The sequence below is a fragment of the Protopterus annectens genome, chromosome 2.part1 (assembly GCF_019279795.1).
Source record: "Protopterus annectens isolate FY-2018-M chromosome 2.part1, PAN1.0, whole genome shotgun sequence".
NCBI classification, from domain to species: domain Eukaryota; kingdom Metazoa; phylum Chordata; order Ceratodontiformes; family Protopteridae; genus Protopterus; species Protopterus annectens.
In genome coordinates this window covers 1,331,809,220-1,332,097,577 of record NC_056729.1, presented here as the reverse complement: position 1 = coordinate 1,332,097,577, position 288,358 = coordinate 1,331,809,220, and positions in this window count along the sequence as shown.

Sequence of the window (288,358 nt, the reverse complement as noted above, 5' to 3'; positions counted from 1 at the left end):
CAAAGTCAGACTGCCGTGCGAATACCGGCGTACACAGCACTCAATCTGCCAGAAAGAGGATGGGGATCACTCGCTTCCATACCGCGGAACAAATGGGCGACCTGCGGAACACATACTAATGGCACACCAACAACGTCAAGTAGGAAAGTCATAGGATCCTGAAACTATGGCGTTCATGCTTATAAAGAACATCCGTCAATGAATTAATAGGATCTACATGTTTTGGTTGTGTCAGTTTGACAATACAGTGGCGGACATATCCTAATGGGACATTTGAGGATTACTTAAAGCATCTCCTAGCCTGCATCATTGGATTTACACCATCCGGTTTCAGTTTAGAATACCCTGGTTAACGTAGCACTACATAATATGGGTAGCAAGCAGACATCCGCGATTGGGGAACATACAGCAGCAGTCAAACCCACTAGCCAGATGGACACAGTCCAACAAGGTCTACACTGTACATATGCACAATGGTGTTCTTAGTAGGACCCCAGAGATTCATCCGTATGCAATGTCAACCAGCTACGATCGAGAGATCCGAAAGAACTCACAGCCGTGACTACGGTACAGCCAGACATATGCACCCCCAGCGTGTTCAGGGTTGACGACAACTGTCCACGGAATGCAGGACATATGTCCAGATATTCCCAGATTGTAGAGTCCATAGAGGTGCGTCCACATCCCATTCCCGCACACATGACGGATGTGTAATGGGTACCGTCGAGGGTTGCAGCCATGGGATCCTGGGTATGCAGAAATGGGGCTCAGTGTTGTTTGGCAGATAATACGTTGTCCCGCACCGTGGGAGGGATGTGGGAGTAGCACGTGCCTTACTCCCCACTGATAGTGCAAAGCATTCACCGGCTAATGCTAAATGCAGGTGTGAAATGTGTACTGCTCCATACCAGTGTCCAGTAGACAATCGCTAGGGATGGACAAGCGTAGGACCAAGATGGCACCCATAACCGCGAACCTGGTGTAACCACACAGCTGCAGTGAGGCATAACACAGGACATACAGATAGGGACAACAGTAGACACTCCCCATACAAAGCCAGACCGCTGTGTGAATACCGGCGTACACAGCTCTCAATCTGCCAGCACCGGAATGGGGATCACACGCTCCCATACCGCGGAACAAATGGGTGACCTGTGGAACACATACCAATGGCACAATATCAACGTCAGCTAGGAAAGCCATACGATGGTCAAACTATGGCGTTCCCACCAATGAAGAACATCCTTCAGTGAATTAATAGGATTAATGTCAATTGACCATGGAATACACCTAATCAACATCAAAGACCCGCTGGCACCTTATGGCACACAAACCAAGACACACATAGGTAGATGAAACAGTCAACGTAGACATTTCGTCCACGACAGGTCACATGTGGTATCCAAAGGTTACTCCATAGACATGTAAGCGCTATCACCCGTAGGCTCCGTGAGACTTACACATAACATAGAGGCGTCCAGGCTTTATATATCCCCCCTTACACTTCCATGTGTTACTTTCTGTGCAAACAATGAACATGTAACCACAGCATAGAAAGCACAGACGCAATGTTAACCACACACACATATGTTAACATCTCAGAAGGCATCCTATTAACACATGTATCATATGATATTGTACTATGCGAATACTCATCAATCAAAGATTTAACAATGTATATGGAAGATATGCATAGCATATCACTGTAATACAGCGGTACAGAACTGAAAGAGTGGACAAATGTGTGCTAACCCTACATCTGTACCTAAACTACATTCCCGTTACGGGGGCTTGCTCCACCTGCCTCTCAAAGGAGGCCTCATCAGTGTTCCATCGGTCAGCCCTGGTGTGTGGCCAACCCTCCACCTACTAATCCAACTAGATCCGCATTCTATAGCATAGCTGATGAGGTCCCCCCTCTGGTATTATAACCTGGATGTCGTAAAACACTGAATGTAGACGTATGCCTTGTGATGTGCCCATATCCGGCCGTAGGCATACGGCAATCCTGCGGCTGCCCAGGGCGCCGCACTAGTAGGGCCACCTGTCTAGTAGGTGTGTCATGTAGGTATACCAAGATGGGGGCACCATGTGCTGTGGTGTTGGGCGCCATGGAGCCCTACAGCCTAGGGCAGCAGTCGATCTAAGTCCGCTGCCGTAGGAGGGGTAGTACGGTCTGCAGGTATGCGCAAGCGTGCACATGAAACAGCGGTCCACAAGGATTACCCATACTGGCGACACCTGCACAGATGGCTGTAGCGGGACACACACACGGCCATGCATACAGCACAGGTAGATATACACACACCATAACTAGGCAAGTACACACAAGGTGTATGGCGTGTACAGGTACACTGTCAGGACAGCAAGGATAGCTGTCTGCCACGATATCCAGCAGATGTCATTACGGTGTTCTGGAATACGGACAGTGCATGGACAATGAGTGGATATGCAACGTACCACAGTTATATGTGTCAGCCGTGCAAATATGCGATACATGGGAAAGACAGCTGTCCATGCTAGAGCAGCAGTACGGGCACAACATATGTACATAGATATACAATGACAGAGATACAGACGGACACATGTGGCAGGCCCGGGAGTGTAATGTACACAGCATCACCCCACCACACCATAGCATGGTGCACGTGGAGAACACGCTACGGCGGTCGCCGACCACAACAGGCACACAAGCAGTACACGAGCTGCGTACCACCATCCACAAACACAGGGATGGCGGCAGGATATGAGTGTTCTGCGTAAACCACAAGGCAATACCGTATGAACCCATGCAGCTGGGAGCATGGACACACACACACACATGTGGCAGGCATGGTGATTGACCACACCCCCACATACCCAAATGCACAAACGTACGACACAGGTATGGCATGCGCTACGTGGACCACCGAGCACACCACCATCAGAGGCACATGTACAGGTGGGTGACAACATCCGTGAAGGAATGGCCACTGATAGCCAAGGTTTGTGTTGCGAAGCGTCTAAAAGCATGTTCATCTGCAGAGGCAGCTGGAAACACACACACACACACACACACACACACACACACAGGGAAGGGCCGGGAGTCGAACCTACGCCTATCTACATGAACTCACTACAGCATGACGCATTTACAGAACGCTACCAAGATTACTGAGCACAGCGCTGTCAGAGGCATACTTCTAGGCGGGTGACATCACCCGTAAGAGAATAGCTGGCAATAGCCAAGGTATGTGTTGCAAAACGTCTAAAAGCATGTTCATCTGCAGAGGCAGCTGGAAGCACACACACACACACAGGGAAGGGCCGAGTCGAACCTACGCCTATCTACATGAACTCACTACAGCATGAAGCATTTACAGAATGCGCTACCGAGTTTACTGAGCACAGCGCTGTCAGAGGCATACTTCTAGGCGGGTGACATCACCCGTAAGAGAATAGCTGGCAATAGCCAAGGTATGTGTTGCGAAGCGTCTAAAAGCATGTTCATCTGCAGAGGCAGCTGGAAACACACACACACACACAGGAAAGGGGCCGAGTCGAACCTACGCCTATCTACATGAACTCACTACAGCATGAAGCATTTACAGAACGCTACCGAGTTTACTGAGCACAGCTGTCAGAGGCATACTTCTAGGCGGGTGACATCACCCGTAAGAGAATAGCTGGCAATAGCCAAGGTATGTGTTGCGAAGCGTCTAAAAGCATGTTCATCTGCAGAGGCAGCTGGAAACACACACACACACACACACACACACACACAGGGAAGGGCCGGGAGTCGAACCTACGCCTATCTACATGAACTCACTACAGCATGAAGCATTTACAGAACGCGCTACCGAGATTACTGAGCACAGTGCTGTCAGAGGCATACTTCTAGGCGGGTGACATCACCCGTAAGAGAATAGCTGGCAATAGCCAAGGTATGTGTTGCGAAGCGTCTAAAAGCTTGTTCATCTGCAGAGGCAGCTGGAAACACACACACACACAGGGAAGGGCCGGGAGTCGAACCTACGCCTACCTACATGAACTCACTACAGCATGAAGCATTTACAGAACGCGCTACCGAGTTTACTGAGCACAGCGCTGTCAGAGGCATACTTCTAGGCGGGTGACATCACCCGTAAGAGAATAGCTGGCAATAGCCAAGGTATGTGTTGCGAAGCGTCTAAAAGCTTGTTCATCTGCAGAGGCAGCTGGAAACACACACACACACACAGGGAAGGGCCAGGAGTTGAACCTACGCCTATCTACATGAACTCACTACAGCATGATGCATTTACAGAATGCGCTACCGAGTTTACTGAGCACAGCGCTGTCAGAGGCATACTTCTAGGCGGGTGACATCACCCGTAAGAGAATAGCTGGCAATAGCCAAGGTATGTGTTGTGAAGCATCTAAAAGCTTGTTCATCTGCAGAGGCAGCTGGAAACACACACACACACACACACACACACAGGGAAGGGCCGAGAGTTGAACCTACGCCTATCTACATGAACTCACTACAGCATGAAGCATTTACAGAACGCTACCGAGTTTACTGAGCACAGTGCTGTCAGAGGCATACTTCTAGGCGGGTGACATCACCCGTAAGAGAATAGCTGGCAATAGCCAAGGTATGTGTTGCGAAGCGTCTAAAAGCTTGTTCATCTGCAGAGGCAGCTGGAAACACACACACACACACAGGGAAGGGCCGAGTCGAACCTACGCCTACCTACATGAACTCACTACAGCATGAAGCATTTACAGAATGCGCTACCGAGTTTACTGAGCACAGCGCTGTCAGAGGCATACTTCTAGGCGGGTGACATCACCCGTAAGAGAATAGCTGGCAATAGCCAAGGTATGTGTTGCGAAGCGTCTAAAAGCTTGTTCATCTGCAGAGGCAGCTGGAAACACACACACACACACACACACACACACACACACACACACACACACAGAGGGGCCGAGAGTCGAACCTACGCCTACCTACATGAACTCACTACAGCATGAAGCATTTACAGAATGCGCTACCGAGTTTACTGAGCACAGCGCTGTCAGAGGCATACTTCTAGGCGGGTGACATCACCCGTAAGAGAATAGCTGGCAATAGCCAAGGTATGTGTTGCGAAGCGTCTAAAAGCTTGTTCATCTGCAGAGGCAGCTGGAAACACACACACACACACACACACACACACACACACAGAGGGGCCGAGAGTCGAACCTACGCCTACCTACATGAACTCACTACAGCATGAAGCATTTACAGAACATGCTACCGAGTTTACTGAGCACAGCGCTGTCAGAGGCATACTTCTAGGCGGGTGACATCACCCGTAAGAGAATAGCTGGCAATAGCCAAGGTATGTGTTGCGAAGCGTCTAAAAGCTTGTTCATCTGCAGAGGCAGCTGGAAACACACACACACACACACACACACACACACACACACAGAGGGGCCGAGAGTCGAACCTACGCCTACCTACATGAACTCACTACAGCATGAAGCATTTACAGAACGCGCTACCGAGTTTACTGAGCACAGCGCTGTCAGAGGCATACTTCTAGGCGGGTGACATCACCCGTAAGAGAATAGCTGGCAATAGCCAAGGTATGTGTTGCGAAGCATCTAAAAGCTTGTTCATCTGCAGAGGCAGCTGGAAACACACACACACACACACACACACACAGAGGGGCCGAGAGTCGAACCTACGCCTACCTACATGAACTCACTACAGCATGAAGCATTTACAGAACGCTACCAAGTTTACTGAGCACAGAGCTGTCAGAGGCATACTTCTAGGCGGGTGACATCACCCGTAAGAGAATAGCTGGCAATAGCCAAGGTATGTGTTGCGAAGCATCTAAAAGCTTGTTCATCTGCAGAGGCAGCTGGAAACACACACACACACACACACACACACACACACACAGAGGGGCCGAGAGTCGAACCTATGCCTACCTACATGAACTCACTACAGCATGAAGCATTTACAGAATGCGCTACCGAGTTTACTGAGCACAGCGCTGTCAGAGGCATACTTCTAGGCGGGTGACATCACCCGTAAGAGAATAGCTGGCAATAGCCAAGGTATGTGTTGTGAAGCGTCTAAAAGCTTGTTCATCTGCAGAGGCAGCTGGAAACACACACACACACACACACACACACACACACACACACACACACACACACACACACACAGGACGTGAGTCGAACCTACGCCTACCTACATGAACACACTACAGCATGAAGCATTTACAGAGCAGCTACGGGATTACTGAGCACAGCACTGTCAGGAGGCATACCCCTAGGTGGGTGGTATCATCTGCAGAGGCAATGCGTCCGATAGGGAATGAAGACAGAGTGCGCAGTCACGCAGCCTGTTACCATCCCAAGGTGGCCGTACAGTAACACGTTAGTGCTGCAGTCGGGAATACCAAATAACTACTGATCAGTACATCACGACAGGAATACGGGATGCACCACATGACAGTATACCCTATAAGAGGGCATCCGCGTGCAGGATGTAGGCAGCCAATGTGGCATGACAGCCACATATGTGTCACCTGGATGGTCACCATGGCTATGCAGGATGCCATTGGCCATGGCTACATGCCTAGTAGCAGACATCGGTGACGACTGTCGTGTGTACCCCCGGTGTACTGGCCATGCCTCTCACACCTAGCGGTTGCAAAGGGAGACAGACATGCTCACGGGCTATCAACGCAGTCGGGCGCGGTGTGCACTGTACTGTGTGTCTATCTACACAGCTGCTTACTGGGCATGCTCAGACACTTAGACTCGGCACAGAGCAGACATGCATACACATGGTGCGACAGCATGGGTGGCAGAATGTGGACCGTCGTGTGTGTCCAGCCACACAACAGCAACCCGGCCATGCCACAGGCGTGGCCGTTGCGAAGGAAACAGGCATGCACCCGGGTATTAATGCAGTCGGTGTGCACTGTACTGTGTGTCCATCTACACAGCTGCTTACTGGGCATGCTCAGACACTTAGACTCGGCACAGAGCAGACATGCATACACATGGTGCGACGGCATGGGTGGCAGAATGTGGACCGTCGTGTGTGTCCAGCCACACAACAGCAACCTGGCCATGCCACAGACGTGGCCATTGCGAAGGGGAAACAGGCATGCACCTGGGGTATTAATGCAGTCGGGCGCGGTGTGCACTGTACTGTGTGTCCATCTACACAGCTGCTTACTGGGCATGCTCAGACACTTAGACTCGGCACAGAGCAGACATGCATACACATGGTGCGGCGGCATGGGTGGCAGACTGTGGACCGTCGTGTGTGTCCAGCCACACAACAGCAACCCGCCATGCCACAGGCGTGGCGTTGCAGCGGGAATATCCAGGTGCAATTAACCATGGGTAGGACTGCCCTACAGTTTGTTGCATGCTACAGACCACCCTCCCAAACCCAGGATACCTGCACAGCCGTCCTGAGGACACTGGTGAGTGTGCATGCTCTCACAACACCGCCGTATTGGGTGACATCAACCACCCATACATAGACTGAGAACATTACCCATGACACAACACCCTACGCCACAGGTCCCGGGTGTTCATACACCTGACTGCTGTGAAACAGCCATGAACCATACCCACTAGGGGGGACGTATACCAGTTCTGCTCATCACACATGGGGAGGATATGCTCCACACAGGATGTACATCCCTCAATGGTGATGTCAGACCATATAGTGGATCCACTGGTAATCCACATCCTGCACCCAACACTGGCATGGGAGACCTAAGTGACGACCTCTCCACAGCAAACCACACACATCATACAACCGGTGTGGTACCCTACAAGTCCTCCATGCCAGTGGTGAACACAGGCCGCACTGCCAAAACCCTTACGAATGCCTTCTCTGAGCACCCCCAGGGATGTCTGCACCAAGCGATCATGATAACATCAGGACCTTGTCCACCGAAGGCAGGCACATGGTCTGGTGGACCCCAGCCACTGACAAACTGTACATCAACAGTTGGAGCTAATACATGACAGAGCAATATCAGTACCAGGGAAGCCATCACCCATTCATACCGGCGTTAACATACGGCCACACATACAATCATCCAAGGCCGCTTGTGGGAGTGGTACTGCAGAGGGCACATGAGACAACCATAGGGCCTTCCTTAGCTGTGGTAGGGACATGGGTGGGAGTGCACAGTCATGGCCAGAATTAATCCAGAATGGTACAACGGTCACTGCACCCACAGACATTGTCAACAAACCAGCGGACATGTTCCATGCATACATCCACCCCCCCCAAGAGGGGACGTATCCATCCCACCAGAGTCTAGCCTCCAAAACATCTCATATGCCCTGGAGTGATCTGATATCTGTTAGGCGGTGAACACAGCACCAATGGGCCCGATGGTGTCCCTGGCTGTGTGCTACCCAACCTCATTGAAGCCCTCGCCCCACACATAAGGCCGCTGTGTCATGTTAGCCTTACTACGGGCTAGGTCCCCGCTGGATGGCATACAGCAGCTGTGGTCCCACTACGCCAGGGTAGTGCTCTTATGGACTGTAGACATTCCTGCCCTATCAGCTTGACAAGCCTTGTCTGCAAAGCTGCGGGGAGGTCCATACTGGTGCCCATGAATACAGACAGTGGTGTACAGCCAATACCAGAACATACCCACAACGACTTAGTCAAGGGCAGATCCTGCCTCCCAAACCTGCTCGGCCTGTCTGGAGTGGTCACTAAGGCCATTGATGGGGTACGTCGGTTTGCACACACTACCATGACCTGGCGGGAGCGTTCAAAACACACTCCACGTGGGACTCATGGAAAGGCTCGCCAGCGTACATGTGGGGACATATGTCACACGATGGTTCTCGGAATGGATGGAGGTCACACCACACAGGGTTTGTGTTCCTGGTGCCGTGTCAGACTCAAAGCTGGTCTCGAGTGGAGGCCCACAGGGCTCAGTCCTGGGCCCCCTGCTGTTCGGCATTCGACCTTCCAATGTGCATGCAAACATAGGGGGATTGTGGCAGACAAGGTATGCAGATGACTGCACACTGGCCACCATACCCAACACCCCATCTGACACGGACATCCACCTGGGGCCTCATAGACATGGATAACTGGTGCCAGAGCCATGGCCTGCTGCTACATGCCAGAGAAGGTGCAGACCTACCCAGTGGGTAGGACATGTTCGCCCCGACGTAACACGTAGGTGGTAATCCATTCAACATGGTGGACGTGTTCAGGGAAATGGGTACCACACCTGTCGGTAACCTCTGTCAGCACACACAATGCCAATGTGGGTGGGAAGACATTCCACTGTGGCCACCTGGTCTGGAAGGAATCACATCCACATCAGGGGTGTTCATTGTACCCCTGTACACATCACACACCAGAGCAATGATTGTGTACAATGGCACATCTGGGCTCTACCTAACCTGACACCTGCAGCACTCGGAAGGACCACAAACGTTCCAGGACGCGGGGATAAGGGTGCTGGGACATGTGTCACACGCTGCCCGACCAAGGGGACTCCGGCTGTATACCTTCCCAGCACGTCTGCTCTGTGGTGATCTGTGCCTGACATACACGGCCATGTCCGACCTGGGTGACATGGACATGTTCCACCTCCTAGGCTCCAGGCAAACACGGGCACAGAAGCGACTGTCAGACACCTCACCACGAAGATGACTAGGACGTGCTGGGGGAACAGGGTCAACGCCCAGAGACCCCCTACAACACGGAGAGGATTGCCAGCCCATGTGAAGCAGAGGCCCTGACTGACTTTGTCCAGGAGTAATCATGACGTGTGGATGTGTGATCATAGGTATGCGCCAGGCATCATCTCTGTGTCAGTGCTGGACGGGGGACAGGAGACCGATGGATGTGGTATCCTCATCCTAAGGGGCGTTAGCAGCCACACACACTCTGGCTAGGATTACACATGCCGTAGGGCACATAGCCTGGTATGTACATGTGCGCCTATGTACCTATGTAGGGGTCCATGCCGGTTGCGGGTACCTGTGCTATGCTGATATTGCCAGATGTGCCTGTGGGTACCCCACAACTACACATGGGGAACTGATAACAGTGCTCCCAGTAGGCACATGCAAGTACACCATAATTGGCATACGGGTTAACTGAACCAACATGGTGCTACACATGTAACCACCATGCATACCGTGTACACAAAACAATGAATGCTGCACCTGCACTACATGGTATGCCTGCTGCATGATGTCAGTGCACGACCCACGTCACATACGCACCTGTCACCTGCCATACACAACCACCGCAACATACACATCGCGTACTATGCGGACACAGGTATCACATACACCTCTCACTATCTTGTCCACCCTGTGCATCAGAATATGTTTGCATAACCGTGCACCGATGGTGTAGCTCACGGTTCTGTGGCAGAGGCTTCATCATATGCACAGGGTGATATGTGTGCCACGGGCATAGGCTGTACCAATGGATGACAGCATGTGTGTGTGTAAGGGCCTGTGCATTTACTGGGCATGACTGTGCAGAATGCATGTGGATGTGGTGGAGCCCTACAGTTGTGACTGCTGTGTGTGGGTATGTGTGTACACAGTTCAGTCATCTGTGATGCCTACATGGGGTATACTTGGCAGCCCCAGACTGTACAGTGCAGGTGGTATGGCTCACTGTGTCCGCCTGCGGCGACGTGACCCATGCCTGCCTGGGGTCGCACGGGCACTACCGGGTGGAGGTATAGAGTGGCCACTCTCTGATGACACATGTCCGCTGGAAACGTGTCCACACTGGGACCGTCCAGGGCCACGTCCACGTGGCCTGCTGTGTCCTGGTGTGGTTGGTGTAGCAGCAGCTGCACTGCTGCTGCTACCACCACTGTGTGGGTGGGCATGGGAGGTGGCACGCACACGTCGACCTGCACTTGGTGGTGTTGCTGGCCTACGCCCACATGCCCTACGCCTCACCCCTACCAGGTGTTCCAGCACGGACAGCTCACGCTCACGGATGGCCATGCCTCGGTCGAGGATCCCAGCCATCTCACCTAATCTCCTATCCAGAACATCGGCAAGCTGCTGTTGGGCATTCGCCAATGACTGGATGTTCTCATTTAAGGAACGGATTGCGGACCTCTGCAGCCTCTGCCCTTCCTGGTTCTGCCGTTCGGCACGTGCCTGCACCGCCATTACAGTCTGAAACATGCGTCTGGTTATACCAGCTGCTGCACCCTGTACGGCAGGTGTATGTCTAGCAGTGCTCCTCCTACGAGCAGCACCTGCCACATGCCTGTGTGGCACTTCACCAGTCATTACACTGGCAACATGGTGTGTACCCGCACCTTCTGCAGCCACCACACATTCCTGCTCGGTGCCAACAGACGCTGACTGTCCGTCATCTGTGGGCAATGGTGTTGTGGTATGTGTCGGCATCTGAACCATGTGCGGGGATGAAGGGGACATAAGTGTGATGTTCTCCAATGGCACAGTGTCTGCCCATGACGACCCTGCCTGTGCCTCATGCACATGGTCATCACCGCTAGTATCTGTGGGGACACTAGCATCAGATGGACCGCAGGAGGGGAACGCACCTACAGCACCTGTGAATACAAAGACATACCGTAAGTTACATTACACACATGCAGACACACACACAGACACACACACACACACACACACACACACACACACGCTGACATACACACGCGGACACACACACATGCAGACACATCATGCATGTGATATTGCAGGTGGCATGCAGCATTCCCACACCACAGCCCAGTGAATGCAGCCCAGACATTAATAGTGGCAGTATGCATACTGCCCTGGAGTGCACACTACATCAGGCAGGTGTCTTTTAGTAGGCTTGCAGTACACACATTCATGGTAGTTTGCATGCATCACCGTGATACACCGTGTGGCCACGGGCGGGTTAACAGTACAGATGGCTGTCATCACTATGTCATGTACACCGCAAACATGTGCGGTATCATGTGGACATGTGACAATGGTGTCCCACCACATGCACCACATCACAACGGATGTCACAGTGCAGTGTTATGTGTACAGTCTACAGATAGAATGCATGTGTAACAAGGATGTCTGTGCAGGTGTGGTTGGTGTGAGCTGTGTACATAGCTGTACAGTGGGGAGTACGGGCACTGTGCCACTGCACGGCAGCAGGACACAGGTATGTTTCTGTGCGATGCGTGACCTGGACGCATTGCGTTGCCATGTCTGCAAGTCAGTTCTGCTGTTCAACAGCACGTATATGGTAGACATTGGTGGCACCTCTAGTGGCTGCAGACAGGCATTCCATTTCTCTGGTGTACCACATCGGATGTCCAGGGGGTCCACTACAGTGATGAGCCCACTATGTGTGGACAGGGTGCAGCGGTGAATACCCACTGTGGATGTACTGTGTGGCAACATGCCTGTAGGTATCACCCATGGCCATGTTTGTCTGGTTCATCGACAATTGTGTGTGATGGGCATCGTGCACACAACCCTGTGGTGACCCATGTGACATACAACCGTAGTCTGCGGTGTCACATTCCCTAAGGCTATGCAGACATTGTGGATGTCTGCTATGTCGTGCATAGGTCATGTCATGGTGTGACAATGTTGCGGACAGACATCCACGTGCATGGGACATGTCATTTGCCATGTCACAACGTGTGCACCCAATGCAGGGGCATAGGTCACAGTGGTAACATCTGTGTTCTGGCCATGTCGCAGCTCACTATGTGGTACTGTGTGCATACTGCAGAGGCATACCGATGCATACTACACATGCAGCCATTGTGGAACACCTCCACCATTGTATGCATAGCTGACTGCACATATCACACCGATGGGTTATGTGGTTGCATGCCGGTCTATACTAACGGTTGTATCTACTGTACATGGGTGGTGTGTGTGTCGGGTGGTGCAACCTGTATACCGTGACTGGGGCACACCCAGGTGTGCATGTCATACCTGGACACATGGGGAATATCGATACACCGTATCATGCCTTTTACTAGCAAATGTCTTACCTGCGACAGACCCATGTCTGTGCGACACGCCAGACGTACCTGTATAGGGACGACACAAAAGTATACACATTATCCATTACTATCACCACGGTAAGCACTGTGCATGTCACATCATGCACCTGTGTTAGCATGTGCTATGCACATGTCTGCAAACACAACATAGCATACTGTAGTATGCATCTTGTGTGGCCATATACCTGGCATGTGTTGCTATATTATGTGTTGTACTATGACACCCACTCCTACGTCGCTTATCATACAAACATGCAACACTGACTTACCAGGCAGCTCCAAGCTCGTTGGTTGGGAGACACCCACCTCCACGATGGATGCGAGGGTTTCAGCATGTTGTTCCATGGGTGTCCCCAGACTGGCCAGGAGCTCCTCCGTCGGTGTGAGTGGGGGCTGGGTTGGTGGCCCACCACCTGTCCCACCTTGTTGTCTGGCGATTGCAGCGGCACGCTGTCTCGCATGCCGAATTAGGTCTGTGCAGTGCCTGCGGATCTGTTGATATGTGTGGTTGTGGCCGCCCAGGGTGTTCACCCTCCTGCGCATATCCTGCCACATGTCTTCACGTTGTTGTGCCTGCAGTGGCACGTGGCTGAACAGGATGTCATAGTTATCATGGAGCAACGGTATTATCACCTCATCTTCCTGTCGGCTAAAGGCAGGCAGCCGGGAACATGGCATTATCTGTAAGACATAATGATGGTGACAGCTCACATTTACACTGCTGTGCTGGCATACTGCTGGACATACATTGCTATGACATGTACAACATCTGCACAGTAATCTCTGCGATGCATCATGGCAGTGACACAGCTGATGTGTTGCCGTCACACCATTGAGCAGTGGGTGTCATATCATATCTGTGTGTCACCTCATCACACTGTACACGCACCATGTTGATGTTAGCCTGCTGTGGACATGTGTACCTGCCTGCACCTGTGTCCATATCAGTTGGCATGGGTCCCCATGTGACAACAGTTCTACTGTTCACCTGGATGCTGTGTATATGTCACTAGACATCACGTACACAGCCATTATGAACGTCAGCGGTGGCACTGCACACATACACATGGACACCTGCACATGCATGTGTTGTGCCATGTACATCCACACAGCACTGTACGGGAGTTGGACAACTTGCCACGGCTCACCTGTGTTGCACATGTGATACACATGGGACAATGTGTAACCATGTCACATTAGCAGGAAAGGTCATGCATAGCATGTGCACATGCACATTGGCCACAGCAACACACAGCACCTGTAACACCACAGGGTGCATCACCGCCACATTACTGCTGTGGACGGTTGATAGTGACAGTGCCTTTTGTCCATTGCACCATGTAGGACTGTGATAGCACATGCAGCCTTGCTGGGCAGGGCTGCATGGTATGGCAGGGTATGCCACATACATGGCACTGGGATGTGATCCACCTGGGGGGTAATGATATTGGCAGGGTGGCTGTCCATTCCATATGTCATTGCTATGTGTATATGGACATTACACATGTCTATCATCATGGTGTGGACACTGGCCTTATGCAAGGTAGGCTGCACGCTGCTTGGTGGGGGTGTGTCTGGTGCATGCAGGTATCGCACATCCATGCATACACTTTAGCCCTGACAGGTGCTATGTGCTGCGATATTGATCAACACAGTGCTGTATGTGGCCACACACTGCTATCCCGTGCACATGGATGGTTGCCTGGACTGACGTTGGTACCACATATGTCTACATCCAGTGCCTGCTACCACCCCCATGTCTGCTGGTGCACTGCACACCGCCATCCCTCCCACGGGAAACATGGTGTTGGGCACAGCATAGGTATCCATGTATGGGGACAGGGATGTTCACATAGCAGGGGCACTGATGGTATCGTCGATCTGACCATACACGTATGACGCACCCCTCACACATACAACCCATTCATTATGTTGTTCACAACGCTGACACAGCTATACTGCTATGCCGGAGACATTCACAGACGTACATACACAGATGCGTGCACGTCCGTCTGTGGCATGGCCTGGAGTATTGGTGTGGTTCAGCACATAACGTGTTTGAGTGCGGCTGGCGCAGACCTACTGTGCACATGTCTACACAGTAAGCCTGTTCTACAGTAGGCATCGGTGATGTGCTGTGCACATATCATATCTGCACATTGTGTTGGTGTCTGTCTGTCCACGGGCCACTGGTGGGACACACAGGGATATTGTTGAACATATATGCATGCAACCCTGTACTGCTGTACCGCTAGCTTCTCGGGTGCTAATGTGTCATAGACATGCACACCGTACCCGATCATGTGGTAGTTGGTTGCCACCCATACCCATCTCCTCTTGTGGGTTGCTATCATCCAACACCCTCTTTGTATTGTATGTTCAGGCTATGCACCTGTGTGGGGCATGTGGGCATGCAATGCAGTACTACGTGCCTTTGCACCCATCGCAGAACAAGTCACACAGGTACACTGGCAGCCATACACTTCACAGCTTGGTGACAGCACAACACATGTTGTACACACGTAATACATGTCCTGTGGGACATGGTCAAATGTACAGGCATGTCCAACAGTCACATGCCATTGCTACCCCTACATGACGGCTATGCAGGACATGTGGCGGTACAGCAACTGTCACATGTACATGAGCAATGCCCCCCTACCTACATCACGTGGTACTGCCTGTGGGGCATGTGCATCTGCATCCATGCTATGTCCATAGATGACAGTTGTACATCGATATGTGCAACATACCTCATTGGGTGTTCTCATGTGTGCATGTTCAACATGTCAACGCATTGTTTGTGTCTGTCAGACACTCATTGTTGTGCATGGTTTACATGGCAGCCATGGCGTACTGTGTGTGAATCCAGGTACTTCATTGGGCTACCAGCATTGTACATTATCACAGCATATTCCAGCCATCACATAGCCATCCTAGCTGACACTGTTATCCGGCCAGTGGGAGGTGTTCTGCCATGTGCACATATGTCACACAGTACAAGGGTGACTGACACACATTGTCAGGACAGGGTTCTGACCGCTGTGGATGTATGTGATGCTGTTGACGACCATGACTGCGCCAGGTGGTGACATCTGGATGTGTAACATTCACAACACACACCTACCTTCACGTAGCAACACATCATCCACAACAATGGACATCCCTGCATGAACACTGTGTGCAGTATGTCTGTATGACCACTGCAGGCACCACTGGTAGCCACCAGCATGGCTGCCAACAGCAGCAGTGTGTATCCTGTATGAACATGGGTTACACCATTCACAACACACCTGTGTCAGATGGCCCTGTTGTGGGTCACAGTGCAGTTCCACACATCATGTAACAGTATACATCATGCACCGATATGTTGCGGACATGTGAACGGCTGTGCAACTCAACATATGCACACATGACACATCACCTGGTACAACGTGTCTGTCTTACCACACGTTATTGTGACCACCCTGTGATGACATTGTACAGGCTACGTGGACTGGGACATGTGATGGCTCAAAGGTATATTCACCTTCCGGGTGTGTGTCTAGCCAGGTGTACAGTAGGCAGTGGTCTGCACACGGGGATACTGTACATTGGCCTACTCTGTCACTGTGACTGTTGACTATGCTCATACTGTACTTATACAGGCATGTGGTATTTGTCCAGTATGACAGTCATGGTCAACCACACTACTGTGGCACACGTGACCTGCGGACATCTGCCTAGGGTGTGGGGCCCACATGTACATCTTCACATGCTATGCTGCCTCTGCAGCGGTGTCACATGTCTGTCTCCAGCAGGGCTTTCACAGGCAGGCACTGCATGCAGTGATGTGTGACAATGCTTGCACCCTCCACTGTGCTGCACACAAGCATTGCACACACAGTAAGGCACGCATGACATTTATCTACGGTGCCTGGGACCTGCCTCCATGCTCTGCACAGCACACCTGCCAGTCCAGATTGTACACAGATCATACCTCCCAGGCACATACCTGGACTGCAACACACACACATGAGGGGATCCCACATCACACAATGCTTTACACACATACTGTATATTTTTCAAACACAATGCATCATAGGTACTCCATGTTCGGATACCCATGTTTGTGACCGCTGGACACATTGTGACACGCAACAGAGAGTACACTGTACACCATAGGTTACATGCTGGCTGTGTTGTCATACTGTACATTGCACCTCGGACAGTTGCTACTGCCATGTGCTGACAGCAACCCACACTTCCCTAGTATGGACTCCCATGTACCCACACATGCTTGGCCATGCACTACACATAGCTGGGTGAAACATTACACAACACATACCATACCTACACTACCCTCGGCATGCACCATACCTCCATGTGTCTGTGTGTTAACCTACGGATATCCCCCCTCTGGTAGATGAACATATATGCTTCGCGGCCCTGCTAGCCACACCCTGGACACACACCCATCGCAGCATACATGGTACATGTGCTCAACGGCCGGTACTACTGACGTCTGCTGACGGGGGTGGTTATTGGCATGGCATCCGGCAGCTGGACAGTATACGTGACTATGCTGACACATATCACAGTGCACTTCCGCTACATGTACGCAATGGTAGGGACCATGCTATTCCACACAGAGACATGGCGGTACTGGCCTTTTCACAGACACCATGGTGGTATTCATGTTCCATGCACATGTACTGTATGGGCGCATGTGCAGGCTGTGGCATGGTGGGTATATTCAAATGTGTGGGGTGCATCACTTGACAGTCATGGTGGGTCCTCGTGGTCCATCACATGCTCCACAGCTAGCTACCTACACATGACCGCCGTACATTGCAGTGTGGGCCCTCACGCAGTGTGGTGGTATGTCTGTGTTGTTTGGCTACATCCACATTCGATGTAGCATACAACAGACACCCAGGCATTGCCAACTGAGATGTTGTTGGCAACATGCCAGCCAATGGGGTACCTACCAACAATACACACTCTCACTCACTACAGGGTTCCAATCCATACATGGACATCACATTGTCCCTGTGGACACATACATGGTACTGCCATGCACACGTTATGTCCTAGGACACTGTCCCAATGTCACCTCCAATCTCCCTAGCTGTTATGTCCCGCCAACCTGGTTGGTATGTGTCTCTGCAGCAGCCCACTGAATTAACTGCTAGCCTATTCATGGAAGTTGTGTACGTTGACAACCACACTACCGCATCTATCACAGTACACATGGGTGGTACTGCATTGCACATGTGGGACTGCATTCGTACACCCATGACTGGACCATTCAGTATGGCACTGGGGCACATCCTCACATCCGTGGTTCACACAGTCATTGATGACCTCCATGCCTTTACTGGCACCCTTGTTGGGCCTCTGTGTGCCACAGCAGGCCACATCCACATGCTGGCCACCTGTCATACCATCGCATGGGTGGTTGGTGTGGTACAGAGGGTAACAGATCAGACATTATCCCCACATTGCCCTTCAGCACCATTCCACATTCTGGTATTGCCAATGTACACATCCACCATCACATCATACCCTGTGTCTCAGGATGTTAGGCTATATGACTCCTGGACAGGTCACACAGTGGTGCAAGCATATCATGCTACCTACTACATGTCAGGTACATGTGGCATTACACAGTCATCAGTCATGTGGCCCCTGAAGTTCACTATTTGCTTACATACACAACATGCTGTCACAGAGTACTGTCCATGCCTACATATCCCACATCTACATACCTGGCAGCATTCTAGCTCCACCAGCTCATACTACTAACAACCATACAGGTGTCGGTGTGGCAGATATATCATGTAGATGTCATTGCGTCGGATACATCACACATGGTGCATACACATCACCTTTGCATAGCGACAGTCATCCACTGGGTATCACATGGATAGTGTCCCCATACATGCATATCACATTGTACATGGTTGCTGTACACACACATGCCCCACATGGTGCTGTGGTTGCCATATTCCACTGTGGCGTGGGTACACATCTGCAGGGCCACACATATCTGTACTGTGTGTGTTGCTGGTACATTGGTAGCCTTTGTACCTGTGCCATACACACATCTACACATGGGCAGGGTTACAATAACACATTCGTGGTGTACCTTCCACAACGGCTACAACTTTACATGCCACGGTATAGTCATGCTGTGATGTATACCAGGATCAGACAGTTTACATATGCAGATGACAGACGGGGAACACATCTGTACTCATCTGCATACCACTTACACAGGGGTGTCATCTACTCTGATATGGGCCATGTCTTCCGCATTAGTGATGCATGTAGTACTCCTACCTGGCATTTGCAGTGGGCGGGGTGAATGAAGCGCTCCTACATATGTGCACACATGCCACGTTGCTTAGCCTGGGCTTCTGTGTTACCTCCGCAGACTAGACACACACCATGCTGTGGAACGTAGGTCCTGTGCACATCCCACAGGGACACACTGTGGCACTGGTCATGTGATAGCTCCCTTGCTGATAGGGTGACACATAGACATGGTACCACCACAGCAGCAGTACTGTGTAGACATGCAGTTGACATCCACCTCTGCTGTTCAGTGGACACTACCATGGGGAGGTGACACTACTGTGTACATTGCACATGTGTTTACACATGGACCTGCCAGACGTCATTGTTGCACACATTGCACCTGCTACAGATCGTTTGGACATGGTTACTTGGTGTTCCTTCCATTTCAGGTGGCTATTCTGCTACTACTCTGTCCCATATGTGCAGGCCATACATATCCTGTTAGTGTACATAACAGTAGGCCATACCTCCATTATGCATGCTATGCCTGTGATACTGTGTATGATGTCTGAACATATCCATCATGACAGCTTTACATTACACATACTTGACATAGTAACCCCTACTGCGAGGCATACGTGCATGTCATGCGCACATTACGTATGACATCGATGGTATATGCCCAAACACATGTGTGCTGTGACAGTATACATACATGTCCTATCCCCTGCTGTGGCACTTCCTTGTTGGACATCCACTGCCAGCATCGGCGTGGGTGGTGGCATTGTTCTGTGTTTTGCCCCCCTATGGCAGCCCTTGGCTTATCCCGGCTGTGTACATGATGTCCCACTGCTGTGCACACGGTGTCCACAGTCGTTGGTATGCTCAGCGGGTTAGCACTACATAACCACCTTTCACCACTCTCTGCTTTATGGACAGGTATCTTTACTTACAAACACCGTTCACATACAGTGCAGCTTCGTCATACATATCATGCGTTACACACCAGTACATCTCGTGGGTTCTACATACCTTTCCTGTATTGACTTCCGTATTCCGTTCGAGTCTCGCTAGATACTTGATTCTCACTCTAGCCGTTTGTTTGGATTTGTTCGGTATGAACATACAGTTTGAATATCCTAGGAGTCTTCCTTATATCCGTCGTCACCTGCGACATGTGGGTTCATGACACCAATAGCTGTTCCTCGGTGTGTACTTATGCGCATATCACCTGTGCATCTCCTCCATTCGTACAGTACGCGTCGGAACTAGGGCATGGTTCATTCCTCGGCTGGGTGTTGGTTATTTGCACTACCTTCGTGGGGATGGTATGTATTGTGTTATGTTATGTGTGACTGCAGCCGCTATGTGTGGCGTCAGGTACATTTCGCTGTGGTGTTAGCCGTGGATTGTGTGTGTTGGGTATGGTATTATGTTCGACATGTGGGTGTCCCTGTCCTAGCGGCGTCTGTCGATGGCGTTTTGTATTCGGATGTGTAACATAGCTCTTGTATTCCTTTACACAACGGATGCAGGTATGCATCCGCTGCTGATAGTGTTTCCCACGTGAGATGTTGCGGTTATGCCGCTGTCATTGACTGCCTGTATGTTTTTGCTGCTATTGCGGCTTGTATCCCTTTGATATGTGCGAAGGTGTATATCGGCGGATGTGGGTGACGGGTACGGGTTGTGGGCCTTGCATTTATACATACACGGCATGCTTGTGTGTGTGCTCCATCCCTGCCTGGGGAGCTGCAAGTTACCTGTCTGTTATAGGAGTGTAGGTTTTGTGGAGGTCGTCTGGTGTCGGTATCGCCTGCATGTGTGCTTCCTGCATGTATTCCTCCGTCACATCGGTAGTATATCTGCGGCTGTTCGTATGTGCCAACTATCCGTTGGCATTTTGTCATGGATATTTACGGTCAATGTGGTCCTGTACTTGGGACGGCCTGTGTGCTACCGGTTGCCACCTATTCGGGTGGCAATTGCTTGTTTAACACTCGTTGAACACACTGCGGTGTTTACGGGACGATACGTGGCCACGATCGGTGCCGAGGTAGCACATGCGTATTTCCGCGGTACATGACTATTGCTGTGCAACGTTGCCGACGTATCATTTTGAAATTAACATATCGGTGCCATACATACGGTCATGGTTTGTACATGCGTCCTTTGCATCTCATGTTGGCTATACTCCTGTGGTACATTCTGGGACATTTTCGCTTTGCATCATTTTACGTCGCCACGCGCCTAGCCAGGGAGGTACTCTCAGTACTACTTTGTGGGTACTGCTGTACATACGCCTGTGGTTCCTATACTGTATGCCTACACATGTTATTCCACTCCGTCTGTCACATGTCACCTACATACACATTTTACAGTGGCACACACATTACACTCGCACAGCGGAACACACGACACCCTCACCTCACACATACTGCCGCTGTCGCAGGGATGGTTGCACACAGTACCTACATTGCCCGCATCACCGGTGGCGGTGTCTACCTCCGCCCTCATATCCTAAGAATATTACCCGCACATGTCCTGTTACTGTACCATGGCCTGGCGATCATCCCGACTCGCGAATATGCATTTAGGTAGGTTGACCTTTCCATGGGTGGTGTTCCCTGTTCTGTCCACCCTCCCGGATACTCGGGTTGTCGTTCACTATGTTTACTATGTAGAGATTTCGCGTCTTACTTCTCTGTCACCTTGCATCCCTGTGATTCCCTGTTTTACCTGTTGTACTTTCTATCTGTGTATGTGTACATATATTTCTACGTGTGTAATGATATCTATCTCCATATCTGTGTATGCACATATGTACATATGTATACACCTTGCGGCGAACGTGGCAGCATACGGCTACGCCGTCTGCTGTAGGACCAGCGTACGGTTGAGGTGTTGGCGTTCCATGCTCCGCTGGCTGTTGGGTGTGCAGTGTTTGGGTGCTACCTATGTTGGAGTCACACATGGGACCGCCCATACGATACACATTACGGGCGGCCATGTTTGTGTGCCGTCCATTTCACTGTGTGTGCAGGTAGGGAGGTGTCAGTCCATGGGGCCTACGCTGTCAGAGTATGTGCTATACGTTCCCTCTTTGCCAAGGCATAGGCATATTGGGTACGCCTCCGTCTGCCTACTGGGGCTGGCACAGTGTGTTCATGTCGCTGAACGTTCTGTGCCTGTGCTTGCCTTGGCAGTTGTGGCAGGCTTGGTGGCCCTACACCATTATGTCCCTGCAGCAGCTGTTTCCGCAGGATCATATTATGTAGCATTGCACATACTATGAATATGTGGGCACATGTGCCTGGAGAGTACTGCAGGGCTCCACCGGATGTATCCAAGCAGCGGAACCGTGATTTCAACATCCCAAACACACGCTCTATGATTATTCTGGTTTGTGCGTGTGCCTCATTATGGCGGTCTTGCATGTGTGTGTGTGCATTTCTGATGGGTGTCATCATCCACGGCTCCAGTGCATAGCCAGCATCCCCCACAAGGTGACCTTGTGTGATGTCCCCCCTGGCGAATACCTGATACAGCTGTGAGGCATGCCAGATATGGGAGTCGTGGTAGCTTCCAGGGCTGCCAGCACACACATCCATGATAATGCCCTGCGCATTGCACACGACCTGGCAATTGATGGAGGGGAATCCCTTGCGGTTTATGTAGCGTCTACCCTGCTCCCCGGGTGGTGACTTGATTTCTATGTGCGTACAGTCTATCGCACCCAGTACCTCCGGGTATTGTGCCACACAGTGGAAGTGGCGCATATTGCTAGCCAACTCCTCCTGAGATCTGGGGAAGTATATATACTCATGGGCATGTCGTAACATGGCATCCAGAAACTGGTGTAGTACCCTGGATGCTGATGCCTGTGAGATGCCCATTATATCCCGGTTGGCCTTTGAAAGGTACCTGTTGCCAGTATTCGCAAGCTTACACATACCTTTGTGTCCACTGGGATGGGCTCCCCTCTGTTGTCTCTTGTTCTCAGGCGTGCCTGGCACAGCTCCGCTATTTGCTGTAACGTGTCCCTGTCCACCCTGTAACGCTCTACTATCTCCAGGTCTTGAAGCCCCTGGTAGGTTACCCTTGGTCTGAACACTCTCCTTCTCCTCTGAGGCCGACGGTAGTTGGCGGCACCCACCTCCGCAACTCCGTCTGTCACTGACACATGCCGATGCATCACGCCACGGCACCCAGCATATACATTTTAAAAGTTCCCGTGTGTTTACACCCTAAAGTGCAGTGTTTGGGAATACGCTGTGTGTTGTGTGCATTCACACTTTATACTGTTGTGCTCTACACCCGGTGATGTCATTGGGTGTGTCTGTGCGGCCGTATCTGTGGATTATTTTCCGTGTTTTACCGTTGGCACTGCAACGCTGTTGCCTTTGGTGTTACATTACACTTGCCTGCATTGGTTTAGCTTTACACCTTACCTTACTGTTTCTGCACATTGCACCTACTATTGCCTGGAGTGCATCCTGCAGGCACATGGCATATCATGCATTTTGTCTGCCGCCGCCGTTATGGTACCTCTCTACTTGGCTGTGCTGTATCAGTTCTTCGCTCTTTGCAATTCTGCTACATCCCCTACTTTCTTTGCATTCATATGCCTCCCCTTTCCCATTTTGAGGGATTCTGCATGCAGAGTTGTCAGCTGCCGCCGATTGCCCTTCATCTGTTGATTGGTGTTGATTGCTCATTAGGACTCCAATTACACTGCTTCCGCATTTCCTCATATTCTCCGCATCACCTTCCTGGATCCGTGGTTGTTGACGGGGTGGCCGTCACATGACTGGGTTGGGGGACGTAGTCATCCACGTGCACATGCATCTGTGCGTGCATTGTGTACTCTCAGTGCATCTATTTCCTCACGCGCCGGTCCTGCTGCTGTGATGTGCATTGTACAGCCCATGTTTGCTGGGCTCCAATGTGCTTCCTCCTACAGTGGCACACCCCTCTGCGATTGACATGTATTCCCTCTAGGCCACTCCTCGGTGTATTACCCCTGCGCCATTTGGTACAGCCTTACGCCGGCGGGGGTTTTGCGATTCAGTATTATCTGCCTCATTTGCATGGCATTGACTAGTAATACATGGTTACGGCGCCAGACACTGCCGCCACTCCTTGGCAACCCTTGGGCTGTGGTTGTGGCTTTACATGCATACTATGGTGTATTGTGGCTGTGAAGCTGATATGTATTATACTGCTCTTTTATGACATTGTCATATTATTTCATTGTCCCGCACCTTCCGCGGACATGTCCTGGGGTTCTGCTGTGGTTTCTGCGTACATAATATTTATGTCATTATTTACATTTTCTGCATGTTTTCTTTTGACATTCTCGGTGTCTTTTGCCATTGGCATGTTGCACCAGTATGACACCTGATGTTGACAGCCTTTCGTTACTCCTATGTCATGTTTGGATATATGTAAACCGTTTTTTTTTGGTTTACATTGCCGTGCCCTTATGCTATGCCTGCGCCACTTCGTGAATCGCTACATGCCTTCATTTGCATGGTGCAACACCGCACATGGGGTGTTTAACATACCTACGCCGGAGGCGGCGCAACTCAGGCACACGCCAGTGGTGCACGTGGAATTGGATCGTACCTGAATCGCTCGGCGGCCATGTCTGGCATTGTGGCGCCTACGCCATGCGTGCGCCTGGCGCAAGGTTCATGAATCCCGGGGTATGCAAACACCTTTCAGACTACTCTGTGGGGAAACAGCAGTAGGAAGGCAATCAAGGAGAACTAGCATAGCTGGCAGGTAGAATGTATCAGAATCAGCCGATTAAACATGGAGCAGCTCAGCACACTACTGTAAACTATGCAAACATCTTTCAGACTGCTTTATGGGGAAACACCAGTAGGAAAGCAATGCAGGAGAACTAGCATAGCTGGCAGGTAGAATGTATCAGAATCAGCCAATCACACATGCAGCAGCCCAGCGCAATACTGTGAACTATGCAGTCACCTTTCAGACTGCTTTTTGGGGAAGCACCAGTAGGAAGGCAATCAAGGAGAACTAGCATAGCTGTCAAGTGGAATATATCAGAATCAGCCAATTACAAATGGAGGAGCCCATCACACTACTATAAACTATGCAACCACCTTGCAGACTGGATGTAGGGGAAACAGCAATAAGAAGGCAATGCAAGAGAACTAGCACAGCTGGCAGGTGGAATGTATTAGAATCATCCAATTACACATGGAGCAGCCCACCACACTGCTGTAAACTATGGAAACACCTTTCAGACTGCTTTCTGGGGAAACACCAGTAGGAAGGAATGCAGGAGAACTAGCATAGCTGGCAGGTAGAATGTATGAGAATCAGCCAATCACACATGCAGCACCCCAGCACACTACTGTGAACTATGCAAACACCTTTCAGACTGCTTTTTGGGGAAACACCAGTAGTAAAGCAATCAAATAGAACTAGCATAGCTGGCAGGTAGAATGTATCAGAATCAACCAATCACACATGCAGCAGCCCAGCACACTACTCTAAACTATGCAAGCACCTTTCAGACTGATCTGTGGGGAAACAGCAAAAGGAAGGTAAAACAGGAGACCTAGCATAGCTGGCAGGTGGAATGTATCCCAATCAGTCAATAAAAGATGGAGCAGCCCAGCACACTACTGTAAACTATGCAAACACCTTTCCAACTGCTCTGTGGGGAAACAGCAGTAGGAAGATAATCAAGGAGAACTAGCATAGCTGGCATGTAGAATGTATCAGAATAAGTCAATCACACATGCAGCAGCCCGGCACACTACTATAAACTATGCAGATACCTTGCAGACTGGATGTAGGGGAAACAGCAGTAGGAAGGCAATGATGGAAAACTAGCATAGCTGGCAAGTGGAATGTATTCAAATCAGCCAATTATACATGGAGCAGCTCAGCACACTACTGTAAACTATGCAAACACCTTTCAGACTGCTCTTTGGTAAAACAGCAGTCGGAAGGCAATCAAGGAGAACTAGCATAGCTGGCCGCTAGAATGTATCAGAATCAGCCAATCACACATGCAGCAGCCCAGCACAGTACTGTAAAATATGCAAACACCTTTCAGACTGCTTTTTGGGGAATCACCACTGGGAAGGCAATCAAAGAGAACTAGCACAGCTGTCAGGTAGAAAGTATCAGAATCAGCCAAATAAACATGCAGCGGCCCAGCACACTAATATAAACTATGAAAACACCTTGCAGACTGGATGTAGGGGAAACAGCAATAGGAAGGCAATGCAAGAGAAGTAGCATAGCTGGCAGGTGGAATGTATCAGAATCAGCCAATCACACATGGAGCAGCCCAGCCCAATACTGTAAACTATGCAAACACCAGTAAGAAGGCAAATAAATAGAACTAGCATAGCTGGCAGGTAGAATGTATCAGAATCAACCAATTACACATGGAGCAGCCCAGCACACTACTGTAAACTATGCAAACACCTTTCCGACTGCTTTTTGGGAAACACCAGTAGGAAGGCAATCAAGGAGAACTAGCATAGGTGTCAGGTAGAATGTATCAGAATAAGCCAAATAAACATGCAATAGCCTAGCACACTACTATAAACTATGCAAACACCTTTCAGACTGCTCTGTGGGGAAACAGCAGTAGGAAGGCAATCAAGGAGACCTAGCATAGCTGGCAGGTAGAATGTATCAGAATCAGCCAATCACACATGCAGCAGCCTAGCACACTACTGTAAACTATGCAAACACCTTTCAGACTGCTTTTTGGGGAAACACCATTAGGAAGGAAATTAAGGAGAACCGGCATAGCTGGCAGGTAGAATGTATCAGAATCAGCCAATTGCATGTGGAGCAGCCCAGCACACTACTGTAAACTATGCAAACACCTTTCAGACTACTCTGTGGGGAAACAGCAGTAGGAAGGCAATCAAGGAGACCTAGCATAGCTGGCAGGTAGAATGTATCAGAGTCAATCAATCACACATGGGGCAGCCCAGCACATTACTCTAAACTATGCAAACACCTTTCAGACTGCTTCTTGGGGAAACAGCAGAAGGAAGGCAATCAAGAAGAAATAGCATAGATGGCAGGTAGAATGTATCAGAATCAGACAATCACACATGGAGCAGCCCAGCACACTACTATAAACTATGCAAACACCTTGCATACTGGATGTAGGATAAACAGCAGTAGGAAGGCAATGCAGGAGAACTAGCATAGCTGGCTGTCAGACTCAAACAATTACACATGCAGTAGCCCAGCAAAATACAATAAACCATGCAAACACCTTTCAGACTGCTCTGCGGGGAAACAGCAGTAGGAAGGCAATCAAGGAGACCTAGCATGGCTGACAGGTGGAATGTATCAGAGTCAGCCAATGACACATGGCGCAGCCCAGCACACTACTGTAAACTATGCAAACACCTTTCAGACTGCTCTTTGGGGAAAAAGCAGTAGGAACGCAATCAAGGAGAACTAGCATAGCTGGCAGGTAGAATGTATCAGAATAAGTCAATCACACATAGAGCCGCCCAGCACACTATTGTAAACTATGCAAACACCTTTCAGACTGGATGTATGGGAAACAGCAGTAGGAAGGCAATGCAGGAGAACTAGCATAGCTGGCAGGTAGAAGGTATCAGAATCAGCCAATCACACATGGAGCATCCCAGAACACTACTGTAAACTATGAAAACACCTTTCAGACTGCTCTGTGGGGAAACAGCAGTAGGAAGGCAATCAAGGAGACCTAGCATAGCTGCTAGGTAGAATGTATCAGAATCAGCCAATTACACATGGCGCAGCCTAGCACACTACTGTAATCTATGCAAACACCTTTCAGACTGCTTTTTGGGGAAACACCAGTAGAACGGCAATGCAGGAGAACTAGCATAGCTGGCAGGTAGAATGTATCAGATTCAGCCAATCACACATGCAGCACCCCAGCACACTACTGTGAACTATGCAAACACCTTTCAGACTGCTCTGTGGGGAAACAGCAGAAGGAAGGTAAACCAGTATGCCTAGCATAGCTGGCAGGTGGAATGTATCCCAATCAGTCAATAACAGATGGAGCAGCCTAGCACACTACTATAAACTATGCAAACACCTTTCAGACTGCTCTTTGGGGAAAAAGCAGTAGGAAGGCAATTATGGAGAACTAGCATAGCTGGCATGTAGAATGCATCAGAATCAGCCAGTCACATATAGAGCCGCCCAGCACACTACTGTAGACTATGCAAACACCTTTCAGACTACTCTGCAGGGAAACAGTAGTAGGAAGGCAATCAAGGAGAACTAGCATAGCTGACAGGTAGAATGTATCAGAATCAGCCAATTACAAATGGAGCAGCCCATCACACTACTATAAACTATGCAAACACCTTGCAGACTGGATGTAGGAGAAACAGCAGTAGGAAAGCAAAGCAGGAGAACTAACATAGCTGGCAGGTAGAATGTATCAGAATCAGCCAATCACACATATAGCAGCCCAGCACACTACTGTAAACTATTCAAACACCTCTCCGACTGCTCCTTGGGGAAACAGCAGAAGGAAGGCAATCAAGGAGAACTAGCATAGCTGGCAGGTAGAATGTATCAGAATCAGACAATCACACATGCAGCAGCCCAGCACACTACTATAAACTATGCAAATACCTTGCAGACTGGATGTAGGAGAAACAGTAGTAGGAAGGCAATGCAGGAAAACTAGCAACGCTGGCAGGTGGAATGTATCAGAATCAGCCAATTACTCATGGAGCAGCCCAGCACACTACTGTAAACTATGCAAACACCTTTCAGACTACTCTTTGGGGCAACAGCAGTAGGAAAGCAATCAAGGAGAAATAGCATAGCTTGCAGGTAGAATGTACAAAAATCAGTCAATCACACATGGAGCAGCCCAACACACTACTGTAAACTATGCAAATACCTTGCAGACTGGATGTAGGGGAAACAGTAGTAGGAAGGCAATGCAGGAAAACTAGCAACGCTGGCAGGTAGAATGTATCAGAATCAGCCAATTACACAGAGCAGCCCAGCACAATACTGTAAATTATGCAAACACCTTTCAGGCTGCTCTTTGGGGAAACAGCAGTAGGAAGGCAATCAAGGAGAACTAGCATAGCTGGCAGGTACAATGTATCAGAATCAGCCAATCACACATGGAGCCACCCAGCACACTACTGTAAACTATGCAAACACCTTTCAGACTGCTCTGTGGGGAAACAGCAGAAGGAAGGTAGACCAGGAGACCTAGCATAGCTGGCAGGTGGAATGTATCCCAATCACTCAATAACAGATGGAGCAGCCCAGCACACTACTATAAACTATGCAAACACCTTTCAGACTGCTCTTTGGGGAAAAAGCAGTAGGAAGGCAATTATGGAGAACTAGCATAGCTGGCAGGCAGAATTTATCAGAATCAGCCAATCACACATTGAGCCGCCCAGCACACTACTGTAAACTATGCAAACACCTTTCAGACTGCTCTGCAGGGAAACAGTAGTAGGAAGGCATTCAAGGAGAACTAGCATAGCTGGCAGGCAAAATGTATCAGAATCAGCCAATTACAAATGGAGCAGCCCATCACACTACTATTAACTATGCAAACACCTTTCAGACTACCCTGCGGGGAAACAGCAGTATGAAGGCAATCAAGGAGACCTAGCATAGCTGGCAGGTGGAATGTATCAGAATCAGCCAATCACACATATAGCAGCCCAGCACACTACTGTAAACTATGCAAGCACCTTTCAGACTGCTCTGTGGGGAAACAGCAGTAGGAAGGCAATCAAGGAGACCTTGCAAAGCTGGCAGGTGGAATGTATCAGAGTCAGCCAATCACACATGGAGCAGCCCAGCACACTACTGTAAACTATGCAAACACCTTTCAGACTGCTCCTTGGGGAAACATATGCAAACACCAGTAGGAAGGCAATTTAAGTAGAACGAGCATAGCTGGCAGGAGGAATGTATCTGAATCAGCCAATTACTCATGGAGCAGCCCAGCACACTACTATAAACTATGCAAACACCTTTCAGACTGCTCTGTGGGGAAACAGCAGTAGGACGGCAATCAAGGAGAACTAGCATAGCTGGCAGGTAGAATGTATCAGAAGCAGCCAATCACAAATGGAGCAGCCCAGCACAGTACTGTAAACTATTCAAACACCTTTCAGACTGCTCTTTGGGGAAACAGCAGTAGGAAGGCAATCAAGGAGAACTAACAGAGGTGGGAGGTAGAATGTATCAGAATCAGCCAATCACACATGGAGCTGCCCAGCACACTACTGTAAACTATGCAAACACCTTTCAGACTGCTCTGTGGGGAAACAGTAATATGAAGGCAATGAAGGAGAACTAGCGTAGCTGGCAGGTAGAATAGGTTCATAGGTAGGTACTAGGCTATCTGCCTGAGGGCATTTATAAGCTTTGCCAGAGTGTGTCGGCTTTCACCACCCCATTGATTAACTAACTGATCCTCTTTCAAGCAGACCCAATGAAGTGATCCCAGGGGTGTATTTTCTGTTACCCATCCACTCGTTAAGTTTCTCTTGAAGAGTGTTAGTGAGGGGCTCTGCCTGATGTAATTTGTAATTTTGTTCCAAAGCATGGGGAGTCTCTGTGACAGGAATCTATCCCTCCAGCATGTTCTATTTATTGTTGTGGTGGGGTTTAGCTCACTAAAGCGTGTGGCTCGCAGTGACTTGGATTTCATTAGGTGGAGCATGTCCATCAATTCTGAGTTGAACATGGCTTTTTAAGTCAGGCAGAGATCACCTCTGAGTAAGCGATATGCAACAGAGTACAGCCGTAGTTTTTTTAGTCGGGCTTCATAGGACATATGTTTGAGACCAGTAATCCTCTTGGTGAGGTACTTTTATGGTCTTTCCAGCTGTTGGAAGTGTCTTGTGAGGTTCATCCCAAATGGGGCATTGTACTCTATGATGGGTCTAATGAGTGACGAGTAGAGGGGCATTATAACCTCTTTATTTCTAGATGCAAACCCTTTAGTAATTAGATGGGTCACATAGAAGGATTTCCTAACTACTTTGGCAATATGGTTGTCAAAGGAGAGATGACTGTCTACCTGGTACCCCAGATCTCTTATTACCTCTTCTGTATTAAGGGGGCTGCCACCTATGTGGTAATTAGTGTGTGTTTTTTTTTATCCCAAACAGGATGACTATGCATTTTTTGGCATTTAGCTTGAGGCCATGACTTTGACAGCAGGTGTCTGTCTCAGTAAGGTGCTTTTGGAGGATGTCCGTGTCAGCCGGAGAGTCAGTTATGACTCCCAGTTTGCAGTCATCGGCGAACTTGATTAGCCATAGTCCTCCTGTATTTGTCTGTACTTCTGAGAAGTATATGCTGAATAGTAGGGGTCCCAGGACCGAGCCTTGAGAGACACCACTTGTGACTAGTTTAGAGTCGGACCTGGAGCTCGCTATTCTTACCGTGTGAGTTCTGTCTGTAAGCCAGTTGGCAACCCATATCGTGACATAGGGGTTTATGTTCAGGCTGGTGAGTTTTTCTCTAATACCTGAGTGAGGAATGGTGTCGAAAGCCTTGGCAAGGTCAAGGTAGGCTGTGTGAACCACCTTTCCCTAGTCTATGGCCTTGGTGACTGTTTTGAAGAAGTCAACCAGGTTTAATAGGCATGATCTGCCCTTAATAAAGCCGAACTGGGTTGGGTCAAGTGTTTGGAGATTCCCAATGTCTTTGTTAATGAGTTCCATGATGATGCGCTCCATAGCCTTGCAGACCAGGCTAGTCAGGCTTATACCTGATAGTTACCAGGGTCAGTTGTGGCCCCTCCTTTGTGGAGGGGAATAACTGTTGCTGTGTGCCTTTGTATGGGCACATAGCCTGTGGAGAACATGTATGTATCAGAATCAGCCAATTACACATGGAGCAGCCCAGCACACTGCTATTAACTATGCAAGCACCTTGCAGACTGGCTGTAGGATAAACAGCAGTAAGAAGGCAATGCAGGGGAACTAGCATAGCTGGCAGGTGGAATGTATCAAAATCTGCCAGATACACATACAGCAGCCCAGCACACTAATTTAAACTATGCAAACACCTTGCAGACTGGATGTAGGAGAAACAGCCGTAGGAAGGCAAAGCAGGAGAACTCGCATAGCTGGCAGGTAGAATGTATCAGAATCAGCCAATCACACATGGAGCAGCCCAGCACACTTCTGTAATCTATGTCAAACACCTCTCCTACTGCTCCTTGGGGAAACAGCAGAAGGATGGCAATCCAGGAGAACTAGCATAGCTGGCATGTAGAATGTATCAGAATCAGTCAATCACACATGCAGCAGCCCAGCACACTACTATAAACTATGCAAATACCTTGCAGACTGGATGTAGGGGAAACAGTAGTAGGAAGGCAATGTAGGAAAACTAGCAAAGGTGGCAGGTGGAATGTATCTGAATCAGCCAATTACTCATGGAGCAGCCCAGCACACTACTATAAACTATGCAAACACCTTTCCGACTGCTTTTTGGGGAAACACCAGTAGGAAGGCAATCAAGGAGAAATAGCATAGCTGGCAGGTAGAATGTATCAGAATCAGACAATCACACATGGAGCAGCCCAGCACACTACTATAAACTATGCAAACACCTTGCATACTGGATGTAGGATAAACAGCAGTAGGAAGGCAATGCAGGAGAACTAGCATAGCTGGCTGTCAGAATCAAACAATTACACATGCAGTAGCCCAGCAAAATACAATAAACCACGCAAACACCTTTCAGACTGCTCTGCGGGGAAACAGCAGTAGGAAGGCAATCAAGGAGACCTAGCATGGCTGACAGGTGGAATGTATCAGAATCAGCCAAATTAACATGCAACAGCCCAGCACACTACTATAAACTATGCAAACAACTTGCAGACTGGATGTAGGGGAAACAGCAATAGGAAGGCAATGCAAGAGAAGTAGCATAGCTGGCAGGTGGAATGTATCAGAATCAACCAATTACACATGCAGCAGCTCAGCACTACTATAAACTAACACCTTTCAGACTGCTCTGTGGGGAAAAAGCAGTAGGAAGGCAATCAAGGAGAACTAGCATAGCTGGCAGGTACAATGTATCATAATCAGCCAATCACACATAGAGCCGCCCAGCACACTACTGTAGACTATGCAAACACCTTTCAGACTGGATGTAGGAGAAACAGCAGTAGGAAGGCAATGCACGAGAACTCACATAGCTGGCAGGTAGAATGTATCAGAATCAGCCAATCACACATGCAGCAGCCCGGCACACTACTATAAACTATTCAAATACCTTGCAGACTGGATGTAGAGGAAAGAGCAGTAAGAAGGCAATGCAGGAAAACTAGCAACGCTGGCAGGTGGAATGTATCTGAATCAGCCAATTTCTCATGGAGCAGCCCAGCACACTACTGTAAACTATGCAAACACCTTTCAGACTACTCTTTGGGGCAACAGCAGTAGGAAGGTAATCAAGGAGAAATAGCATAGCTTGCAGGTAGAATGTACAAAAATCAGTCAATCACACATGGAGCAGCCCAACACACTACTGTAAACTATGCAAATACATTGCAGACTGGATGTAGGGGAAACAGCAGTAGGAAGGCAATGCAGGAAAACTAGCAGAGCTGGCAGGTAGAATGTATCAGAATCAGCCAATTACACAGAGCAGCCCAGCACACTACTGTAAACTATGCAAACACCTTTCAGACTGCTCTGTGGGGAAACAGCAGAAGGAAGGTAGACCAGGAGACCTAGAAGAGCTGGCAGGTGGAATGTATCCCAATCACTCAATAACAGATGGAGCAGCCCAGCACACTACTATAAACTATGCAAACACCTTTCAGACTGCTCTTTGGGGAAAAAGCAGTAGGAAGGCAATTAAGGAGAACTAGCATAGTTGGCAGGTGGAATGTATCAGAATCAGCCAATCACACATATAGCAGCCCAGCACACTACTATAAACTATGCAAACACCTTTCAGACTGCTCTGCAGGGAAACAGTAGTAGGAAGGCATTCAAGGAGAACTAGCATAGCTGGCAGGTAAAATGTATCAGAATCAGCCAATTACAAATGGAGCAGCCCATCACACTAGTATTAACTATGCAAACACCTTTCTGACTACTCTGTGGGGAAACAGCAGTAGGAAGACAATCAAGGAGACCTAGCATAGCTGGCAGGTGGAATGTATCAGAATCAGCCAATCACACATATAGCAGCCCAGCACACTACTGTAAACTATTCAAACACCTCTCCGACTGCTCCTTGGGGAAACAGCAGAAGGAAGGCAATCAAGGAGAACTAGCATAGCTGGCAGGTAGAATGCATCAGAATCAACCAATTACATATGGAGCAGCCCAGCACACTACTGTAAACTATGCAAACACCTTTCAGACTGCTCTGTGGGGAAACAGGAGTAGGAAGGCAATCAAGGAGACCTAGCATAGCTAGCAGTTGGAATGTATCAGAGTCAACCAATCACATGTGCGGCAGCCCAATACATTACTCTAAACTATACAAACCCCTTTCAGACTGCTTCTTGGGGAAACAGCAGTAGGAAGGCAATGCAGGAGAACTAGCATAGCTGGCAGGTGGAATGTATCAGAATCAACCAATTACACATGCAGCAGCCCAGCAAAATACAATAAAGCATGCAAACACCTTTCAGACTGCTCTTTGGAGAAAAAGCAGTAGGGACACAATCAGGGAGAACTAGCATAGCTGGCATGTAGAATGTATCAGAATAAGCCAATCACACATAGAGCCACCCAGCACACTATTGTAAACTATGCAAACACCTTTGAGACTGCTCTGTGAGGAAACAGTAGTAGGAAGGCATTCAAGGAGAACAAGCATAGCTGGCAGGTAGAATGTATCAGTATCAGCCAATTACACATGGAGCAGCCCATCACACTACTATAAACTATGCAAACACCTTGCAGACTGGATGTATGGGAAACAGCAGTAGGAAGGCAATGCAGGAGAACTAGCATAGCTGGCAGGTAGAATGTATCAGAATAAGCCAATCACACACAGAGCCACCCAGCACACTACTGTAAACTATGCAAACAACTTTCAGACTGCTCTGTGGGGAAACAGCAGTAGGAAGGCAATCAAGGAGACCTAGCATAGCTGCCAGGTAGAATGTATCAGAATCAGCCAATTACACATAGAGCAGCCCAGCACACTACTGTAAACTATGCAAATACGTTGAAGACTGGTTGTAGGGGAAACAGCAGTAGGAAGACAATGCAGGAAAACTAGCAGAGCTGGCAGGTAGAATGTATCAGAATCAGCCAATTACACATAGAGAAGCCCAGCACACTACTGTTAACTATGCAAACACCTTTCAGACTACTCTGCAGGGAAACAGCAGTAGGAAGGCAATCAAGGAGACCTAGCATAGCTGGCAGGTGGAATGTATCAGAATCAGCCAATCACACATATAGCAGCCCAGCACACTACTGTAAACTATTCAAACACCTCTCCGACTGCTCCTTGGGGAAAAAACAGAAGGAAGGCAATCAAGGAGAACTAGCATAGCTGGCAGGTAGAATGTATCAGAATCAGACAATCACACATGCAGCAGCCCAGCACACTACTATAAACTATGCAAATACCTTACAGACTGGATGTAGCGGAAACAGTAAGAGGAAGGCAATGCAGGAAAATTAGCAAAGCTGGCAGGTGGAATGTATCAGAATCAGCCAATTACTCATGGAGCCACCCAGCACACTACTGAAAACTATGCAAACACCTTTCAGACTCCCTTTTGGGGAAACAACAGTAGTAAAGTAATCAAAGAGAACTAGCATAGCTGGCAAGTAGAATGTATCAGAATCAACCAATCACACATGCAGCAGCCCTGCACACTACTGTAAACTATGCAAACACCTTTCAGACTGCTCTGTGGGGAAACAGCAGAAGGAAAGTAGACCAGGAGACCTAGCATAGCTGGCAGGTGGAATGTATCCCAATCACTCAATAACAGATGGAACAGCCCAGCACACTACTATAAACTATGCAAACACCTTTCAGACTGCTCTGCAGGGAAACAGTAGTAGGAAGGCATTCAAGGAGAACTAGCACAGCTGGCAGGTAGAATGTATCAGAATCAGCCAAATACACATACAGCAGCACAGCACACTAATATAAACTATGCAAACACCTTGCAGACTGGATGTATGGGAAACAGCAGTAGGAAGGCAATGCAGGAAAACTCGCATAGCTGGCAGGTAGAATGTATCAGAATCAGTCAATCACACATGCAGCAGCCCAGCACACTACTGTAAACTATGCAAATACCTTGCAGACTGGATGTAGCAGAAACAGTAAGAGGAAGGCAATGCAGGAAAATTAGCAAAGCTGGCAGGTGGAATGTATCAGAATCAGCCAATTACTCATGGAGCAGCCCAGCACACTACTGTAAACTATGCAAACGCCTTTCAGACTACTCTTTGGGGCAACAGCAATAGGAAGGCAATCAAGGAGAACTACCATAGCTGGCAGGTAGAATGTATCAGAATCAGCCAATCACAATCAGAATCAGCCAATCACACATGCAGCAGCCCAGCACACTACTGTAAACTATGCAAACACCTTTCCGACTGCTTTTTGGGGACACACCAGTAGGAAGGCAATCAAGGAGAACTAGCGTAGCTGTCAGGTAGAATGTATCAGAATCAGCCAAATAAACATGCAACAGCCCAGCACTACTATAAAGTATGCAAACAACTTGCAGACTGGATGTAGGGTTAACAGCAATAGGAAGGCAATGCAAGAGAAGTAGCATTGCTGGCAGTTGGAATGTATCAGCGAACCCAATTACACATACAGCAGCACAGCACACTAATATAAACTATGCAAACACCTTTCAGACTGATCTGTGGGGAAACAGCAGTAGAAAGGCAATCAAGGAGACCTGGCATAGCTGGCAGGTAGAATGCATAAGAATCAGCAAATCACGCATCTGTTTTTTTCCCCAAGCCCAGCACACTACTGTAAACTATGCAAATGTGTTGCAGACAGGATGCAGGGGAAACAGCAGTAGGAAGGCAATGCAAGAAACCTAGCAGAACTGGCAGGTAGAATGTATCAGAATCAGCCAATCACACATATAGCAGCCCAGCACACTACTGTTAACTATGTAAACACCTTTCAGGCTGCTCTTTGGGGAAACAGCAGTAGGAAGGCAATCAAGGAGAACTACATAGCTGGCAGGTACAATGTATCAGAATCAGCCAATTACAAATGGAGCAGCCCATCACACTACTATAAACTATGCAAACACCTTGCAGACTGGATGTAGGAGAAACAGCAGTAGGAAGGCAAAGCAGGAGAACTAACATAGCTGGCAGGTGGAATGTATCAGAATCAGCCAAATACACATACAGCAGCACAGCACACTACTATAAACTATGCAAACACCTTGCAGACTGGATGTATGGGAAACAGCAGTAGGAAGGCAATGCAAGAGAACTCGCATAGCTGGCAGGTAGAATGTATCTGAATCAGCCAATTACACATAGAGCAACCCAGCACACTACTGTAAACTATGCAAATACGTTGCAGACTGGATGTAGGGGAAACAGCAGTAGGAAGGCAATGCAGGAAAACTAGCAGAGCTGGCAGGTAGAATGTATCAGAATCAGCCAATTACACATAGAGAAGCCGAGCACACTACTGTTAACTATGCAAACACCTTTCAGACTGCTCTTTGGGGAAACAGCAGTAGGAAGGCAATCAAGGAGAACTAGCATAGCTGGCAAGTACAATGTATCAGAATCAGCCAATCACACATGGAGCCACCCAGCACACTACTGAAAACTATGCAAACACCTTTCAGACTCCTTTTTGGGGAAACAATAGTAGTAAAGTAATCAAAGAGAACTAGCATAGCTGGCAAGTAGAATGTATCAGAATCAACCAATCACACATGCAGCAGCCCAGCACACTACTGTAAACTATGCAAACACCTTTCAGACTGCTCTTTGGGGACACAGCAGAAGGAAGGTAGACCAGGAAACCTAGCATAGCTGGCAGGTGGAATGTATCCCAATCACTCAATAACAGATTGAGCAGCCCAGCACACTACTATAAACTATGCAAACACCTTTCAGACTGCTCTGCAGGGAAACAGTAGTAGGAAGGCAATCAAGGAGACCTAGCATAGCTGGCAGGTGGAATGTATCAGAATCAGCCAATCACACATATAGCAGCCCAGCACACTACTGTAAACTATGCAAACACCTTTCAGGCTGCTCTTTGGGAAACAGCAGTAGGAAGGCAATCAAGGAGAACTAGCATAGCTGGCAAGTACAATGTATCAGAATCAGCCAATCACACATGGAGCCACCCAGCACACTACTGTAAACTATGCAAACACCTTTCAGACTGCTCTGCAGGAAATAGTAGTAGGAAGGCATTCAAGGAGAACTACATAGCTGGCAGGTAGAATGTATCAGAATCAGCCAGTTTACAAATGGAGAAGCCCATCACACTACTATAAACTATGCAGACACCTTGCAGACTGGATGTAGGAGAAACAGCAGTAGGAAGGCAAAGCAGGAGAACTAGCATAGCTGGCAGGTGGAATGTATCAGAATCAGCCAAATACACATACAGCAGCACAGCACACTACTATAAACTATGCAAACACCTTGCAGACTGGATGTATGGGAAACAGCAGTAGGAAGGCAATGCAGGAGAACTCGCATAGCTGGCAGGTAGAATGCATCAAAATCAGCCAATCACACATAGAGCAGCCCAGCACACTTCTGTAATCTATACCTCTCTTTTTTTTTTTTTTTTTTTTTTTTTTTTCTATCCTGTAAATGTATCCTGTAAATGTAACATGTATTGTAACATGTATTTTCAACATGTATTTTCCATTATGTTGGAGCTTTTCTCCTCGGGCCTCTACTGAAAAAGGATATGTATCCAGCTAGACTAGCCCGGTTAACAAATGTAAAATAAATAAATAAATAAATAAATATATCAAACACCTCTCCGACTGCTCCTTGGGGAAAAAACAGAAGGAAGGCAATCAAGGAGAACTAGCATAGCTGGCAGGTAGAATGTATCAGAATCAGTCAATCACACATGCAGCAGCCCAGCACACTACTATAAACTATGCAAATACCTTGCAGACTGGATGTAGCGGAAACAGTAAGAGGAAGGCAATGCAGGAAAATTAGCAAAGCTGGCAGGTGGAATGTATCAGAATCAGCCAATTACTCATGGAGCAGCCCAGCACACTACTGTAAACTATGCAAACACCTTTCAGACTACTCTTTGGGGCAACAGCAGTAGGAAGGCAATCAAGGAGAACTACCATAGCTGGCAGGTAGAATGCATCAGAATCAGCCAATCACAATCAGAATCAGCCAATCACACATACAGCAGCCCAGCAAATTACTGTAAACTATGCAAACACCTTTCCGACTGCTTTTTGGGGACACACCAGTAGGAAGGCAATCAAGGAGAACTAGCATAGCTGTCAGGTAGAATGTATCAGAATCAGCCAAATAAACATGCAACAGCCTAGCACTACTATAAAGTATGCAAACAACTTGCAGACTGGATGTAGGGTTAACAGCAATAGGAAGGCAATGCAAGAGAAGTAGCATTGCTGGCAGATGGAATGTATCAGCGAACCCAATTACACATACAGCAGCCCAGCACACTAATATAAACTATGCAAACACCTTTCAGACTGATCTGTTGGGAAACAGCAGTAGAAAGGCAATCAAGGAGACCTGGCATAGCTGGCAGGTAGAATGCATAAGAATCAGCAAATCACACATCTGTTTTTTTCCCCAAGCCCAGCACACTACTGTAAACTATGCAAATGTGTTGCAGACAGGATGTAGGGGAAACAGCAGTAGGAAGGCAATGCAAGAAAACTAGCAGAACTGGCAGGTAGAATGTATCAGAATCAGCCAATCACACATATAGCAGCCCAGCACACTACTGTTAACTATGCAAACACCTTTCAGGCTGCTCTTTGGGGAAACAGCAGTAGGAAGGCAATCAAGGAGAACTACATAGCTGGCAGGTACAATGTATCAGAATCAGCCAATCACACATGGAGCCACCCAGCACACTACTGTAAACTATCCAAACACCTTTCAGACTCCTTTTTGGGGAAACAATAGTAGTAAAGTAATCAAAGAGAACTAGCATAGCTGGCAAGTAGAATGTATCAGAATCAACCAATCACACATGCAGCAGCCCAGCACACTACTGTAAACTATGCAAACACCTTTCAGACTGCTCTTTGGGGACACAGCAGAAGGAAGGTAGACCAGGAAACCTAGCATAGCTGGCAGGTGGAATGTATCCCAATCACTCAATAACAGATTGAGCAGCCCAGCACACTACTATAAACTATGCAAACACCTTTCAGACTGCTCTGCAGGGAAACAGTAGTAGGAAGGCAATCAAGGAGACCTAGCATAGCTGGCAGGTGGAATGTATCAGAATCAGCCAATCACACATATAGCAGCCCAGCACACTACTGTAAACTATGCAAACACCTTTCAGGCTGCTCTTTGGGGAAACAGCAGTAGGAAGGCAATCAAGGAGAACTAGCATAGCTGGCAAGTACAATGTATCAGAATCAGCCAATCACACATGGAGCCACCCAGCACACTACTGTAAACTATGCAAACACCTTTCAGACTGCTCTGCAGGGAAATAGTAGTAGGAAGGCATTCAAGGAGAACTACATAGCTGGCAGGTAGAATGTATCAGAATCAGCCAGTTTACAAATGGAGAAGCCCATCACACTACTATAAACTATGCAGACACCTTGCAGACTGGATGTAGGAGAAACAGCAGTAGGAAGGCAAAGCAGGAGAACTAGCATAGCTGGCAGGTGGAATGTATCAGAATCAGCCAAATACACATACAGCAGCACAGCACACTACTATAAACTATGCAAACACCTTGCAGACTGGATGTATGGGAAACAGCAGTAGGAAGGCAATGCAGGAGAACTCGCATAGCTGGCAGGTAGAATGCATCAAAATCAGCCAATCACACATAGAGCAGCCCAGCACACTTCTGTAATCTATACCTCTCTTTTTTTTTTTTTTTTTTTTTTTTTTTCTATCCTGTAAATGTATCCTGTAAATGTAACATGTATTGTAACATGTATTTTCAACATGTATTTTCCATTATGTTGGAGCTTTTCTCCTCGGGCCTCTACTGAAAAAGGATATGTATCCAGCTAGACTAGCCCGGTTAACAAATGTAAAATAAATAAATAAATAAATAAATATATCAAACACCTCTCCGACTGCTCCTTGGGGAAAAACAGAAGGAAGGCAATCAAGGAGAACTAGCATAGCTGGCAGGTAGAATGTATCAGAATCAGTCAATCACACATGCAGCAGCCCAGCACACTACTATAAACTATGCAAATACCTTGCAGACTGGATGTAGCGGAAACAGTAAGAGGAAGGCAATGCAGGAAAATTAGCAAAGCTGGCAGGTGGAATGTATCAGAATCAGCCAATTACTCATGGAGCAGCCCAGCACACTACTGTAAACTATGCAAACACCTTTCAGACTACTCTTTGGGGCAACAGCAGTAGGAAGGCAATCAAGGAGAACTACCATAGCTGGCAGGTAGAATGCATCAGAATCAGCCAATCACAATCAGAATCAGCCAATCACACATACAGCAGCCCAGCAAATTACTGTAAACTATGCAAACACCTTTCCGACTGCTTTTTGGGGACACACCAGTAGGAAGGCAATCAAGGAGAACTAGCATAGCTGTCAGGTAGAATGTATCAGAATCAGCCAAATAAACATGCAACAGCCTAGCACTACTATAAAGTATGCAAACAACTTGCAGACTGGATGTAGGGTTAACAGCAATAGGAAGGCAATGCAAGAGAAGTAGCATTGCTGGCAGATGGAATGTATCAGCGAACCCAATTACACATACAGCAGCCCAGCACACTAATATAAACTATGCAAACACCTTTCAGACTGATCTGTTGGGAAACAGCAGTAGAAAGGCAATCAAGGAGACCTGGCATAGCTGGCAGGTAGAATGCATAAGAATCAGCAAATCACACATCTGTTTTTTTCCCCAAGCCCAGCACACTACTGTAAACTATGCAAATGTGTTGCAGACAGGATGTAGGGGAAACAGCAGTAGGAAGGCAATGCAAGAAAACTAGCAGAACTGGCAGGTAGAATGTATCAGAATCAGCCAATCACACATATAGCAGCCCAGCACACTACTGTTAACTATGCAAACACCTTTCAGGCTGCTCTTTGGGGAAACAGCAGTAGGAAGGCAATCAAGGAGAACTACACAGCTGGCAGGTACAATGTATCAGAATCAGCCAATCACACATGGAGCCACCCAGCACACTACTGTAAACTATCCAAACACCTTTCAGACTGCTTTTTGGGGAAACACCAGTAGTACACAATCAAAGAGAACTAGCATAGCTGGCAAGTAGAATGTATCAGAATCAACCAATCACACATGCAGCAGCCCAGCACACTACTGTAAACTATGCAAACACCTTTCAGACTGCTCTGTGGGGAAACAGCAGAAGGAAGGTAGACCAGGAGACCTAGCATAGCTGGCAGGAGGAATGTATCCCAATCACTCAATAACAGATGGAGCAGCCCAGCACACTACTATAAACTATGCAAACACCTTTCAGACTGCTCTTTGGGGAAAAAGCAGTAGGAAGGCAATCAAAGAGAACTAGCATAGTTGGCAGGCAGAATTCATCAGAATCAGCCAATCACACATTGAGCCACCCAGCTATGCAAACACCTTTCAGACTGCTCTGCAGGGAAACAGTAGTAGGAAGGCATTCAAGGAGAACTAGCATAGCTGGCAGGTAGAATGTATCAGAATCAGCCAATTACAAATGCAGGAGCCCATCACACTACTATAAACTATGCAAACACCTTGCAGACTGGATGTATGGCAAACAGCATTAGGAAGGCAATGCAGGAGAACTCGCATAGCTGGCAGGTAGAATGTATCAGAATCAGCCAATCACACATGCAGCAGCCCAGCACACTACTGTAAACTATACAAATACCTTACAGAGTGGATGTAGCGGAAACAGTAGTAGGAAGGCAAATCAGGAAAATTAGCAAAGCTGGCAGGTGGAATGTATCTGAATCAGCCAATTACTCATGGAGCAGCCCAGCACACTACTGTAAACTATGCAAACACCTTTCAGACTGCTCTGTGGGGAAACAGTAGTAGGAAGGCAGTCAAGGAGAACTAGCATAGCTGGCAGGTAGAATGTGTCAGAAGCAGCCAATCAGAAATGGAGCAGCCCAGCACAGTACTGTAAACAATGCAAACACCTTTCAGACTGCTCTTTGGGGAAACAGCAGTAGGAAGGCAATCAAGGAGAACTAGCATAGCTGGCAGGTAGAATAGGTTCATAGGTAGGTACTAGGCTATCTGCCTGAGGGCATTTATAAGCCTTGCCAGAGTGTGTCGGCTTTCGCCACCCCATTGATCAACTAACTGATCCTCTTTCAAGCAGACCCAATGAAGTGATCCCAGGGGTGTATTTTCTGTTACCCATCCACTCGTTAAGTTTCTCTTGAAGAGTGTTAGTGAGGGGCTCTGCCCGATGTAATTTGGAATTTTGTTCCAAAGCATGGGGAGTCTCTTTGACAGGAATCTATCCCTCCAGCATGTTCTATTTATTGTTGTGGCGGGGTTTAGCTCACTAAAGCATGTGGCTCGCAGTGACTTGTATTTCATTAGGTGGAGCATGTCCATCAATTCTGAGTTGAACATGGCTTTTTAAGTCAGGCAGAGATCACCTCTGAGTAAGCGATATGCAACAGAGTACAACCGTAGTTTTTTTAGTCGGACTTCATAGGACATATGTTTGAGACCAGTAATCCTCTTGGTGAGGTACTTTTATGGTCTTTCCAGCTGTTGGAAGAGTCTTGTGAGGTACATCCCAAATGGGGCATTGTACTCTATGATGAGTCTAATGAGTGACGAGTAGAGGGGCATTATAACCTCTTTATTTCTAGATGCAAACCCTTTAGTAATTAGATGGGTCACATAGAAGGATTTCCCAACTACTTTGGCAATATGGTTGTCAAAGGAGAGATGACTGTCTACCTGGTTCCCCAGATCTCTTATTACCTCTTCTGTATTAAGGGGGCTGCCACCTATGTGGTAATTAGTGTGTGTTTTTTTTTATCCCAAACAGGATGACTATGCATTTTTTGGCATTTAGCTTGAGGCCATGACTTTGACAGCAGGTGTCTGTCTCAGTAAGGCGCTTTTGGAGGATGTCTGTGTCAGCCGGAGGGTCAGTTATGGCTCCCAGTTTGCAGTCATCGGCGAACTTGATTAGCCATAGTCCTCCTGTATTTGTCTGTACTTCTGAGAAGTATATGCTGAATAGTAGGGGTTCCAGGACTGAGCCTTGCGGGACACCACTTGTGACTAGTTTAGAGTCGGACCTGGAGCTCGCTGTTCTTACCGTGTGACTTCTGTCTGTAAGCCAGTTGGCAACCCATATTGTGACATAGGGGTTTATGTTCAGGCTGGTGAGTTTTTCTTTAATACCTGAGTGGGGAATGGTGTCGAAAGCCTTGGCGAGGTCAAGGTAGGCTGTGTGAACCACCTTTCCCTAGTCTATGGCCTTGGTGACTGTTTTGAAGAAGTCAACCAGGTTTAGTAGGCATGATCTGCCCTTAATAATGCCGAACTGGGTCAGGTCAAGTGTTTGGAGGTTCCCAATGTCTTTGTTAATGAGTTCCATGATGATGCATTCCATAGCCTTGCAGACCAGGCTAGTCAGGCTTACACCTGATAGTTACCAGGGTCAGTTGTGGCCTCTCTTTTGTGGAGAGGAATAACTGTTGCAGTGCGCCTTTGTATGGGCACATAGCCTGTAGAGAACATGTATGTATCAGAATCAGCCAATTACACATGGAGCAGCCCAGCACACTGCTATTAACTATGCAAGCACCTTGCAGACTGGCTGTAGGATAAACAGCAGTAAGAAGGCAATGCAGGGGAACTAGCATAGCTGGCAGGTGGAATGTATCAAAATCTGCCAAATACACATACAGCAGCCCAGCACACTAATTTAAACTATGCAAACACCTTGCAGACTGGATGTAGGGGAAACAGCAGTAGGAAGGCAATGCAGGAGAACTAGCATAGCTGGCATGTGGACTGTATCAGAATCAACCAATTACACATGCAGCAGCCCTGCACACTACCATAAACCATGCAAACACCTTTCAGACTCTTTGGGGAAACAGCAGTTGGAAAGCAATCAAGGGAGAGTAACATAGCTGGCAGGTAGAATGTATCAGAGTCCGCCAATCCCACATGGAGCAGCCCAGTACACTACTATAAACTATGCAAACACCTTTCAGACTGCTCTGCAGGGAAACAGTAGTAGGAAGGCAATCAAGGGGAACTAGCATAGCTAGCAGGTAGAATGTATCAGAATCAGCCAATCACACATAGAGCCGCCCAGCACACTACTGTAAACTATGCAAACACCTTTCAGACTGCACTTTGGGGAAACAGTAGTAGGAAGGCATTCAAGGAGAACTAGCATAGCTGGCAGGTAGAATGTATCAGAATCAGTCAATTTCAAATGGAGCAGCCCATCACACTACTATAAACTATGCAAACACCTTGCAGACTGGATGTAGGAGAAACAGCTGTAGGAAGGCAAAGCAGGAGAACTCGCATAGCTGGCAGGTAGAATGTATCAGAATCAGCCAATCACACATGCAGCAGCCCAGCACACTACTATAAACTATGCAAATACCTTGCAGACTGGATGTAGGGGAAACAGCAATAGGAAGGCAATGCAAGAGAAGTAGCATAGCTGGCAGGTGGAATGTATCAGAATCAACCAATTACACATGCAGCAGCTCAGCACTACTATAAACTAACACCTTTCAGACTGCTCTGTGGGGAAACAGCAGTAGAAAGGCAATCAAGGAGACCTGGCATAGCTGGCAGGTAGAATGCATAAGGATCAGCAAATCACACATGGAGCACCCCAGCACACTACTGTGAACTATGCAAACACCTTTCAGACTGCTTTTTGGGAAACACCAGTAGTAAAGCAATCAAAGAGAACTAGCAAAGCTGGCAGGTAGAATGTATCAGAATCAACCAATCACACATGCAGCAGCCCAGCGCACTACTGTAAACTATGCAAGTACCCTTCAGTCTGCTTTTTGGGCTAACACCAGTAGGAAGGCAGTAAAGGAGAACTAGCACAGCTGTCAGGTAGACTGTATCAGAATCAGCCAAATAAACATGCAGCAGCCCAGCACACTACTATAAACTATGCAAACTCATTTCAGACTGCTCTGTGGGAAAACAGCAGTAGGAAGGTAAACCAGGAGACCTAGCATAGCTGGCAGGTGGAAGGTATCCGAATCAGCCAATAACAGATGGAACAGCCCAGCACACTACTATAAACTATGCAAACACCTTTCAGACTGCTCTGTGGGGAAACAGCAGTAGGAAGACAATCAAGGAGAGCTATCATAGCTGGCAGGTAGAATGTATCAGAATCAGTCAATCACACATGCAGCAGCCCAGCACACTACTATAAACTATTCAAATACCTTGCAGACTGGATGTAGGGGAAACAGCAGTAGGATGGCAATGCTAGAAAACTAGCATAGCTGGCAAGTGGAATGCATCCGAATCAGCTAATTACACATGGAGCAGCCCAGCACACTACTGTAAACTATGCAAACACCTTTCAGACTGCTTTTTGGGGTAACACCAGTAGGAAGGCAGTAAAGGAGAATTAGCACAGCTGTCAGGTAGACTGTATCAGAATCAGCCAAATAAACATGCAGCAGCCCAGCACACTACTATAAACTATGGAAACACCTTGCAGACTGGATGTAGGGGAAACAGCATTAGGAAGGCAATGCAAGAGAAGTAGCATAGCTGGCAGGTGGAATGTATCAGAATCAGCCAATCACACATGCAGCAGCCCAGCACACTACTGTAAACTATGCAAATACCTTTCAGACTGCTCTGTGGGGAAACAGCAGTAGGAAGGCAATCAAGGAGAGCTAGCATAACTGACAGGTAGAATGTACAAAAATCAGTCAATCACACATGGAGCAGCCCAACACACTACTAAAAAATATGCAAACACCTTTCAGACTGCTCTTTGGGGAAACAGCAGTAAGAAGGCAATGCAGGAAAACTAGCATATCCGGCAGATATAATGTATCAGAATCAGCCAATTACACCTAAAGCAGCCCAGCACACTACTGTAAACTATGCAAACACCTTTCAGACTGCTCTGTGTGGAAACAGTAGTAGGAAGGCATTCAAGGAGAACTAGCATAGCTGACAGGTAGAATGTATCAGAATCAGCCAATTACACATGGAGCAGCCCAGCACACTACTGTAAACTATGCAAACACCTTGCAGACTGGATGTAGGAGAAAGAGCAGTAGGAAGGCAATGCAGGAAACTAGCATAGCTGGCAGGTAGAATGTATCAGAATCAGCCAATCACACATGTAGCAGCCCAGCACACTACTGTAAACTATGCAAACACCTTTCCGACTGCTTTTTGGGGAAACACCATTAGGAAGGAAATTAAGGAGAACCGGCATAGCTGGCAGGTAGAATGTATCAGAATCAGCCAATTGCATGTGGAGCAGCCCAGCACAGTACTGTAAACTATGCAAACACCTTTCAGACTGCTCTGTGGTGAAATAGTAGTAGGAAGGCAATCAAGGAGAACTAGAATAGCTGGCAGGTTGAATGTATCAGAATCAGCCAAATACACATACAGCCACCCACCTAGTTTCAGCACGCAAATCTGTTTCTTTGAGCTCAGCACTTGTTCAGAACTCATTGTAAGCACTAAATGAGCTACAACTTACTACAGCAGTAAGCCTTCCTCACTTGTCTAGAGGAAAACAGTTTTAGTACTTAATAAATAAGCACCTATCTAGGCATGTCTAAGGGTCAGGTCCCCATGTTTTCCCCTGTCTACCTGATGAATCTGGGCATCTTGGGGCAATGCAGCAATTGCCTCATGTATATAGACAACCCTCTCCTCCTACCACTCAACACTACAACCTGTGAGAGATGCACTTATATAGCCAAACTGGAAGCAAAGATCTCTTCACCCAAGACTGGACTAGACAGTCAAGAGGAGAAAGTAAACACTTGCACCACACCACGCTCATCAGATAGTCCCTCAAAACCTACACCACCAAAACACACACATAGAAACACAAAACACACCTACATTCACGGAGGCTCTTAATAAAAATCTGCCCAAGAAATAGGGACCTCCAAAGCAGAAACACAAGCAACCTCCACCCCCCAACACAACCCACCTGACACATAGCCCACAAACTCAGTGTGCCACTCAACCACAGCCCATAAGGCATAGCAACATACCCAACACTCTAGTCAAAAATGACTCTATAGTCAGGCACACTGATGTTCCACTCACCAGGCTAAACAAGGAGAAAGTTACTGTCAGCTGGCTGTCAGGTGCCAGAATCCGCCACATAACGCATGCAGTCAGGCCACTCCACAACAAGTACAAATATGACTGTCATTGTCCATGTTGGTGTGAATGACCTGAGACGTACCTCCCTGGACTACATGAAAAGAGACATGGAGGAGCTGTCCGATCTTGTAGCTCCGGCAGGTATGACCCTAGCCTTGAGTAGCATCCTGCCATCACCCAAAATGATACCACAGTACAAGAACAAAATGATTGACTTCAACAATTGGCTAAGCTTCTGGTGTCATTCTCAGGGGATCCAGTATCAGTCTGCCTGGGATGACATGATAGACAAACCACGATGCTTTGCCAGAGATGGGCTGCACCTGTTGCCCTTGGGATTTCGGATACTGGCTAAGACTCTTGCCACCCCTATAGTGCCTTTTTTAGGCAAGGTTCAAATGACAAATTCACCACCGTAACAGGTACAAGCAAGCAAAATCTGAGGGTAATGCCTTAATGTTAGAAGTCTAAACCTCAAAATGCACTCACTCCAGGCACTCCTTAAAATGGAGAACATCGACATCTGTGTAGTAACAGAGACCTAGTTCAAGGCTCCAGAGAGCACCCCTGCATTACCAGGCTATAATTCATACCACAAATTTCGGCCACCTAACCTGGACCAAAACACTAAAGGTGGAGGCGTGTCCATATTCATTAAGGATATCCACACCTCCAGGCTAGTTGCTCAGCATAATGCATTGAGATTATCCAAGTGCAACTAACTCTGGGCAGGACCGCAATCCAAATTGTAGCTTGCTTCAGATGCCCTACTATGCCCCAGGATTTCCACTCTTCATTTCTTAATACACTGGAAAATATTAGGGTACAACCTAACACCCTAATAATGGGCGATTTCAACTACCCCACCATTAACTGGGAAAATTACTCATGTACCAACTCTTGTGCTCAAGGGTTTCTGTAATTCATAAATTCCAAAGCCTTGAATCAACTTATCGGCACCCCCACCAGGGGCAGCAATATCCTAGACCTGGTCATTACCAACATGTGCAACCGGTGTTCCACACCAGAGGTCAGTTTCTCATTGGTCAGATCCGACCACGAGCTAATCACCCTAGACATCCACATCCCACCCCCACCCTTCATTAGGGAAACCTCAGTAAAAGATTTCTCTAAAGCCAACTTCATGCTTCTTAAGACAGAATTGGCAAACTTCACGACACCCATACTGATGGACAATAGAGCTATGACTGCTGAATCCTATACAAATGCACTTTATAAGCACCTACATGAGTGCATGGATCATGCAATCCATAACAGAACCAAGATGCTATCCTCCAAAAAAAGGAAGGCAATCTGGTGGTCCCCTGCCATAAACAAACTCTACACAGAAGAAAGAAACTGTTGCAAAAAAGAGTAAAATCCCATGATTGGAGGAACTCTGTGTTCAGCCTCAGTAAGAAGCTGAGATCTTACATAAAATCCTCCAAAGCTAGTTATGAAAACAAAATTGCCACTGATTCTAAAGATAACCACAAAGCATTCTATAGCTATGTCAAGAATCTCAATGGCAACACTCAGATCTGCTCTAAGTTACAGCATAATGGCACTAAATATATCAAACCAACTGATGTTGCCAACATCCTGGCAGATAGGTTCAGTGCTAACCTTACCCTCCCTCACCCCTTAAAGGGCCCATCTCTATACTGGAAGAATGCAAAGTTCCTGTAATCATGGCTGCACAGGTAAAAAACCCGCTCTCCAAAGCCAAGAACACAGATTCCATGGGACCTGACAACATCCCAGGTTGTGTTCTGCACGAACTACAGAACGAACTGGCACCCCACCTAAGTACCATGTTCAATCATAGTCTCACCTCAGGCTTATCCCACTCCTCAAAGAGGGAGCCACCACGGACCCTGTGATCTACCAGCCCATTAGCCTGATGAGCCTGGTCTGCAAGGCTATGGAATGTATCATCATGGAACTTATAAACAATGACAGTGTTAATCTCCAAACTCTGCACCCTACCCAGTTCAGGTTTGTAAAAGGCAGATCATGTCTACTAAACCTGACAGACGTCTTTGAAGCGGTCACCAAAGCCGTAGATGAGGGTAAAGTGGTTCACACATGAGGGTAAAGTGGTTCACACAGCCTATCTAGATCTCGCCAAGGCTTTTGACACCATCCCCCACTCTGGATTTATAGATAGACTCACTAAACTAGGTATAAATCCCTATGTCACAAGATGGGTTGCCAACTAGCTCACTGACAGAACCCACACTGTGAAAGTAGCAGACTCTAAATCCAACTTTAGCCCAGTGACAAGTGGAGTACCACAGGGTTCAGTCCTGGGTCCTCTCATGTCTGGTATCTACTTCTCTGAAGTACAGGCTAACACAGAAGGTCTTTGGCTAACAAAGTTCACAGATGACTGCAAACTAGGAGCCATAATCAAAACTCCTAACGATGGGGACATCCTACAAAAGGGCCTCACTGAGACAGATGTCTGTTGTCAAAGCCATGGCCTCAAGCTCAATGCCAAAAAGTGCATTGTCATCCCTTTTGGTAAAAACTCTGTACCCATGAACTACCGCATAGGCGATAGTCTACTTAACACCAAAAGTGTGATAAGAGACCTTGGGACACAGGTGGACAGTAGTCTCTCCTTTGATAATCATAACCCCACAGTAGTCAGGAAATCCTTCTACGTGGCACACCGCATCACAAAAGGTTTTTTATCCAGGAAAAAATAAGTCATTGTTCCCCTCTACTTATCACTCATTAGACCCATTATAGAGTACAACGTCCCTTTTGGTATGTACCCCACAAGACATCTACAACAACTGCAAAGGCTGCAGAAATACCTCACAAAAAGGATTACCAGCCTCAAATAGATGCCTTATGCAGACCATCTCAAAAAACACCAGCTTTACTCTGTCACATATCGCCTACTCAGAGGCGATCTCTGCCTAACATACAAAGCTATGCCAAACCCACAGCTGTTGGACATGCTCCACTTAAAGAAATCTGACTCCCTCCGAGCTACATGCTCTAGGGACCTAAACCTTGTCACCACAGTAGACAGAACATGCTGGAGGGATAGATTCCTGTCCTAGAGATTTCCCATACTCTGGAACAAGCTACCTATCTATACCAAACAAAGCTCGTCATTAGCAAGCTTCAAGAAAAATCTTGATGATTGGTTGGGAGATAGGAAATTCACCCCGGGGATCACTTCTGTGGCTCTGCTTGACAAGGGCACAGGAAAATCATTTTCTTGGGTGGCAAAAGCTAGGGTACTGTTTGGCTTGGCTTATATAGGCCCTAGGGCCAATAGCCTAGTACCTACCTATGACCCTATGAACTATGCAAACATCTTTCAGACTGCTTTTGGGGAAACACCAGTAAGAAGGCAATCAATGAGAACTAGCATAGCTGGCAGGTAGAATTTATCAGAATCAGCCAATCACACATGCAGCAGCCCAGCACACTACTGTAAAATATGCAAACACCTTTCAGACTCCTCTTTGGGGAAACAGCAGTAGGAAGGCAATCAAGGAGAACTAGCATAGCTGGCAGGTAGAATGTATCAGAATCAGCCAATTACACATGGAGCAGCCCAGGACACTACTGTAAACTATGCAAACACCTTTCAGACTACACTGTGGGGAAACAGCAGTAGCAAGGCAATCAAAGAGTACTAGCATAGCTGGCAGGTAGAATGTATCAGAATCAGCCAATTACACATGGAGCAGCGCAGCACACTGCTATAAACTATGCAAATACCTTTCAGACTGCTCTTTGGAGAAACAGCAGTAGGAAGGCAATCAAGGAGAACTAGCATAGCTGGCAGGTAGAATGTATCAGAATCAGCCAATTACAGATGGAGCAGCGCAGCACACTGCTATAAACTATGCAAATACCTTTCAGGCTGCTCTGTGGGGAAACAGCAGTAGGAAGGCAATCAAGGAGAACTAGCATAGCTGGCAGGTAGAATGTATCAGGATCAGAACAGCCTGGCACACTATTGTAAACTATGCAAACACCTTTCAGACTGCTTTTTGGGGAAACACCAGTAGGAAGTCAATGCAGGAGAACTACCATAGCTGCCAGGTAGAATGTATCAGAATCAGCCAATCACACATGGTGCAGCCCAGCACACTACTGAGTGAATTGTTTATGGTCATTGGCTGATTGGGGTTGCCTGGACTATAGCTTGGGATAAGCACCTCATTGGTTCTTTCAAGCTTTTTTTCAAAAGTTTTTTCAGGTTTCATCTTTATTACTTAAGAAGTTAACTTGTGAGTGTTTCTGCCATTTCACACTGAGCTACTTATAGGAAGGAAGCTGATCTGTGATACATAACATTAAGTATCCTGTTTTCTTGTTTATTTTTACGAGTTATTCATGGCACTTTTATTGTCTGTATATACATTTCTAGGTAGTTTCACTGTGTGTGAGGTATTAACTAGAAATTTTCTACAATTGTTAAGCATCTGGTTTGGTTTGTTTGTTCTGATTTCCTGCTAAGGAGTGTATCATATAACTTTCTTGCAGTTAAAAGCATTCTCATTTCTTGGGTTTGTTTGTTCTGAATTCCTGCTAAGGAGTGTATCACATAGCTTATTTGCAGTTAAAAACATTCTCATTTCTGCAGTTTTTTTCTACCTAAGTAGTGTGGGTAGTGTAGCACTGTCCTTATTCGGGCTTGTGTTTTGAGCCTAGTTGTTTGTTAGTAGAGGTTGTGTGTCTGAATACATGTTGCAGGCCATCGAAGTTTAGCCAAAGCCAGTATAGCATTTCAGTGAGAGTGAGTTGTTTATGGTCATTGGCTGATTGGGGTTGCCTGAACTTCCTGTTTGGAGTAAGCACCTCATTGGTTCTTTCAAGCTTTTTTTTTAAAAGTTGTTTCAGGTTTCAACTTTGTTACTTAAGAAGTTAACTTCTGAGTGTTTCTGCCATTTCACACTGAACTACTCGGAGGAAGGAAGCTGATCTGTGATATATAACATTAAGTATCCTGTTTTCTTGCTTATTTTTATGAGTTATTTATAGCACTTTTATTGTCTGCATATACATTTCTAGCTAGTTTCACTGTGTTTGAGGTATTAACTAGAATTTTTCTACAATTGTTAAGCATCTGGTTGGGTTTGTTTGTTGTTTCTCACCCTTTTTATACTTGGTGGCTTTGCAGTTGCCCGTCCCTACTATAAATTTGATCTGGGACACTCATCCCAGTCTAGTGTCATTACCTCATTCTACCTAATCCAGGGAAAACATTTGAGAAGGCTAACCCACTTAGTTTCTGCTCTTCCTTGTTCCACTTTCCACTTTACAAAAAAGAAATTCTAAGCTTGTTTCCTTCCTTTCCTGTAAGTCATCAAGTCCAGATACAGATTTACTGTATCCACAGCTGTTTGTAAGCTTCTGATCCCCCAAGTCTTTCTGTGTTGGAGAGAAGCCTTCTAGTTGAATTTCTTTATTACAACTAGCCAGTTTTCTAGTTTCAGCACTCAAATCTGTTTTTTTGAGCTCAGCACTTGTTCAGAACTCATTGTAAGCACTAAATAAGCTACAAATTACTACAGCACTCAACTTTCCTCACGTGTCTAGAAGAAAACCGTTTTTAGTACTTAATAAATAAGCACCTATCCAGGCTTGTCTAAGGGTCAGGTTCCGGTGGTTTCTCCTGTCGACCCGATGAATCTGGGCATCTTGGGGCAATGCAGCAATTGACTCATGTACACAGACAACCCTCTCCTCCTACCACCCAGCACTACAACCTGTGAGAGATGCACTTATATAGCCAAACTGGAAGCAAAGCTGTATTCACCCAAGACAGGACTAGACAGTCAAGAGGAGAAGGTAAACACTTGCACCACACCACACTCATCGCATAGTCCCTCAAAACCTACACCACCAAAACACACACACATAGAAACACAAAACACACACCTACATTCACGGAGGCTCTCAATAAAAATCTACCCAAGCAACAGGGACTTCCAAAGCAGAAACACAAGCAACCTCCACCCCCATTGCAACCCAAATGACACATAGTCTACAAACTCAGTGTGCCACTCAACCACAGTCCAAAAGGCATAACAACATACCCAACACTCTAGTCATAGGTGACTCTATAGTCAGGCACACTGATATTCCACTCACCAGGCTAAACAAGGAGAAGGTTACTGTCAGCTGCCTGTCAGGTGCCAGGATCCGCCACATAGCGCATGCAGTCAGGTCACTCTACAACAAGTAGAAATATGACTCTGTCATTGTCCATTTTCGTGTGAATGACCTGAGATGTACCTCCCTGGACTACAAGAAAAGAGACATGTAGGAGCTGTCCAATATTGTAGCCCAGGCAGATATGACCCTAGCCTTGAGTAGCATCCTGCCATCACCCAAAATGATACCACAGTACAAGAACAAAATGATTGACTTCAACAATTGGCTAAGCTTCTGGTGTCATTCTACGGGATCCAGTATCTGTCTGCCTGGGATGACATGATCGACAAACCACGATGCTTTGCCAGAGATGGCCTGCATTTGTCGCCCTTGGGATTCCAGATACTGGCGAAGGCTCTTGCCACCCCTATAGTGCCTTTTTTAGGCAAGGTTCAAATGACAAATTCACCACTGTAACATGTACAAGCAAGCATAATCTGAGGGTAATGCTACTTAATGCTAGAAGTCTAAACCTCAAAAATGCACTCACTCAAGGCACTCCTTAAAATGGAGAACATCGACATCTGTGCAGTGACAGAGACCTAGTTCAAGGTTCCAGTGAGCACCCCTGCATTACCAGGCTATAATTCATACCACACCGTTTGGCCACCTAACCTGGACCGAAACACTAAAGGTGGAGGCATGTCCATATTCATTAAGGATATCCACACCTCCAGGCTAGTTGCTCAGCATAATGCATCACAGATTATCCAAGTGCAACTAACTCTGGGGAAGACCGCAATCCAAATTGTAGCTTGCTACAGATCTCCCACCATGCTCCAGGATTCCCACTCCTCATTTCTTGATACACTGGAAAATATTAGGGTGCCACTTAACACCCTAATAATGGGCGATTTCAACTACCCCACCATTAACGGGGAAAACTACTCATGTACCAAATCTTGTGCTCAACGATTTCTGGAATTCATAAATTCCAATGCCTTGGATCAACTTATCCACACCCCCACCAGGGGCAGCAATATCCTAGAGCTGGTCTTTAACAACATGGGCAACCGGAGTTCCACACCAGAGGTCAGTTCCTTGTTGGTCAGATCTGACCACAAGCTAATCACCCTAGACATCCACATCCGACCCCCACCCCACATTAGGGAAACCACCGTAAAATATTTCTCCAAAGCCAACTTCACGCTTCTTAAGACAGAAGTGGCAAACTTCATGACACCCATGCTGATGGACAATAGAGGTACGACTGCTGAATTCTATACAAATGCACTTTATAAGCACTTACACGTGTGCATGAAACGTGCAATCCCTAACAGAGCCAAGATGCTATCCTCCAAAAAAAGGAAGACAATCTGGTGGTCCCCTACCATAAACAAACTTTACAACAGAAGAAAGAAACTGTTGCAAAAGAGTAAAATCCCATGATTGGAGGAACTCCGTGGTCAGCCTCAGTAAGAAGCTGAGATCCCTCATAAAATCCTCCAAAGCTAGTTATGAAAACAAAATTGCCACTGATTCAAAAAGACAACCACAAAGCATTCTATACCTATGTCAAGAATCTCAATGGCAACACTCAAATCTACTCTGAGTTACAGCACAAAATATATAGAACCAACTGATATTGTCAATATCCTGGCAGATAGGTTCAGTCCTAACTTTACCCCTCTCTCACCCCCTAAAGGGCGCATCTCTATACCGAAAGAATGCAAAATTCTTGTAATCATGGCTGCACAGGTAAAAAACACACTCTCCAAAGCCAAGAACACAGCATCCATGGGACCTGACAACATCCCAGGCTGTGTTCTATACAAACTACAGAATGAACTGGCACCCCACCTAAGTACCATGTTCAATCATAGCCTCAACTCAGGCTTTGTACCCACTGAATGGTGCACAGCAATGGTTATCCCACTCCACCAAGGGTGAGCCACCACGGACCCTGTGAACTACCACCCCATCAGCCTGATGAGCCTGATCTGCAAGGCTATGGAACGTATCATCATGGAACGTATAAACAAAGACATTGGTAATCTACAAACTCTGGACCCTACCCAGTTCAGGTTTCTAAAAGGCAGATCATGTCTCCTAAACCTGACAGACTTCTTTGAAGCAGTCACCAAAGACATAGTTGAGGGTAAGGTGGTTCACACAGCCTGTCTAGATCTCGCCAAGGCTTTTGCCACCATCCCCCACTCTGGAATTATAGATAAACTCACTAAACTAGGTATAAATCCCTATGTCACAAGATGGATTGCCAACTGGCTCACTGACAGAACCCACACTGTGAAAGTAGCAGACTCTAAATCCAGCTTCAGACCAGTGACAAGTGGAGTACCACAGGGTTCAGTCCTGGGTCCTCTCCTGTTTGGTATCTACTTCTCTGAAGTACAGGCTAACACAGAAGGTCTTTGGCTAACAAAGTTCACAGATGACTGCAAACTAGGAGCCATAATCAAAACTCCTAACAATGTGGACATCCTACAAAAGGGCCTCACCGAGAGATGCCTGATGTCAAAGCCATGGTCTCAAGCTCAGTACCAAAAAGTGCATTGTCATCCCTCTGTACCCATGAACTACCACATAGGTGATAGTCTACTTAACACTGAAAGTGTGATAAGAGACTTTGGAACACAGGTGGGCAGTAGTCTCTCCTTTAATAATCACATTGCCACAGTAGTCAGGAAATCCTTCTACGTGGCACACCTCATCACAAAAGGTTTCTCATCCAGGAAAAAAGAGGTCATTGTTCCCCTCTACTCTTCACTCATTAGACTCATTATAGAGTGCAATGCTCCTTTTGGTATGTACCTCACAAGACATCTACAACAACTGGAAAGGCTGCAGAAATACCTCACAAAGATGATTACCAGCCTCAAACAGATGCCCTATGCAGACCGTCTAAAAAAACACCAGCTTTACTCTGTCGCATATCGCCTATTCAGAGGCAATCTCTGCCTAACATACAAAGCTATGTCAAACCCAGAGCTGTTGGACATGCTCCACTTAAAGAAACCCCACTCCCTCCGAGCTACATGCCCTAGGGACCTAAACCTTGTCACCACAATAAACAGAACATGCTGGAGGGATAGATTCCTTTCCTAGAGACTACCCATACTCTGGAACAAGCTACCTATCTATATCAAACAAAGCTCCTCATTAGCACGCTTCAAGAAAAATCTTGATTATTGGATGGGAGATAGGAAATTCACCCCGGGGATCACTTCTGTGGCTCTGCTTGACAGGGGCACAGGAAAATAAGTTTCTTGGGTGGCAAAAGCCAGGGTACCATTTGGCTAGACTTATATAGGCCCTAGGGCCAATAGCCTAGTTCCTACCTATGAACTATGCAAACACCTTTCAGACTGCTTTTGGGGAAACACCAGTAAGAAGGCAATCAATGAGAACTAGCATAGCTGGCAGGTAGAATGTATCAGAATCAACCAATCACACATGCAGCAGCCCATCACACTACTGTAAATTATGCAAACACTTTTCAGGCAATCAAGGAGAACACACATAGCTGGCAAGTAGAATGTATCAGAATCAGCCAATTACAGATGGAGCAGGCCAGCACACTTGTATGAACTATGAAAACACCTTGCAGACGGGATATAGGGGAAACAGCAGTAGGAAGGCAATGCAGGTGAACTAGCATAGCTGGCAGGCAGAATGTATCAGAATCAGCCAATTACACATGCAGCAGCCCTGCACACTAGTATACACTATGCAGACATCTTACATACTGGATGTAGGGGAAACAGCAGTAGGAAGGCAATGCAGGAGAACTAGCATAGCTGGCATGTGGAACGTATCAGAATTAACTAATTACACATGCAGCAGCCCAGCACACTACTGCAAACTATGCAAACACCCTTCAGACTACTCTTTGGGGAAACAGAAGTAGGAAGGCATTCAAGAACTAGCATAGCTGGCAGGTAGAATGTATCAGAATCAGCCAATTACACATGGAGAACCCAGCACACTACTGTAAACTATGCAAACACCTTTCAGACTGCTTTTTCCCACAAACTCTACACCACCAGTGTACACAGACGGGGGATTTTTAACTGCCAAAACTAACTTAAAATGTTAGAGGCTGCTGCTGCTTTACTCCATCAATATGTGCTAGAGACTGAGGGTTGTGAGGAGGAAAATGCTGACAACCAACCCACAGTGAGGAGGAGGAGGAGAAGATTGTACAGACACAGGGTAACCTACCAGGGCCTACATGAGCTGGAGACAGTGGAACTCTATAGGGTGGACAGGGACATTCTACAGCAAATCATTGAGCTGTGCAGGCCACACCTCACACACAGAACTAATAGAGGGGAACCCATGCCAGTGGATAACAAGGTATGTCTAGGTTTAAGAATACTAGCCACGGATACCTTCCAAAGACCAACTGGGGATATCATGGGGGTCTTACAGACATCAGTATCCAGGCTACTCCAACAGTTACTGGATGCCATGACACCACATGCCAATGAGCACATTTATTTCCCCAATACCCGTAAGGCTTTGACCAGAAGTATGTGTCTCTTCCACCAAATAGCAGAATACCCTGAGGTAGTTGGTGCTACAGACTGCACGCACATCCACATCAAAGCACCACCCGGTGAATGGAGTAGGATCTACATAAACTGCAAGGGCTTCCCCTCCATCAACTGCCAGGTCATGTGTGATGCCCAGGGCATTATCATGAATGTGTGTGCTGGCAGCCATGGAAGCTATCACGACTCCCACATCTGGCTTTGCTCACAGCTGTATCAGGCGTTTACCGGGGGGACATCCTATATGGCCATCTAGTGGGGGATGCTGGCTATGCACTGGAGCTGTGGCTGATGACACCCATCAGAAATGCACACACACCTGAACAAGAACACCATACTGAGGCACACACACAAACCAGGATTATTGTAGAGTGTGTGTTTGGGATGCTCAAGTCACAGTTCCGCTGCCTTGACATATCCAATGGAGCCTTGCAGTACTCTCCAGCTACATGTACACAAATGTTCATACTATGTGCCTTGCTACACAATATGATCCTGCGGAAACAGCTGCAGCAGGAACAGCACGGGGTAAGGCCACACAGCCTTCCACCATTGCCAAGGCCAGCACAGGTACAGAGAGACCTGGAGGAGGATCATCCTGAGCCTGCCCCTGTAGGCAGAAGGAGGCATGCCCAGGATGCTCAGGCCTTGCCAAAGAGGGAATGCATAGCACACACACTGACACTGTGGGGACCCAAGGACTGATACCTCTCTCTGACTCGCACATACAGTAAAAAGGATGTGAAACATGACACTACCTGTACTTTACCATGTATAGGGAGTATACTGCAGGCATCCAACATAGTCAGCCCTCCAGCACCATCCTCAATACTGGTCCAGAATCGAGGAAAGTCACCTTTCCTTGAAATTACTGAATGGAGTAGTATGTTCTCATAGTTGTATGTATGATATGGATGCAAACATGCAAGGGAATTGGGTGGCTGAATGAGATAGCAGCAGACAGCTATATGGGACAGCGGGAAATTCACAACAAATACTGGTGCCAACATACTAGGCAGCACTACAGAAAGTGACAACCCCCACTGCAGTATATGTTATGGCCCAAATAACTGTGTGTGTCAATTGGTCACACACATGGATGTCAATGAGGGTCACATACCCACCACCAGCCTCACCCAGCAGGACAGGTGTACAAGACCATAAAGAAAGGCTGGGCTAAGGCCCCCAAATGATGGCAATGGTGAACAACCCCCCAACAGACATACTCAGGCACACTACAACAGGTCTGGGAGTTGCATTCTAGTTCTAAAGGGTAAGAAGTCTGAAACTGAAATTTATGCCATTAAGCTCTAACACGTGTACTCTACTAATATGCCTCCTTTCTGCATGATAGGTCACAATACAATATGAAATGGAAGCCAACAGAGTAGCCTGAATACCAGTACAGTCATTGCAAATGTTTAAAGTCTGTAGGTGTGCACCCCCCACAATCCCATGTAGAAATGCAGTAACAGATGGCCTGCAGCACTGTCAAATGGCTTACAGTCCTCTGGCAAAGGCCCGTGCCTCACCCGTAGTGCCAATGTACAGAATGTCAGGGGGTCCCAACTAACAAGCTAACACAGTGAACAGAAAACAAATACAAGGCCATGTTGAACAATGCCAGTAGCATGCCTCCCCATATCCTACTGCAAAGACTGTGGACCAGGCCATAAATACTACTGGGATAAAGGCCAAACCATAAGGATACCTCTGAGATATTGCTTACATAATGTTAGTAAGAGGATAGAATAAAAGAGGGGGGTGTAGAAGCATGGATGTTATGGAGTGTGTGAAGTTTGAAACTAATGTCCACCCATATTACTCCCTGACTGCAAACCCATGAATGAATAGCCACAAAACTGCTTGTAAATCACAATGTGAAGGTAAACTGACCAGATATATGAGTCCTGCCTCTGGAAAACCTGGGGGTATCTGTACAGCTGAGAGGTATGACCCCAACAGGATATGGCCATTCCGTGCAGTTGAAAAAAACACAAGAAGGGGATCCCCAGCCAGCATACTAACAAGGTGCTGCACCATTTACACAGAACCAGCAGTCTATTGTCTGTAGCTACCCCTCCACAATGGCAGCTGTATGCCAGAATGTGTAGTCTACATCCCTCGGAATATTGCTCTCAGCTTCCTTCATCTTGTATTTCTCTGATAAATAACTGTGAGCAAAGAATGATAACTGTCAGTAGTTGATGACATGATACATCACAGTGTAAAACAATACATATGTCAGAAAATCTATGCTACAACCAAACATGTCACACAAGCAGCACAGACAGAAATAGTTACAGTATCCCCTGTATGTTATGCCCATTGTGTCTCCATACTGGCAATCTATCTACAGCTATCCCGCAGAAACAGTTTGCTAGGTGTAGCTGTAGCACACAAAACCCTGAACTGGAGTCTAACCCTCCTTGGAATGGATGCACACACTCAATATAGAAGGTCATACTGGGCATGCTCTTACACTTAGAGAAATGAAGCCCATGTCTCACAACACAGTGGAGAAATGAAGCCCGTGTCTCACAACACAGTGACTACAGATATCGGTTATTCACAGATGTCTGTGCACACACACACCAAATTGTACACCATTGATATTTCACACACATTGGATGGAATACTCACACATATCTAAGGCCAACATAATATAATATGTCAAACTTACACACACAGAGACGTGGGGAAGAGAAAGACAGACAGTGACAGATAGAATCCCACTATGAGGCCTTTTCCACCCAGTACACATCCCATTGGCCTATATCACATGATGTGCTAATGTCATTCACTGTAGAAATACCTTTAGTTACTCCCAGCCCTATAGTCTCAGTGGTGCATGTGATAACTGTGTAACACTACAGTCCAAATAAGTATCCATGCAGCAGTTGTAATCTCAGTCCTGTCAAATGTTAAGTTGTGTGAGTTTGTGTGTGCGTGTTTCTAGATGAATCTGGTTGAGGCCATTCCAGCATACACTAAACTTCCCTTACCCCTCCTTTAGCACTGCTGCTGTCACTCACCTACAAATATACCTTTAGACAGCTCTCCAACATATAAGCTCTGTGGAGCATGTGATAACTGTGTAATACTACAGTGTAGCAAACTAGTTAGATAGGAGTTCTAATCCTGGTCCTGACAACTGTGAAAATATGTGTGTTTGTGTGAGAGTGTGTGTCTTTGTACACATGTGATTTTTTTGGTCATTCACACTTGCTACACTTCCCTTACCAGTCCTTTAGCACAACTGCTGATGTCACTCCCCTTCAAAGATACCTTTGGACAGCTATCCAACATATAAGCTCTGTGGTGCATGCAATAACTGTGTAATGCTATAATATAGCAAACTAATTAGGTAGGAGTTCTAATCCTGGCTCTGGCAACTGTTTAAATGTTTGTGTGAGAGAGTGTGTGTGTCTTTGTTGACAGCTGATTTTGTGGTCATTCACACTTACTACACTTCCCTTACCCCTCCTTTAACACTGCTGCGGATATAACTCACCTTCAAATATACCTTTGGACAGCTGTTTAACATATACGCTTCGTGGTGCATGCAATAACTGTGTAATACTGTAGTATAGCAAACTAGTTAGATAGGAGTTCTAATCCTGGTCCTGGCATCTGTGAAAATGTGTGTGTTTGTGTGAGAGAGCGTGTATCTTTGTGGACATGTGATTTTGTGGTCATTCACACTTACTACACTTTCCTAACCCCTCCTTTAGCACTGCTGCTGATGTCACTCACCTTCAAACATACCTTTGGACATCTCTTCACCATATAAGCTTCGTGGTGCATGTGATAACTGTGTAACACTGCAGTGGCAATGCATAGCTAGGTATGGGTTCGAAACTCAGTACTGGCAAGTGTGTGTGGGTATCATCAGTATCCTGTGCATGTGTCGGTAAGATTGTGTAATAACAGGAACCATTGGGGGGTGATGTTTGCTAAATTATTATATTGAGGACCTAGTATATGCCAAGGCCAACAGTTGTCAAACAATGTAGAGATTGGTGTACACAATCCACATCCCTAAATGTCTACTGCCATGTGGAATGACTATGTGAAAGTATGGATTAGTGAACAATATAGGCAACCCTTCTAATTCTCAGAGACCACTCTCTACCCAGGGATCATACACAAACACACTTGGCTAGGCAGCAACCACTATATTGGCAATTCTCCTGAAAATTGCCTCACAGATAGTACCCACGGTGTGATTGCAGTGGACTACATGCCTCTTGACTACAACAGTGCCACTGACATCAGAAAGTACTTTGATGTGTTACATCTCCTGACTGAGTGTGTGTTATCCAGCAAATAAAAGGACATGGCACCCTGTTCCATCCCCTCAGCAGCCCAATCAATGTATACACTGGCTCTTTTGCCATGTTCCCCACTGGACACCTGCAACAACTATAGAGTCTGCAAATGTACCCCACAAAGGGAATACCATGCCTTATACACATGCCCTGTATGGACAGATGCCCATAACTCCAATGAATCCCCATAACATACTGTCTATGTAGGTGCAATCACTACCTCAGTTATATAGCCAGGTCTCAACAAACAAGGTCAGGAATGCTACTTCTGAAGATACCAATCTGTCCACACAACGTGCCCCAGAGACCTCAAGCACACTTCTACACTTCAAAGAACATGCCTGTTCACAACCCAGACACTGTCCATGGTATGGAATATAAATCACATACATGTGAACCACCTCTCTATTACAGCAGACATGTGTCCTCTACTCCACCAACTGCTATGAGTGATTGCATCCTGACAGTTAGATGTCTACTGTTGAGCAGCATGACCCTCAGATTTCATACATGTGTAGCTGTTATGGTGGTAATAACATTAGGAACACTGCCTAATAAGGCATTATAGGGGTGGAAAGTCACTTAGCCAATACCTGGAAACCCAGAGGTGACAGATGTAGGATGGAAAGTCATTGGGTTATGTCAATCATGACATTTCAAGCAGACAGGTACTGGATCCCCTGAGAATGATGCATAACATGTAAGCCAATGTCTCAGTCAATCATCTGTTGATAGCACCGCAGCATCATTCTGGGTGACAGTGGTACACTGCCCATGGCTACTGTCACACCTGCCTGGGCCACATAATCAGAGAGTTCAACCATGTCTCTTGTCATGTAGTCCAGGGAGGTGTGTCCCAAGTCATTCACACCCACATGGATACAGAGTGATACACATAGTTGTTGTGGAGTGCCATGACTGTCTGTGTCATGTGCTGGATGCTGGCATGTGATAGATATTTGTCTGTTACCTGCTCCATATTCAACTTAGTGAGTGGGATATGTGTGTGCCTCAGTATTGAGTTGGCCATGATTACTGCATTGTGCAAGGTGGCTAGCCTTAGGATCTTAGGTTGAGGGGCATACTGTGTAGGTTAAATATGTGTACCTTGGCATGTTCCATGCCACGTTGTCTGAGTAGGTGTCTGTCTTGCTGGCCTGTGCTGTTTGGGTAAATGTCCATTGAGTGCCTCTGAGAAGGTGGGTGTGTGACTTTTCACTGTATGTCATGGCTGTCAAAGTGGGTGTCATGGTGAGCTACGTGTTCCACATGGTGTGGTGCAGGTGTTGATCATATACTAATGTCCTGCTAGTTCTGTCTTTGCTGGAGAGTGCATATGTCCACATTGGGTGATATATAGGTAACCCTAGCAGGTCTGAGTGTTTGGAGTTTAGAGGGGAGGGTTGTCTGTGTACATGAGGCAGTTGCAACAGTGCCTCAGAATGGACAAGTGCTCCAGGTTAATGGGTGAAAGCACAGATAACCACTCTACAAACATGCCAGGAGGGGTGGACATAACTAGTAAGTACTAGGACTACGTCTGTGATGAATGAGTACTGCTGACGCCATATGTCTTGATACAATAACCTGGTGAAGTGCCAAGCCATAATGCTAGCTGAAGTGCAAGACAGGAAGAATTAGGATGATGTACAGGTGGAACAGAAAGCAGACTGTCTGCCACATGTAATACTTTACCACAGCTGTGCAGTTACCAGCAGCTTTGACCATGTGAAAATTCAGTAAGCTCTGTAGTGCATGCGGTTATTGTGTAACACTATAGTAGACATACCTAGATAGGCAGGAGTTCTAATCCCAATAATGGCAAGTGTGTGTGTGTGTGTGTGTGTGTGTGTGTGTGTGTGTGTGTGTGTGTGTGTGTGTGTGTGTGTGTGTGTGTGTGTGAATCATGTACTCTCTGGCTTATACTATTTTGACCTGTGTACCACCCTTTACACTTCTTTTCACTCCAATTTAGTAGTCCTGTTGATGCCATCCACCTGAGATATACCTTTGGAAGAGGTGGGAATGTAGAAGCTCTGTGGTGTGTTTGATAACTGTGAAGCACTATAGTAGGAATACCTAGATAAGCAGGAGTTCTAATTTTAATACTTGCAATTGTGTGTGTGTGTGTGTGTGTGTGTGTGTGTGTGTGTGTGAGTGTGAGTGTGTGTGTGTGTGTGTGTGTGTGTGTGTGTGAATCATGCACTATCTGTCTTATACCATTTGTGACCTGTGTACTAGCCTTTACACTTTCCTTCACTCCAATTTAGTAGTCCTGTTGATGTCATCCACCTTAGAAGTACCTTTGGAAGAGGTGAAAATGTATACGCTCTGTGGCATGTCTGATAACTGCTTACTACTATAGTAAGAATACCTAGATAGGCAGGAGTTCTAATCCTAATGCTGGCAACTGTTTGTGTATGAGAGGATCATATCTTGTGTGGCTTATACCATTTAGATGTGTATACCATACATGGGTGGTGACCACCTCCTGGTGCCATTACTTTATATAGTGTGGTAAAAGCATCTGCCTACACATGCAGCAGGTTAAACAATTGTACAGTCCCCTGTACAGATGTGTCTGACATATCTATATGTTTCCAGCCTATACGTGGTTGGAAGTGGTCTATATGCCTTAACAATGCCCATGTATGTGATATTATAGCCAAATAGGCCACAGTGAGTGTACTGACACATATGTCAGCATGAGGTATCACACCCGACTGAAACATCATGCTGATATGATGTCTGCCACCCTTACAGGTGGCCAGCCTTGTAGGTGCAATACATGAGTCCAGCTGCATGGTTTTACAGGTGACCTGTTCTTGTTGTGGGTCACATTACAGGCTGGAAGAGGTGTGGACTGTCATATTGTGGTCTTAATTAGTATATAACAGGAACACATTGCATCTTGAGAGAAGTGTGTACACAATTTATATCCAGTGTATACCACTAATGTGTCATGCATGACGCTACCTTAGGCCATTTGTCCATCTCATTTGGCTGGCATCTGTCCAGACGTATTGGCACTGATAAGTTGTGAGGTATGCTACAGGAATGTTGAATTCACATCAGATAGGCCCCATTGGTGACCACTGTGATGCAATAAAGTTAACCCCAGCACAAGTGAACATGAACAACAAGCAATATAGCTATTACATTAAGAGTAAGTTACACATATAAAAAGCATTTGTTAAGCTTTCTCTTACAGTGCTGTGTAATTAAGCAAGTCACCATTTTGGTCAGCTATAGAGCTCTTTTCTACTGAGTGTTTGCCTACTTCCCCTGTAACTAAAGTACACTGACTCTTACATTTGTCTCTCTGACCCTAATTTTTACAGGTATAATTTGTACCTTTCTGGCTTTCTAGCATTCAGACATATATTCCTGTTGAAAGTTTTACTTACTTGTCTGACATTTGAACAAGTAACCCTTGTAAAACTCCTCAAAATTGTGTACTGTTGGTCTGTCTTTTCTGCTAAACATAAGTAAAATTAAAGTGCTGAGTGCAAATAACATTACAGTGCTGAGTGCAGATTTTAGGCCCTTACATTCAACTTACCTCTGGTGTGCTGTCTTGAGTCAATCCAAGGTATTCCTCTAACCACTCCTACTGCCTTCTCTTTTTCCCCACCCCCTTGTCCTCGCCTCACTCAGGCTTGCTTAGCATCCCACCCTGCCCCCAAATACCTCCCGTCCATGGGTGCTGCTAAGTTTATTGGTACTAGACTACACCCCACTTTTTTAAACCAATCAGTAACAACTTGTCACTCAACAGCACCACCCTCAACCACCAGTCCTCCAACTCTACTATTCCTTTTGCCTAAGTTTCAAGTCTCATTCAGTAGGTATGCTATCACCCAAAATAGTCTTATTAACTCGACTTCTACCCCTTTTGCTCATCCCATATCTCTTAACCGCCTACAAATATCAGGATCACCCAGGTTTCCACTACCCTAAATTCCAAACATCCATCCCATCTACAACAGAAAATAATGCACCCTTACTCACTCCCCTAATGCTTACCTCCTTAACCCCTAAATACTACCATCTTACTAGACCTAGTTACATTAGTCATAAAACTAGACACTATTACAAAACTTTATTCAAAATCTTAAAACTCATACTCAGGATACACTACAACCTCACAAAGGATGGCAGCATCCACTCAAACCCTGGTCCATCCCAACCTGTTGGCCCTAATCCCTCTTCTATATCCCCTACCATCATAGCTCCAACAAATAGACCTCCTAACTCACTGCTGGCCTGCCATCTAAACTTTAGGAGCATAAATAACAAAACTCCGCACCTGCATGCCCTCTTAGCTGTTCATTCCCCAGATATATTATGCCTAACAGAAACGTGGCTAAAGCCTGCCACTAAGGACCGTGAGATTCTGCCACCAGGGTATAGTATGTTTCGACTAGACTGTACCACCAGAAAGGGTGGTGGGGTAGCCATACTTTACAAGTCTACCCTATCTGTCAGCATAGACATCCAACAACCACCCCAGTTCAATAATGGTGAAATTCTTATCTCAAAACTACAAATGAACAAAAACAAAAATGTAAACATTGTCTGTGTCTACATTCCCCCAGGGAGGAACACAGAAACCTTAGAAGACTTCTTATATTGGTTATCCAATAACTACCCCCAAGAAACAATTGTTCTTGGGGATTTCAGCATTGACTGGAACACTTGCTCTTGTGAAATCCCCACAACCCACATAAACCTCTATGGATTTACTCAAATCATAACCTCCCCCAGGACAGGAAAACTCAATAACAAGGAAAGTACCCTAGACCGGATACTTGTCAATACCCATCTTCAGTCTTATAAATCAAGCACTTTGCCTGATGACCTAAGTGACCACTGTCTCACCTATGTAATCAAGCTCAAAGTAGACTGCTCCTACCAACCCACCTATAGAACATTAAGAAACAATAAGAATTTTATTCTCACCAATTTTCAAAATGAACTTAAGGCATGCAACTGGTCAGTACTAAAAAGTCTCGCCATAGATGAAGCAGTAGCATACTTTAACACCAAATTCCTTGCTATTCTTAACTCCTGTGCTCCCAGCTGCTCTATTAGAACCAAAGGTAATATTGCACCATGGCTTTCTAAAGATACCAAAACCAAAATTTCACTCAGAAGCAAAGCATGGGCCATCTACCAAAAAACAAAAGCCCCACTTGGTCAACTAAGATTCAGACAGCTAAGTAATGACACCAAAAAATCCATAACCTTAGACAAAAAGAACCACTACAATCTACTGCAAAAACACCAAAACAAACCTCAAAAGTTCTCGGCAGGAATAAACAAACTACTTCACCCAGGCCAAACCACCACTCCACCCCTCTCAGCTTCCCAACAAAAATCCCCAGTAGACATTGCTAATAACTTTAACAGCTTCTTCACAGAGACTATCCAGTCTCTAGCCAGCCAACTCTCTCCCAATGGCTCTAATTCTAATGTAGCCACACCCAGTACCCAAACATACTTTACCTTCCAACCTGTTCCTACTCAACTTATTCATGCCCTACTTAAGAAACTAAGACCCACCACCCTGGCTGACGACCTCCTCCCAGTAGACTGTCTGCAAAAGGCTGCTGACACCATAGCATACCCCATCTCAATCTTAATCAACAGATCTATATCTGAAGCTACTGTACCCACTATATGGAAAATCTCCCATGTCATACCTCTCCATAAAGAAGGCAGTTCCACTGAACTGTCAAACTTTAGACCCATAGCTATTCTGTCACTTCTAGCTAAAATTATGGAGGTGTGTAGAAATACAGCTCATGCACTACCTCACATAGAACAAGCTGTTGTCCAACTTTCAGCATGGCTTTAAGCCACACCATAGTACTACTTCTGCCCTCCTCTCTTTCTCTAATGTCATTAACCACAACTGCAATAATAACAAACTATCCTCAGCACTCTTTCTAGATCTATCCAAGGCTTTTGACATGGTTGACCACAAAATGCTTATAAATACCTTGAAGGCCTTCTCCTTAAACAACCATGAACTCCAGTGGTTTCACTCCTACCTGCAGGGCAGGCAACATGCGGTCCTATGGCAGGACAAGCTATCATCTTGCCTACCCATCATATTAGGAGCCCCCCAGGGCTCGATACTAGGACCCCTTCTTTTCTCCATCATTATCAACGATATTCATTCAGTCATCCCAGATGCTATCTGCATTCAATATGCAGATGACTCCATCTTGATTTGTTCTGACACCTCACCAGCTACTTTATTCACATTAACCCAAAACACCTTCAATACAGTGGAAAATGGCTCTCCAATCAATATCTAATCCTAAACCCCAACAAAACTAAGTTGTTCTTCTTCTCTCCCACATGCAGGACCCCCCCTGCCATCCTTCAACATAACTGCTAACAATGGCACTATCATCTCCCCAGAAGCCCAAACTAAACTACTGTGTGCCATAGTTGATAACCTGAAGTTTGATGCACATATCAATCAAACTATCAAAACCATTAATAAAAAACTTGGCTCTCTTTACAGAATCAAACCTTTCCTTACCCCACTTGCTAGAACTGCAATTGCCCATTCCCATCTGCTATCAACTCATCTCTACACCTCACCTCTATTCTCCAACTTAAACAAAACAGATCTTAATAAACTATCATCCTGCTATAACCACATTGCCAGATTTTCTACTGGCACAGCCTACTGGACATACCACTGTCACAATCTAAATCACCTAGGATGGCTTGAACTGCCAAGCCTACTGCAGTTCAACCAGCTAATAGTGGCACATAAAGTCCTTTACCAACCAGAAAATACACCTGCACTAAAAAATCTTATCATCACCTACACCAGCACCCGGCCACTGCAATCATCCACTAGACTCCTAGTTCAAACATACAAATCCAACTACTCAGCGGGGGACTCTCTGTTTGCCAACTCTGTTGGAAAAATATGGAACAGACTCCCAGCTGACTTGACCCTAGAACCCTCACTAACTCATTTCAAAAACAAACTTAAGAAATACTTCAAAACCCATTGGTTATGTCCTTGCACTAACCCCGACTAGTGACCTCTCTATTTCTTAGGTGCCCTTACCTTCAACTACTTCTAACTTTTTTCTACCACTCCATTTCAGAAAGGGTTAATTGTATAACTGCTGCTCAGTGTGCCTTAAACCTGAATGTAATGTTATGTATGTTTAACTTTGAAAATAATGTTATATTTTGTAAAGTGTTTTATAATAAGTTAGTACTATATGTGCTAAATGCTGGTATTGCTTATGACTGTAATCTGCTTGAAACTAGCATTTACTAAATGTTCAATGTGAATTATTATCTTGAAGCTTTTCTCCCCGGGCCTTCGCTGAAAATGGACATGTATCCAATCGGACTATCCCGGTCAACAAATGTAAAATAAATAAATAAATAAATAAAGCAATATAGCTATTACTGATGGTTGTGTGCATGGTAAATTGCATGTGCTTCACATGCCTGGGGTACAGCCAGGCAACAACACAACAATGTCATACTCACCAGCTTCAGGCTGCTGTCCCATATGCAGACCAGAGGGCCCTAGGTAGTTGTGAGAGGCAGTTATTGTCAGCAGACTGACATGTGGTCTTGGTACAGGATGGATGAAGCATGTCTGCACATCTACAGTACTAACTACAATAATACACAATGTCCTGTCCTCACCATATATGTGCACCTCTGTGCATTAGAAAACCCCATCCACAACTGCAGTCGGACAGATGCATGTATGTCTGATATATTACTGTACTAATCCCCACTGGGCCCTTACCTGCACGCTCCTCGTCCAGTGTGTGTGTGTGTGTGTGTGTGTGTGTGTGTGTGTGTGTGTGTGTGTGTGTGTGTGTGTGTGTGTGTGTGTGTGCAACCCACCTCCACAATGCTTCCCTCAGCATCATGACTTGTGCATGCGGTGTGTGCCACAGGTTTGGTGAGGAGATCCTTGGTGGGTGTCAGCGGGGGCTGTATGGCTGGGCCCCCACTTGTGGCTAGCCGGTCCCTCGCTACAGCAGCCACCCATTGACAGGCATGGCGGATGAGGTGGGTGGCCTGATGCTGCACATGCTCATAGGTTTTGCTGTGCAGGCTGGCATAATTTACCCTGTGGACCCTGTGTGATGTTTACATCATGCACAAAGGCCACTGTGACACATATGACTGTTGTCAGAACCCTGGACATTACCTCAATGCCAGGAGATGTGCCGCCATTACCTTTGTGAATACCATGGCTCACATGAAGTAATACATTGCTGGTAGTCCACTGAACAGTAATGTTGTTATAACATAATGGGGAACATGGGTTGACAATGAGCTGTCTGTTGTCCACAACAGTGGCACTGACATCAGATAGTACTTCGATGTGTTATATCACCAAAGTGTGTATTATCCAGCAAGTAAAAGGACATGGTCACCCTGTACCCTTCCCTCAGTAGCCCAATCAATATGTACAGTGGCCCTTTTGTGATGTACACCACTGGACACCTGCAACAACTGTAGAGGCTGCTAATGTACCCCACAAAGATAATACCAGGCCTTACACACATGCCCTGTATGGACAGACTCCTATAACTCCAATGAATCCCTATATCATGCTGTCTATGTAGGTGCAACCACTGCCTGAGTTACACAGACATGTCTCACCAAACTGGGTCAGGAATGCTACATCTGAAGATCCCAGTCTGTCCAGAGAACATGCCCCAGATACCTCAAACACACATCCACACTCCAAAGGACATGCTTCTGGGATAGGTTCACAACCCAGACACTGTCCATGGTATGGAATATAAATCACATACATGTGAAGTAATTCACATCACTGGCCATCCACAATACACATCTGGATGAGTGGATGGTGAATACAATACCCACACCTGGGGCTCACTCCAGTGAGTATATGCATTAGGACTATTTTCATGTGGTTTGATGCCAGGTTATTTCCTTGACCTAGCCTTGTAGAGCCTTCATGGCCATTCACCTACTACACACCTATGAAGCTATGAACCAGTGGATCTCAGCACTGTGAAATGTGTGTGTGTGTGCGTAGTAATCTGAGTGTTTTTGTTTGACAAATACCCCCTGCAGTTGTGGTTATTAGCAAATGGAGGTGTGTCCAAACCAATATACTTACCATTCTCCACTCTGAAACAGATGTTTTCAGTCACCATAAACCTATATACAACCCTCAGCCCTATAATCTGTGAGGCATATGCAGTCACTGTTGTACAGACCTGTGAAGTTCATGCAGATACAGCTGTACCTTGCCCTATGACATGGTTGATGTGTTACCGCACTGCCATACCCCTTGGTCTTGCTGCATGGCCACATCCTGATAACACACAGAGGTCTAGACCACAAACAGGATACAGCATGTGAGAACACATTCAGTCAGCATTAAGAATAACAATAATGCATCATGGCTTAAACTGTACACACACTTTGATGTGTACCCCTTACAAATGCCAAATGACAGCACCCTACACAGCATTACCTACATACAATTTATTAAGTTCACCCTGTGCATCAGACCATATTTGGATGTTCCTGCATCAATGTTTTGGACGTCAGGGATTGGGCACAGATTTCATCATATGAACAGGGTGTTGTGTGGTTTTGCCAGAGCCCTAGGCTACACCATTTGGTTGACAGCATGGGTGTGTTTTGGGGTATGGGAATGGCATGGCCTGTGTAGGTGTGGTGCATGTGTGTGGAGGTGAGTCTATTGTGATTGTGATGTGTGTGTGTGCATGCACACAGACACATCATGTAGCTGCCCTACACTGATGTTTTCTGGAAAGCTGTGGCTTGTACATGACAGAGTGTAGAGTTCACTGCCTCTCACCAGAGACATGGGAACTGGATCTGCCAAGGGTATCATAGGCACCACCACTGAGAAGGCCAGAAAGGCTGGCGATAGTACTGCTCCCTGATGGTGATGTATGTCTGCTGGATCCTCGACCCTTTTGGGACCATCCAGGACCACGTGTCCATGGCCTGCCATGTCTTGGCATGGACATCACACCACCCTCACTAATGCTGGTGTTACCACCAATATGGGATTGTGATGGTGCATGGCCATGTACATGCCCAGGGGACCATGGTTCTGAGATACCTTCACGTGGCCACTGCCTCCTGTGTGCCATATGTTTAAGCAGTTAATGAAAATTCTGGTTATTGGATCTTAGAAGTCTGTTGGGTATCTGCATTTTGAGGGGGGATGCAAGGGATGGAGGGATTACAGATGAGTTTATGGGCACGAGTAAGTTGAATGTAGTTAAGATGGTTTGTAAGTCGAAGCAAATTTAGTTTGTGTAGGGCATTGTAGTGGTGGTATTTGGATTTATAGCTGGTAGCAAACTTAGACATTATCTCATAACCAGAGGATAGCTTTGTTTTTAGAGAAGATTGAAGGTTGGTAAGAAGTGGGGCACCATATAGGAGACAATGAATGAGGAAGGTGTTAGACAGTTCCATTTTAGTAGTGGGAGTGATATAGCAGTTATGGTGGTAGTATTTTACCCTGACATACGCATTTCAAGACTCTATTGAACACAGTTATAATGCAATCTTAGTACATTGAAGTGCACTTTTGGCTTACCTGGTTGCTCCTCGCCTGTTGCCTGGGTGCCACTCACCTCCACGAACGAAAGTTCTTGTGTTGATCTTCTTGTGGGGCTACCTCAAGGTTGGCCAGGAGCTCCTCTACTGCCATAAGAGGGGGCTGTGTAGCTGGCCCCACCAGTAGTGGAACAGTCCCTCACTACTACAGCAGCCCGTTGCAGGGCACACTGAAAAAGGTCAGTTGCTCTATGACATACCTGATCTTACGTGCAACCATGCTGACCCAAGTTGTTGACACTTTGGACAATTTCATCCCATAGTGCAGTCCACTCCCACTGGTTTTGGTGAACCAAAAAGGATGGTATAGTTCTGCAGGATGGCCTCAGTTATGGCTGAAGTCTCCTGCTCATTGTAGTCCGGCTGCCTTGGCATAGCACCTGGAAGACATAAACAGGGAAACACATCACAGGACCTCAGACATTGCACAGACTTCTTTACAGAGACAGCACATGACTAATTATTTACAGTGTACACTACATACAAACATGAGATGCAGGACTGTATGAACATGCATTGTACTCCTGGTCCTGTTGTGTCATATTCCCCCCATGATGGCCAGTACATTTCATTAACCACCATTCACATTTGTGTAGAAAAGTGACAGTGTCTGTGTTCCTTGCAGATGGGCTGTCAAAGCTGCTCAGGCTTGGCTTGCATACAGTATGTAATGGAGCTGGAAGCATATGTCTGAGTTCAAATAGGATGCAGACTGGAATGTTATCCGTCCCCAAGGGGACTTGCTATTTTTACGTTTAATGGGTGGTTTGCACCTGATCTATGATGATGAGGATAGTGGTGCGTGTGGTGTGCATATCCACCTATACTGATGTTGATCCAGGGTGGTGATATTTGGCCTAAATGTGTCTGCAGCAGGTTGGCTGTAGTGATGGTGTGTGTGTATGTGCTGTGATTGACCTACATTACAGGGTGGTATGGGTTGTTGCCTATGAGACTGCAGACATATGTGAAGATGGCCTTCTGGTTGCCCTCAGTAGATGTGTCCCATTTATACTCATAGTCAGCCTTACAGTAATCCACCTGTGACCTACTATGGTCATCCAGACAAAGGATGACATGCTGGCCAGTTGGTGCCTGCTCCTACTGTCCCCCCTATACAGCCAATATAGCATCCCATTATGTGCTTTGTGCACTACTGCTGTTCAGCAAAAGGGTTTACTGTACTTTGGTTGAGACAGGTTGTACAAGTTAGGTATTGCTGAGGCCATACAGCTATGTAGGTGGTCATATCAATGTTTGTAGTAGGCATAGACACAAGGTCACAGCACAGTTGGACACCTCTCCATTTCCTACATGATACTCCTGCTTATGGCAGTACCCATGTCTGTGTTAGAGCAATGCAGCAACCGTTAGCTGTGGAAGTGTGACTCTGTTGGATGCACCCACATTAACATTATACACGTGTACAACATGTACAGCTCAGTTACATGCTGTTTTGCATCCCATGTCAGGTGTTATGAGGCAGCCAGGTGCACCTACCCATGCATGCATACATCTGCACAGGAAATAACCATTTCTGTTCTATGTCAGTATGGCACACTGTCCTAACACTTTTGTTGCTCAGTCATACCTGTCAACCTGGTAGGGAGCAACATGTGGAGGATGCTGTACATACATGGTGGGCTATGGACCAACATTAGTGACACTGTCTTCACATTGCTGTAACACACGTACATCATTTGATATTTGGGTAGCTTTTACATTCACAGTCATACCCTGGAGGATGTGCAATGCTCCTATGGCAGGCAGAGAGGGGAATGGCTAGGAGTGTGGCAGTGAGTGTTAGGGACATTTACACATTTACACAGTGAAAAAGGTTGGCAAAGGAGAAACGGGGTTGTCACACACATGAAGCAACTATACAGGAGTATAAGGGATGGGGTGCATGGCAAAGAGAGTAGTGGCAAAGGCTATGGATGGTGCGTCTGAATGGTTGTATGTAAAGTTGGAAACCAAGGATGGAAAATAGGACTTGTACCAAATGGCTAGACAGACGGACATAGATAGGATGGATCTGCAGCAAATAAGGGTGATTAAGAATAATGTGGGAAACGTACTCACAAGTGTGAAGAGTATGTACAGCAGATAGAAACAGAAGTTTGATGGTCTGTTGCATGAGGAGAATGAGAGCGAGAGAGAGAGAGGAAGTTGCATGATGTGGGTTTTCTGAATTAGGAAGTGCAACAGATTATCAAGGAGGAAGTAAGGATTGCTATGAAGTGGTGTAGCATTGGTAAGGCTATTGGTCCACAAGACATACCTATGGACACATGGAGTTGTTTAGGAGAAATGGCAGTGGTGTTGTCAGCCACATTGTTTACTGGGATCTTGGAAAGTGAGAGGATGCATGAGGAGTGGGAAAATGTGTTTGTGTACTGATCATGAGAATAATGGTGGTGTGCACAGCTGTAGTACTTACAGAAGGATACCATTTATCAGTTATAGCATGAGGTAATGGTAAAGGGTGGTGGAAGCTAGGTTAAGAAGGGTGGTGAGGATTACTGATCAGCAGCATGGTTTCATGCTAGGAAAGATCAGTACAGGTGTGATGTTTACTATGAAAGTGTTGATGGAGACATGCAGACAAGGTCAGAAGTAGCTGCATTGTGTCTTTGTGGACTTACAGATAGCATATGACAGGATGCCTAGAGGGGAGTTGTGGTGTTGTATGAGGAGGTCAGGAGTAGCAGAGGAATCTGCAAGAATGCTACTGGATATGTACAAGGCTACTGTGACAGCAGTGAGCTCTGGTTTGGGAGTGACAGGTGCATTTAAAGTGTAGGTGAAAGTACATCAGGGAGCAGTTGTGTTTCCTTTTTCATGTGAAGTGGTGATGGACAGCTTGACACACATGATCAGGCAGGTGTCCCTGTTGACTGTGCTGTTTGCAGATGACATTGTGTTCTGTAGTGAGAGTATGGAACAGGTTGAGGAGACCCTGGAGAGGTTGACTTATGTCTAGAGAAGGGAGGAATGTTGGCCAGCAGGACTAAGACAGAATATATGTGTGTGAATGGAAGGGAGGATGGAGGAATGGTGACGATGCAGGGAGTACAGTTTGCAAAGGTGGATAAACTTAAATACTTGGGAACAACAGTTCAGAGTAATGAGAAATGTGGGGGAGAGGTAAAGAAGAGAGTGCATGCAGGATGCAGGTGCTGCAGAGGAGTGTCAGGTGTGATTTGTGACAGACAAGTACCATTAAGAGTGACACTGAAGTCTAGAAGAGGGTGGGGAGCCCAGCTGTGTTATATGGGTTGTAGACAGTGGCACTGAAAAATAAGGCAGGAGTCAGAGGTGGATGTGGCAGAGTTTATGACATTAAGATTTGCACTTGGTGTGATGAGGGTATACAGGAGTAGGAACATGTATATTAGGTGGTCAGCCCAGGTTGGATGGCTTGGGGCCAAAGGCAGAGAGTGGCAGGATTATGTTTGTTTGGACATGTGATGAGTAGGTATGCTGAGTATATTTGTGAAAGTATGAGGCTGCTGGGTAAGAGGAAAAGGGGAAGGCCTGAGATAAGGTGCATGTATGTGTTGATAGCGGACATACAGCTGGTTGGTGTGAAAGAGCAAGATGCAGAGGGCTGGAAGACATGCAGTCAGATGATCTGCTGTGGCAAACCCTAATGGGAATAGTACAATGAAATGTAAGGAGATGTTGTAATGTCAGTGTTCACAAGTTGCCAGTTCTTTGCCAGACATAACACAACTGTTTTAGTACATAATTACAAACCTGAGGCACACATATAGGCACACAGTGTGCATAACACTGGACATTGGAATGGTATGAGCTCATTATATCATATGCAGGTCAACACACACAGCTGCAACAGTATTACACTATGCAAATACCCTGTACAGGTCCCTCACATTTCTGATACAAACATGTATATCATACTAGTACTCACAATTAACATATGGATATATACGACATCCCAGTAGCTGGCCTAGGAGTGTCACAGTCAGTATTGTTCAAACCACACTACAGTAGTAGTCATATGTGACTGTCTCAGGGGCATGACCTGTGTTCTTTGTCACTACAGACAGACACAGATGCTATGGCCATAGGTTCTGATCAGCAGTATATCAGTTCAGCAAGTGTTGTTAAGAAATATTTGTTGAACTTCCTATTTACCTCTTTTACATACCCCCTACTACATTCCATTATATGATTACTTGTTTCACATACCTTTTTTTTGCCTGTTTCAGTTGCTGTATTTCACAGGTAGACAGGTGTGTCTCACAGATTTTTTTTGTAGTCTGCTTGTGATGGTCTTGATTTTTGTTTGTTTTCTTTCTTTCTTTCTTTCTTTCTTTCTTTCTTTCTTTCTTTCTTTTTTCTCCCTCTCTCTTTCTCTCTCTCTCTGGTAGATGTAGAAAAATATGTCTGTTTTGCATAGGCAGCAGCTTAACCTTTGTAGGTAATGCTCACGATCAGCTGATGGCCTATGCACAAATTGGAGTCCCCCCACTTGCTAATTGCATGTGGAACAGCTGTTGTATCATTCCTATAGCCAATTGCATGGAAACACAATCCTATAACTAAGCACTTCATGTGGGTGTTGGCCCTTTTCCTTCACTGTGAGCAGGACTTCATGTGGGTGTCTGACAAACAGCATCACAGAGAGAGTAGTTGGAAATACCTCTTACAACATACACTGTGGAGACAGGCCAACTAACTGGAGGGGGATGTTCCAGATATGCGGACAGAATGTAAGTATTGTTGTTGTACATTTGAAGTAATGTTAGTTTAGCAGGGTTTTTGTGGATATGGCTGTTTTGCATGATTTAAAGTCTGACATGACAGTGTTATGTGGTTGAGAAAATTCTCACCTGTAGGGCTATCTGCAGACTGGCCTGAGTTTGGAGTCTTAGATTTGGTGTGTTACTCACACATTTTTTGTCTTTATAAATTCAGTAGCATACTCTGAGGATTACAGTCAGTAAATGGTAACATCCATGTGTCTTTCTGACTTCATATCCCTCAGAAGAGATATGTTACAACAAACCCTGTTACACTAGCAATTTCCTCAGTTTATAACAGCAATATATCAATGATGGCCCTGTGTTTGTGCCTCTGTCCCCAAGTCTGTCACCCTTTGTCCATATGTCATGCAGTAAGAGGTGGATATGTACAGTATATCATTATTTACTGACATCATTCCTGATATCAACCCAGTGATATATCAGACTGTCAGACATGTTATGTATATGAGACCTTATATTTGAGGACAAAACCTGGACATTCTGTTGTAGTCTGCACAGTAGTGAGGTCTGTGTACTTATGGTGATTGTTGACAGAGTGTCAGTATTGTGTAGCAGTGTATTGTGAATATGTTATTTGGCCTGTGTACAGAGTGTGGTAGATGTTACTGTTCTTGGCCCTTTTCTATCTGATGTTGCATGCTGCTCCAGTTTCTGGTACTCTATCAGCTTATATGTTTGTAGGGTCAGATTGAGACATGTCCCATACCACAGTCACACATCAGACTACACTGTGAATTGGGCCAGTATATGTAGGGGGTAATGTGTGAGTGGCAAACATGATGATGAGTTTTGTTCACACTGTCCATATACTGTACTATTAATTAGGCTTACCATTCTGTGGCTGTGTTAAGATTGGTTTTGGGTATGCACTTTCACACTGGGGTCTGTTACTCCATGCTGTTACATCCCTGTAGTGCCTGCTAAATTTGCAATTACATGTGTATTCCCCCATAGGAAAATTGGATTAGTGTTGTGGCTGTCTGCCTGTAGTTTAGAAAGTGCTTGGTGACAAGCCTAGCAGATCAGTCTATTTTCCCTAGTGTGATGTTATGTCCAGATATTTGTCAGATGTGCTGTTGCCTGGCCACCATAAATTGTGTGTATTTCTGACAAAGCTGTGGGATGCTGTCAAGATGTATGTCAGTGAGGCCTAAATGAAAGCAGCAAATTTTCTGAGCTCCACATATCCATACTAAAAATAACAGGAAAATCTTATTATTCTCAAATAATCCTTGAAAAATCTTATATGGGAACCTCTTAGCTATATTTTAAAGAAAAAATTCTGAAATTTTCCTGTCAAATAAACCTGAAGACTAATTAAGCTGTGTGGAAATGAGCAACTCCAAGAACTCTCACTCAGACTCTACTCTGAAAAGAAAAATCCAACTGATGTCAGCTACCCTTCAGGATCTATCTCTGAAGATGGACAGATTTACTGAAAACTTAGAAAACCTTAAAGAAAATTGCCAAAAGCAAACCGATGTCTTTAAGGAAATTCTACAGCAACAGCAATTAAAACTATCAGATATCGAAACATCTCCAAATGATATTGACGGAAGGCTAAAAGAAGAAGAACATCATAATGAATTTCTACTACAACAGAATACTTGGCTAACAAATAAAATATATGATACAGAAAATAGGGAAAGAAGAACAAACATAAGAATTTTTGGTATTCCAGAGAAATCTGAGGGAGAGGATATCATCTCATTCTTGAATTCTTGGTTACCTGAAATCTTAGAGCTGAAAGAAGGTTTATCCTATGGAATTGAGAGAGCACATAGGGCTATTGGAAAACCACTTCCTATTTCACCTAATTCATCTCCAAGATCTGTAGTGGTTAAATTTCTGTCATTTATGGACAAAGAACTGGTTTTGAGATCCGCATGGAGGAAAAGTCCACTTACTTACAAGCAATCCCAAATAAGATTTGATAATGACTTTTCATCAAGAGTATTGGAACAAAGAAAGAAAACTTGGCCCTTAGTGAAATTCCTAAAACAAAACAAAATAAAGGTACAACTTGTATACCCTGCCAAAATCAGAATTTACCATAACAATGACATGAGAACTTTTAATAACATTGAAGAAGCTACTTCCTTCATTAAAATAACAATATAACCTCACTACCAGAAGAAATGAATTAGTCAAATTCTACTTCCTTAAAGAGAACCTAGGGAAAGAATACTTGGACTGATGTGAGAAAGAAAAAACAAAAGACTGATATTAAGAACATTGATACTACAAATTCTCTCAAAGCATCAACTAAGGTATGACTCTCATAGATAGCCTTTATTTCATGAACTTCTTATTCTATTCACTTTAGACATATAAATAGTTTTTAAAAGTATCATCATTTATATGTTAATGTAATAACATAGTTGGGGAATTGATAGAGTTATGGTGTCTGAGTTATACATTTTTATTTGCTTGGATAGTTTATTCAGAGGTTTTCTCTAGTTAACCTCTCATTCATAGAGCATTAGTATCTTAAGAAATGTAAATGTTATCTCAAACTTACTAACATGACAATTACTATTCACTGTGGTAAAATTCTAATAGTTTAAATTCAACTTTTTATAATGTGTCTTAAAATAAACACTTCTTGAATGTTTTGCCATTTTCCCACAAGTATGAGAGGAAAACGTTAAAAAAAATCTGCTTACTAGCAGTTTAAAATTCTAAAGAGCCGTTAGTGGCTAAAACTGCTTTAAAATATAATCTCAAGCTACCTAGTCATGTTATTACTTCTTAATCTTCACTAAAATGGTCTGGCATCCTATTTGTTATATCTGAAACATGTTGCATGTCGAATTCATAGAACACCTTTTTAGTCCGTGAACTGTGTGCTTTGCACACTCCCACAGTGGTTATCTTGACAGTCAAAATGAAAAAACGAACATTGATTCGAACTGCAGTCTTTTTGTAGATTAATTTCTACTGCGGCAACAGGATCTCTGAATCATAGACTGAATGATAGTTAAAGAGTGGGAAGGAAAATGTATTATATAGTGCAGAAAGCACAGATTGTTCCTGTTTCCTTTTGCAAAATGTTATTCAATGCTTGTCTTCTTTGTGAAAACGTCTTGTATCTGACAGCTGATTTTACACTAGGGCAGTTTAGTCTCTTTCATGGTATTGTGTTTTAGTGTAAGTTATCTTGTGGGAGCTGCTTTGCTTGTGGGATTGGCTGTTAACGTATGTGAAGACTAAATTTAGTTATACTTAAGATCCATTCCACATACATTTATTAAAACCTCCCTCCTCACTGCCAAAGAAGCTCCCCAAACATAAAAGTTAATGTCATGTTTGTTTATCATTAATTGCTGTTTGCTTTGAGCAGTAAGATTTAAAGAATACTCAGTCAGAAAATTTATATGAATACTAGGGAAATGACAGCTGAACACATGACAAATACCATTAATAATGATTACACTGCTGTCTTAATTGAGGAAGAGGCACTGTCCTAATCTAATCTAGCAAGTGTGAACTGCTCTCTAATGAAAGGCACTTGATTAATGTTGTTAGCAATGTGTATAAGAACTGTAATTACACTTCAATTCTGAAAGGAAGGTAAAAGAATTCTAGTGCTAAAAGAAAAACTATTATTCAACTACTGGTTATTTCCAATGTAAAGGTATGCTCACTCAAAAGCATTTTATCTTGATTATTTTGAAACGGCTAAACCTACAGAAATACATCTAATGAAGGCACTTAGTTCTCTGAAATAATTGCTAGTGCGAGGTATGTTAATATAGATATTCAGGTAGAAATAAATATATATAAAGGGATTCTCAGAAGAATTCCATAGCTATGTATACCAAATAAATGTGAAGATAGATAACATCTAATAGACACAGTACTTCTGTTGTCAGCTGGCGTGCAGTAAATATATCAATAACTGGGTCACAGGATGCCCTGTATGCAAGACATAGCTCACCTATTAGCAGTCTGTAGAACTCATAGTAAAGTGATATGGCTCTCAGTCGGTCCATGTAGAACATTTTGATTAGGCACTGCTTTCTTATAGTAAGGTATTTTTTTGTGGGCATTTCAGTTTACGTGTCTGGACAAATTCACATTGAAGGGGGCATTATAATCAATGACTGGCTAAATGAATGGCTAGATAATAGTCAGGTCAACTCTTAGAGAGTGTATTGTTAATGTGGCAGCTACTAGGGATTCAAATAAGTGTTTTAATACACACTAAAACTGCTGAGGAATGAATGAATTACATTGTAGGTACTTTTGCTTTATTTGCCTCAAAATCTAGATTCAGATCAGGAATGATTACGACCATAAGAGACACAAATGAGTTGCAGCCTTCTTTAAATAAGACTAGAACATAGAGACAAAACAGAGAAAGAACTAGAGAGTGGGAAGGAAATGCCGTCCCAAAAATGAAGACAGGTACTGTAGTACATATTCCATATGTTATCGCACTTGGTAAGAACAGAGATACAAATGTTATTAACGTCAACCAAAGGAGTTGCCTTTTGAAAAAGGGAAACAATATTTATAACAGGTTAAACTTCTACTGTGTCAAATGTTTTGGAAGAGAGTAACTACTTACGTAAACCAATGATTAGAAGAATTAAGAGCCTATATTTGAGTGGAATGGCCAAGTAATCAATACTTGAGGCAAAATAACATACAGTTAGTTTATAGTTGCACTTGCTTGGATAAATGATGAAAAAAAAAGGGAAAAGAAATGGAAAAGAATAAAATAAATAAAATAATTTCTTTAGTCCGACATTACTTAGACTAATAATGCATGTTAGTAGTCTGATATTGGGTTAGAAAGATAGGGGTGGGAAAAAGAAGCAGTGCTCTTTCGTATGGGTTTAGTTTGGAAGTTTAGGTGGGAAAGTTAGTAATTATTGTCAAGTGAAGGTACAGAAATTTTAATGCTATTGAAAAATGAGCAAACATAGAAAAATAAAAACTGTGCATATAAGTTAGAGCCACTGTCAGAGAAGCAGCAACAGACTGGTACACATTAATCACATTCTGTTTATGGTGTTCACAGGCATCTTTGTTTTTTCCTTAATCTAAATGGCAATAATTATAAGATGCTAACTAGATTCCTGCCATGCCAAATGTTAAGTGAATTGCAAAAAAAAGAGAGGAAAAAAAAAACAGAAAAAACACATAAGAGGTGAGAGGTTTTACATGATTACTAAATCTTAAACATTTCAGAAAGAATTGAGGACACTTTGGGAAATTAAACTATATGTAGCAAAAGGTTGGGATGGGAGGGTGGCCTAATGGTTAAGGTGTTTGCCTTACACACATGAGGTGCAGGGTTTGAGTCTCACAAGGGATGAGTGGCTAGGTTTAAAATGGCTCGCAAGGGCATTTAGCCTAGTACTAATCTATGAACCTATAGTGAGGGACCAACTGGCCTGTCCTATGATACATTCTAAATAGACAATGTAATCCATGGTTTGATAGCTGTGGAAGGGAAAGGTGGAAGACCTTAAACTATTAGATGGTCAAGACAGTCAGTTATCTCTCCTCCTCAATCTTCTAGAATCTTCTAGAATAATATTTATGAAGTGATTTCAATCAGTTTTATCCATTCTGACTTGTATTTCAAGATATAAAAAGATTTTGTTTATCATAAGTTACATGTAATCATCATTACAAAGACATACATCTGGAGCCTTTCTCCCCGGGCCTCTGCTGAAAATTGGCTTTGTTCCAAGTCGGACTTTCCCAGTTAACAAATATTAAATAAATAAAAAAAAAATAAAAAAAATAAAAATAAATAAAATAAGTAACCACAGAATCAACTGCTATTGAATATAAGGTATTAGTTAGCCTTTAAGTTGAATGGGTTACATACTTATATATGCAATAAACCTGAATATGTTATTTACTAAAGAATAAGTCATGAATTATTCTCAACTGGAAAATGGATATTACTAAAAAAAACAAAAATAAAAAATAAAAAAAAAAAAAACAAAGAAGAATGTATTGCTATTGCTATCATAAATTTGAGATTATTATTACTTGGACATTTAATTATAACCAGATGATGCAGCAGAAATGTCCACACAAACAATGAACTAATCTATGTATCCTAAGTGAAATATTTTGAATTTGAACATATGAATTTATTTATGTATATGAACTTTACAATTATACTAAATGAGTTTTAAATTGGTAAATTAAATGATATAAAGCTATTCATTAATAAGTGAATATTTAAGCTAAAGGTTTATGCTCTGCACTCATATTGTAAGATGTTAGTAGAGCGAAGTATAAACAAAACATTAAATCATTACTTTTATTGTTTCTACCATAAGAAATGAATGACTCATTCCTATGTGATTAACATATTTAGCATGACTAAAATCTCTATTGTAAATGAAAATAAGCATAAATGTGTTCAGAATTTTAACTCTAGACGTGATATATTAACTATATAACTGAATTAGAAGATATAAAGGAATAATACATTAGAAAAATTAAGATGAAACTCACTTTCAATAACAATTTATTAATTTCATTGAACACTCTCTCATCTGTTCAAATAGTAACTTATCTTTCTTTAAACAAATTTATTTTATTATTTATTGCATTATAAATTTTCTAAAAATCTGGCTTATACTGTTTTTTATATTGACAAAATATACAAGTACTATGATAGATAAAAGGTTTTGTTAGGCTAAAGAACATTTGTAATAAAGAAACATACTTGAAGTTTGAAGGAAATAAGAACAAATATGATTAAAACTCTAATTTTAACACTTTTTTAACTAAATGAAAGTTGTTATAGATATTAAAACACCCACTGATTACTTCATACCTATAAACATATAATAAGTTACAAATCTTCCCACATGCTTAATACTATGAAATACTTTTATTGTTACCAACTCTTAAATTCATATACAATAGAAATTATTAGAATCTTACATTGGTTTTGAATACTTCATCCCCATACTATCATTATTAAAAAAGTAATACTAACCCAAATATCACTTTAACTCTAAGTAAAAGATTAATTACTTTGATGAGCTGATTTTTTAAAGAATATAGTTTCAGTGTTTGAAATGCTCTTTCACTAAATTTAAATATTTTAGATAGCTTCAGGATTTCAATAAATGGAGCTCAACCATGCATATCTTTTTCTATGCTGTTAGCAAACTTGAGGGATAATCTGATTGAACTCACTAGTTCACTCAGATTAGGAGTGCTAATCACTCAATGTTTGTGGAATAGTTTAGTAAAATTATTATTTATTCAAATAAAATGTGTTGTTACTTCATTATTCATTCTCTACTTTTTTATTTGGCCCAAACTGAAATATTTGTTAAATTATCAAAGAAAGAATTTTGTTCAATTTGTAATACTCTGTAATAAAAGTATATTTTCACAAATCAACAATGAAAGAACTTTAACAATGTCTCTTTCCAAACTTATAATATAATTATCTATAAAAATGACAGATATAACATTGCTTTCTTTAAATATCAATGGTTTAAATAGTCCAATGAAAAGATCAAATTTACTACGATATCTAAAATTACAAAAAGCACAAGTTATATTCCTACAAGAGTCTCATTTTAAAACTGATGGTAATTTTACTTGTTTACTTAATTTAATTCTATCTCATTCTTCATATAAAAAAACTAGAGGAGTCTTAATTTTTTGGAGAAAAAGTGTGGCTAATCCTCAGATTATTCACAACTATGAAGATAAAGAGGGGCTATTATCAATTGTAATAATAAGATTTCAGAATAGAATTTGGACACTGGTAAATGTATATTGGATTCCTGGAATAGGAATATCCACAGTTAAAAAGCAAATAGAACTAATTAATAAGGTAAATAAGGATATAGTGATAATAGGAAGAGATTTTAACTGTATTCTAGATAACTCAGAGACAACTAATAAAAGAAATATTTGTCTCACTTCCACAGGAAAATATCTCAAGAAATGGACAGAAAACTTAAAATTAATTGATACATTTAATTTTAAAGAATCTAGCTCATTAGTGTACTCATATTGTGATTACAGATTCAACACTCAAACAAGAATAGATAAAATATTTATCTCTCCAGATTTAAATAAAAAAATAATAAAATGTTCTATTATTCTATGTCCTTTCTCCAATCATAACTCTCTAATCCTTAAATTTCAAATAGATTTTAAAAGACTAAATTTCACTTCAAGAATACCAGCTTACATTACTAAATTAAAACAATTTAAGCCATGGTTAGACTCAGAAATTCAATATTTTTTTAGAAACAAAATCGCACTGATGATACAAATAATATAATATTATGGGATACTTTAAAGGCCTTTTTATATGGTAAAATTATATCCTGGTTCAAAAACAAAACAAAAGAACAGGAATCAGAATTGCACAACATTCAAAAACAAATGAAAGAAATTAAGCAAAAAAAAAAAAAAAAAGAAATTGAGGAATTAAATAAAAAATACAATGCAATCCTAACTCATAAGATGAATTTGGCACTGGAAAAATTAAAATTTAGTTCACACTCATTATCTCCAAAACACTTACACAACTTAGCAATGAGAATAAAAAGGCAAAATATGGAAAATAATATTACAAATATTGTCCATGAAGGGAAAGGTAATAAAAATGTGTCAGACATAACTGATATTTTAGAAGCTTTTAAAGTTCATTATGCTAACCATTATGGAAATAATAAAAATAAATCTAATTTCGTAGGATTAAAAACAAACACTACCGTAATAAATAAAATATCTGAAAAATTAAAAATTTATATTGAAAAACAAATCTCTCTCAAAGAAATAAATGACAAAATTAGAGAGAGTAAAAATAACAAATCACCAGGAATAAATGGTATAATAATGGAATTATATAAGTTATTTTCAAATTCAGCAATTTCTTTGCTTCATAGGACTCTAAACTAAGTACAAGTTCAAAACATAATTCCACCATCCTGGGGGTATTCATTAATTACTCCAATAAAAAAAGAGAACAAAGATTCTTCCTTCTGTAGTTCATATAGACCGATTTCCTTACTCAATAATGATTACAAAATATTTATGACTATACTAGTTAAGAGAATTAAAAAAAAATTTGACTTAAGTCATAAATGAAGACCAAACAGGTTTTATTTATGGTAGGCATACTTATGGCAATATACAAAGAATTCTAACCATTATTGACATATTGAATAGGGATAATCTTGAAGCTTTCATAATTACATTAGATATAGAAAAAGCCTGTGATTCAGTGAATTGGGATTATTTATTTAAAATCTTAGAACTTTTTGAGTTTCCTTTAAATTTTATTAATTTGATAAAGAATATATACAAAGATAATTTGGCCTATGTAAAGTTGGGTCCGTTCACATCAGAAGCCTTCAAAATAACTAAGGGTACTAAACAAGGTTGCCCTATGTCTCCCATCCTATTTGCCTTAACAATAGAACTATTTGCAATAACAATACATAGAGATTCAAAAATTAAAGGATTAAATATTTATAATCAATTTAATTCTAAGATTATGTTGTTTGCTGATGATATATTACTCACTTCATCTCCAAATGAAGAATCCATACAGGAGTTAGAAATACAAGTGGAAATCTTTTTTCTTAATTCTGGTCTTTGTTTTAATAAATCCAAATCAAAGCATATCCTACTAAACAGAAAGGGGGACTTTCACCTGAGAGAATGTCATATACTTGGAGAAAGAGTTTCTTTTTTTAGAATATTTAGGAATTATTATATCTGATAAAATAAATACTACTCTGACTCTAAATTATAATAAAATGTTAAGCTCAACATGAATACATATAGAAAATTGGAATAAATTAAATTTAAAATTTGATTATAGATTACAGTTAATAAAAATGATATTACTTCCAGAAATAAATTATATAGCTCAAGCTATACCCATAATTCCAAATAAAAAAAATTCTAAAAGAAATACATAAAATTCCTTTAAATTTTCTATGGTATCCAAAAAAGAACAGAATTGCTTTTTCTCATCATATTAGGCCATGGGAATTAGGAGGAATTAACTTACCAGATATATAGACATACATCAAAGCCTCTATCTTTAAATTAGTTTTGAATTGGATAAACCCAAACTTCTCTTCTGCCTGGAAAATTTTGCATATGGTTATTTTCTTAAATGAAAACAAATTAACAAAAATGTATCTTTGAATAATCACAATAATATATTTTGGCACATATTATGTATTAATTTTCAAAATAATACTTCAAAACCCACCAATCTAACATACTTAAATTATATCTATAATTTATTTAGAACTTTCATAAACTCCAATGTTGACATAAAACTATGGTTTGAATTATTAATTCCATTTAATATCTCAAAAAAATGTATAAATAAAATTCATGACAGCACACATTTATTAGGAATCTAAAAACTTTATATGCTGGATCCAATGTATAAACAACCTCAAAGTATTAAGTAGTCATCAAGTCATAAATTAATTTGATATAACAAATGTAGATTGGATAAATCTCCAAAAAATGTTACTTTATTCTAAAGATCTATGCAGAATTATTAATGATTCACCCTTTAAATCTAAACCAAAATTCATAAACTATGTATATGAATCGATCTATAACAATTATAACTGGTCAAATTCAATTTCTAAATTATATAACATTCTAATAGTCTATAAGATTAAAACTGATCAAAACATTTGGAATTTTATAACTAAAGGTTTATCAACAAATCTTTCAAATGATTGTAAAAATAACTTATTATATTTCATCAAACTAACTTCTAATGTTCAGACTTGGAGAATGTTTACTTGGAAATTTTTGCATAGAGTTTTTTACACTCCTAGCAAAATAGCTAAATTCAATTCTACACAAAATGTTTTTTGTTGGAGATGTTCTTTAAGATGCGAAGCAGATCAGTTACATATTTTTATGACTGCATTAAAAAATATTGGGATGAAATTGATAAATTTCTCCAAGCCATTTTTACTGATTCATTTGTCTTGACAAAATCTCTAATTTTCCTGAATGTTGATGAAACAGTAATAATGAATAAAAAAGAGCAATATCTTTTATGGACTATTTTGGCTGTAGCCAGAAAGTGTATCACAAAGAAATGGAAATCCACTACCTTTCCATGCTTTGAAAACTTTTTGTTCTTACTAAATGAGACTGTGCAAGAGGAGATTAAAGTTAAGGAAGATAGAATTTTTCCCAGAAGTTGGACAAATAACCCTTGAAACAAAATACTTTCACTTATTGAAATGACACAAATGGATACAGTCTCCATCATATGAGATCAAGGAGACATAGAATTTTGTTGATTTGTGAAAAAAAAATGTCTTTTCATCTATTGAATGTCCTTTTTTCTTTTTCTCATTGGACCACTTGAAAATATTGTAAATAATGTTATTGTTCTATTAATTATTATTGAATTGTAATCTAAATTTACTGTTTTTCTTCATAAATAAAATAAAAATTATTTGAGTAAAAAAAGATGTATGTCAGTAACTAGTGGGAAGTATGTGGGCTTGGGACTTGTGCTCCTCCAGTTAATATATGTTAGGACAGACAGGAGGGTGTAAGTGCATCAACTTTGTGAGCTCATCGATGGCAGTATTTGGGATATATCCCCATTTTCATGGCTTTTAACACCCTCTTTGTCAGGCTTTGTCCACATTTTTTGCACTGAGTTCTGTGTATACCTCTTGACTGACCAGATTGTTCCAGACTGTCCAGGTGTATTGCTCATATTTCTGCTGTATTCCACAAAATCATTACTGTGATTTGAGTGGTACTTCGCTATGATGATTTCATGATGTCTGTCAGAAACTGATGGCGTACATTTCAGTTTCAGAACTGCCTTCCTTCAGAACATGTATGCTGACACAAACCCTGTTACTCTAGCAACATTCTACATTTATAACTGCAATACTTACATTACATCCCCTTGCACTAAGAGGTTGAGAGCTATGGTGCTGAGGTTTGACTCCACTACATGTTATATTTTTTATATATATATATATATATATATATATATATATATATATATATATATATAAATATACATGTGTGTATGTATATGTATATATATTTATATATATATATATATATATATATATATATATGTATATATATGTGTGTGTGTGTGTGTGTGTGGGTATATATATATATATATATATATATATATATATATATATATATATATATATATATCTTTTTGTATGTAAATATGAGTGTTGTATATTCCTTCTCAACTGTATCTTACCGTACTTATCTGATATGTGTATATTTAGATATTTAGATATGGAAACATGACTAATTCTGCAGTGTTTTCACTAACAAGTAGTAAAAAACTGTAGTACTCAAAGCAGTTTTTCACTACTATTCAGTATGTGTACTAAATGATATATTTGAAAAAGCAATATATATTATTACAGCTCACATGGCTTAGCGGTTAAGTACTGTGACTATAATGTACAGGGTCCTGTGTTCAAGACTTGCAAGGGCTATTTATTTTGTTGCTGGGCAGAACAAGGGCTGATGGAGACAAGGTGATTAAGGTTTTTTAAAGTGGCTTTTAGCGAGTTTGCGAAGTTTTGTGTGAAGCTAAGCGGTAGTAATGTACGGTTAAACAAACACGCGCTTACACCATGTAGGCTTTGCTTACCAGTGCACAAATCTGCTTAGCATTTACATTTAAGCAATGCTTAAACCTGCAAAGCATAGCTCAGCCCTGGTAACCAGTGATCACATTCCAGTCTGATAAAACAGGAGGGTAATGACATCTTTAATAGGTGTAATTAATTCCATGTGCATAACATGCTTCTATGTGCTGTCATTACAGTAGCAAGGGATGTGAGTATACTGTATGGGACACCTGAGTATACATCGGTAGTACCACAATCCTTTCTCTTTGTATTTGTTTCATACTTGGGTAGCATCCCAGGTTATATAGGGTCACACATGCATATATTGTATCATTATGTTACTTGGTAAATCAGTTGTGGACTCTGGGGAATGCAGTCAGTAAATACTCACATATATTGATATTACCAATGTGAAATTCCTCATAAAGGATGTTGCAACAAACCCAGTATCATCTGCAACTGTCTCAATGTATGACAGCAGTATGTCCAATCTACCACTGTGTTTGTGCCTCTGTTCCCACCTAATGATATAGGGCTTGATGCCTAGCTTAGTGAGTTATTGCATGATTCCTGAGGAGGGAATGTTATGAAAGGCTTTGGCCAGATCAAGGTAGGCTGTATGTGCCACCTTGCCTTCATCCGCAGCTCAGGTGACTGACACCAAGAAGTTTACCAGGTTGAATGACTAGGTATGACCTACCCTTCACAATAGTAAACTGTGTGGGATCCTGCATCTGCAGATTCCCATATCCCTGTTTATTAGGTGCATGATGATGCATTCCATAGCTTTGCATAACAGACTTGTCAGGCAGTTGGGGCAGTATTTTCCAGGGCCTGTAGTCACACCTCACTTGTGGAGAGGGGTGACTGTAGCAGTGCACAATTCAGTAGGGACAAAGCCTGAGGTAAGGCTGTGCTTGAACAGGGCACACAGGTGAGGTACCAAGTCAGTCTGTAGTTCATGTAGAACACAGCCAGGGATATTGTCAGGTCCCATAGAAGCTGTATTCTTGGCCTTGGACAGTGGTGTTTTAACCTGTGCTGCAGTAATACTGGGTACCTGGCAGTCTACTGGTATTGTGATTGGTCTTTTGGGGGGGAGAGAGGGGTAAAGTTTGCACCCAAGATATCAGCCAGTATATTGGTATTATTTGTTAGCTCAGTCTTGCAGATACCATTGTCTAGTAGCTCAGAAGGAATGTGGTATTGCCATGGAGATTCTTTACATAACCGTATGAGGCCTTGTGGTTGTCCTTACTATGAGTTCCAATTCTGTTCTCACAGCTAGCTGTGTGGTATTGGATGAGGGATCTCAACTTTTAATTGAGGCTGATAAGGGTTTATTTTCAGTCTTGGGACTTCACCATATTCCATAACAGTTCCCCTCCTTCTGTTGTATAGTTTCTTTATGGTAGGGGACCACCAGATCATCTTCCTTTTTTGGAGGTGAGGGTCCTGGTTGTATTGGGTATGGTGGTATCTGTGCATTTGTGTATGTGCTCATAGTGCATTGTTTTGTTTGATTCAGCTGTCATGCAACTAGTCTCCATTTGTATGGCTGCTGTGAGGTCAGACACCTCTGTTTTTAGGAGGCCATAGTTAGCTTTGGAAAGGCTTTTAATTGTGGTTACCTGTGCAGGGGAGGGGTGGTGGGAGGGCTGTGGAATTTCAAAGGTGATTCATTTGTGTTGAGATATAACAAGGTAGGAGTTGACTATTGGTGTAGAGCAACAGTCGCCCCTGTTAGGAAGGACCAGGTCGATGTAATGGGCATGTGCATCGGTACATGAGTAGCTTTCCCAGTTAATGGTGGGGTAGTTGAAGTCAACCAGTATGAGAGTGTTGAATGAGTGTTCTGCATGATATGTTTGAATAAACATCAGAGATATTTACAGCTCAGATATCTTAGTTATAACCTACTCTAGGTATGTTGTGCAGGGTCCTAGGTTCAAGGCTTGCAAGGACTGATTATTTTGTTGCTGGGCAGAACAAGGGCTGTTGAATACGGCAGGATTAAGGCACTTTTAAGCAGTTGTAAGTGGGTTTGCGCAGGTTAACATGGGGATAAGCAATCCTAACTTACAGTTAGCTATACTGAAAGACAGTTAGCCTTAAAAGTGCTTAACTTGTGTAGGCATTGTTTAGCACCATGTAAACAGGCTTAGTCACACTTACTACTGCTTACTCCAGCTTAACCCCGTGCTAATTTCTTTAAAAGAAAAGAAAAAAGGGGTGATAGGAAAGTGATGAAAACGGGGGCATAAAGAGGGTAAGAAAAAAGGGGTGATAGGAAAGTGGTGAAAATGGGGGCATAAAGAGGGTAAAACAATATGAAAGATAGGTAGGGATGTGCAGGATGGATTTTTTTGGGGGAACAGATTGCCCTTTTTGTTTTTTTTTTTAAGGTGAGAATGGGATGTTTGGGAAGGATAGTTGTTATAACAAAACCACACTTGAGAAAGAAAACTGTTGTACCATGTCCAAAAACCAGTAACACCTTTTCCAGATGAAAGTCTGTAGATGTTTGTAGATGTCACCAGTCTGTATACTAATATCCAGCATAAATATGGACTGGAAGCTATACAATTTTTTCTAGGAGACAACCCTAGAACACAATATATTAAAGTGCTAGTCTATTTTTGTTTAAATAATAATATATTTGAATTTGAAGGAAGCCTTTACCAACAAAAACAGGGCACGGCCACGGGGGCAGCATTTGCCCCCATGTACGCTAATATGGTTATGGGATTTATGGAAAGTACCTATATATATATATATATATATATATATATATATATACATATATATATATATATATATATATATATATATATATATATATATATATATATAAGTGTTTTGTTTTCAAAAATATGTTAAATATTATTATAGGTTTATAGATCTTATTTTTATATGTTATGAATGTAGAAAAGAGGTAGATGAGTTTTTTGAATAATAACAGATTTGGAATCAGATATGATCAAGCGCAAGTTGGTTCAAGGGTTAATTTTCTTGATATTACTGTTGAAGGAATACATAAAGAGAAAATTAAAACTAAAATACACAGAAAATTTGATCAGCAAAATTTAATCTTACGGGCCACTAGTTGCCATCCACCGCATACTTTGGCTTCCATTCCATATGGAGAACTATTAAGAATTAGCAGACTATGTAGTGATAATAATGATTCAAAAATGGAAGCAATAAAAGCTATGAAAATGTTTTTAAATAGAGGATATTATGAACAAGTTATGTGAAAATTTATGAAAATTGTAATATGAACAGAGAAATGAAACAGAGGGATAATATAGTAAATAGGAATCTAACAATAGAGAATAACATCATATTTTTGTTACTAAATATACAGTCTTTTCAGACAGATTTAATGATATATTAAGAGAATATTGGAAAATAATTAAGAGGCAAGTGTCTTGTGTGTCTAAGTTATAACTTAGAACATCCTATCAGAGGGGACGTAATATACAAAATTTTCTAGTACATAGTAGATATAAAAGATCAAAAGAATTGATAAATGGAAATATAACAAAACTAGGCACTAGTCCTTGTGGCAGATGTTCTATTTGCCAATATATAGTGCCTACATTCCACCATATCAATGGAAAGAAATTTCAAATACAAGGTTGTTTCTCTTGCACAACAAAGGGCATAATTTATGCAATAAAATGTTCATGTGACTGTTTTTATATAGGTGAGAGTAAAAGAAGTTTAAGCGAAAGAATTAAAGAACATGTTAGGGACATAAAAAATAAAACAATGATAAGTCCTATAGCAGATCATTTTAATTCAGTACATAGAGGTGAAACAGATAGTTTAGCGGTAACAGTTTTGGAACTTATTTCTGTGCATTTTTCTGGTGAAGATTTATTGAAATATTTACTAAGAAAAAAGGAATCAATTTTTATAATGAAATATAACACTTTGCAGCCCAATGGGCTAAATAAGGGATGTCATTGGCAGAGTTTTATTTGATTTTTATTGCTGAGTTGTTAATAATGTAGATTCTGATTTAAATATCTTAATTAGTCAATTGATTAATTGTATTGGATTTCAATATAAATAGGCATGCTGTGAGTAGGCATTTTACTCTGTAAAAGCTGTTATGGCCAAGGCGCTAGGAGTTTTATTGGCAAAGTTTTCACGGTGTTTTTACTGTCAAATTCACTGTGGAATTAAACAGACTTTCATCTGGAAAAGGTGTTACTGTTTTTGAAAGGATAGTAGTTATATTTGGGGTGGTAGGTTGGGTAGGAAGACAGAAAAGACAGCGTACATGGGCGGTATATGGCACACGTGGGGGGTAAACACCTTGGATGGGAAGGGGTGTTTGTTTGGTAATTGGAAGCCCATGATATCCCTAATGGATACAGTGGGACTGAGATCCCTACCCATGGGCAGTCACCACTGTACTTTCACGACCCTGAATGTGGCTATGCTGGGGGCCGAGCAGGAGGGGCAGGCTGATCCTCTAATTGTGTCACAAGGCCGTCAAGCTGGCATAGCAGATCTCCAAATTCCCTTGCAGAGCTTGCTATGCACCAGACCCCAGACATAGCATCGGGTGACAGGATCCTGTCCCCGCCCATGCCCGGGGGGACAAGCCCCATCCTCTGAGGTGGTTACACCCAAAGGTGGTGCAGGACCAGTGGACGAGGAGGTCCCTGGGTGGGTCCCAGTTGTGCTGGGGCCTGGTGCCACAGCCAGATGAGGTGGGAGAGGTGGATCTGCTGGGATTGGCCTTCCCTGATGTGCTATGGTGTTGCAGTTTTAGAACATATGTTGGTCAGTAATGGTAAACACATTCCAGGATTAGTTATAACAACATGCATGAGTATTCCCATTAACCCAAAACAACAAATTTGGAACATTTGCATAGCAAACAGAGCACATGCATATATGGAACCACAATGGGCATTACACCAGCATGCAGGTTACATTGACAGCAACAGGCCGCCAATGATAGTATATGAACAGGGAGCATTAATTGGAATAAATTCCAACATTTGTAGAACAACAGGACACATGTCCTAACAGAAGGCTTGGTGGAACACTTACCCATTCATTTATGTGTTTAGATTATTGGTGAAGATAAGGCGGGGGAGAGACAGAAAGATGTCAGTTAACAAATGTAGATTCTTACAGTGGTCACAGCTTTAATGATTATTGCTCTACTCATTACTCTACAGGTATTATTACAACAACTATGGCATTGGGTTGGGCAGTGGTATGTTAGTACACATTATAATTACAGCCTTCTTATAGCTACATTATACTTTCTCTTACCTGGAAGACCTGTGGAGGGAATGTTTGTTAATACTGCATGACTGTTTCTACCCATATTAACATAGTTAGGGTTACATATGTGCACTCATAGTGTGTGTGTGTGGTGTGTGTGTGTGTGTGTGTGTGAGTGTGTGTGTGTGTGTGTGTGTGTGTGTGTGTGTGTGTGTGTGTGTGTGTGCATTCTACTAACACACTCTGCCTTGATTTCTATCGGTCACCCTGTTAGCAGGGACCAGTAGTTGTGACAGCATGACACTTTTGAATATTTCTTGGGGGAGGCCACTTGGTCTATGTACTTATCTTGCTGTCATTTGCAGCCTTGGGGTTGGACCATGGGTGTTGGACGCAGTATAACTACAGCCTTCTTTTAGCTACTTTATACCTTCTCTTACCTGGAAGCCCTGTGGAGGGAATGTTTGTTAACATTACCTGACTGCTTCTAGACATTTTCACAAAATCCTAGTTGAAATTATATATACAGCTTACTACCACTCCCGGGATTTGAACTGTGGCTGTTTCTGCTAAAAATATAACAAGTGCGTGTTTCATCAGAAGGAGCTCTTAAGAAACTGCTGACTCTTCCTTGAATGATTCTTTCTGTTCTCTCTTTGTTGTACTATCTGACCTTGTAATTTCAACATTCTTACACATACATTCCTATACATACCTTTTGACATAGCACAGTGTGGAAAACAGTGGTTAACACAACATTACTATTCAGGTATCTGTGTTGGTGCGTGACATTTTTAATATCAGTTAATCAGGTCTATATTATATAATTGAATGCTTATAAAAGCGAATGATGAATAATCGACCCCATGTAAGTGAAAGCTTACGATCTCGAAAGCTCAGAACAGCGATTTTTTTTTCCCAAGGGAAAAAAATCACTGTTCCAAAAAAAAAAAAAAAAAAAAAAAAAAAAAAATTGAAAGAATACATAAGGTGGGGGGCTTTGCCCCCCACACCCTCCTACTTAAATATACCAACTCCGAGATCACACTACAGTGCCGAAAACGGGAAAGTAATGGAAGCAGCCAAGCAAATTCTTTCCCTGGGAAAGAATTCACTTAAAAGACACTTTGCTATTTTGCCTTTTTGTAGTTTTAAGTTCTACCAAGATGCATTCGCTAGAATGTATCTTTGGTCATCTAATAGGAACCCTAATATTGTCTGGTTTATTCAGTACAAACCATACCCATTTCTAATACTGCCAGGTGACATTCTACTCCTTTATATTTATTTGGTATGAATACTACAAGCTAGATTGTTACTCACCAGCCTCGCGACGCAGCCTTTGCCACCTGCTGGCATGGGCTTCCTGGTTCGCATCCCACTCAGCTGGAACTGTAATGAAGATAGAAATCATTTATGCATACCTAGCCATCACATACACAGGCTGGACTTTGGTAAACAGTTATTGCTATGAATACTTACACATTGCTGGGACATCACCCCCTCTGTCATGCTTCTTGGACCCACTGGTCCAAGAACTCCCTCTTCTTCCACTTCAAGTCAGCATAGTGGTGCCGGACCTGCTCACCAGTCCGTGGGATAACAGTGGCACTGGTGAGATCATGGGTGAGACTTTCCCAGGTCTCTGCTTTGTATTGGGAGCCCTGGTACTGGTCCTGCAGCAGTCTCACATCATGTTTTTTTTACAAGGAGTCCTACCATGACCTTGGACTCCTGTATGCCACAGCACTCCGACTGAAAGCACATGCCCTCTCAAACACCTGCCATACTACCTACAGTGGGGAGCTACAACCACTTATAAGCTGTATTCCCAGCTGTGAGGTTTAAATACGGCTGATTTCCAGACCTTTGCCATGATTGGATGGTTTTGAATATGCTGAGCTAAACTAAGCTTTGGGCAAACCTGCTTAGCTAAGGTTGGCAGTGCTTAAAGGGGCAGGTTCAGCAATGCTTACTAATGGGCAAATCCACTTATCTGGGCTACTTATTGCTTAGCATTCATATTTACACAATGCTTACACCCAGTCAGCATAGCTGTGCAATGCTTAGCATTGCTTATGTTTTATTTTATGGACTACCACCTGTATGGGATTAATTCATCATTCCTGATATATTATAAATCACTTTACCTTCCCTGACATCCCCCAATGTGCTTTAATTACATTTATTCTTTTGTGGCTATACTGTATGGGGCACTTGTGTTTATATGGAGGTTTCACAACTTTATTACACTCACACCTCACATCTGGACCTACTACACTACTCTTGTTAACAAATATGTGTTCTTTACTACCTAATTATTAAAAATATTAATTATGTACTGTTTTCACATGTAAAATATTAATTGACTTTACTAGTGATCAAACTGGGAATAGTTGCTTACAAGGTGAATGCTCTAACCATTTTGCTATTCCCACATTGGTATAGTCAGGAGTATATACCTATTTAGCTCCTTATGATGTGTAAGCTAGGCTAAACAGAGCTGCGTGATGTACACACCTGCTCATCTATGCTTAAACGTTATTGTGGACTGAAAAAAAATTAAACTGTTGTGTTTTATTTTTGTACTGTTGGGGTATGCACATTGATTTCTGCAACATTATCTGTGGGGGGTTGTGCTTTTACAATGGTGATGACATGGCAGGCATTACATTTGAGGTATACTCCATGGAAGCTGACAGTGTCCACCATACCTCTCAATTGTACAGATTGTCACACACTGGCCAGATATTTGCCTTAAATTTTTGGTCCATTTTTCATAGAATTGTGGCTTTTGGGCAGATTAGTGGCAAATCATTAAAGACTGCAGTTCAAAAATACTGACAGACATTTGTGTTTTACACTTCATACCCTTCAGCACATTCATGCTAATGCATAACCTGTTATTCTATCAACTTAAGTCTGTGAGCCAGACTTTTATTTGCTTCCTCCAGATATCTTACACTCTAAGAGGTTGAGAGGTACTTCGCGGACACTCTTGCTACCATTACATTGCCGTACGGCAATTATCGAGTGCAGGAGGCATGTGTATTGTGAGAGCACTGCTCTCAGACACACACCCCTGCACTCTTAGACAGAACCATATGCGTTTAAGAGGATGGCAGCATGCCTTCATACATATACATGGTGTGATGCCGTGCTGCATGGGAACGGTCCTTCCATGCAAGAATAAGCTACACAGAAGTTTGCTGAATCCTGGCATACGTATAGCAAATACAGTCTATTATTCTTATACTACTTTGGGGTAAATGCTAAGTTATACAATTATACAGAACTATTGGACAGGGCTTTTGTGGGATATTAGGCAGGGTAATACTGACCTTGTCCTCTGTACGTGTGCACACCATTTACATTTAAGAAGACACATTTATACAATGTGTATATGGTAATAGTACCTAGGCATCTATTTCAGCAATAACATACTCAGCCAGATAGTGTAGCTATCCTTGCCTAGTCTCTGTCAGGAAATTCCTGTGGTCTTGCAGTTAGTTAGCAGGTGTTTGCTGAGTTCAAAGATGAAGTTGTGTAAGTTTGGAAAAGTAAAACCACTGCAGCACTCCTATGGTATCATCCTCCCTGGTAAGATCCGATCATAAAGTGATCACATTCGAAGTCACCATCTCCCCTGACACCCCTATAGCTAGGAAAATGGACTAGAGGCTACGACAAACTGTTAAGCACAAAAACGAAACACAACAGATGAGGCGGCACTTAAATAACAGAACAATAAATTAATAAATTAATAAATTAATAAATGTAATCAATGTAAAGCGCTTTTTGCTTGTGTAGCTTACACAAACTTCTTCAGACATATAATGGCAGATAGCATGTGCCTTATAAACACAAACAGGCATCAGCTTAACGAAGCAATTAAACAATAAAATACTAATTAACTTTTAAAGACGCTATACTAAAAAGTAGTACTGATAGTGATAATAGTAGTAGTACAGAACCACTTATAGTACAGGCTGTTGTGTGTTATAACCTTCTACATGAAAACTAAAAAAACTAAAAAAACAACTATAAGAACCATAAATTCGAAAAATAGAAATATTAAAACAACAGTACTTGAACTAATTAAATTAAAGTAATAAGATATAATTTCCAAACAAGTTCATCTTAATAAACTTTTAATGTTCAAAATACTGCTTATAGAGCAGTTTTCATTTAAACTAGGGACATTATATGCGTTTAATCTAATCTGCCAGATGAGTTCAAGCTCTTCCAATTTTAAGCCAGTTGGACCCCCTCTTTTGTTCTCAGTGATCTGGTCTATCACCATTAATTTAAAGGAATGGTCTGGGTGGCAAAGGACATGTTTCGCCAGGGCATTGTCGTATTTATTTTTTCTAATGGCGTAGATGTGTTCATAAATACGGTCACGGAGACGTCACTCCGTCTTACCAATATAGAATGCTAAACAACTTTGACATTGAGCTAGATAAATAATCATTTTGGAGTTGCAATTGACTCTATGTTTCAGTCTATATGTGTAACCTTCTAGCTTGAACCTATTAGATTCCGTGACGTATTTGCAATAATTGCAAGATTGGCATTTATACATACCTACGGATCTACTTACACCCTGCTTCAGTTGTTCAAACAATACTTTAAGGTTTTTAGCTTTTCTAAAAATCACTTTTGGTTGGTCACCGAGTCTCTGGCACACACTATAGTCACTCCTAAATGCTGCCCAGTTTTTACATAAAATCTCAAAGCAATCCTTACTATTCGTACTATAGGTTGTAATAAATGCTGGCCGTTGAGCATGTGGGTCAAGAAAGGCAGTACAATTTTGAGATGGTGGAGTGCCTGTCCTATCATTGTACTGTTGTTGCATGTGTTCCCCATCTAGAATGGGTTTGTAGACACGTCGGAGGCATTTATGCGAGACTTCTTCTATGATATCACTGACCATATGGTCAGGGTAGCCACGATGAAGAAACATGTTCTTAAGAAAGGAACATTCCGCTTGAAAATTTTCATCAAGAGTGACAATACGGCCTGCTCTGACCAATTGGCCCTTAATGACTGCTCACTTTTGATGATGGGGATGGCAACTAGAATAATGTAAGAAAGAGTTCGAATAAGTACTCTTTCTATGAATCCTAGCAGTAAATCTCTGGAGGCTCAAATCCTTATTCAGTTGGATGTCCAAGTAGGCTATAGTCATGGTGTTAAATGTGAAAGTGAACTGTAAAAAGTGTGTAGTGGTGTTGAAATAGTTCACAACGTTGTCACTAAATGTACTGTCACCATCTAACAATATGAAAATATCATCAAGGTAACGAGTATAAAAAATAAATTTATCCTTGAATTCACAATTATTAAAGACATATAGATGTTCCCAATTAGCCATGACTGAATTGGCTACACTTGCCCCACATGGGGAGCCCATTGCAACCCCGACTTGTTGCAGGTAAAAATTGTCTGCAAACATGAAGTAGTTATTGTCAAGGATCAACACCAGTAGTTCATTCACCAGTGACATCTCTGCATTCTCAGCCCCATTAATTCTCTGAAACATAGAGTCAATTGCAACTCCAAAATGATTATTTATCTAGCTCAATGTCAAAGTTGTTTAGTATTCTATATTGGTAAGACGGAGCGACATCTCCATGACCGTATTTATGAACACATCTACGCCATTAGAAAAAATAAACATGACAACGCCCTGGCGAAACATGTCCTTTGCCACCCAGACCATTCCTTTAAATTTATGGTGATAGACCAGATCACTGAGAACAATGATGATGTTTCAGTTGCTAAAGTTGACACTACTTCTTCTGTTTCACCAACTTATTTTTGTTGAGGATTCTTTCATGTCTAACAGTACAAATCACAATGAGGGAAACAATGTAGAGTCACTTGATTCACCAATAATACTGACTAATATTGATGGCGACTTTAAGGTTTATAATTACTCTACAGTAACCATAACACAAGATCAAGTAGAGCTTTTTTCAAAGGGTTACACTTATGTTCCCGCACAAAGGTTAGACTTAGTCAAAACTATAATTGACATCAAACTTTTCACTAGGAAACTCAACTTCAACTTAATGATGGGTGACAACATAGTTTCAAATAATAACCCTTTCAGAAACCCTAGCATCTTTAATCCACCATTGCACCCACTGTTAAATGTTTTTGAGCAGTTATGTGAGCTCGACATCTGCCAGAAATTTAAGTCAGGGTACAACTATCAAATTGCACAACATTCGGATTTGTAAACCAGACAAGGGTGGGGGCCTAGTTATCTTTGACAGTGACAATTATAATGCAAGAATGTTACACTTATTGGATAGCCCATCTTACCTTCTTAGTTCAAGATCTGAGACTAATGGGGCTTGTAATACTATTAAGAACAGCATTGAGGAAATGTTTATCGAAGGTAGAATAGACCAGAGTATCTTCAATTTTATGTGTACATCTTATCCTAGGTTTCCCCACTTGTTTGGAATACCTAAATTACACAAAGATATTGGTAACCCCCCTATGCGTCCACTTCTGGATGGTAGGGGTTCACCTATGTATCCATGTGCAAAAGTCGTGGATGCTGTATTACAGAAGTACTTAGCTAAGATTAGCCACATATGTAAGGACTCTTGGGCTTTTCTTGACAAAATCAACCATCTAGATTTCAGCTCTAACTGCAACTTCCTCACTGTGGATGTCAAAGATCTGCATACATGCATTCCACATGACACAACTTTGGAATGGGTCAACCAATTCTTGAGAATTATCGTTATCTTGATGATATTTTCATATTGTTAGATGGTGACAGTACAATTAGTGATAACGTTGTGAACTATTTCAACACCACTACACACTTTTTACAGTTCACTTTCACATTTAACACCATGACTATAGCCTACTTGGACATCCAACTGAATAAGGATTTGAGCCTCCAGAGATTTACTGCTAGGATTCATAGAAAGAGTACTTATTCGAACTCTTTCTTACATTATTCTAGTTGCCATCCCCATCATCAAAAGCGAGCATTCGTTAAGGGCCAATTGGTCAGAGCAGCCCGTATTGTCACTCTTGATGAAGATTTTCAAGCGAAATGTTTCTTTCTTAAGAACATGTTTCTTCATTGTGGCTACCCTGACCATATGGTCAGTGACATCATAGAAGAAGTCTCACATAAACGCCTCCGACGTGTCTACAAACCCATTCTAGATGGGGAACACATCCAACAACAGTACAATGATAGGATAGACACTCCACCGTCTCAAAGTTGTACTGCCTTTCTTGACCCACATGCTCAACGGCCAGCATTTATTACAACCTATAGTATGAATAGTAAGGATTGCTTTGAGATTTTATGTAAAGACTGTGCAGCATTTAGGAGTGACTATAGTGTGTGCCAGAGACACGGTGACCAACCAAAAGTGATTTTTAGAAAAGCTAGAAACCTTAAAGTATTGTTTGAACAACTGAAGCAGGGTGTAAGTAGATCCGTAGGTATGTATAAATGCCAATCTTGCAATTATTGCAAATACGTCACGGAATCTAATAGGTTCAAGCTAGAAGGTTACACATATAGATTGAAACATAGAGTCAATTGCAACTCCAAAATGATTATTTATCTAGCTCAATGTCAAAGTTGTTTAGCATTCTATATTGGTAAGACAGAGCGACATCTCCGTGACCGTATTTATGAACACATCTACGCCATTAGAAAAATAAACACGACAACGCCCTGGCGAAACATGTCCTTTGCCACTCAGACCATTCCTTTAAATTTATGGTGATAGACCAGATCACTGAGAACAAAAGAGGGGGTCCAACTGGCTTAAAATTGGAAGAGCTTGAACTCATCTGGCAGATTAGATTAAATGCATACAATGTCCCTGGTTTAAATGAAAACTGCTCTATAAGCAGTATTTTGAAGATTAAAAGTTTATTAAGATGAACTTGTTTGGAAATTATATCTTATTACTTTAATTTGTTCAAGTACTGTTGTTTTAATATTTTTATTTTTCGAATTTATGGTTCTTATAGTTGTTTTTTTAGTTTTTTTTAGTTTTCATGTAGGAGGTTATAACACACAACAGACTGTACTATAAGTGGTTCTGTACTTCTACTATTATCACTGTCAGTACTACTTTTTAGTATAGCTTCTTTAAAAGTTAATTAGTATTTTATTGTTTAATTGCTTCATTAAGCTGATGCCTGTTTGTGTTTATAAGGCACATACTATCTGCTATTATATGTCTGAAGAAGTTTGTGTAAGCTACATAAATGAAAAGCGCTTTACATTGATTAAATTTATTAATTTATTAATTTATTGTTCTGTTATTTAAGTGCCGCCTCATCTGTTCTGTTTTGTTTCTGTGCTTACCCCTATAGCTAGGGTCAAACAAACAACTTCTCCAAAGCTGATTACAACCTCCTGAGGAATGGTATAAACATCTTCACAGCCCCCTCCCTCACTGTAGGAACTGGCACCAATGTTAAATCTACACCAAAGTACTGTACAAACATTTATATAGATAAATGGAACCAGAAATGCCTGACAGGAAAAATGATCCTCCGCATGGAAGAGTAAACCTGTCTGGCGGACATCTGCAATAAATAAACTATATAACAAAAGGAAAAAAATTGCTGTCCAGGACAAAGAAGGAGCAGGTCCCCAATTGGAAGCAATCTCTCCTTAGCCTGAACAAGCAAATAAGAGCACTAGTGAAATCCTCTAAAGCCAACTTTGAGTCCAAATTGGCCACATCTACTAGAGACAATCATAAGGCCTTCTTCACATATGTCCGCAATCTCAAAGGAAGCACCCAGATCTGTTCAGAACTGGTGGTCAAGGACACCACATACACAAATGCTGCAGATATAGCCAATCTACTGGCTGACAGATTCAGTGAATATGTCTCCCCTCTGTCCCCTATCAGTAAATCAGGACATCCCCAGTAGCTGCCCCCCACTCTTTATCTCTAGGGAACAGGTCATCACTGCACTCTCAAAGGCAAAAAATACAGCCTCCATGGGAGCCGATAACATCCCAGGCTGCATCCTACATGAACTCAGGCATGAACTTGCAGCACCATTAGGCACCCTAATTCAACCAAAGCCTGAGTACCAGCTTTGTCCCAGCCAAATGGAGGACAGCCACTGTCAGCCCTTTATACAAAGGTGGAGTGTCCACCGATCCAGGAAATTATAGACCCATCAGCCTAACTAGCCTGATCTGCAAGGCCATGGAATGGATTATCATGGACCTCATTAACAGGGACATTGTTAACCTCCAAACACTCGACCCCACACAGTTTGGCTTTGTCAAAGGGATGTCATGTCTGTTAAATTTGTCGACTTCTTTGAGACAGTCACCAAAGCCATGGACGAGGGGAAGATGGTGCACACTGCCTACCTTGACTTGGCCTCTCTCAACTAGGCATCAATCCATATGTTACCAGATGGGTAGCAAGCTGGCTCACTGATAGAACCCACCTAATCAAAATAGGGGAAGCCACCTCAAGCAGTAGACCTGTAATGAGCGGCGTACCCCAGGGGTCAGTCTTGGGGTCACTGTTATTTGGGATATACTTGTCTGAGGTGCAGGGCAAAACCAGTGGGCTATGGCTGACCAAGTTTGCAGATGCCTGAAAGCTGGGTGCAGTCATCAATTCCTGAAGTGATGTAGACGTCCTCCAAGATGGTCTCACCCAAACAAATGACTGGTGCCAGAAGCATGGCCTCAAGCTGAATGCCAATAAATGCATCATCACCCCCTTTGAGGAGAGTGATGTCCCCACATAAAATCACATTAATAACAATGTCCTAAGTACACAATCAGTAGTGAGGGATTTGGGCACCCAGGTTAATAACAACCTGACTTTTGACCACCATGTTGCTGCCATTGTATGGAAAGCTTTCTACATGGTCCACCTCATAAGTAAGGGTATCTTATCCAGGGACAGAGGTCATAAAATCCCTGTATTCCTCCCTTATAAGGCCAATTATTGAGTACAAAGCCCCCTTCAGCATTTACCTTGCAAAGCACATGCAGCAGCTGGAGAGACTGCAGAGGGTCCTCACCAGAAAAATCCAGGGCCTCAAACACCTACCCTACACAGATAGGCTAAAAGCCCCATCCCTCTAAGCAGTTTCATTTAGACTCCTCAGAGGTGACCTCTGTCTGGCATACAAAGCAATCTCAGGCCCTGCCTTGATGGAGCTGCTGCATATCTGCAAGTCAAGCTCCACTCGAGCAACCCATATGTGTGAACTCAGCCTGGTCTGTGATATCAATAGGACTTGTTGGCGGGACAGATTTTTGTCACAGTGATTCCCCCATCTGTGGAAGAGACTCCCTCTCCATGTCAAGCAAAATACCTCATTATCCCTTTTTAAGCGCAACCTGGATAACTGAACGGGACACAAAAAATACACTCCTGGGATTCCACCTGTGTCCCTACTGGACAGGGGCTCTGGGTGCTGACTTCTCTAAACATGGGCTAAACTCTTGGCTAGGCTTATAAGGGCCTTAGGGCCAATAGCCTAGTAACCTACTATGATCCTATGATCTTATGATCGGTGATGTGTTCGTACTCTCTGCAGTACCATAGACAAGTGCATTACTGAATTAATTCCCATAATGCATAAATATACATAATGGGAAATTCTGCAATAAATAATGGCATTACAAAAAAGGCAATACAAAATCAAGCACTATTAAACTAGAAGAAAGGGTACATAAAACCTTCCAGTTTTACCCAACTCTTGTAACAAGACTAAGGTCATCTCCATCCAAAATAACTCCCTAAACCTATCAGAAAAAACATAACTTGATTTGAGGCAACATTTGTAATCAAGACAAATGAAAATAATAAGACTTTCTATAACTGCATCTGAAAAATGAACAGGAACAAGAAGATGAATGTAGAAAGAGCTACCACTCTAGCAAACCCTAATTGTATTTTGAAAAATAGACTAATATACCTGTCATGCTTCATGCTGTCTTTTAAGATACCAGACATTCAGGAGACTAGAATTAGTATGCACCAGTTTCAAAAAGAAAAATCCATGGTATCCCTCAAAGTCTCAGAAAACCCAGTATACAAACTAAACCGGGTCTAGTATGCACCCGTTTGCTACATTTATTTTCCATATCAGTTACAAGTGCAAGTATAGTACAGAAATGTGTCCCTTACCAAAACAGCAATCAAATCTACACTTGCCCCAGTGCATAATGGGAAATACCATTAGGTTACTCATACACAATCTGTCTAGCACTGATCACACAGATCATCACAGTGATCAGCTACCATCCCCATCTCCCCTCCTTTGTGTACAGAATTTTTATTCTCTGTTAAATGTGAAACATTACACATATTTAAGCATTGTAATATTTGCATGCACATTTTTTTTTTCATTTTGGAAGACATACAATGTTGAAAATATTTGACATTTTCCTCCAGTAAATATGCACTATTAAAAGCATTTGGCATTACTTTGTAAGAGTATGGCTTTTCTAACACAGAAAATATTTAGACTTTTACAGTCTTTAAGCATAATTTGCTGTTAGCAGCCACTTTATTGCCAATTTGGCCCTGGAACCACTAAAGGTCTTGATTCGTCACTGGACATGTTATGTCATGCTTCTGTAAAGTAACTCTTACAACTTGTAGATGTGAATGGCTTCTTTTTAGTGTTATGTCAGTATTGGCTGATTTATCTTTCAGGTTCATTACGTCAAGCCAGTTATTAGACTCTAAACACAGTAATTCATAGTCTGTCACTTCTTTGGATTCCTTGGGTTGAGTCAATAGATTATACAGTTGCAATGATTATCTGCTCAGCGTTGAGTTCTGATGATGTGTTTCTGATTTCTCCTTGCTACAGCTCCATTATTGGTTTGGATTACTTTCACTTTCGGTTCTGCAGATTTGCTATTCTCATGTAAATCATCCTGTTGCTTATAATAGCCTTTCTAACTTCCATGGCAAATCACGTGAATTTGTTACTTCACGTCTTCCACACTTCTTTTCCCTCCTTATGTACTTTAGTATTTTGTTTAAATGTCTTCCCCACCTTTGGTTGCTGTTCCTGTGTCAGTTTCTGTACTCAGGGGTCTAAACCACCTACCTGTACAGGTTCAGGAATGTCATGGCAACAAGGTCAAATGCAGGGCAGGATGCTTTATCCATTGTACACCGAAGTCCACCTCCCAACCCCATCATCACTATCCTCCTTGAAGTCTGTTTACTCAGTCTTTCTCCCAGAAGATTATTATTCCTTCTACCTATGCCTATGGGTCTAACTAGAAAACTGATACACCATAAAAAGTAAGATTTGGACAGCCTAAATAAAGAGATGGATAAACATGATGCAGACAGTTTCATTAGTATTTACTTTAGATTGTACAGTGAGCACAGGATACTTGACTATGATTTATACACGCTGACAAGGGATACAGGCACCAAATCTCTGAAGGCTATACGCATATAGCCGCTTTCAATAGTTAAATCTTCTTACTTTATATTAATGTTGAATTGCTACTTATTATTATAAGGCATTTAATAACAAATATATCTTTAGTCCAATTATTGTATTTCTGGGCATTGCTTCACTCTTTAATTTCTCCAAATCTTTTGGATTTCTAATACCATGATGGGAATGGACTCCATTCCTAAGTCAAAATACGATTAAAGTTCATAAAATTAGTATTGTTTCAATCTTTGATGTCAGTCAAAAGTGTTCTTCGCAGCACCCGCAGTGTGCCCCGTAATGACTCCTTCTGCAATTCATATGGGGTTACAGGGATTGCTAACATATCTAAATACGATTGTAGATTATTTTTTATAAGACCCGTTGCTCCTACTACTGTTGGAATTGCCTGGTATCTTTCTTCCACATTGCTCTCATTTCTGCCTGCAGATCCTGATATTTTATGACTTTCTGTCTCTCTCTGTATGCAAGACACCGTAGTCACTGGGTGTGGCAATTTCAATGAGCAATGTTACTTTTGTCTTCTTTTCATGGACCACTATATCTGGTTTTCTAGCATCTATCTTTTGAACTGTTGGTAATGGGTGATCTCATGTGATATAAACTTCATCATTTTCTATGATGCTTTGTGGCTCATTTTTCCAGTGTTTTTTAGCTATGTCAATACTATAATGTTTGCACAATCCCCAGTGCAACAGTTTTGCCACATTATTATGCCTTTCAGTATACAGTCCTTCTGCCATTAGTATGTCACAACCAGCGAAGAGGTGTGAGACTGTTTCCAATTCAGTTTTACAAAACCTACATTTGTCTGTTTCTCCCACATGTTCAATGGACTTTGTAAACCAGTGTGTATGTAGTTCACTATCTTGGGCCACCAATATTAACCTTTCATCTCTTGGTTTGTATTCGCCTCTCCTTAACCATTTCTGCATTCATTCCTGACCAATATGAATTTTTTCCAGAAGTTTTGTATACTTGCAACTATATTTTTGCATTTTCCACATTTCTTGCCTTCTCATCTGGTCCTTCACCTTATATTCTTTCTTTTGTTTTTTGGCACATTCAGTTGCTGCCTGATTTTTCTTTATTTTATTTTATTTATTTATTTAACATTTGTTTACCGTGAAAGTCCAACTTGGAACAAAACCAATTTTCAGCGGAGGCCCAAAGAGAAACGCTCCAGACGCATGTCTATGTAATGTGGGAGGAAACCAAAGTACCTAGAGGAAACCCACATGAATGCAGGGAGGACGTTCAGTCTCTGCACAGAAGGCACCCCGGTCGAGAATCAAACCGGAGAACCTCTTGTTGTGAGGCAACAACAGTACTGCTGCACCACTGCATCAACCTAACCACTGTGCCATATCTACTTCTGGTTTGATTTCCATTCCTGCTTGATGCTGATATGCTTCTGCTAAATTAAGCAGAGAAGTCATTTTAGATTTATTCTCCTCATGTTTCAAAACCTTCAATACGTTTGGGTCTTGTGAAGTCAGCAGATATGTGTGGGGTCCCACGACTGCAGATGTATACATGTAATCAATTTCAAGGAGGCCCATTCCTCCTTCGGAACGGGGAATATATAATCCTGGTATACACTGATTTTTATAAATTATTTGGTAAGCATGAAGCATCCTGCTTGTTTTCCTATTTAATCTATCTAACACATTTTGGGGCCAGTCAATCACTCCAAAACTGTAAGTTAGGACAGGAAGAGCAAATTGGTTTATAGCTTTGATTTTGTTCCCAGATGTCAAAACTGTTTTCAGGATTAATTTACATCTCCTAAAGTATTCCTTACTATGTTTTGTTCGCATTTGTTCATGTTTTATTGTTGCATCTTCATCAATTCCCAAATATTTATATACTCCCTCTTGCTTATGTTCTTTTATAGCACATTCTTGTCCCAAACTGATGTTTTCCTGGTGCTGCAGTTTTCCTACCTTAAAGGTTACTTTTGCACATTTATCAAGACCAAATGACATTCTTATATCATCTGAAAAAGTTTTGATAACCTGCAGTGGTTCTTTTAGTTTCTCATCTACTGAGCTATACAGTTTTAAATCATCAACAAAGAGAAGATGAGAAGTCTTTATACTTTGTTGTTTTCCAGAAGACAAATTATAGGATCTATATTATATGTTCAAAGTTTCAAAACTTCGATTGTCATATAATCGAACTTATATGACCAAAGTTTTAAAACTTCGAACATATAAAAAAAAAGCCGCCCTGCAACCCCCACACCCCGCTACTTAAATATACCAACTCCGAGACCGCACTACAGTGAAGTATAGGGAAATATTCTTTATGGCGATCTTACTTCACTGAAGTGCAGTCTTGGAGTTGGTATATTTAAGTAGCGGGGGGTTGTGGGGTGCTGGGGGGCTTGCCCCCCTGCTTACAGCATTCAGGTAAGTTTCTTTTCATTTTTCTTTTTTTTTTTAATATGTTCGAAGTTTTAAAACTTCTGTTCTATAAGTTCGATTATATGATGTTTGAAGTTTTGAAACTTTGAACATATAATATAGACCCAAATTATTGCCATGGCCTAAGCTGTTAAGAGCAAGAGTAGCAATGGTGACAGAGAGTCACCCTGAAATATCCCCCTTTGAATTTTTTTTCCTGGGATAATAATTTTTCCTTTATCGTGGCTTAATTGCAAAGTGGTCTGCTACTGTTTCATGGTCTCTCTAATGTAGTTGATCAGTGTAGGGTGTATCTTATACAATTTTAAGAAATCTTTTACCAATGAATGAGGGATAATATCAAATGCTATTTTGTAGTCAATCCATGCCATACTTAGATTCTTCCCCTTTTTACAGTTCTCCACTATGACTTTATTTAACAACAAATGATCCTTTGTTCCATATAACTTTCTTTTATTGCCCTTTTCTTCTACTGCCATAATTGAGTTTTCTTCTAAATGACTATAAACTCTGTCAGCATCAATTTCCATGTATAGTTTATACGTCATTGGAAGGCAAGTTATTGGTCTATATTTTTTACGGCAGCTTGCAAGTTCATTTTTAAGTAGGAGTATTACTATCCGTGTTGTTAGCCAGGTTGATGTGTATTCGGGGTGCGCATATAAATAGTTCTTACTCATGGCTAAATCTTCGTGCAAAGATGCTAATACTTTTAAACAAAAGTTAGGTACTGTATCTGGGCCTGGGGTTTTCCAATTAGAGGCTTTTCTTAAATTTGTTTCAATCTCTCTGGTTCTTACTTCATCCCATTTCATATCCTGTACCTTTAAACTTCTTATTCTTTTTTTTACTTCTTCTATCCATTTAGCATCTTTGTTATGTTCCATAGGATCTTCATAGATACTTCTCCAAAATGCATCTATTTCTTCATTTTTTGGTGGCCTTTCAATTCCTTTTACTTTATTTCGCAGTTCTCTAAAAAAAACTTTTGGATCATCAATAAATTGCTTATTTTGTACATTTCCTTTATATTTATCTGTGTATCTTCTACATTTTTCTGCCTGTGCTGAAAATTTTAGTTTATTTGCGATAGTGCATGTTAGATCCTGGTCTGTTCTAATACTGCGAATTGCTTTCATCACATCTATCTTAGTATTTTTGTTGATCTATTCTCTCTTCTATAGTCTTCTAACAGTGACATTTCTTGTCTTAATTGCTTTATAGTTTTCTCTGTTTGATACTTCCATGATGGTATTCAATTTCTCCCCTTCCTTTCCCTCACTACCATGTGTTCTTGTGGTAGAATTTCATCAGTTATTAATTTAGCTGCACAGTAATATATCCTGTTTACTTCAGTTATATCGCATGGATCTCTTTGGACAGTCCTAATTACTGTGCTCATTTGTTTTATCAGACGTCTGACTTTTGGGGTTTTATTGACCTTCTGCAGTCTATTTCTTTCATTAATCTTAATATATCTATATCTATTAAATCAAGCAACTCTTCTCTTAGCTCTTTTTTTTCCAAACTGAGGCCACATCCCTGGTTTTCCATTTCTTGCAGGCATTCTATAGAAAGTTCTATAGCATCTTCCTATGGAACATTTGCTTCAATTTCATCCTGTAACATCCGTTACTCTGTGATATGGGAACTCAGTGGCCTATCACTCCTCAACATTAACTGCATCAGAGTTTCCACAGTTTCCTGTTCCTTCCCTTGCTGTCTAGCTTCAAGTGAACATTTATACTGATTTCCTGTGGAGGCTCCAAAATATCTTCATATGGCTCCTGACCAATTGCTTCCTGTTCCACTGGTTTCCCCTTACTTTGGATATCCATTGCTCCGTCCTGTTGTGGTGATTTCTGAATTATATTTTCTACACTGAATCCTTCAGTTTGCAAGTACTCCATAACCTCAGTTTCTATTTCTTTAACTCCTCCATTACTGATATCCTTTTCTACTTTTCCGCTTTGTCTTCTCATTTTTTGTATTGTAAAGTTGTCCATGTCTGGATTCCTTTGCCTCTATTTCTCTTCAAATATCTTAGGTGCTGCTCTTTTTGTTTTGGTTAGTTTTGCTTTCTCCTTTGCATAAATATTACACCATATTAAATCTATTTTTCTTTCCCATGTCCATCTTTCTTCTTCAGATGTCTCCTGATCTTCCTGCTTCTCCTTACTTTGGGAACTCACTCCATCATGCCGTGATGTAACCTGTGTTAGACCTTCTACACCAAATTGTTCACTTTGCAGGCAATCTACAACTTCAACTACTATTTTTTAACTTCTACTTTACTAATCTTCCTTTTCTGCATTCCTTCTTTGTGATATTATTTTTTTATTGTGAAATTTTCCATATCTGGATGACTTTGCTGTATTTCTCTTCAAATATCTTTGGGACTGCCTTCTTTATATTGATTAATTTGGATTTCTCCTTTGCATAAATATTGCACCATATCAAATCTTTCTTTCTTTCCCATGTCCATATTTCTTTTCTATACTTTTCATAAATATCTAGTTTTTTTTTGTTTATATTTTCACAGTTCCTCAGATGCTAATTTTTCCAAACAGATCAAAGTTTCTTGATCTATATACTATTTTTCACAAATCTGTTGTATTAATGAACACACATTGTCATTTGAAGCTTTTGACAGTTTTTTCTGTGGAAATATTTTTCTTTCCTCTAATTTCTCTCTTAATCATTTTGTATATCTTGTGTCGGGAAATGCTAGGCTTTTTGCATAATAATAACAATACATAATTTCTTTCTTTCTTATCCTCAGTAGTCCACTATGAAAACTCATTTCTGTACTTCTAGAATTTCTGAAATGCAGAGACATTTTGCATGCTTTCTGTTGGCCGAGATACCAAGCCAAACACTTTACCACTGCAATAACTTCATATTTAATAAATGCAGTTTATAAGTAGTGAGCATGTTTCAATTCTTAGTGTTGCCTGAGTATTAGTTTAGTTTCTTAACAATCTCTCATGTTTAGGCTATTTGGAAAAGTCCTTGGTTTCATTTCTGATGCTGATGTATTAGCAGCTACTACAGGAAAGTCTCCATCAGGTAGTGTAGAATGTTCTGACCTTATATGAACATTCTTCTGCTTACCCTAGGCTGTGCATGAAAATCCTTCTTGGGTTACCATTTTGGACACCTCCTATGAGACTTATATGATCACTACTTTGCTAGAGGCATCAGAAACACAGTGTCTTTATTCATCAAAGTCACTGAGAAACATACTCTTTAATAAATGTCCTTGATATATTGACAAATTTATGCTCTTAGTACAGACAACAAACAAAAAGATGCCCAATGCTGAGAGTAAGAACACTTTAATTCCAAAAAAAAAAGATATAAACAAATAAAAACAGGTAAGCGCTTTCACGATTGCTCGCTTCTTCAGACCTTAACAAACAGTATGAAAAAACAGGCCTTTAAATACAAAAAACTTTCAGTTAATTAAAACCAATTAAAATTGTTGGGTGTTAGCACTTATCAGTGAACTAAGCCTCTCTTCTTTAGGAGAGGCTTTAAAGCAACAGCACTATTCAAACCAGGTGGCACATATGCTTTAAAATTGACAATCCATTTTAACTCAGCAAGTCCAGTCTCATTACTCAAATCCCCTTCCCTTAAACGTTCATTTAATTTCTGTAGTACCAAGAACTTAAAGCTGTGACTCATACCAGCCTCAGATACATGTTTCGCTAATGCATTTGTTAATTTATTATTTGGTATATCACTGTGATGCTGCAGAATCCTATCCTTAAACATACAATTTGTCTTCCCTATATATATGAATCACATACCTTGAAGAGGATACCTTATCACAAGAAATCAATGATTTGACTTCCCGTCTGATGAGCACGTTTAAAGGAGAGGAGTTTGATCAGCTATTGGTGACTTATTACTTAATGTCTCTCTTTATGAGAGAAAATTAGAGAAAGAGAAGACTGAGTAGCTCTGCAGGGATTTTGCGGACTTCCACGATGGTAATGTGTTCTCCTGGCCAAGGTATACTTAGCCAAATGCCCCTACAGGAAGTATGTCATTGTTAGATCAACGTACCACAACTGTGACACCCAGAGCCATTAATGGAGTAGTTGTTGATGCACGACCAGTTGTAGACTGTGTTAATGCTCAGAAACCTGTTGTGGGAAAAGTTGATGTTAGCCTTCACCAAAAAATGCCTGCGACTAAACATGTAAGTATGGAAAGGTCGCCAGTGGATTTAAAGGCACTGAATGAACCTTTGGATGTATCTGGAACTTTTACAACCATCGAACAAACTGCTCATTCTGACTGTATCTCTATAGGTGGTTATTCACCTAGTAGAACTGTAAGTACTGATGCTTTGCCTGCTGTGGCTAAGGATAGTACTGTATTTAAAGCTCACTCAGATCAGGACAAATCTGATGAGTTTACATCTGTTATTGTATCTTTAGCCTCTGTAAATGAAGGAACAGGTATGAGCTTGTCTGTTGCTACTAGTTTACAAGCTGCTAGCAGTTCAGATGTAGTTTCTTTATCTGTGGTTGATGTAAGGGATGGTATTGATGTACATCTATCTAATGATTCTGTATTATGTGATTCAGGCTGTGCTCTAGATGTGGTTAATACGAAGAGTTTAGACTCTGTAGTTAGACCTAAAATTCCTAGTATTTTTTGGACAAGCAGTCTGTCCTCAATAAGAATGCTAACTCGAAGTCTGAGTTTTTTTTGGAAAAAAACACTACCCATCAGGCAGGACAAACGTATAGGGAGGTCAAGGAGTCACAGAAGGAGAGGCAGGATGCAGTCAGACCCTCCAACTTACTCCAAAGCCCCCATGACACGCAGTCGGAAGTGAATAATTTGTTTTTTAACTTGTTGTCTAGTGAGCTCACAATAGAACAGCTAGCTGTGTTAAACAAAGGTCTTTCTTTTATACCGGCTATGAAAATGGACCTTGTGGAGACAAATTTAGATCTTAAAGTGTTTGCCAGGAATATTATGTTGAAGACTATCTTTTCAGGTAGTGATACTGGAGTCTGCAGCACTTTTAGAAACCTAGCACTTTCACACCAGTTAACTCTCCAGCTATGGAGTGTTTTGTTAAGTTATGTGAGGATGACTTAAGAAGGTCCTTTAATGACAAAAATAATACAAGTTTTTTTAATCTAACACCTAATGAGCATGAGGCACTGAACCAATTGGTTAGAGCAGAGCACCTAGTTATTAGACCAGCCGACAAAGGAGGTAGAGTTGTAGTGTTGGATAAGTCTGTCTATCTGGACAAAATGCATGATATGTTGTATGACAATACAGTGTATGTGCTATTGCAGACATTTCAAGTTAATGGTATAATTAACAGACTGAATTTCTTTTTGCATGACTTACTAATGACAGAGCAGATAGACTATTCTCTCTACAAATTTTTCTGTAGAGCACCCCACTATACCACAGATCTATGGATTGCCAAAAGTGCACAAAGACACCAAGGATCCTCCCTATCGCCCCAAAGTTTCAGGAAGGAGATGGCTCACTGAGCCAATGTCGATATATGTCAACAAACAACTGAGAAGTGTATTGGACAAAGTTGATACAGTTTTGAGAGATAGTAAACAATTTCTAGAGCAGTTATACAACTGGGCTAGGGGTAGATCTAGTAATGACATCAAAAGAATGTTGTTTGTTACTCTAGAAGTGAAATCACTGTTTACTGTGATACCCAATGATGATGGAATTGAGCAGGTTAGACGATTCTTGAGTAAAGAAGGTGGCTTCTCTAACTCTAAGGTTAGCATGATCTGTGCCCTGCTAGATCTGATCTTAGAGAATAATTTGTTTCTCTTTGAGTCAGAATACTTTCTACAAGTTGTAGGGGTAGCAATGGGCACAGCATGTGCCAACACATATGCAAACTTAGTTTTAGCCAATTGGGAGATAGAATGTGTTTTCAACAAAGATCTATATAAAACACATGTCATGTTTTATAAGTAATTTGTGGATGACACCTTTTTTGTCTGGGATGGTACTGTGGATGAGGTTCAAGCCTTTGTGGACATGTTGGAGACTTCAACTAATTATTTGTCTTTTTCTCTGCACTACTCTGTTGACATTATTGATTTGTTAGACATTACTGTGAGCAAAGATATGTTAGGCAACATGTCCACTAAAATATATAGGAAACCATGTAAGAAAAATAACATCTTATATCATTCTGGTATGCATCCATCCCACATTACTAGGAACATGGTTAAAAATCAGGTTCTTAGGTGTACACTAATGCTGACTCTTTAGAGCAAGTTTTAACAGTACTAAAGACAGATCTATTGAAGAGGGGCTATAAGGGCAGTGAGATAGATAAGGAAATTAGAGAACTGAGTACATCGGCTGGTGTTAAAGTAAAATCTTACGTCTCTGACAGCTCCTCAAGTATAGTGAGGGACACAGAGGCTAACAGCACCAAGGGTGTAAATAGGGTCTGTTTGACCTATTCAGCAGAGGTTAATAAAGTGTGTGAAGTCATAAAGAAAAATTGGTCCATCCTGTTGACTGATCCCTCTATCAGTGAACAGACAGAACCAGCTCCTAAGTTTTGCTTTAAAAATACCAAGAACTTAAAACAGCGACTCTGTTATAAACACACTGAACCATATAGGCACCTCACCTCCCAGCGTAAGGGCACTCATGCATGCCGGACTTGCAAGGCATGCAGTTATATATGGTCTACACACTTGAGTATGCATCCATTAAGTATGGAACCTATACATCTGTCCTTTTATGCAGACTGTTGTACGAAAAATCTGGTCTATATGGCTAAGGGTAAGGTATATTATTCATATTACATAGAGAAGACAAATCATATGTTTAAGGGCAGGATTCTTCAGCATCAGAGTGAAATACGAAGTAATAAATTAACAAATGCATTAGCGAAACGTATCTGAAACTGGTATGAGTCACAGCTTTAAGTTCTTGGTACTACAGAAATTAAATGAAAGTTTAAGGGAAGGGGATTTAAGTAATGAGACTGAATTTGCTGAGTTAAAATAGATTGTCAACTTTAAAGCATATGTGCCACCTGGTTTAAATAGTGCTGTTGTTTTAAAGCCTCACCTAAAGAAGAGAGGCTTAGTTCACTGCCCGTCAGAGGTCACCTCCGAGGAGTCTGTAGGAGACTGAGTAGAGGGACAAGGCTTTCAGCCTATCTGTGTAGGGTAGATGTTTTAGGCCCTGGATTCTCTGGGTTAAGAACCTCTGTGGTCTCTCCAGCTGCTGCATGTGCTTTGTGAGGTACATGCCCAAAAGGGCATTGTACTCAATAATGGGTCTTAAAAGGGAAAAATACAGGGATGGTATGATCACCTTGTCCCTGGATGAGATACCCTTACTAATGAGGTGGGCCATGTAGAAAGCCTTCCATACAATGGAGGCAATATGATGGTCAGAAGTCAGTTTGCTATCAACCTGGGTGCTCAAGTCCCTCATGACTGATTGCGTGCTTAGGACCTTATTATCCATGTGATAATTTGTGAGGATGTCACTCTCCCCAAAAGGGATGATGATGCATTCTTTGGCATTCAGTTTGAGGCCATGTTGCTGGCACTAGTCATTTGTTTGGGTGAAACCCTCTTGGAGGATGTCCACATCACTAGGGGAATTGATGACAGCACCCAGCTTGCAGTCATCTGCAAACCTGGTCAGCCATAGCCACTAGATTTTGCCTGCACCTCTGAGACGTACATCCCAAACAGCAGAGGCCCAAAGACCTATCCCTAGGGTACACTGTTTGTTACGAGTCTACTACTTGAAGTGGCTTCCCTTATTTTGACTAGTGGATTCTGTCAGTGAGCCAGTTTGCTACCCATCTGGTAACATATGGATTGATGCCTAGTTGAGAGAGTTTATCTATTATACCTGAGTGGGGAATATTATCGAAGACTTTGGCCAGGTAAGGTTGGCGGTGTACACCATCTTCCCCTCGTCTATGGCCTTGGTGACTGTCTCAAAGAAGTCGACCAAATTTAACAGGTATGATCTCCCCTTGACAAAACCAAACTGTGTGGGATCAAGCGTCTAGAGGTTGCCAATGTCCTTGTTAATGAGATCTGTGATAATCTGCTCCATGGCCTTGCAGATCAGGCTAGTTAGGCTGATGGGTCTATAATTTCCTGGATTGGTGGATTATCCAATTTTGTGCAAAGGGATGACAGTAGCTGTCCTCCACTTGGCTGGGATGAAGGTGGTACTCAGACTTTGGTTGAATAGGGTGGCTAATGGTGCTGCAAGTTCCTGCCTGAGTTCATTTAGGATACAGCCTGGGATGTTATCAGGTCCCATGGAGGCTGTATTTTTTGCCTTAGAGAGGGCAGTGATGATTTGCTCCCTAGAGATAAGGGGAGGGGGATAGATACTGGGGATGTCCTGTTTTACTGATGGGGGGACAGAGACATGAAGTTTTCAATGAAACTATCTGCCAGCAGGTTGGCTATATCTACAGCGTTTGTGTATGTGGTGTCCTTGACCACCAGTTCTGAACAGATCTGGGTGCTTCCCTTAAGATTGTGGACATATGTGAAGAAGGCATTATGATTGTCTTTAGTAGATGTGGCCAGTTTGGACTTGAAGTTTGCAATGGAGGATTTCACTAGTGCTCTTATTTGCTTGTTCAGGCTAAAGAGAGATTGCTTCCAATTAGGCACCTGCTCTTTCTTGGTCCTGGGCAGCAATTTTTTCCTTTAATTATAGAGTCTATTTATTGTAGATGTCCACCAGACAGGTTTACTCTTCCTTGAGGATGAGGATTTTGTCCTATCTAGCATTCCTCATTCCATCCAGCTATGTAAATGCTCATATAGTACTTTGGTGAAGGTTTGGACATATGTGCCAGTTCCTATGGAGGGGGAGGGGGCTGTGAAGCTGTTTATACTTTCCCTCAGAAGGTTGTAATCAGCTTTGGAAAAGTTTTTTTGTTTGAACCTAGCTTGGTGGGGGGTGGGGGGGGGTCATGGGAGATGGTTGCTTGGAAAGTGACTGCATTGTGGTCGGATCTTACCATGGATGATGACACTGTAGGGATGCTGCAGTGGTTACTCATGTTGGTTAATACTAAATCCAAGATATTTTCACCTCTTGTGGGGGGTGTCAACCAACTGGTCCAAGGCAGTTGCATTGATGAAATCAAGGAATGTCTGTGCATTTGTGTTTTGACACAAGTATTTCTTCCAATATATGGTTGGATAGTTTAAGTTACCCAGGATCAGAGAAAAGGGTTGAATCTTGATAGATTTGAAAAGGTCCAGATAGGTGGAGTGGGCATTTTGGGTTAAAATTGGAGACCTATAGCTAGCTGTGATTTGAATAGGGGTCTTGTCAGTTGTTAACTGCACCTGGAGTGTTTCCTGTGCATCATACTGTTTGACCAGTCTAGAGATGTGTATGTCTTTTATATATATTGCAACTCCACCTCCTTTTGTTTTGCTGCCTACAGTTTGGGGTCTGAATGAATGATAGGATGAGTAACCTGGTATGGCTGGGGTGCTCTCCGGAGCTTTGAACCAGGTTTCCATAACTGCACAAATGTCAGCTTCTTCCAGGGTTAACAATGCTTTGCAATGAGTGCAGTTTCATGTTTAGACTCCTAGCATTTAGCAGCATGACCTTTCATTTACGTTTTGATGAAATTTTCATGTTGGTAGTTTTGATCTCATGGCATTGCATAAAAACGGCACTATGGGGAGTGGCAAGAACTTTTGTCAGGAGCTTGAAGCCCAAAGGAGACAGATGCAGGCTATCTCTGGCAAAGCATCGTGGCTTGTCAATCATGTCATTCGCGGCTGACAGATACTGGATCCCCTTGAGGCATCATTCTGGATGATGGTAGAATGCTGCTTAAGGCTAGGAACCTGCCTGGGACACATATTCAGTGAGCTCGATCATGTCTCTCTTCATATAGTTCAGGGAGATATGTCTCAAGTCATTCACTCCAACATGGGCTATGACAAAGTGATAACAGTACCGGTTGAGAGACTTGAGTGCGTTGGTGATAAGATGGATTCTGGCACCCGACAAACAACTAACCATGACTTTCTCCTTATCCAGCCTGGTGCGGGGGCATATCTGTGTGTCTCACAATGGAGTCTCCTATGACTAATATGTTGGGTTTATGTTTACGACTTAGTGACAGTGAGACACAGGTGTGTGGACTATGTGTGGTGTGTGGTTTGGTGGGCAGTGGAGTTTGTGTGCATTTATGCCTCAGAGGTCTCTTTTGTTTGAGTATGCTTTTGTTGAGGACCTCCACATATGTGGGGGTGTGTTGTGTAGGTGTCAGTGGTGTTTGAGGTATGGTGTTCATGTTGCCAAACATGTCAGTGCCAGATATACTGGTTTGTGGGGGAGAGAGCAGTGACACTAGGTGCTTGATATTATTGCATCTCTCACAAATTATTAGTTTTATTTTTTATTATTTTATTACATTAGATTTATTACTTTTTTTTTGGAGGTGGGCACTGGAATGGTTTTCTTTCAGTCTCTAACAGAACTTTCTTTTCCAGGCTGAAGTAAGGAAACACTGGTAGATAATCTACTCTTTAATCCAGCAATTTCATAGTAGCCAGGTGAAATACTTACACTTGCAACAGAGTATTTCCATATTGCAGGAAAAGATAAGTGCAGATTTACATAATAGGCACTGTTAATACTATGTATTTTCTTCATGAAGTTTTTCAGTTTGGACAGTGTTAGTGTCTTACTGACATAGGCATTTCATTGTTGACCGTTATCTGATCACTATATTCTGAGCGTTTTGTCTAGAAAACAAAGCTATACAAAATAAGGAAACACATGATAACCTATACGTATCACATACACAGAGTGGTAAAACTAAAACAAGTGTTTTCTTTCTTGAATTTATAGTCTGCTTGGAAAAGGTAAAGAAATCAACTCTTGACTTAGATTTTTGTCATGATATGCACACTGCACTTGGAACACTCTCATACCTCTTGGCTGATTTGCACCAACATTCCCTGCCAGTACTTTCTTCACACTTTAAAATTAAACTGTGACTCGTATTCTTGACAACACTTTTTCTTAAACTGATCAGGCGGTTGTGTTTTCTGTGCTTTAAATATCAGACCTTGACTGCAGCTTATTTTTTCATTAAAACAAAATATGTTTAACTCTCTTTCCTCTCAGCAGACCTCATTTGGCTGCCACTACATTGCCACATCCTGAAGCATTTCCATATATGAACCATTTCACTACACAGCTAAAATTCTGTAATCTTTTTTTAGCCTGAGACAATTGGAATTTGGCAGTTTATTGCTGGTTCCTGTCCAAGGAAATTGTCTTGTTGCTGTGGCAAATATAAATGACTCAGCATATCTACCATATGGTAACAGTTTTACATTAAGGGACTCATGAAGTGTATTCTGGAATAATGAGACACTGAATGTGCAAACATGGGGACTTACACATACTGAGAGAGATAAGAGTTAGTAGATATAACCAGCAGGGGTAAGGGAAGTGCAGGAGAACCTGCCCCAACAAAAAATTACTTTAAAGCAGAATAGTGATTTTTCACGTTTTCTCTTCTTTAATTTTGCTGTTTTTCATAGTATCAGGATTCCCATTTATGCTTCTCAGAAGTACAGCAAGAACCCATGCTATATGTTACTATTTTGTTCTGGCTTATGCCTTGCAATTAAATCACGTGGAACAGTTAGCATATGGTTAAGGTCTTCACCTCCAAGTTACAAGGTTCAGTTCTGGCCACCAGCCAGCGTCTGTTTGGAGTTTGCATGTTTTCCCTGTTTTTCTGTGAGGTTCCTCCCACTTCCTAAAAACATGCTGACTGTTTCCACCTTCAACTCACCTAAGAATGGAGCTGTGAGCAGCAGCACATATGGTGCCTGCCACTGAACAGTGTAAATATTGACTCAATGGGGAGGGGTAATTGCCAGTTATAAGCAGGGGGAGGACCTGGCCTACTCCAATTTACACCAGGGACTCATGTTAACAATGGGAGGGGTATATATGCTCTTAGTGGCCAGTGTGTGCCCGCCGTAAATCCATATTTCTCAACTGTCCAGATTTTCACAGAATATCCAGATTTTTGCCTCATATTGTTGGTCTTCTCATAAAATTTGTGGTTTTCTGGCAAATCATTGAGGACTGAATTCACTAAATAATGACATTCATTTGAGTTTCAGACTACATATACATCAAATAAATCCACAGTAGTACAAATCCTTTTATTCTATCATCCAAGTTTATAATAGCAATATTTAAAATTTGCCCATTTTTGGGCATTTGTCCACCCCCCCCCCCATTATTTTTGGCTTTGTCCAGATTTCTTCTGCTAAGAGGTTGAAAGGTATGCATAAGGCCCAGCAGCCCTGCATACATAAGCTACTGTCTGGCTAGCATCCAGTTGCCCAGCTTGGGTTACCTGGGAAATTTCTGTTGAGAGAAAGCTAGACATAAAAACAATCAAGCTGTCAGACATGAATTAAGAATTGATACATTCAGTGTAGGTTCCCTGACAGGATGCAGCTTGGATGTGGATAACATGATGGTAAGGAGGAGGCTGGACATCCTCTGTATCCAGGAAACAAGATATAAGGGCAGTGCAGCAAAGCCACTTGGCTTGGGATCCAGAGTCTGCTCTTTGGGGGGATGATAGGCTAGAAATGTTTTGAAAACTGTGGTGAGAAAGAGGCTTCAGAAGACAGTGAGGGATGTCATCACGGCAATCCACTGTAATGACAGGGCAGTATTCATAATCTCAGCCTATCTCCCATAGCAGGGTTGTGATAGTGAGGAAAAAAGTGCATTCAAGTAGCAGTTGTAGGTCCTACTAGATAAAACAGGACAATATGAACAGGTGCTGATAATGGGTGACCTAAATGCTCTTATTGAGACAGAACAGGATATAAAAACTACAGGGGTCCAAATGGATGGGGCAACAGGAATAATGAAAGAGAGGCCATTCTAGACTTCTGTTTGCCAAGTAGCTTGATGGTGGCTAACACATGGTTCAGCAAGAGTAACAGTTACAAAATAACATACAAGAGTGGCCAACATGCAACTAAGTATGGACCAGGCTAAGAAGAAATACTGGTTGGCTAACAAAAAGGCTAAGAAAGGAGTTGCAAAAGCAAATAACAAAGGATCAGAACCACTCTATCAGCTTCTGGAAAGTGACTCAGTAGATGGCACAAAAAAATCAGGTTGCAAGGCAAAGATAGAAAGATAAAAAAGACAATCATCAGACACCCTTCAACATTCTACAGGACATCAAATGCAGATGGAAGGAGTACTTTCAGCAGCTTCTGAAGGATGGAAACTCCACAGAAGCTGTACTACCCCAGACACAGCCTACGATTAAAGATGAAGAAGAGCCCACCCTAGATGAAGTAATAACAGCATTAAGGAAAATGAAGTCAGGGAAATCAGCAGGCTCAAAAAAGGTTACAGAAGTTATTTTCAAGATGTTGGGTGAGACAGGGGAGAAACAGCTCCTGAGGGTACTAACAGCAGTAGGGAGAAAAAGGTGTATTCCAGATGACTGGAAAATAAGCATACTAGTGCCAGTGCACAAGAACAAAGGGGGCATTCACAAGTGTGGGCAGTACAGAGATATCAAACTCGTGCCAAACTGCATGAAAGTACTATCAAGGGTAACTGATAAACAAGTATGCAGAGTAGTAGAAAGTAAGATGGGAGATGAGCAATTTGGATTCAGATCAGGATACAGCACAACAGACCTGATGTTTACAATGAGATAGGCAGTTGAGAAGAAGCTGAAGATAAGGAAAGAGTCCGAATGGGCATTCCTAGATTTGGAGAAAGTATAAGTTCCCAAGAAAGCTGATTTGGGCAGTCCTGCAGTGGTTCAGAGTCCCAGAAACACTGGTAGAATTAGTGCAGGCTAGGTACAAGGTTTCAAAGGGGTTCCCAGTGGGACTGGCTATGCGTCAGGGTTCAGCTCTGAGCCCATCACTATTTATACCAGTAATGGACTACAACAGTAAGCAGGTTAGAGGGGATGGATCAACAAAGTTGCTATATGCATTCAATGTGGCATTACAGGCAGACTGAGCAAGAACTTCAGTAAAGGATAGGGGAATGGAATGCAAAACTGAAAATGTATGGGACGAAACTGAGTAAAGATATGACAATTGTAATACCATCAAATGGGAGAATTCAGAAGAAACTGAGAATTAAGACAAAAGGGAAAATAGTGAAACAGTTTAACAGCTTCAGTTATCTGGCAGGGGTGGTTGAGGAGACGGGAAGTCTGAATGAGGAAGTCAAACCTAGAATCAGAAGGACTGCAGCCAAGTAGCAGTGTATGAGAGAAGCATGGCATAGAAGCTCAAAAGTAAGGTGTACAAACCAGTGGCACTACCAGTACTACTGTATAGTACAGAAACCTGGGCAGTAAAGGCAGAACAGTCAAGACAACTAGAGGTGATAGAGATGAAGTTAGTGAGATGGGTGGTAGGAAGAAATGAGGACATCAAGACAGAAACCAAAGTAGCTCCAATTGCAGAAAACCATCAAGGAGAATAGATTATTGTGGTTTGGGCACATAAGCAGAAAAGCAGAAGAGAATCTGGTGAAGCAAATTTGGGACAGAAAGGAAGAAGGCAAAAGGAAATGAGAGTGTCCAGCAAAGAGGTAGAATGACCATGTGAGAGGAAGACCTGTGACAGTCAGGCATAACTGTCAAAGAAGGTAGAGTGGCATTTAATTAAAGAGAGAGAGAGAGAGAGAGAGAGAGAGAGATGGCGACAGCTGACAAGACACCTCAAACCCATGTAGAAAATGGGAAGAAGGCAGGGGAGAGTGATTTGATGATGGTGATGATATTGATGATGACTTCACAGTTAAATCATACTTCTGTAGTCTCAGTAACATGCTCTGTAGTCTTGGTGGGATCCTGTACAATGACTTCTTAAAAATATTGTACAGTGCTTATGATCTATTTTAACCAGAACTGTTTCCCATAGATATATTCATAGAATTCCATTTCCATATAATACAGCAAGTAGATTTTTTTCTCTTTTGAGTTTGTCCTCTCTGATATTCTTTAAAGGGTTTTGATCTGCAAGCAATTGGGTTACTTTATTGCATAATTACTTCACCAGTATTCTGGCTTTCAACTACTTGCTTAAAATATGACTAACTAATCCACAAGAAAATACCTCATTGTGGCTACTTCAAGTGCTAAATTTTTAAGAATTTCAAAACTGTTTTCTCATGTTGTTCCTTAGTATCATTATCTTCCAGCAATTTCCTCAATGGCAAACCCACAAGTAAGATAATCAGAATAGACTTTAAAAGATACGATATATTTCCCTAAAAATCTCACATTATGTCTGTTCACATCACAAAGCATCTGTGCTACTGTTCTTACTTTCTTTGCATCTCATTTAATATCTTCAGATATTAAGGCTTAGCTCATATGTCTCAGCTGTCTAACTCAGATTGTACACTTTTATTCAGTTTAAATTTTTCTGATTCGTTCTCTTTGTGATTAAATTAGTCTGATATTATGATTTTACTTGTTCTACCACCTATAATAGTATGTAATATTTTATTTTTCACAACATTACAATAACCCTCAGATATCTGTACACCAGCTCTCTAAAACTCTTCAGGTATTAAAGAAATGCCAGATGTAAGTCTCAGAAATATATAGCTTTGTAAATTATAGAACTACAAGTATATGTGTGTGTGTATATATATATATATATATATATATATATATATATATATATATATATATATATATTGAAGTTTTCATTGAAAAGCTTTATTTGCCTGATTCTTCATTTGTATAAAGCACAGAAAAATAACTTTGTTCATAGAATAGCCAATACATTTCTGCACTTTTTTTGAAGTGAACAGTGTTCTCTTTTTCTTTTTCTTGGGGATGTATAAAATGCAAATTTTATTCTGGCTTAGAACATTAACCATGCTATTAACCCATTAATTTGGTTAATCTGTTTTCTCCATGCAGTTTAACTCCTTTTTGATTCGACTCTGTAAAGCTGCATGAACGTTCTTTAAAGCCTGCTTTACTAGTAACACTGCAAGATCAGTCTAAATATGGCAAATCCCTGATAAGCAGCCATAGTCACTAAATAAACCTTAAACTTCAAGCAAATCATCAGAATTAACATTTTATTAATGGGTATTTATCCAGGTTTACCATAGAGTTTGCTAGTTTTATATCAGGGTTGTTATGAATTGGTTTTAGTAGAATAATCGTGTCTTTTAGATTTATTGATATCAGTAATTTCTTGAAATTTTCAGATTTATTAATTAAAATCAGGTGAATATTTATAGTCTTAAAAGTTTCTTGATTACTGAAGGATTTGTGTGAAATTAATTGAATTTTTTGGGGTGTGGGTGGCTAGCTGTAATTTGGAAACTTATCCTCATTTGCTCCACTTAAAGTCTGGTATTAAGGGCTGGCTAGGGTGCATTTGTGTGAAATAAATTGGAATATTTATGCTTTTTTTTCCTGGGATGTGAGTGGCTAGTTGTGTTGTTAATTAAATAACTGACACTCAGTTTAAAGTTAGGCATTTATGGCTAGTGTGCATTTGTGTGAAATAAACTGGAATATCATATGAAATATATTTGAAACTGTCCTTGATTTTACAGAATGTTCTTGTATTTGCCTAATATGTTTGGTCTGAGAGTAACTCTCTTATGGTTTGCTTTGCTTATAATCTACCGTTACATGTCTATTGTGCATTTGTATAAAATATGCTGCAATATTTACTCTTTCTCTCTCTCTCTCTGGGTACTGTATTTGTAAAACCAAGATGAAACTGTTCCTGAACTTGAAGAAAGTCCCTAAGTTTGCTTCATATTGATCTGTTTCCAATAGAATTTGGGGTCAACTGTCCACATAAGTTACCAAATCCTAAACTATTGGGTCAGCTCTCAGGGGTGTGTTGTCAATGTAATTATACTCAACTTTCCAAATGAGAAGATAATGGATTTTTGACATTTAGCTTTAGCCCATGATTCTGACACTAGTTATTTATTTGGGTCAAGCCTTTCTGTAGGATGGGGATTTGATCCCTGCTTTTAGCTTGCTCCTTGCTGACCATTATTTTATTTCCTTCATGATTATTACTTAAAACAATTGTCATAAAGGAGGAAATATTAGAAAAAAATCTCTGTGAGATGGGGGAGGTTAAAAAATAATTTCTGCTCCGGGTGTCAAATATGCTAGGTATACCACTGAAGTCATATTACATAAAATTAAATCTGATTCTCTTAGCAATGTATTCCTAATCTGTTAATTTCTGATACAGTCTATCTTAAACTAATGATTCTTTCAACTCATCTATTAAACTAGTGATTCTAGCAACTCATCCAATTTATACCTTCTGTCACTTTTTTCACTTTTGTAACACAAGCATCTGCAAACACTGTAGAAATTTGTTTATTCATTTATTTAATTAATTAATTTTCACTTTGTCAACCAGGTTAGTCCAATTAAGCTGAATAGTCTCTTCTTAGGGAAGAACCAAAGTGGTATTTTTATTGACTAGGAAAAAAATTTCAAGGGCACCAGGGAGCTTTGAGCTTCCCTACCCTTTCAATATGTAGCATGGGATCTTTTATATCCTGAGCCACCAATTCAGACAGGTGGAGCCTTGATTTAACAACTGATCTGAGGAACAGCATACTCAGAATTACAACCCCCCCCACACAATGCTGCACTATAGTGTCAATACTGGAAAATGAATCCAGGCACCTGTCGTGGGAATAAAACCCTTATCCTTTTAATCTTCCAGCACTAAAGGCAAATGTGCTACCTGACACTTACATTGTAAAGACCAAATGGAGAATATATTACAGATTCTTTTTCAGTTCATTACAACTCTGAAATGTTTTTTTTTTTTATCATTAAAACAGCATTCTCTCTGTCTCCCTCATTAAATTCAAACGTACTATAAAATTTCAGGTTGTAGTAAGCTTGCGGAAATATAAGCACACTGTATCTTTTCAGGCTCCTTTGATATTTTAATCTCAGACAAGAATAAATTGATTTTAAGGATCCATAATTAATAGTTCTCAGGCAAACTACCCAAAAGAAAGAGACTTGCAGATTGCTGCAGAAGAATCATTTCTCAAATGGAAGACAACATATTTAGAGTACTTTTGACAGCATGTGACATTGCTATTCATTATGACTTAAATAAAGGGACAGTAATAGATCACATGTGACCAGTTTCATCGGCTTTAACTTTAGACTGCACAATGAGTACAGGATACCAGACATACCTTCTGATCTCTGACATCACTATACATGCCAAAGTTCTTAAAGCTATACTCATACATTGCAAGCAGTTTGAGCCAACAACATAGTTATAGCTTCCAATCTGTAGGCAACCCATGTATTTTTCCTCTTTAAACAGTGATTTGCTGTTTTTTTACACATGCCGTATTTGTTTGCCCTCACTTTACTTGATTGTATTTCTCACATTACTTACATATCCAAATGCATGTGTGTTTTCATTCTCTAGCATCAGAAACATAATTTTTTGTGATCCCTAACCATCATTCCATATTACAGAGCAGAGGGTTGGGAGGGTGACCTAATGGTTAAGGTGTTTGCCTTACAAACACAAGGTACAGGGTTCGAGTCTCACAAAGGATAATTGGCTAGGCTTAAAAAATGGCTTGCAAAGGCAGTTAGCCTAGTATTAGTCTATGAACTCTATGAACGCAAAAGCTATGTCTGTAGTATGGTCAGAGTCTTTGCACTGGAAAGTTTGTCAATCCATATAGTGCCTGGTTTACTTACACTGTTCATAGACCCACAAGATTTCAGTGCAATCACCCACATTCACATGATTACTCTTATTTCTCAAAAAATAAGGTAGAACTGATATTTGATCTGTCCTGCTGCATCCCCCATGATGGAGGTAATGCTCCACAGACCATTGCATAAATTACCTAGTTCTGCTTAGCACTCCTAAATGTTTCTGCAAATCTAATCCCTCTGGCCTCACCAAGATCCCAGAAATATTATTAAATTCTTAGATCTTATTGTGAGTGCTATAAGAGAATGACATTTCTGACTTGGTCTTTTAGGATATACAATTGTACATTTTCTTCTGGCATTTTTGTTTTCACCATTTCTCAGTCTATGTTATTTGTACCCTCATGGAATATATTATGAATCCTTCACCCCCCCCCCATACACACACACCCTCTCTCTTTCTATGTCTCTCTTTCTCTCTTTCGGTCTTCCATTCTCTACTATTATGGTTAACACATCATACATTTTCGTCTTATCTGTTTCTGTCTTCCCTTTTGTGTTACATTAAACAAGACCTGCATGTTTTTTTCTATCAAATGATACAATGTCATTTCTACCCAAATTCTGTTATAGCCATTCTCCTTCCTTTATATAATATATTCATAGATATTCCAAGGCTACTGAGTCTTATGATTTACACTTATTGCTGGCTTTTTTTTGTACTCTATATTTAGAAAGCTTTGGTTTACAGTGTAGTGGGTATAGAGAAGAAACAAGTATTTTCTGAGCTAGTGAACGCTAAAAGAACTTAAAAGTGTTCTCCTTCTGAAACTGGCCAGAGGGCAGTTTAATTTCTTTTTTGTATTTCCCTGCCTCTATAAGTTAGTTTTGTTTGAGCAACACTTGGCTCATTAACTCAGAGCTTCATAATCCTTGGTGATCATACCACTGCTAATGCATTGTTCATGATCATTTATGTGCTGAAAACTTTACTGTTAAGTACTCATTTACTATTTTTGCAATTATTCTGCCTTGTAAAAGTTTAAACCCTGCTAGATGCACATTTATTTTTGGTTCTTTTTTGTAATCTATAGTTAGAAAACATTGATTTACACTCTAGTGGGAGTAGAGAGGAACAGAGTCTTTTCTAAGCTAGAGATTGATAGAAGAACGCAAGAGTGTGTTTTCTTTCTACTATTGACGAGAAAGTTGTTTGAATTTTAGCTTTTGGTATTTCTCTGCCTCAGTAAGTTAGTCATGTTTGCACAACACTGCAGTGCCAGTTAACTGTTCTGCATATAGACACAGGTACTTAGAACCTTAACTTTAATTATAAAACTAATCTCTTAAATCCCTTTTAGCACTTAATATTCTACAATGGTGTGACAAGTCCCTGGATTGTTAGCAAGGAGCATTCCTCTTCATGTTCAGACTTGAATTGTCATTTTTACCCAGACAACATCCCAATAAAACAGTTCTAAACCCCATTGGTACCTGCGGCCCACATAAATAAACTTCTGGAACCATGGATTTGCACATTCCAAACTGTCTCTGTAGCCAACTTGGTGGAAATGGGTATCCTGAGAGAATGTAGCAAGTATCACATGTTTACTGACAGCCACCTTATACTTAAACAATCTGAAATAGTGTATGAGAACTGTAGTGAGAGATGCAATTATACAATGTCATTGGAGGTAAAGCTCTGTGTTATACAGCCACTACAAATACCAAACTGGATGTGAGTCACAACTCCACACTATACATAATAGACCAAACACATAGGTCCACATATGCTGAGGCTCTTAAAAGTCCATCCATCCATCCTCTACCCCTTTTTCCCATTTTTGCACATGGGGTTGGGGTGTCATTTCACCAGTGACAATCATCTCGAGCCAAGGTTTATACCACCAGGTAGCTGGCTCTGCCACTGTAGTTCATTCATACCACTCACTCGCACCTATGGAAAATTTAGAGTGTCCAATCCAGCTACCGCATGCCTTTGTAATGTGGGAGGAAACCAGAGCACCCAGAGGAAACCCATGTGATGGCAGGGACGACATGCAGACTCCACACAGAAGGCCAAGAATCGAACTGGAGAACCTCTTGCATGTTAACCGCTGCACCACCACTATATGCTGAGGCTCTTAAAAGTAAATCAAAAAGGCGTCCAAAATGGAGCTATAACAAGAATCCTCAGCAACCTCACAAACACTCAGCTCACGCAGGATCCACCATGAAACATGCATCTATAACTCACAGTGTCTCAACTCGAAAACCCATAAGGCAAACTTCCATGCAATCCAACATCCTAATCATTGGAGATTCCATTGTGAGACACACTGATGCACCACTTACAAGGTTGGGCAAGAAGAAAGTCATGGTCAGATGCCCACTGGGAACCATCCAGCAAGCATTCAAATCCTTATACCACAAGCACACATATGACATAGTCATGAGAGGAGTAGCTAGGTCATTTGGAGCCCAAAGCAGGACCCTCATTTGCTCCCCCCCAAAGTTACAAAGCAACAAAGCCAAGAGGCTGAAAAGCAAATCCAAATAGGAAGTTTTATTGAACGTTTAGCATATTTTCAGAGTTAATTATTTAACAGTCATGTGATGCATAACCAAACATAACATTGTTTTAGCAATTTAAAGAAATTACACAGTTAGCTTTCCCTTAACATATTAATTAGATTTTTTCCTTGTCTTATGTAGAAAATTATATCCTACTCATCCCATTATTACTTTGTCCCCATTTATATATACACTAGTGACTAGTAAGTGTTTTCTATGTACCAAGTTTCTGTTACTGCAACCTTTTAAAATATAACAGTTCCATTAAAATCACTACATTGAGTTACTTAATTTTGACTGTAAGGAATAGTACTTATCTTAACCTTTTTTGGATAATCTTTTAAATGCATGCACTGTTTTCTACATTTTGCACTGAACTCCTTATGTTACTCTCTCCATACCTCTCAACTGTCCAGATTATTGCCTCACAGTTTTGTTCCATTCCTCATAAAATTTGTTTTATGGCAAATCAGTGAAAATGGAATCACTAAATAATAACAGATATTTGAGGTTCAGACTTCATATCCTTCAGAAAATGCATATCAACAAAAAACTTTTATCCTAGACACTTTCAAAGTTTATAATAGCAATATTTGAAATGTCTGCCTATTTTGGGGCCGTTGTCCCCTCAATCTTTTTGGTGTTGTTCAGATTTCTTGTGCTTAAAGGTTGAGTCATGACTCTGTCATGTGAAATCTATTACTTACTGCAATGTCTGACGGAAGACGTCAGCATTTTCTCACTGCTCTTTTGTGACCCTACTCCTAGGGGTGAACACACACACACACACACACACACACACACACACACACACACACACACACACACACACACACACACACACACACACATGCACGCACAGACACATGCACACACAGACACACAGGCATATGCACGCATTTGCGCATGCACACACACGGACACACACACACACACACACACACACACACACACACACACACACACACACACACACACACACACACACACACACACACACACACACACACACACACACACACACACACACACCTTTCAAGTGTTACTGATTTTTAGGGATGCCTGCGATTTTGATTTTGTCTCTGTCCCTCTTAATCCCTCCTAAAACTGATGATATTTAGAGAAAAGGTAGTGAACTATACTTAACAAATAATGACAATAACTAAAATTATAGACTTCTTTTACTTCAGAAAATGTAAATCAGCTTATATTCTCTTATTCTGTTGATGTGTACAGTTAATTTTAGTAATATTTTAAGTGTCCTTGATTGTCTGATTTCTGGATTTGTCTTTGATTAGGTTGAGAATTGTCTGCTATTGAGACTAGAGCTATGAACTGGCACACACATGCACAGTTACTGCTTTTAAGACTTAAAGAAGGAACAATGTCAAATAGCTGCCAAACCATACATCGACATTGTTATTAGCCTAGTCATATATTACTAATGGTAGTAATAAACTTTACTTTATATATATATATATATATATATAATCAATGTATAGATTTAAAATAAATAATTGCTTTCCCTAAAAAGTCTTGACAGTCATTCTAAAATGAAAATGTGATTTTTAATATTAATGTAGAGGCAAAAAAAAATAGTTGACTGTTATGATAATAAAGTGCTGTTTTGCCATGATAGCTGCTACACAAATCTTGTTATTCTTCCGACCAAATTGTTTACTTTGCTTCTGATGGTTTTTGCTTATTAATATAGCAATCAGTTTGCTTATTTCCTGTTTTTTTCCAAAGCATACAGTAACCAGGGTCTACCTGATAACACCGAAAGCTGGAAACGCCAATGACGAGAACACTGACGCCGGAAGATCAACAATGGAGATGACTGACAGTTGAAAATCCCGATGCTGACAACACCGACATGTCAAACGAGCGCTAGTGTGTAAGTATATGGTAGTGACGGATGGCAGGGTTAGGGTGCAGATAAGGTAAGTGTGTGATAGTGACGGACTTTAGGGTTAGGGTGCGAGTAAGGTAAGTGTGCGATAGTGACGGACTTTAGGGTTGGGGCGGGTTAAGTGAGTTAGGGTTAGGGCGCGGGTTAGGTGAGTGTGCGATAGTGACAGACCTTAGGGTTAGGGTTTGGGTTAAGGTTAGTGCATAGATAGTTGCGTTTGTAAGGTTTAGTGTAGGTTTGTAAGGTTTTTGGTGTGCTTGTGTTGTGTGTGTGCTTTTTGGACAGGGGATTTGTTTTGTTTATTGACTGTTGGGATTATGGTTTGTCAGGCATGTGAAGTTTTGTGTTTTTGAACTTTTGGTTTTGTGGTGTCGGTGATTTCGTTGGCAGTGTTTTTGCATGTCGGTGTTTTCAGGTAGACCCAGTAACCAACAAAAAAAAATAATTCCAAGCAGTCCTGAGACCTGCCTGTCATCATTTCTGTGCACAGATACCTGATTGTATCTCCACTGTTTCCTGTAATGTACATATAGGATATTAACCAAGCAGATGGCATGCTGGGAATTCAGTAAAGCTTACACAATAACTTTTATCATGTGCACATAGTGCTGCAAGGTGTAGCATGGGTGAAACAAGTTTAAGATTCAGTAAGCTCCATGTAGTGACATGCAATCACGTGCACTCACGTACAAATACAGAAAATTTCCTGGAATGCAAATTTCAGCATAAGTACCTGAAATTTATGCTAAGGAAACAAATCAACACAATCGAGTGATCCAACAACCTATAATGAAACCATGTAGACTCCGTGTATGTGTCGGCAGTGTACTGGGAAAATTTATGAGTATAGGAGTCTGCACGGAAACAAGGGCAAATAAAAGTCCTGAAATATTGACCTAACTGACTATAACAGGTAACATCACACATATTACAGGATAAGTGCACACTGTGGATGCTAGAAAATCATTCTCCCAAAAAAGTGTCACTATAACTGCCATGACGTAAATGCACCTTTGGTCTCCCACCCCTAAATGAAGAATAAACTCGTACACAATGCAGGCTACTTAAATGTTCAAAACACATGAGATAGAGTATTGTAATGTACTGTAACCATTATGTAGTATATATCACATATTTAGGCAAAGTAGCACCCTGCCTTATGTTTACAACATTGTGCTCCAGTGCAGTTTCCCTGCTTACATGGCTACTAACCATGTACAATAGATTACAGGTTGTCAGCATGGTCACTATGCAAATGAGGCCAAAACTCACTACATTTGTTGAATCACAAAAAACAGTAACCCTGTAGGGATTTTCACATCATATAGGCATCTACACTGTGTTTTTGTTTCCAATGGATATCACAATGGGAGGGGGGGGGGGGTCAGCTTCCTTTTTTTTTTTCTTAACATGTTTGTACCTTGGTGCACTTATCTCACCCACAGGAAAAGGAGCAATAAAAGGCTAGTTTTACTGCACTTGTTATGTAACTATTCCTGCGGTAGCATGTGTATTGTGTAAGGCTAGTATAGATTGTCCTGGGTTCGAGTATAGGATGTACAAGTTTTTCTTCATGTTTTATGTTCCATGTTTGCATGATATCAGGAAAACAGAGATACCAATATTAATTTTGCTTATGCTTATGTTATTTATGCAATGGTGTGCGGAGCTGTGTGAAAGTGAGCATAGCACACTACTGAGCACTCAGCAGGTGTGTTAAATTCATGCATCTTAATTAACCAATCCCACACAGCATACCTGTTCAACAAATGTGTAAGGTATCCATGTAGCCAACAGTCTTATTTTCCTTGAGTACTTCAGTATCATTGGAGCAGAGACTTGGAAATTGTAACTGTGATAATACTAGGGCTGCTGCAGCTATTCTACATCTGTATGTGCTAGAGGCTGAAGGTAATGCTGCTGGTGCTGCTGACAATAGGCCTAGGCTGAGAAGAGTGTTCAGGCCCAGGGTAACCTTCCAGGAGCTACATGAGCTGAGAGATTGTAGAGTGCTACAGGGTGGACAGGGTCACATTACAAGAACTTTGTGTGCTCTTCCATCCTTAACTCAGAGCCAGAGCCAACCAAGGGAAACCCATCCCAGTAGAAACTAAGGTATGTGTAGCCCTTAGCACATCATCTACAGGTACTTTTCAATGACCAGCTGAGGACATGATGGGTGTGTCACAGGCATCAGCATCCAGGATCCTCCACCAGTTCCTGGATGCTATGCTCATACATGCCAGTGAGCACATATATTTTCTCCCTTCTGCTGAGGAGAGGGCTAGCAATATGCAGCAGTTCAACTGTGTAGTGCACTACCCTGAAATACTTAGTTCCATAGATTGCACTCATTTACACATCAAGGTAACACTATTAATCTATATTAACCGCAAGGTATACCACCCCATCACCACTACTGCCAAGTCATGTGCAATGCCAAGGGATTACTCTGAATGTGTGTGCTGGCAAACCTGGCAGTTATCATGACTCCCATATCTGGCACACATCACAGCTGCACCAGATGTTTGCTAGGGGGGGCATCCCACAGGTCCATTTACTGGGGGATGATGGCTATCCCCTAGAACCGTGGATGATGACACCCATCAGAAGTGCACAAACATCCACGGACATATGCCATAATGAGGCACACGCTCAAACTAGAAACATCATAGAGTGTGTGTCTGGGCTGCTGAAGTCACAGTTTTGTTGTCTAGATATATCAGGTGGAGCCCTGCAGTATAATCCACTCAGATGTACACAGACATTCATAGTATGTGCTAAGCTCCACAATCTGATCCTGCAGAAACAGCTGCTGCAGGGTCAGCAAGGGAAGGGCCACACATCCCCCCACCAATGGCTAGGTCACCACAGCCACAGTCAGAGGAGGACTCTGAGGAGGAACTACCAGCTGCTGTTCTTGTAGACAGACTTAGGCATGCTCAGTATGCCATTGCTTTGGCTAAGAGAGAATGCATAGCACATTCACTAGCCACCTAAGGACCTAAAAGCTTTCTCCTACTCACATACATATCATAAAATTGATGCCAAGTAATTCACACAACCTTCAACTATCTATGTATTTGCTGTGTACTGCTTGCATCAGACAGAGTCAGCCCTGAATAAAGGTATGTCATCTGTTGCATTTTCTGCGGTGGTGGTGCTGCGGTAGCGTTGCCGCCTCACAGTAAGAAGTTGTCCTGTTCGATTCTCACCTAGAGCGTCTTCTGTGTGGAGACATGCGTGAATGGGCATACCTTCGTTGAAGGTTGTGCGTCAGGGCCGGCAACTCGGCACGTAAAAATCTACTGCCAATCAGTAGCGGACCGGAGTTCCACTATGGCAACCCCTAACCAGGAAAAGCTGAAAGACACAACAACAACATCTGTTGCATTTTCAAGGTACGTCCTGAACCTAGGTTGTATTTTTGAAGATTATTATGACATATCCTTGTATTTCTTAACTTGGTACAGTAAGCAAGTAAATAATGGTAGAGTTGTACATAAATTACATTAACATGTGACTATAGACACTTATTTTACTAATCTGTGTCCATTTGTAATTTGTAGGCCTCAGGCATGAAACAGTCACACAGCCATACCTCTGTAGAATACTGGTAAATCATTCAAGAGAAAAGTTAGAAAGTGAGGCTACACATTGCAGTTTCTGACTTCAGAATTGTTTGTGTCATAACAGTGAGTGCGCCTTGTTCCCCCACCTCCCAAAACATTAGCGTACCCTTGTACCTGCCATAACATCAACTCAGCTATGCTACCCCCAAACCCACAGTATATGTGTGTTTATGCCACAGTTAATATCCTTTCACATTTTAAGGACAAGTATAAACAATTACTTACACATTGCATGTGTTAGGTAACTGACCAATCACTAACAAGCACACACATGTGAGACAGAAAGATGTATATAGGTAACCATAATTATGACAGGTTGTGTGACTACTAACTGCTCTATGATCAAATATAATACAGAGAATTATGGGTACAATATACAGTCCATGGTCACATTCTTATGCAGTTGGTTGTGTGATGAATGACCGCAGTTTTGTTCTAAGCTATTTCTATGGCAAAGAGGACTAAACCAGCCATCCTGTTTGCTGAAACTGTATTGGTGTGAGGGCTCTAGACCTGACGTAAGTAGAAATTTTGGATGTGTACTATCAATTGGTAGTGTACTTTTACAGACTTTGCTTATGTGTCCCATACTTTTAATATTTATCCTCTTTGTCTTGTTTTAATTCCACATTTGCGCAATGAGCCACATCTAGAAAACATTTTTAAGAAGGCTTATCTAGTTTGCATGAAGCACAGCATTGCAGAAACAGGGAAAAACAGATAAGGTGTATGTCAGACTGACAACAACAGAAAGTGGATACATTCAGTTATTGCTGTCAGTCATTGGGAAATCGCGGCCGTGAGTAGAGACTGGAATGTGATATATACAGCAGGTATATATTACATAATAGTAAGTCTCATATGTTAGGAATGTGGCACGTGTTTGCACACTACTTACCTACATGCAAACAGATAAAGAGGCAAATGCGCATGCACATACACTTAGTTAACCATAGTGCAAATCTGATGCTTCTTGCACTATTACATTTTAAATGTACACACACACACACACACACACGCACACACACACACACACACACACACACACACACACACACACACACACACACACACACACACACACACACATGAATTGTTCTTATTGCTCTATATTTCTCAGTTCCTTTGTCTGACCTAAAACTACATGTGGAAACATTGCAAACTGAGAGCACAATATAACTATATGTACACATATTTACAATCCACCCATTTATTTCTCCACCCCTAACCACACCAACAATCTGCACAACACATAGTATAATATATAATGTTGTATGCTCCCTCATTGACAGGGCCATTTGGTGGTGCTCCCAGGCTTACTCTGTCAAACCTCAAACAGTGAAATATGCTTAATAAGGGTACTGGTATTTTTACACAACTAGGCTTCTAAACAGTATGCTTCTGTTAGACTACTAGCCTCAGATGACACTAAGAAGTGATGTGCCTATGCAGGCCCTCCAATCTGTTGTTCCCCACATGGCTTGCTGATGTCATCTACTATAAGTTCACCTGCAGTCGTAGATATATCAGACTTGTGCCATTGTGCTTGCATTAAGTACTGTGTTCTGTAGTCTTAGATAGGTAGGGGTTTGGTTCTTTCTGCAGTAGACCATGTGTGTATGTGTCTCCATAAAGAAGATTGGAAGTGTGTATCCCAAATTGACATCTCCAATGGATTGGTTTTGCAGTGTTTTAGTGCTTGCATAAACATCCATTTCAAGCAGGCCTTCAACCTCTTGTCCCCCACATGGCCTGCTGATGTCATCTACTATAAGTTCACCTGTAGTCTTATATTAATCAGACTTGTTCCGTGATACTTATGTTACGTACTGTGTTTTATAGTCTGTGAACTTAGATAGGTAGGGGGTTTATTCTCAGTGCAGTCAAGTGTGTGTGTGTGTGTGTGTGTGTGTGTGTGTCCATAAAGAAGAGTGGAAGTATGTATCCCTAACTGACTTTTCCAATGGCATGGTTTTGCAGTGTTTTGGTGTTTGCACAAACATCCATTTCAAGCTAGCCTCCAACCTCTTGTCCCCCACATGGCCTGCTGATGTCATCTGCTGTAAGTTCACCTGCAGTCTTACATAAATCAGACTTGCACTGTGTCAGGTGTGTTAAGTACTGTGTTCTGTAGTCTGTGTACTTAGATAGGGGTTCTCATCTCAATGCAGTCAACTGGTGCAGGGAGGCTGTGTGTGTGTGTGAGCTGTTATTGGACATTACACAGAGAGTGTTTTATAGCAGCCTATGGAATGCTGTTCTATGCACGTTCATCATGCCATTGTTTTTAGCCACTGTTATGAAGTGAATGCCCTGTGGTATGCCCAGCTGCTCCTTTTACTTATGTAAGAATAAGTATAGTCCATTTTTTGTGTTGCTGTGATTTATTGTGGAAAATATTGTGCTGCTTTTGACTCTGTTGTCTATGTAATGTTATGAACAAACAAGGTGTCAATTACTGCTTTTATTCTGTTTCAGTTGTGTTGCTCACACTATACACTTGATTTACACTGGATGGATCCAGTTGAGTTCAAATACTGATAAGTAGGCATCATGATGCATGATTTCTGAGAAAATACCAGTGTACTCTTGTGCCTGGAGTGTACACTAGGGTTATATATTTGAAGGCAGCTGTGTCTGGTCTCATTTTGAGTTTTAACAATGTTTCATTGTCTTAGTTACTCTACTCTTGTTGGTGTGCAGAGAGCTTAGCTCTTTGTGGTTGTAGATCCAGAAAAAAAATAGTTATTTTCCATTACAATCGGTCAATGCTATGTAGCATAGTAGATCTTCAACAGCTCAGCATAGCTGGTCAAATTTCAGTTAAACAAGCAGTAATATCACATCTTATCTCTCCATAACAGAACTATAGATCCCACTTTGGATATACCTCCTACTGTACACCCCATATGTTAGTCCCCATAAAATAACACCATATCACACCCCCCCCCATCCTTTTCTCATTTTCTATGCAAATACTAGGATCACACCTCACATTATGAGCTGTCAGTTATGCTCTTTTTCTCCTGCTAGCCTAGTTGACATGTTTTTATTGACTCAGTGCAGATAATGCCTCAGGCCTGTACTACAGCATCAATGAAGTACCATCATGGGTGGATGCACTCTCCAGCAACCTACATAAACAGCAGAAACATCCAATACACAAGCATGGTACCCCTAACACTAAACCTAGAGCACACAATACATAAGAAAATGTGCACCAGTGTTTCACCCAGGAAGTGCCTATGGCAATGGTTTTCTATTGCAAATGTTGTCCTTATAGTTGATTGTACAGTTAATCATACACCCACCCCACTCTCCAGCTTAAACAAGGTGAAATATAGGGTCAGCTGTGTGTTATAAGTAGATGTCACATCACACAATCAATCAGGTCTCACCACAAGTCCCACTATTAATCCATCATAACTGGTGTTGGTATGCACAACTTGAGACGTATCACTAAGGAATATATGGAGTCAGACATGATTGAGCTCACCAAATATGTGTCCTAAGCATGTATGTCCCTATGTTTGACCAGCATTACAAGCTTGCCTAGGATGCGACAACGATATAAAGAACAAATGATCTTCTGAAATTGGTTATGTGCTTGGTGTCAGTGTGGAATGACACTGTGGCTAGACCACACTGCTTATCAAGACATGGACTTCACATGACACCTCTAGGCTTTTGTTAGCTGGCTAAGGCACTTGCCTTCACCATAATGCCTTTATTAGACAAGGTCACAAAAACAAGTTACTATGTGAAAATATATAACTCCAACAAAGTAAGGGTCATGTGCTAAACTGTAGGAGCTAACGCCAGAAACTGTACTCTCTGTCAACAATTTTCCCAATGGAAGTGGCGGATGTCTGTGCTGTCACAGAAACCTGATTCAAGGCTGCATTAAGTAACCCAGTCCTGCAAGGCTACAATGTCTTCCACACATTCAGACTGCAATTTGAAGTTGTGGGAACCACAGGAGGTGGATTATCTGTCTTTGCTGAAGATAATTCCTCCTCTACATGGGTCAGACAATAAGTCTATGGAGTTAATGTAACTCTAATTTACTGTGGCTAAGAAACCCTTTAATGTTATTGTCAGTTATATGCCCCCTTCCATGAACAAGAAAGGACACACAGCCTATTTATGAGCACTTATAACAATTAAAGTTGAACAAAACAACCTATTCAGGGATGATTTCAACTATAACTACATTGATTGTGAAACGTGCATGAGGCCAAACTCACCTGCAAAATAATTCCTGGACTTTGATAACTTATATGCCATAGAAATAAGACTGCATCACCCCACAAGTGTCTGTGATATTCTAGATCTAGTCCACACAAATAGCACTGACCAATGCAACCCTTCATGTGTAGGGCCTGCACTGTTTCAATCCAACCATAAAGTAATTTTCTTATAATTTGTAATAGGTACAAAATTACAAAATGAGAGATCAGCTGAAAATACATCTTCCAAGGTAACTACACCATCCTAAGGGATGGTATAATTTTCTTCCAAACTAAAGTTTCCACAGAGGACATTGACAACTATAGTAAGGTATACCCTGATGCCCTGTATATACAGCTACATAAATGTATAGACACAGATAAACCTGATAGGATCAAAGAAAGATCCTTATGAAAATAATAACCATGCTGATGGTGTCTGATATTACTTGATTATACAGTAAGTGGATATATGACACAAGTCTCTTTCCACTCACCTGCCTGTCAAACTTGGTGTTCCTCAAGGGTCCATCCTAGGACCTCTACTTTTTTCCATATTTATTAATGACCTTCACCTTGCCATCCCCCAAGCCACATGCATACAATATGCAGATGACTCCACACTGATATGCTCAGCCGTCTCCTCTTCTGAACTTCAATCTCTTACCCAACAAGTATTTAACACAGTTGAGCAATGGTTCACACATAGACGCCTTCTCCTAAACCCCAAAAAAACTAAACTCCTCCTCTTCTCTCCCACCAATAAGTCCTCTCCTCTTGATTTCTCAGTTATCTCTACCAATAAAACTATTATATCCCCTGATCCAACCACCAGACTATTGGGTATCACCATTGACAACAATCTGAACTTTGATATCCATATTAACAATACTATAAAAACTGTCAACAAAAAACGTGTCTTTCTCTATGGGGTAAAATCTTTCCTCTTACCTTCAGCTAAAACCACTATAGCACACACTCATCTAATCTCTTCACTTCTTTATGCCTCACCCATTTTTACTAATCTATCTAAAAATAATCTTAGCAAATTGGAAATGTCTTCCAATAACATTGCCAGATTTGCTACAGGCAACCCATTTAGAACCCACCATTGCATTAATTTAAAGCAGCTGGGATGGCTTGAACTACAAAATCTGATTAAATTCCATCAACTATCTATAGCCCACAACACTTTTTACAAACCTTCCAAAACTCATATTCTATCAACACTCATCACTCCCTATAAAAACCTGAAATCCTTAAGGTCTTCTCAGAGACTTCTAGTGCATGTCACTAAACCAAACAACAAGGCTGGTGACTCCCTCTTTTCTAATATTGTTGGAAAAGCCTGGAATCTCCTCCCCAGTGAACTCTCCTCACTTCCCTCAGTATCATGCTTCAAAAACAAATTGAAAGTGTTCCTCAGAACACAGTGGTTATGCACCTGTACTAAGCCTGACTAGTTTATGTGTATCTTAATACTTTGCTCTTCCTACCCCTTTCTACTCATTAACTATAATTCCTTCCTTATTAACCATAATACTATCTCCCTCTAGAACATCTTGATTGTACTAGCATGCTATGTTATGCCTGTATTCTGCACTGCTGAATTTACTGTGATAACCTGTAATATGCATTGTAAATATGATTTTTTTTGTTTAATGTTTCCTTATTTGTTATCTTGTTAATTTCATTGTTCTATCTTGGAGCTTATCTCCCCGGGCCTCTACTAAAAATGGACATGTATCCAGTTAGACTAGCCTGGTCAACAAATGTAAAATAAATAAATAAATAAATAAATAAATAAATAAATGTAGCTGATGTCTACAAATACAAAAGTGTAAATGCCAAACTGGAAGATAAACATAACCATGCTTAAGCAAGACAATAAGACACCTTGTAAAATCCTCACAGAGCATCTTAGCATCTATAGGAAATATGTCAAAACCATAGCCAAGGATAACCATAAGACTTTCCTCTGCTACAACTGCAACATCAAAGGTATAACTCGGATGTGTGCTGAATCAATTGTGGATGGTATTGCACACACACTGACCCAGTGTAAATTTAAAACCTGCTAGCAGACATGCGTTGATAAAAATTAAAATTACCCCACCCCGACCCTCAAGCTTGAATCAACACGTCTTCAACATCATCTCCAACCTCCCTCTACAAAGAGTTAGTCACTGCTCTTTCCAACACTAGGAAACATAGCCTCCATGGGACCATATGGCATTCTGACATGCATTCATAATGTTCTTAACCAGTGAACTACTGCACTAGGCACCCTGTTCAATCACAGTCTGAGTACTGCCTTTATCCATACAGATTTGAAATCAGTGACCTATTTTCCCCTATACAAGGGTGAATTAGCAACATACACGTACTTACAGACCCTTAAATTTCACAAGCCTCAACTGTAAGACAATAGAATGGATTTTCTTGAATGTCAGATACAAGGATAGAGTTGTCATCCAAATGTTACATCTGTCCCAGCATGGTATGCTCAAGAGAAGGTTGTGCATCCTAAAACTGTTGGTATTCAGTAATATTACCAGCGACATAGCATGTGTGCACAGCACTGACCTTTTCAATCTTGACTTGGCAAAGGCCTTTCACACAATCCCACATTCATGCATCAGTGAGAAACAAAGCCAGGTATATATCAACTGCTATGTTGTCCAGTGAGTTGCAAACTGGCTCACAGACAACACTCATTCAAAGTGGGAGAGTTCACCTCTAGCAGCAGAACCATCGCCCATGGATTACTACAAGAGTCACTGCTGTACCCATTCATGTTCACCATGTACTTCTCAGAAGTCAAGACCAAAACTGAGTGTCTGTGTGTAGGCACATTTGCAGTTGAAAGACACTTAGGTGCTATCATTGTATCCACTAACAATGTGAGTGCTGTTCAAAAGAGACTTGCACAGACTAATGACTGATGACAAACCTGTGCTGCTGAATGACCTTCATACAAATGCATCATAATTTCCTTTGCTATTAACAATGTTCCAGCTTATTGTGACATAACCCTGAATACCCCAATCACCAATTCCGTATTGATAGACCTGAGAACACAAGTATACTGCAACATGTGTCTACTATGGTGAGGAAAGTTTTCTACATCTTGCATCAGATTAGCAAAGCCATTGCATCAGTGTCAAATTCAGTTCTAAATACCCTATAGTCATCCCTCCTCAGACCTACCCCTGAATATAATGCTCTGTTTGCTACGTAGTGTAACAGACACCTGCAGAAACTTGACAGGCCTCAGAGATTTACAAGTAATATAAATCAGGGTGTCAAACGTGTCTAATAAGGACAGACTGATGTAGCTGTCACTGTACTCAGTATGATATAGACTGCTTCGAGGTGACTTATGTATGCCTTACAGTGCTATCTCTGACCCAATTGTAATGGAAATGCTGACCCTACATATGTAATTTCGGACTACAGTCAGCTGTTCAATGGTCTTCAATGTAGACTGACATATATAGTATGTACTGGAGAGACAGATACATCTCCCATAGGTTGCCACACCTCTGGAATAGGCTTCAAAACCATGTCAAGCTGAGCACCTTCATGACACTGTATTATCACAGCCTGGATGACATGATGTGAAACTGTTAATCTCTGCTCTGCATTGCCCCTGCTTCTCACCAGGACATGGGTAGTCCTTGCTAGACAAATCTTGCTCATACATGATATCTGACATAACATTTTATATTGTGATTTAATGGCTAGGCTTCTAAATACCATCAGGTCAATAGCCTAGTAACATCCTATGTACCTATAAAGCTATTTATTTATTATTTATTTATTGTTTGTTTGTTTGTTTGTTTGTTTGTTCACCTGGAAAGTCCGACTGGGCACATACACATTTTCAGTGGAGGCCAGGGCAGAGCCCCAAAAATAATAAAGATTAATACAAATAACAAATAATGCAATACATAAGCTCATACAGTAATGGTACATACAAAGATTACAAGATAATAGAGATAGTCAAGAATAGACAGAACAGTTAACTATACAAGAGAGGAATGGTGGGAAGTAGATATTTTTCTTAGTTTAGATAGATCTAGAGAGAGAGAGAGAGAGTATAGGAGGGGACATTAGAAGAAGAGAGACTCCTATCAGGATGAGTGAATAAAGAACAACAGTTAGAAGTAATGAGGGACAGCCTATAAAGATGGCAGGAAGAGGAGAAGAAATAAGCCAGGTGTAAGGCAGGAGCAAAGCCAAGAATTAGATAGGTGAGATTTGAGGAGTAATTTGAACTGTAGGTGATTTGGTGTGGTAAGCATGTATCTGGGGATTCAGTTCCATGTTCTGGCGATGCAGCTGGAGTAAAGATGTACATGCAAGAAATACTGTTATACTGTATTACTGTCTTGGTGGGAGTTGACTACAATGCATACTTAAAATCCTGATATCTGAATCTGATGTTGTGATGTCTGATGTGCACCATAACTCTTTAATAAAAATAATTACAGGAAAATTTTCAAATTGTATGATGCAAATTTCAGTTGTTAACTTCACAACCCTTACAAGAGCATCCTCTGTAAAGTAGTGAAATGATGATAGTAGCATCTGTATAACTGGCCAAGTACAATATAATTGATAGATGCAATCATCAGTTCAACACCAGAAATGCAGATGTAATCGTCATTTATGTAAGCAGTCCCCCTGTGTATCAGACACATAGCTTTACTATCCCTGAATCCAAAAGATAGAAAACAGGGATATGGCATAGTTATCATCACTTGCACAGGGTGTTTTGTGGGGGTACAGGAGGCCGAGGCTGACACAAAAGGTGTGTTAGTAAGGAAGTGAAGCAGGCAAGATGGACCATGAAAATGTTGTGTATGTGTCTGTAGGTGCCTTCTATGTAACACTGGTGTGTTAGTGTCTGCATGCACACAGCAAGCTCAGTGCTAGCTGTATGTGTCTGTATGTTAGACAGATGTGAGCTGTACATGGTAGAGTTGACAGTTCTTCGTTGTTGCCCCAGACCATGAGAATTGGCTCTGCCAGGGGCTGTACTGGCACCTCCATGCCCAAAGTCAGATGCAGGGCTACTACCTGCAGGTGAGTGATGTCTGCTGGATGTGCTTCCATCACAGGAATGCCCAGGATCATAACCCCATGGCCTGCCATGTCTGGGTGTGGACAGCACACTCCCTGATGGAGCAGTAGAAGTACTGCCACTACAGGAGCGTGATGGGACATGGCCATATTGGCTCACAGCCAATTTAGTTGCTCACCTACACCCACGAGTTTGATGTTCCCCTCCCAGCAAATGTTCCGTCACTGACAGTGTGCATTCCATGACAGGGACTCTGCACTCCATCACAAATGCACCTCGCTTCAAAGTGTTATTCATCCAATCCATGGAATCAACAACATGGTGGAGGCAGTCATGGATGTCAGACTGTGCCACATCTACAACCCAGACCATTTGTCTGGAGCACCTTTCTGAACATGCCTGTGGCTCCACAATGGCCCTAAACATACATTGTGTTACATGTGAAGAGACACCTGTACCAGGTGGAGGAGGGACAGCAGGTCTCCACAAAGTAGCCCTAGTGAGCCTCCTGCATGGCACCTCACCAACAGTTTAGCTACGGCCAGAGTCAACAGGCTCTGAAGCAGCAGTAGCTACACTTCCCTGGTCAATGTCCTCACCTTCCACCTGTCCAATATCCGTGGCCTCAGTGTACTGGGGATGCATAGATAACCTGTGATAAAAGGAAGAAACACAGGAATGCATTAATACCTGCACTACTGTGCTGCAATATATGCTAAACAATTTACAATGCTATCATTATTACAGTCATACCTCTCAACCTCTTAGCGCAAGAAATCTGAACAAAGCCATGAATATTGGGAGGACAAAGTCTCAAGAAGAGGGAACATTTTGAAATACTGCTCTTACAAACTTAGAAAGTTGATAGATTAACAGGTTTTGCTTTAGAATGACAGTTCGGAAGGGTATGAAGTCTGAAACTGAGATCTCTGTCATTACTGTATGTCTTCAACCTTTAATGACTTGTTAATAATTTGCCAGAAAATCACTATAGTATGAACTACAGGCCAGAAATATGAGTCAAAAGTCTGGACATTCAGCAAAAAGCTGTACAGCAGACAGGTATGCAGACAGTACAGCAATACATACAGCAGGCCTGAGAGGATACATCGTCATATATCTTGGAATTTATCTACAGTATTGACATAAATGTATTATGCTCACTGACTGCAGGTGCCCTATGTCTCTGAATTCCTGACAATCCTGAAATAAGTAAAGGAAGAGGTAATGGCAAAAGCACCACATTTAACAGTATAACAGGGGCTAATATCTTTACTCATCTATATCTACAGTAACCCAAATGTTAACAAGAATGTGTCTGACAACCTCAAAATAAGCTTAAAACTACAACTATCTTAAATTTCACCACCCCAAAAACTTGACACACAACATATAAAATATTGACACTATTTCAGAATGTCACAGTATTCTAATGATGATCTAACAAATCATACCTGGAAGCTACTCTTGAGATGCAGGAGTGGTGTCCACGTCCAGAATGTACTGGGTCATTGATTGCTGGGAGCTGTCCTGTGTGGTAATGTTTGCCAGGAATTCCTCTGTGGTAGTGTGAGGGGGTTCTGCAACAGGCCCACCACCAGTGATCTGGCGATCACGTGTCACTGCAGTTGCATGCCTCCTTGCAGCTGTTATCACATCTGTTGCTCTGTGACACACCTGCTCATAAGTGTGACTGTGTCACCCAATATCATTTATGTTGCAGACTAATTCATCCCACAGGGCTGTATGCTGAGTCATATTGGCCTGTACTCTGGACAGCAGTACTGCATGATGTTGATAGGCCTCTATGATAAGGTCATTCTCTGCCTTGGTAAATGGGGTCCTACGTCAAACAGACATTTTGTGTCCTGAAAGACAAAAATATAATAACACATATAAGGATCACGTAAGTGCAAATAAATTGCTTACAGATAAAGCAGTAAAGGAAGGCTGTCAGTATTCCACAGTTGATAGACTTTAAAGATTCAACAGGGGTCAAAAACTAATGGAAGAGAATACAAAACAAGGAGAGTAACAAGAGAAACATATCCTTGTTTGGGTCATAACAGACACTCAACTATGATCACCCACCAAAAATAACAGTCCATTCTAGTTTGTGCCATAGAAGGAAAACATATTTGCCCACCAAACAAAATAACAGGCTAAGGACCAATTGTGCCAACCAAATAACTGTGAAATGCTAGTTATCACGCAGCATTATAATTTCAGCCTACTCTACATCCTCTGTACCTCTGAAATGGCTTGAAAAATAAGGCCATGCCATGACTACAGACTGACTTCACGTTATTCTTAACTACATTCAAGCATATGCATTATATAGGTAATAAAATGGATACATACCTGCTGCAGTGCAATAATCCACTGTAGAGATATACTGCTCAAAATAAACGTGTCACTGAGTTAAACAATACAATAACTCTCATCCACATCAGTTTGCCTAGCTACACATTTGCCTTTTTATAATGAAGTACATTAGTAATGGATTGCATCTGTCTTAGTCTGTGCTTCAGAGATGTTAATTACCTCATGAGCAGCTGAATTGCATGCTTCTCAACCAATCTTGTGGAGCTAGTCAACAAGATATAAAGCATCCATGTGGACTCCATACTATTTTATGCAGATTGGGAAAATAGTGGAGTAGAGACATAAAGTATCTCACAGACAGATTGTTAGTAGATGCTGCTTTTTCAATATATTTGTCTGTGCTACAGGCTGAAGTCAATTCTGCTGCTGCTTCCAATAACCATAGACAGAGAAAGTGAAGAATTTGCAGGCCAAGGACACAGTGCAGGAACTGTGTGACCTCTGGCAGCCTTGACTCAGAGCCAGAGACAAATGGAGGGAACCCATCACAGTGGAAAATAAGGTATGTGTTGAACTTAGAATCTTAGCCACAGGTACCTTTCACGGACTATCAGCGTTCTGATTAAGTCATTTTGACAAAAGCGCTTGACCGTATTTTTGTTTTTACATCCCAGTGGACCAGCACAGGTTAACAGTACACATGGCTGATGTGACCTTGACATGACATGACATGTAATCTGCTGATGTGTGCATTGACATGCATACATATCTGACACATGTACAGTGGTGTAATGGGTATCACATTGCAGTGTTGTCTGTATGCCCTACAGATAGAATGCACTTTTAGCAGATGTGCATGAGCATTGAAGGGTAGTATGCGGCATCTACATTGCTATACAGTGTGAAGTACAGACACTGTGCCATTTCATGGCATCATAATATAATACAGTGTGGAATACACACAGTGCATAGCCATGACTGCGCATACACATTACATAAATACTGTGGATTGTGACCCACGTCGCTGAGGTGTATACACACTAAACCATGCTGTGTCATGTGACAGGTCACCAGAAGACCTATGGATGACACCCCTGCACAACTACTAAAATGTCTTAGCTGCCTGGCAACCATGTCCACACATGGCAGACTTGTCAATACACCATGTCCCACATGACATTTATGTACCACACACACAAGGTGCACGGTGATGTGATGTCCAATAGCAGCAAGATAAATGTACGGTATCTGTGGCCTGATGTGGTGTCTATGTCTGTGGAAGCTGTACAGGTGACTACTGTCATGCTGTGACACAGTCATGATGTGAAACACATCTTATATGGTCGAATTAAGTGACACCTCCACAAGCTGTGCACAGGCTTTTAGGATGTCCAGTGTTCCACATCAACTATATAACCATTTAACAAAGGCTATAGTTGGACCATGTGTGGACAATGTGCAACAGGGTGTATACACATCACATCTACTGTTTGTTGCTACATGTCTCTGGTCATCCTCCATGGCCATGTGTGAAAATGTGTTGGCCAAATGTTTGTGATGGCCATCTATCTCACATGTCTGTGTTGTCCCATATGACATACACCCATAGATTTCAGATATGTCACTGTCCACAGGGTTATGCAGACAAAGGGTTGTATGTTTGGTATGTGGGGTATGTATTATGGGATAGTGAGACAATGTTGCAGCCGGAACACTACTTGTCTGGGACATGTCAGATGGCACATCACAATGTGTGCACCCATTGCAGGGGCATATTCCACAATGGTGAATCCTGTGGGCTGCCCATATCCCAGCTCACTGTGTGGTACTGTTTGCGTATTCCTACATTGAACAACACCTCCACCGTTGTATGCACAGCTGTCCACACATCTAGCAATGACAGATACTGTGGTTTCATGTCAGTGTTTCATTTAGTTTGTATATATTGCACATGGGTAGCCAGTGTGATTGATGACAGATGTGACCTGTAAATCGTGACTGGACCATACATTATGTGTACATGTGTTAACTGGCCACATGGCGAATAGATCTATGCATTAACATGCCTGATACTGACAACTGTCTCACCAGAAATGATGTCTGTACGGCATGCCAGAGGTACCTGTATAGGGGTGACACAGCAGTTTGAACATTATCCATGACCGTATGACAGCTACAGGGTGCACTGTGCATGTTAACACGTTTATAATAGCATATAGTATGTACATGTGTGCATACACAGGATAGCATACTATAGTATGCGGCATGTGTGTAAACATACCTTGCATATGATGTTACATTACATATTGTACACATGCAACTAAATGGGTTATATGTGCAGTAGTGACTTACCAGGCAACTCCAGGCTCAGTGGTTGGGAGACACCCAACTCCACGATGGCAGCTAGTGTTTGTGGATGCTTTTCTGAGGGTGTCCCCAGGCTGGCCAGTAGGAGTGGGGCTGGGTTGGTGGCCCACCACCTGTTCTACCTTGTTCCCTGGCGATTGCATTGACACGCTGTTTCGCATGTCGTATCAGGTCCATGCAGTGTCTGTGCACCTGCTGGTAGGTGCGGTTATGGCCACCCACATCATTAACCCTCCTGCAAAGTTCCTGCCACAGGTCGTCACGCTTCTGTGCATGCTGTGGCACATGGCTGAACAATACCAATAGTTATCATGGAGGTACAGTATGAGGGCATCATCCTCCAGGTGGCTATATGCTGGCAGGCGTGGACAAGGCATTATCTGGAAGACATAATTATAGAGACAGGTCACAGTATCACAGAGATGTACAGAGATACAGCTGCACATACATTTGTATTAAATCTAGTACATATGAACAGTTATCTTTGCAAATTGTCATGACACTGACATGACTGACATGTTTGTGTCACACACATGTAACACCCGCTGTGCATTGGATATCATCACCATATATGTGTGTCACCTCATTACATTGCTCATACTCCATGTGAATGCTGTCTTGATGTGGGCATGTCTGTTTGCCTGTACTGGTGTTCTTACCTATCAGCACATGCCTGGATGTGTCCACAGTAATGCTGTTGACCTTGATGCTGTGTATATGTCAAATATCAACACATACACTACCTTAACGGACATGAGCAATGACAATGCAGACATGTGCATGGAAACCTTTACATGCATGTGTTTTGCCATATATATCTACACGGCACTGTACAGCAGTTCAACATGCTGCCACGTATTGCCTGTGTGATGACACATGGGACAATGGCTAGCTGGACGTTATTCACAGGGATGGTTATCAACTATAGCATAGCATGTAGGTGGGCCATGTATATGGGTGAGGCCTAGCTGTATCCACCACCAGCATCAGTGCCACATTACTGATCCAGGATAATTATACATCTACGGTCATACATCTACCATGTATGACAGAGATGACATGTGCAGTTTTGATGGACAGGGTTGCATGGTATGGCAGGAGTATGTAACATGTATGGCAAAGGGATCTGTCCAGCATGTTGATCCTTGTAGTAAGGTGGCTGTCCATGACGATATGTCTTTCAGATCAGGATATGTATGTAGCATGTCCAACATCACAGTGTTGCACATGTCTTTATGCAAGGTAGCCAGCATGCTGCATAGTGGAGGTGAGGATTGTGAAGGCTGGTGTCGCCCATCCACGCATGGCCAATACCCCTTAAAGGTGATATGTGATCCGATATTGGTCACCCGAGTGCTGAGTATGCCTGTTCAATGATCTCCATGCTCATGGATGGCACCCTGTCATGACGGGTGCCTCAGATGACTACCTAATAGGCCTGGAGACACCACCAGCTCAGGGAGGTAAACTGCACAGCACCATCCCTTACACACAGTGTCCATAATGTTGACCGCTGCCTAGGTGGTAGTTAATGGGTACAGGGTCATTCACCTAGCGGTGACAATGCTATAAGCAACTGTCAGATTGTGCACATATGTCACTACCACCCACAAAGCCCATTCTGTATGTTGTCCACGACACTGAGACAGCTATTGCTCCTAGGTCATGGCCATTCACATCCTTACATACACAGATGCCTCCCATTTGTCTGTGTGGTATGGACTACAATGAGGGAGGAGTACAAAACATTAACCCAGTTTTACTGTAGCTGCCACTGGTGTGATATGCACATGTCACTCAGACACCTTTTGTAGTGTTGCTTCTGTCAACAGGCCACTGGTAGAACACTCCTGTGACATACTAAGGTACATCTAGTATAGCTGGAACACAGTATGGGTGATGATGTCCTATGACCTGTCACATGTATGCTATGCAGTGTGAAATCATCCAACTGTCACATCTACATCTGTACTGCTAGCATCTACATTGATAAAGGTTCATGGACTTGCAGACCATACTCAGCAGGGTAATAGTGCAGTGCCTCCATTATGACTGACGTCTCCAGGGTTGCAGTGGGTTTATATTATCCAACACCCTATCTGTATTGCATATTCATGTTCAGCACTTGTTCAGAACATGTAAGCACTTCATGAGCTACTAATTACTATAGCACCAATTCCAACTCATTTCCTCAAGTACACTGTTTGTCCTTACATTTCCAGCTTGCTTACAGTACAACAGCTGTTGTACAAACGTACCCCACATATCTTGTAAGACATGGTTGAATATACAGGCATGTCCAAGTGTCAATTACCAGTGTTATTGCCTGTCTATATGATGAATATTGCAAAAATGAGGCAACAGAGCACTTGTCTCAAGTACACAGTCAATGCTCACCTCCCAACATACGACACTACAGCCTGTGGGTGATGCACATATGTAGCCATGCTGGGGGTAATGCTCTCTCCAACCCAGACTGAACCTGAAATTCATGTGGGGATGTTAAACATTTGCAACACACCCCACTCATCACATAGTCTCAGTAGATCTCTACCACCACAGGCCATACATAGTATGACTACGACATTTGCAGAACCTCCCATACTCTGTGTAGGCAACAGAGGCAGCCCCATCACCAAGCACAACACCAATCACTTATAGCCCACAGACTCATGTGTGCCCATCAACTACAGCCAATAGGGTGTTATAACATACCCAACACACCAGTCATAGGTGATTCTGTAGGCGGTCACACTGATGTCCCACTCAGCAGGCTATACACAGGCTGTCACTCATCAGGTAACAGGATCTGCAACATAACCTATGCACTCATGCCACACCTCACCAGGTACAATTATACTGTCATTCTCCATGTTAGTGTGACTGCCCTGAGATGTAACTTCCTGGACTACATGTACAGGACATGCAATAGCTCTCCGGTCTTGTAGCCCAGAAGGTATCGCCCAAGCCCTGAGAAGCATTCTGCATTCATCCAGACTGATACCACTGACGACTGAATGGTTCACTTCAACAGTTGCCTATGCTTCTGCTGTCATTCCACAGGCATCCAGTATCTGTCTGCTTTGAATGACATGGTCAACAAAACACAATGCTTTGGCACAGATGACCTGCACCTGTCAGCCCTGGGATTACAGATAACATGTAAGGCTCTTGCTGCTCCTATACTGCCTGTCTTGGACAGTTTCCAATAACATATTCACCACCAGAACAGGAACAGGCAAGCAAAACCTGGGGTAATGTTACTCAATGCTTGACATCTTCATCTCTAACGCACTCAGGCGAGGCACTTCTTATAATGGACCACTTCGATATCTCTGCAGTGACTGGGACCTGCCTCTAGGCTCCCGAGCGCACCTGCACTGACAGGTTATGCAGACCACACCTTTCAGTCATGTAACCAGGACCAGAACACCCACGGGAGGTGTGTCCATATTTCACAAGGATGTACACACCTCCAGGCTGGTTACTTAGCACAATGCATCAGAGGTAATCCACATGCAACTAACTGTGGCCAGAACTGCTATACACATTGTAACTTGCTACGGATTCCACACCATACCCCATGGCCCTCATTTCCTGGACAGTAGGGTTCAGACAGGAACTACTGATGTGAGACTGACACTACCCCACACTTAACTGGGATACCTACTCATGTACCACATTAGGATAATGCTTTCTGGGATTCATAACCTCAACTCGGCTGGATCAACCCATAGACACCACCACCAAGGCCAACAATATCCTAGACATGGACATTACCAACATGTGACTGGTGTTCCACACCTGGGGTTATCCTCATTGGTAGTTTCTGAACATGCTATCACCCTTGTTATCCACATCCCAGCACCACACCCTTCACGGAATACACAGTACAAGATTTCAAGGCCTACTTCAGACGCCTTATGACAGTCATGACACCGTGCAGATGGACAATGTACTTACAAACGCTGAAACATACACCACTGCACTTCATTAGCACACTGACTGCATGGATCATGCTATCCCAAACAGAGCCATGATGGTACCCACCAGATAATGGACGCCACTCTGGGGTCCAGTTCCATGGACATAATGTACAACAAAAGGTGGAGGCTTTTGCAAAGTGGAGTACAATCCCATGGGTGGGTAGCTCACTGGTCAGCCTCAGTAGGAACTGGGATCCCTTATCACATCCTCCAAAGCTAGCTACGTAAACATTACTGCACATTCCAAGGACTACCACAAAGCGTTATGGAGGTATGTCAGTACTCTGGCAATACCCATATCTGCTCTGACATATGACGGTTAGGCAGGAACATTACAGAACCGACTGATATTGGCAACATCCTGGCAGATAGGTTCAATGCTAACTTTACACCTCTCACTCCCTACAGGGCCAAAATCTATACAGGAACAATGCAGAGTCCGGTCACAACTACACAGTTCCAACCTGCACTCTCTAAGGCCTGGAACACAGACTCCATGTGACCATCCAACATCCCAGGCTGTGATTTACACAAACCTCAGAACGACTTCTCCACTTGGCCACCAGATTCACTAATAGCCTTGTATCAGACATTGTGGCCCCTGAATGGCACACGGTAACAGTTATCACACTCCACACAGGCCACAATGGACCAGAGGACTATTTCCCTATATGCCTGACTGGACTGTTCTGCAAGGCTATGGGGCACATCATCATGGAAGTCATTCACAGAGACATTGGTGGGCTCCAGACCTTTGATGCCACCCAGGTTGGATTTGTTAGGGCCAGACCATGGCTCCTACACCTGGTGGACTCCTTTGATACAGTTACCAGGGTAGTTGATGATGGGGGTCCACATAGCCTACCCTGTCCTCTCATTAGCTTTCAGCACTTCTCATTCTGGTATTGACAACATACACATCCACCTGCACATCGACGCCTCGAGATGTTATGCAAAGTGGCTCACGGACAGGACCCACACAGTGAGGGTAGCATACCATAGTACCTACTGTAATTCAGTTACACTTGGCGTACCCCAGTCCTCGGTCATAGGGCCCCTCATGTTCAGTATATGCTTCCCTGAGGCACAGGCTAGCACAGAGGGACTTTCCCTGAATAGGTTTCCAGACGACTACAAACAAGGAGCCATGATTGATCTACCAGCTGATACAGACACCCTCCATAAGGGTGTCCCTGTGACGGATACCTGGTGTCGATAACATGGCCTCAAGCTGCATGACACAAGGTGCATAGACATCCCCTTTGGACTACACCAATCACCCATTGACTGTCACATAGGTGGTGGTCCCCTACATACATGTAACATTATACGGGATCTTAGTACACACGTATATAGCACCCACTCCTTTGAAAACCATATTGCCAATGTGGCGTGGATATCCTTCTACGTGGCCACCCTAATCTGTAATGGGTTTGTAGCTGGAACAAAGGCACCCATTGTACCTCTATACTCCTGACGTATGACACACACGTTCAAGGGTACAACAACCCTTTTGGGGTGTACCTTACAGAACAGCAATGGCTTTACATACCACAACATTAACACACCATGAGGATTATTGACCTCCGAAGGATGACGTATGCAGCGCAACTACAGACACCACAACTGTACACATTTGCATACTGCATAATCAAGGGTGACTTCTGCTGAACATACAGGGCCCATGTCCACAACAATATTGATGGATATACTCCACATAAGCAACATAAGCAAAAGCCACTGAGAGCAACATGCTCAGGGATATGTACACAAATGCAATGATGAGTGGGACGTGCTTGAGGGATACATTCCTGAACTGGACACTCACCATGCTTTGGAACATGATTCCTATGTACATCAAGCAGGGACCCTCACTAGCACTCTTCATGAGATACCTCAATGGGTGGATGGGAGACACACATGTACACCAGGGATCACTGCAGTGGCTGTACTGTACACAGGTGCAGGTAACAAATCTGCTGTTCACAGACACAGGACACTACCCTAGGGAGGTGAAAACACTGTAGTTGGGCTTGCAAATGGACTTGGCTAGACAGCATAGTACCTAACTATGAACCTGTGAAGCTATTACATGCCTTTGTGCATGGATAATTGAGTAGCTTTTCCATTTCAGTTAGCTATCATACTGTTACACTGTCCCGTGACTACAAGCCATATGTATCCTGTTATTGTGTATTGTAAATGCCAATAGACATACCTTTTGTTTGCATGATATAACAGTTATGCTGTGTAAAATATCTGACATATCTACCTACAATACTGTACATTACACATATTTTAAACATTATCCCATAATGCAAAGTATACTTGCACAGCAGAACCACCTTATGCATGTTATTCTCGTTATATGCCCATACACATGCCTACTGTGACAGTATATCAACATATATTATCTCCTGTTATGGCACGTACTTGTTGGACAAACCCTACCACTGACGGCGGGTGGTGTGGAATTGTTGTAAAGCCCTCATGTAGCATCCCTTGTGGTGTATGAGATGTTTACCTTGTGTCCCACAGCAGGACACACAATTTCTACAAGCGCTACTATGCTCAACAAGATATCACTACATAATACCTTTTCCCACTTTATGCATTGCGTACACTTTAATTAATACAAAACAGGCTCTACATACACTAACATACTGAGTGTTCTACATACCTTGAGTTCCGAGTCTGAAATATCTCTTTACACCTTTCCTGTTTAAATGGTTCTATGGTATGAGCATACGGTTTGAATGTATGGCAAGGCATCCTTATATAGATACCTGTAACATGTGGTATCCTGCCAATTGGTGTTCCTGAGTAAATTATTACATGCACATCAGCTGTGCAGCTACTCTATTTGCCAATTACGTGGCAACAGTGGGGTATAATTGAATACTCCACTTGGGCGTTGGCCTTTGCCCCAATGGGAGACGGCCTGTATGTGTTTTGTTGTGAGGAATTGCAACTGCTATTTGGAGAGACATGGATATTTTGAATTCATGTCCCCATGGATTGTGTGTGTGTGACTAGAGTATGTGGTTCTACATGTGAGAGTACCTGTCATCTCAACTGTCTGATAAGGGACTATTGCAAACAAAACCTGTAACATTGCCGTCTGTTCCATTATACAACAGCTACGATTTCACATGATTACAAGTGTGTCTCTCACAAGGTATGTTAACGCTTCTGCAGATGTAATTGAGTGAGTGGATGTTTGTGATGTTATTACAGTCTGTATTGCAATTGTTTCGGGTGTGGGGGAGATGTAGGTGGGTGTACATAGCATATACAGGTTTGTGGGGACTGCATTTCTACATATTCCATATGTGTGTGTGGGCTCCTTCCCTAATTGAAGATCTATCATTTAGTAGACTAAAACTATGGTTGTTGCAGGTTTATACATTAAGCCATTGTTAATTGGTTCCTATATAGCATGCAGGTGAGTTTGATACTTCAGTCCCTCTGGAACTACATCGATATGTAAGGGAATGTTACTAAATGACAGCTGTCTCGTGTATTTCTGTCACAGATATTTGCACTCATTGCAGTTGCGTTGGTGACTGAACCTCTTTGGCTTGGGTTGCCACCTTTTCAAATGGCCATAGTGGGACATTTGCAGGACACACATCGGTGTTTACACATACCCATGGTCAGTACACAGGACAGAACGTACTTTTATCCTAAATACATACTTATTCTTGTAGCACTTTAGCTACTTATCATGTTTGTAACATTTACGTATTTTAGATACAGGCATAACTATTTAATGCAACTATTACATAATATATGGGACATAATTATGTCCTACAATCTCGGACATTTGCCCTTTTTAATATTTTTTTGTCAGGACACAACTGCCCCTCTTAAAGTGGGACAGGTGGTAACCATATGCCTACGGCCAGCTATGACCACACCTACCGTAATGATCTACCTCCGAGTTAGCACTAACAGACACACGATGCAAACACACACACACACACACACATTACACAGTCCCACGGAAACACACACAGCACCCTCAACACACTTACAGACTACACAGCAATCACAAATACAGTTGAACACAGTACCTATCTGGACCACAGCACCGGCAGTGATAACTAAATGTCCCGTAACATTGTGATAATATTACTCGCAGTTCTAGTGTTCACTGTGGTCTTTCGGTCTTTAAGCCTTGTGATTACGCGTGTCGGTATGTAACACATTCGGTAGTTGGCAGTAACCTATTTATTTGTACCTCCATGATTGTGTACATGTCTGACCTATCTATATATTTGAAGATATAGGTGAATCCGTATATGTATATATCACTCTATCATATTATATATATATATATATATATATATAATATATATATATCTATATATATATATATATATATATATATATATATATATATATATTATATATATATATATATATATATAGAGAGAGAGAGAAAGAGAGAGTGTACACACCTTTCGTTGTGTACATGGCGGTGTATACTGTTTCCTGAACTCTGCACATTTGTGTTTTAACCTGTCACAATACACACCTGCCATTGGTACATCTCGGGTAGCTTAGTGTTAGGTGATTGTGTACATGATTGCATGTTATACTCCTGGCAGTGGTCATTTTACCTTTCAGAGCAGGCACTATTAGTACAGGGGTGAATAATGCTAGTTTTACCTGTTCTGGACATCGTTGACCGTGATCTGCACGATATTCAGCAAAGCTTAGCCCTGTTTCGCGGATATCCATATAGTCATGTTTAAACTACGCTTACCAGCACTTGCCAATGCATAAACCCGCTAACATGTGCTAAACCTGATCTGATGACCTGCATCCAACATCCATTATTCGTGCCTTCAGGATTACGAACGCCCTTGCAGGACGTGGAACCGGGAACATGCACCATAGTCAGTGCCTTTACCACTTGGCCATCTGGGATTTGTTCACGTGTTTTGGTGTTTTGTATGTGGACTGTACTATGGCTGTTACTCCATACTGCAATCAAATGTGTAACTCAGTTAGTTTACATATGGATGAGACCTATTAATGGTATGTCCAAGTGATGTTTATTGGATGTGCTCCAGCATTGGGAATCTATGTCACAGTGAGCCACACACTATAATGTGCTACACCTTCACACAACCATAGGTGGAGCATGCTGGGGTGACAGATACCTGTCATGGGTACTCCCCATGCTTTGCCACTACATCCCTGATTACATTATATGCAGCCCCTCATTAACACACACACCAGGGAATCCATGCATAGTGTGTGGGGAACAGTGATTACACACATGGATCCCGCAATTGGCTCTGCTCCACTGAGGGATAGTTGGTTAATCGATGTGCTGGTGACAGCAGACACTGTTTGTCTCGGTTGATGAATGGCCTCTGACAATCGGGCATGTACCTACCGATGTACCTAGGAACATACAGTATCAACATATGCTGTTAGCGTGTACTGTTCAGGTGTTGACTTTCCTTGTTCCAATAGCTTGTGTGCAATGGTTGAGGGCTGCCTATGTAGGATTCACACAGTAGGCCACCTATACAGTACAATTTACAGGTCGTGTGTGTGCCATCCAGTTTTACTGTGTGTGCAGGTGGAGAGGTGTGTCAGTCCAGGGGCCTACACTGTCAGTGTATGTGCTATACATTCCCTCTTTGCCAAGGGGCATATTGGGCACGCCTCTGTCTGCCTACTGGGGCTGGCACAGGGTGTTCATGGTCTGAATCCCTCTGTGCCTGTGATGGCCTTGGCAATTGTGGTGGGCTGTGAGGGCCTTCACCATTATGTCCCTGCTGCAGCTGTTTCCGCAGGATCATATTATGTAGCATGGCACATACTATGAAGATGTGGGCACACGTGCCTGGAGAGTACTGCAAGGCTCCACCAGATATGTCCAAGCAACGGAACCGTGATTTCAGCATCCCAAACACACGCTCTATGATGATTCTGGTTTGAGCGTGTGCCTCATTATGGCATTCCTGCATGGGTGTGTGTGCATTTCTGATGGGAGTCATCATCCACGGCTCCAGTGCATAGCCAGCATCCCCCACAAGGTGGCCATATGGGATGTCCCCCCTGACAAATACCTGATACAGCTGTGAGGCATGCCAGATGTGGGAGTCATGGTAGCTTCCAGGGCTGCCAGCACACACATCCATGATAATGCCCTGGGCATTGCACATGACCTGGCAGTTGATGGAGTGGTATCCCTTGTGATTTATGTAGTGCCTACCATGCTCACTGGATGGTGACTTGATATGTATGGCAGTCTATCACACCCAGTGCCTCCGGGTAGTGTGCCACATGGTGGAAGAGACGCATATTGCTGGCCAACTCCTCCTGAGTTCGGGGGAAGTATATATGCTCATTGGCATGTGGTAACATGGCATCCAGGAACTGGTGTAGTACCCTGGATGCTGATGCCTGTGAGATCCCCATTATATCTCCAGTTGGCCTTTGAAAGGTACCTGTGGCTAGTATTCTCAAGCTTACACATACCTTCGTGTCCACTGGGATGGGTTCCCCTCTGTTGTTTCTGGATCTCAGGCCCCCCCGGCACCGCTCCACTATTTGCTGTAAGATGTCCCTGTCCACCCTGTAACACTCTACTACCTCCAGATCATCCTAGGTTACCCTTGGTCTGAACACTCTTCTCCTCCTCTGGGGACTGCGGTGGTTGTCAGCATCATCCTCCACAACACCTTCAGTCTCTAACACATGGTGATGAATCACAGCTATGGCAGCTCCCAACATGTACATTGTAAAAGTTCCCCATCTGTTTACACCGATGGTGCAGTATTTGGGAATACACAGGTGTGTGTGAGGTGCCTTCATGCTTTATACTATTGTGCTTTGAACACTGATGATGTCATAGGGTGTGCATGTACAATCGGAGCTACAGGGTATCTTATGTGTTTTACCACAGGTACTGCTATTGTGGTGCCTTTGGTGTTGAATTACATTTAGCTGCCGTGGATTACCTCTTGCCCTTCCCTTAACATTTCTTTTTCCCATTTTCTGGCATTCATCCAGCAGCCTGCTTTCTTTGTACTTTCCAAAACCTGGCTTATCTTAAAATGTGTTCTATGGCAGAGATCTACAGGTTTGCTTTGCTTTATGACAGTTCTTTTCTTTTGCAATCTGACACCTCCCTATCCTGTTCTGCAGGTTGCTGCAGCAGACTTGTTAGCTGCCGATTGCCCACTGTGAGTTAATAGGTGTTAATTGCTCACTTGTACTAAATTACCCCCACTGCATTTCCTTTCTTCCTCTAACCTTCCTGTTTGAGCCGCACCACCGGGTTTCGGGCACGTTTTCATCCACGTACACATGCGCTTTCAGGCACCATATGTGCTCTCAGCTAAACGATGCTATACCTACATCCCAACCCCTATCCTGGCTTTGCTTATCAACGGGCAGGCCGGATTTGCATTGCTCCAATGTGCTTACAGCTACGGTGGCACACCCCATTGCTGATGTCATGTATACCTCTAAACCACTCCTCAGTGTTGTAGTGCTGCACCGTATGGTACATCCTTAGTCCGGTGGGACGTTTGCAATTCATTATTACTTGCCTCATTTGCATAGCATTGACTACTAATTCATAGTTACCGCGCCGAACACTGTCACAGACCCTTAGCAACCCTTGCAGCTTGGTTGTGGTGTACCATGCATTCCATTGAGTATTATGGTGAAATGATGGTTTGTATTACATTAATTTTATGACATTTGTATATATTTTCCTTGTATTCCGTTACACATGCCCTGCAGTTGTTGTACTATGCTACTGTGACATGACATTAAATGTTGTTTTTTAGGTGTTGTGCATCTTTTCTTATGCCATTGGCTGTATATTTAGCCATTGGCATATGTTAACTTTGTAATACATGAGTCTGGTCTTTTTCATAGTCTGATGTTCTGTTTAAAATGTAAACCATTTTTTGGTTTACATTTTGTAGGCTTATGCCTGCACCACTTAATGAATCGCTATGTACCTTCATTTGCATGGTGCAGTACATGATGGGGTGATTAGCATACCTGAGTGGAGGGCTGCAGATCTGGTGCACGCTGGTAGTGCACGTGGAATTGATCACCTGAATCAGCCATATTTGGCATTACTGCCTACGCTATGCCTGTGCCTGGTGCAAGCTTCATGAATCCCGGGGCATATGTATTTATTATATACTGAGTGTTCAACTTTTGATTGTTAATACAGTGATGCCAGCAAATAAAATACTTTGTTTCATGTGGTGAGAACATTCTATGTATCTTATTAAAGAATTTTTGTGGAACTAAAAGGTATTAATAGGTCCAACCAAAGTTTTATATCTATATTGGTATTAACAAATTTTCTAAAATAATTTAAAATATAATGTATACATTTTAGTCTAGTAGGTTTTGTTAAATTATACTGTATACTAATGCACAAAAGGTGCCATAATTTGTTGATCAGATAACATAAGTTTTTTAGTATGGGATTTTCATTTAAGTAAATAATAGTATGTAAAGATTTCCAACTGGATGAGTAATTTGGGTCTATCCAGTTTATGATAACTTTGAAAATAGAGGCTTTAATATAGGTTTCTGTATCAGGAAAATTAATCCCTCCATGCTCCCAAGGTCTAATATGGTGTGTGAAAACTATTCTATTTCTATTAGGATACCAGAGAAATTTTAATAAAAGTGCATTCATATATTTTAAGAGATGTTTATCTGGTATCATAGGAACAGCTTGGATTATGTATAACATTTTTGGAAGTAATATCATCTTTATTTTCTGATGATAGATGTGATTTAGGAATATCTCCATGAAGACAGTATTATGTTTTGTGTTTGGATTTCAAGTAATGTTTTATAAAAAAACTGAAGTTATAGATGTGGAAAATGTTTATATAATTCACTTATAATACCATTAATTCCTGGAGCTTTATTACACTTATTTTCCTTAATCTTTTCTATAACTTCTTTAGGTCAGATTTGTTTTTGAAGGTCCAATTTTAAATTTTCTGGTATTTTCTTAATTTTAGGGAAATTTAATTCTGAATTTGAGTGATTAATTTGAGGATTATCAATTTTGCAGTGTTCAGTATAAAGATATTTAAAGGCATCAAGGATATCACTTATATCTGATACTTTTTATCTTTTTTCTGTCATGAAGAAAGTTAATATTATTTGGTCTGGACTGGATTTTGATTCTCATAGCTAGGTTATGCATATGTTTAGGGGATGTAGAATAGGTCTTTAGTTTAAAATTTTCTAGTGCCACATTAGTTTTATGGGATACAAGTTCATTATATTTTTATTTAGTTTATATATTGTAAATTTATTGTTGGAAGAATTTGTAGAGTTATTGGATTTAATCTTTATAAGTTGGTTTTGTATGTTGTGTAATTCCAATTCCCATTCTTTTGATTTATTTTTAAACCATGTGGTTTTACCCTATATGTAAGCTTTCAAGGTATCCCATATCATGACTATGTTAATCTCTTCAGAATAATTAGTATCCAAGAAAAATTGTAGATCTGAAACTAACCAAGGTCTAAATTCTTTTAATTTTGTGATATAGGCTGGTATTCTTTTCATATAAGTTAATTTCTTAAAGTCTACTTGAAACCTAAGAATAAGTGAACTATGATCTGATAAAGTACAGGGAATTATTGAGAAGTTAGAGATTTTTGAGTTTAGATCTTGAGAAACATAAATTTTGTCTATTCTTGTTTGCGTGCCAAATCTGTGATAGCAAATTATTTTCTTTGACGCTAAATTTGTCAATTAGTTTAAGATTTTCACCATTTTGAGTAGTTTTGCTTGTGGAAGTAAGACAAAGAGGTCTTTATTAGTAGTCTCAGAATTATCTAAGATACAAAAGTCCCCACCTATTATCACATTACCTTTATACGTATTTCTAATGAGATCTAGATTTTTTAACTGTCCCTGTCCCCATGCCAGGAAACTAGTACAGATTTACTAATGTCCAAATTCTATTGTTAAATTTCACTATAACAAGAGCTATGAGACCTTCTTTGTCCACATAATTATAAATGATTTTGGGGTTAGTAATATTCTTCCTCCATAAGATTATTACTCCTCTATTTTTTGTTTTATATGAGGAATGAGATAACATTAAATATTCATTTCAATTCCGTATGTATTTTTCATTTTTTTGAAGTGATATTCTTGAAGAAAGATCACCTGAGCTTTGTTTAATTTTAAATATCTTAATAGATTTGATCTTTTCTTTGGATTGTTCAAACCATCAATGTTTAAAGAAAGTAGTGTTAAGTCCATATGTTTTTGACTAGGTTTAGAGGTTACTTGTAAAGTTACTAATACTCAAAGCTCTTTCATAAAATTGTAGATGAGTATAGTTCTTATCACTTCCAAATATTGTGATCAGGTAGGTTTTTTCTGTTGAAAGACATAAGATAAATCTTATTTCAGGCCTATAAAAAAGAAAAAAAGTATAACACAAAAACTATTATATGTAACAAAATAATCCAACAATTTAGGATTTCCCCTATCATACATGGAATGATAAACATTTCTAATCCAATATATAAAAATGATCTATCAGATTATCCCTCATACCTCAGCAACAATAACCCCTTTGAGCTCCATACAGACTTCAATGGAGATATTTTAGATTTGTATAAGGAATGTAATATTTAACTATACATAGTAATCAATTATATCTAAAATAAACTAGAATCACAAATAGAGTTTTGTTTATATATTTCTAATTAGATATCATCACATCTCAAATAGTAAAGTGTCCCTATATAGAATCAGAACATATTAGATATAAAATTAACTATCTAAAATATTATTGTATAACATTCAAGAATTCAACAATAATGTATGTTGGTATGATTAATTACAAACATTATATATGAAATTATCTCACTCTGTATATGAAAATTAAATACAAAAAGGGTGATTGTTTATTATAACACAACTTTATAGATGAATAATCTTAAGAAGATGTCCTTTGTCTATAGCAGAATTTAATCTAGTATCATGGTTTTATGATAGGTTACTCTAATCTTTAAACAGTCTCTCATTTACCCTACCAGCATATTGTATTCATTAATAAACCATCTAATGTAGAGATGTAAGTATAAGTTGTAAGCTATGATGTCATGACTGTAGATTAATGAAAAAGTTCAGTCAAGTGAATAACTGGGAGAGGAATTGAGTATTACTTTTCATTTCCAAATATATAATGATGAACATTATGTAGCTTTAGTAAATACATTAGAAACAAATCATGGATGTGTATAGCAATGTAGAATTGATGGTCAGGTCTGGGACACTAATGTTGAATAATGGAGTATTCTATCTTGGCAGAAAGAATGTAAATGTATGTTACAAATATAGACAGATAGGCAACCTAGTAAATTCTTATTTTTTTCTTTCTTTTCTTTTTTGTCCCCTATTTTCTTTCCTCCTCTTCTCTCCCTTCCTTTTTTTTTGCAGTCTATCCTTGCAACATATGTAAATTGGCATTCCACAGATGGAGCATACTTTACTGTAGTTTAGAGATGAATTGTAGCTTAACTGCTTAAAATAATGTATACTCTAAGCTCCCTTATCTTAATTCTCAAGTATCTCCAGACTTTCTTTCTTCCCCCTTCACCATTGTCATTCTGCTATGTAAACTGTAGTAGTGTTGCTATGGCAACAATGATGAGTTTTCCAGTATGGAAGCTACTTTCATTTCCATGTCTATCATACATAAACTAAGTCTGCTACTTATCAAAGTTTGCAAATTAGTTAAACAAAAATATCTGTTAGTTGCCTGTAGTCTTTACATTGCCTTGCCTTTTCATACTCTGTCTTGTTCCTTGTTTAACATATCTATGAGGCTGTTTGTTTCATTTGTTTCTTTAAAGGAAGTGTGTGTATGAAATATCACTATATTTCCTTTCAGTTGCAGCTTGCTTGTAAACTGAATCATCAGTTCAGAATATAACAAAGAGAAAGGATCAGTTATCACATTAATCTCTCTCTTTTGAAGTTACTCTATAGCTAATTTAATCATGTGAAACCTAAGTATCCCCAAAACATCTTAGACATGAAGTAGGTGAAGGGCTTAATCACGGATCTGTGAGGTAAGTGAAAGTTCTCAGAAGCTACTCATCTCATGGATGAATAATTGTCAGCTCACAGCTTCTCAGAATGTTGCACATTCAATTTAGTAAATTTAATGGAAACTAGGTGCAAAAAGTAAATTCAGGGTATGATTGTTTAATCACTGTCTACCAGCTAGTCCCAGTCTCCAAAACAAATAGACCTTGATAGAACAGTACAATCGCCCATCCATCTTCAAGTCATCATTACTTAACAATGAGCTATCATCATATTGAAATGTGTTTTCACTTTACATAGATTCAGAGTAATTTATCACACAAAACTCTCTCGAAGAAGAAAAAGGCAAAGAGGCAAAGTCTGTCGTAAGATATAAAGCGGACTGACTTGTATAATAATAATTTTCATGTATATCGTGGTCAAAATATTAATCTACAAATCAAACAAGCCATCAAACACACAGTTACTTATTCATTCCCATAGGCTTTTAACTTTTTTTTTAAATAGAAAGGCAAAAATATATGACAAAATGGCCACTATCTATTCTAGTATTTAATCTTATTTAATGCTTTAGTAGTAAGATAATTTATATAAGGAAAGATAAAAAAAAAAAAAAAAAAAGGTGAGACAACTAAATAAGTGATTAATTACACGCATGTTTGTGTGTTAATATGTAGGTCACACTTTAGTAGATTTTTTGAGAGATTTAGTGGATACTGTAGCTTTGGATTCAGTCCTTTGTTTCTTCTTCTTTACATCTGTCCAAGAATTTTTTTCAGGAGATCTCTTCAGGGAAGTAGATGATGACCAGCCCATTTCTTCTGGAATTGTTATTATGTCATTATTGTTGATGAAAGTAAATGCTTCCTCTAGGTTGTTAAAAGACCTCATTTCATTTGAATAAAAGATTTTAATTTTTGCAGGATATACAAGTTGAGGTTTTATATTGTTTTGTTTAAGTAATTTCACAAATGGCCAACTTTTTTCCCTCAAATCTAGCACTCTGGTGGAAAAGTCATTATCAAATCTGATTTGGTTTTGTTTGTATTTTAAAGGACTTTTTCTTCAAGCTGTTTTAAGAACAAGTTCTTTGTCTAAATATGATAGAAACTTTACTACAATTGATTTTGGATGTGCAATAGGTGAGGAAGAGATTGGCTCTATGTGCTGTTTCTATGCCACAGGATACACCTTCTTTTAAGTCTAAGATTTCAGGTACCCATGAGTTTAAAAAAAGAATGATATCCTCACCTTCAGATCTCTCAGGAAGTCCAAAGATTCTGATATTTGTTCTCCTTTCTCCAGGTCATCTGCCTTGTTGATGTGATTCTGATTGCAGAGGAAATTTACTCTGATTTTCTTCCTCTTTAATTCTCCCTTCTATGACATGTAAGGAGGTTTCAATGTCTGATATTTTAGTTTTTGTTAACATTTTTTAGAAATGTTTTTATTTATTTATTAGGTAGGCTTACGTATGCAACTAATGTTCCTTGCTTACAATATAGTAGAACTGTTTGTTTTATTTGAAGGGAGGTGGAGTTTGCTTTCTAAGCAAGAAATGGACAACCACTCATATTATTGTTTTTAAACATGTGATAGGAAGGAGGGGAATTTAAACCCCAGTGTTTTAAAATGTTTTTATCTGAAGAAGTTGTTTTTTGTAAACAATGAAAAGCATTGTTAAAGCTTAATAAAATTGTTTCCTGCATCTGTGTGGAAAGAGGTCGTGTTTTGGGCGATTTGACTTGCACTTCTTTGGCGTTTTTGGAATTTCTTGCAGTGTTTACATTTTTACAAGTTTGTCTTTTGTGGCGGATGGATGCCGAAGTGACCACCAGTCTATTGCCCACATCTACTCAACCGGACAATATGGGTAACTTGTCAATATTGATCGAGATGCTCACACAAAAAGTGGATAGTTTATCCCAAAGACTCGACAGGATGGCAGAGACACAACAAACTATGCAAAACTCTACCTCAAATGGACAGTGTAAGTTCCGGTCTTTTCCCTGTCAGGAATGGAATGGAGAACTTAGAGCAGCCCACAGGGGGGGAGTGGGACGACTATGACAGAACAAATGGGCCAGGGAAGATGTACTAATGGACCGAACAGGACCAACAATGTTGCACAACTCAGTAATACATCTGTTAATACTGGTAATGCTTCAGGGCAACAACAGAGCCACCAGTCTGGTCCCTTGGAGCCTATAGGCATCCCAGACTTTGCATTATGGATAGGGATGCCGTTTCACTTTGCCCAATCAACTACAAATAATATACAGGAACAACTGAGTGAAGACAGAGTTGATTTTGCAACAAAATTACACCTGTTTGATCAGATGTTAGTGAAACTAAGGAAAATACAACTTGAAATAGCGTATTTTCAAGAATGTTCACATCTAAAGGTCATACCAAAGGGGCTTAGATCATGGCAATACCCGACGGGCTTGCCAAGGGTCTCCCTTTCACCGTGACCTTATTAAATTATTTAACAAGCATGGGTTTGAACTTTTGGAGTTGATGTGTAAACACTACCAAGAGGCAGTGAATGGCTTGTTAAAAGAGACAAGCAAGCTAGACAATGATATTAAAAAAGACATAGATTTTCAGAGATACCGCTTTGAATATGAGTGGATCTATAGCAGTATAGACCAGTATGTGTCAAAAATAAATGCAACTAAAATTAAAAAGTTGAACCATGATATTAAGGATTACAATAATGGAACAGCTTATCCAAAACCACCAGAATCTCAAGGAAATTTCTTAGCGAGCCCATTTGAGACTGTGGGGGAAGAGAGGAGTGAAGAAGTAGCAGAAGATACGAGTTCTACAAGTGCTGGAAGTGGGGGCAACTTGTTGGACTCTCTACGTCGGAGTGAATGCCTAGCCAACAACAAGAGAAACAACAAACAACCTCAGACAACCAATAGCTCAAATTTTCAGAACAGAGTGTTGAACCATGCACCTGCAACTGGTCGGAAAGCCCAAAGCAAAACCAAGAACAAGTGGAACTAAACCTGGACAATATGGACATAGAACTAGATACCACACATGAATGTAAGGTAATCTGTAATTCTAGTTTGGACTTTAAAGTATTTAACTACTCTGAGTTTGTTTTTTCCACTGCATTAGTGGAGTTATTGTCTAAGGGATTCACCTTTGTACCTTCCACACGAGCTAATTTAGCAAAAACGTTGGTTGAACTAAAAATGTTTGTGAGGAAATTGAATTTATGTACATTAATGGGACAACAAATAAGTATGATGGGGAAATATTATATCCCTAGTACTTATCACCCGCCCTTACACCCAACAATAGCACTGTTTGACCAACCAGAACGTGATAGACATACGTTATGTTACAGGAAAGTCCTTATCAGGAAACACACATGTATTCAACATTAACAAAGAAGAGACATGTTGGAATCTTTACAAAATTTTCCAATAAGAATTATGGAACCAGACAAGGGGGGGTGGCCTAGTGTTGATGACCTACAAAGACTATAATAACAGGATGATGGATACAGTTAACACTGACACTTATGTGGAAGTATCCAAGAATGAATTAAATATTGGATACTCTAGGATTAGGTCTTAAATCAATGACATGTTTATAGAAGCTAGGATAGACACTGACCTGTACAATTACCTTACCATGCCAGCACCCAGGATACCTATCCTGTTGGGAATACCAAAAGTCCATAAAAAACTTGTATAACCCACCTAGGTGACCACTAGTTGATGCAAGAAACAGCATCACATATGCATGTGCAAAAGCTGTTGATAACATTTTGAAAAAATACATCAAAAGTGAAAGACAGATTTCTAAATATTCATGGTCGTTTATAGAGGAAATTAATAGGACCACATTTAGTGAGGAATTTAATTTCCTCACTATAGATGTCAAGGACCTTTATTCCTCCAATTGAATGGGTGGCCTCTTCAATGAGACAAAAAGAAGCACCATGTCACGAGATTAAGTTGGTTGAGGAGTTCTTGGACATAATCCTGTCATGCAACTATGTAACATTTAACAACAAGTACTACCTTCAAAAAATAGGTGTGGCCATGTGGTCCCATTGTGGGGCCAGCGTGGCCAGTTTGGTAATGGCGTTTTGGGAGAGGGAGTACGTTATGTCTAACTCATACATCCAAGAGAAAATTCAATTGTACACACGTTTCTTGGACGACATATTTATTTTAGTTAAGGGGGACATACAAGTTGCACAAGAGATGGTTGAATTTTTCAACTCTACATCAGAATTCCTCAAATTTACATCATGTTTTGCACAAGATAGAATAGCATACTTGGATGTAGATTTAATTAAAGACATGAGCAATGCATGCTTCATAGCAAAAATATTTTGTAAAGACACATACTCTAACTCTTTCTTGCAGTACTCTAGCTGTCATCCCTTTACACAAAAGAAATCTGTAATAAAGAACCAACTAGTTAGGATGGTCACTGACCAAAGACCACAATTTTCAGGAAGAATGTGCCTTTATGAGAGATTTATTCTTGAAAAGAGGCTACCCCGTCACCCTAATTCAGGACTTAATTGAAGAAGTCCAGTTAAAAAGGGAAAGGGGAATTTATTTGCCCATCTTGAATCAACACAGTGGACACATTACGGAACTACAAGTTGTCAGACAAACTATTAGCCCATAAAGCTTTATTATTACATACAGCCTAGATGCTAAACGTGTGGTTTCCATAATCCAAAAGAACTGGGACATATTAATGAATGATGGTGACTTGAGAAACAAATTCCAGGAAAAACCTGGGATTGTTTTTAAATGGGGAAACAACTTGAAAAAAATACTGGAAAGGAAACCAAATAGGCAGGTAAACACAATGGGTATGTTTAAATGCAACATGTGCAGATATTATAAATACATGGACACCGGTCAAACATTTGAGATTAGGGGCAAGAGATACAAAACAAGGGACAAACTTGACTGTCAAAGCAAGCAGGTAGTATACCTAGCAAAGTGCATGTGCTGCCCAGTATTCTATATTGGAAAAACTGACAGAAAACTCCGCGAACGGGTATATGAACATGTGTATGCCATGGGGAGACACAAAGCAGAGAATGCACTTGCAAGACATATCATGGAGTACCCACAACACCAGTTTACATTCCGGGCAATAAATCAAGTTAGGAATGAGGGGAGAGGGGGGCCAGATTCATTGATTTTAGAGAAAAATGAACTTATGTGGCAATTGAGGCTGGATGCTTGTCATTACCCAGGGATAAATGAACTAAGTTCCATTATGTGTATTTTAAAACTAAGAAGCTTAAGCCGGTAGTAAAAAAAAAAAAAAAAAAATGTATTTTTATTTTCATTAATATTTTTATACTGCTTGGATATATACAAACACATGCTTTAAAACTTATTTTGTACAGATGTATATAAATATACGCTTCACAATACAATATTTTTAAAGAAAATATTTTTTGTAAACATTTTTTAGAAATGTTTTTATTTATTTATTAGGTAGGCTTATGTATGCAACTAATGTTCCTTGATGCTTACAATACAGTAGAACTGTTTGTTTTATTTGAAGGGAGGTGGAGTTTGCTTTCTAAGTAAGAAATGGACAGCCTCTCATATTACTGTTTTTAAACATGTGATAGGAAGGAGGGGAATTTAAACCCCAGTGTTTTAAAATGTTTTTATTTGAAGAAGTTGTTTTTTGTAAACAACGAAAAGCATTGTTAAAGCTTAATAAAATTGTTTCCTGCATCTGTGTGGAAAGTCGCCGTGCTTTGGGCAATTTGGGTTGCACTGCTTTGCTTTTGAAAGAAGAATAGTCTCCAAATTATTTTGACAGGAAAATTTTGATGAAAAGTCACCAAAGGTGATATACAAGTAGTTCAGATCGTTATCAACAGTATTTGATTATTTTTGTTTGAAAAAAATTGATTTTTTTTCCCGTATTTTAGAATAGTTTTGTGGAGCTCTAAAAAAATGCTGGTTTCAGTTGGCCATCTGGGCTCCTCAGCATTTTGGACAGTATTGAATTCAGAAAATGCAACTGTTATAGAACTTTCTCAATGACTAATTGTGTTACTGAAGTATATTCTAAGTAACAGCAACAAGTAATGCAAGGTTTGAATCTGCAATATGGATAGTTTACCTTTAGGGGTCGTAATACATATTTTTTATTTTCTGTTTTTGAACCTGGACTACACTTACAATTCAAATTTGAATTTTGCAACCCAAGTGTGTATAATGTACGCAAAGCAAGATAATGTGTTACCTGCGGTACTCATAGCACTGATTATAGTAAAACCACACTTCTATGTGCATGATGTTACAAATAGTACTTGTGCAAAAGTATGAGATAGTACAATTTGCAACATAATGGTTTAGGGAAATATAAAACATCAACACAGTTTTAAAAATATGTGTGATCATGGCTTGAGTGGCATATAGCTTTTATGACCCTAAGTGTACATTACACTGATATATGCTGTATAGAACACCATCTCTTGTAAACTATGTATGGCCCCTTTCTCAATATGTCTTAAAACATAAATGCATCATGATATCAATGAAAGCGACATTTCATCATACAAGGTCAACAGTTACAAAAATGTCTATTTTTTCTTTGCACAGCAGTTGGCATGGAGTACTGTTAGTATGCATCAATAACTGTAGAGAACTGGTGATTTACATCTTATGACAAAAACTCACAAAATAATTGCATGTTTCTATGTGCACGATGTTACAAATAGTGTAGCAAACTTACTGGCTGACAAATTCAGCTCCAGCTTTATCCCTCTCTTCCATCAACCATCCCTCAGGAAATACCATCAAATATAACTGCCACTGTTATCACTGGGGAACAGGTCCTTAAGGCTCTCTCTCTAAGGCCAAGAACACTCCATCAATGGGCCCAGACAATATCACAGGATGCCTTCTAAATAGCATAAATCTATCAGGCCCTCTGGAATCACTATTTAACTGTAGACTCCAAACAGGTTTCATGCCTCAAGTGCAGAACAGCAAGAGTCATCCCTTTGCACATAATTGGACCAGCTACAGACCCTGGAAACTACAAACCCATAAGTCTTACTAGTAGAAACAACAAATTCTCCTTCTTCCACAAAATAACAAAACAACTCTGGCCCCAACAAAAATATTCACCGACTGTGAAATGAAGCAAGCAGAAAAATAGAATCTCTTTATTTCTCTCTAGCGCTTCGGTGTTTCCACCTTCAAGGAATATCTAACATGCAAAATGCAAAATACATGTTCTTATATAGAACTTCTAATTGATAATACACACCCATTAATTACAAAATTATATAATTATTTAATAAAATCCCATCTTAAAGTAAACATTTCCAATTCAACTCATTATTAAGCCCTGTGGGTGTCATGGTTTTATACTTTAAAATAAAAATGCTTTCTTTATACAACAACTTTTGTTTCAACACACTTTCATCATCACATAAACATTGCACACTTTCTAAAACAGTGCCTTTTAACAAAGACACATCACCATTATGAAATGTATTAAAATGTGAGGCAATTATTTTATTTTCTCTCTTATTTTTCACATCCCTAACATGTTCCATCAACCTAATACGGAATTCTCTCTTAGTCTCCCCTATATAATAAAGTTCACATGGGCATTTAAGTGCATATATTACCCCTTTACTTCTGCATGTATAAACCTCCCTCGGCTCAAATTTTATTCCATTTATTTTATTAAATGTTTTAACAATGTTTGTGCAAATACTGCATCTATTGCAACTTATTGTTCCCAAGTTCACAACCATCTTAGGTATATCTATCTTAGGCATTTGAAACTTCCCACATACTACCATATCTTTTAGGTTCCTACCCCTTTTATATTAAAAAAGTGGTCTATTCAGAAAAATACTTGCTAGAACCCTATCCTCTAACAAATATTTCCAATAATACTCTATTAGGATTTTAACTTCCTCACTTTTCACATTATGCACTGAAACATAATAAATTGCATCTCCCGCCTCCTGTCTATTCTCATGAGTTCTTCTAATATGAGGCCTATTCCTTCCTCCGCATAAAAAAATATCCCTGTCCATACCCTTTTCTTTCTTTAATTTCACCAATGCTTGTTTCAAAATACTTGGTTCATAACCCCTCTGTAAAAACATATGATTAGTTGTCTCCAATTCCTTTTCCAAGGTACTTACTTCACTACACAATCTGGACATAACCAATTCACTGTAGCGTAAAGCCACTAGCACATGAGGAGGGTGGCAACTTGAAGCATGTAAATACTGATTACCATCTACAAACTTTCTATGTATATTAGATGAAATATTCCCTTTTTCTGTGCCTTCCAAAATAAGGTCCAAAAAAACCACCTTATTACCCTTCTGGAGTCCATCAAATGCCAGGCCAAAAGGATTCCTATGTATATTCAACATAAATGTATCTACTTGTTCTATACCACTTTCGCAAATAAAAATCAAATCATCAATGTAACGAAAATAAAATTGTACATATCTCTTTGTAAAATCTAAATCAAATAAAAACTTCTTTTCAAAAAAAGACTTAAAAAGGTTTGCATACATAGGGGCAAATGCTGCCCCCATTGCTGTACCTTGTTTCTGTCTATATATTACCAAAATAAAAATAATTATTCTTTAAACAAAAGTCTATCATTTCAATAACAAAACAAGCTAAAGGGCTATCTCCCAAGAAAAACTCTATTGCCTTCAAGCCATCCCTTGTAAACTATACAACTTCCTCAATATGTCTTAAAACATAAATGCATCATGATATCAATGAAAGCATTTCATCATAGAAGGTCAGCAGTTACAAAAATGTCTATTTTTTCTTTGCACAGCAGTTGGCATGGAGTACTGTTAGTATGCATCAATAACTGTAGAGAACTGGTGCTTCACATCCTATGACAAAAACTCACAAAATAACTGCATGCTTCTATGTACACGATGTTACAAATAGTGTAGCAAACTTACTGGCTGACAAATTCAGCTCCAGCTTTATCCCTCTCTTCCATCACCCATCCCTCAGGAAATACCATCAAATATAACTGCCACTGTTATCACTGGGGAACAGGTCCTTAAGGCTCTCTCTCTAAGGCCAAGAACACTCCATCAATGGGCCCAGACAATATCACAGGATGCCTTCTAAATAGCATAAATCTATCAGGCCCTCTGGAATCACTATTTAACTGTAGCCTCCAAACAGGTTTCATGCCTCATGAGTGCAGAACAGCAAGAGTCATCCCTTTGCACATAAGTGAACCAGCTACAGACCCTGGAAAATACAAACCCATAAGTCTTACTAGTCTCTTATGGGAAGCCATGAAAGGAATTATCATGGAAATTATCAATAATGACAGAGGAAACCTCCAGACAATGGACCCAACCCTATTTGGTTTCATGAAGTGCAGGTCATGCCTACTCATCTTGGTGGAATTCTGTGAGAAGGTCAATATAGCAATAGATAAGGGCAAAATGGTTCACACTGCCTACCTTGACTTAGCCAAGGCATTTGATACAATCCCCCATTCGGGTATTGTGACAAACATAAGAGGTTAGGTACAAACCTGTATGCAACCCTGTGGATAGCCAGCTGTTTCACAAACAGGACCCAGGAAGTTAGAAATGGGGAGTCTACCTCTACAAAGAGGCCAGTCATCAGAGTCATAAGCCAAGTATATCAGGGATCAGTCCTGTGACTGCTCCTTTTTGGCATTTACTTCTGTGAAGTCAAGGCCAACATCAGTAGCATCTGGCTGACTAAATTTGAAGATGATTGCAAATTAAGGGCTATCATTGAATTATCCACCAACAAAAGTGTTCTCCAGGAAGGGCTAACACAGACAAACAACAGGTGCCCCAGCCATGGACTAAAACTAAATGCCAAGAAATGCATAATAGTATCCTTTGGGAAGTCATCCACCCCATAGAAAGTAATCTAGCCTTTGACCATCACATAGCTACAGTAGTGAAGAAATCATTCTTTGCTGTGCAGTTTATAAAAAAAGGTATGGCATCTATGTCCAAGGAAGCCATTGTTTCACTGTATTTGACATTAATCATACCGATCATTGAGTACAATGCCCCCCTTGATATATACCTAACCAGGCATATCCAAGAACTGGAAAATCCACAGAGATTCCTCACTTAAAGAATACAGGATGTAAGTGACATGTCCTGTGCAGACCACCTGAAGGCCCTATCCCTGTATTCTGTCTCTTACAGGCTGTTGAGGGGAGATTTATGCCTGGCATACAAGGCATTGTCAGACCCTACTCTGATGGATCTTCTGCATATCTGCAAAACAAACAATATCATAATTATCCATTCTAAAGACTTAAATCTTGCTTGTGATATAATTAGGTCCTGCTGGAGAGACAGGTATGTATTCCATAGACTGCCTCCTCTCTGGAACAGGCTCACCATCCATGTGAAGCAGAGTTCCTCCCTAACCCAATTTAAGTATAAATTGGACAATTGGATGAGGAACAGGAAAATTCATCCCTGGTTTGGCACCTATGTCTCTAATGGGCACAGGCAGCCTGTAAATGGTTCATCTCCCTGGCCCCCTCCTTGTAAATGTTTCACCTCTGAAGCCCCTGCTTACACTTATCAAGGGTACCAGAACTTTTCAGAGTTTTGGGATACATGGCTAGGCTTTATGCCTTTGGAGTCATTAGCTTAATAAACACCTATGAACCTATGTGCTAAGTCTTTGCTGTTAGCTGCACAAATACACTTGGCCTGGGCATGCATCAGTTAACACTGAAGGTATTAGAGAAATCAATGCAGTTGAAACTTTTCCACAGAATACATATTTGCTTGAACATATTCCTTCAATAAAGGAAGACCTCAAAGTGAAATAGTTACAGAGTTATCAGAATTTTCTAAATTGTATACCTCAACTTACACCCTTGGAATACCAATTCTCTACTGACATTAACAGTTAATACACAGAATAAAGAAGTTCAGGTTTCTTTTTGTCATAGGTTTGATTCCAAAGTGCTGTCACTCACAGTTTTGAACACTTTATGTTAGACCAAGGCATTGTGCAGTACTTAAGCAAAATTTACGTAAGGACAATACTGAACAACAACATCATGGAGGTTATCATCTCATTTTTATTTGTGACAATCTTCGCATTGTGAATGCTATCAACCATCACAGAGAACATGACCAAAGGTGGCATTATATCATTTGAAGTGTAACTGAGATATCAACATTAACTAGCAGTTGGTGGAGTCACTATGGTGCATTTTTACATATACTGATTAGCTCACATGGCCAGGTCTTACTGCCATGTTTCTCACTTAAAGCGTACAGTGATTAAATCATATCCACATTTTATTCCAGTTCATTTTTGTGAAGTCTGTCACACAAATGCATTTGCCAATACACACAAGCTGGACCGGTACATGCGAGATCTGAACTGGGATCAATTCCCTGCCATTTTTCCTGATACCTCTGAGACAACATAGCAGCCAATGGCGAGGGTAGTGTGCCATGTAGAACACAAAATTGTGTGAGGTGGAGTCCAAGATTTTTATTGGACTTCTCGTTAAATGTTACAGCTGAAGACTGCAGGAGAACTACACTGGGTCAAAGTACAAGGCTGAAGCTTGGAATAGCTTGGTCAGTGCTGTCACCCCTGTAAATGGCACTGGAAAACAATTATGTCATCACTACAGTGACTTGAAAAGATGCAAGCAGGATCTCCATTGCTGATGGGAGGAATATTATAAGAACCACATCCCACCTGAGTTGAGTTGAATAAGTATAGTGACGCATTACCAGGCAATACAATACCGTGACTTGCCCACACAGACAGGTGTCCATTATTTTTTTTTTGTTCTTTGTAGCTTCTGCAGAGTCATAAAGAAATAGGAAGGCATATCGTGAGAAATTACAACACCTTAGACAGGTATGAGGTAATTATGCTGCGGTTAAGACTGATAACCATTTCATAACAGCATTGATTTTGAAATCATGTTATCAATTCTATGGATATCAGTCCATAATTGTTTGACACAGTAATAAACGAGTAGGTGTATATACATAATCAAATTGTACATACCAGAATGAATTCATCTTGCAAGACTACATTAGAGATTATTTCAGTAAACATAGGTAGCTGTGGGTTCAAATCTAAGCAGCAACAATTTATTTATTGATATTTGCTTATTAGGAAAGCTCAGCACAGAGTCCTTTTTCAGCAGAGGCCTGGGGAGAAAAGCTCCAATATAATAAATCAATATTTACAATAACAAATTTTATAATGCAGCTTCAATGAATATACAGCATAGTAGTCAGTATAATAAAACGTGTATTGATATTCACAAAAATTAATATATAAACATTGTATTTTGAATTTACAGATAGAAAAGTGGTGTATAAGATAGGTAGGAATAATTTAAGCAATACATTAGAGTGAGGTATTAGGTGAGGATAAGCAAGTTTAAGTTTAAATAGATAAGTAGTAATGGAATGGTAATTTGGTTGTGCTAATTAGAAGTAGGTAGTAGTTTAAGTACTACAATAGTGAACTATTAAAAGGGGCTAAGCAGGTTAAGTGATCTAGTACTTTAAAGGGAGGTATGAGAAGGTGATAAAGGATTTTATACCCCAGCTGAGGAGTGGTAACAATGCCAGGAGGCAAAGAGGATGTATTTTAGTAATGGTTTGAAAAAAATGAAGTGAGATAGACCTGATTGATATAGGAATTTTATTTCAAGTTTTATCTACATTATTGGAACAGAGACTGACTCCAGCAGGCCTTTTTGGTTTGTAGATGGTAAGCAGTTGTTTATCATTGGACCAAAGGGGACAATTTGGTAGATAGAACTGGAGTATGAGGCTAATTGTTGGACAGGCAAATGGGCTATAGAGGATTTTGTGGGTTAAAATGACTTGGGTATAAGGTAATTGGCCAGGAAGTACAAGCCAGTTATGTGTTTTTAGTGGTAAACAATAGTGGTGATCTGGCAAGCTTTTCTGCAAACAAATCTGGCAACTTTGTTGTAGCATTATTTAAGTTTATAACTAAGTAGGATGTATAGATTAATCATGATAGGGGCTCCATACAGGAGAGAGGGTACGAGGTAAGTGGTAGCTACAATTGCCTTTGCAGTGTTTGTAAGGAACTTCTTTACTCTATGAAGCATACCTAGTTTTTGAAGGATTTTCTTGATGATGCCGTGGATATTTAAAGCAAATTTCATATTGTTATCTATTGTCATGCAACCTAGTTTTGCATATGAGGTAGCTTCCATCATGGTATTATTTAAGGAAGATATTTTAAAGTTGCTTTTTCATGGAAATGGGATTTGGGAAAAAAAAGGAGAAGCAACTTAGTTTTCTGGAGGTTTAGTAGCAGGTGATTATCCTTAGCCAATTTTCAACAGAGTTAAAGATTTATTGACTAATTCTCTGAAGATGTATGAAATTATCTGGAGTGCATATTAGGGTAGAATTGTCAGTGTAATGTATGAGGGAAGCTTGCTGAGAGGATTTATATAGATTATCAGGAAATATATTGAAGAAGTGAAGGCTGAGAAAGGAGCCATGTGGTATGCCAGTACTGACAGGAAGGATGGAAGGGAAAAAAAGGTGGCGAGCCATTTAACAGACTGGTATTTATTGAGTAAGTAGTTGTTGAACATAGTAGTGTGGTTATTGATAGCCCTAGAGAAGACAACTGACAGAGGAGTTTTTGGTGAGAGACTATATCAAAATTTTGAGAGAGATCAAGGAATACAGAGAAACGAGTTTGCCTTTGTCAATATTAGCTGAGAAGGTTAATAAGGCCATGGTATTGCTATGGGCGGGTCTAAAACCATGCTGTGGTCTGTATTACTTCATGATTAATAATATGCAATTAATAACATAGAATGATATTTAAATAATTTAATGTAGATATTTTATGAGTTGTAATGCATAAAGCACATGTGCAATAGCCACACTATTTGTAATGTATATAATATTGATGAGATTAATAAATGCTTTCACACACATGCTTGACTTCATATTCATATGTGGATGTTCCAAATTAAAACAGTTATGTGGGACTTTGCATGTACTGGGATATATTACAATTACATTACATTTATGATATTACTTTTTGTTGTCTCTCTTCCCCCACCCTATTTCTGTCTCTTTTTTCTTCTTTAATGACATTTGAACTATAATTCCTGCTGCAACATGAATGACCATCATCATGGGGAGCTACACTGGCTATGGGGGCTCAGATTGCAATTCCTTCACAGGTGGCTATAGCAGCACCACAGACAGCACAGGTACCCAGCACTTCTGGGTCACAACCTGGCAGTGTTGCTTCCACATCTCCTGCATACTTGCACCAAATGCATCAGATAGATCTGCCCCAGGGGCTTGTGCAATGATTCCCGCTGGGAGTAGTGCCAGTGGAGGTGGTGACCATGTCACCCAACAAGTGATGAGTGGTCTGGCAGAGGAGATAATGGACAGGGGCCTAAGTGTCTTCATCAACCAAATGGAATGAATCCTGCAATGAATAGCCAAATCACTGACTTGTCCTACACCACCTATGGTGTCTGTGACAGGAGACAATGGTGACAGTTCAGAATGTGAAGACAAAATTCCCACTTTACTCCTGTTGGGTGGGGATGTGCCTATGGAGTCCCATATATGTTCCCAGTCATGGTGCCCCCCAACAGTTTGTGTCTATCACCATCTCTGCCTTGTACATCCTGCATGTCTGCACCTGCTAACCTACCCTGTTATTCCCCCTCTTTTCCAGAAAAAAATGAAAGACACTTGTCCCACAAAAAAATAAATAAATAGAAAAGACACATACATAACTCTTCACTTTGTATATGTGTCTATATGACATACTTGGTCAAACTGACCCCACAACATAAGAACTACACACCTTGATCTATGACTATCCATATTCTTCAATGTCTGTACAAATACACTGTTAACTTGTGAACAAGTGGATAGCTATGGTGCTCCCACCACTATCCTGTAAATTCCTTTACTCTTCCCTCAGTGTCCTACTATCTGCTTACTCCCCATTTCCACTGCTGTTCTATCAAACTATCAACCCTTTTTCTCACTCTTAATCTGGTCAAAAATAGATTCACACACCACACAGATGTCTAGAAATGGCCCATAAACCAAACTTTATGTTTCTATCCTCAGCAGTTTTGTGATGCTGTGCAGTGCACAGCAGTGGTCACTGATGGAAAATGACATTTCATGTCCTACAGCAAAACCTGATGGATTTTCCTTTGGCCAATTATGACATTTGTGGACACTATATAGGAATGCAACAAAACACACTCAACACATCCTGGAGCTAGCCACTCACAGATACCAACACATAGGAAATGTCTGCCAAGCACACACACCTGCCATGATTTGGAATTGAACACCTACCTGTCTTTTCTATCACTCTACAGCATTACGCAGTTATAGAACACGCTACCAAGATTACTGGAACACAGCACTCCCAGAGGCATACTTCTAGGTGGATGACATCATCAGCAAAGGCAAAGACGCCGATAGGGAATGTATGGAGAGTGAGCAGTCTAAAAGCATTACTCTCTCCCCAGGCAGCTGGAAACACACACACACACTTGGCAGGGATGGGATTTGAACATACACTTAACTACCTTATCACACTACAACATTACACAATTACAGAACACACTACCGAGATTACTGGAACACAGCACTCCCACAGGCATACATCTAGGTGGATGACATCATCAAGAAAGGAACAAATGCCGATAGGGATTGTATGGAGTGGGAGCAGTCTAAAAGCATATTACTGTCCCAAGGCAGACGGAGACAAACACACGGCAGTGATGTGAGCGGGACAACTGCCTATCTACGGAGCACTATTACAACACTACATAGATACGAGACATGCCACAGACAGTACACCTTTCAAGACAGTCAACTAGTGTGTTCAATGTAGGAATCCATCCTGACGTGGGGTATGGACATCTGTTGCTTGGATGACCACTATCGCTATACAGATTTCAATGGCCATGCCCATACACAGGGGCACATAACCAACACAAGGTGTCACTGGGCATGCTCACACACTTAGTAGCACACGTCCGTTTGGAATGTACTATGTGTCCATCTACACAACGGCGTACTGGGCATGCTCACACACTTAGTAGTAGCGAAGGGCTGTCTTGTATGCACACGGATTCTAAACACGGAAGGGCACAGTGTGTCGATAGTGAACATTGTTAGCATGAACGCTGCACTACATATATCTGACACCGGTCGTCAGTGCTAGATGTGTAGCGTTCGTAATCACAGCTGACAATCCAGATCCAACAATGGGGAATATGGACATCTCTGCAGTGAGGAACACCTGGCATTTGGCACAGCTGTGCACAACAGCACTACCACCGTAAACCTCAGATACAGACATGTGGACCATAAGACCGTGACAGACCACTCCAGGTGTTAGTGTCCCCACATACATGAAGGCCACTCACATGTACTGACCAGTACACACTCAAGAGCCATCACAGATGTCTCAGGTGCAGATCACAGTGGTAAATGCCGCCTTCTACTATGTAGCCCTCAGACATCACCATGTCCTTGGACCAGCAACACACATCCATACATTAGTACAACACCATGTTACTCATGACCAGTGGACTGTACATAGGTCTACAGCAACTGTGCAGACTACACATGTACTGACAGGGTTCCATCATGTGTTATGCAATGCAATGATACCACTGTTCATAACCAGGTTGGCTCTACACATAACAGGGGCCCTGGGTCTTATACAGCTGTAACAGATAACTGTTGCTGTACACCAAAAAAAACTCATGTTTGGATATGACATACATGTAATTGCCATTGATATGTACATGGCCCACACACACACACACACACACACACACACACACACACACACACACACACACACACACACACACACACAACACATATGTACATAGCATAGCTTTTGCTGTCCTCCATGCAGACAAGTGGCTACAGCAATCACACGCATGCGCATGGAAGGTAGGTCCATGGCTGTTGAATGCTAACAGTACATAAGGCACCAATGTTGACTGAGGTAGCATTCTCTCTGTACTAGTTACCCATGACAACTATCATATCATACAACAGTCCATGTGTCATGTATGTTATCACACATGTCCACCAATTGCAATGCATACAAACATGGCTACATGACAGGAATGTAGGACCAACACACATGTACATGTAGTGGTGTGCATTCAGCTACCATGCATGTGCAGTAGCTGATGTATGCAGTTCATCTGTGTCTAACTACAACATGCAGTTGCAATGCAGCCTCATCACTGACACCTGTATATGGTGAAATACTGACAGTACGGTAGGATGTACATCAGGTATAGATGGATGTGAGTACATAAAGTGGTGGTCCACATTTGCAGATGGATTTTTGCTGAAGACAGCTCACAGGTGTGTCACAAGCCATCCTACCATAACATGTGCAAACAGTACGCTATGTTACTTGAAGGTGAAGACATACAACCTACACAGTGGTCAGGGTGTCACTGACTGTAAATCACTTGACACCTGTGACACTTACGTCCTCCCATGTGAATATAGCAGCACAATTGCCGAAGGTAGCGTCGGTACAAATACTGCGGCCAATACTGCTGCATGTCTGTCAGATGTATTATCATATAGTAGGTGTATGATTCACAGTACTGACGTGTGTTTGCTTGTGTGACCATATATGCCACATATGGTGGGGAATACATCCCAATTGTTACACACCCCTGTACACTGTTGTTGAGATCTGTACATACTGCAGTGTAGAAAGCAAGACATAGGCAGGGATGGTGTGTGTATCACATACATGTCTGCTATCTGTATGTGAATGACATTTGTGGACTCCACAATGTGTGTGTGTTTGTATGTATGTATGTATGGCTGTCTGGTGCATGGAGTGAGAGTGTATGCTACCATACAGAATAGGCAGGATCCCTAACCCCTCATGGTGATGCAATCTACTACCCTGTTGATGCCGTCGGTCTCAGCCTTACTGCCTACCTGTACATGTTCATTCTCTGTGTCGCGTCATGTGGGTGCACAGTACTGTGAAGGTGATTACCACACAGGCAGGGGTCCTCACCTCAACACTATCGAGTGTGCGTTATAGTGTTGTTGACCCCGTGAGTGTGGGCATGTTACTGTGTGTTTCTGTGTATGTCTGTGCATGTTCTCATCCTGTAATGTGACAGTGTATTACTGCTACACAGTGATGCCTCATGCTATCAACTGGCCTCTACCCTTGACATCAGCCAGACCACTGTGTAAACCCCCCGCACCATGTCACTGTACCTGTGATGTGACTCGGTATGGATGTCACATCTCTAGCCACTGTAGCCTGTTAAACAGCTCACATGCTTCTGGATCAGTAGATGTGTGGACATCTGTGGAATGGTAGCCTTTCTAACAGTGAGGTTGAGGCTACGTATAGCATGCTGGTATTGCCATACATGCCTGTGAGTACTCCACATTTACACATGGGAAACTGCAAACACTGCTACTTATTGGCACATGCAATTAGACCTTAAGGAGGGAAGCAGGGCATCATTACCAACATGCTGTTACTGTTGTTACCAGGACACATACTGTGAACATACAACAATGCATTCTAACTGCAAACGCTGTAACGTAATAGCACATGCAATTAGATCTTAAGGAGGAAAGCAGGGCATAATTACCAACATGCTGTTACTGTTGTTACCAAGACACATGCTGTGAACATATAACAATGCATTCTAAACCTGTACTACATAGTATGTCTGGTGCGTGTCAACAGTACACAACAAATGTAATATACACTTATCTCAATATTCTGTTCACCCTGTGCATCAGACCATATGAGCATGTCCCTGCACCGATCGTGTGGATGACAGGGATGTGGCACAGGCATCATCATATGCACAGGGTGATAATGTTTGCCAGGGGCATAGGCTGCACCAGTGGATTACATCATGTGTGTTGGTTAGGGCCAGTGATCTGATTGGACATGTGGGGTTGTTATGCATGTGGGTGTTGTAGTGCCCCACAGATATTTCTGCTGTGTGCATGTATGTGTGCACACAGTTCTGCCATGTGTCCGGCCTACACAGGCGTATTATTGACAGCTCCAGATTGTACAGACCAGGATGTACAGCTCACTGTGCCTGGCAACGGCCACATGACCTGTGCCTGCCAGGGGTTGCACGGTCACTACCAGGCAGAGGTACAGATTGGCTACTGTCCGATGACACATGTCTACTGGAACCATGTCCCCACTGGGAATGTCCAGGGCCACGTCCACATGGCCTGCTGTTTCCTGGTGTGGACAGTGCAGCACCAGCTGCACTGCTACTGCTTCCGGCACTATGGGAGCGGGCATGTGAGGTAGCTCATTCATGTTGACCTGCACCAGGTGGTATAGCTGGCCTACATCCACGTGGCCTACGCCTCACTCCTACCAGATGTTCCAGCAGAGACAGCTCACGCTCGCGGATTGCCATGCCATGGTCAAGGATTCCAACCATGTCACCCAATCGCCTGTCCAGAACGTCAGCAATCTGCTGTTGAGCATTTGCTAATGCCTGGATGCTGTCATTTAAAGAACGGATAGCAGCCCACTGAAGGATCTGCCCTTCTCTGTTCTGCCATTCAGCACGTGCCTGTGCCGCCATTACAGTCTGAAACATGTGTCTGATGACATCAGCTGCTGCGCTCTGTCCTGCAGGTGCATGTCTGCTGGAGGTCCTCCTATGAGCAGCACTGGCCACATGCCTGTGTGGCACATCTGCTGTCATTAAACTGACACCATGGTGTGAAGACACACCTTCTGTAGCCACCACACATTCCTGTTCCAAGCTAACACACGCCTGTCCTTCCTCTATGGCCACTGGTGATGGGGTATGTGTTGGCATGAGAACTGTGTGCGGGGAAGAGGGGGATATAGCTGGGATGGCAACCACTGGCACAGATTCAGCCCCTGACAACCCTGCCTGTACCTCAAGCATATGTTCATCACTGCTAGAGTCTATGGGGACACTAACATCAGATGGACCGCAGGAGGGTAACTCACCTACATCACCTGTGAATGCAAAGAAAGACTCTACATTACAATAGAGACACACACACAGACAGAGACACAGACACAAATGCAGAGACAGAGACACAGACACACACACACAGACAGACAGAGACACAGACACACACACACACACACACACACACACACACACACACACACACACACACACACACAGAGACAGAGACACACACACACAGAGACAGAGACAGACACACACACACACACACACACACACACACACACACACACACACACACACACACACAGAGACAGAGACAGACACACAGAGACAGACACACACACAGAGACAGAGACAGACACACATAGACAGACACACACAGACAGACAGACACAGACACACACAGACAGGCACACACAGACAGACACACACAGACACACACACACAGACAGACACACACAGACACACACAGACACACACAGGCAGACACACACACAGACACACACACACAGACACACACAGACACACACACACAGACACACACACACACAGACACACACACAGACACACACACAGACACACACAGACACAGACACACAGAGACAGACACACACAGAGACGGACACAGACACACACAGAGACAGACACAGACACACACAGAGACAGACACGAGCACAGACAAACACAGACACAGACACACACAGACAGACACACACAGAGACAGACACAGACACACACAGAGACAGGCACACACACACAGACACAGAGACAGACACACACACACACACAGACAAAACATGCACGTGATTTGACAGAAGGCATGCAGCATGCATGTGATACAGCAGACGGCATGCAGCTCAGACATTAATAGTGGTAGTTAGCATACATCCCTGGGTTGCACACAACAGCAAGCAGGTGTCATATCAGAAGCCATGCAGTTCACACAATCATGGTAGTAAGCATGCATCCCTGTGATACACCATGTGGACTAGCACAGGTTAACAGTACACATGGCTGATGTGACCTTGACATTAACATGTAGTATGACATGTAATCTGCTGATGTGTGCATTGACATGCATACATATCTGACACATGTACAGTGGTGTAATGGGTATCACATTGCAGTGTTGTCTGTATGCCCTACAGATAGAATGCACTTTTAGCAGATGTGCATGAGCATTGAAGGGTAGTATGCGGCATCTACATTGCTATACAGTGTGAAGTACAGACACTGTGCCATTTCATGGCATCATGAGGCGTCTATATTGCTATACAGTGTGGAATACACACACAGTGCATAGCCATGACTGCGTGCATACACATTACATAAATACTGTGGATTGTGACCCACGTCGCTGAGGTGTATACACACTAAACCATGCTGTGTCATGTGACAGGTCACCAGAAGACCTATGGATGACACCCCTGCACAACTACTAAAATGTCTTAGCTGCCTGGCAACCATGTCCACACATGGCAGACTTGTCAATACACCATGTCCCACATGACATTTATGTACCACACACACAAGGTGCACGGCTGACAGTGATGTCCAATAGCAGCAAGATAAATGTACGGTATCTGTGGCCTGATGTGGTGTCTATGTCTGTGGAAGCTGTACAGGTGACTACTGTCATGCTGTGACACAGTCATGATGTGAAACACATCTTATATGGTCGAATTAAGTGACACCTCCACAAGCTGTGCACAGGCTTTTAGGATGTCCAGTGTTCCACATCAACTATATAACCATTTAACAAAGGCTATAGTTGGACCATGTGTGGACAATGTGCAACAGGGTGTATACACATCACATCTACTGTTTGTTGCTACATGTCTCTGGTCATCCTCCATGGCCATGTGTGAAAATGTGTTGGCCAAATGTTTGTGATGGCCATCTATCTCACATGTCTGTGTTGTCCCATATGACATACACCCATAGATTTCAGATATGTCACTGTCCACAGGGTTATGCAGACAAAGGGTTGTATGTTTGGTATGTGGGGTATGTATTATGGGATAGTGAGACAATGTTGCAGCCGGAACACTACTTGTCTGGGACATGTCAGATGGCACATCACAATGTGTGCACCCATTGCAGGGCATATTCCACAATGGTGAATCCTGTGGGCTGCCCATATCCCAGCTCACTGTGTGGTACTGTTTGCGTACCACACATGTGTTGTTCCAATGTATAGTACATATTCCTACATTGAACAACACCTCCACCGTTGTATGCACAGCTGTCCACACATCTAGCAATGACAGATACTGTGGTTTCATGTCGGTGTTTCATTTAGTTTCTATATATTGCACATGGGTAGCCAGTGTGATTGATGACAGATGCGACCTGTATATCGTGACTGGACCATACATTATGTGTACATGTGTTAACTGGCCACATGGCAAATAGATCCATGCATTAACATGCCTGATACTGATAACTGTCTCACCAGAAATGGACTGCTGTCTGTGCGGCACGCCAGAGGTACCTGTATATGGGGTGACACAGCAGTTTGAACATTATCCATGACTGTATGACAGCTACAGGGTGCACTGTGCATGTTAACACGTTTGCCTGTACAATAGCATATAGTATGCACATGTGTGCATACACAGGGTAGCATACTATAGTATGCGGCATGTGTGTAAACATACCTTGCATATGATGTTACATTACATATTGCACAGTGACACATGCAACTAAATGGGATATAATAGTTATATGTGCAGTAGTGACTTACCAGGCAACTCCAGGCTCGGTGGTTGGGAGACACCCACCTCCACGATGGCAGCTAGTGTTTGTGGATGCTGTTCTGAGGGTGTCCCCAGGCTGGCCAGTAGCTCCTCGGTAGGTGTGAGTGGGGATTGGGTTGGTGGCCCACCACCTGTTCTACCTTGTTCCCTGGCGATTGCATTGGCACGCTGTTTCGCATGTCGTATCAGGTCCATGCAGTGTCTGCGCACCTGCTGGTAGGTGCGGTTATGGCCACCCACATCATTAACCCTCCTGCAAAGTTCCTGTCACAGGTCGTCACGCTGCTGGGCATGCTGTGGCACATGGCTGAACAATACCTCATAGTTATCATGGAGGTATGGTATGAGGGCATCATCCTCCAGGTGGCTATACACTGGCAGGCGTGAACGAGGCATTATCTGGAAGACATAATGATGGAGACAAGTCACAGTATCACAGAGATGTACAGAGATACAGCTGCACATACATTTGTATTAAATCTAGTACATATGAACAGTTATCTTTGCAAATTGTCATGACACTGACATGACTGACATGTTTGTGTCACACACATGTAACACCCGCTGTGCATTGGATATCATCACCATATATGTGTGTCACCTCATTACATTGCTCATACTCCATGTGAATGCTGTCTTGATGTGGGCATGTCTGTTTGCCTGTACTGGTGTTCTTACCTATCAGCACATGCCTGGATGTGTCCACAGTAATGCTGTTGACCTTGATGCTGTGTATATGTCAAATATCAACACATACACTACCTTAACGGACATGAGCAATGACAATGCAGACATGTGCATGGAAACCTTTACATGCATGTGTTTTGCCATATATATCTACACGGCACTGTACAGCAGTTCAACATCCTGCCACGTATTGCCTGTGTTGCACATGTGATACACATGTGACAATGGCTAGCTGGACGTTATTCACAGGGATGGTTATCAACTATAGCATGTATGGACAAGGTCATGCAGTAGTGTGTATGCCCTGGGCCATGTATGGGCATAGGATGTGAGGTTTTCTAGCTGTATCCGACAACCATTTTGCCACCGCCAGGTGCATCAGTGCCACATTACTGATCCAGACAGTAATCATACATCTACCATACATCTACCATGCGGTCATCGCACCATGTATGACAGAGATGACATGTGCAGTTTTGATGGACAGGGTCGCATGGTATGGCAGGAGTATGTAACATGTATGACACAGGGATCTGTCCAGCATGTGGCGATCCTTGTAGTAGGAAGGTGGCTGTCCATGACGTATGTCTTTCAGATCAGGATATGTATGTGTAGCATGTCCAACATCACAGTGTTGCACATGTCTTTATGCAAGGTAGCCAGCATGCTGCATAGTGGAGGTGAGGATTGTGAAGGCTGGTGTCGCCCATCCACGCATGGCCAATACCCCTTAAAGGTGATATGTGATCCGATATTGGTCACCCGAGTGCTGAGTATGCCTGTCCAATGATCTCCATGCTCATGGATGGCACCCTGTCATGACTTGGGTGCCTCGTATGACTACCTAATAGGCCTGGAGACACCACCAGCTCAGGGAGGTAAACTGCACAGCACCATCCCTTACACACAGTGTCCATAATGTTGACCGCTGCCTAGGTGGTAGTTAATGGGTACAGGGTCATTCACCTAGCGGTGACAATGCTATAAGCAACTGTCAGATTGTGCACATATGTCACGCACCTCACCCACAAAGCCCATTCTGTATGTTGTCCACGACACTGAGACAGCTATTGCTCCTAGGTCATGGCCATTCACATCCTTACATACACAGATGCCTCCCATTTGTCTGTGTGGTATGGACTACAATGAGGGAGGAGTACAAAACATTAACCCAGTTTTACTGTAGCTGCCACTGGTGTGATATGCACATGTCACTCAGACACCTTTTGTAGTGTTGCTTCTGTCAACAGGCCACTGGTAGAACACTCCTGTGACATACGAAGGTACATCTAGTATACTCAGTGTAGCTGGAACACAGTATGGGTGATGATGTCCTATGACCTGTCACATGTATGCTATGCAGTGTGAAATCATCCGTACTGTCATCTACATCTGTACTGCTAACATCTACATTGATAAAGGTTCATGGACTTGCAGACCATACTCAGCAGGGTAATAGTGCAGTGCCTCCCATTATGACTGACGTCTCCACTTGTGGGTTGCAGTGGGTTTATATTATCCAACACCCTATCTGTATTGCATATTCATGCTCAGCACTTGTTCAGAACATGTAAGCACTTCATGAGCTACTAATTACTATAGCACCCATTCCAACTCATTTCCTAAAAGTACACTGTTTGTCCTTACATTTCCAGCTTGCTTACAGTACAACAGCTGTTGTACAAATGTACCTCACATATCTTGTGAGACATGGTTGAATATACAGGCATGTCCAAGTGTCAATTACCAGTGTTATTGCCTGTCTATATGATGAATATGGCAAACATGAGGCAATAGAGCAATTGTCTCATGTACACAGTCAATGCTCACCTCCCAACATACGACACTACAGCCTGTGGGAGATGCACATATGTAGCCATGCTGGGGGTAATGCTCTCTCCAACCCAGACTGTACCTGACATTCATGTGGGGATGTTAAACATTTGCAACACACCCCACTCATCACATAGTCTCACTAGATCTCCATCACCACAGGCCACACATAGTATGACTACGACATTTGCAGAACCTCCCCATACTCTCTGTGTAGGCAACAGAGGCAGCCCCCATCACCAAACACAACACCAATTACTTATAGCCCACAGACTCATGTGCCCATCAACTACAGCCAATAGGGTGTTATAACATACCCAACACACCAGTCATAGGTGACTCTGTAGGCGGTCACACTGATGTCCCACTCAGCAGGCTACACAAGGCGATAGTCACTTACATCTGGCTGTCAGGTAACAGGATCTGCAACATAACCTATGCACTCATGCCACACCTCACCAGGTACAATTTGACTGTCATTCTCCATGTTAGTGTGACTGCCCTGAAATGTAACTTCCTGGACTACATGTACATGGACATGCAATAGCTCTCCGGTCTTGTAGCCTAGGAAGGTATCGCCCAAGCCCTGAGAAGCATTCTGCATTCATCCAGACTGATACCACTGACGACTGAATGGTTCACTTCAACAGTTGCCTATGCTTCTGCTGTCATTCCACAGGCATCCAGTATCTGTCTGCTTTGAATGACATGGTCAACAAAACACAATGCTTTGGCACAGATGACCTGCACCTGTCAGCCCTGGGATTACAGATAACATGTAAGGCTCTTGCTGCTCCTATACTGCCTGTCTTGGACAGTTTCCAATAACATATTCACCACCAGAACAGGAACAGGCAAGCAAAACCTGGGGTAATGTTACTCAATGCTTGACATCTTCATCTCTAACGCACTCAGGCGAGGCACTTCTTATAATGGACCACTTCGATATCTCTGCAGTGACTGGGACCTGCCTCTAGGCTCCAGAGAGCACACCTGCACTGACAGGTTATACGCAGACCACACCTTTCAGTCATGTAACCAAGACCAGAACACCCACGGCGGAGGTGTGTCCATATTTCACAAGGATGTACACACCTCCAGGCTGGTTACTTAGCACAATGCATCAGAGGTAATTCACATGCAACTAACTGTGGCCAGAACTGCTATACACATTGTAACTTGCTACGGATTCCACACCATACCCCATGGCCCTCATTTCTTGGTGCACTGGACAGTAGGGTTCAGACAGGAACTACTGATGTGAGACTGACACTACCCCACACTTAACTGGGATACCTACTCATGTACCGACACATTAGGCCAATGCTTTCTGGGATTCATAACCTCCAATCGGCTGGATCAACCCATACACACCACCACCAAGGCCAACAATATCCTAGACATGTACATTATCAACATGTGACTGGTGTTCCACACCTGGGGTTATCCCCTCATTGGTAGTTTCTGAACGTATGCTATCACCCTTGTTATCCACATCCCAGCACCACACCCTTCACGGAATACACAGTACAAGATTTCTACAAGGCCTACTTCAGACGTCTTATGACAGCAGTAGTAAATGTCATGACACCCGTGCAGATGGACAATGTACTTACAAACGCTGAAACATACACCACTGCACTTCATTAGCACTTAAACGACTGCATGGATCATGCTATCCCAAACAGAGCCATGATGGTACCCACCAGATAACGGACGCCACTCTGGGGGTCCAGTTCCATGGACATAATGTACAACAAAAGGTGGAGGCTGTTGCAAAGTGGAGTACAATCACATGGGTGGGGTAGTTCACTGGTCAGCCTCAGTAGGAATCCGGGATCCCTTATCACATCCTCCAAAGCTAGCTACGTAAACATTTCTGCGGCACATTCCAAGGACTACCACAAAGCGTTATGGAGGTATGTCAGTACTCGATGGCAATACCCACATCTGCTCTGACATATGACGGTTAGGCAGGAACATTACAGAACCGACTGATATTGGCAACATCCTGGCAGATAGGTTCAATGCTAACTTTACACCCTCTCACTCCCTACAGGGCCAAAATCTATACAGCAACAATGCAGAGTCCCTGCGGTCACAACTACGCAGTTCCAACCTGCACTCTCTAAGGCCTGGAACACAGACTCCATGTGACCATCCAACATCCCAGGCTGCGATTTACACAAACCTCAGAACGACATGTCTTCCCACTTGGCCACCAGATTCACTAATAGCCTTGTATCAGACATTGTGGCCCCTGAATGGCACACAGCAACAGTTATCCCACTCCACACAGGTGGTGCCACAATGGACCAGAGGGACTATTGCCCTATACGCCTGACTGGACTGTTCTGCAAGGCTATGGGGCACATCATCATGGAAGTCATTCACAGAGACATTGGTGGGCTCCAGACCTTTGATGCCACCCAGGTTGGATTTGTTAGGGCCAGACCATGGCTCCTACACCTGGTGGACTCCTTTGATACAGTTACCAGGGTAGTTGATGATGGTAAGGGGGTCCACACAGCCTACCTTGTCCTCTCATTGGCTTTCAGCACTGTTCCCCATTCTGGTATTGACAACATACACATCCACCTGCACATCGACCCCTACGTCTCGAGATGTTATGCAAAGTGGCTCACGGACAGGACCCACACAGTGAGGGTAGCATACCATAGTACCTACTGTAATTCAGTTACACTTGGCGTACCCCAGTCCTCGGTCATAGGGCCCCTCATGTTCAGTATATGCTTCCCTGAGGCACAGGCTAGCACAGAGGGACTTTCCCTGAATAGGTTTCCAGACGACTACAAACAAGGAGCCATGATTGATCTACCAGCTGATACAGACACCCTCCATAAGGGTGTCCCTGTGACGGATACCTGGTGTCGATAACATGGCCTCAAGCTGCATGACACAAGGTGCATAGACATCCCCTTTGGACTACACCAATCACCCATTGACTGTCACATAGGTGGTGGTCCCCTACATACATGTAACATTATACGGGATCTTAGTACACACGTATATAGCACCCACTCCTTTGAAAACCATATTGCCAATGTGGCGTGGATATCCTTCTACGTGGCCACCCTAATCTGTAATGGGTTTGTAGCTGGAACAAAGGCACCCATTGTACCTCTATACTCCTGACGTATGACACACGTTCAAGGGTACAACAACCCTTTTGGGGTGTACCTTACAGAACAGCAATGGCTTTACATACCACAACATTAACACACCATGAGGATTATTGACCTCCGAAGGATGACGTATGCAGCGCAACTACAGACACCACAACTGTACACATTTGCATACTGCATACTCAGGGGTGACCTCTGCTGAACATACAGGGCCCATGTCCACAACAATATTGATGGATATACTCCACATAAGCAACATAAGCAAAAGCCACTGAGAGCAACATGCTCAGGGATATGTACACAAATGCAATGATGAGTGGGACGTGCTTGAGGGATACATTCCTGAACTGGACACTCACCATGCTTTGGAACATGATTCCTATGTACATCAAGCAGGGACCCTCACTAGCACTCTTCATGAGATACCTCAATGGGTGGATGGGAGACACACATGTACACCAGGGATCACTGCAGTGGCTGTACTGTACACAGGTGCAGGTAACAAATGGCTCTGCTGTTCACAGACACAGGACACTACCCTAGGGAGGTGCCGCCGGTGAAAACACTGTAGTTGGGCTTACAAATGTACTTGGCCAGACAGCATAGTAACTAACTATGAACCTGTGAAGCTATTACACGTCCTTTGTGCATGGATAATTGAGTAGCTCTTCCATTTCAGTTAGCCATCATGCTGTTACACTGTCCCGTGACTACAAGCCATATGTATCCTGTTATTGTGTATTGTACATGCCAATAGACATACCTTTTGTTTGCATGATGTAACAGTTATGCTGTGTAAAATATCTGACATATCTACCTACAATACTGTACATTACACATATTTTAAACATTATCCCATAATGCAAAGCATACTTGCACAGCAGGACCACCTTAGGCATGTTATTCTCGTTATATGCCCATACACATGCCTACTGTGACAGTATATCAACATATACTATCCCCTGTTATGGCACATACTTGTTGGACAAACCCTACCACTGACGGCGGGTGGTGTGGAATTGTTGTATTTAAAGCCCTCATGTAGCATCCCTTGTGGTGTATGAGATGTTTACCTTGTGGCCCACAGCAGGACATACAATTTCTACAAGCGTTACTATGCTCAACAAGACATCACTACATAATACCTTTTCCCACTTTATGCATTGCGTACACTTTAATTAATACAAAACAGGCTCTACATACACTAACATACTGAGTGTTCTACATACCTTGTTAGTGTTCCGAGTCTTCGTAAATATCTCTCTTACACCTTTCCTGTTTAAATGGTTCTATGGTATGAGCATACGGTTTGAATGTATGGCAAGGCATCCTTATATACATAGATACCTGTAACATGTGGTATCCTGCCGCCAATTGGTGTTCCTGAGTAAATTATTACATGCACATCAGCTGTGCAGCTACTCCATTTGCCAATTACGTGGCAACAGTGGGGTATAATTGAATACTCCACTTGGGCATTGCCTTTTTGCCCTACGTTCGGGGAGACGGCCTGTATGTGTTTTGTTGTGAGGAATTGCAACTGCTATTTGGAGAGACATGGATATTTTGAATTCATGTCCCCCATGGATTGTGTGTGACGGCTAGAGTATGTGGTTCTACATGTGAGAGTACCTGTCATCTCAACTGTCTGATAAGGGACTATTGCAAACAAAACCTGTAACATTGCCGTCTGTTCCATTATACAACAGCTACGATTTCACATGACGCCATTACAAGTGTGTCTCTCACAAGGTATGTTAACGCTTCTGCAGATGTAATTGAGTGAGTGGATGTTTGTGATGTTATTACAGTCTGTATTGCAATTGTTTTGGGTGTGGGGGAGATGTAGGTGGGTGTACATAGCATATACAGGTTTGTGGGGACTGCATTTCTACGTATTCCATATGTGTGTGTGGGCTCTTTCCCTAATTGAAGACCTATCATTTAGTAGACTAAAACTATGGTTGTTGCAGGTTTATACATTGAGCCATTGTTAATTGGTTCCTATATAGCATGCAGGTGAGGTTGATACTTCAATCCCTCTGGAAATACATCGATATGTAAGGGAATGTTACTAAATGACAGCTGTCTCGTGTATTTCTGTCACAGATATTTGCACTCATTGCAGTTGTGTTGGTGACTGAACCTCTTTGGTTTGGGTTGCCACCTTTTCAAATGGCCATAGTGGGACATTTGCAGGACACACATCGGTGTTTACACATACCCATGGTCAGTACACAGGACAGAACGTACTTTTATCCTAAATACATACTTATTCTTGTAGCACTTTAGCTACTTATCATGTTTCTTGTAACATTTACGTATTTTAGATACAGGAATAACTATTTCATGCAACTATTACATAATATATGGGACATAATTATGTCCTACAATCTCGGACATTTGCCCTTTTTAATATTTGTTGTCAGGACACAACTGCCCAAGAAGGGGCTGTACCTCTTAAAGTGGGACAGGTGGTAACCATATGCCTACGGCCAGCTATGACCACACCTACCGTAATGATCTACCTCCGAGTTAGCACTAACAGACACATGATGCAAACACACACACACACACACACATTACAGTCCCACGGAAACACACACAGCACCCTCAACACACACTTACACAGACTACAGCAATCACAAATACAGTTGAACACAGTACCTATCTGGACCACAGCACCGGCAGTGATAACTAAATGTCCCTTAACATTGTGATAATATTACTCGCAGTTCTAGTGTTTCGGTACTGTGGTCTTTCGGTCTTTAAGCCTTGTGATTACGCGTGTCGGTATGTAAAACATTCGGTAGTTGGCAGTATCCTATTTATTTGTACCTCCATGGTTGTGTACATGTCGTTGACCTATCTATATATTTGAAGATATAGGTGAATCCGTATATATCGACATATATCTCTCTATCACCCTTTCTATCTCTATTATATATATATATATATATATATATATATATATATATATATATATATATATATATATATATATATATATATATATATATATATATATATATATATATATATATATATATAGAGAGAGAGAGAGAGAGTGTACACACCTTTCGTTGTGTACATGGCGGTGTATACTGTTTCCTGAACTCTGCACATTTGTGTTTTAACCTGTCACAATACACACCTGCCATTGGTACATCTCGGGTAGCTTAGTGTTAGGTGATTGTGTACATGATTGCATGTTATACTCCTGGCAGTGGTCATTTTACCTTTCAGAGCAGGCACTATTAGTACAGGGGTGAATAATGCTAGTTTTACCTGTTCTGGACATCGTTGACCGTGATCTGCACGATATTCAGCAAAGCTTAGCCCTGTTTCGCGGATATCCATATAGTCATGTTTAAACTACGCTTACCAGCACTTGCCAATGCATAAACCCGCTAACATGTGCTAAACCTGATCTGATGACCTGCATCCAACATCCATTATTCGTGCCTTCAGGATTACGTAACGGCCCTTGCAGGACGTGGAACCGGGAACATGCACGACAGTCAGTGCCTTTACCACTTGGCCATCTGGGATTTGTACACGTGTTATGGTGTTTTGTATGTGGACTGTACTATGGCTGTTACTCCATACTGCAATCAAATGTGTAACTCAGTTAGTTTACATATGGATGAGACCTATTAATGGTATGTCCAAGTGATGTTTAGTGGATGTGCTCCAGCATTGGGAATCTATGTCACAGTGAGCCACACACTATAATGTGCTCCACCTTCACACAACCATAAGTGGAGCATGCTGGGGTGACAGATACCTGTCATGGGTACTCCCCATGCTTTGCCACTACATCCCTGATTACATTATACGGAGCCCCTCATTAACACACCAGGGAATCCATGCAAAGTGTGTGGGGAACAGTGATTACACACATGGATCCCGCAATTGGCTCTTCTCCACTGAGGGACAGTTGGTTAATCGATGTGGTGGTGACAGCAGACACTGTTTTCCTTGGCTGATGAATGGCCTCTGACAATCGGGCATGTACCTACCGATGTACCTAGGAACATATACATACAGTATCAACATATGCTGTTAGGTGCGTGTACTGTTCAGGTGTTGACTTTCCTTGTTCCAATAGCTGTTGTGTGTGCAATGGTTGAGGGCTGCCTATGTAGGATTCACACAGTAGGCCACCTATACAGTACAATTTACAGGTGTTCATGTGTGTGTGCCATCCAGTTTACTGTGTGTGCAGGTGGAGAGGTGTGTCAGTCCGTAGGGGCCTACACTGTCAGTGTATGTGCTATACATTCCCTCTTTGCCAAGGTGTGGGCATATTGGGCACGCCTCTGTCTGCCTACTGGGGCTGGCACAGGGTGTTCATGGTCTGAATCCCTCTGTGCCTGTGATGGCCTTGGCAATTCCGGTGGGCTGTGAGGGCCTTCACCATTATGTCCCTGCTGCAGCTGTTTCCGCAGGATCATATTATGTAGCATGGCACATACTATGAAGATGTGGGCACACGTGCCTGGAGAGTACTGCAAGGCTCCACCAGATATGTCCAAGCAACGGAACCGTGATTTCAGCATCCCAAACACACGCTCTATGATGATTCTGGTTTGAGCGTGTGCCTCATTATGGCATTCCTGCATGGGTGTGTGTGCATTTCTGATGGGAGTCATCATCCACGGCTCCAGTGAATAGCCAGCATCCCCCACAAGGTGGCCATATGGGATGTCCCCCCTGACAAATACCTGATACTGCTGTGAGGCATGCCAGATGTGGGAGTCATGGTAGCTTCCAGGGCTGCCAGCACACACATCCATGATAATGCCCTGGGCATTGCACATGACCTGGCAGTTGATGGAGTGGTATCCCTTGTGATTTATGTAGTGCCTACCATGCTCACTGGATGGTGACTTGATATGTATGTGCGTGCAGTCTATCACACCCAGTGCCTCCGGGTAGTGTACCACATGGTGGAAGAGACGCATATTGATGGCCAACTCCTCCTGAGTTCGGGGGAAGTATATATGCTCATTGGCATGTGGTAACATGGCATCCAGGAACTGGTGTAGTACCCTGGATGCTGATGCCTGTGAGATCCCCATTATATCTCCAGTTGGCCTTTGAAAGGTACCTGTGGCTAGTATTCTCAAGCTTACACATACCTTCGTGTCCACTGGGATGGGTTCCCCTCTGTTGTTTCTGGATCTCAGGCGTGGCCGACACAGCTCAACTATTTGCTGTAAGATGTCCCTGTCCACCCTGTAATGCTCTACTATCTCCAGATCATGTAGCCCCTGGTAGGTTACCCTTGGTCTGAACACTCTTCTCCTCCTCTGGGGACTGCGGTGGTTGTCAGCATCATCCTCCACAACACCTTCAGTCTCTAACACATGGTGATGAATCACAGCTATGGCAGCTCCCAACATGTACATTGTAAAAGTTCCCCATCTGTTTACACCGATGGTGCAGTATTTGGGAATACACAGGTGTGTGTGAGGTGCCTTCATGCTTTATACTATTGTGCTTTGAACACTGATGATGTCATAGGGTGTGCATGTACAATCGGAGCTACAGGGTATCTTATGTGTTTTACCACAGGTACTGCTATTGTGGTGCCTTTGGTGTTGAATTACATTTAGCTGCCGTGGATTACCTCTTGCCCTTCCCTTAACATTTCTTAATGTTTCCCCTCCCATTTTCTGGCATTCATCCAGCAGCCTGCTTTCTTTTGTACTTTCCAAAACCTGGCTTATCTTGCGAAATGTGTTCTATGGCAGATCTACTACAGGTTTGCTTTGCTTTGCGGTGACAGATCTCTTTTCTTTGCAGTCTGACACCTCCCCTATCCTGTTCTGCAGGTTGCTGCGAGCAGACTTGTTAGCTGCCGTCGATTGCCCACTGTGAGTTAATAGGTGTTAATTGCTCACTTGTACTCCAATTACCCCACTGCTGCATTTCCTTATTTTCTTCCTCTAACCTTCCTGTTTGAGCTGTGGTGTGCGGCGCGTGCGTCCACTTACCGGGTTTCGGGCACGTTTTCATCCACGTACACATGCGCTTTCAGGCACCATATGTGCTCTCAGCTAAACGATGCTATACCTACATCCCAACCCCTATCCTGCGGCTTTGCTTAGCAACGGGCAGCCTGGATTTGCATTGCTCCAATGTGCTTACAGCTACGGTGGCACACCCCATTGCTGATGTCATGTATACCTCTAAACCACTCCTCAGTGTTGTAGTGCTGCACCGTATGGTACATCCTTAGTCCGGTGGGACGTTTGCAATTCATTATTACTTGCCTCATTTGCATAGCATTGACTACTAATTCATAGTTACCGCGCCGAACACTGTCACAGACCCTTAGCAACCCTTGCAGCTTGGTTGTGGTGTACCATGCATTCCATTGAGTATTATGGTGAAATCATGATTTGTATTACATTGCGATTTTATGACATTTGTATATATTTTCCTTGTATTCCCGTTTGCGCACACATGCCCTGCAGTTGTACTTTGCGTTACTGTGGACATGACATTAAATGTTGTTTTTTAGGTGTTGTGCATCTTTTCTTATGCCATTGGCTGTATATTTAGCCATTGGCATATGTTAACTTTGTAATACATGAGTCTGGTCTGCTTTCATAGCTCCGATGTTCTGTTTGGCAAAATGTAAACCATTTTTTTTGGTTTACATTTTGTAGGCTTACGCTATGCCTGCACCACTTAATGAATCGCTATGTACCTTCATTTGCATGGTGCAGTATTGCGCATGGGGTGATTAGCATACCTGAGTGGAGGGCTGCGCAGATCTGGTGTACGCTGGTAGTGCACGTGGAATTGGATCGTACCTGAATCGCTCGGCAGCCATATTTGGCATTATACTGCCTACGCTATGCCTGTGCCTGGTGCAAGCTTCATGAATCCCGGGGCATATGTATTTATTATATACTGAGTGTGTTCAACTTTTTGATTGTTAATACAGTGATGCCAGCAAATAAAATACTTTGTTTCCCATGTGGTGAGAACATTCTTATGTATCTTATTAAAGAATTTTTTTGTGGAACTAAAAGGTATTAATAGGTCCAACCAAAGTTTTATATCTATATTGGTATTAACAAATTTTCTAAAATAATTTAAAATATAATGTATACATTTTAGTCTAGTAGGTTTTGTTAAATTATACTGTATACTAATGCACAAAAGGTGCCATAATTTGTTGGAATGATCAGATAACATAAGTTTTTTAGTATGGGATTTTCATTTAAGTAAATAATAGTATGTAAAGATTTCCAACTGGATGAGTAATTTGGGTCTATCCAGTTTATGATAACTTTGAAAATAGAGGCTTTAATATAGGTTTCTGTATCAGGAAAATTAATCCCTCCATGCTCCCAAGGTCTAATATGGTGTGTGAAAACTATTCTATTTCTATTAGGATACCAGAGAAATTTTAATAAAAGTGCATTCATATATTTTAAGAGATGTTTATCTGGTATCATAGGAACAGCTTGGATTATGTATAACATTTTTGGAAGTAATATCATCTTTATTTTCTTTTATGATAGATGTGATTTAGGAATATCTCCATGAAGACAGTATTATGTTTTGTGTTTGGATTTCAAGTAATGTTTTATAAAAAAACTGAAGTTATAGATGTGGAAAATGTTTATATAATTCACTTATAATACCATTAATTCCTGGAGCTTTATTACACTTATTTTCCTTAATCTTTTCTATAACTTCTTTAGGTCAGATTTGTTTTTGAAGGTCCAATTTTAAATTTTCTGGTATTTTCTTAATTTTAGGGAAATTTAATTCTGAATTTGAGTGATTAATTTGAGGATTATCAATTTTGCAGTGTTCAGTATAAAGATATTTAAAGGCATCAAGGATATCACTTATATCTGATACTTTTATCTTTTTTCTGTCATGAAGAAAGTTAATATTATTTGGTCTGGACTGGATTTTGATTCTCATAGCTAGGTTATGCATATGTTTAGGGGATGTAGAATAGGTCTTTAGTTTAAAATTTTCTAGTGCCACATTAGTTTTATGGGATACAAGTTCATTATATTTTTATTTAGTTTATATATTGTAAATTTATTGTTGGAAGAATTTGTAGAGTTATTGGATTTAATCTTTATAAGTTGGTTTTGTATGTTGTGTAATTCCAATTCCCATTCTTTTGATTTATTTTTAAACCATGTAAGGGTTTTACCCTATATGTAAGCTTTCAAGGTATCCCATATCATGACTATGTTAATCTCTTCAGAATAATTAGTATCCAAGAAAAATTGTAGATCTGAAACTAACCAAGGTCTAAATTCTTTTAATTTTGTGATATAGGCTGGTATTCTTTTCATATAAGTTAATTTCTTAAAGTCTACTTGAAACCTAAGAATAAGTGAACTATGATCTGATAAAGTACAGGGAATTATTGAGAAGTTAGAGATTTTTGAGTTTAGATCTTGAGAAACATAAATTTTGTCTATTCTTGTTTGCGTGCCAAATCTGTGATAGCAAATTATTTTCTTTGACGCTAAATTTGTCAATTAGTTTAAGATTTTCACTCCATTTTTGAGTAGTTTTGCTTGTGGAAGTAAGACAAAGAGGTCTTTTATTAGTAGTCTCAGAATTATCTAAGATACAGTTAAAGTCCCCACCTATTATCACATTACCTTTATACGTATTTCTAATGAGATCTAGATTTTTTAACTGTCCCTGTCCCCATGCCAGGAAACTAGTACAGATTTACTAATGTCCAAATTCTATTGTTAAATTTCACTATAACAAGAGCTATGAGACCTTCTTTGTCCACATAATTATAAATGATTTTGGGGTTAGTAATATTCTTCCTCCATAAGATTATTACTCCTCTATTTTTTGTTTTATATGAGGAATGAGATAACATTAAATATTCATTTCAATTCCGTATGTATTTTTCATTTTTTTGAAGTGATATTCTTGAAGAAAGATCACCTGAGCTTTGTTTAATTTTAAATATCTTAATAGATTTGATCTTTTCTTTGGATTGTTCAAACCATCAATGTTTAAAGAAAGTAGTGTTAAGTCCATATGTTTTTGACTAGGTTTAGAGGTTACTTGTAAAGTTACTAATACTCAAAGCTCTTTCATAAAATTGTAGATGAGTATAGTTCTTATCACTTCCAAATATTGTGATCAGGTAGGTTTTTTCTGTTGAAAGACATAAGATAAATCTTATTTCAGGCCTATAAAAAGAAAAAAAGTATAACACAAAAACTATTATATGTAACAAAATAATCCAACAATTTAGGATTTCCCCTATCATACATGGAATGATAAACATTTCTAATCCAATATATAAAAATGATCTATCAGATTATCCCTCATACCTCAGCAACAATAACCCCTTTGAGCTCCATACAGACTTCAATGGAGATATTTTAGATTTGTATAAGGAATGTAATATTTAACTATACATAGTAATCAATTATATCTAAAATAAACTAGAATCACAAATAGAGTTTTGTTTATATATTTCTAATTAGATATCATCACATCTCAAATAGTAAAGTGTCCCTATATAGAATCAGAACATATTAGATATAAAATTAACTATCTAAAATATTATTGTATAACATTCAAGAATTCAACAATAATGTATGTTGGTATGATCGCTAATACTTATTACAAACATTATATGAAATTATCTCACTCTGTATATGAAAATTAAATACAAAAAGGGTGATTGTTTATTATAACACAACTTTATAGATGAATAATCTTAAGAAGATGTCCTTTGTCTATAGCAGAATTTAATCTAGTATCATGGTTTTATGATAGGTTACTCTAATCTTTAAACAGTCTCTCATTTACCCTACCAGCATATTGTATTCATTAATAAACCATCTAATGTAGAGATGTAAAGTACAAGTTGTATAAGCTATGCCATATGATGTCATTTGTGACTGTAGATTAATGAAAAAGTTCAGTCAAGTGAATAACTGGGAGAGGAATTGAGTATTACTTTTCATTTCCAAATATATAATGATGAACATTATGTAGCTTTAGTAAATACATTAGAAACAAATCATGGATGTGTATAGCAATGTAGAATTGATGGTCAGGTCTGGGACACTAATGTTGAATAATGGAGTATTCTATCTTGGCAGAAAGAATGTAAATGTATGTTACAAATATAGACAGATAGGCAACCTAGTAAATTCTTATTTTTTTCTTTCTTTTCTTTTTTGTCCCCTATTTTCTTTCCTCCTCTTCTCTCCCTTCCTTTTTCTTTCCTTTTTTTGCAGTCTATCCTTGCAACATATGTAAATTGGCATTCCACAGATGGAGCATACTTTACTGTAGTTTAGAGATGAATTGTAGCTTAACTGCTTAAAATAATGTATACTCTAAGCTCCCTTATCTTAATTTACAAGTATCTCCAGACTTTCTAATTCCTTTTTCTTTTCTTTTCTTTTTCCTCCCGTCCCTTTCCCTTCACCATTGTCATTCTGCTATGTAAACTGTAGTGTAGTGTTGCTATGGCAACAATGATGAGTTTTCCAGTATGGAAGCTACTTTCATTTCCATGTCTATCATACATAAACTAAGTCTGCTACTTATCAAAGTTTGCAAATTAGTTAAACAAAAATATCTGTTAGTTGCCTGTAGTCTTTACATTGCCTTGCCTTTTCATACTCTGTCTTGTTCCTTGTTTAACATATCTATGAGGCTGTTTGTTTCATTTGTTTCTTTAAGCTTAAAGGAAGTGTGTGTATGAAATATCACTATATTTCCTTTCAGTTGCAGCTTCCAAGCTTGTAAACTGAATCATCAGTTCAGAATATAACAAAGAGAAAGGATCAGTTATCACATTAATCTCTCTCTTTTGAAGTTACTCTATAGCTAATTTAATCATGTGAAACCTAAGTATCCCCAAAACATCTTAGACATGAAGTAGGTGAAGGGCTTAATCACGGATCTGTGAGGTAAGTGAAAGTTCTCAGAAGCTCGCTACTCATCTCATGGATGAATAATTGTCAGCTCACAGCTTCTCAGAATGTTGCACATTCAATTTAGTAAATTTAATGGAAACTAGGTGCAAAAAGTAAATTCAGGGTATGATTGTTTAATCACTGTCTACCAGCTAGTCCCAGTCTCCAAAACAAATAGACCTTGATAGAACAGTACAATCGCCCATCCATCTTCAAGTCATCATTACTTAACAATGAGCTATCATCATATTGAAATGTGTTTTCACTTTACATAGATTCAGAGTAATTTATCACACAAAACTCTCTGGAAGAAGAAGCAAAAAGGCAAAGAGGCAAAGTCTGTCGTAAGATATAAAGCGGACTGACTTGTATAATAATAATTTTCATGTATATCGTGGTCAAAATATTAATCTACAAATCAAACAAGCCATCAAACACACAGTTACTTATTCATTCCCATAGGCTTTTAACTTTTTTTTTAAATAGAAAGGCAAAAATATATGACAAAATGGCCACTATCTATTCTAGTATTTAATCTTATTTAATGCTTTAGTAGTAAGATAATTTATATAAGGAAAGATAAAAAAAAAAAAAAAGGTGAGACAACTAAATAAGTGATTAATTACACGCATGTTTGTGTGTTAATATGTAGGTCACACTTTAGTAGATTTTTTGAGAGATTTAGTGGATACTGTAGCTTTGGATTCAGTCCTTTGTTTCTTCTTCTTTACATCTGTCCAAGAATTTTTTCAGGAGATCTCTTCAGGGAAGTAGATGATGACCAGCCCATTTCTTCTGGAATTGTTATTATGTCATTATTGTTGATGAAAGTAAATGCTTCCTCTAGGTTGTTAAAAGACCTCATTTCATTTGAATAAAAGATTTTAATTTTTGCAGGATATACAAGTTGAGGTTTTATATTGTTTTGTTTAAGTAATTTCACAAATGGCCAACTTTTTTCCCTCAAATCTAGCACTCTGGTGGAAAAGTCATTATCAAATCTGATTTGGTTTTGTTTGTATTTTAAAGGACTTTTTCTTCAAGCTGTTTTAAGAACAAGTTCTTTGTCTAAATATGATAGAAACTTTACTACAATTGATTTTGGATGTGCAATAGGTGAGGAAGAGATTGGCTCTATGTGCTGTTTCTATGCCACAGGATACACCTTCTTTTAAGTCTAAGATTTCAGGTACCCATGAGTTTAAAAAAAGAATGATATCCTCACCTTCAGATCTCTCAGGAAGTCCAAAGATTCTGATATTTGTTCTCCTTTCTCTATTCTCCAGGTCATCTGCCTTGTTGATAAGCCAGTGATTCTGCTGCAGAGGAAATTTACTCTGATTTTCTTCCTCTTTAATTCTCCCTTCTATGACATGTAAGGAGGTTTCAATGTCTGATATTTTAGTTTTTGTTAACATTTTTTAGAAATGTTTTTATTTATTTATTAGGTAGGCTTACGTATGCAACTAATGTTCCTTGCTTACAATATAGTAGAACTGTTTGTTTTATTTGAAGGGAGGTGGAGTTTGCTTTCTAAGCAAGAAATGGACAACCACTCATATTATTGTTTTTAAACATGTGATAGGAAGGAGGGGAATTTAAACCCCAGTGTTTTAAAATGTTTTTATCTGAAGAAGTTGTTTTTTGTAAACAATGAAAAGCATTGTTAAAGCTTAATAAAATTGTTTCGTGCATCTGTGTGGAAAGAGGTCGTGTTTTTGGCGATTTGACTTGCACTGCTTTGGCGTTTTTGGAATTTCTTGCAGTGTTTACATTTTTACAAGTTTGTCTTTTGTGGTGGATGGATGCCGAAGTGACTGCCAGTCTATTGCCCACATCTACTCAACCGGATAATATGGGTAATTTGTCAATATTGATCGATATGCTCACACAAAAAGTGGATAGTTTATCCCAAAGACTCGACAGGATGGCAGAGACACAACAAACTATGCAAAACTCTACCTCAAATGGACAGTGTAAGTTCCGGTCTTTTCCCTGTCAGGAATGGAATGGAGAACTTGGAGCAGCCCACAGGGGGGAGTGGGACGACTATGACAGAACAAATGGACCAGGGAAGATGTACTAATGGACCGAACAGGACCAACAATGTTGCACAACTCAGTAATACATCTGTTAATACTGGTAATGCTTCAGGGCAACAACAGAGCCACCAGTCTGGTCCCTTGGAGCCTATAGGCATCCCAGACTTTGCATTATGGATAGGGATGCCGTTTCACTTTGCCCAATCAACTACAAATAATATACAGGAACAACTGAGTGAAGACAGAGTTGATTTTGCAACAAAATTACACCTGTTTGATCAGATGTTAGTGAAACTAAGGAAAATACAACTTGAAATAGCGTATTTTCAAGAATGTTCACATCTAAAGGTCATACCAAAGGGGCTTAGATCATGGCAATACCCGACGGGGCTTGCCGAAGGGTCTCCCTTTCACCGTGACCTTATTAAATTATTTAACAAGCATGGGTTTGAACTTTTGGAGTTGATGTGTAAACACTACCAAGAGGCAGTGAATGGCTTGTTAAAAGAGACAAGCAAGCTAGACAATGATATTAAAAAAGACATAGATTTTCAGAGATACCGCTTTGAATATGAGTGGATCTATAGCAGTATAGACCAGTATGTGTCAAAAATAAATGCAACTAAAATTAAAAAGTTGAACCATGATATTAAGGATTACAATAATGGAACAGCTTATCCAAAACCACCAGAATCTCAAGGAAATTTCTTAGCAAGCCCATTTGAGACTGTGGGGGAAGAAAAGAGTGAAGAAGTAGCAGAAGATACAAGTTCTACAAGTGCTGGTAGTGGGGGCAATTTGTTGGACTCTGTACGTCGGAGTTAATGCCTAGCCAATAACATGAGAAACAACAAACAACCTCAGACAACTAATAGCTCAAATTTTCAGAACAGAGCTTTGAACCATGCACCTGCAATGGGTCAGAAAGCCCGGAGCAAAACCAAGAACTGGTGGAACTAAACCTGGACAGTATGGACATAGAACTAGATACCACACATGAATGTAAGGTAATCTGTAATTCTAGTTTGGACTTTAAAATATTCAATTACTCTGAGTTTGTTTTTTCCACTGAACTAGTGGAGTTATTGGCTAAGGGGTTCACCTTTGTACCTTCCACATGAGCTAATTTAGCAAAATCTTTGGTTGAACTAAAAATGGTTGTGAGTAAATTGAATTTATGTGCATTAATGGGACAACAAACAAGTGCGAGGGGGGAATATTATATCCCTAGTACTTATCACCCACCCTTACACCCCACAATAGCACTGTTTGACCAACTTTGTGAACTAGACATACGTTATGTTACAGGAAAGTCCTTATTAGGAAATACAAGTGTATTCAACATTAACAAAGAAGAAAAAGACATATTGGAATCTTTACAAAATTTTCCAATACAAATTATGGATCTAGACAAGGGGGGTGGACTAGTGGTGATGACCTACAAAGACTATAATAACAGGATGATGGATATAGTTAACACTGACACTTATGTGGAAGTATCTAAGAATGAATTAAATACTGGATACTCTAGGATTAGGTCTTACATCAATGACATGTTTATAGAAGCTAGGATAGACATTGACCTGTACAATTATCTTACTATGCCAGCACCCAGGGTACCTATCCTGTTTGGAATACCAAAAGTCCATAAAAACTTGTATAACCCTCCTATGGGACCACTAGTTGATGCAAGAAACCGCATCACATACGCATGTGCAAAAGCTGTTGATAATATTTTGAAAAAATACGTCAAAGGTGAAAGGCAGATTTCTAAAGATTCATGGTCGTTTTTAGAGGAAATTAATAGGACCACATTTAGTGAGGAATTTAATTTCCTCACTATAGATGTCAAGGACCTTTATTCCTCTATTCCTCACGTGGAAGCAATTGAATGGGTGGCCTCTATAATGAGACAAAAAGAAGCACCATGTCACGAGATTAAGTTGGTTGAGGAACTCTTGGACATAATCCTGTCATGCAACTATGTAACATTTAACAACAAATGCTACCTTCAAAAAATAGGGGTGGCCATGGGCTCCCCTTGTGGGGCCAGTGTGGCCAATTTGGTAATGGCGTTTTGGGAGAGGGAGTACGTTATTTCTAACTCACACATCCAAGAGAAAATTCAATTGTGCACACGTTTCTTGGACGACATATTTATTTTGGTTAAGGGGGACATACAAGTTGCACAAGAGATGGTTGAATTTTTCAACTCTACATCAGAATTCCTCAAATTTACATCATGTTTTGCACAAGATAGAATAGCATACTTGGATATAGATCTAATTAAAGACATGAGCAATGCATGCTTCATAGCAAAAATATTTCGTAAGGACACATACTCTAACTCTTTCTTGCAGTACTCTAGCTGTCATCCCTTTACACAAAAGAAATCTGTAATAAAGGGCCAACTAGTTAGAGCTGCAAGGATGGTCACTAAAGACCATGATTTCCAGGAAGAATGTGGCTTTATGAGAGATTTATTCTTGAAAAGAGGCTACCCCGTCACCCTAATTCAGGACTTAATTGAAGAAGTCCAGTTAAAAAGGGAAAGGGGAATTTATTTGCCCATCTTGAATCAACACAGTGGACACATTACGGAACTACAAGTTGTCAGACAAACTATTAGCCCATAAAGCTTTATTATTACATACAGCCTAGATGCTAAACGTGTGGTTTCCATAATCCAAAAGAACTGGGACATATTAATGAATGATGGTGACTTGAGAAACAAATTCCAGGAAAACCTGGGATTGTTTTAAATGGGGAAACAACTTGAAAAAATACTGGAAAGGAAACCAAATAGGCAGGTAAACACAATGGGTATGTTTAAATGCAACATGTGCAGATATTATAAATACATGGACACCGGTCAAACATTTGAGATTAGGGGCAAGAGATACAAAACAAGGGACAAACTTGACTGTCAAAGCAAGCAGGTAGTATACCTAGCAAAGTGCATGTGCTGCCCAGTATTCTATATTGGAAAAACTGACAGAAAACTCCGCGAACGGGTATATGAACATGTGTATGCCATGGGGAGACACAAAGCAGAGAATGCACTTGCAAGACATATCATGGAGTACCCACAACACCAGTTTACATTCCGGGCAATAAATCAAGTTAGGAATGAGGGGAGAGGGGGGCCAGATTCATTGATTTTAGAGAAAAATGAACTTATGTGGCAATTGAGGCTGGATGCTTGTCATTACCCAGGGATAAATGAACTAAGTTCCATTATGTGTATTTTAAAACTAAGAAGCTTAAGCCGGTAGTAAAAAAAAAAAAAAATGTATTTTTATTTTCATTAATATTTTTATACTGCTTGGATATATACAAACACATGCTTTAAAACTTATTTTGTACAGATGTATATAAATATACGCTTCACAATACAATATTTTTAAAGAAAATATTTTTTGTAAACATTTTTTAGAAATGTTTTTATTTATTTATTAGGTAGGCTTATGTATGCAACTAATGTTCCTTGATGCTTACAATACAGTAGAACTGTTTGTTTTATTTGAAGGGAGGTGGAGTTTGCTTTCTAAGTAAGAAATGGACAGCCTCTCATATTACTGTTTTTAAACATGTGATAGGAAGGAGGGGAATTTAAACCCCAGTGTTTTAAAATGTTTTTATTTGAAGAAGTTGTTTTTTGTAAACAACGAAAAGCATTGTTAAAGCTTAATAAAATTGTTTCCTGCATCTGTGTGGAAAGTGGTCGTGTTTTGGGCGATTTGACTTGCACTGCTTTGGCGTTTTTGAAAGAAGAATAGTCTCCAAATTATTTTGACAGGAAAATTTTGATGAAAAGTCACCAAAGGTGATATACAAGTAGTTCAGATCGTTATCAACAGTATTTGATTATTTTTGTTTGAAAAAAATTGATTTTTTTTCCCGTATTTTAGAATAGTTTTGTGGAGCTCTAAAAAAATGCTGGTTTCAGTTGGCCATCTGGGCTCCTCAGCATTTTGGACAGTATTGAATTCAGAAAATGCAACTGTTATAGAACTTTCTCAATGACTAATTGTGTTACTGAAGTATATTCTAAGTAACAGCACAAGTAATGCAAGGTTTGAATCTGCAATATGGATAGTTTACCTTTAGGGGTCGTAATACATATTTTTTATTTTCTGTTTTTGAACCTGGACTACACTTACAATTCAAATTTGAATTTTGCAACCCAAGTGTGTATAATGTACGCAAAGCAAGATAATGTGTTACCTGCGGTACTCATAGCACTGATTATAGTAAAACCACACTTCTATGTGCATGATGTTACAAATAGTACTTGTGCAAAAGTATGAGATAGTACAATTTGCAACATAATGGTTTAGGGAAATATAAAACATCAACACAGTTTTAAAAATATGTGTGATCATGGCTTGAGTGGCATATAGCTTTTATGACCCTAAGTGTACATTACACTGATATATGCTGTATAGAACACCATCTCTTGTAAACTATGTATGGCCCCTTTCTCAATATGTCTTAAAACATAAATGCATCATGATATCAATGAAAGCGACATTTCATCATACAAGGTCAACAGTTACAAAAATGTCTATTTTTCTTTGCACAGCAGTTGGCATGGAGTACTGTTAGTATGCATCAATAACTGTAGAGAACTGGTGATTTACATCTTATGACAAAAACTCACAAAATAATTGCATGTTTCTATGTGCACGATGTTACAAATAGTGTAGCAAACTTACTGGCTGACAAATTCAGCTCCAGCTTTATCCCTCTCTTCCATCAACCATCCCTCAGGAAATACCATCAAATATAACTGCCACTGTTATCACTGGGGAACAGGTCCTTAAGGCTCTCTCTCTAAGGCCAAGAACACTCCATCAATGGGCCCAGACAATATCACAGGATGCCTTCTAAATAGCATAAATCTATCAGGCCCTCTGGAATCACTATTTAACTGTAGACTCCAAACAGGTTTCATGCCTCAAGTGCAGAACAGCAAGAGTCATCCCTTTGCACATAATTGGACCAGCTACAGACCCTGGAAACTACAAACCCATAAGTCTTACTAGTAGAAACAACAAATTCTCCTTCTTCCACAAAATAACAAAACAACTCTGGCCCCAACAAAAATATTCACCGACTGTGAAATGAAGCAAGCAGAAAAATAGAATCTCTTTATTTCTCTCTAGCGCTCGGTGTTTCCACCTTCAAGGAATATCTAACATGCAAAATGCAAAATACATGTTCTTATATAGAACTTCTAATTGATAATACACACCCATTAATTACAAAATTATATAATTATTTAATAAAATCCCATCTTAAAGTAAACATTTCCAATTCAACTCATTATTAAGCCCTGTGGGTGTCATGGTTTTATACTTTAAAATAAAAATGCTTTCTTTATACAACAACTTTTGTTTCAACACACTTTCATCATCACATAAACATTGCACACTTTCTAAAACAGTGCCTTTTAACAAAGACACATCACCATTATGAAATGTATTAAAATGTGAGGCAATTATTTTATTTTCTCTCTTATTTTTCACATCCCTAACATGTTCCATCAACCTAATACGGAATTCTCTTAGTCTCCCTATATAATAAAGTTCACATGGGCATTTAAGTGCATATATTACCCCTTTACTTCTGCATGTATAAACCTCCCTCGGCTCAAATTTTATTCCATTTATTTTATTAAATGTTTTAACAATGTTTGTGCAAATACTGCATCTATTGCAACTTATTGTTCCCAAGTTCACAACCATCTTAGGTATATCTATCTTAGGCATTTGAAACTTCCCACATACTACCATATCTTTTAGGTTCCTACCCCTTTTATATTAAAAAAGTGGTCTATTCAGAAAAATACTTGCTAGAACCCTATCCTCTAACAAATATTTCCAATAATACTCTATTAGGATTTTAACTTCCTCACTTTTCACATTATGCACTGAAACATAATAAATTGCATCTCTCCCCTCCTGTCTATTCTCATGAGTTCTTCTAATATGAGGCCTATTCCTTCCTCCGCATAAAAAAATATCCCTGTCCATACCCTTTTCTTTCTTTAATTTCACCAATGCTTGTTTCAAAATACTTGGTTCATAACCCCTCTGTAAAAACATATGATTAGTTGTCTCCAATTCCTTTTCCAAGGTACTTACTTCACTACACAATCTGGACATACGAACCAATTCACTGTAGGGTAAAGCCACTAGCACATGAGGAGGGTGGCAACTTGAAGCATGTAAATACTGATTACCATCTACAAACTTTCTATGTATATTAGATGAAATATTCCCTTTTTCTGTGCCTTCCAAAATAAGGTCCAAAAAAACCACCTTATTACCCTTCTGGAGTCCATCAAATGCCAGGCCAAAAGGATTCCTATGTATATTCAACATAAATGTATCTACTTGTTCTATACCACTTTCGCAAATAAAAATCAAATCATCAATGTAACGAAAATAAAATTGTACATATCTCTTTGTAAAATCTAAATCAAATAAAAACTTCTTTTCAAAAAAAGACTTAAAAAGGTTTGCATACATAGGGGCAAATGCTGCCCCCATTGCTGTATCTTGTTTCTGTCTATATATTACCAAAATAAAAATAATTATTCTTTAAACAAAAGTCTATCATTTCAATAACAAAACAAGCTAAAGGGCTATCTCCCAAGAAAAACTCTATTGCCTTCAAGCCATCCCTTGTAAACTATACAACTTCCTCAATATGTCTTAAAACATAAATGCATCATGATATCAATGAAAGCGACATTTCATCATACAAGGTCAGCAGTTACAAAAATGTCTATTTTTTCTTTGCACAGCAGTTGGCATGGAGTACTGTTAGTATGCATCAATAACTGTAGAGAACTGGTGCTTCACATCCTATGACAAAAACTCACAAAATAACTGCATGCTTCTATGTACACGATGTTACAAATAGTGTAGCAAACTTACTGGCTGACAAATTCAGCTCCAGCTTTATCCCTCTCTTCCATCACCCATCCCTCAGGAAATACCATCAAATATAACTGCCACTGTTATCACTGGGGAACAGGTCCTTAAGGCTCTCTCTCTAAGGCCAAGAACACTCCATCAATGGGCCCAGACAATATCACAGGATGCCTTCTAAATAGCATAAATCTATCAGGCCCTCTGGAATCACTATTTAACTGTAGCCTCCAAACAGGTTTCATGCCTCATGAGTGCAGAACAGCAAGAGTCATCCCTTTGCACATAAGTGAACCAGCTACAGACCCTGGAAAATACAAACCCATAAGTCTTACTAGTCTCTTATGGGAAGCCATGAAAGGAATTATCATGGAAATTATCAATAATGACAGAGGAAACCTCCAGACAATGGACCCAACCCTATTTGGTTTCATGAAGTGCAGGTCATGCCTACTCATCTTGGTGGAATTCTGTGAGAAGGTCAATATAGCAATAGATAAGGGCAAAATGGTTCACACTGCCTACCTTGACTTAGCCAAGGCATTTGATACAATCCCCCATTCGGGTATTGTGACAAACATAAGAGGTTAGGTACAAACCTGTATGCAACCCTGTGGATAGCCAGCTGTTTCACAAACAGGACCCAGGAAGTTAGAAATGGGGAGTCTACCTCTACAAAGAGGCCAGTCATCAGAGTCATAAGCCAAGTATATCAGGGATCAGTCCTGTGACTGCTCCTTTTTGGCATTTACTTCTGTGAAGTCAAGGCCAACATCAGTAGCATCTGGCTGACTAAATTTGAAGATGATTGCAAATTAAGGGCTATCATTGAATTATCCACCAACAAAAGTGTTCTCCAGGAAGGGCTAACACAGACAAACAACAGGTGCCCCAGCCATGGACTAAAACTAAATGCCAAGAAATGCATAATAGTATCCTTTGGGAAGTCATCCACCCCATAGAAAGTAATCTAGCCTTTGACCATCACATAGCTACAGTAGTGAAGAAATCATTCTTTGCTGTGCAGTTTATAAAAAAGGTATGGCATCTATGTCCAAGGAAGCCATTGTTTCACTGTATTTGACATTAATCATACCGATCATTGAGTACAATGCCCCCTTGATATATACCTAACCAGGCATATCCAAGAACTGGAAAATCCACAGAGATTCCTCACTTAAAGAATACAGGATGTAAGTGACATGTCCTGTGCAGACCACCTGAAGGCCCTATCCCTGTATTCTGTCTCTTACAGGCTGTTGAGGGGAGATTTATGCCTGGCATACAAGGCATTGTCAGACCCTACTCTGATGGATCTTCTGCATATCTGCAAAACAAACAATATCATAATTATCCATTCTAAAGACTTAAATCTTGCTTGTGATATAATTAGGTCCTGCTGGAGAGACAGGTATGTATTCCATAGACTGCCTCCTCTCTGGAACAGGCTCACCATCCATGTGAAGCAGAGTTCCTCTCTAACCCAATTTAAGTATAAATTGGACAATTGGATGAGGAACAGGAAAATTCATCCCTGGTTTGGCCCTTATATCTCTAATGGACACAGACAGCCTGTAAATGATTCATCTCCCTGGCCCCTGCTTGTAAATGTTTCAACTTTGAAGCCCCTGCTTACACTTATCAAGGGTACCAAAACCTGTCAGAGATTTGGGATGCATGGCTAGGCTTTATGCCTTTGGAGTCATTAGCTTAATAAACACCTATGAACCTATGTGCTAAGTCTTTGCTGTTAGCTGCACAAATACACTTGGCCTGGGCATGCATCAGTTAACACTGAAGGTATTAGAGAAATCAATGCAGTTGAAACTTTTCCACAGAATACATATTTGCTTGAACATATTCCTTCAATAAAGGAAGACCTCAAAGTGAAATAGTTACAGAGTTATCAGAATTTTCTAAATTGTATACCTCAACTTACACCCTTGGAATACCAATTCTCTACTGACATTAACAGTTAATACACAGAATAAAGAAGTTCAGGTTTCTTTTTGTCATAGGTTTGATTCCAAAGTGCTGTCACTCACAGTTTTGAACACTTTATGTTAGACCAAGGCATTGTGCAGTACTTAAGCAAAATTTACGTAAGGACAATACTGAACAACAACATCATGGAGGTTATCATCTCATTTTTATTTGTGACAATCTTCGCATTGTGAATGCTATCAACCATCACAGAGAACATGACCAAAGGTGGCATTATATCATTTGAAGTGTAACTGAGATATCAACATTAACTAGCAGTTGGTGGAGTCACTATGGTGCATTTTACATATACTGATTAGCTCACATGGCCAGGTCTTACTGCCATGTTTCTCACTTAAAGCGTACAGTGATTAAATCATATCCACATTTTATTCCAGTTCATTTTTGTGAAGTCTGTCACACAAATGCATTTGCCAATACACACAAGCTGGACCGGTACATGCGAGATCTGAACTGGGATCAATTCCTGCCATTTTTCCTGATACCTCTGAGACAACATAGCAGCCAATGGCGAGGGTAGTGTGCCATGTAGAACACAAAATTGTGTGAGGTGGAGTCCAAGATTTTTATTGGACTTCTCGTTAAATGTTACAGCTGAAGACTGCAGGAGAACTACACTGGGTCAAAGTACAAGGCTGAAGCTTGGAATAGCTTGGTCAGTGCTGTCACCCCTGTAAATGGCACTGGAAAACAATTATGTCATCACTACAGTGACTTGAAAAGATGCAAGCAGGATCTCCATTGCTGATGGGAGGAATATTATAAGAACCACATCCCACCTGAGTTGAGTTGAATAAGTATAGTGACGCATTACCAGGCAATACAATACCGTGACTTGCCCACACAGACAGGTGTCCATTATTTTTTGTTCTTTGTAGCTTCTGCAGAGTCATAAAGAAATAGGAAGGCATATCGTGAGAAATTACAACACCTTAGACAGGTATGAGGTAATTATGCTGCGGTTAAGACTGATAACCATTTCATAACAGCATTGATTTTGAAATCATGTTATCAATTCTATGGATATCAGTCCATAATTGTTTGACACAGTAATAAACGAGTAGGTGTATATACATAATCAAATTGTACATACCAGAATGAATTCATCTTGCAAGACTACATTAGAGATTATTTCAGTAAACATAGGTAGCTGTGGGTTCAAATCTAAGCAGCAACAATTTATTTATTGATATTTGCTTATTAGGAAAGCTCAGCACAGAGTCCTTTTTCAGCAGAGGCCTGGGGAGAAAAGCTCCAATATAATAAATCAATATTTACAATAACAAATTTTATAATGCAGCTTCAATGAATATACAGCATAGTAGTCAGTATAATAAAACGTGTATTGATATTCACAAAAATTAATATATAAACATTGTATTTTGAATTTACAGATAGAAAAGTGGTGTATAAGATAGGTAGGAATAATTTAAGCAATACATTAGAGTGAGGTATTAGGTGAGGATAAGCAAGTTTAAGTTTAAATAGATAAGTAGTAATGGAATGGTAATTTGGTTGTGCTAATTAGAAGTAGGTAGTAGTTTAAGTACTACAATAGTGAACTATTAAAAGGGGCTAAGCAGGTTAAGTGATCTAGTACTTTAAAGGGAGGTATGAGAAGGTGATAAAGGATTTTATACCCCAGCTGAGGAGTGGTAACAATGCCAGGAGGCAAAGAGGATGTATTTTAGTAATGGTTTGAAAAAATGAAGTGAGATAGACCTGATTGATATAGGAATTTTATTTCAAGTTTTATCTACATTATTGGAACAGAGACTGACTCCAGCAGGCCTTTTGGTTTGTAGATGGTAAGCAGTTGTTTATCATTGGACCAAAGGGGACAATTTGGTAGATAGAACTGGAGTATGAGGCTAATTGTTGGACAGGCAAATGGGCTATAGAGGATTTTGTGGGTTAAAATGACTTGGGTATAAGGTAATTGGCCAGGAAGTACAAGCCAGTTATGTGTTTTAGTGGTAAACAATAGTGGTGATCTGGCAAGCTTTTCTGCAAACAAATCTGGCAACTTTGTTGTAGCATTATTTAAGTTTATAACTAAGTAGGATGTATAGATTAATCATGATAGGGGCTCCATACAGGAGAGAGGGTACGAGGTAAGTGGTAGCTACAATTGCCTTTGCAGTGTTTGTAAGGAACTTCTTTACTCTATGAAGCATACCTAGTTTTTGAAGGATTTTCTTGATGATGCCGTGGATATTTAAAGCAAATTTCATATTGTTATCTATTGTCATGCAACCTAGTTTTGCATATGAGGTAGCTTCCATCATGGTATTATTTAAGGAAGATATTTTAAAGTTGCTTTTTCATGGAAATGGGATTTGGGAAAAAAGGAGAAGCAACTTAGTTTTCTGGAGGTTTAGTAGCAGGTGATTATCCTTAGCCAATTTTCAACAGAGTTAAAGATTTATTGACTAATTCTCTGAAGATGTATGAAATTATCTGGAGTGCATATTAGGGTAGAATTGTCAGTGTAATGTATGAGGGAAGCTTGCTGAGAGGATTTATATAGATTATCAGGAAATATATTGAAGAAGTGAAGGCTGAGAAAGGAGCCATGTGGTATGCCAGTACTGACAGGAAGGATGGAAGGGAAAAAAAGGTGGCGAGCCATTTAACAGACTGGTATTTATTGAGTAAGTAGTTGTTGAACATAGTAGTGTGGTTATTGATAGCCCTAGAGAAGACAACTGACAGAGGAATTTTTGGTGAGAGACCAGATCAAAATCTTTAGAGAGAGATCAAGGAATACAGGGGAAATGAGTTTGCCTTTGTCTTTTGCTTTGCCAATAGTACCTGTGAAGGTTGATAAGGCCATGGTATTGCTATGGGCAGATCTAAAAACATGCTGTGGTCTGTATTACTTCATGATTAATAATATGCAATTAATAACATAGAATGATATTTAAATAATTTAATGTAGATATTTTATGAGTTGTAATGCATAAAGCACATGTGCAATAGCCACACTATTTGCGTAATGTATATAATATTGATGAGATTAATAAATGCTTTCACACACATGCTTGACTTCATATTCATATGTGGATGTTCCAAATTAAAACAGTTATGTGGGACTTTGCATGTACTGGGATATATTACAATTACATTACATTTATGATATTACTTTTTGTTGTCTCTCTTCCCCCACCCTATTTCTGTCTCTTTTTTCTTCTTTAATGACATTTGAACTATAATTCCTGCTGCAACATGAATGACCATCATCATGGGGAGCTACACTGGCTATGGGGGCTCAGATTGCAATTCCTTCACAGGTGGCTATAGCAGCACCACAGACAGCACAGGTACCCAGCACTTCTGGGTCACAACCTGGCAGTGTTGCTTCCACATCTCCTGCATACTTGCACCAAATGCATCAGATAGATCTGCCCCAGGGGCTTGTGCAATGATTCCCGCTGGGAGTAGTGCCAGTGGAGGTGGTGACCATGTCACCCAACAAGTGATGAGTGGTCTGGCAGAGGAGATAATGGACAGGGGCCTAAGTGTCTTCATCAACCAAATGGAATGAATCCTGCAATGAATAGCCAAATCACTGACTTGTCCTACACCACCTATGGTGTCTGTGACAGGAGACAATGGTGACAGTTCAGAATGTGAAGACAAAATTCCCACTTTACTCCTGTTGGGTGGGGATGTGCCTATGGAGTCCCATATATGTTCCCAGTCATGGTGCCCCCCAACAGTTTGTGTCTATCACCATCTCTGCCTTGTACATCCTGCATGTCTGCACCTGCTACGTAACCTACCCCTGTTATTCCCCCTCTTTTTCCAGAAAATAAAAAATGAAAGACACTTGTCCCACAAAAAAATAAATAAATAGAAAAGACACATACATAACTCTTCACTTTGTATATGTGTCTATATGACATACTTGGTCAAACTGACCCCACAACATAAGAACTACACACCCTTGATCTATGACTATCCATATTCTTCAATGTCTGTACAAATACACTGTTAACTTGTGAACAAGTGGATAGCTATGGTGCTCTCCCACCACTATCCTGTAAATTCCTTTACTCTTCCCTCAGTGTCCTACTATCTGCTTACTCCCCATTTCCACTGCTGTTCTATCAAACTATCAACCCTTTTTCTCACTCTTAATCTGGTCAAAAATAGATTCACACACCACACAGATGTCTAGAAATGGCCCATAAACCAAACTTTATGTTTCTATCCTCAGCAGTTTTGTGATGCTGTGCAGTGCACAGCAGTGGTCACTGATGGAAAATGACATTTCATGTCCTACAGCAAAACCTGATGGATTTTCCTTTGGCCACATTTGATGCTCCTCACACTAGCGTGTATAGCATGCAGCATGACAGAGAACAATGCTGTGAGCACTATGTGGAGACACTCATTACTGTATGTATAACAGGCTTCAGGGTTTAATGTTCGCCATGTGGGATGTTTCAGTTCTCATTACTGTTATGAAGACCGATGAACTTATAGTCCTTCTTTTCTTACTTTTCTTGATGTCCCTTTAAATATGTGAGTTTTACTATCTGAATATGACTTCTGTTGTAGTGTGTTTAAATCCAGCAGTATATCAAACATTAGTTAAGGTTTCCTTTCTCATGACATTTTCACTTGTGAGGTATTGGATAAATATGATAGTTCCACACCAATATCCTGCTTATTGCTTAATTAGTCAACTAGTATCCCACCCCCGCTCCTACCTCTCCACTTTTAAATACAAGAACTCTGGACAAAGTCAAAAGTTATGTGGGGAACAAAGGCTCAGACCTAGGGACACTTTTTAAATATTGCTCTTATAAACTTCAAACATTGATAGAATAATGTATTTTTCATCAGCATACATTTTCTAAAGGATATGATGCCTGAAATGAAAATGTCTGTTATTATGTAGTGACTTCAGTCCTCAAGGGTTTGCCAGAAAATCACACATTTTATGAGGAACACAAGAAAAATGTGAGGCTAAAATGTTCTGAGAAAATCTGGACAGTTGAGAGGTAAGCCCCTGCTTACTCCATTTATCAACACTTTACTGTCATGATCATGACATATGTTGTAATGATATTACACAAAACATTAACACAACACATGCATGGTCTGAACTGGCTCAGTAACATAAATGCCTTTATGGCTGTACTCTTCCTTTTTTACAAAGCTTGGTATGGAGCAATATAGACCACTGCTATGTTTTGTTCTAAGTTTAAAAAAATTCAAAAAATAATTATGCATGTACTAATACTCTGCCATCAGTCGGACAAATGAGCTTGAGAGCAGTGCACTTCAGTAAATGCGTGGTTTATTGGCCTATTGTAGTCAAGATATGAGGAGTTCACTGTAATGCTGTCTAGTTACTCCATAATGTAGGATACTGTGCTGGAAACACTTAATTTATTGACATAAAATAGGTTGAGCGCTTTCTACAAAAGTAAATCTGTCTTCTTCAGAACATCATAGCATGGAATCATGACGCTTATATATCATAATTGAAGTAAAAAGCCTTCCCAAATCGGATGTTACTACTCTGAGGTTTTGTCGAAAGTTTGGTCAAGTCCTTCTGTGCTCGGACCTGAGGCTTAAGGCGGGCTTTTTACTTCAATTATGATATATAAGCGTCATGATTCCATGCTATGATGTTCTGAAGAAGACAGATTTACTTTTGTAGAAAGCGCTCAACCTATTTTATGTCAATAAATTAAGTGTTTCCAGCACAGTATCCTGTATTCCTGGCGTTCATTCACCTTTGGTGTGTTTGCAATTTTGTTGTTTCGCTGGGATTATCATCTTTACTCCATAATGTAAATGATTTTTGCACTGAAACACATTACACTTCCAAGTATATTCCAAAGAAGTGGTACAGCTTGACACATACTAGCAGAGTAATATTAATGAGTGAAGTGTACATGCTTTGTATGTATAGGCTTGTAGTTATCTTGCACAATATGCACACCTCACAAAGACTTGCCAGTGATACTCAAATGAAATCCATAATGTCATACAGTGATCTTGAGATGAACAATCAGGAATGCATGGGTAGTACTCCACTAGGTGCCACCTGTCAGTATCACCCATCACATAACTGCTCAGTGCACATTAATATGACATACAAATATCATTCACAGCACAATACTTTCTATGAATGATATGATGTATGAGTTTTTGCTACAGTATATAGTGAGTTGTGAGTAACACATTGCAGCTTTATATGTCTGTCACAACAAATTGGCGATGAAAACTTCAGTGAGATGCTGTTTGACATTTGTAATAATACTTACACTCTGGCATTTGCAGGTATTACAGTGTTCTCTATATAGTAGACTTAGATAGGCAGATGCTCAAGTTCAGCAATGGCTAACTAGTGAGACTGTGTGTGACTCTAGTGATAGGTAGGACTGACATCCTACAAATCTTGGTTGTACTCTTCCACTCAGGACTAACATTTACCTGGGGAGAGGGCTTCTCCAATTTCAATCCATTTCAAATGAAACATCTGCTTTGCAACACAATGATGTTGTCATCTCTTCAAATGTCTTATTTCTTACATTTGTAGTATAATTTGTCCTGTGGCATGAATTACTAAGACACAGTTCTCTAGACTGTGGACTTAGATAGGCAGGTGTTCAATTCCAGCAATGACTAAATAGTGAGACTATGTATGATTCTAGTGCTGGGTAGGACTGGCTTATCCAACAGATATAGTGTGCAATCCTTTTTAAAGTCAAAAATCTGCTTTGCAGCACAGTGATGATGTTGTGAAGCCAGAGATAATGCCAGGCTAAAAGTGAATGTTTGTGGAAAGTGCTTATGGCAGGCTGAAGCAGGCAAAATGTATCCCTTTTTGTATGCTTTTTCTTCTGTTTCTGCCAACTTTATTTGCAATGTATCTTCTTGTAGTAAACTCTTTTGTTTTTCCAGATGTTAAAGGACAGCATGAGGGGCTAGTTCTCAGACAGGATGGCACCTTCTTCTAAGATAACAGACAAAGATGAAATAGCATTGGAATGTGACGGTCACTGGAACTTTTCAAGACACATTTGGCATGCAGTGATGGTGTTGGGACAAACTTTGACTGTCATGATGGGCCTAGCTGGTTTATGACCAGTATCCATAGTAACAAAGAAGTCACAAATGGACATTGGCTATATAATTGTGACTTAATGAAATTGTGAAGTATTAAGTGTGGGCTTGCAACATCTACTGATGAAAATTACCTAGTCATTTTGAGATATAGTACTTCTTGTAGCTGCTAGCTAGGACAGTTAGAAAGCTGCAGTTAGATTTTTCTGTATGCATTCTATCTATGTTTACTGCATTTTAAATTTCCCTGAGTGCCAACCTATGTATATCTTATTCTGTAGGTGTGCTTCTTTCATTATTATTTAAGTAAAATCAGTTTAATTATGTTTAATCTATTGTGGATGGTATTTATTCATTGCAGATGCATTAATGCATTGTTTCATAGCTGAGAAGAGTGTAACCATTCACACTGAGGAATAACAAACTGTAGAGCCATGTCTTCAATACTGCTTTGGCTGACTACATGTGAAAGAAATATCAGTTGGGATAATAAGAGCAGACAGGTGACTGGAAGTCTCTGACTTTCTCCAGAGTGGTGGCAGTACTACAGGACCAGGAAGAATGGTGAATTCATCTGCTTTCCATGGAAATTGTGTGCATGTGTGTATATGTGAAAGACAGTTACCAAGGATAGAAGAGTACTGGGACACATTAGTTCATGGAGTGAGCGATGTTGCTGTGTAAATGAACAGTGTAGAGTCTAATTTAGATGTGGAGGTAGGAGACCCATAACCAGGACAGTGGCACATATTCCCCCTGTGCTCATACTGTCAAGGCAGTAATTTATGGATTATTCATTGAAACAGACTAGGTAACAACATCTATGTCACATCTCATGGTGAGGATGTCACCAATGTTTAGCATTTAGTGGCAGTGTTGACCATTAGTTTATCATAGAAGTCATCCTTTCAAATTTGTTCTTTCTCACACTTTTAGTAAGATGAATCATTGGTTTTAACAATTAATAACATGTTCTCTAGATTGTGGAATGGGACGTGTTCAAATCCAGCAACACCTAAATAGCAGGGGCTGTCCAACATAGGTTCATAGGTGTGTACTAGGCTAATGGCCCTGGGGCCTTTACAAGCCTAGCGATAGTATTACCCTGGCATCATGCCACCCAAACTTAGTTCCCAGTTCCTCTTTTGAGTAGAGCCACTGGAATTATCCCCTGGGTAAATTTTCAATTTCTCATCCACTCGTCAAGATTTCTCTTGAAGAGGGTCATCGAGGTGTTCTGCTTCACATGTATGGGAAGTCTATTCCATAACATGAGTAGTCTCTGGGTTATGAACCTGTCCCTCCAGTACGTTCTGTTGATTGTGGTAATGAGGTTGAGGTCTCTGGAGCATGTGGTGCGGATGGATTGGGATTTCTTTAGATGTAGCATTTTTAACAGAGCTAAGTCAGACATGGCTTTGTAAGTCAAGCAGAGATTGCCTCTAAGTAGGCGATATGAGACAGAGAATAGTTGGAGTTTTTAAGTCTGTCCATATAGGACAAGTGTTTAAGGTCTAGAATCCTCTTTGTGAGGTACTTTTGCTGCCTCTCCAGTTGTTGCAGGTGTCTAGGTAGATACATGACAAATGGAGCATTGTACTCAATGATTGGCCTATTGAGGGAAGAGTAGAGGGAGACCATAACCTCTTTCTTCCTGGATGCAAAACCCTTAGTAATGAGATGTGCCTCATAGAAGGACTTTCTGACCACAGTGGCAATGTGGTGATCAAAAGAGAGACTGCTGTCAACCTGTGTTCTGAGATCTCTTATAATGCCTTCTGTGTTTGGTGGACTACCATCTATGTGGTAATTCATGGGAACTGGATTTTTCCCAAAGGGGATGACGACACATTTTTGGCATTGAGCTTAAGAGCATGGTTCTGACACCAGTCGTTGCTCTCAGTGAGGCCATTTTGTAGGATATCAACATCACTTGGAGAGTTAATAATAGCTCCCAACTTGCAATCGTCGGTGAACTTTGTCAGCCAGAGACCCTTTGTGTTAGCTTGGATGTCAGAGAAGTAGATACCAAACAGGAGAGGACCCAGGACTGAACCCTGTGGGACTCCACTCGTGACTAGTTGGCAGTCTGAATTGGAGTCAGCTACTTTCACACTGTGTGTTCTATCTGTGAGCCAGTTTGCAACCCACCTAGTGATACAGGTGTTGATGCCTAGCTTAGTGAGTTTTTCTATGATTCCTGAGTGAGGAATGGCATCAAAGGCTTTGGCCAGATCAAGGTAGGATGTATGAACCACCTTGCCTTTATCTACATCTCTGGTAACTGACTGACTCAAAGAAGTTGAGCAGGCATGATCTACCCTTCACAAAACCAAACTGTGCGGGATCCAGAGTTTGGAGATTCCCTATATCCTTGTTTATTAGGTCCATGATGACGAGTTTCATAGCTTTGCATATCAGACTAGTCAGGCTAATGGGGTGATGATTCCCATATTCTGTAATTACTTCTCCTTTGTGGAGAGGGATGACAGTAGCAGTGCACCATTCAGTAGGGAAAAAGCCTGAAGTGAGGCTGTGATTGAACAGGTCACACAGGTGAGGTGTCAGTTCACTCTGTAGTTCATGTAGAACACAGCCAGGGATATTGTCAGTTCTCATAGAAGCTGTATTCTTGGCCTTGGATAGTGCTGTTTTAACCTGTGCAGCAGTAACACTGGGTGCCTGGCAATCTACTGGTATTGTGATTGGTCCTTGGGGGGGGGGGTGAGAGGGGTAAAGTTGGCACTGAATCTGTCGGCCAGTATATTGGCAATATCTGTTGGCTCGGTATAGAAGATACCATTGTGCAGTAGCTCAGAGCAAATCTGAGTATCGCCGTGGAGATTCTTTACATAACTATAGAAGGCCTTGTGGTTGTCTTTACTATCTGCTGCGTCTGTTTTTATAACTAGCTTTAGAGGATTTGATGAGGGATCTCAACTTTTTGTTGAGGCTGATAAGGGAGTTTTTACATTCTTGAGACTTTACCTTACTCTGCATGTAGATTAGTTTGCAGTCTTGCATATTTGATTAACATTGATGCTGATCGTGCATAGCTAGCCAGTTGTGTTTACTTTTGCATGACACGTACGAGACCGTTAATGAATCCCTGGATCTGTCTTCTATTCACTTCTTTCATAAAGTCTGTCTTCTCTTTATTCCTTTCTTTTCTAAATATCTATAGACTTCATCTTTCTTTGATTCTTTGATATTGATCTCCATAGTTTCCCTTCTGCATGTGTATTTTAGAAAACACTATTCTAGTTTCCTTAACATTCCATGTTCTGTAACACCTTGACCACACAAGATCTACAGTCACACCACCTCTGGATGACATCTCTTCTTTTAATTTCTATCCCCATTACTCATCATCCTGACTCTTGGCCTATGCCTGTTTGACATATCACTAACCAAGTTCAAGTATACTTCATTGGTAAGCTTCCATGTGTTCATCATCAATATGTTTCCCTCCAGGTTTCATTGTTCCACAAGTTATCACAGCTGGATTTAAATTAAAATGCATAAGTGTGAGTTGGTATAACTGACAAATAAAGGTAAAACCACAATATAGCTAGTCAGTACACAATAGCTTCAGAAAGGCAGTAACTTTATTTATTTATTTGTTTGCTTTGTTTACTTATTTATTTTTGTTAGCCTGGTAACCCAGTCCAAGGACCCTTTTCAGCCATGACCTGTGCCTTATTGGTAAATATAATGTATTAAAACATACAACACAGATTATGCATGTATTTATTTACTGAAGTTTGATAACCGGTTTAATAGGTTGTCCCATAAAATCCATTTCACCCACTGCCCAGGACGTAAACAAGAGTATATATATAGTATATTAATTAAGTACAGAAGAAAATAGACAATATTAAATTCATAATTTCATTAGGAAACAACTATAAATTGCATAAAGAAGCACTTATAAATTATCTTATATCTAGACAGAATATACAGTATCAGTAAGTAGGATATGTTAAAGGGGAAGCACAGTGGCACAGCAGGTAGCATTGTTGCCTCACAGTGAGAGGTTCTCTGGTTTGATTCTCAGCTGGGGTGCCGTCTGCATGTACTCCCTGTGCTGACATGGGTTTTCTCTACATACTGTGGTTTCCTTCTACATTTATAAAACATGCAGTAGGTTGACTTTGTAGACTAAATTGACCATTGGTGTGAGTGTGTGTGCACGTGTGGTATTATTTTATTTTTATTTGCAGTTGGTTTACCAGGATAGTCCATTGGGCCAAGATGAATCCATTTTCAATGGAGTCCTGGGGAGAAAAACTCCAAAAACAAGCAAAGTTACAGTAAGGTTTTAGGTTACAATCATTACAAATACCACAGACTAGTGAAAAACATTACAAATAGTACAGACTAGTGAAAAACATTACAGATACTACAGACTAGTGAAAAAAAAAATTCAATATAAATACTGAGAAGCCATTACATCTTAAGGAAGCTTGCACTTAAGAGGTGCATTCTAATGCATTCTTAGTAAATAGCTTAGTACGTGCAAGAGCAGGATGTATGAGTTAGGAGAGTAAATAAAATGGAAATTGCCAGTGTAAAGAGGGGAGGAGATTATGTGGGGTGGGAGCAGGAGCATTCCCAGTGGGATATTAGATGTGAGTGAACAGATTTTTTTGAATGAAAAGCGGTTTGAGGCGGTATGAATGGATGGTGGTAGGGAGTTCCAGAGACATGTTAGACCATAGGATAGGAGATTTTTACCTGGGGGACCTGGGTTTATACAATTCTATTAGGTTTTTGTTGTTAGATCTTAGTAGTCTATCAGGGAGGTGCATTTTAAAGGCAGAGGAAAGGGAGGGACAGAGGGAGGGGTTGAAAATGAGCTTGTGTGCAAGAGTAAGTTGAGTGTAGGTGAGATGATTGGGTAGTTCTAGCCATTTTAGTTTGTGGAGAGAAATACAGTGGTGGGTGGAGGACATATGGCTGGTAGCGAACTTAGCAATTTTGTTATAGCAAGAGGAAAGTTGTGTTTTAAGGAAAGATTGTAGGCTAGTTAGGAGTGGGGCTCCATAGAGGAGGGAGGGCATAAGAAATGTGGTAGAGAGAGTGAATTTAGTGGAGGTCGTGAGATAACGATTTTGTCGGTAGAGCATGCCAAGTTTTTGGTGTTTTTTTTTATATTTAGTTGAAGGTGGTAGTTGAATTTAAGCTGAATTTAAACTGACTGTCAATTTGGACCCCTAGTAATTTGGCCTCTGATACCAATTCAAGAGATGTGTTGTTATGGCTAGTGATAGAGACTGTGCTTATACTGAAAGAGGTGACTTTAGAGAGAGTAAATACCATTAATTTGGATCTAGAGGCATTGAGTGCTAAGTGATTTTTTTTATCCATTGTTCGGTGGTTGAGAACACATCTTGTGTTAGCTTTAGGAGTGTAGGGATGGAGGTGGCAGAACAAATAATAGTATGGATCCCTGGGGAACTCCAGTTGGGGTGTTAAGGAATGAGGAGGTGGCTTTTTTCCATTTTACTGCTTAAAATCTATTGGATTAGAAGCTGGTGAACCAGTTCAGAGAGGAAGGTGATAGGTTAAGCTTAGAGAGTTTCGTTAGAAGTAGATTGTGAGACATAGTGTCAAAGGCCTTAGAGAGGTCAAGTAGGAGGGTAGAAACAATGTGGCTTTATTCACAATTTCTATGAAGGAAAGAAGGGCTGTCATAGTGCTGTGACCGGGTCTAAAACCATGTTGTGTGAGAGTTAGTAGGTGATTGTCTAAGAGATGTGGTAGGAGTTGTAGATGGATGCACATTTCTAGGAGTTTAGAGATGGGAGGTAGAATAGCGATGGGATGGAAATTACTGATATTGTTATTGTTGCCGCCTTTATGCAAAGGTATGATGAAAGCCTTTTTCCAAATTTGGGGTACTAAACTTTCTTGGATAGAGCGGTTGATTAGAATGCTAATGGGGTAGGTAATGGCTTCTGCAGCTATGCTAAGAAAGTATGAAGGAATGTTATCGGGGGCATTAGAGCATGACTTCAGTTTCTGAAGGAGTTTTTGTATGGTAGATGTGGGTATAGGTTTTAATGAGAAAGGTGGTGGTATTGGAGAAGAAATGAAAGGAGAAGCAGAAGTGGGGGGTGGAGTGTTGGTACAGGAGGATGGGGGTGAAGTGGAGGGTGTGGTGATGTTAGAGAATGATGAGCTTAGTTTGGAAATAGAATCAATGAAAAAAGAGTTAAATTGTGTAGCCAAATCTATGTCTGGAGCATTAGGGTCTGGGCTGGTGTTATCTGTTTTGCTGGGAGTAAGAAGGGTGGAGATTCCTTTCCAGAATTTATGAGGGTTTGTTTTATTGTTGTTGTGGAGTATGGAGAAGTAATTCTGTTGATCAGTGATGATGAGCTTTTTTACTTTGTTTCTAAGTGTTTTATATTCATTATGGGTGGGGGGAGTCCTATTTTTCTGGTAATGTGCCCAGGCTTTATCTCTGTGGTGCCTGGTTGCTAGTGTGTTTTTGATCAGCCAAGGGGCGGTTTTGATTTTTGTTCTTTTTGTCTTTATGGGATCATGATGGCCTAGGAGGTTTAAGAAAGTTTAGTTGAAGTGGGCAGCTGCATTTTCCAGGGGTAGAGTTTTTAGAGTGTTCCAGTTTATTGCTTTTAAAGAGTTAGAAAAAGTAATGGAGTTGAAGTTTTTTTGGTAGCGAGTAGTAATATAATTATGAGTAAGATGTAAGGGTGAAGGAAGTTGATATGTGAATGCGGTTAAGTGGTCACTAAGGGGATCGGGAAGGGTGCCACTGTCAGAGAAATAATGGGGGTGAGAGACTAAAATCCAGTCTAGGGTATTACCACTGGAGAGGTTTTTTGAAGGCCGAGTTATGGAGTTGATTAGCTGTGAGAAATTATAGAGGTTGATGTTAAGTGGGTTTGTGGGAGAGTGAATGGAGGACCAATTGATATTCATGTCTCCCAAAATTATTGTTTCATTGGTAATGTTGGTAGAAAGACAGGAGAGGATGTCTTAGAGTGTAGAAATATTGTCACCGGGGGGGGGGGATGTAAAGGGAGTCTATACATATGTGCTTGTGTTTATTAACTTGAAGTAGTGCTAGGAGTAATTCGGCATTATTGAAGTGGGGAGTAGGTTTGTTATAGGGAGTAACTGATAAGGGGGATAAGTATAGGAGAGCTACTCCTCCCCTTTTTTATGGGTTCTATCTTTTCTAATGATAGACTAGTTGGGTGGTATTATTTCACAATCTTTTATATGGGGTTTTAACCAAGTTTCAGAGATGAACAGGATGTCAGGTTTATTATGTGTAAGCCAGGCATGGAGGTTAGGGATTTTGATAGCTATACTTTGGGAGTTTAAAGAGGTAAGTAGTATGGATTTGTCTGTACAGTGGGAGGTGGGAGGGCCTGGGTTAGGATGAATATCTCCAGATAGTAGAATGGTATTTAGATGTAGGATTAGGTTGGAGAGGTACTTGGACTGCTTAGAATCTAGGTTGAGCTTTATTAGAATTGTGAGGGTTTTGTTATATATTGAGGGGGTAGAATATTTATGAGGAGTAATAAGTTTATAGGGAAAGAGTAGATAATTTTTTATAGGATATAGGCAGGGAGATATTGGGATATGTGGGTATAAGAGTGGTGAGGTAAAATGGTTGGTTATATGGAAGGATGGTGAGTGGTTAGTGTTAATGGGCTGGGTGAGGTAGTAGATATAGGATATGTTGAGAAGAAGTAGTAGCTGAATAGAGAAGGATGAGGGTTTTGAAAGCATGGTGAGATAGGGCTGTTAAGAGCTGGTATGTTGTGGCTGAGTAATTTACAGGGGAGAGCGAGTTGTATGTTCAGAGAGGAGCAGGTAAGACTCTAATATATGGGAGGGAAGAGAGATTTGAGTGATGGTTGATATGGGTGGGATTAGGAAGTGGGTGTTGACAGAGTAATGGAGACTAATTGGCCAGGCAGGGTAGTGGGTGTGGCTATGAAGGAATAAATGTAGAGGTGCTGGGGGCGAGTGGGATATGGGGGCAGGGTAGGGGAGTGGAGTGAGCCTGCAGCGCGAACGGAGTGGGTAGAGCCAAGGGAAGGCAGGAGAAGAATGAGAACCAATCAGTGGAGTGTTGAATGCTGAAGGTAAATACAGGGGACAGGGATTTGGTAGGATAGAGTGGGCCTGAAATTTAAGAAAAAGAGAGAGAGAAAATTGACTTAGTACTATACAGAAGACAGTGGTGGTGCTGCGGTAGCGTTGTCGCCTCACAGTAAGATGTTGTCCTGTTCGATTCTCAGCTATAGCATCTTCTGTGTGGAGACATGCGTGAATGGGCGTACCTTTGTTGAAGGTTGTGCATCAGGGCCAGCAACTCGGCACATAAAAATCTACTGCCAATCATTAGCGGACCGGAGGTCCGCTGTGGCGACCCCTAACCAGGAAAAGCCGAAAGACACAACAACTATACAGAATCAAGAACCAAAGAACCACGAACAAAAAGTAAATGAAAACGAAGTCCAAGCCAAAACGAATTTATTACCAACAGCAAAACTTCATACATGGTTCACCATTTACCTAGGTTTCGTCCCAAAACTCGGACTTCATCAGAATGGTTGAACCAATATCAAGACACACTTAAATATACAAGCAAACCAATTAAACATTTAATTACATACAACAATTAAACCCAATCAATTGTAATTGTCAAAACCCTACAAAAACTTGGCTATAATTGCACATTAACACCAGTGTTGCACTTTTGTCCCTATCACTGAAGTAAAAAAGTAATAAAACCTATATAAAAAATATATAGGTTGTATAAAAAAGTTAAAATATGAACCAAAAAAAGGAATTAATATAAATGGATGATGAAATACATGGGTGAATAAAAAAAGTAGAATGCAATATGTAATGTGAAAGGTATATGTGTGCATAAACATAAATGTATGTGTATAAAATAATACCAGACTCCAAAGGAAATATTTAGTATAAATGCTGTAAATAAAAAGTTAAAAATTGGATTTAAAAATTAGATTTAAAAATTAATAAATAAAAGATATGTATATCAATATGTATATATATATTTATTGATTTCCCAGTGTAAATATAAATGTATAAAATTAACATATCAATTTATGTCTATCCCATGATGTTTTTCAACCTAAGTAAAGGCTTAATGGAACTATAATCATTGAGCCCAGGAAAATTGTGGGCATTCAACCTGAGCTGCCATTTTAATTCACATACGTCCAAATGTAAATCAGTGATCCTACCCTGTTGATCAATCATCACTTGTTGTAAAATACAAAATTTGAACGTGTGATCAGCATTACCCACCAAGTGTCTTGTTAGGGCATTAGTAGTTTTGATATGTTTAATATCTAATAAGTGTTCCTTAATCCTTTCCCTGAAATGCCTACACGTCTTGCCCACGTAAAAGGCAGTACAATTCTGGCATTTGGCAAGGTAAACCACATTTTTAGTGTAGCAATCAAAATGGCCTGAAATGGAAATAAAACAATTGTTAACCACTAACCTACTACCTGTTGACAAAATATGGGAACATGTCAAACATCTTCCACATTTAAAGTTACAATACTTCTGTTGGTGGAAGGCCCCTTAACCAATAGATTCCTTTCAAAAATATCCTTAAATGCTAAATCCTTTCTATAAACAAACATAGGTCTCTTTCCAAAATGTACTGCAAAATCTTTATTCATCTGAAAAATACTCCAATTCCTATAAATCATCTTTTTAATAACGTCAGAATCCCCATTATATGTGGAAATAAACATTAAGGATACATTTGTCAAGGAAGCTGTTTTTGTATGCACATAACTGTAACCACAGTGGTTGTTTTCTGACCTAAGTATAGCTTGAGGCACACCAATGTCTCTTTTATGTTCAATTTCCCTGCATACATCTAAACATAGTTGCTCCGGGTAACCTCTATTCAAAAACAAAGAAACCATGAAATCCAACTCGTCCAATAAATCGTTATCATCACTAACCATCCGGGCCGCCCTAACCATTTGGCCCTTAACAATAGCCCTTTTCTGATGGTTAGGATGCCAGCTGTTATACTGAAGATATGAGTTGAAAAACGTAGGTTTCCTGTATATGTTAGATTTGATGGTACCATTTACCTTGTCATAAGTCAATCTAACATCCAAATATGTAATGGTGTTGTCATTAATTTCATGTGTAAATTGCAGAAACCAAACTGTACTATTAATATATTTAATAAAAGCCTCTAGAGTAACCAAATCACCATCCCAAATAATAAAAATGTCATCCAAAAAATGTGAGTATAACTTAACGAATTTGAAAAACTCACTATTAAACAAGTACTGTTCTTCCCAATAAGCCATAATGTAGTTGGCATAAATAGGGGCACAAGCGGCACCCATGGCCACTCCAGTACATTGTCTAAAATAATGCCCTTCAAAAAATAAAATATTATTACATAAAACCACCTCCATGAGTTTAACAAAAACATTAATCTGGTCCTGCTCGTACACCCCTGTGGCCAACAACTGTTCTTCCAACCAGGATAACCCAATATCATGTGGTATAACTGAAAACAAATTACAAACATCAATAGTTAAAAAAGAAATGTTCCCATTGACTTCCAAACTTTTCACCCTCTTCAAAAAATGCCAAGAATCCTTGGTAATGTGAGGAAATCTCCTAATACCCAATTTCATATGATGGTCCAAGAACTGGCTAATAAAATGCACCTTACTCCTTTTACCATCTACAATAAGTCTAAACTGTACGTTATCCAGTCCTTTATGAATTTTGGGTATGCCAAAAGTACCACTGACCACAGGGAATGTATTAATCATGTATTCATAATCAGCTTTAGTCAATTCACCCTGGAACAACATATCCTCTAAAAGAAGATCCACTTTCCTATAAGCAATATTAATTTCATTAATACTGGTTTCAGTATAATTATCTTCCATAAGCATAGACATCATAAGACTTATGTAATCATTGTTTTTCACTATCACCACTCTGTTACCTTTATCAGGCTTCATGATTCGTATGTTCCCTAACCTACCTAAATTATCCATCAAAGAGTACTCATCCTCGGTCATATTAAGTTGTGGTTTACCTTGCCGCTGTCTGAAATGATCTCTAATGTCAAATTCACACATTTTTTCAAACAGTGCCACAGTCTGATTCAAAGGTGGATTAAAAACACTTGGTTTGGAAATGCCCTTATTACTCGCCAAATAACTAACATTGTTATCCGCACCAAAATAAGCCTTTAAGTTCATTTTCCGTGTAAACATTTTTAAATCAATTAGTGTGTCGACTAAATTGCCGTTCCTACATGGAACAAAATTAAATCCTTTAGAAAATAAGTCGACATACTCAATGCCAAATGAAACGCTAGAATAATTGTACAGTTTAAAATCATGCAAACTATTTTCCAGCACAATGGGACAGCTCAAAATACCAAATCTTGTCCGGTCAACTAACACATCCATATCATACCGACTTACTTGTTCAATGTTACTACCATACTCAAAACATTCAGTGCTTTGTTTATCACCTTGTTCATAAACTTTCTGCATACAAAGTGACTGATAAGAATCACAAGTATCATTAACCATGGTTAAGGAAATATTCAACAAACCACTAGTTGGTCTTGAGTAACCAAGACCACACTTAATAAAATGTTTTTCAGTACTAAAATCAGCGTCTTCAACTAATACGCCAAGGTTACCGGACTGCACACAAATGCCTTCGTGCACTAAAGTGTGTGTGCTCAAATTCAACAATGCGTCTTCACTACAAACACAACCCAACGCTGAAACATTACCTTCATTATCATCGATACCTCACCCTGATACATCACATGCATCTAAATTGTTACTAAAAATGTGCTGGCCCTCATCCAAAGCACCAGCGGAAGCCAACATAATCCCCATAGGTTTAGAAACACTAGTGCCATACTCACTGTATAATGGTGCACCATTTGGGTTAGAAAAAATGCTATAATTTTGAAAATCATCTAAATTTCTAACATCACCATACAACATACTTTGGTTAAACCCAATAATGTCAGATGTACCTGTATCATTCATAATGTCAGCGTTAAAGTCATGTGTGAAAGAAAGATTTTGAACATTCACACTCTTAAATCCATCGAAAACCGCCAAAGGCATCGGACACTGTTCAGAGTCAAAAGTACTGTGAATAACATTACCAGTGCCATCGTGAACTTCTTTATTGTGAGATAATCTGTCCGAAGTGCCAGATTCAAGTACGTTAACATCATCCCTAATGCTGCTGGACCCAGTGTTAAAATTCACTACCTTCTCGTTTTCCAGGCCGCTCTCTGAGGATTGATGGCGGATGGACCCGTTTTGGATCGTGCTCCCGCCCGACCAACCTCGCTCTCTTCGTAGGACGGTTCCTGGTTCCTGATCCTCTCCGACCATCTCATGCCTTCCTCTAAAGGGCTCTCTCCAACAAAATTAAAGCTTTTGGCCCCTCTTTGCCCTTCCGAGGTTGCGACACCACTCAATTCCAACCTGTGATTGGTTGACCTGTCCTGGTTGCCATAGCTACGGGACTCCCTTCCCGATTGCGGATAAACATTACCGCTCTCATACACTCTAATGTCCCGCTGCAATTTCTGAAGATTTTTATTGTAAATGGCCTCACAGCTACGGTCTATGTCCTTCACAATATTAGAATAATTAGTGTAATATCGGTCAAACAACAGGTCTTTGGTAATGTTTTCATTAATGGTCTCTAATTCACCCAGAAAGATCTCAATCTTGATCCTGTTGTATTTGAACATGATGTCCATGATACTTATCCCAGTTTTATTGAATAACTCGTGCAACTCATTAACCATATCACTATTGCTTTCGCACCCATTCGGGTACCTCCATACACGCAAGCCCTTCGGCACCAACCCAAGTTCAATGTTCCTGGTTAAGTAACTGTTTTCAAGCTGGGTTCTCTTCAGTTTAAATAATTTGGCTTCAAACACTTTAAGCAATTCAGCTAATGTTTTATCATTGGTAACCTTGGTATTAACAATCGGAGCACTATCAGCTTTGAAACAGAAACAATTAGTTTTCCACTGCTCACTGTTACACACCAAAGGAAATTTATCAGCTGAAACAGTTTGCACATTGGTTAAATTACTTTCAAATTTTGTATTTTACAACAAGTGATGATTGATCAACAGGGTAGGATCACTGATTTACATTTGGACGTATGTGAATTAAAATGGCAGCTCAGGTTGAATGCCCACAATTTTCCTGGGCTCAATGATTATAGTTCCATTAAGCCTTTACTTAGGTTGAAAAACATCATGGGATAGACATAAATTGATATGTTAATTTTATACATTTATATTTACACTGGGAAATCAATAAATATATATACATACTGATATACATATCTTTCATTTATTAATTTTTAAATCTAATTTTTAAATCGAATTTTTAACTTTTTATTTACAGCATTTATACTAAATATTTCCTTTGGAGTCTGGTCTTATTTTATACACATACATTTATGTTTATGCACACATATACCTTTCACATTACATATTACATTCTACTTTTTTTTATTCACCCATATATTTCATCATCCATTTATATTAATTCCTTTTTTTGGTTCATATTTTAACTTTTTTATACAACCTATATATTTTTTATATAGGTTTTATTACTTTTTTACTTCAGTGATAGGGATAGAAGTGCAACACTGGTGTTAATGTGCAATTATAACCAAGTTTTTGTAGGGTTTTGACAATTACAATTGATTGGGTTTAATTGTTTTATGTAATTAAATGTTTAATTGGTTTGCTTCTATATTTAAGTGTGTCTTGATATTGGTGCAACCATTCTGATGAAGTCCGAGTTTTGGGACGAAACCTAGGTAAATGGTGAACCGTGTATGAAGTTGTGCTGTTGGTAATAAATTCGTTTTGGCTTGGACTTCGTTTTCGTTTACTTAACAACTATACAGAAGACAAGGAAGTAAAGCGAAGATATAAGAAGTCAAGAATAGTGAGGAGAGGATGCAATCTAGTGGACAAATGCTAAAGTACACCTGTGGCTCCACAAGGCAGATCCCTGGACTGGGGAGGAGAGGGGAGAGGCTAGTGTAAATCAGGGAGCTAGAAGAGGGGCAAGTATGGGGGATACAGAATTAAGAAGGGTTTGGCTGCTGGCTGTCCTGGCAATGGAGTGTGCTGAAACACCTAGCAGGACTTTAGGCAAATAAAATCTGATACAGAGGGTTAGCAATAGTTGCACATACTTTTTTGTTTCCTTCAGTGGTTATACTTCTGGGAGAAGCTTGGTTCTATTCCCGTAATGGGGATGAGGCAGCAGTGATTGTTTTAATTTATTTTAAGTCTAGACGTCCAACAAGGCATAGTCACAAAGGGTAATACAGGGCAAGCAAACTAGTACAAACTGGCTGAGTATTTATCTAACAAAGGCTTAAATAGCCAGATGCAAAAACGTGTTATTTGCAGTATTTACACAGCTATATTACTCTTCTTCTTTTGGCTGTTCCCATTAGGGGTCACCACAGTGGATCACCTGTTTCCAATTATTCCTATCCTCTACATCTTGCTATAATACTCCAAATACCTGCATGTCCTCTCTCACCACATCCATAAACCTTATCTTAGGCCTTCCTCTTTTCCTCTTACCTGGCAGCTCCATCCTTAGCATCCTTTTCTCAATATACCCAGCATCCCCCCCTCAGCACATGTCCAAACCAACGCAATCTCACCTCTCTGGCTTTTTCTCCAAACTGCCCAACTAAAGCTGACCCACTAATATACTGATTCCTAATACTGTCCATTCTAGTGACACCCAATGCAAATCTTAACATTTTTGACTCTGCCACCTCCATCTCTGACTCCTGTCTTTTTGTCAGTGCCACCATCTTCAACCCATATAACATAGCTGGTCTCACTACCCTCTTGTAGACCTTCCCTTTCACTCTTACTGGTACCAGTCTGCCACAAATAACTCCTGACATGCTTCTCAATCCACTCCACCCTGCCTGTACTCTCTTTATTTACCTCTCTTCCACACTCACCATTACTCTGAACTGTTGATCCCAAGTATTTAAACACATCCACCTTCAACATCTCTACTCCTTGCATCCTCACCATTCCTCTATCCTCCCTCTCATTCACACACATATATTCTGTCTTAGTCCTGCTGACCTTCATTCCTCTTCTCTCCTCTCTAGAGCATATCTCCACCTCTCCAGGGTCTCCTCAACCTGTTACCTACTCCCACTACAGATCACAATGTCATCTGCAAACATCATAGTCCACGGGGACTCCTGTCTGATCTCATCTGTCAGCCTGTCCATCAGCACAGCTATATTACTCTACAAATAGTTAATGAGGTTAACTTACACAACATGGTTACCAACATATGTATGTCAGTACTGTTCTAATTCTGGTCAATATAACTGCTCACAGTAAGCCACCATATCATTATCTTAGCTTCCCCAGTATTCCATTTCTGAATATTTCCAGATACCTCCCCAGTTCAGAAAAAAATAAATAAATAAAAGAGAACAGAGCAAGTAGTTATACAACTGTCTAGAATTCACCCTGTTCTTTTTCATAAACAGCTGCATCTTAACTGCCCCTTTCTTTTAAAAGTTAGATTCTGGGTTAGTGGGCTGTAAAGATAAATGTCTTGGGGCAGGGCAAAGAGAGAACATCCACACCATCTGCTATAGAACTACTTGCTATTTTAGTAACAAAGGTGCATTTAGAGAAATTGTAATTTGCTGCACCTGTGTAAACCTTCATTAACCCAGCTACATTTCATCACAGTGAACACTGATTAACTTACTTGATTTGCCCGAAATATCATCTTTCTAGGTTCTGAACTATTCCTTTCTATTCACTTAAAACGCATGAGCTGTATAAAATAAATAACATTTCTGCAGGCTCCAAACTATTCCCTTCAGTTCACTTAACTCAGTGAGTTCACAAAAATAACATCTCATTAGCGTCTGAGCTACTTCTTTTGCTTGCATAAATACTTAAATTACTAACATCCTTACATGCATTCAAATATTTCATTACCTTACATTTAAATGTAGATGTGCTGCTAGGTAAAACACCTGACTGTATGTGTTCATGGGTAAAATAATCAACACATTGATTGTTCTATACTAGGTTGATTTATATGTGTGACCAGCGAAGGAAAAAGCACCACATATTTTCATTCCAAGAAAATGCTGTCTAGCTCAGCAAGAAGTGGTAATAATTATACTTTAGTACCTGCTGTTAATCAGAAAAAGCAAAAACTGTCTAAAAATAGAGCGTCCATATTAACTCTCTGAACCAGGAATTAATATCAAATAAAAAGCCAAAGACTCACACAGAGAAGAACAGCTGTCAGGTAGAAAGTGAACACTGTTAGGAAAGCTTCACTAGTGCACATGAAAATGGCAGCAGAGATTTCCACAAGCACGTTGCTGCCATTCTCGTGTTATTTTTGCAGTGGGGTTTTCTAACCCACTCTCTGTACAGCAAAAATATAGTTTGTCTTTACAAACCTTTTTATCCAGCCTGTTTATGCAGTGCTAACCTGATGCATAATTTCTAAGTTGTACTTTCTCTGCCACCACATTGTAACAAACTACTGTCATGACGTTTCTCTCTCATTTTCAGCTGCAGCTTTTCTTAAGCAGGTACAGCAATTAGTGCAGAGAAGGCTCAGAGCTTTTAATAATCTGCTTTCTGTAGTTAAAGATATAGGATTTGGGTCTTTTCATCTCCATTTGCTATGTTACTCTGAGCAAATCACTTATCCGGATTGTGCTCCTGGGTTACCCCTAAAAAAGGAACCTTACGTCCAGTGAGCTTTCCTGTTTAACAAATGTGTGTGTGTGTGTGTGTGTGTGTGTGTGTGTGTGTGTGTGTGTGTGTGTGTGTGTATAGAGAGAGAGGGGGAGAAAGAGATATATATATATGTCAACTCTCCATTCTGTACTACACAAATTCTACAGTCATATCTACTCTGACAAATACAGCTATAATAATCTACATTACTATGATGAGTGCCATCCAGTGTCTGTTATTGATTAATAAACAATAAATCATTTTCTGGATATGAAATCCAGGAAAAGATTGCCAGTATAGCTTTTAGTTACATGCAGCGGTTTTACTGCAGTGTCTGGCTGGGCCAGGGAAAAGGGATTAGAGTGGCAAAAAACACAGTAATCATAAAGTGAATATACTTCTTACTGGCAATGCTTCTTGGTGTCTATTATGTCAATAGTTTACCTCCTTGACAAATCCAAAGTAGGTAAATAAATAAGTAAGTAAGAGCAATCTCGGATCCAAACCTAATGGAAATGCTGCACATCCGCAAGTCAAATGGGACACAGGTCACCTGTTCCAGGGACCTTAACCTGGCCTGTGAGATAAATAGGACCTGTTGGAGAGACAGATATGTCTTTCAGAGATTGCCACTCCTCTGGAATCAGCTACCAGTTCACATCAATCAAATTCCCTCTATGACCCTGTTCAGGTGTAGCCTGGATGGGAAACCATAAATTCCTGACGAGGATTTCACCTATGATCCTCCTAGATATGGGCAGTCGTTGCTAAGTAAGGTCTCCAGTTTAGACAATATCCCTTATATTGGGTTTTCTAGTATTATATTGGGCATACATGGCTAGGCTTATAAAGTCTTTTGTGTCAACAGCCCAGGAACCACCTATGAATCTATGAGTCTATAAGTACATAAATTAATAAATAAAATAAAAAAATATGGGTTTATGATACGACATATGTTGACTTGAGACTCTTTCTTTTCACACAGACAGTTTGATGGTCAAGCAGTAAATTGAAAATAGTACAGATTAGTAATGCCCGTGCATCACAATGATTCAACTGCAAATGCAGTAGTCAGGGCTCCGATGTGTTGATGTTACATCACTTGTTCATCAATAACCTGTCCCCAAGACACAACATATCAATTTTGTCTGGATGAAGTAATGCAGCAACCGGTGGAGAAAATTACATAGCACAAGACTGCACAACATCTTGCACGTACCTCTAGGTATGCTTTTTACTGGAACCTGTCCACATTAAATAGCAACCTGCAATTAAACACCACAACAACCGGTAATGTATTATTGTAACATTTAACTCTGTACAAGTGCTGACCTAGCGTACACATACCTTGAACATACCTTGTAGATCTTTTCCCTCATTTTTCTCCATATTATATTGATAATAGTTCAGCACATCTGCAAACTAATTGCTTTCCCATCTCCTAACTGTAAGTGACTGATGTGCCTAACTTAATTTACCTTAAATATCTTCTCCCCAGTTATTATTAAAACCCAATTTAAGTTTGAACACAAATTCAGTCAAAAAAACAGATACAGTCTGCTTTGTAACTGCACTCCCACCTTCTGGTTTTCACTGATTGTTTTTATTAGTAATCTTGACAGAGTGCCATCCTGCTCTGTTCAGTCCTCACTATGCTCAGTCTTCTCTCCGCTCCCCTCCCCCACTCCCAGTTACCACTCACCCCCAGTATATCTACATTTATAGTTCCATAAACCCTACCCCTTTTCATCACAGCCCAATCATCTCCTTCAGTCTCACTAGTCATTTCCCACAATCCCCCACAACTAACCTATTCATCACATCCTCTTCCTTTATCCTTTAATATCATCCTTTCTACATGTCCTTTCTACCCATCTTAGTCACATTGACTACACTCAGATCATGTCATCCTACTGTTTCTTTATCATCCTCTTTTACCTCCTCCTTTATTTCTCTATGAGTCAGCCTTTGCTGTTATATACTCTTCATACCTCAACTACTATTACCTCATCACTTAACTTCTTGTATCCCTCAGGTACTCCAATATCTCCCCTAGCTTATTACTTCCCACTGTCCTAGTCCTCTACTCTAACCCCAAAGCAAACAAAAAGTTATCACCATTACAAATAGCTTTGCCAATACATTTAATCCATCCTTTTTTTATTATCACTCAATGTGGAGATATCCACCCAAACCCAGGTTCCATACACACTGTTAATTTCAAGCACCAACCCAAAACTCTAAAGTTAATAACCACCAATCTCAGGAGTATAGGAAATAAAATCTCCAGCCTCTTGGCTGCCACTGAAACATGGCTAACCCTTAGAATAAAAGACACAGAAATCCTCCCTCCAGGTTATGACATACTTAGACTTGATAGAACACACAAGAAAGGAGGTGGAGTTGTCCTACTTCATGCAAATACCTACACAGTAATACCCTTTTCAGACACCATTCCCAAATTTTCAAATGCAGAAATTTTGATCTCCTTCATTAAAATGAATACAACCAAAAACGAATGTTTTATTGTTATATACATCCCTCCAGGGTAGAACATTCCACTTCTTGAGGAAATATTAGCTTGGGTTTCAGACTCAATCCAGAATGAAACTATCATACTAGGTGATGTTAACATAAACTGGCAGTCTGTCTCCTTAAGCAACCCTGTGAAAAACGAAATCCCTTTGGCTTCACCCAACGTATTAATTCCCCACCAAGATATGGTAAAAATAATGCTCAACAATCCATTTTGGATTGGATATTAGTCTCTAAACCTTCAAACTACTTCTCATTTGGTACACTCTCAGATTCTTTAAGTGACCATCTTGCAGGTTATACTTATTTGGCCAACATTCAAATAAACAAGGAACATAAACTATTATCTACCCAAACCTTACAAAATTTACCCAGGAAATGTTCACTCACTCACTCACTCACTCACCCCTGACCTGAAAAAAAATGGTCTAAGGGGTGGATCAGTCCAATCTTTATGTATCTTCAGTTGCCCTTTGATCACAGGGACCAATCGATTCTCCTCTTTAACAAAATCATATATCTCATCTGAGATGTATTTCCCATATGCATTTCATATAGGGTTATCTGCACTTCCTTTATTATGTCTTTGATTTTTGCAGTCTCTTTTTGACTGTAAGTAGCTTGTTGCTGTAACATATTATACATTTTATTCATATAGAAATAACGATTAATTATTACAATCATGCCTCCTTTATCAGCAGGTCTTATTGCAATGTCAGGATGTTCAATTCATTATTTTAAGGCTTTGCTCTCTTCAGTTTATAAGTTATAAAAATCATTTTGTCGCTTCATGTTTAACAGTTCTGGTACTTCCATTTCACATGTTCTAGTAAAAGTACGATAGGGTGGGTATATGGTATAAACATACCTGGTCTTTTTAATTCCTTACTTTTGCCTCATTAACTGTACCAACCATCCTTTTTAAACACACATTCTGGCCAAACATCCATAGATCTATCAAGATCTCATGCAATTTGGGGGTTCAGGCAGGGATAATTTAACCCTTTATTTAACACCTTCATCTGGCCATCACTTAGCATTACATCAGAAAGATTCAGAACTATATTAGATTGTACTTCACTTTTTCAGGTCAGGGATGGGTTACTGAATATATATCGATGTGGGTAGAGAACACATTAAAAAAGGCACTGATACATGGACCAGCTGTACTGAAGGATACAGCTCACTTTTTATCAACATTAGCCGAATATATAGATAAAGTGAAAAATGGACAAAATCTCATGTTTGTCACATTAGATGTAAATAATGTATTTACATTTATCCCAAATGAATATGGAATAACAGCTATTAAAGATTATTTAACCAGACATCAATGGGAAGATGGAAAGACAGTCTGGTTGATATGTACATTTTTAAAGTTAATATTGGAAAATAATGTGTTTTTTATTTTTCAATCAATATTATTGGCAATGATATGGGGTTGCTATGGGCACTGCATGTGCCAAGACATATGCAAACTTAGTGTTGGCACATTGGGAAGAAGAAGAAGTTATACAGTTGATAAACAATGACTGGTGTACCTTGTTGCGTTACTACAAAAGGTTTGTGGATGGTATATTTATTTTATGGGCAGGTGATATGGATCAATTGGAGTCATATGTACAATATTTAGGATGCAGCACTAATTTTTTGACCTTCACGATGAAAGCATAATTTCAAGACTTAGAATTCTTGGATTTGAATTTATATAAAGGTGAATATGGTAATTTTCAAACAAGAATTCACAGGAAAGTGTGCAGAAGAAACACGTTGTTAATAAGGGATAGCATGCATCCGCCACACGGTTATCCGAATGTAATAAAAGGACAAATGATGAGAGTCTCCAGGCACTGTATGAGCGATAAAATGTATGAACAGCAAATAAAAGAAATGAGTGGTCATTTTTTGTCAAGGGGATATAAGCCCCATGAAGTAGATGACACAGCAACAGAATGTTCAAGAGTTCATTCAACTAAGGCCAAACCATGATGGGACTTCTTGTTCAACTCCAAGTAAAATGGGCAATAATAAGAAAAGCAAGAATAATTTAAGAGTAGTACTTCCATATAATAATTGTAATAGGATGATTAGTCAAATAATAAGAAAGAATTGGAATATCTTATAAAAAGATAATCAAATCAGAAATACTGTAGGAGAGACACCTATGTTCAGCTATAAGAATGGACTGAACTTGAAGAGAATGTTGTGCAAGGATATTTACCCTAGTAAAGGGTTACAGTAAACAAAGAAACAGATCCATGTTTGAATTGCAAAGGCTGTCAATATATCAATTCTTCAAATTTGTTTCTACATTCAGTTACTAATGTGGAATTTATGCCTAATTTACATACAAACTGTCAGACTAAAAATCTAGTCTACCTTGCTAAGTGTCAGAAATATGACTCATTCGATACAGGCAAAACCAATCAGATATTTAAAGAAAGAATATTACAGCATATAAGGGATATTCATAATAAAGATAAACATAATGCATTAGCACAGCATATTCTATTAAACCCTATGCATTCCTTTAAGTTTATGTTACTCTACATACAGAAAGAGAATATAAAAGGAGGGGATCTGTACCAGGACACTGAGTTCACATAGCTGACTTACAAGCAGATCGGCTTCCTGGACTGAATGGTGTTTTGCGTTTAAAACTGACATTAAGGAGGCCTTGGCCAAATACTAGACTCTGATTGTCTGGGAATGCCTTTTTAAACAAATCTAAAGGTTTTAGTTTATTGATCTGATGAAGAGCACTTTTGCTTGAAACTACTTATTTGTGTGTGTGTTTTACATTAAAGTTTTAACAGTTTTATGCCGTGGTGGCCTGAGTGGGTTTTTGTATTTTTTATTTTCTTCTTTTATCACTATGGGTCTTTGGTGTTCCTGTGGCTGCTGGTGAATTTTACCTTCCTACAAGTTCTTCCCCTTAGCAAAGCTGTCGAAAGCTTGAACACAATATTCCTAATTATACTAAATTCTCTTATCTTGCTATGTACAAAATGAATTAAACACAATCCTGCCCCTTGGCTGACCAGAACGTGCACACTCCTTAGGAAAGAAAGAGATCATGCATGGAGTTCACGGAACAGGAACAAAAATGAGTATAACTTGCAACTGTTTAGACAACTTCATAACCAAGTTAAAAAAAAAACAAGTCATAAAAGACAAAAAGCTGTACTACACTTCTTTTCAAAACATAAACAAACATAACCCCCGCAAAATTCTGCACATCCTTCTCTTCCCTCCTCAACCCAGCAACTAGAAAAAAAAAACAACCCCTATCCAGACAATACCCCACTACAAACTGCATCAACCTTAACAACTACTTCTTTGAATGCATAACTAAACTCACCCCAAGTCCTACTGCTCATCCCCACACTTACAAGAATCTTTCCGTAACTCCTCTGATTCCTCCTTACTCCAATTTTCCCCTAAGATTCATCCAAACATACATGACCACCATCTATCATCTCATCCTTCCTCTTTCAACCACTCTTCTTTTTCCTTCCACCGTGTTCCTACATCTCTTAAAAAAAAAAAAAAAAACTACTACTGAAACTTAAACCCGGTTCAACATCTGTTGATAATCTCCCCCAAAATACCTAAAACTCACTGCTGATGCCATAGGCTATTCAATCAGCATTTTCATTAACAGATCCATAGCAGAATCTCATGTTCCAGACCTATGGAAAAGATCTTATATTATCCCACTGCATAAAAGTGGCAACTCTACTGAAATCCCAAATTTCCGGCCTATAGCCTTACTGTCACCACTCTCAAAAATTCTTGAAAAATGTATTCATCATCAACTACTGCAATATCTCCTACATTATAATCTGCTCTCTAATACCCAGCATGGTTTCCAACCAGCTAACAGTACTTCCACAGCCCTACTATCCTTCACTGAGAATGTTAAAAAAGCAAGAGAATCTGGCAAACTATTATTAACCCTATTCCTTGTCCTTTCTAAAGTTTCTGATATTTTTATTTAACATTTGTTTATCACGAAAGTCTGACTTGGAATGAGCCAATTTTCAGCATAAGCTTGAGGAGAAATGCTCCAGACACTTCTTTGTAATGTGGGAGGAAACCGGAGCACCCACAGGAAACCCACACAAATGCAGGGAGGACATGCAGACTCCACACAGAAGGCATCCCAACCGAGAATTGAACTGGGGAACCTCTTGCTGTGAGGAAACAATACAAACTGCTGCACCACTCTGCCATCCACAGTCTCTCACTCTGGAGTTCTCACTCAGCTCTCCAACCTTGGCTTATCAACCCCTTCTATTAATTGGTTTCACAGTTAGCTCAATAATACACAGCAGTCAGTAAAATGGCAAGGAGATACCTCACCACTCTTGTCTACCTCAATAGGTGTCCCACAAGGATCTATACTTAGACCTTTACTGTTTAACATTTATATCAGTAACTTACATACATACCGGACAAGGTACTCTTATTCAATACGCAGATGACTCCACCATAATATGTTCTTCTACCACTCTACCACACTTACAACAAAGTACCCAGCAACCTTTCACTTCTATCGAAACTTGGTTCACAAAAGCACAACTAATACTCAACCCAAACAAAACTAAGCTCCTACTCTTCACTCCTAAAGCACTAACCCCTGACAATACCCTATATGAATATTTTTCATTAAATAATACAAAAATTGAAAGAGTTCCCCATACCAAATTGCTAGACGTAAATACCAATGACAAACTTAAGTCTGACCTACATATTCAAATTAGTATTACGAAAGCACACCAGAAACTACACTTACTATACAGGAATAAGCACTTTCTGAATACACCTTCTAAAATCATGCTAGCCAGTGCATACCTCCTGTCTTCACTTCTTTATGGAGCCCCAGTTCTGAACAACTTGCCAGCCTCCACAAAAGCCAAGTTAGTAAGCTGCTAAAACAAAATTGCAAAATTCTCATTAAGTGCTAAGCACTCATCACATCATTGTAAAAATCTACATTCTGTTAACTGGCTTGGGCTTCCTAACCTTCTCTATTATCACCAACTCATAACCGCGCACAACATTATCCACAAATCTTTATATTATATTGTCCAGTCATCAGTCATTTACTTCACCTGCACATCCCAAACATTAATCTCAGATCTAGAGACAAACATCTCCTTACTGTCTCTAAACCTTCCACTTCCTTCGGACAAAATCTTTACTCCTACTCTGTTGCTAAAGTTTGGAACGTCCTTTAAATCCTCACCACAAGAATACCTATGTAAATCATGGATCTGTTCTTGTTCCAGTCCTGGATAAAACTAACTATGTATGCATCCTTTGTCTTTCTTCTGACATTCTCTCTGCTCTTTTTTCTTTTCATCCACACTCCCTCTCCTCTCCCTACTACTCTATATTAGAACTGACATATGCGCCTTTCTTTCATCTTTGAATCTTCACTAAAATAACACTTAACCTACTTCTGAATCTCTTTCTCATTCTAATCCCGGGTGTAACCATGTATGTATTCTATTTCTTTCTACTGCCTTTCTCTCTACTTTCTTTACTTACATTTCCCACTCCCCTCACTCTCTCCATTTGCTTCTCAACTTCCCCCACCTTCTTCTTACTGGCTTATCTCCTTACTTCCTCTTGTTTCATATACATTTTTATCACTGCCTCTTCCTCATCCTTCACTGAGCTACAGCTACCCACCAACCTCACCAATATATCCTCTCTCATCCCTTACCTCTAAATCCTTTCTCTCTATCAGCTCAATTAGGTCTTTTTGTCTGATATTTACTGTAAACCTTTTGACTCTCTAACATACCTATAACCTATCGTAACTAAATATTATTAACTTAAAATCTTGTATTCATTCCATATTTGTAACTCTACTGTAAAACTGCATTATATTGCCTTTTCTTATTATGTCTTTATTTTCTTTTTTGCAAACCTACCTTCTGAGTATTATAATTTTGTACATTATATTTTGTTTATAAATTGTTCTTTGATAAGAAAAGTGTTGTAATTTGCAGCTTTTCTCCCCAGGCCTCCTCTGAAATGGGTTCTTTTTTAGCACAGTCGGACTTTCCTGGTTAACAAATGGCAAATAAAATAGAATAAAATCACTGAGACATTCTCGCTATTCTCCCGGGGCATCTCCCCGACAATAACCAAATATGTTCAGGGTTTCAACTCCATAGTACCTATCATTTGTTTTAATGTCATGCATACCTGCTAAAAAAGGCATGGACACAGTATCCTTCTCCCATAGTATAGCAGGCCTGTGTATAAATTCTGTTCACGTGTACCCGTGATGTTACAAAGTAATAACTGGACACTGTATCCTCTTCCGATAGTATAGCAGGCCTGTGTATAAATTCTGTTCACGTGTACCCGTGATGTTACAAAGTAATAACTGGACACTGTATCCTCTTCCGATAGTATAGCAGGCCTGTGTATAAATTCTGTTCACGTGTACCCGTGATGTTACAAAGTAATAACTGGACACTGTATCCTCTTCCGATAGTATAGCAGGCCTGTGTATAAATTCTGTTCACGTGTACCCGTGATGTTACAAAGTAATAACTGGACACTGTATCCTCTTCCGATAGTATAGCAGGCCTGTGTATAAATTCTGTTCACGTGTACCCGTGATGTTACAAAGTAATAACTGGACACTGTATCCTCTTCCGATAGTATAGCAGGCCTGTGTATAAATTCTGTTCACGTGTACCCGTGATGTTACAAAGTAATAACTGGACACTGTATCCTCTTCCGATAGTATAGCAGGCCTGTGTATAAATTCTGCCATGTGTATCAGTGATGTCACAAAATAACAACTGGACACTGTATCCTCTTCCCATAGTATAGGGCCTGTGTATAAATTCTGTTCCAATGTATTAGTGATGTTACAAAGTAACAACTGGACACTGTTTCCTCTTCCCATAGTATAGCAGACCTGCGTATAAATTCTGTCCACATGTATTAGTGATGTTACAAAGTAACAACTGGACACTGTTTCCTCTTCCCATAGTATAGCAGACCTGCGTATAAATTCTGTCCACATGTATTAGTGATGTTACAAAGTAATAACTGGACACTGTATCCTCTTCCGATAGTATAGCAGGCCTGTGTATAAATTCTGTCCACATGTATTAGTGATGTTACAAAGTAACAACTGGACACTGTTTCCTCTTCCCATAGTATAGGGCCTGTGTATAAATTCTGTTCCAATGTATTAGTGATGTTACAAAGTAACAACTGGACACTGTTTCCTCTTCCCATAGTATAGCAGACCTGCGTATAAATTCTGTCCACATGTATTAGTGATGTTACAAAGTAACAACTGGACACTGTATCCTCTTCCCATAGTATAGTAGGCCTGTGCATAAATTCTGTCCACGTGTATCAGTGATGTTACAAATTAACAACTGCCATATGCTTAAACTGCAGAAATTGTATAAAAGAACAAATGCAAAATTAAATAAATCAGATAGCCATGCAAGATGGAAAAAAAAAAAAAAACATTAGCCACATTTTGGTAAAATATCAAAGTAAATGTAACAAAGAAATTGGCATGTCCTTACATATTGAATTAATGTACCATTACTGTGCATGCTGTGACTGTTACAGATGCCTTCACTGTTGCAAATGCATTGCATTTCATTAAATATTCAGGTATCATCAACTTACAAAACGTCAAAGATGCACATTTCGCTCTGTGTGTTTCTCTATTAATAGTTTTACCTAAGATTAACTGTAATTTTATTCCTAATGTTTTAGTATATGTGGAGATTTTCTCTTCATTTCCATTGAAAATGGGCAACATATAGGTGGGCAATTATGATAAGAATAATAAACAAGTAAATAAGTACCTAAGGAAAAAAAATAATATTTATACAGAGGCACAGCAATAAGAAACTCCTATTCAAAATGAATCAGTTAGCTGAACATTTGTGTATGTTCATACAAAGTAAATTAAAGTATATGACTCTGATAAAGTGGGTGGAAATTTAGTGTGTTCATTTGAATACAAAAACACAGGAACAGTACCAGACAAGCAACCACAAGAACCGTAAGATACCTAGTCATATATATCTTTAAGAAGAAACAAAAGATCTTGCCACCCTTTACAACCATTTAGCACTGTTCACCTCTCAGACCTCTACGTGATAAACCTGAAATAAAATTGTTTGCTCATTCAGTCAACAAGATTAGCATAAACTACAAATCTTTCTTCAGTTATGTTAATTAATTAAGTTTATTTTATTATCTGCAGTGATCTTAAGTTTGTATTCTGCTTTACAGTTTCTAATAATACTCTTAAGTTCCTTGTTGGCATGTTTTATTGTGGTTTGAGGTTTAAGGTACTACATAATGAAAACTCTCACTTGGCTAGGTTTTTCTTGGAGTTGTACTAATTGGTTTGTCTGTGTGACCTTTTCAGTCTTTGCTTTACATATGTATGCACACACATATATGTATACATATGGGTCCCCTACATATGAACGAAATTTCAGAAAGCCGATTCCCATATGGCTGAGACCATATGATAGACTTTTGAAGTTTCTAGCATGCAGAATGGGCATCTCCGTATAGTGCAGAATGGGAAGATTCACATCTTCTGCACTGTAGTGCAATCTCTGCGTTGGTATATTTAAATTGCAGGGGGTGTAGGGGATGCCAACCCCCCCCCCCCACAGTGGGTGCAGCAATTTGTAAGTACGTTTTTTTTTTTTCGTTTTTTTTACATGTTTGAAATTTCAAAAGACAATCATATGGTCTCAGGCATATGGGAGTCAGCTTTCTGAAATTTCGATCATGTATAATAGACCCATATATATATATATATATATATATATATATATATATATATATATATATAGATATATATATATATATATATTTATATATGTATATATATATATATATATATATATATATATATATATATATATAGTTTCACTTCATGTTGCTGAAATCTCGAATTTCAGCATTTCAAAAGTATAAAGCTGAAAGTTTGAAATGTAGAAAGTGCATAATCGCAAATTCGAATATCTCAAATTCATGGTGTTTACCTAGGATGTTGTTGAATATGGGTGACACATGGTGTTTACTTGGGATGTTATTGGATGTGGTGTATGGGTTTGGTGGAGTGTAAGGTAAGTGACTGTTTTTAAGGGTTTTGGGTGGGAGTTTTTGTGTGTCACTTTGTTTTTAAGTTATGTGTGTGGGTTAGGGTAGCTAGGTTAACATATGAGTGTGTGATTGTTGGATGTGCTGCTGTTTGTGTATGTGTGATATGTGTGTGTGTGCGTGTGTGTGTGTATGTGTGTGTGTGTGTGTGTGTGTGTGTGTGTGTGTGTGTGTGTGTGTGTGTGTGTGTGTGTGTGTGTGTGTGTGTGTGCGTGTGAGGGACTGTGGAATGTCTGGTTGTGAGTGTTCTGTCTGTTACTGTTTGTGTAATCTTGGAGTTAGTATATATAAGTAGGTGGGTGTGGGGGGTGCAGGGGGGCTTGCCCCCTTGCTTTTCTATAGTGTAGGGGTTTGTGTGTTTCGTCTTTTGTTGGTTTGTGTTTGTTTTGTGTTGTGGATGTTGTGGTTTGTGTGTGGTGTAGTGTATGTTGTGTATTCATTTTTCTGGTTTCGGGGTTTTTAATACTTTGGTGTTCTAATGGTTTCGGTTTTATGGTCTTGAAATGCTGAATTTCGAGATTTCAGCATTTTGTGAGTATGAAGGAAACCATATATATATGTGTGTGTGTGTGTGTGTGTGTGTGTGTGTGTGTGTGTGTGTGTGTGTGTGTGTGTGTGTGTGTGTGTGTGTATACATATATATATATATATATATATATATATATATATATATATATATATATATATATATATCAAATTGATACAGACTTGTCAATGCTGCTATATATGTTTCATATATATATATATATATATATATATATATATATATATATATATATATATATATATATATATATATATATATATATATTCATGTATATTAAGTGCTAGTAAAAACTAGAAGCGAATATAGTAGCCTTCTCAAGTGGGTCCATTTGTTGGGGATTGTTGGAAATTTTCTATACATCTTCTACAAGCTGAAGTAGGTTAGCCCTAGAGAAGTTCCTAATACTGTCTTACTTGATAGTGGTATGCTACCACTAGGTCTAAAAGAGAAGATGACTTATTTGTGGTCAGGTTTAGACAGAGATAAGGAGATATGGGTAGATACAGGTGGTGGATAGCTTGGTAAGGACCAAGCCAAGGATATTAGAGCCTCTAGTGTATAGCTTTACGATTTGTTCCAGTGCATTGGTATTATGAAAGTCTAAGAAATGATCATAATATCCATTTTAGAGGTATAAGCATGTTAATCAATGTTTGGGTAATTGAAGTCCCCTAGTATGGCATTTGGTCTGATATTTAACCCCTCAATGGTATTAAATTTCCGTGACTTTTGGGGACATTGTTAGGGATCTGTACATAACAATTAAATAGTATCTGGATTTTCTAAGGGTGATTTAATTTTTCAGGCGCTCCAGCTTGGTGTTCTGGGTAACTTGGCATGAGGTAACAGTGTTTCTGATAAATACAGATATAGCCCCCCCCCCCCCCCCCCACACACACACACACTTTCAAAAGGGCTGTGTTAAGGCATTAAACTCTGGTACAGAGTGGGTGCTGCTTTTGCATTGAAACAATCTCACACTAACTGCACAGATATGAATGTGTTTGAATTGCAAGAGGGCCTTCTGGCATCTTTTTTTATAGGTTCTTATGTTCATAGGATGATACTAGGCTATTGGCCCGGAGTCCCTTATAAGCCTAGCCAAGAATTTCAGCCATGCTCCCAAAAAGTCAGCACCTGTTTTCCTTGTCCAGCAGGGACACAGGTGGGAACCTAGGAGTATATTTTCTGTTTCCCATCCACTTGTTCAGATTCCTCTTAAGAGGGCTAGTGAGGTACTCTGCTTGACATTGAGATGAAGTCTATTCCACAGATGGGGGGGGGGGGGGTCACTGAGACACAAATCTGTCCCACCAACAAGTTCTATTAATGTCATAGACCAGGTTGAGATCTTGCATGCGGGTTGGGCGCGTGGAGTTTGACTTATGGATATGCAGCAACTCCATCAAGGCTGAATCTGAGATGGCCTTGTATGCCAGACACAGGTCACCTCTGAGCAGTCTGTATGAGACTGAGTAGAGGGACAGGGCTTTTAGCCTATCTGTATAGGATAGGTGTTTGAGTCCCTGGATTTTCCTGGTTAGGAACCTCAGTGGTTTCTCCAGCTGCTGCATGTGCCTGGCAAGGTGCATACTGAAGGGGGCATTGTACTTGATAATGGATCTGATAATGGAGGAGTACAGGGATGTTATGACCTCCTTATTCCTGGGTGAAATACCCTTACTTATGAGGTGGGCTGTGTAGAAAGCCTTCCATACAACGGAGGCAACTTGGTGGTCAAAAGTCAGGTTGCTATCAACCTGGGTGCCCAAGTCCCTTATGACTGGTTACATGCTTAGTATGTTGTTATTAATGTGATAATTAGTGGGGACACTATTTTCCCCAAAGGGGATAATGATGCATTTCTTAGCATTCAGTTTGAGGCCATGCTTCTTACACCAGTCATTAGTTTGATTAAGGCCCTCTTGGAGGATGTTCACATCACTAGGGGAATTTATGACAGTGCCCAGCTTGCAGTCATCTGCAAACATGGTCAGCCACAGACCACTGGTTTTGGCTTGCACCTCAGAAAAGTATATCCCAAACAGTAGAGGCCCCAAAACCGATCCTTGGGGTATGCCCCTTGTTACGGGTCTACTACTAGAGGTGGCTTTCCCCAATTTTTACTGAGTATGTTCTGTCAGTGAACCAGTTAGCTACTCATCTGGTAACATATGGATGGATGCCTAGCTGGGGGAGTTTGTCTATTATGCCCAAGTGGGGAATACTGTCAAAGGCTTTGGCTAGGTCAAGGTAGGTGGTGTGCACTGTCTTGCCCTCATCCATGGCTTTGGTGACTGTTTTGAAGAAGGCGACCAAGTTTAACAGGCATGATGTCCCTTTGACAAAACCAAACTATGGGGGGTAAAGCATTTGGAGGTTGCCAATGTCCTTGTTTATAAGGTCCAAGGTCAAGAACATGGGGAGCCGTAAGTTGCTTGCTCATTGCCAAGATCGTCTATGTCTCAAGGGCTGTAACATCCCTTAAACCAGGCAAATATGACTATGACCTAATGTTGCCCCACATGGAATTGAATGATCTGAACAGTTACACCCAGAGAGAGACATAGAGAGACATGATGGAACTTACTATGCATGTGTAGAGGTAGAAAAGACACTGGTTGTGAGCAGTATCTTGTCTTTACCAAGAAGAATATATAGATATCACAATAAGATAAATGGCTTTAACAATTGGCTAAGAAATGGGTGTCATTCTAAGTGGACTTAGCATATATTAGTCTAGGATGAGATGGCAGATAAGACTTCCTGTTTTACTAGGAATTACTTACACCTCCCATATTGGATAAATCCTCTGCTGCCCCCATATTAATTTCAGACAGATATTTGAATGGAGTGGGTCCAACATTCTTGGTCCCAAAAGGGGTACAACGCCATGTGGTATGTATAAGCAATGCACTTTTATTCAAGAGGGTGAACATATGTTTTAGGAAAATTGGTTGTGTAGTAAAGTTGAATTTGGAAATGGCAACAGCTGCACTAAGAGGTTAATATATTTAGCTAAGTGCGAAAGTTGTCCTGCCTTTGACATAGGCAAGATCGTGCAAGCCTTAAAAACTAGAATTTATTCCATTCAGTATTACAAGAAATTTTCCGGACAAAGTACATAGAGAGATTTTTACTTCATGGGGAAATAAGAACTTAAAATGTTGGTTTCATTGTATATAAAAACAAGTCTTGGAAACACAACATTTAATCTCAGCATATGGATTAACACCTAATGATTGGCTAATTTTGCAGTGTGTTTTAACATATTCTAAGGATCTATGTAGAATAGTAAATAATTAATCTTTTAAAAGAACCCCTAAATTCATATCTTGCCTGTTTGAAATTATTTATAACAACTCTAATACAAAAAAAAATGAGTTATCATACTTATATAATGTATTAATTGCCTATAGGACAGCTCCTAAAGTATCCTATTGGCAATATTTAACTAAGGGTGTACAGATTCCCCTATCAATAGAAGATAAGACATATATCTTACTGTCAGTTAAATTAACATGTCCTTCATAATATTGGAGAATATTTCAATGTAAATATCTACATGGATCCTTCTTAACACCTGAAAAAGTTTCAAAGATAAACACCTCAAGTAATAATTTATCTTGGAGATGCCAAACATCAGCTAACGCAGACTGATCCCATGCTTTTTATGATTATGCCAGTATTAGAACATATTGTAACAAGGTTAATCATTTTTTACAAGCACTTTGTATAGCTACATTTATTTTGACAAAATCTCTAATTTTATTGAATATAATCAATAATCCTTACATGAAGAAAGTGGGCTTGTATTTAATATGGACTATACTAACAACAGCTGGAAAATATATAACCAGAAGATGGAAATCCAGTACAGCGCCCCCCATGGAGGAATTTTTATGTCTACTGAAAAAGTCTGTATTAATGGAGATCAAAACTAAAGAACTGAGAATCCACACCAAACCATTATAGCAATAACCCATGCCTGGGTGTGGGTAATGCTAAATTTACCCACGGTTGGTGTGGTTTGGTCCCGAGGGACCAAACAAAGCCAACCGTGGGTAAATTTAGCATTACCCACACCCAGAAGTGGGTTATTGCTATTATACCATGACATTATTTAAGAAAAGAAACTGTTACTTTTCTTAAATAATGGCATAGTATAATGCCTGTTTACTGCCCTTCCGCAGATGTCTGGCATCCGGCAGTTCTGATGTACTGTGCCTGCGCAGTACATCAGAGTTGAGCAAAACAGAGGAGAAAGCAAGATCTCCGTTGCTTTTTAGTCTCGCTATGTTAAATGAGTTTAACATAGCGAGACACTAAAAATAAGCAACGGACATCTCCGTTGCTTATTTTAAAACTGTCTCGCTATGTTAAACTCATTTAACATAGCGAGACACTAAAAAAAAGCAACAGAGATCTTGCTTTCTCTGTTGCTTTTTTTTAAAACACTGTCTCGCTATGTTAAATGGGTTTAACATGCGAGACAGCTTTAAAATAAACAACGGAGATCTCCGTTGCTTATTTTAAAGCTGTCTCGCTATGTTAAACCCATTTAACATAGAGAGACAGTGTTTTTAAAAAACGAGTTATACTAATGGTAAAAAGTCCGGCGACGGACCTTTTTCCATTAGTATAACTCGATTTACAACGGGCACGCTGGCCAATCAGCGTGCACGTTTTGGGGGGGTCATGGTATAATAGTCAATAACCCATGGAGAAAAGTTTTGACATTGATTGACACCTTGCAATTGGAATCTGGCTCTTCTTGATAATTTAAATATAATGTATCATCATAATTGTTTTTACATAGATATGTTGTTATCTTAATCTATTTGTCAGGCTAAATGTAAATATTGTATATAGTTGAATATTTATTAAATGTAAACAATCATTATTATTTTTTATATCAAAATAAAAAATTGAGTAAAAAATCTAGACTAAAGCTCTTTTAAAACATTTAGCGTCATAGGTTCATAGGTAGGTACTAGGCTATCGGCCCAAGGACCTACGTAAGCCTAGCCAACAAGGTTCCCTGGCTTACGCCACCCAAGAAAGTTATTTTCCTGTGACACTGTCAAGCAGAGACACAGAAGTGATCCCCGGGGTGTATTTCCTATTTCCCATCCACTCATCAAGATTTTTCTTGAAGAGTGCTAATGAAGAACTTTGCTTGACATAGATGGGTAGCTTGTTCCAGAGTATGGGAAGTCTCTGGGATAGGAATCTATCCCTCCAGCATGTCCTGTTTATTGTGGTGACAAGGTTTAGGTCCCTAGAGCATGCAGCTCAGAGGGATTGGGATTTCTTTAGGTGTAGCATGTCCTACAGCTCTGGGTTTGACACAGCTTTATATGTTAGGCAGAGATCACCACAGAGTAGGCGATATGCTACGGAGTAAAGCTGGAGTTTTTTGAGACGGTCAGTGTAGGGCATTTGTTTGAGTCCAGTAATCCTCTTTGTGAGGTACTTCTGTGGCCTTTCCAGCTGCTGCAGATGTCTTGTGAGGTACATTCCAAAAGAGGCGTTGTACTCTTTAATGGGTCTAATGAGTGTCGAGTAGAGGGGAACGATGACCTCTTTTTTCCTGGATGAGAACCCTTTTATGATGAGGTGTGCCATGTAGAAGGACATCCTGACTACTGTGGCGATGTGACTATCAAAGGAGAGACTACTGTCCTCCTGGGTCCCAAGGTCTCTTATCACGCATTCAGTGTTAAGTAGATTGCTGCCTATGTGGTAGTTCATGGGTACAACGTTTTTATCAAAGGGGATGACACTGCACTTTTTGGCATTAAGCTTGAGGCCATGGCTCTGACACCAGGCATCTGTCTCAGAGAGGCCCTTCTGTAGGATGTTCACATCATTTGGGGACTTGACTATGGCTCCTAGTTTGCAGTCATCTGCGAACTTCGTTAGCCAGAGGCCTTCTGTGTTAGCCTGTACTTCAGAGAAGTAAATACCAAACAGGAGCGGTCCCAGGATGGAACCCTGTGGTACTCCACTTGTCACTGGTTTGAGGTCAGACTTGGAGTCTGCAACTTTTACAGTGTGGGTTCTGTCAGTGAGCCAGTTGGCAACCCATCTTGTGATGTAGGGATTTATGCCTAGTTTATTGAGTTTAGCTATAATTACAGAATTGGGAATGGTGTTGAAAACCTTGGCGAGGTGAAGATAGGCTGTGTGAACCACTTACCCTCATCTACGGCTTTGGTGACTGCCTCAAAGAAGTCGATCAGGTTCAGGAGGCATGATCTGCCTTTCACAAACCCGAACTGGGTGGGATCCAGAGTTTGGAGGTTACTAATGTCTTTGTTTATGAGTTCCATGATGATACGTTCCATGGCCTTGCAGACCAGGCTCGTCAGGCTAATATGTCTATAGTTCCCGGGATCAGTGGTGGCTCCCCCTTTGTGGAGTGGGATAACTGTTGCTGTGCACCATTCAGTGGGCACAAAGCCTGATGCGAGACTATTATTGAACATGGTGCTTAAGTGAGGAGCCAGTTCATTCTGAAATTCATGTAAAACGCAGCCTGGGATGTTTTCCGGTCCCATGGATGCTGTGTTTCTGGCTTTAGAGAGTGCAGCTTTCACCTGCGTAGTTGTGATTACAGGGACTCTGCATTCTTCCTGTATAGATATGGGCCCTTTAGGGGGTGAGGGGGGGTAAAGTTAGCACTGAACCTATCTGCCAGGATGTTGGCAATATCAGTTGGTTCTGTAATTTTCATGCCTTTGTGCTGTAACTCAGAGCAGATCTGGGTGTTGCCATTAAGATTCTTGACATAGCTATAGAATGCTTTGTGGTTGCCCTTGGAATTAGTGGCAATTTTATTTTCGTAGCTAGCTTTGGAGGATCTTATAAGGGATCTCAGCTTCTTACTGAGGCTGACTAGGGAGCTCATCCACTCATGGGATTTTACTCTGTTTTGCAACAGTTTCTTCCTTCTGTTGTACAGTTTGTTTATGGCAGGGGACCACCAGATTGGCTTCCTTTTTTTGGAGGAGGATAGCGTCTTGGTTCTGTTTGGGATAGCATGATCCATGCACTCATGTAAGTGCTTATAGAGTGCATTTGTGTAGGATTCAGCAGTTGTAACTGTATTGTCCATCTGCATGGGTATCATGAAGTTCTCTACTTCTGTCTTAAGAAGCATGAAGTTGGCTTTGGAGAAATTTTTTACTGTGGTTTCCTTAATGGGGGGTGGGGGCGGGATGTGGATATCAAGGGTGATTAGCTTATGGTCAGATCGGATCAATGAGGAGATGACTTCAGGTGTGGAACACCAGTCACTCATATTGGTAATGACTAGGTCTAGGATATTGTTGCCCCTGGTGGGGGTGTGGATACGTTGATCCAGGGCATTGGAGTTTATGAATTCCAGAAAGCGTTGCACTAAGGAGTTGGTACATGAGTAGTTTTTCCAGTTAATGGTGGGGTAGTTGAAGTCACCCATTATTAGAGTGTTTGGTTGAACCCTAATATTTTCCAGTACATCAAGAAAAGAGGAGTGGGAATCCTGGGGCATGGTAGGGGATCTGTAGCAAGCTACAATTTGGATTGCAGTTTTACCAAGAGTTAGTTGCACTTGGATAACCTCGGATGCATTATGCTGAGCAACTAGCCTGGAGGTGTGGATATCCTTAATGAATATGGACACACCCCCACCTTTGGTGTTTCGGTCCAGGTTACATGGCCGAAAAGTGTGGTATGAGTTATAGCCTGGTGGTGCAGGGGTGCTCTCTGGAGCCTTGAACCAGGTCTCAGTCACTGCACAGATATCGATGTTCTCCATTTTAAGGAGTGCCTCGAGTGAGTGCATTTTGAAATTTAGACTTCTAGCATTGAGTAGCATTACCCTCAGTTTTTGCTTGCTTGTTCTTGTTATGGTGGTGAATTTGTTACTTGAACCCTGCCTAAAAAATGCACTATAGGGGCAGCAAGAGTCTTAGCCACTATCCTGAATCCCAGGGGCGACAGGTGCAGACCATCTGTTGCAAAGCATTGTGGTCTGTTGACCACGTCATCCCAAGCAGACAGATACTGGATCCCAGAAGCTTAGCCAATTGTTGAAGTCAATCATTTTGTCATTGTACTGCGGTATTTTACAAAATTTAGATTTTGGATTATTGATATTGTAAAACCCAAGATTTCTGGGGGTGACTGGAAATCTAATTTATTAAATAAAGAACTATGTGGCAGCTTAGGTTGAAGAACATTTTTTTTTCCCTGGGCTTAATGAATATGTGTCCCTTAAGCAAGTGCTTAAGCAAAAGGCCACTATAGTATGAACAAGAAGTTGGATGGTTTATTGTTATATGTATATACCCTTTTACATTTTGTATACTTTGTTTGGTATTAGACTAAGTATTTAATATTGGTCCATGGATTCTTTTAGTAACATACATTAAGCAACATGCTTTTTAATTTGTAAAGAAAGTATTATGTTTATAAATATTTTAGTCTAGTTACCTTGAAGGTTAAGTTTTTTGAAGGTTGATTAGTTAATTGATTAAAAAAGGGTATTTAAAGTGGGAAGTGATGTATTGTGATTATCTGATGAAGTTTCTGTGGTAGAGACGAAAGCGCTCATCTTTGTATTCTATGTTATTTTATTTTATTAAAGTGTCATTTTTTTGCTGTCGTTGAATTGTCTATTCTATATATATATATATATATATATATATATATATATATATATATATATATATATTTGGTACTGGTATTTTTGTTGCTGCATGTTTGGATTTATATATTCGAGACAGGTACATATCACAGAGGATACCTCTTCTCTGGAATCGGCTCCTCATCTATGTGAAGAGGGGTTCTTCCTTAACCCAATTCAGGTGTAACTTGGACAGTTTGATGGGGAACAGGAAATTCATCCCTGGTTTGGCACCTATGTCTCTAATGGACACTTGCAGCCTATAAATGGTTCATCTCCCAGGCCCTTGCTTGTAAATGTTTATTCTCACAAGCTCCTGCTTACACCTATCAAGGGTAGCAGAATGTGTCAGAGATTTGGGATGCATAGCTAGGCTTAAAAAGGCCCTTGTGGTTCTTAGTCTGGTAAACAACTATGAACCTAAAAGTTGTCTTACCTGAGTCAGCTTTATGAATGTCAACTTTCTGCAACTCTGATGTAATGTGTTTTTGACATAAACAGTTCAATCTTCTAGGTGTTGACATTTTGTTTAGTTGATCTTTTAAAGCAGATCCCCTGTCTATAGAGTTACCTTCTACTTAAACAGTTTCCAGTGTTGAAGCAAACCTAGTGAGCCTTATGGGTTTAGACCTGTATTCCTGGTGACTCTTGGGTGATCTATGTGAGCTTGCAGTATGCAGAAGGAATAGGTGTTGCCTTTTGCAATGGGGGCTGGGCTTATTAGTATGTTGTGACTGATGTGGTGTTTTAGATATATGATTTTTACAAATGATAGGCTTATGGAAGCTGAGAAAAAGTATAACTGATGATGAATTTTGTTTTGAGATAACTTTTGTTGTGGCATGGCAGCAGACAGAAGGAAAAGAAAGTGAGAGAGTAGAATCCACTCACTCTAATTTACAGGGAGAGACACCTAAAAGACAAAGCACCCAAAAGACCTATACTCTTAGCAGAAACAACAATGCAGAAGGCAATTTTTGTTTATATCAGATTTGCTTCCATGTTTTTTTTGCATCTCTTGCAGGTTGTAATATAATTTGGAAGAAACAATGAGCAAAGCCCTAGAACAACAAATACAATCAGACTAGCCACAGATGGAGTGAGAGTAGATTGCAGACCCATTTTGTCATAGAGCGAAGAACTAGGGACAGTCATATTACTCAGGGGTTACTGAACGTCTACTATAGAAGATAATGTAGATTTATGGATGAAGTATTTAGCATTATGTTTTCCAAGCATGATGAATAGTGCTGTTTTGCCTATTGGCTGCTACCTGTCTTCTACTAGTGCTGGTATCACCACGGCTACAATCAGCTAGGAATCAATGTCTCTTTTACCAATAAATGGAGGTGATATGAAATCCCCTTACCCATGTAGAAATTCAGACAGTTTTGGGAAAACTGTTATATCTTGTTGATGTAACTGCTGATTTGATTCATGATGTATTATTAGGGAAACTTCCGATTTTAAAACACTATGGAAAATGTGGGAGGAAGGACTATCTACAGACACAGCCTGACAGGCAGATATACTTATCAAAAAGGAAGTAGATCAGCAGCTTGATACACCTATTCGGTATAAGGTTAGGAAGGGGGAACAAGGCAGTGATGACACATATAGAGATCCAGAATAAAAAAATATCCTTTGTTTTAAAATAAATATGACACAAGGACAGAGCAATAGAATCTAAAACTGTAAGATATCAGCATAGGAAATGAAGGTGAACCAATGATAAACTCAAAGATAAAAACTGGTAGAAGACTTACAGGAGGGATTAGCACAAAAACAGAGACCAAAATAGTATAATTCAGAACAAAACAAATAAAAAGGAGCTCATCAGGAGAATGCAGAGTTTCATGTTAATTACTGCTGGCGTCAACCAGAAAAATCAAATAAAGGAACACTCTCAGCAATGGCTATCAGCTGATGATAAATTTTGTTCTGAGATACCCTTTGTTGTGGCATGGCAGCATGCAGAAGGAAAAGAAAGTGAGAAATGGTATCCATTCTCACTAATGTAGAGGGAGTGATACCTAACAGAAAAGAGCACCCAGGAGACATCTACTCATTACAGAGACAGCAAAGCAGAAGGTAATCTTTGTTTACATCTTTCCTTTGCATGGGAAGATGTAGAAGAATATATGGTGCCAGTGTCTCGGGGGAAAGAAGCTACATATTCTACTCTGAGACAGGTTGCTGTAGAAAATAGCCTTGTGTTAGCGGACTTACAGATAAGCCACATAAATCCTCAAAAATACAGTTGAAAATATGATACTTTAAGCAGGGTATGAGGGAATTTGACTAAGATTGTAGGGGAAGATTGTGTGTAGAATGGTACCATTATTTCTTACCCTACTTAGAATTACAACGTGAGCTCTTATATATAACAAGTAAAGAAAAGGAAGAAGTTCTGCATCAGTTACTAGTGCACAACCTTATAGGACAACAGTAATGAAACTAGCCAATAGTCATGTTTTAGGAAGTCATCTGGGGATGGCAAAACTAAGGCAAGAGTAATAATCAGATTTTACTGACCAGACATAATGAAGACAGTTCCTGTGCTTCTTATCCAAAAATGACAGGAATCTTTACCCCATCCTGGATATGAAAGTCCCTTGATCACAATTTCTCTTATAGAAGTACCATTTGAAAATATTTTTGTGGACATCATATTGTCACTAGTAAAATCTAGCAATGGTTGTCAGTATATTTTATGGACAATGCTATTTAATTTCCAGAAGCAATACCATTATGTAAAGCTAATGCTATGGCTATTGCCAGAGACCTGATGTTGTTATTCTCCAGAGTGGCTGTCCCTTAACAGATAATTTCTGACCAATGCACTCCTTTATTTCAAGGGTACTGCATCAAGTGTGGCAGTACTTTGAAGTCATAAAGTTCACTACACCAACTTACCATATGCAGACTGATAGATTAGTGGAGAGGTTTACTAAAGCACTAAAATCCATACTGCTGTTATTCATACAGATGGCAAAAACTGGGACCAGTTGTTAATCTTAGTTATTGTTTGCAATCATTGAGGTAGCACAAGCTTAAGCTGGGTTTACCCTATTTAATCTTTTGTATGTTTTTCATTTGATAGGACTGCTTGACATTGCTGAGGATACAAGGGAAGTAAAAATAAACCATTTAATATTAAATCGACTAACTCTCTTAACTTTACACATTATTCTTACAGATTTGGCACTCAGACAAACACTGATACATTTTTTTACTTCTAGTAGTTTATTTATAGAATGAGAGAGAGAGAGAGAGAGAAGGTTGGATGATGTGGGAATAGTGAATCAGGAAGTGAAATAGATTAGCAAGGAGGAAGTATGGACAGCTATGAAGAGGATGAAGAATGGAAAGGCTGTTGGTGCAGATGACATACCAGTGGAAGCATGAAGGTGCTTAGGAGAAATAGCAGTGGAGTTTTTAACCAGATTGTTTAATGAAATCTTGGAAAGTCAGAGGATGCCTGAGGAGTCGAGAAAAAAGTATTTTGGTACCTATTTTTTAAGAATAAGGGTGATGTGCAGAGCTGTAGTAACTACAGATGGATAAAACTGATCAGTCACAGCTTGAAGTTATGGAAAAGAATAGTGGAAGCTAGGTTAAGAAAGGAGGTGATGATTAGTGAACAGCAGTACGGTTTCATGCTGAGAAAGAGCACTACAGATGCAATGTTTGCTCTGAGAGTGTTGATGGAGAAATATAGAGAAGGTCAGAAGGAGTTGCATTGTGTCTTTGTGGACTTGGAGAAAGCATATGATAGGGTGCCTAGGGAGGAGTTGTGGTATTGTATGAGGAAGTCAGGAGTGGCAGAGAAGTATGTAAGAGTGGTACAGGATATGTACGAGGGTAGTGTAACAGTGGTGACATCTGAAATGGGAGTGACAGATGCCTTTAAGGTGGAGGTGGGATTACATCAAGGATCAGCTCTGAGCCCTTTCTTCTTTGCAATGGTGATGGACAGGTTGACAGATGAGATCAGACAGGATGCCCCATGGACTATGATGTTTGCAGACGACATTGTGGTCTGTAGTGAGAGTAGGGACCAGGTTGAGGAGACCCTGGAGAGGAGGAGATATGCCCTAGAGAGGAGAGGAATGAAGGTCAACATGACTAAGACAGAATATGTGTGTGTGAATGAGAGGAAGGATAGAGGAATGGTGAGGATGCAGGGAGTAGAGCTGGTGAAGATGGATGAGTTTAAGTACCTGGGATCAATAGTTCAGAGTAATGGTGAGTGTGGAAGAGAGATGAAGAAGAGAGTACAGGCAAGATGGAATGGGTGGAGAAGAGTGTCAGGAGTGATTTGTGACAGACGGGTACCAGTAAGAGTGAAAGGGAAGGTCTACAAGAGGGTATTGAGACCAGCTATGTTGTATGGGTTAGAGATCGTGGCATTGAAAAAAGGCAGGAGTCAGAGCTGGAAGTGGCAGAGTTACAGATGTTAAGATTTGCACTGGGTGTGGCAAGGATGGACAGGATTAGGAATCAGTATATTAGAGGGTCAGCTGAGGTTGGACAGATTGGAGACAAAGTCAGAGAGGTGAGATTGCATTGGTTTGGATATGTGCTGAGGAGGGATGCTGGATATATTGGGAAAAGGATGCTAAGGATGGAGCTGCCAGGTAAGAGGAAAAAGGAAGGCCTAAGATAAGGTTTATGGATGTGGTGAGAGAGGACATGCAGGTGGCTGGTGTGACAGAGCAATATGCAATTGACAGATAGAAATGGAAACAGATGATCCGCTGTGGCAATCCCTAATGGGAACAGCCAAAAGAGAAGAAGTTTATTTATTAACATTGAAGATGTATTGATAACTTCATGTCCTTTATCTAACCACATTACTGTTACATTTATGTTAACATTAAAGCCAGGTAATGTGATTTACTATCAGAGAATCCCTCCTTATATAGTAAAATGAAAAGACTTTAAGGAATGGTGTCTAAAAGAAATAGATCAATACACTGAAATTAATAATAATAGGGACATTTCAGAAGTAAATCTCTGGGATTCTTTAAACGCTTATCTATATGGATTAGTTAAAATTGGTACATATGTTAGAAAACTGGGATAAAGAGTTGATATCTTTGCAGTCTAATGTAGATAAATTGAAATCCAATTTAAAACCTTATGACAAATTGGCAAACACTGAGTTGAAAATATTACTTCAGAAACATCTTGATGTACTTCACCATATAATATCAATAAATCTGGAAAAATTTAAATTACACACTTACTCAATAAACCCAAAAAGCTTACACAGGTTGGCTGTCAGATCTGAGAAAAAATAAATACTAAGTATATTAAAGAAATAATTTCCAAATAAGGTGATAAAAATAGAAAAGTGACTGATTTAAAAGACATGCTGGAATGTTTTAGGTAATATTATGAAGGAATTAATAACAACACATAGACTTAGAAATCAGTAACACAACCAATGACTTTTTAAAAGACAATATAAGGTTTAAAATAACCAAAGAACAAAGATTCAAAATTGATACATCATTCACTTTTAAGGAGTTAAAATAACACATTAATAATCTTAAACCCAATAAAGTCCCTGGTCTTGATGGTATAATCCCAGAATTATACAAATTATTCCCAGATAATATTTTAAATATCTTATTAAAAGTTTTTGAACAAGTTAAAAAAATGTCTCCCCACCCAGAAATATTCCCTGATATCTCCTATATTGAAACCAAATAAAGATTCTAACTTATGTTCTTCTTACCATCCTACTTTATTATTAAATGTTGATTATAAAATATTTATGTCTATCCTTGCAAAAAGATTGAAACTTCTTATGCCAGGATTAATAAATGATGATAAGACTGATTGTATACTACATAGAAAGGTTCAGGATAACATAATTAGGCTTAATATTTAGTAGGTCTGGCTACTAAAAACAAAAAAGAGCTAACTATAAGTCCAGATATAAATAAGGCTTTTGATTCTATTAGTTGGAATTATTTATTTAAAGCACTTAAACAATATGAATTTTCTCCAGATTTTATAAATCTTATAACTAATCTATATAGTAACTCATTCTCTTTTATTAAAATTTACTCTTTTCTTTCTAGTGCTTTAAAAATATTAAAAGGTGCAAAACAGGACTGTGACTTGTCACCTCTATCATTTGGTCTAGCAATTGAACCTTTCACAAACTTTATTAGATCTAATAGCAAAATTCAGGGATTCTCGATAGATGAAAGTTATTCCTGTAAAATTCAATTATTTGCAGATGACATTTTAATAACAATTGGTGATATTGAAGCTTCAATAGAAAACTTAACTAAGTCTATTAATTATTTTTAAAAGGTATCAAGTTTAATGTTTAACCGTGACAAAACAGAAACTTTATGTATTAATAAAAAAGTTAATAATTACTCAAGAAACTATAAAAATTTTATTTGGGGCAATTCACAAATTAATTATCTTGGAATTATAATTAAATCTACTGTAAAAACTCAAAAGCAGCAAATTATAATAATTTAATTGACACTGTTGCTAAAATAATTATTAACTGGAACATGTTTTTACAATGGAAGATATACTTACTATAATAAAAATGATAATCCTACCAAAAATACTTTTAGTATCTGCAATCACTATTCTCCCTCCTTAAAAATCTTTAAGAAATTAAATTCTACTCTTCTTAATGTTGTCTGGTTCCACAATAAACCAAGAATATCCTTTGACTGACATGGTAATCCAAGAAGGTGGATTAAGTTATAGCTATATTGTCACCACTTGCCAAAATTATGGAAAAATGCATCCATACACAGTTGATGCACCATCTTATCCAAAACAATTTACTGGCAAACTCTCAGCATGGTTTCAGGTCTCATCATAGCATCACCACAGTCCTCCTTGCCTTCTCTAATACCATTAATCATAACCATAACAATAACACATTATCCTCAGCCCTCTTCTTGGACATCTCCAAGGCATTTGATATGGCCAATCACCAGCTACTAATCCAGACCCTAAAAACTACCTACTTAGATAAGATTGCTCTCCAATGGTTCCAATCGTATTTGAATTGTAGACAGCAGGCTGTCCTATGACAGAATAAACTATATACCCTTCTACTTAATACTCTGGGAGTCCCCCAGGGATCAATACTGGGACCTTTTTTGTTTTCTATTTTTATTAATGATCTCTACGCTGTCATCCCAGATGCAACTTGGATTCAGTATGCAGATGACTCCACTCTGATATTCTCGGCTTCCTCTCAGTCAGATCTGTGTACAAAATCGCAGTCAACTTTTAACACAGTTGAAAAATAGCTGTCTGATCATTGTTTGATCTTAAACCTTAATAAAAAAAAGTTTCTACTTTTCTCCCCCACTAAGAGGTCTAACCCCCTAGCCTTTTCTATATATATATATATATATATATATATATATATATATATATATATATATATATATATATATTTACATACTCTAATAATGGTACCACAATCTCTCCAGACTCCCATACAAAACTATTAGGAGTCATTATTGACAATACCTCAAGTTCAATATACTCATCAACAGAACTATTAAAACCATTAATAAAAAACTTGGGTCATTTTACAAGATCAAGCCTTTCCTTACCCGACCTGCTTGTACTGCCATTGCCCACTCACATTTACTCTCGACCTTACTTTATGCTTCCCCTCTACTGACTAACCTAGGTAAAAAAGAAATCAATAAACTATCAACCTGCTATAATAATATTGACAGATTTGCCACTGGTATGCCCTACAAGACACACCACTGTACTAACCTAAGATCTCTTGGGTGGTTAGAACTATCTTGCTTAATCCAGCTCAACCAGCTGATAGTTGCATTTAAAATACTAAACCAACCTGAAAACACACCAGCACTCAAGCCCATAATCTACCCCTACAGCAACCTCAGTACACTTTGATCATCAAACTAACTGCTTGACCAATTCCAAACTATCAAAGCTAATAAGTCAACCAGTGACTCTCTGTTTGCTAACTATGTTGGTAAAATTTGGAACTCACTTCCTGCAGATATTACTCTAGAACTCTCCATAAGTCAATTCAAAAATAGTCTAAAACAATACTTTAAGTCACACTGGTCTTGCCCCTTTTCTAAACCTAACACATTCACTATTATTCCAAAGTAATTACTCCAGTATTTCTCAACTATCTTGAGACTTCTATTTCCTTAGCTTACATAAATCTGTTAATTGCTAAATGCATCACGTTTTCCTGAAATAATCTGTAAATAATGTTTCTGTATACTTTATATTTTTGTTTTATGTATTATGCAATGTATTTTTGTTTGCACCTTGGAGCTTTTCTTCCTGAGCCTCCATTGAAAATGGACAAGTATCCAGCTGCACTAGCCCGGTCAACAAATTTAAAATAAAATGTTTTCCAAATGTTGAATTATATGCAAAATCCACAATTCTCAACCAAATATCTCTATGGTTAAATTCCTGTTACCAATCAACTTGGAAATATATTCACAAAAGATGAATAAATAATAACAGCTGTGTTGTAGAATATTTCTCTAAATTTGGAATTAATACATTTTACTGGATCTTGAAAGACATGTTTTAATGAAAAGAAAAAATATATACTATTGCTCTCCCTTCACTGATTGCATCCTTATAAATTTTAAAAGAGTCACAAATTCAAATTATATAGTTAAAGATTTATTGTTTTTATTTTTCCCTGTATCAAATACTGGAGGTTGATTGGGAACTTTCAATATAAACAAAATGCTAGACCTTAGAGATGCAAATTTAACAATTCTTAATCAGAAATAAATTTCTTAAGCAGAAATAAATCACATAATACAGATTATCTTCTTGTAAGACATTGTTTAGAAAACAATAATTGGTTGACTTTACAATCTTGTAAAAATATGTTAGTGATAAAATCAAAATCTCCATGGATTTTCAAACAAAACATATTCCAAATATACCTGAGTTTTTTTTTTAGAATCAATAACTCAAATAACAATAAATCATATATATATATATATATATATATATATATATATATGTGTGTGTGTGTGTGTGTATATATATATATATATATATATATATATATATATATATATATATATATATATATATATATATATATATATGTATATATATATATATATATATATATATATATGGGTCCATATCAGATGGACGAAAGCCCAGTTAACCGACGACCACATCAACGAGACAACTTCGCCGACAGAACAAATCCCTGACAATGGTGAGTAGTGCAGACTGGGAGTTAGTCCCATTCCTTCACTGTAGTGCGATCTTGGAGTTGGTATATTTAAGTAGGGGGGTGTAGGGGTGCAGGGGGGCTTGCCCCCCTGCTATACATGTTTTAATGTGGTTTTCGAGTGTATTACGGAAGTGGGAATGTATTCCATTCCGTAATACATTGACTTACCATTGTCAGGGATTCGTCCTGTTGGTGATGTCATCTCGTTGATGTGGTCATCGGTTAACTGAGCTTTCATACATCTGACATGGACCCATATATATATACACACATATATATATATATATATATATATATATATATATATATATATATATATATATATATATATATGTGTGTGTGTGTATATCAATAATTTATAAAATAATAAGAGAAGAGTTTGGTTCCACATATTCGTTATTTTGGAATTACTCAACTAAAACTAATGAGAAGGCATTTTCTGATTTAGATGCTTAATTCTTAAATCTACAGAAAAATCTACTTCTTCTCTTTATTGGAAAATATATACGTGGAGATTTCTTCACAGAGCTTTGTTAACTCCATATAAAGTGGCTTTAATATATAACTAAGGGAAAATTAACTTGCGGATTCTGCAAGCCCTGCACGTCATGCAAGACTAGTGCAGAAGTTCCAGCAGATAAATATGTTTGCTGTGCGATCCAGGAATAACCTGTATGGGCATGCACGAGCGCTCCTGCACTAGTCCTGCATGGACTCAGCCCCTGTATGCAAATTAACCCATTTGCAGGAGAAATCCATGCAAATGAGGTGAATTTACAATCCAGGAAGCTGGAAACCGGCCATGCAGGAATAGTGTAATCTGTAGAAATGTATTCCGCCAGTTACAGAATACATTTCTGCAAATTACAAAATGGAGCCATGACAGCTCCAAATAAAGGGTGTATATCATGTAGAAAGCATGCCAATGGCCAACTATAAGGCCATTGGCATGGAAAACACTTGAAAAAAAAATCACCTTTCAATTTTTTTTTTGTCATTCTCGGCTGTTTAAGCATAGGGCAGCGGTGCGCAAACGGGATCGGGGGGAAAATAAGAAAAAATCCCTTAAATAAGCATTCTAACCAAAATCACTATTCTGGCATTATACTTAATGGCAGGCAGAAGACAACATGGCCAGTGAATAGTGGTTGCTAAGGGGGGAGGCTCAGTGTGGGACATGTAATTATGCATTAGCAGGCAATCCTATGCAAATGAAGGGAATGATAGTGAATCCCAGATTTCCCCTGAATGCTAGGCAGCTTCCAAAAGTGTAAGAGCAGGAATAGCTTGGTGCAATCCTAGGAGTTAGCTGATATCATAGTCATCATCATCATCATCATGTGTGTCAGGCATACTGTAAGCAGATTGGAGCCCTGTGGCTCGGGTTAGCTCCTAGCTTAGCACAGCTAAGCAAGGGAGTGTGTCTGTGGCTGCCTAGACCTCTTTACATTGCCTAAGTGGGTGTGCACACCACGCACCAGGTTTTAAAGGGAAAAATAAGGAAACCAGGAAATAGCAGCTCTGTGCACATTTGAGCACTGTGTTTGCGTGGCGTGCCCCCGGGCTTAAATAGGAAGGCAATGGGAAGGGAAAACAGCAGTAGGAAGGTAATCAGGGAGAACTAGCATAGCTGTCAGGTGAAATGTATCAGAATCACCCAGTTTACACAGGCAGCAGACCAGACCAGCCCAGAACTCTACTATAAACCATGCAAACACCTTTCCCTCTGTTTTTTCCCATACTCTAAACCACCGGTGTATACAAGCGGGGAAGTTTTAACAAACAAAACAACAAAATGATAGGGGCTGCAATAAAAGGCTGAGGGTGGTGAGGATGTGAATGCTGTTGACCAACACACAGTGAGGAGACAGAGAAGAGTGTACAGACCTAGAGTAACCTACCAGGGGCTACATGAGCTGGAGACAGTGGAGTGCTATAGGGTGGACAGGGACCATTTACAGTAAATTGTTGGGCTGTGCCAGCCACACCTGACACACAGAACTAACAGACGGGAACCCATCCCAGTGGATACCAAGGTATGTATAGGCCTAAGTATACTAGCTACAGGTACCTTCCAAAGGCCAACTGAGGATATGATGGGGATCTCACAGGGATTAGCATCCAGGGTACTCCACCAGTTCCTGGATGCCATGTCAGCACATGCCAGTGAGCACGTATATTTTCCCAACACCCGTGAGGCATTGGCCAGCAGTATGCAACTGTTCCACCAAATAGCAGAATACCCTGAGGTAGTGGATGCTATAAACTGCATGCACATATGCATCAAAGCACAACCCAGTGAGCGGGGTAGGGTCTACATCAACCGCAAGAGCTTCTCCTCCATCAACTGCCAGGTCATGTGCGATGCCCAGGGCATAATAATGAATGTGTGCTGGCTGCTCTGGAAGCTATCACAATTCCCACATCTGGCATCTGATGCAGCTGTACCAGACATTTGCCAGTGGTGACATCCCTTACGGTCACCTAGTGAGTGATGCTGGTTATTCACTGGAGCCATGGCGGATGACACCCATCAGAAATGCACACACACCCAAACAAGAACTCCATAATGAGGCACATGCACAGACCAGAATTATAATACAGCATGTGTTTGGGATGCTGCTGTCATGGTTCCAGTGTCTGGACACATCCAGTGGAGCCTTGCAGTACTCACCAGCTACATGTACCCAAATTGTCATCGTATGTGCCATGCTACACACTATGATCCTGTGGAAACTGCTGCAGCAGGAACAGCATGGGGCAGATCCACACAACCCCCCCCCACCATTGCCAAAGCCTGCACAGACACAGAGTGACTCAGAGGAGGAACAACCTGAACCTGCCCCAGTAGGCAGAAAGAGGTCTACCCAGTATGCCCTGGCCTTGGCAAAGAGGCAATGCATAGCACATACACTGACACAGGAGGGACCCAGGGAACGACACCTCTCTCTGACACGCACATACAGCAAAAGGGATGCCAAACATGACACTACCTGTGCTCAACCATGTGTAGGGAGTGTACTATGTGCATCTGACATAGGTAGCTCTGCAGCACCACCCTCAATACTGGCACACCCACAAGGTAAGTCACTCAACCTACCACTTGCTGAATGGAGTAGAATGTGGTGTTACCGGTATCTATGGTATGGATGTGAGCATACAAGGGAATCAGGTGGCTGAATGGTATGCCAGCAGATAGTATACACCTATAGTGGCACCATGAGATCTGTAACAAATACTAGTGTCACCATAGTAGCCAGTACTACACAGGGCGACAAGACCCACTGCAGGAAATGTGCTGGGCCACATGTGTGTCCATATGACTCACACATGCCAGTCAGGGAGGTTCACATACTCAACAACAGTCTCAGCCAGCAGGACAGGTATAGACAAACACAAACAAAGGCTGTGCTATGACCTCTGAATGATGCCTATGGGTAACCTCCCCCCCAGGCCTACACAGACAGACTACAGCAGGTCAGGCAGTGGGATATTAGTTTTGAAGAGTAGGAAGTCAGAAACTAATATGTAGGTCAATCAAAGCTAAGACCTGTAGTACACTGATATGCCTCAAGTCAGTATGATAGGTTAGAATACAGAATGAAATGGAATACCTGACATACCAGTACAGTCATAGCAAATGTGTACAAGTGGCAGGTGTGCCCCCCCATCCTGTGTAGAAATGTAGTAACAGTCAGGTGTGCCCCCCAATCCTGTGTAGAAAGGTAGAGACAGTCAGGTGTGCCCCCTAATCCTGTGTAAAAATGTCAAAACAGTCAGGTGTGCCCCCCAATCCTATGAAAAAAATGTAGAAATAGTCAGGTGTGCCCCCCTAATCTGATGTGCACACGTTGTAACAGTCAGGTGTGCACCCCACAACCCTATGTAGAAATGTAGTAACATGTATGTGTAGGTATAATACCAGTGGAGCACAGATGCACAGAGGTGGCCAATGTAACAGGATAGGTTGTAGCATTTGTAGAATATGTGGGTATGTGTGTGTTAGGTTGGTGTGTGTATCATATTGTGTGAGAGTGGTCAGTATGTATACATGTTGAGGTAAGACCTGGTGGCCATTGCCCACTACTGCTGATGACAGGGACAAGTCCTCACAACTGCAGTGCCAAAGACAATTCCCACCAGTATAACACATGCTAACAATTAGCCATTGTAAATGTATGGTGGTAATATGTGTCACCATCTGAAAGATTGAATAGCATGGCTGTTGGGCCATATATACAAGCAGTACACAGGAGAAAGTACCCCAGACATACAGTAAATATTATGTCACTGTGAAATGGAGACACTCTTGGAATTGTACATACAGGTATGCATCACATTATCTGGTCCTGTAGTAGGGGATACTGGTGTTGTCTGCCTGAACACTTGCAGATCACAAAGGAGGTAAGACTGATGTATTGGGAAACAGCTGATGTACCTGCACATGCCAGCATAACTGGAATGCCCCATGCATATCTGTGTGTCAGATGCAAGTAGTGTCCATAGCACACATGCACCCAGCTCATGCAAACACTACCCACAGGAACCTCTCTGGTCGTATCCCTGCTGTGGGGTATGGGTACAACATGACCCCACCTGTATATGGCAATAGTGAAAGAATGCAGCATGCAGTGCAGGTGTCCCATGCAAGTGTATCCCTAGCCATAGGTAGCACCCTGCCAGCATCCACACCACCTGATCAAGACTGATAGAAGGTATTGGCATGAACACCTAGCACACATACCCTGTCACCGAAGGGAAATATAGTGTATGATGGTCTGAGACTGTAGGACTGACAGAATATAACTGCCTGCCACATCTGGCCTGCATCAACACCTAATGGCCCACAGGCCTCTGCCAAGGGCCTGTGTCTCACATGTTATGTCATGGACACCCAAATAACAACATAACACACTCCACATAAGCCATATCCAAGGCCATGCAGACAAATCACAGTAACATGTCCACCATGTCCCACTGCATGAACTCTGGACCAACACCAACACAGCTGTGATGGGGTGATAACCTTAAGGAAAGTATCAGAGAATGTATGCATAATGTATGGAAGAGTTTAGAATAACAGAGGGGAGGTTGGGAGCATGTGCAGCATGGAATGTGCAAGGTCCAACACAGAGCTGTGTGCACACACTATCCCTGGCTGCAAACACATAAATGAGTGGCCACATATTTGCCCATACACTGCAACAGGGGTAATGTCCTAACTCATGGCCCTTGCCTCAGGGTAACCTGTGTGAATCTGTATAGCTGTGAGGTATTGCCACAGCAAGATAAGCCCATACTGTCATGTCGATGGATGTACAAGTATGGGATCCTCTGCCAGCACTGTACCAAGGTGCTGAACCAGATACACAGACCCAGCAGCAAGTGTCTGCAGCACCCCCTCCAGAATGTCATAACTTACCTTGAATATGCAGGTGTCTGCCCACAATACTGGACACAGCTGCAGTCACCCTTATCCCCAAAGATTTCACTGTGAGCAGGACTGTCCACCTGACAGTACATGAGGACAGAAAACATCACAGTGTATAACAGTACACATGTCTGAATATCTCTACTAACAGCGGTACCATGTAGCTGAAGCAGCACAGGCACAATCACCTACAGTACACACTAACCCCTGCACAGTTTGTCCCCATATTGCCAAATGATCGACGGATACCATGCAGAAACAGTTTGCTACCTGTAGGTGTACAACACAAAGGTCTGCACTGGAGTACAAACTACCTGAAATCGATCAACACATTCAATACAGAAGGGCATACTGGGCATGATCACACACTTAGAGAAATGAAGGAAATGTCAGACAACATACCGAAAGGTCATACTGGGCATGCTCACACACTTAAACAAATGAAGCCCATGTCTGCAAACAACAGTGGACCATACATATCTGGCAGTTGCAGATGTTAGTGCAGACACTTCTCAGTATGCACCAGTCATGCTTTGCACACACAGTGGATAGGAATACAGACATATATCCAAGGACAACACGCTATAATAAGCCAAAAGTAGATGTACATAGATGTGTGGAAGAGAGTGACTGTGACAAGGAGCCATCCATTATGAGGCCTGTCCCACCCAGCACGCAGCTAAATGGCTGCAACCACATGAGGTGTAAATGTCATTCACTGTAGACATTAGCCACCGGTATCCATCAGCATTACAGACTATGTGGTGCAAGGGCTAGCTGTGCAACATGGCTGTACAAGGAAGTAGTCTTCTAGCAGCTATATACATGTACCTGTGGAATATAACCCTGTGTGTGCCTGCATGTGGTGTGTCAACCTCTAGATGAATGAGTTATGGCCCATGCACACACACCGTCCTCCCCATAGCCCTACTATGACAAGCCTGCTGAGGTCATCCACTTTGAAATACACCTTTGGGAAAGGTGTAGCCCAGTAATCTCTGAGGCATGTACTATAACTGTGTACTACCATAGTATGATAAACTAGTTAGGTAGGAGTTCTAATCTCAGACATGGTAACTGTGTGTGTGCGTGTTTGTGTGTGTGTGTGTGTGTGTGTGTGTATATGTGTGTGTGTGTGTGTGTGTGTGTGTGTGTGTGTGTGTGTGTGTGTGTGTGTGTCTGTGTAGAAAGGAATGCTTTTAAGACTAGTCACACTCACTACAATTCAAATGGCCTACTTTGGCAAGGCTGCTGATGTCATTCAGTGTGAAATACACCTTTCAGAAAACTGTAACTCAGTAATCTCCATGGCATGTGCTATAACTGTGTACAGCTGTAGTGTGATAAACTAGTTAGGTAGGAGTTCTAATCCCAGTCATGGCAATTGTGTGTGTGTGTTTGTGTGTGTGTGTGGCTCTGTTTGTGTAGAGAGGAATGCTTTTCAGGCTAGACACACTCACTACAATTCAAATGGCCTACTTTGGCAAGGCTGCTGATGTCATTCACTGTGAAATACACCTTTCAGAAAGCTGTAGCCCAATAATCTATGTGGCGAGTCCTATAACTGCGTACTGCTATAGCGTGATAAACTAATTAGGTAGGAGTTCTAATCCCAGACATGGCAACTATGTGCGTACTTGTGTGTCCCTGTCTGTGTAGAGAGCAATGCTTTTTAGGCTAGTCACACTCACTACAATTCAAATACCCTACTTTCGCAAGGCTGCTGATGTCATTCACTGTGAAATACACCTTTTGGAAATCTGTAGCCAAGTAATCTCTGTGGTGTGTCCTATAACTGCATACTGCTGTAGTGTGATAAACTAGTTAGATAGGGGTTCTAATCCCAGACATGGCAACTGTGTGTGTGTGTGTGTGTGTGTGTGTGTGTGTGTGTGTGTGTGTGTGTGTGTGTACTGTTATGCAATGCTGTACAGGTTTTAAAGTGCATTTATTGTTTTCCCCCACAGGTGGTGAGGTGGGTCAGGGTCCCTCCTGCATGCAATCTGATGTTGGTGTCCATTCAGATACTGAAGATGATGATAGTACTGTTGCGGCACAGGTGGTGTTGTCAGGGGCTGACATTGCACCATCATTTGACATCCCCCTTTTAGCCACCCCAACCCCGCACACAGTTTCAGTGCCTAAACATACCACATCACCAGTAGACATAGCAGAGGGCTGGCATTTGGTGGCAGTGCACACGAAAGTGTGGTAACCATGCCTACTGTGTCTAGTCACAGCAGGCATAGCCAGATGTCTGGCAGGGCACCACATAGGCAGATGTCCCAGGGTGCTCATGGTAGGGCCACTGGACATCATGCTCCTGGCAGAGGTGACATAGCTGGTACCAGCAGGTGCATATTTCCGGCTGTTATGGTGGCACAGGCACGTATGGAACGTTACACCAGACAGGGTCTGAGGCTGCACAGGGCTGCTCTCACATCTGTAAGTGACAACATCTGTGAACTGTCTGGTGCCATCCGTGCTTATACCAAGCTCATGGATAGACAGCATGGTGAGATGATGGCTCTCATCAGCCGTGGTGTGTCCGTGCTTCAACATGTGGTGGAGTATAATGATGGCTGTGTGGACATAGGCCAGCAACACCAGCAGCTGGCAGTCAACATTGACATGCTAGGACACCAAGGGGCTCCCGTAGTGTCAGTACCATCCCCAGCAGTCCGATGGGTGCTGTCCATACCACACCACAGCAGGCCACGTGCAAATGGTCCTGGCCAGTTCCAGGAGGGGCCTGGTACCAGTGGACATTTGTTATCAGCAGGTGAGAGTAACACATCAAGGCCTGTACCTGGATGTGTCCATGGAACCCCTGGTAGGCACAGTCCACATGTCCGTGGCCAGAGGCAGTGAACTGCACACCCTGTCAGGTATGGTCTGCAGCTGTCCATAAACACCTGAGTAGGGTAGCCACATGGCAGAACTGTGTTCATGCATACCCACACAGTATACAAACACACCTAGGGCAACCCCATACCTACACACACCACAGCACCACACCCAACTCACTGCAGTACACCCCTCACCCACACACACATGGTGTCAAATGTATGGCCCCTTTGGCATCCCAACATCACACCCTGTGCATATGATGATACCTGTGCCATATCCCTGTCATCCATACCATCATTGCAGGATCAGGCTAATATGGTTCTGATGCACATGGTGACTTTCCTACAGTGTACTGCACTCTAACATGTTGTAAGGAGTAAAGTGTAATGCATATATGGCAGGTAGTGTAGCCATCCAGCAATGATGCATTATAGCAGTTAGTTACACTGGTTGATTGTGGTCTCTGTAATATTATCCATTTGTGTTATAGGTGTACATGTGTCAGCACATGGATGCCCTGTGCATATGATGATGCATGTGCCACATCCCTGTCATCCATACCATCAATGACAGAACAGGCTAATATGCTTCTGATGCACACAGTGACTGTACTACAGTGTTCCACAGTACTGCAGTGTAACATGTTGTAAGGAGTAAAGTGTAATGCATATATGGCAGGTAGTGTAGCCATCCAGCAATGATGCATTACAGCTGTTAGTCACACTGGCTGATTGCGGTCCCTATAATGTTATCCATCTGTGTTGTAGGTATACATGGGTATAGAAACTGTGGTGACACCATGGCTGTGACATATCTGGGGTACAATCAGCAAGATAACAGTAGCAGTCAAGAAATATGGCAACACTTGAATGACCACAAACATAAAAGTAAAAAAACGTTTTATTTTGTACCTTAAGCGTTTTCACTAAATACCTTTATCAGACCGTGCAACTAGCTATTGCAAGGGATTTAAAAACTTAAGAGAACCAATCAAAAGATTCATATAAAAATGACAAGGCAAGGGCCTCAATGAAAGAGCTTCAATAAAACTCATTTTGAAACAAAGGAAATTGTCGGTTGCAACTAACTAATCATATAAGCTTAGATATCTGACCTACTATTTTGGTTCCCATGCGTATTGTTAATCTTTTATATAGACTTTTTCATTACACAGGGGAACTTTTGATTGCTGTACATTGATCATGGTAATTTCCTTCTCTTTGCTTATTTTTTATGTATATAGGAGTTTATTCACACACACACACACACACACACACACACACACACACACACACACACACACACACACACACACACGCACACACGCACACCCCCCCCACACACACACATCTCCGTAATACCTACCTGTCCATGGCTTTATAGACAGTCCCATGTATATGTCCATGTGGTACCCCATCCTGCATCACACTTGTTAACATACACACATTGATACCACTCATTCACATATCAGTCCTCTAAATGCCTACACAAGTGGTCACAACACAAGACCTGTTACTACATTACCTGTCTGACCTGTGTGTAGTGGTTTTAGATGTCCTCACTGCTATCATTCGATATTCCCCTGTGTATGTATGGACATTATCAGTGTGGCTCCTATATGTGTGGGCTACAATGTTCTATCCATAATATCACACACTGGTGTGTCAAGTGTATGTAATGCTCAGTACCTGCCAGAATGCTGCTCATTCAGCCTATCATGTGACAACTGTAATATGTGGATACACTCCTTGGTGTTGACTAGTGCTTCCCCAATGCATCTGTAGTGCTGTATACGTGGGTTGTAGGTGACCTTTCTGTTGAATGCGATATTAAGGGTGTACCTGGTATTTACCTTCTCTCTTGATGCCTGTTCCATGCTACAGACCATATTATACTATCAGCTGCCCTGTGATTACACACATGACAAGTATTCCTGGTGTGTAATGTGGCAGTCCATGTACATGGACTGCATGATCCCAGATGGTGGTACTGCTGTGTGAATACCCCACAATCACACATGTGCATACATGGCCAGCCATACAAACACACAGATATGCACACAAGCATCCTACATGCATCAACCTCCCTCCACTTCACCAGAGTGACCATACAGACAAACTAACCACCCACCAGGATGCACACACACACACACACACACACACACACACACACATACAGGTGAGGTTGCACAATGATAGTACACACAGTCCTCCTATTACCCCTCTGTAGACATGCATAACATATGGTACCCAATAGCATGCAGTGCAGCTATAGTCAATCCATGCTAGCAACAGTATACATGTGTGTGATGCATGTGCTGTGTCACTAGGTGATGCACCTTCCCCTGGATACCACTGCGCCCATGAACACAGTATTTCTGTGCACCTGTTCTGCACCCTGCCATGTACTGTGCACCACACCTCACAAGTGTACTACCCATTGATGAATGTGTACTACTGTGTTGGTTATGTCAGCTTTAATGCTCACAGCCCCTATGTTTTCTAGCAACACATACCTGGTATGATATGTGGACAGATGTAATTTGTGAATGCCGGATGTCTGATGCACAGCTCCCAACATCAGCGGACCATGTATGACCAATTCAAAACTCTTACACTGACAACCATCAGAGCATACCATGGCTATGGGGGGTATACACACCCTTATTGATATGATTCACCCATCCTTAATCTGCCATGTGACCACATTGCCACATCTCTTAGCAGTACATGAGCCCGATATGTGACATATGTTCTGTACTTTCACATGCAGTGTCTACGGAATGTGTTAGGTGTGTAGATGCTGACCACAGTGCATACACACCATGTGGGCATATGTGTGCACACCCTTATCATGACGGTTTGTCGCATCTCTTGTGGTGTGTACTACAGCAGTCCCTACTCCTGGCAGGGGTATACCAGCATGGGCCATCTGCATTTGCCAGTGTATGTTCAGTGAGCCCTACACATGTCCCCCTATTTTGCATGATTGCAAGGTCTACTCATGTGTACATCCCTTGGTGTTCACACACTGCCATCACTATTGCTGTGGGGGTAGGGTTACAGCTGCCACAGGTCCTGAACCTGACTATGTGCAGATACAGCCAATCATAGCATGCTTAGGATCCCTGCTGCAGTGCACTGGTGTTTCATGCTGACACCCCTCCCCCTCCTTCAGCCTTTTTTGCAGATGCATGACAAGTAAGCCCTACATGTGTATAACTTTGCACTGAACACCACATGTTACAGCTTAGTCCCAGCTGATAATGTGGACCACTGTAATGCCTTATGCCATAGTGTATCTCTGCAGCAGTTGCCATTGTCCTACAGGTATATACACCGGTGTTGTACTGTATATGGGTGTTGTTCCAAACATGTCCCTACTGTAGGCCATGTCTCCCACCATTATGTTACTCCCTGTGGACACATTCCACAATGACAGGATGTTAGTTATCATACAGGTGTCTGACATACCCTTCCAATAGCCCATCATGGTCACTCCTGTGATGCCTTGCATTTCACAGGAACAATGCATGCACATGCACAGCATGCATTCTGGGTAGGTGTGTTAGATGTGTACATAGCATATACCATAGCCTTTACATGCCCAGTGTATTGGCAAGGAGCTACATAAACCATACTCACCAGCTACAGGCTGCTGCCATGGTGGTATCCTGGAGGGACCTACATAAGAGGGTGAGAGATGCAAAGTCAGTGGCCACAACTGTGGCAGAGCTACAGGATGGGTGCAGTGTTACAATACATCAACAGTATATTTCCACAATACTACCACATATGGGCAACTGTTTATCTCTACTATGCAGCAACAAAATATATCTATGACATGTCAGATATGCATGCTCTACCTTTACCGATGCGGACGTATACGCAACAGTGGTCTACAGATGTACCCTGTGGCCTTACCTGCATGCTCCTTGGCCAGTGTGTGGGTGGCACCCACCTCCCCAAAGGTGTCTGGTGGTTGGTGTGTGGCCAGACAGGGAGGTGCCACGATGCTGGCCAAGAGCTCCTCCACACATGTCGGGGGGTGGATGGCATGCTCCCTCCTCTGGCGAGGTGATCCCCCAGACTGAAGCAGCACACCGATGGACATTGCAAATCAGGTCAGTACAATGAGGCCGGACCTGCTCATAACTGCAGTTGTGCAGTCTGACATCATTGACCCTGTGGACTAAGTCGTTCCACAGGGCAGTCCACCCCTGCTGATTATGGGCAGCCCGGACAAACAAGGTTGCATAGTGATGGATTAGTGCATCCAGCAGGATGTCATTTTCCACTGATGAGTACGCTGGCAGCCTTGCATGAGACATATTGCCTGAAAGACATAAAGATGGACACAGGTGTGAGCAGGTCATGGAGCAAGGTTACCACAGTTCTTAATATGCATCACTGTCACCTCTCCTCCATATCAGCGACAACAAACCATACACACATCTCACTAGGTATGGTTACAGCATACCTACCACTGGGGCAGATATTGTACTGTACCACACTTTGTGCAATGTGTTTGTAGCCATGTTCCCTGTGTGGACACTATCATTACTGGCCTGTTACAGACTATTCACCTGCATGCCATTGTCAGGGCCACAATGGTTCCATATATTCCTGTGGTATGCCTGCTATGTGTGTGCTGCACATCTGACATACTGTGTTATTGCAGTTATCTATGCATGCTTTTGGACATGTTCTGGGACTGTGTAGACTATTACTACCAACATATGTTCTATAACAGTAACACAATAGCATGTATATGTACTATTAGCCAGCAGAACCACCTCTCCGAACTCATCTGCCCATGGTACTCGTCCACATCACATGTGTCCCAACCTAGGGCCTCCTCATGTACTGGTCCAGCAATACAGTCAGATGGGACCAACCCAGAGGATGTTGCCCCCCCAGGGGCACACACAGCCATGTTCCTGTCCCCTGTGGTCAGGTCCAGGGTCTGTTCCATAACAGGCTCCACAGACACATGTGGGATGTGCTACATCACTCTGAGGCACCCAGTACACATTCACAGGGCCAACATGCTCGTCCTGCTCAGCCACCAGGCCAGGGACATTCAGGATGTGGACTGCTGTTGTGAGTAGCAGTGGGTGGGAGACTTGTTCCCATTGTGTCCATATTGGGGCCCATGGGGCATCCACATCTCAAACCACACATACCATACAGCGTGTTTACCCACCACATGTGTCACATACCACCTCTGTAGGCTGTCCTCTATACCTACAAACCCTGACCACCTCCACAACTATACCTGCCATATTTCACCATATTCCCATTCCATAATTCACAGACAATGGCAATGTGGTCCCAACAAGGGGTTCACATGTGACATACCCATCCATGTTGCACACACTGACAGCTGTAAATATCTGTGTGTATTGCTATGTGTGCCGTTTTCTAACACATAGCATGCAGCACTGTAGTAGTAATATAGGGGGACATGTATGTACATACATATATGTTTGTGTGTGTGTTTGTATATATGTAGACACGTTCATATAGGTATATATCTATATATGTGTAGATATATGTGAGATATATATATATATATATATATATATATATATATATATATATAGAAAGATATAGATATGTGTGTGTGTGTGTGTGTGTGCTCATATATATGTCTACACATGGGCATCTGTATATTTGTGGACATGCATGTAGATATATATATATATATATATATATATATATATATATATATATATATATACATATATATTTTTTATATAATATATATGTGTATATATGTACACATGTGCATACTTATATTTGGGGTACATTCAGACATCAGGTTCACAGTCTCACAACACCTTCCTGCACAGCTGCACTGTTCTGCCTTGCTACAACACAGACAGGTGCCACATATGGACACAGCCTGACATTGGGGGGTATATGTAGGGCCAGATTGCAGGTAACCCTATTACACACCTATGGCATCCCTGCATGCTACAATACAGATTAACCTGAGTATCCTGCAAGGGGTGGGCTGTGGATCCCACGTGTCCATCATAATGGCATTACTTCCACCACCAGCTTTTGGTCACGTTATACACATAGTTCCAATTACACAAAACACACTATGATGGCTTACATCTTATCAGTCAGTGCTGCTCTGCAAGGCTGAGGGGTATAGGCCACTCCCCAAAGGGACAGACTCTGTCGTCCTTAGCAGTTGTTCAGCTGAACATCATTACAACAACAATACCTGAAGTCACATATAAAACATTCCACATCATCTATCTCATTATTATGGACCAAGTACTATGGTCGATTACATACATATATACTT